Here is a 255,800-nt window from a genome sequence, read left to right on the forward strand (position 1 = left end):
ACTTTGCTGAGACTTTTTAGTGAAATTGTCTACTGTCAGCAGTTCAGGTAGTCATCAGTTCTGATCAGATGTGACTCAGTGGAGCCCCACACCCAGGACTAGAGGGTAATCACTGTACTCCACAGGCAAAGCACCAGGGGATCTTATTCTTCCAAATAGACTGCAAGTGACCTACCCTTCCAAAGTGCAGCCACTATAACCTTGAGCAAGGTACGTACACTTAATCTAAAACAAAAAGAACAGTCAGTGAGAGGTTGATACAGTGCATGTAGTTATGTTTAATAAACACACTGCAAGTTTATGATAAAACATAGTGATTGGTATTACATTATTTCAATTAAAGTTAAAAATCCAATCAGTTAATTTGTTGTAAATAACCACTGAAATGATATTTTAAAGAGTGAATGTTACGTACAGGTATGCTTTCACACACAAATGTTTGCTGCAGGCTTTTGTCTTCACATCTACTGTTAATAAATTCCAATCAATTTTTATCTGCAGATGTCTATGCATGAAAAATGTGAACTCTGACAAAACTAACGAGCAATTTGTGAAACAGGAACAAGATTAGCTGTTGCTTTGACTGCAGTTACTGTCTTGAGACATGTTCAGAGCGAGTGGTGATAGGCATACAATTAACCTCACATGTTGGCCTGCTGCATTTTTTTACTTTATTGAATCTGTGCTGAATTAAGCAAGTTTTTTTACATCAAACATTTTACAGCATGTTTCTGGATATTGCTAGATAAATGCTAATAAGCACATTATGTTCTGCAAGCAATTTTATTCAAACTGAATATATATGGTAAGTGTGTATATGTGTGTGTGTGTGTGTATATATAGATATAGATATAGAATGTAACCATTAATTTTTTTTTCATCACCATCTGAATTACTTTTATGATATGCTTTAAGATGTAAAGCAGACTACATTTACTACAACTGGTCCAATGGTTCATTGCTTTTGTGAAGGATGAGCAGAATTACATCTCACACTCTATTCTTCTCAGGCCATTGAAGTCATATGACCTCACCTATCACTTTCGCTTTGCATGAGTTGCTCTGTGACAGAATCCCTGCCTACTGTCTTGAACCGATGCAAGGGATATTCTCATACAATGTAGCTGTCCTGCATGGATGTAAGTTTGATTTGAATAGTGGTAGAGAAGATTGTGGACTGGGTGTTTGTATTATTTCAGATGGCCCTCAAATGTACATTCACTTGCAGTCCTAGGGGAAGTGTATTCACTGAAAAGAAATCAGTGCTGGCACTGAAAGGTAGATGTTCACGAAACGTTTTATGGCTGCATTTGTCAAGCCTATCAGCATTGAACAGTATCAGCACTATAGTTTAAAATAGAAATGTCTATTCATTTTGATTATTTATTTCTGTTTATTTTTAATTTCACAAAGTGTCAGTTATTCTGCATTTATTATTGTGATGTGGGTGCCACAGAGGAAGCAAGAGGTGGGGTAGTGAGGAAGTGCCCTTTATTCTCCATAAGGGAAACACCAATAGAAGCACTGGCTCAACGAAACAAAGTAATCCTCTTCATGAGTGGTAGAGCTGGAGTGGGTAGATTCTCAGGTCAGCTAACTGCGACAATTATCTTGGTATTGTGTGAAATTATAAAAATATAAAATATAACCTAAGCATCCTCTCTTTCACACACAAGCAGACACACTCATGTTCATGCCCACACATAGACTATTTGGATCCTGGGCTATCATCTTCAGTTCCTTTTTAGATGACAAGATTCTTGATGACATGCTTTTTTTGTGTGCCACAGCCCATCAGATGCCTTATAATATACAAGATGACAGAGACATCTGTAACTGAGCGGTTAGGAGGTGGACGCTTGTACGGAGAAGAGCGAGATTTATTCGGGGTCGTTGTAACAGTCCAGGGTCAGTTTACCAATATGGAGAATCCAGGGATACATATTCACAAACAGACAAAAGCACACGAAGGAAAATGGGGGGATGCAGGCTATAACAGAGAGGCTAGGAATCACAAACGACAAACTATGGCTCTACTTACATTCACAAGGTAGTAGGCTAGACATAAATACAGACTTACAATGAACAGCCAAGAGACGGGCAACAAGACAGGATTTAAATGCATGAACTAATAAGAGTTAAACAAGACAGGCGCAAATAATGAGGGGCGGTGAAAAATAAACTATGGTATGGAACCACAACAAGGAAGTAAAGCAAAACACGAGACAGGGAAACCATAGAAATATGGATGCTAGTAGTCAGGCCAATTGTGACATTATCAGGTGTCATGTTTTTCTCATGAGATTTTCCCAAGAACGTGCATTTTGATTCCAGTTTTTAAATTAAATAAAGGAAATTTCATAATTTCCTCTCATTCTGAGACAAATCACTGCATTTTTCAGTAATAGCCCTTCAATACTTTGTGTTAATTATTTCAGTGAGAATTACTGCAAATTACCAGGCCAACATCTGAAGCTTTACTTTATACTTTATTTATTCCATAAAAGAGTAATTTTTGGTTGTTTGTTTTAGATTGCAACTAATGTCTGTGAAGGTGCATTCCATTGCATCATGTGTCTCTCTGACTTGTAATGTACAAATTCAGGAGTGATATATGGTATCTGCCTATTGGAGCATCAAACATTTCTCTTAATAGCAAAATCTGATAATGATATGGGAAACAGAGATATCTGAAAATAAGACCCACAGTCTCACCAGAATTTAGATGAATTCTAGCTTGTATGGATGAGCGGCTTGTGTTGCACTGGAACGTAAAACGTGTCACCACTAGAGGTCAGTAGTAGGTCAAGTTGTTCTTTGCCGTCATCACAGCCGTATACAATGTGCAGTAAGTACAGTGCAGTAAGTACACAGTGAGGTGAAATTACGTTTTTCCTTGTCCCAAGGTCATTTTCATCGCTGTGCTTTATTAGCAGTGTTTTATTTAACTTCCCCCTCTTATCTGTAAAAAATCCTTACTATGGGTTATATTAGTACAGATCCACAGTATTTAGTGTCCATGAAACTTCAACAGCATTTAAGTAAAAAATAAAGTAGGATACAATATCTGAATGTCACCTATACTATATATACCTTTTTATCTTCCTACAGCAAGCTATTTATTTTCACATTACAAGCTTCAAGACGTAAGCGTATGTTAAACATGGTGAAAGTGCAGTCTGTTGTTTCTTGATTAAATGTCATGCTTCTCATTGTTAGCCTGAATATGGTGAGGATGTCTTTCTTTTCCAGGCTATGTATGGGGTTGCTCCATTTACGTTATTTATCATGTTTGGAGTAAAAAATAAAATATCGATTTACAAAATATTGATTTACATAGCCATAAACAGCCAGGCGTCAAAAGCAAAAACAGCAAAAAGCAACAGGACGAGTCACTAGAGGGCAGCATATTACAAAAATAAGATTTTTCTTCCTTATACAAGATTTGCTTTTTACCTTGTCTTGAGACACTATTTGCTGCTTGTACAAGTGAAGTCTCTGAGAATTTAAATCGCCTTGACAGATCAAAGTGAGAAATTCTCCCTCCCTCTCTCCCCTCTCTCTCTCTGCCTCTGTCTTCCAGTGTTCTCTGACCTCCAAATATGACACATGAAAAAGAGATTTTCAATAGAGACATAAACAAGCTTTGCTTTTCTGTTGAGAGACTGACAGAAAGTCTTTTGACCTGATTATAGTAAGACACGTGACCAAGTAGAAGCATTTTGTTTACATCTTAATAACAATGGATGCCATCATTTGTCAGCGTGGCTGTGATGATTTTGTCAGTTTGCAGTGTGAAAGAAGCATGTATTTCTGTCACTGCTTGCCTGCTCCAAGAACCTCTTGGGGAAATCCATTTAGATCAAAATAACCTATAAAGAGACAAAGAGATTCTCAAAACATACATCATGATGGAATGGAATCCTTTATCGAGCAGAGAGCTGAACTCTGTTTAGAAAAGCAAGTGCCTTCTGCCTTAGCTCTGCAGTTGTGGAACTGAAGCATTGCAGTTTGCAGAATTGAACATGCAGTGCTTCTTGGTGTGGATTAGGCTTCTGATTGAGTTGTAAGCAAGAAAAACCGTAGGGCTTGTGCAAGCAGACACTTAGCTATCATTGATTTTCCTTTGCAAAAAAAAAAAAGAAAAAAAAAAAAAGGTCCAACTCAGTGCACATGCTGAGAAATGGCCTTCTATTGCAACTAGGTCTCTTACACAGTGGGATTTTGAAGTGAGAGCAGTATACCACATTGCTAAAGTCATCCCCACCTGGTTGTGATCAGCTCGTGTGTACAGTGTGACCCCAACATAATAAATGACCAAGTCTGTGTTTTGTTGAGGAATATATAGAGAGGTATAGTTACTGGCAATATATTAATTGTTTACAGCCAGCCTTAAAGCTGTTGCCTGGTGTTGTTGTAGAGGGCATATGTAAGTGATTGCTTGGTTATTAAAGCACTAACTAAAGAAAAAAAAAACTTATTATAAACTTGCTCATAGATGCACGTATTATTTAATTCATAATGTGTTTTATACAATTAGATAATCATAAGCAATTGATGTTTGTGTTTTCTAAAATAAAAATGGAAATTTCAATGTCACTTACTTTAAAAAAGCCTCCCTGAGATCATGCAAGCAGTTTTCCTAAGTGTCCAAAAGCCTCCTCCCATGTTCCCAGTGAGAGAGAGATAGTATCATCAAGGTCACTTGGCTCAGTTTTAATGGATATGTCCTAGAATGAAATAGATGAGCCCATGTGATGGGCCTGCCATAGCTGTTCTCCCAGCTTTAGTTTAGTTTAGTTAATCAGTCATAGCCTCTCTAATCTGACATGGCGTTCCTTGGTCAGGCTTCCAGTGACACCCACACTGCTTTTCAAGAGTTTCTTAACTTGCGTGCCTGTGGCTTGCATATGCAACTAAAATTAAAAACGAACTTAACTAGAAGTCAGTAATAATAATAACAATAACAACAACAACAACAACAACAATAATAATAATATTATTATTAAAGTTTAATGTATATAGTGCCTTTCACAGACTCAATGTCGCTTTAAAATAACAATAAAGATGGATAGAAAAAAACCCATTAATTGTCACATTCAACACATTAATTAACAACTATTATAAGGAAAAAAGGTTAGGATAAATGTTAAGAAAAGAGGTATGTTTTAAGTTTGATTTGATAGAGGAATGTGAAGAGCAGAGATGGAGAGATTGAGTAGAGTCATGGAGCCATGACACTAAAAGATCTGCATCCTACAGAGACCAATCTTAACTTGAGGATGGGTAGGAAACCTGCATTAGAAGACTGAAGTGTACAGGTGGGGCAGTATAAGTGTAGTAGTTCAGCTACGTAGGGAGGTGCAAGACTGCAGAGCTTTGAATGTAAGGAGGAGGAGTTTACACTGAAGTTCAGGAATGGTGAGCCAGTGTAACTGATAATGAATAGGGGTGATGTTGGCTGATTTTCTAACATGTAGGAGAATTCTTGCGGTTGAATTTTGAAAATATTGAAGTGAGCAGATGGTTTTGTTTGGGATGCCGATGAAGAGAGAGTTGCAGTAATCAAGAAAGAAGGTGATGAAAGTGTGCACCAGAATTTCAGCATCTTATTTGGAGAGCATGGGCCTAAATCTATCAATATTGCGGAGATGAAAAAAGGCAATTTTAACTCTGAGGAGTCAAAAAGTACACAAAGGTTCCTAACAGTAATATGTAATATGTGTGTGTGTGTGTGTGTGTGTGTGTGTGTGTGTGTGTGTATATATATATATATATATATATATAATCACATATCACTCATATTTTTAAAATAATTAAATTATCTACACAGAATCACCTGTGAAAGTAAATGTCTCATGCCCTGAAGAAATGTTTAAAAAAACCCTCACATAATTGTAGTCAATTTAATAGCCATGGATCTAATAATTCTTTTTTGTTTAAGCTAATTTTGTGGTGCATGGTGTACGCAACCACCAGATCAGAATATGTAACAGTCAAATTTAAGATACCAAGAAAACTATATATGACATTATATACATGTTTAAGGTGTTTAAAGGTTGACTGCTAATATTAAATTAAAATTAGGAAACAATATATTTACAACTATCTTGGGGCTATTTGTAAAGTCCCCTCCCTATAATGTCCTACCTATTCATGTTTAAAAAAAAAAAATCTTTCAAGTGCAACAGTGATGACATTTTTGATATGAACCTCATACATACAAAGACCAAACAGAAAAGGATTGCCTTTCTGACCTACACTTTCAGCTGTGACATATTTATCAGCAATAACAAATCATTCAAAACAAAAACAAAAGTCCAATATGTGAAGTAACACAGTCATTTGTCCCTCTCATCTTCAGTGGTAGTGTCTACATCTTTCAGGAGGAATAGTACTTTCTGATATTGCATAACTGTAACATAACTTTTATTCTTCCAAAAGAATTATGAAACACAAGTGTAACATTCAGACTTGTTAGTCAGATTTACTCGATCCTCTCTTCTTCTTCTTTCTTTCGCTGTGGTATATGTTAGAGTCAGGATTTGTCATGGGTGTCTGCATCACCCTAGTTTAGATCAGAGGATTTATTTCAACGCTTGAACGGACGTTGAGGGCAGTAGAAATGTGTGCACTCCCTGTGAAATTTATGAGAGGTGCATAGCTCTCTGAGAAGCCATTTCATTCTGTTTCGTTCTGTAAGTCTGGCTGAAAAAGTCACTGCCCAACCTGTAATATGCTTCTGATTGAAAAGCCTCCACTGTCTCCCAGGTGTGGTGCACACTGTAGAAAACAACTTACATTGTATGAGCCTTACAACTGACAGAGCCTTAGTTCACTTTGAATTGAAAATGTCAGTAAGTACACTACTATGAGACTCTAATTACTTAACAGGTTGAACAGGACATGCAGCTTTTACCACCAAATATTTAAAACACACATAAACCATTTCTACACATCATATGTTGTATTAAGCAAAATAAGTAATGCTGGGGAATAAAGACAGACTAAAACCTCCAGATTCTTAGTCATGTGGAACAGGTTTTCATGCAAATTTACATATGTGCATGACATATTAGAATTTAATAGTACAAGTTGATTATGGAGAGGAGCTGTGAATTAGATTTGAGCTACAGATTGTATTGTTTAGCCTTACCAATGATACAACATATGTTTGTAAGGAACTTAGTAACTGGGTGAGACATCTATAAAATTGCTTTTGGTATATATTATTGGCTTTTTTGAACTATTGCTGCATTCCCAGTACACGAACTGGCACTCCTTCATCTTACCTTATTTATTTTAATATCCAATGTGTTAAATGTTCTTTTACCAGCCATGCACCCTGATGTGTTTTTTTTTCTTTCTAAGAAAAAGCATTGTTTTGAGGTTCCTTTCAGATGTTGACATCACAGAGGCACTTGAAGACTTATTTTCCAAATCTTGTCTGATTAAGTTTACTTTGAAACAAAAACCAAAATTGACACCTACTTCTCAAATACCTGGTAAACCAAAGAAAATTTAGTTTTGCAAATGCATTTGACAAAAATGGAAAAAGATTGGATCAGCCTGTACATAAGCTGTGCAATATGATACCTACATTTATTAAGCATCTTTCCACATTGTGTACTGCCACAGTTTTGACATTGTATTCACCTGATTAAACTACATAAGCTAAACAAAACAATTACAGACTATTTCAAATAAAGCGAACTATGGTAAGCCTTAAATAGATGCTTCACTGAAAGCCTAACCAAGTTAATAACTGTTTTAGGAAATGAGATTTATTTAACACATAGTTGAGGAATTGAATGTGTGTATTCTGCCTACACACGAAAAGGTATCAATGAGGCTAAACATCGGCATGTTCTATATTCAGGTCAAACAAAGTCTGACAGCTGGCTTCTTGACTTGAGTCAGTTCAGCAGCTGTGTGTATTTACAGCATGCTTACTTAATTCACAACATAATCATAAATATGATATTATGTTGAGTTTTTATCTTCTCTCTCTCTTTTTACTTTACTCTTGCTTTCTCATTCTTTGTAACATTTTATCCATACTGATACAGTTAGTGGAAACCTTTAAGTTAAAGTTAATTAAGTTAAAAATGACACTAAAACATGTGACATAAATAAGTTTTTAAAAAAGTGTTAAATATTATTTCCTTAAAAAATGTATCACATATGTTTTGTCCACATGTGACATTGGGTCTGTGCTAAATGATGTAAACAGTTTGATTCACTTTAAAATACCACATAGACATCATTTTTAAAATGAATTTATTTTTTAGACTTCTGGGGTTGGTAATGGTCATCTGTCTTGACCTAATCCCTTACAGACAAGAAAAAGAACAACCATAAGTAGAGCCCTTATTTTTGTACTCAAATATCATTTTAATAACTATGCAAAGAAAAGATTAATGTAAAGTTATTACAGATACACCACAAATATATATCAGAGAGCTATATCGCTAAGTGAAAGCAACTGTAAACAAATTTCACTTTACTGTTATTTAGTTTATTTGATTAGAACCAATCAAAACTATAAAAGTTAATGTAATATGTCACACAAATTATAAATTATAATTTTGCACATCTTGCAACGTTAATATTACAAAAACTGCAGTGTCTTCCCTACTGTGCTGGTTTTAAATGGCAAAATTAAATAAAAGAAAATTATGCTTTTATTATCAGTGCTTTAAAGAGATTAGTCTTCTCAGTTAATTACATTTGAGCATTTGTACAATGGCTTTTGAATTTTGTTGTTTTTACATTGCTGTACTCTTTCTCTAAATTAACCTAAGACTACAAACATATAAACATATTAACATGGATTAATCAGAAGAATGAGATGTACTTGATCCAGTACCCATTTAAACCAATACAGGTGTTGAATGAGATGAATGTTTAATTTTTAAGTAACTTTTCTGGCACCGCAGTAATTGGTAAATATCTTAGTGAAACACAGGCACTTTATGAAGTGAAGGAGTTTGAATGGGTTTCTCACATTAGTAGGAATATACTCCACATGCAAATATAATGTATATATAGTCATTCTGCAAATATCCCACTTCTGTTGTGCTTTGGTTACCAGTGCATTTCACACTGACACTTTAACAGCCCTAATCATGTGTAGATTACACAGTGCATTTGCAGAAGAGGTTTTACTCTGATGAGATTCAGTGACATTCATTATAACGTTTTGTTTGGTACAGTCCCACATAAATATATTTGTTTTGTGATGTGCCAGAATATCTTATCATGGAGATCAGGATAACATTCTGACTCCACATGGCTATAAATGCTGATATGTAGTTATGAACATGGGAATGATATCACACTTTTAAGGCAACATACTGTATAATGGACATAATATATACCTTAAATGATTTTGCACAGTTTCTTAGCGTAGCTCAAGAACAAATTGTTTTTCTTTAAGCTTTAAGCTATGTTTACAAACCTCCAAGAACTAAGTAATACAATGTACATTGATATAGACACTCAAGAAACTGTAAAAGGCAATATCAGGAGTAGCACGTCTCCACTCTACTCGAGGCCGTGCCAACATCCTGCAAGAGCTTTAAGAAAACAAACCATGTACATCAAAGATATGGTGATTAAAAACACAAATCATTGCAAATTTGAAAACAATTAAAACTGATGTATATTTCTTGGATACAAGAGCAAGATGACATGTTTGAGATGACAAACTTGATGACAAACATGAGCCACTCCATGGGGATTACTGTCATAAAAATATGACTACAAATTATGGAGATGCCTAGAAATTATGAGCGGTATGTCAAATATCTGTATTTTACTGTCATAACACTACTACCTTTTGAATTTACTCTGCAACAAATATCCAAAAAAAAAAACCCCAACAAAAAAAACCCCCCAACATCAAAAAAAACCAACCAAGCCATTTAGTGCTGATGTAGCACTGTCCGTACAGTCAGAGGTGACTGTGATTCTTTGTAGAGTCAGTGATGTTAGCAGCCATACTGCAGTTCATTAGTGCTACTCCTCACAGAAATATTACAAATTCTGGAAATTACAGAGTTGTGTAGATGTACACAAAGATGATAACAACCAGGTTGAGGATGGTCCCAATAATACCCAGCATGGCCAGAATTGTCTCTTCCTTGCTTTCCTTGTCTTCAATTCTTTTCTCCTCATCACTGAGAGAAGTGTTTACCATTTTCTCTGAAGTAGTCAGCAGCTTCCCTCTCAAACCAATCTGTTAAAGAAGGAACACAAAAACTGGGCATCAGTGAAGCTGGTCGGGAATGCAGGGTGGAGAACTGGAAGAGACATGCTGTACCACCATGCAACCCATCTTCCACTTTACCCCGCTGCTTCTGTCAACATGAAGATGGCACTGCAGTGAAACAGAATATACAATATTTCACAAAGTGGTCAACTTTGGCATGTTTGGACTGTAAATTCATTTGAATGAACATACATACTAAAACTATCATACTACTATCAGCAGAGGTTGTGACTGTTCACAAATGTAATATTTTAAAATCTTTGTAAGAGCTGATTTAAAAAAACCAAAAACATTTTATAACCATTACAACACATTAAATAATTGTTATTGTACCACATTTATCTTTCCCTCTACCATATTACAATTTTTGTTATGTTATGATCAATTTGGGAGACTAGCCAAGGTTGCACAAACAATGAAAATAAAATGTAAATCTATATTATGAATACAACACCAGGTTTGATATAAGCTATAAATGCATAAAAATGTTAAATAAATTACAGCAACAGATAATGTATTATTATTTTAAAGAACATCTGATATGACATATTTATATTATCCTACATTACAGAAACAGCTACTTGTATTTTCTATAAATAAGCTGTTAACTTTTGTCAGTAATAGAGTTGAGGACAACTAAACATCTACATCATTGCATTGCCACTACCTAGTTTCTTTGTGCATATGTATGCACATATATGTATGTTTCACATATATTCTTTAAGCTTTTACAAATTAATGATTTATTCAAGACTTTTTCATCAAAAAATATTACTTTCCATCATTCAATGAATAATATATGCTCAACATGTTTTGCAAATATGTGTTTCCATACACCGTTATTTTGCCTGAAGGAAATTATATGGAGTCATTATCATAATATGCTTAAGCATAATTCTTACGGATCAGAGGTTTTACACATGGTGGTGTAATATTATCATTGGATTACAGTGATTTTGCTTCCTACAAAAATAATCTTTTTATTGTGCTTTTGTGCATGCTGCATCCAAATAGAAAAATTCTGAAAACATATTTTTCCCGAAACAATTTATATATTTGCAAAATCTGTGAAACAAATTTTAACAATTTTATTGTTTGACTGCTTTCAGTGCAAACTGTTCATGAAATGAGCCCTAGCTTCTTCTCCGTATTATCCAAAACTCCATATTTAATTCTTTTAATGAGCAGTGGTAGCTCAGTGGTTAAGGTACTTGACTTGTAATTAGAAGGTTGCTGGTTCAAGCCCTCTGCTACCAAGTAGCCAATGTTGGGCCCCTGAGCAAGGCCTCAATTGCTCAAGTTGTACTCAGTCATAATTGTCAGTTACTTTGGATAAAAGCATCAGCTAAATGATGTCATTTCATTCTTCACCCATGTATTATTAATCAGAGTGTTGGTACCAAAAAAAATATGGTAATCTAATTCTGGGCTTTTAAGGCTGATCCAGTTCTTGTCTTTGGCTGCATGGCTTACTTTGTAGAACTGCTTGGGTCTGTAACAATGGCCATTCTGAAAAAAATGTGTCCAAGATGTGTCAAGAACTTGATGTGTCCTGTTTTCAGAAGCTGTTTCTGATTATCATGCCAAGATAACTGAAGAATTCAATAATTTAATTTTATTATTATAGTTTTTGCAATTGCTAAGACACAAAAACTGATACTTGTGGCACAATTATTGAAACCACTAACTCATGCAGCCTATCTATTGACATGGTATACTGAACCATAAGTACATTCTCTGCTTTACACTCATTTTGCAATTCTAAAACACACTTTTTGCAAAACACTAAACACAATTCTCTACATTATATACATTATTCAGAACAGAAATACCTGTGTCTCTTTTGGAAAACTCTACCATCAAATGCCACACCCATTTGCTAATTACCCAAACAGAGTCCTCACAGGTGAAAACACTTATGGCTAATTTCTACACTTAGAAATCAGGGATGGGTTTCCCAAAACATTTGTGATGCTAAGTACTTAGTAACCTCGTAAGAACATTCTTAAATTTATGAGTGTTTCCCCAAACCCTTCTTAACTAACGTATTACTTGTTCATAATTTAAGATTATTCTGACCTATTCATAACTCCAAAAAAAAAAATTCATAACTCAAAAGTACTTTTTGAAGACAGACAAGCAGGACAGACAAGCACTCCAAAGGGTGGTGCGTTCAGCAGAGCGCATCACTCATATGGAACTTCCTGACCTGCAGACCATCTATTACAAGCGGTGCCAGACCAAGGCCAGGAGGATTGTGAAGGACCCCACCCATCCCAACAATAGGCTCTTCTCTCTGTTGAGGTCAGGGAAGCGCTTTCGCTCCCTGAAGACCAAGACAGAGAGACTGAAAAGGAGCTTCTTCCCACAGGCCATTCTGGCACTGAATCAGGGAAACTGATAAACTGTGGGGACCACCACCACCATGTAACTGTAAATATGTCAATTGTAAGATGGAACTGTACATTGTGTACATACATATATACATATCCATATATACATTGTACATTGTGTATATAAACATATTATACATACATTGTTAATATATTTTTGTATATATATATATATATATATATAGAATATATATTCCCCTATGCACCCCTGTTTTTTTCCTCAGTTTGGGCAGAGCACTCTCAAACCATTTCACTGCGAGTTATACTGTGTATGACTATGTATGTGACAAATAAACCAAACGTGAAGCTTGAAACTACTTCTTAACTTGAAGTCCACATTCAGTTCTACCTCAAAAAGGACTTATTTTTAAAAATGTAATTGGATGAATTACACTACATTCAATGCCAACTAAGATCAAAGCTGCTAGCTTGAATTATGTAGTTAGCATGTTCCTAGTATTAAATTAATGTAGGTTGTATGTATCATGGTTTAGTTGGTAGTGGCACAACCTCCCACTCTGAAAGTTTTTTAGTTCAAAACTGAGCAACAATATATATTGTTTCGTTTTATTCCAGGGTTTAAATAATTTCATTCATGTGAAACAAGCAATAGAACTTGATTGAAATACAATAAATTTATTGTTGATGTACATATTTAAATTAAATAATTAAAATGAAATTAAATAGATTTTTCTGTGTAGTAGTAGTAGTAGCAGTAGTAGTAAATTTAAAAGGTTTTTTTGCAAAGAAATGACTACAGTTATCCTGCTAACCTTGTTCTGACATAACTAATCAAATGGATTGCTTAATCATTTACACAAGTAAGTAACTTAGAGTAAGGCTAGACTACAGTAACACCACGGGTGGATTTCTGCAGACTCTTGGGTTACCCATGGGCTAAGCAGATCTCCTGTGTCCAAATCTGTGCATGCTGTCAGTAAAGCACTGCTGTGCAATGCACCAAGAGATATAACATTTCCACACGCTAGGGATGCATTGCATGAAATCAAAATAGGTTTTCATGCAATTGGAAGCATTCATGGAATCATTGATGCAGTGGATGGCACACTGATCCCCATTCATACTCCCAGCCTCTTGAGCCTTAATCTACATTTGAGGCTTCTCTGTGTTGAACGTGCAAGTCATATGCCACAACTAAGGTCTCTTTACGGACAATGTGGTGAAGTGGCCTGGGAATATTAATGACTCCTTCATCTGGGCCAATTCTGGAATGTATCAGAATCTTTCTCATTCCAGCTACTTACTCACTCCTGTCACAAATTACCAGGAGAAAGGGAAACAAAGACTTTACCAGGCTGGCTTGGAAACACAATAGCAAATTCAAAGAAATATTTTTTCCTAAGTAAACTCTTTTTGTTGTTTTTGTTATAAACATAATTAATACTTCAAGTTATTTATTGGAGTGCAGGCTTTACTTTTACTAAACTTTATTTGTGACCGTTACTTGAAAAATAAATAATGAAATACAAAAATTATAGAAAAAAAATTATGTCCTTGCTTCTTTTTATCTTCTACACAATGGTTTGGGGTTTTTTTTGCTTGTTTTTTTTTTTCAGTTTCTTCCAACATTTGGGGGAATCCATCTTTAGAAAAATTCTGTTTGCACTGCGGTTTGTCATGGACTGATGCATGAAAGATTAATATTGCATATTTATAGGCTTGATATGCGATAAGTAGGAATTGCAAGCGTAATGTTTTTCATGGTTTTTTATACCAGTAATTTAAATACTTATTAATTATTCATTTATATAACAACTATTTTCTAATATAATAACTATGATACTTTTGTGGTTTAATAATAATGTTTGAAAATGTGTAGTTCGCTTTTTGACTGGTAGTGATTTTCCAGCCCAGCTGTAGAGTTAGCAGAGCACTACTTACAGTTTTTTATCTGACTGATTATACACATTTCTCTGAACATTTCACATATTTCCCAAAACTTAAAAGTCAAAGCTCTTTACCATACAAACTACTCTCAAAACCTTAGACCAGCAGAGAAAAACTCACTTTTGGCTGAAAAACATTACTGTTCCTCAAAACCAAATAATCCACACAGAATACCACACACATATAGCAGGTATGTACACACACAAACCACAAAGTTACACTGTGTGCTGCAATACACAAAACTCACTTTATCAAAATACAAAGGCATCAACAACAGCCACTGAATGCTGTAAGCCAGCATTTACATTCATATAACTGTTCACAGATCTACCCTTAAAATATGATGGGTCACAAAACAAACTTCTGAACTGCTGTATTACAGTAAAAAAACTGAGGAAAATGCTTTATTGCAGCAGTACTGCATGTTTACTATATATTTACATAAATACACAAAACAAACAAAATAAATGAATTTTAGAGTAAAAAAATAAACAAATACCTCACAATGTCAAACCTCATCTTGTTGAGCATGAGGATTTGGCCACAAATCTGCCCAGCTTCCCTGAGGCTTCCATGATCATTTGATATATCGCTATCCACAAGAACTGCTCAGATGTATTTGGGAATTTTTTTTGTCTTTTCTGTCCTCTTCATCTTCCTCTGCCTCTTCCTCTCTGTGGTCTTTCTTGCTCCATTTTTGTTTTGATTTTTTCCTGAATCAGTGTGTGAGTTTATATGCCTCAGGCAATTAGGAGAAGTGAGTAAAATAGTTATGATGTACTATGTTTTTACATGCGGGATGATGGTTTAGTTCATTGCAATACTGGATTTTGATTGGTGATGCCAGTGTTTAGGAAAATGGGAAAGGTGTGTTCCCAGTGGGAATTGCAAACGGTGGCTGAGAAGTGCACGTACTTTGGCAAAATTACTGCAGCAAAACTGGAAACTGTTGAATAAATAAGAATGCGTTTCTATTTGTGAAGAAATATTGTGTGATTATGGGATTTTAGCATAAGGAATCAATTTGTTGATGTATTTAATCAGTTACAGTGTGTATCCAAATGAGAAAAACTGTAAAAACCTGTGTGAGACTAAGAAGGCTTTTGGGAACCACTCGCACATTTGCCATTCTTAAAGTTATGTCATTCTTGAAGTTGTTCGTAAATTGATAAGCTTAATCATTAACGGGAAACACACCACAGAGCCTGAGCACTATAAAAAGACAACTGGTTAGATATCTTGGTTTGGATATCAGTGGAAGCCAATATTTGAGAGAGAGGATGGGGAACAGGATGAGGATGAGGAAGAGCAGCCTTCATGAGATCTGAGCCACTTTATTTGACCATATAGCCAACCATGGTTGTGTTTCAGGAAGGCTACTGGGCAGAGGTCCAGCCTAATCTGAGCCACTACACTGTAACAAGTGTCAGCAAGTACTATTGTCAGTGTTCCTGGGTAGCGTGGGAGCAATATCACAATGTGTGCAGTCATTAACCAAAATCATCTCATTCATCATCATGCCATTCTTAGTCCCTACAACACTGTCCACATCATGGCTTTGTTCAGCACTGTGCACAGCTTACTTATTCCCAATCATGAGCGGAATGCACCAGAGCAGTCCAGGCTTGATTGCCTTGGACAACATATGTTGAACACCCACAACTTGTTGTGCTTTACCTGTCACCATACTCTCCATTCCCAAAATATTGAGGTCTTTTCAGCTTGGAGATGGAAGGGCTATGTTTGCCAACTCCACCAACACACACCCCTTCTCCAGGTGATGGAGGAAGCTTATAGTGAAGCTTATTGATGAGTGAGCATGCCAGGGGTGGATACATCACTTCAGACTGTACTTCCTCTATTGTCTGGTCAGAGAGGACATCGCCTGTGATGTATCTTATGGCCAGACCAAATAGGAGACAAGATGCCCCCTAATTTCTTTTTCACTGTTACAAGCCTATTTTATCTTCTAGGTATTATAGTATATACAGAATGTGTGTTGCAGTACCATTTTTTTTTTGTGTTATGTTTTGACAAAATGAGCCATAAAACTAAAACTGTAAGTAGCCACAAAAATATATTTATTACTCAGAAGAAATTGTGTTTTTTGTTTGGTGAGGAAAGTATACAGAATTGTTTTTTCTATAGTCTTTGTATGTAGTTAAATAAGTTTTTCCTCTCTTTTATCTATTCCATTAACCTGCAAAAGGTTGCTCTTAGTCTTAATAGCCCTCTTCTTGTGTGATACATGAAGACAACTACCCTGTGCTGAATAATAATAATAATAATAATGTGTGTTTATGGGAGAGCTACACTATGGCAAGCTAGCCAAAATATGAGTAGAAAAAGAGTTTCATTAGAAAGCACAGATGCTGATCTATCATAAGGATATGAAGAGCTTCCAAACCTCCTCCATTGGCCATCCATTTGGCTCTGTAGTTGTCAAGTTTTGTAGCATCCGTGAAGTCTCAGTGGTTTTAATGATGCATATCCCTAAAATTTAATGGTGCCAACTTTATTTATATTTAAGTACTACATAAGTACTAATATATCTGCTTTGTTAAATGAAATGTTCTTGTTTTAGTGTTTGAATTCCATTCCTTTGGAAAAAGCATACATGACTTGACAAATACTTTGCAAGGGCACCATGCATTTATGGGGTCTTTGTAACATAGACCTGATTAAGTTGGCAAAGCCTAGATTAGCAAGTACTACAAGGCTCTGGTTTGTTTTTCAATGTGGCATAGGTTCTGAGCTTGTATTTGGCTGAAAATAAATTTGGAGCTATTAAGCTATTGGGTCTTATCTTGTCCTAAGCTGTGTCCAGCGTGGGTCATGCTTTTCAGTGTCCTCAGTCTTTCGCTATGGTCACTCTGCCTTACTATATATTGCAGAATGTTCAGGTGAACCCCAATGGATGTCCATAAGGCAGACTGAATGGGGAAATGTAGCATCTTCTGAATGTGATGGTTAAATGTACCTTCTGACAAACTACACTTTATTTTACCACATCACAGCTCAGGGCCAGCATCAGAGAGACACCGATTATGTTTCTTCAATACTTTTTACTCTGTACTTTCCAAAACATTCAAGATGTTCTCTATCCCATTTCTCCTTAAACTCAAAAGCAAAATCTTACAGACTTCTGCAGAACATCTGTCATTTCAGAGCCTCTGATCTTACAGAGTTTAACATTAAAACTACCTGACAAACTACAAAACCTTATGGCAAAGCTTTAGGCAAATGATTCACAGGTGAGAGCACTGAGAGCACACACACACACACACACACACACACACACACACACACACACACAATGCTATGGATCTGATCTGAACAGAACTAAAAGATGTTGCACACAGTTAATACAAATTTACAGCTTAATATAACAATATTATTTTTGATATTAAATTTGTCCATGCTTTGAAGCTTCATGATCTATTAGTTTGAATGACAAGGGACCAAAGCCATAAAACTAGTTTAATACCCGTTTTCTTAAAATACTCTCTACTCAATATGTCCTCATAAGATGCATTTACTTCATTTTTGATTGATTGCGCTTGGGATTGTCATCTGGAATCTCCAGACAGGTGGACCCTGACAGCAGGCATTTACCTTACCTTGAACAGCATCAGGAGAAACATAGCATTGGATATGTAGTGGGGGATTGCCTTCTCAGAGTACGCAGACATCCCAGGCAACTAGGAAACAAGTCCGTACTGGTCATCCTTTAGCCGAAGGAGGTCCAGTGTCAAACTGAGCAGCTTATCCACTACCAGGCTTTCTGCTTGTGATTGATCCCTGGGGCAGTTCTGTGATTCCCTGCCTTGTTTCATCTCACTCGTGCCTGAGTTTAGCTGTCATCAGTTTCTCAAGCAAATCTTATGCATCTATCACTTCTCATTTCCTTATTGTTTGTTTTCTTCTTCTTCTTCGCGTTGAAGTAAATCTGAGCAGATGAACAGTGGTGAGAGGAGAAGAGGAGACGAGGAAACTTGAATCATATATTTCGTATTATATTCTCTTTTTAATTGGGCAGAGCCCAGTTATCAAGGTTGAAAAGGTATTTTTTTTTACCTGCCTAGGACTGAAGAACACTCACCAAAATAGAATCCCTGGTCAAACTTTAGTCCAGTCTGCTCTCCATCTTGGCACTATACACCATTATATATCTGTGCTCGGGTTCCACATATTCAAGCTCAGAAGAAATGAACACCCAGGGCATGAGTTAAGCCACTTTGAGAAGGGGAGAGGAAGAGGATGAAGGCAGAATCGAACCAGAGAGAGTCAACAGCGCTCCTGTGATGAGGAGTGCAGAGACTCTAGCTGTGAGGGAGTGCATGTGCACCGTCGACCGAGGTGCTGGAGGAAAGTGATCCCAGCCGCGCTCAGGAGCATTCCCCGCTCCCTCCACCACGCATATCAATGCAGCCCCGGTTGCCAAGCAACCGGCGCGGGGGAGCCAGAGAACACCGGCCGATAAGAAGTATTTGTGACAGCAACTGTGATGAGGGGATGGGTCTCTTCTGCCCGCTCTTCCTGATAGTCCCTATTCCTGCTGTCTGCTCCCAGACGCCAGGGCATCCTTCTATTAGTGGACGGTTAGGCGTGATATAGTGCAGCACGATTGGAGTTTGAGAACTCTGATAGCACACAGGATAGCTTTACTCCCTCCCATCACCCAACACACCTCCTCCACCCACCTCTCACCCCCCCACTCAAAACCACTCTGGCAACTGCCAAGCACAACTGGCCACGCAAAACCCACTATTTTTAGTTCCCAGTAGAAGAAACATGGACTACCATAGACATAATGAGCCAGCCTTTTTATATCAGATCGTAGCAACCATACCCAGGTCCCTGAATGTAAGACTCAATATGTTTGCAGAGAGAACAGACACAACGGGTTAATCCTGCAGGGATAAACTGGAGATAAGCTTCTTACAGCCTGACCTAAACTGGCACATTAATGTGAATCAGCATGACAGTCTTTCCCCTTGAACACTGAAAGGTATTTTCCCCAATTAGTTGGGATTTATGCATAGACCATAACTGCTCATAAAGTTACTTTATACTAGAAATTAAATGGTGACATCCCTGTTAAATTTATTATTGTTATTTTTCGCTGTGGACCTCTGCAGTGTTACATTTCTAAAAATGAAACCAGTGAGGGAGATGAAATTGTTACATCCCCTCAACTTGTAACATATTGTCTGTGTTGAGTGATATTTCCCAGCCACAGTACAACTGCGTTATCAAGCCAAGTAGAAAACCAACAGAACAGGACAAGCCTCGGGCAAGATTTACAAGCCTCTAATCCTGGCTGAAACCCCTTGCTTACACATCTTAGTGTTCACTCAGTTTTCCATCAAGAAAACTGCTAAGACTGTAGGGCAATGTAAATGGATATTTTTGATTAATGCTGCCTGTGTAGCACTGATCAAATTCAGGTTTCTGCAATAAAGTTGATACAAATTAGATAATCGTCCATGCCTAGTGATCCTTGATGTGATTAGATTTATGTATTATACAAACTCTATGTCAAATGCTTTTACATGGCCAACATTTCATTAGATGGGTAGGATGTTAATGGAAAAGTTTAGAGTCAAGAAAAAAAGCCAATGCAGTGGCCTGGAATGGACAGCAATTAAAATGGAAATGTAAAGGAAACATTTGCCAGGCTGAAATCACTACCCTGCATAATTTTATTGCTTACTTTCAACCCTACCCTGCCCTCCCTCAGATTAACTTAGTTACGGAGACCGGTTTCACACCAACATTTATAGCAATTAATCAGACAGTCAATTCATTCTTGTCATCTATTAACCTGATCGCTTACAGCTTCCTCTACAACATCGTGCAGGCAAACCTGAGCAAGCGCTCTCTGCATTTCCTCTTATATTCCCCCATCAAATTGATGCATGAGACAGAACTGCAGCTCAGCTAAATTTTACACACATTGTATGTCAAATGTGTTGCTGAAATAATTTGCCTCCTTTGTGTTCTGTAGACAAGAGCAGCAGAACTCACCTGGTTGTGTCTTTGATGACCCTCACAGGATGGAAGAGTTTGCATATGCTTGCACAATGAAGACCCCAGGACCTAGGAATGGCCTGGAGTGATGTGATTAGTCCTTTCATCCTAACTGTTTCCAACCAAGTTGAAAAGGGCATTGCAGACATTAAGTGTTAGCTCTGGAAACGGGTGAGGGGGGTGCCTTTAATTCTACAGTGTACAGCACAATTTTCACTTGACCAAGGATAAAAACACTGACCTTGCTGTAAAAAGCTACTACAGAAGTTTCAGGCCCTCTGTCCTAGGCATCAGTAAAAACACACACACACACACACACACACACACACACACACACACACACACACACACACACACACACACACACACACACACGCAAAGACAGACAGACAGATAGATAGAGACACAGCAATGATTGTTTTGCATCATTATGGAACCTTGTTACACTTTCACTGTTTTATTCAGATTTTGTTATAGTCTGCCAAACCACAACAAAAGAACATACCACATTATTTTGAAAAAAAAATATTTTGCCATTTCTAATTAATGTCTTTCTTAATTTCAAGCAATATCCATTATGGGCCACGCTAGGCACAAGACGCAGCTGAAATTTGAACCCTAATTCAACTTAGTCCCAATCTGGAGCTAATTTTGACTATTTTGCAAGGGCACACAAAAAGAAACAACCTTTCAGACAGTGTGCTATTAACATGGGGCTTTTGCGTATACCATCTGAGGCATGAGCACATGTCTGTCACTGTTGCTGTTGATCCTAGTTGGGAGTGACAGTGGTGGCCCATGTGGTGGCCCTGAGCACAGGGAGAGCCTGGGAAATCCAGCCTTCAGCTTCCTTTATATTGTCTTGTTCTCAGTTTAGCTGTGCAGAAATGATATTTTAGATGGGGCAATGTAATGCATTTGAATATTCCTTTTGATTTCATGTGAAGGTTGACACGAATGTCCAAAGATGACAGAAGCTGAGAATGTCCACTGTCCACAAAGCAAAATTATACAGCTCCCTTCACAAACTTTGAGATAGGTGAAGACAAAATAAATGTTTTTGCTGTATAATTATGCAATTCAGAAGAAAATTAAAAAACATATATTTTCTTAAATTTTTGAGTGTCCTGCTTTATGATTTTGGAAATGTAACTTTTATGTTGTTACCTGAAGTGAGCTTACCGATTTAGACAGTAAACATAAAGAGCAGTATCACCTAAAATAATATTTTCTCTAGCTATGTCATTAAAATTTAAAGAGACAAAGCTTTCTGAAGAATCATACATTTCCCAATAACATTTAAACCCTGTTTTTGAAAAAAAATAAAGTTAAATAAAAACAAACAAGCAAAAAACCTGACAAAGTATTTAAATTCTCATGACGGCAGAATCAAAGCTTAAGAGCAACTTGACAGTTAAAAAGAAAACAATCAATATGACTAATACCACAGAAAATTAAACTGGATATTAAGAATTCAAATTTACAACTTAACACTGGTGAATGTATATATACAGCAATGAAATCAGAATATATGATAAGAATCAAATCAAAGGAAGGAAAACAATTGAGATTGATTGAGAGGAACTGTAGAGTGAATTCTCACATGTCAATACAATCAAAGAAACTGAGTTAGAACATAAATGACACTCTCTATGTCTCTGGGCTTGTGGCTGAATAGTACTGACAGACTTGGTCAGGTCTTTCCCCAGAAGACTCTTGCTCACTGTCCCTGGAATTGAGCTGCAAAGAATTAATCCCTCTCCCCTAGCAAGGCTGTCGTTACAGACCTGCTTAACAGCATCTTAGAAAGCGCAAGAAATAGCTAATGGGTCTTAGCAGAAAAGACTCCCTTGATGAGGTCCAGCCACATGCTTGTTTAAAGAAGAGTGTTACCTGTAACAGCGCGTATGTTAATGCTGAATGTTATAACGTGGTTAGAAGATAGGGGGATACAGGGAGCAGTGCATTTCTTTGAGGTCTGTAGCCTTAAAATTGGAGATGAACAGATCCTCAGAAAAACACCTTACTCTTCATCTACTACTCGCATTCTACCGCATACTTTAAAAATCTGTCAGGACAGTGGCATGAAACAGTAATGGAAACATTCTGAGTAACTTTTCATCTCAATTGGAAAACAATTTAAAAGAGAATCCCGATACCACCCAGGCCTTCCAGTAATAAGGTGTGCATTTCTTTAATCTCATGGAAATACACACAAATGTATTCAGTACACCAGTTTGATGCAAGATACTACTTAAGGTTTGTTTCACAATATGGGCCATCGAGGACATACACAAAACCCTTTTCCCTCACAACATCAAACAGATATAACCTTGAGAGAAAAAAAAAAGGTTTTTTCTCTTGGCAACTTGATCATCCTTGTCAGCAATTGTTGCTGTTTATTTATTTGTTTGCTTTCAAAGGAAAGCTGCAGCAGGTTCTTTGATTTTGAAAACAATAATTAATGGGACACAGATTTAGCAATTATACCTTATATTGATATATCAAACTTTATAACTGTGCGTTACAAATAATAAAGAGTTAAGATAGAAACATAAAAAGGCAACAACATTTGAAAATATAAATATAAATAATAAATGTCAAAGCTGTACTGTACATGAATTTATATCATTTAATTATTCCTAAACTTCTATTAGTCATCAAGATTCCGTACCCCCTTCGACCCTACACAAATTATGGTTTATGAGGTATTCAGATTGAAATTATGAATTACAAAATGTATCTGTTTTTGAACCATGTTCAAATCTGGCAGAAATTCTTCATTACACCTGTGTGACAGACAATGCTAGGATTTGAGCAGCTACATAAATACCTGATAAAAAAGACAATCATTGACAAAACATATCATAAGTATTTTTCAGGCAAGGGAAGTTGGTGGGAAAGTATGACACACACACACACACACACACACACACACACACACACACACACACACACACCTTAAAGACTAGCCTTAGATAATTTAATTGTTTTATAACTTATAGTGAAATTGCACTTTGAAAATTGCAAATAGTTTCACAAAAGATTCTATGGGAAATTACATGACAGTTAAAGGTTGTTCACTAACTGTGACCCTGTGAAGAATGATTATAAAATAAGCATTGCCACTGGATCCTTAACTCTCACACCATCAGATAGACACATTCACCACCCCATACTGCTGCATGACCTGCACAATGACAGTGGAGGTGGAGAGGCATGCATCTGACTGTTTTCCAATTTCTCTACTGGGTAATAAGCATGCACAGTTCACCATCTGCCACACTGTGTCTTTTATATGTTGGCTGAATGATTTTACCTCTTTCCTTCTCCATTAACCATCCTGCCAATACACTCTAAATACAGAAGTGAAGCTGGTTGTAAAGTCTTGAAAAGAGGAAAGTGTATATACTTGCATATACAGTACACCTATCATGTCTGAAATGGCCATGGAGAAGTGTCAAGTTCTAGATGAATGATTCCATTTAGAGAAGAGAAATTATCATATAAAGCATGTAAGAGGTCTTGCAGTGGGATTAGTGAAACACAAATCAAGGCAGATCAGAAGATCGAAGGTAGTAAAAAAATGGAATAAGAAATCCAAGCTGTGCAGAGTGGAACTCTTTATGTTTGCATGATTTGGGGGTGGGGGGGTGGGTGGGTGGTGGTTAAACAATCGTTCTTATCTAGGAGGGTTGGGGCATGGTATCTTTTGCTCAAGGATTAGAGGGAGATTTGGCTTTGGCAGCAGTTCAAGCCTATCCTCCAGATCTCCAGCACATCAATAGCTCAGGAGGTGGAGTATCGACTCATCCACCAGAGACACCTTGTCTCTGTCTAGCCAGATGATATTTGGGGTGTAGGAGACAGGGAAGAGGTGCTATTCCCTTTACCAGATCTCTGGCATAGCTGAATATGAGCTCCACAGTGCCATGATGGGTACGAGAGATACCCATGGGCAAGGAGCTCACACTTTATCCAGATTTCAGCACTGCTAAAAGGAAAACATTGAACATTTGAGCTGAAACTCAACACATTTTGAAAAGCTCCTCCGGTGAATGGTACTTTGTATGTGCTCATCCTGAAACCTGAAGAAAGGCCAGGGGTATAGAATGTCACTGTTTAAATCATCATGGACACTCGATTTTTAGCAATACTGTTTTCTGGCTGCAGTGGTGGAGACAGGGAGTGACTGGGAGTGCCAGGGATGCCAGCAGCTACTGTGGTGCTATCAGCAGCTGTCTGTATCTCAGAGGAGAGGTAGAGCATGTGCTGGCCAGAGATTGTCAGGATGCCAAAGAATTGTCAGATAGGTCCGATGCATCAAAGATTATTTACGGTACATAACAGATCAGAAAGATGTGTGAAGATGTTAAAAGATTCTTTAAAGCCCTGTTTTCTTCTAGAGATTTATGGTTCACTGGATACCCTTGCAAAGCCAGTGGCCACATTAAATATAGATCTTTATGCTCTTGAAATTATTTCTTGCAGACTTTAAACAGTCCCATATAAGAAAGGTATCATTTTAGTCAAAATAATATTTTGCTGATTGCTCCTATAACAGCTTAGCTCTTCACTTTGTCAGTATGGCCCTGTTAATTACAGATGTCGGACAGAATGAATGTCCCAGCACTAAAGCTTTGCCCGCTCTGCACATAGAGGCATCAGTTTGAAATTCTAACTGAGCTGGGCTGGTTGCTAAGAGTCCTCCACTCCATCACCTTCCCATAGTGGGTGAGGGGCGCAAGAAAAATGGCCACTCAGCAGTGGTTCAGTAAAGAAGTGTGGTGTAAAATGTGTCAGTTTCAAGATGATAAACATGTTTAATTCCACCATTCTCAACAAGGAGGCTCAGAATATACATGCGTTAGTGTGCATTATTAACGGAGCCTGTTCAAGCCACTGTGGTGTGATGGGGGGCTCTGTGTTCATCTAACAGGCCTTTCTATGGGACTTTGCGTCATCCCCGTCTTCTTACAATAATGCCCCTATATAACAATAGCATATATATTATTTGAAAACCACTTTTTCCCCCACCTCCCGAAACAAGTGAAAATACATCTCTTTTCTCTAAAAAGAATACTTTTAAATGTGAATTTTGTTAGACTTTTTTTTATAAAGCAAACCACAGTTACTGGCATATAACAGGCTGTCAGGGATACAGGGAACACAGGCCTCTCATGTCAGTAGAGTATAAGCATGCCTCATGGTAAACACCTAGAAGACTTGTGCTCGGTTTATGTGTGTGTGTGTGTGTGTGTGTGTGTGTGCATGTCTTCACTGCTCTAATGAAGCCCTATTTCAGGTGAGCACAACCTGGCATTATGTTAAGCATTAACATCTTGGGTGCCTTTTTAATATTAATTGGTTAATAAACAATTTATTGAGTATTAATACAATTTCTAATGGCACATTGCTGGGTGAAAACAACATGAATCATTCATAATGATTTGTTACATAGTTGCTGTGACTAAAATAATAGCAGAAATAAAGGTAAAAGTGTAAATATCTATTCAAGGAGAGACCGTAAAATTCATAGTTATGCAGGCAGTTCTGAAGCTGAGCTTCTTGTGCATTCTGCAATCAACTTATATCTACTTGCTTCAAGATCTTTACTAAACAGAGGAATGCTCTTCATACAGTCTTTATCTATAAATAAAGTTCTTCTTACCCATATTAGTCATGTATGATCCCAGGCTTTCAGTACTTCCACAAACTTGAAACTGTCTCTGGGGGAGAAAATGTAAAATGCAAAAATGTTTTCATCAGCATTTTTTAAATAATTAATTAAGGTCAATGGGTCACATTGACTGTCATATCCTACCCTCAGAATGTCATAGAATCTGATTACAAATCGTATATATTTTGAACAACTTCTGTCAACATTTAACGAATACTAGCAATTAACTGTGATGTTTGGAAGAAACAGTACTTTATCTCTCAGCATACCCTGTCACACTTACCATTACACTCCCTTTACATCACCCGTTCAGCTATGTGACATGTTGAGACATTCTGCAAATTTGATGCTCCGTGGGAATCTGTCTGGATTATTTCCATTCCTTGTTGGATGTCTCTTCCTTGTTGGATGTCTATTAGTGCACCATGATAGAGGTGTACTAATAGACATCCAACAAGGAATAGACATGAATATACACAGAGAGCAGAACAAAGTGCACACACAGGCACCAGTCTCTTCGTTTAGAGAGTGATCTCTATTGATTTGCCTTTCAGTTCTCGTCCATCAAGGTGGTAGAGTACCTCAAAGGTACCTCAGCAATTCCTTTTTAAATCCAGTAACCATCTCCAGCACCTGCCAGTGACTCTTTGGACATTGTGTTCATGTCTCAAGGTGGTTTGGAACTCCGATAAAACATGGTGATGCCATTGCAGATGACTGGATTTAGTATCCCATTTCTGCCATTTTTTTATATGTAATTTTTAACTGCTGGTCATAGTCATAATTTGGTGAAACCTCTAAGTGAGAACTGCATGACTAATCAACTTTCTATCAAATGTGATTTTGGTATCTGAAATTAAAGGACATTTAAGACAATCAATTTACAAATAATTAAATATTTGTTTAATACTTGTTTAATAACAGTCTGTGCTGGCAGGAGACTGGAACTCAGTAGTGAGATAGTCACTGCATTCCTGTGTTTATTACAAATTGGTGCAACTCTGCATATAAGTGCTCTAGTAAATTTTTAAAAAATTGTATTGAGAGGTAATTTCAGTTGGTCCTGTCAAAAGATTTGAGAGTCCTCTCATTGCTACTTTGACAAATCACAGGCTTCTATTCAGTGTGATAAAACTTTGTTCTGAATATGTTTAAGTGGACTAATGTGTTATTGAAGTGAATTTCAATAAGTGCAATCACTATAGTCATACAAATTGCATTGCAAGCTGTTTTTTTCTTGTTTATAGTTCTCTCATAGAATTGTAAATAAATGAATGGCAGGGTAAAAGCATGTCTCATCCTTGATTTACAGCATTGCAACTCTTTTCCTTTTTCTCTCTCATTCTCTTTTTTTGTGCTTGCCATGTATTAATAGTTGTCTTGTAAGCATACCTAAAATGTTAATAATATTTAGTGCTTACTGCGGCAGTTCTGGCCTTCTATTTTCTTGCCGACTCCAAGGCCTCTGACTGTCAGTATCTTTCCCTTCAGGCACAAAATCAAGTTTCTGGTTCAGCAGGTTTGATAATAATCTGACCTCGTCTGGTTTAGCTGGCCCAGACAGTCTATGCTATCAGGTAACGAATTCGCTGCCATTTTCATGTACTCACCGATATCACCCACATGGATCCGTGAACCTTCTCCATCTGTCCACATAAAAGGATAGCTAACCATTAAACCTATCAGAACCCCCTGTCAACAAATAGAATTTAACATCCTCATGTCACATGTTCTGAGCTGACTATTGGTAGTGTTCAAGAAAATATATTCAGAAAGTTTTCTTATTAAGGCTTTTTTATTTGTACATGTGCATTTATGCATCTATTAGTTTGTTTTGACTTTATGAGCCCTTTATGTGCGAGGTTTTCTTGATCTGAATCTAATTCTCCAGTGCCGATAAACATTATCTGAGAGAACAGTTGAGAGTAATAATCGTACAGTTTCTACCGGGGCCTAATCATGAACTGGAGTAGAGAGCATCCTCTCATTCTCTCAAATGTGTAAGATTTACAGACAGGACTGCTAGAAAATGAAGGTGATGAAAAGTATAAATATCAGACTAAATATCAGCAATTACTTGTGAGATATGTATGTATAAATATATATATATATATATATGTATAATAGCTTGAATGCTTCTTATAGGTCAGAAGATTCATTCAGATTGTAAATTCAGACCATGATTTGTTGCTAATTACTCATTACTTCTCCTATGCTTAGAGGGGTCACTGACCCTTTAGACCTGACCTCTTGCCCACTCAACATGCTAACAATATGACTTTACTGTGAGATAGAGTAAGTTGGTAAGGCATATAGTGGAATATTTTAGTTAGTTTGCAAGATTACTTATGGAAAATGAGAGAGAGAGAGAGATAAAGATAGAGAGAGAATTACCAGTGTGTTATGACATTCCTAAAGTGTCTGTCCTCACTGAGTGCTGCAGGGAAGGAAAAGAGGCACAGTAACACAGAAAGTGATAGAGATTGTAAATGCCAACCACTGGCTCAAAGTCTTTGCTTCAATAATAAAATCCTAATGTCAGTGCAGTTGGATGTGACTGTGGCTGGGCTGATTAAAGCCAGTTTAGGGAAAGGTTCCCTGCCATGCTGGCACAGAGTGGCATGGCATAGCAATCCCTACCAGGGAAAGCATGTGTTACCTGTGTCACAACTGCCTGGCTGGCCCTCGCAAGCCTGCATGTTACTGGCTTGATTAATTATGGCCCTGATGAAATGTGATGGCCATGGAAATGTCAGGGAGATGACAGCACTCATCAACATGATGCTGTGGGAAGGACATGTTGCACACAGACATGTGGAGGGAGCAGGAGAGGCAAGCTCTCTCTGCCTCCGCAGCAGGGCTGCAACTGATCTGCACCTGCTTTGTCTCTCAGGAGCTGCTCCCAGCCTGCTATTTATACAACACGGCAGCAGCCACCGAACTGTCTGATGTAACATTCATAAGGCTGGTCAGTCTCAATGCTTACCTCCTGATTACTAATCAATAAACAACAGGCTTTTAAATTCATTTGCCATCTGTTTTTGCTCTTGGTGGCATTATGAACTCTAAATGATTGGTGTATTGTGTATGGTTTCATAAAAAACATGACTTTAACAGAGCTGCAAAGTCTCTACACAGGCTTTGCACATCTGATGTGAATTTCTGAACATGTACAAACGTTTTTAACAAGACCTTTTTTTTTGTTTTAAACAAAACTAACAAGCCACATATTGAGATAATCCCCAGTGAATTGCTCCACTTACTGAGATAAATTGAATCGATGTGAAAGATCACAGAGGTGCAGAGAATCATCCATCTGGTTTTTTTGTGCCATGGGAGACATCTGCTGCATGTTTATATTAATCACAAGCCCTTTCTGCTGATCTGACGGTCACGATTTCTGAAGTACAGATGTGTCAAAGGTCTATTGAAACCCAGTAGCCTACATGCTTGAACATATACATGTAAGATGTGTTGAAAAGTATCACAAAACAGCCACTGTGAATATACAGCACTAACTAGCAAAATCAAAGGGCATTAATAAAATATTGTTTATTGTGTCTATATGTTACTGGTGAACTGCATGTCAGAGAAGCAAGCATCCATATGGAATACCCTTATGCTACACACTTTTCAGGTGAGTTTTTTTTTGTTTTATGGCAGCATATCAACATTTTGTTTGTGCTGCAGAGGGTCAAGGGTCTTAGTCTCTGCTCTTATAGATTTGGATTTGTCATGCCTTCCAAATATTTTTTGCTTAATTAAGGTCACATGGAGAATAGCATCTGCATGTCTATGCAGATCAATGCATTGTACCAAATTATATTGTCATTAACAATTTTAGAATTTGCATTTTCAAGGGTATATTTTCCATGAAGGGTGTAACATTCATAGTATCATTTGGATGTTTGAAAGACAGAGCAATTTTTCAGTGTGAAAAAGCCCTGCAGTGATTGCATCACAGCTGATGGAAGAAGTAGAAATCTGCCCACACACGATTAGTGGATCTCAGCTGAGACATGGCCTCTCTGGAGAAGACAAGCCTGGCTTACTCTCACTCATACAATGTCTGCACTGCACCTTACATGAGGAATGTAATTAATCCTCACCATTATTACTGCATGTTGAGGAACTCAGCATAAACTTCATCTGTGCTCCTAGGCGGGAGGACACTGGAGTGAGAGACAGCCCATGCTTATCTTTGATCTCCTCCTTGGCTTTGCTGGGATGTCAGCAGATGCTCTGTTTTGATTACAGACCAGCTGAGGTGGAATGATAAATGTGTAACAGAGCATTTTGCCTGTGTGTGTCCTAATGAAGCAGCGCTGATGCCATGCTGCTCTAATCCTCCTGTCATTGTTGGCAAACACACCTGTGACAACAGGTCAGAGAGATGAGGGTTCTCACAGCCATGGTATATCCCTTCAGTCTGCAGGTTATGTTGCTTGAATACCAGACAACACATGGCCATGCAAAACAAAACCATTGGTATACTAGCATTTTTGCTTTTTTAAGAATAAATTATTTATTTAGTATGATTGGCTGCAAAAAAGCTAATCTCCCTATACTGCTATCAGGATTTGGGCTGGAAGGTAAGACTTAATTCAATCACCTGCTAGGCTCTAGAAATTACAGATATCTTTACAAATCATCTTAATTTGAGTTCAAAGCAATTTTGTTCTATTATTTTTCCATAATAATACTCTGCCTGGCTGTCTTATTATAATCTCATATTACAATAGGACAGAATGGGTGGTTAAAATGATTTGTGGCATCTGAGAGTATAATAAATTAGGCTGTATTTAGAAATTAATTTGCCAAACCCTTAATTTGCACAGCCAGCATTTCAATTCCAGCCTTTTATGCTTTCACATATTAACAAAATCCTTTATCAGCATTACTTTAGATAAAAAATGCTTTTTAAAAAATAAAGATGATTTATTTTTTAAAGGCAATCAAACATTAAAAAAGGGAAGCATACAATTATTGTACGTCAGTCATGAAAAGGGGGGTATAACTGAATCTGCTTCAGAGAAAAATTATTGAAGCATGATAATTTCACGTTTCCTCATCTTAAGAGTTTGAGGACACGAAAGATAGCCCAAGAGTACAGAAGGTGTTTGGATTTCCAAGTAGGATAACTTAAGCAAGAATGAGCAGTACAGGACCATCTCATTGCCCAGTGTCAAGGCAAAAACATTTTTCAGTGTCATGGCCCAACATGTAAATTCATACCTCCTAAAGAAGGCATACATTGATGACTGTTCAGAAGGATGTGATTCTGAATGTCCCAGGATGCCTTGAATTTACAGTTGATCTAAAAGGCACAAGAAGTAAGGGGTGACTTGACAGAGCTGTTGCTTGGTCTCACCAATGCATATGGATACATACCACTCAACCTGGTGGAGACAGCACTTGAAGGCCACCATGTTCTAAGTAAGGTCATGGATCTAATTCTCATAGCTTCACCTTGAGTCACCTTGGGGCCAGTCATTTCAGGGTGTCACTGGCTGGAAAAAGGGATCATCACTGGATGTGCTGTATCAGTGGTTCTCTGTTTGGCCATTAATATGCTGGTTAAGTCAGTTGAGGTGGGATGCAGATGCCCTCTGATGAAGTCTGGAGTCTGAACAGCCCCACCCCCAATAGAACCTCTATGGACAAGCTGACAGTCACAACCATCTCAGCATTAGGATGCAGGTAAATTCTCTAGAGCTTAGGGAAGATCATCACGTGGGTATGGATTTGCTTTAAGTCAGATAGGTCCAGACCATTGGTTCTGAAGAAAGGGAAGGTGACTGACTGCTGTCATTTTTATCTAGGAGGTACTAAGCTGCCATCAGTCTCAGAGAAGCCAGTCAAGAGCCTCAGAAAGACTATTTACAGCACTCTGAAGGATACTGCTTCCATCAAGGTCACAAACAAGAAGTTGGAGGCATGGTTGGTATTAGTTGACAAGTCAGGGCTACTAGGGAAATTCAAGGCCTGTATCTATCAGCATGACATCCTTCCCAGGATTTCGTGGCAACTTGTCAATGGTGGAGTGCTTCCACTGCACAGGCAACTAGGCCTGCCATATCCCCTGAGCAGTTGCTCTGTGCAGGAAGGCTCCCCATGAGTAGTTTAAGTGTTGTCCGTGCAAGAGAGGTGCTGTGGCATAGGGAGTCATGTGACCCAAAGGTCCCCCAAGCTGGTGCTGAAGTAAAAAATGGAAGACACAGGATGCAATGGAACAGGTGAAGTCATACCTGTGGCAGAGAACTCCAGTGGAGATAGTAGAATCAGGAAGAGTAGGGCTTCCATCAACACATCATGATCCAGCTGAGGTCAAGGATAGGCACCACCTATTCAAAGAAGAGGTAAGAGCTAGTGCTGTGGAGTGGTGTGTAAGTCACATGGTAAGTATGAAACAGCAAGGAGCATGGACAGGATGGGAACAGGCACTGGATTGAAAGATCTCCTAGTCTAAATTGTGGCAGGCTGAGGCCGTATAAAGTTTATAATGCTTCTGTGACATCCTTCTAAGTTCTTCTAACCTTGTCAGCTGTGTATAGATTGACTCATTGGCATGTCCCTTGTGCCTCAGAAAAGGAGCACTGGAGCACATCCTTAGCTTCTGCTAAGACACTAGCTATAGACACTAGGTGAAAGTTGCTATTGCTGGTGGCATGACCAGGTACTAAAGACTATTGCTGACAGCATCTTCAGTGCCAAAGACCAAGCCAAGCACCTCTGACCACCAAGGCAAGTAGTGGGATTTATCAAAGCAGGGGAGAAACTGCAGCCCCAGACAGAAAGTTGAAGAGGCAAAATGATGCAAGCCAAGTATGAAGACATGGTTGATGAGTGCGACAAAAAAGGTTGGATAATGCGGTGTTTGCCCATAGAGGTGTGCTGCAGAGACTTTACAGCTCAGTGTCAGTGTAAGACCTACAGTCTCCTGGGCATCACAGGCATACACCAGAGGAAGGCCATTAAAGCCAGCACAGAGGCAGCACAAAAGACCTCTATGTAACTGTGGATCAAAAGGAGTGATCTGTGGGTGCATGCTACTTGGACACAAGCTGGGAGCTGATCACTCTCATCTAGGACACCTGGGAGAAGGTGTCTGATATTCAAAAGGCAAGAAACACCAGTGAACCCAGGTAACTTCACTGATTATGTTTCAAAATGCATCATTAAATCTATTTTTTAAACACACTTATATATTCCTAGGTCTCAAAGCCTACCCCTCAGGGAAGACTAAAGAGCAACAAAGAAAGATGGAAAGTAAAGAATGTGTGACACATGTATATTTGCAGTTGTTCTGAGTGCATATGTTTTTTTAGAGTGGAGATGTGTGTATTTGAATTTGATAAGATGGGGAGAGAGAGTTAATATGATTTTTGGATATTTATGGGGAAAGTGAGTTAATAAATCATGAGGTTGAGTGATGTTGGATAAACTAGATATGTTTCTAAGGAGACTATATTCTGTAAGAAGTGAGTCCCACTGTGTTATACTTTTTTTCTTCTTCTAGTTTTCCAGTTCAATGTGATGGTTTTCTTTGCAATAGTAATGGCAATAAGTGTGGTGCAGATGTATTGACTGGAGATAGCATGTGCAGTATGGTCTCCTAGCAAGCAAAGAGCCCAGAAGAGAGGAAAGGTGTTCAGCTATTTGTTGCCAAAAGTGTTGCACATTTAAGCAATACCAAGTAGCATGAAGGTAATCATTACTTGCATATAAAGAGCATTGTGAGAATTTTGATATATTTTCTCTGTAAGGTGTGATCCATGGATAATTGAGATTGGTAATGTTAGTCACTGTGAAAGCATTGGTGCAAATTTTGATCCAGTAATTCTGTCCTGAGAAGTAGGTAATAGTGTGACAGTTTCTTTGGGACATTTTTTCCAGGTCATAGAATTGGCGAGGTGTGAGGTTCTGTGGTTTTGAAGATTAGTCAATGCTCATTAAACACACTGGAAATCCACTAGATGCAGTTAGGGAGGAGGAGCGCTAAGCAGACCACAGGCTGTGCCCGTATCCCCTAGCTCGGCCCTTGTTATCCAACCCTGCCCACGTCATCTGGTCAGCTCATGTAATCTGGCCCTGCCCACAACATCTGGACAACTCACATCATCTGGCCTTGCCTATGTCATCTGGTCCTGCTCACGTCATCTAGTCCTGCCCATGTCATGTAGCAACCTGCATGGTAGACTTCACAGGGCACCATGTACTGTCATGGATAAGTCAAATCTCAAGAATGTTGAACTGATGGCTCTGATGCATCCTTCAGTGATACATAGAAAAGTCTCCTCTCAAAAAACAAACTCTTTACAATGATGACTATTTAACTAAATGGCCCAGTTAAACTGATGTAAAACATGCAGATATTTACATTAAAATATTTTTAACGTGTTACATGGACTGGTTTGCTACATGGACATTATGAGTGTGATTTGTTTGTAGTTATATTTCAGAAAGTTAAATAGGGAGTTCAACTGTCTATTTCACAATGTAAATGGTGGCACTGTCGTAATAAAAACATTTTAAAACTGCTTGGTATTGAAATCATTGAAGATGAAAGGTATTTTTAAATGTTTTGCTATTGCTATAAATTGGGTTTCAAAATAAAAGAAACATGAACCCAAACATTTTAAGCAAATTATCCAAGAGTAACTTCCTGTAGTTCTGTTACATCTTCATTCAGCTCCATCTCTAACAGTTAATCATTACCAATCACGCCTGCGCCGATAAGCCTCACCTGAATACTAACGGCACATTCGTCTCCCCCATCACCTTGCTTTCACTTTTTCAAATACAAAGCAACTTTACAAAACTCTCTCTGTCTTTGAGCAAACATGCTAACAAATGACTGACAAATATAAAAAAAAAAAATTAAAAACAAAGAGAGAGCAACATCTACTGTAAGCACCACTGCTACAGAACAGATCTTTTTACAAAATGGAAAATGAAATATATAACAAGCAGAGCAATGAATCACTTATTGCTCTATGGAATGGCAAAATAATTTACAGTTACAAAGAGGTGAGTGCTTCTCAATGCATCCAGTTAAATACTCTCATGCATTTAATTGAATGCCAATGCAGATGGTATGCCTAGCTCTAGAACAAAACTGGCTTTATTGAAATTTCTTTAAAAAAAGCAGCAGTTAACTTACCTTTCTCTGTGGCAATGAGGAAAAGAGGCAATGAAACACTGCAGAGACAGGCAATCAACATTGTCCATGCATGAGATGTAAATCAGTTAAGGTATAAAGAGATGGCCTCATAAGTGACCTCTCCTTTAAAGGTGAATTCATTCTTTCAGTATGTGATTATTTTGTGATTCTTTTATTAGGTGATTCATTAGGTGATTCTATCCTAAAGGCCACATGTTTTCAGGTTATGGGTTGATATGGCAGCAGAACCCAAATGTGTTAACCACATAACATTTATTTCTTACAATAACTAATGAATTTTACTAACCTTCATGTACTGGGAACATTAAGGGCAGTTTGGGTAGTGTACCTCCAGTGGATGTGCTTAGTATTAATGTCATGTTAGGTCAAGTTTGACAAAGAGAAGTGTATCTCCGTGCAGTGCCGTCTGAATGACCATCTGTTTCATGAGGTATGCACTGCCTGCTAGCATCTTGCATCCAGCTGTTATGTGCTGGATTGATGTAATTAAAGTAACATCTTGCATCCTGCTCTTATGTGGTGGATTGTCTCAGGGCTATCTCTACATAGCTTGCATCTGGCCTCTTGCCTGCTGTGGTAGATCAACAAGCTTTGAATACATATATAAATCCAAAGATTCAAGGTGAGTAACTGTAGTAAAATATGCAGAGATATTCAAAATTGCACAAAGGATTTCCAGAGGACATTTTGGACAAAGGGGACATCTTTAGGGGCTATGGCTGATGATCTGATTGCCAAAATAGAACGCTTGGCAGAGTTACATAGTGTGGATTCAAATAATATTACCTGGCATGTTGCTAATATACTCACTAAGAATGTAGGTTACAATGGACAAAACCCAGTTAGTTCTACTCCAGTTTCCAGAGCATTTGATTCTATTGCATGCCCAGAAGATACCACTCCAACTTTCAATGCACCAGCCCACTTAGACAACTCTGGCTCTTCACCTCTTGCTTCAAAAGCATCATTTCTCCTAGTGTCAATTCTGATTCTATAGAAAGGATTAGTGAGACAGAGGCACTCGAGAGTTTTTTTTAAATCCTATAGAACTACAGCAGGTGGTTGAAGAGCATGTAATAAAATATGATGCTGACTGCTTGGAGCATTCCTCGTCACAATATAAAATTTCTTAGGACAGAGTCCTAAGTCTGCTGGTGAAATTGACTTCAAAACATAGAAGGTATATGCAAAAAAAAATAATCAAAAATTATTCCTTGTCTAAGAATCAGAAGTGGAGGCAAATATTAGACAGCCTTCTTCTTCTTGCTCTTAGCATAGCACTTAGTGCTGGTGATTCTGCACCCCCCAAACTCTACCTGCATGAGCTGGAAAATGCATATGGCAATGTGACTTGTGGAGAAGAGTTGTACATTAAATTTCTTAAGATGCATCAGAACAGTGGTGAGCAATCCTCTGATTTTCTGAGAAGGCTCCATTTCTCAGTGCAGGAAGTTATAGATTAAAAAGGCATGTTGGGAAGACATGAGCACAAATGTCTTCATTCTCAGTACTTTTAAATGGGGATTGTAATGAACGGAGGTTATGAATAAAGGAAGTTCCAGTGCAGCCAAAAAGCAATTTTCATGCAGTCTAAGTTCAGGTGACAGTGTGTCAAAACATGAGAAACAGATTCCTGTTGGCTTAGTTGGAGAACCTTGTGATGGTGTAGCATGGCTGGTTGGAGTCACTGCCTAGTTACTGGATCCCAAGTGACTTGTCTCTCAGAAACATTTTATCGACAGCATTTATATCACAGAGAACTGTCTTCTGTATGTGAGCTCCTGCATATTGAGGGTGCAGCAGGACAAGAAGTGCCTTACCTTGGACAAATTGAGATGGATGTAAGATTTCCAGCTAGTGTTTGTGAGACTGGAACAACTTTTACAGTCCTAGCTCTTAATTGTCCTGATCAAACTTATAATGTTAAAATGCTCTTATTAGTAAGGACCAATGTTCTAAAACAACAAAAATGTCAGAAGATGGGTGGGGACCAGTATATCAGCACAATTCCTATACATGCTGACTGGATTGCTGCATATGTTGCATGAGATATAACAGCTGAAGTCAGACATGACAGATAGAAAGCTGGTGGCAGTTTGGTTATCTGGTAAACACGCAATCACCATCCATAAAGAGGAGAATCATACATTAGTTGGAATTTGTCATGCCAAAGTCCCTAAATGGATGAGACCAGTAGTTCTATGGGAACCTATAAGGTTCTCTTTTCCAGGGGGACTTGTGGTGAACATGCAGTTAATCCAAGTGAAACCCAGATCACACACTAAAATTATGGTAGTAGTCCACAACATATCAGACCATAGTGACACTCTACAGCCCAGGTGAGTGATTGCTGAATGTTCTGTTGTGGATTTGGTCAAACCAGTGAACCCAGTTGTGAGTTTTCTGAACACTTTCAAACTTAAAGCTCTGAAGCTCTCTATATCCCATCTTGTGGACATTTGCTTTGAGAAATTCTTCTGTGTCAGAAGAGTTTAAAAGACACATTGTGTCCAGAATAAACAAAGAAGTGTCCAGTGTCTTTTCTAAGCATGACTTGGATATTCGATATGTTAATGGTGTCACCCATTAAAATTGAATTACTGGATCATGTACCATTTAAAGAGTATACTTGTTAAGTGTCATCTGCTGATTTTGAGGACTTAAGAAAACATCTGCAAGAACTCCTAGCTATTGGCATCATAGAGGATTCAAATAGCCCCGATTCCTCTCCATTAGTTCTAGTGAGAAAGAAAAACAGTGATCTCTTAGAATGGTCATAGATTATCACAAACTCAGTAATGGCACAAAGAAAGATGCGTATCCTCTTCCGAGGATCGACAAGACTTTTTCCTTACTGACTGGTTGTAAATGATTCTTTGTTTAAAACCTAAAAAGTGGCTATTATCAGCTGGAAGTTGAGGAAGAAGACCACCCAAAGAGTTTCACTACACCGTTTGAAAACTGGCAGTTCCTTCCTCAATGCTTCATTAATGCTCTGGCTACTTTTCAGAGAACCATGGCCATGTTGTGGCAGGCTTCAATCTACAGAAAGTAATTGCTTTTTTAGATGATTTGATTATCTTTTCAGAGACCCTTGCACAACATGAGGAGAGACTAATGAGAGTGCTGGGAAGGATCGCTGCATTTGGACTGAAGTTGTCTCCCAACAAGTGCATGTTCTTTTCAGCCCAAGGTAATCAAACCTATCCTGACAAAATAGAAGCTATAAAAGGGTGGCCTGTGCCAAAAGCAGTCAGAGATCTCAGATCATTTTTGGGAATCTCAGGCTATTATCAGTGATTTATGCAGAACTACTATATAATTGTAAAGCCTCTAAATGAGCTGTTACAGGGAGAGTTCCACACTAGACAAAACACATTATCCTATCAGAACAGATGCAAATTTCAGTCATTGGCAGAAAGGTGGATTCCAGCCTGTCAGAATGCTTTTGAGAACATTATACAGAACCTAACCACTGTGTCAGTACTGGGTTTTGCAGGCTGGAATTTGCCCTATATCCTCCATACAGATGCCAGCAACACAGGCTTGGGTGCTGCACTGTATCAGACTAGAGTCATTACGTATGCCAGTAGAGGTTGCAGGATGAGTGAAAAGAACTACCCTGTACATAAGCTAGAATTTCTGGCACTAAAATGGGCCATATGCAAAACATTTCATGATTATCTTTATGGTGCCACTTTCAGTGTGTCCACATATACCAATCCTTTGACATATGTACTCACTACTGTCAAGTTAGATGCTGACTTGCTGTTCTGTCTAGCTATGATTTTGATATTAAATATTTGGGCTGAGAAAAACGATGTCCAACCTGATGGGTTGTCACGTAGGCCTTATTCTCCTACAGTGATAGATGATGACTCTAATCATATTGATATGAGGTTGACCAGGCTGTTGTATAGAGCAACTCAGTCTCCTGAAGAGTTTGAAAAGATCAGCAAAGACATCATGGAGAACTTGTGCCTGAGACATGTTGTGCGGTATATGAGAAGTGCTATGCAACCAGAGGAGGAATATGAGTTAGAGGATAGTCACTCTGAGGTGACTCCAGCAGAAGAAACACTGCTCAGTGATGAGTGTTAATTTGGTGGAGCCTGGACAGTCCACTTTACCCAGTATGACTCCAGCCAATTGGGAAAAGCTACAAAGAGAAAATGCTTCTATCGGTCGCATCATCAAATTGATACAGTCAGATGAGAGATTAACCTACTCAGATAAGCAAACAGAGCCCAAAGAAGTATATTTGCGTATTCTAAAATAAACCAGCTTCTCTCATTTTTCCATGAATGGTTTAATAATACCACTTGCAGTAGTGCAAACCCTAAATGTTTCTGCATGAAAAACATAACGGATTTGTTGTCTGGAGACCAATTAGGCTTAGTCTAAACCAAGGTCTAGTCCTAGTGTAACCAACACACAAAGTGTCTTTATTTGTTTAATTTGTACAAAAATTGTATTTATATTCAGACACATTGCCCAGACGAATAGTCTGTTCCCTTATAGTGTGTAGGTCAGAGAGCTGTACTGTACTGCCATTACAGTGTCGTTCTCAACTGACACAAAAGCCTCTGCTAACCAGCGGCAACACAGTAAGACTGTTCTGCACGGGAGAACCAACCTTGTATTCAAGACTCTCGTATATAGACTCAAACACGACTGTGCACAACAATAATAGAGCTCGAGCTGAAGCTTTTTTTTTTTTAAACTTTCCATATGGCCATTCATTCTGTCCCCTTTGATTTATACACATTTTAAAATTTGTTTAAAGTTCTTACATAATAGTTAGCCAATTTAAACTATACTGCTGTCTTTGGAGTGGGTGTGTGTGGGTGTGTCTAGTTGAGGCAGACTAAGAGTACTCCATGGTCGTTAAAGATACATAAGAAAGAAGTAAAACTTTTTTTTTTTTTTTTTTAAGTCAGAACCCGGGACATACCCAGGTAACGGGTAGTGATCCTAGACCTTGCAGATTAATTTTTGTCTAGAAGCCCTATTCCTGCATTTCTCAATTAGATTACACTAGAATAGAGTAAAAATTCATAACATCTGAAGGTTACTCATGAAATACATTGCCTGGCCAAAATAAAGGTCACCACCTGAATTTAACTAAGCAAATAGGTAAGAGCCTCCCACTGGATAATTACTGCATGGGTGATTATGTTTCAGCTGGCAACAAGTTATGTAACCCTAACTGATGCAGTGAGTAACTTCTCATTTGTTAAACAACCATGTCAAAAGACACATCCTGTGGACGTGCAAAAGATGTTAATCTGTTTCATAAGGGTCAAATTATTGGCATGCATCAAGCAGAGAAAACATCTAAGGAGATTGCTGAAACGACTAAAATCGGGTTAAGAATGGTCCAACGCATTATTAAAAAGAGAAAGGACAGTGGGGAAACATCATTTTCGAGGAAGGAATGTGGTCGGAAAAAATCTTGAATGATCCTGATCAGTGATCACTTAAAAGTGTAGTGAAATCAAATCATAGAAAAACATCAGTAGAACTCAGGGATATGTTTAGTAGTGAAATTAAGAGCATTTCCACACTCATGATACGAAGGGAACTCAAGGAATTGGGACTAAACAGCTGTGTAGCCTTAAGAAAACTACTTGTCAGTGAGGCTAACCAGCAAAAACGATTTGGAGCAATGGAAGGTCATATGGCCTGATGAGTCCAGATTTACCCTGTTCCAGAGTGATGGGTGCATCAAGGTAAGAAGAGAGGCGGCTGAAGTGATGCACCCATTATGCCTAGTGCCTACTGTACAAGCCTGTGGGGGCAGTGCTATGATCTGTGGTTGCTGCAGTTGGTTGGGTCTAGGTTCGATATGTGCCCAAAGAATAAGGTCAGCTGACTACTACCTGAATATACTAAACAACCAGATTATTCCATCAATGGATTTTTTCTTCCTTGATGGCACGGGCATATTCCAAGATGATAATGCCAGGATTCATTGGGTTCAAATTGTGAAAGAGTGGTACAGGGAGCATGAGACATCATTTTCACACATGGATTGGCCACCACAGAGTCCAGACCTGAACCCCATTGAGAATCTTTGGGATATGCTGGAGAAGACTTTGTGCAGTGGTCCAAATCTCCCATCATCAATACAAGATCTTGGGGGAAAATTAATGCAACTCTGGACAGAAATAAATGTTGTGACATTGCAGAAGCTAGTGGAAATGATGCCACAGCGAATGCATGCCGTAATCAAAGCTAAGAGTGTGTGACCGTTTTTTTGGCCAGACAGTGTATATGATGTGTTATAATGAGGGAAAAGGGCAGACCTGTAGTCATAGCTTGATAAGATTCTAAACTCTGGTGATGGATATTCCTTAGTAGGACATTAAGTTGCTTGGTAACTGTCAGTGCCAACCAAAGGAATAGGGTGTGGGTGGACTAGTTTAAACTCTGTATACAAACTCAGAATAGCTGAAAATCAAAACACTGAAGTAAAGATCTTTCAGCTTCTGAAGATCTTTTTCCTGAGAAGGAACCTGTACTATAGTAAACGAGCTGAAATGTGACATGAAGACTGATAGAGTATTCACTATAACTGAATTAATTTCATGTTGTTATTGTAAGGACATGACTATTTTACTATACTGGCTATCTTGTGTACTATATTATAGTGTATATATTATAAATGTAAAATATCTGTAATATTTCATATTTCACATCTTTATTTTCAGTAAAAGGTATTTGTCATCCCTTATTTTCTCCCATATTCTGTAATTGTCACACTGGCTGTTTTCAAATCTGTAGACAAAGTTTAATTTCTTGGCAACCTGAGTGAACAAATAACACATTTTGATTATTTTATAAGTTTAGTAAACCAAAGTTATACAACAACTTTTCCTCCCCATTAAATATTAATAATTTCACCCTTACTAACTCGTTGTTTCATGTGTAACTACCTTGACTGTAACCAGTAGGCAGCTTTCAATCTCAAGGGGTCATGCCATGGCTGAAGAGACTACATGAGTGGAAGTCCCTGCCACACTCTTGGCAGCAGAATGCTGAGGCAGCTCTTACATTTTGGGTGTAGGACTTACTGTGAGCTCTCTTGTCATCACGTTGCTGCATCAGTTTGGTCTCAGACCACAAGAGGCCCATACTCACCTTCTGCTTCCAGGCACTAATGGCTGAGGTGGCCAAATGCCAAGTGCTATCGTGAAGGACCCCACCCATCCCAACAATAGGCTCTTCTCTCTTTTGAGGTCAGGGAAGCGCTTTCGCTCCCTGAAGACCAATAGAGAGAGACTGAAGAGGAGCTTCTTCCCACAGGCCATTCAAGCCCTGAATCAGGGAACCTGATCAACTGTGGGGACCACCACCACCATGCGACTGTAAATCGGTAAATTTATAAGCTGGAACTGTACATTGTGTACATACACATATATCCATAGATCCATATATATATATTGTACATTGTGTATATATATGCATATTATACATATATTGAACATAGATTGTTATATATATTTTTGTATATATATATATATATATATATATATATATATATATATATATATATATATATATATATATATATTTATTTATTTTTTTTTTTTAAATTTATTTTTTCCTTATGCACCCCTGTTTTTTTCCTGTGAGTTATACCATGTATGACTATGTACGTGACAAATAAACCAAACTTGAACTTGAACTTGAACTAGTGTTGATCCCAAGGGCTTTGAGGTCACATGTGCAGATATCTTTGTACAGTAACTGGGGTCCTCTTGTTGGTTTCTTTCCAGATGTTCCCAGAAAAGACATGACCAAACCAACGCATATGTCTCTACATGAGGAAGGTGAAGAAGAAGATGGTGCCTGCCCTTTTAAGCACTCTGTTGCTGTTAACCTTGTCTCTCCAAGAATGTGCTGGAGGAGTTGAGCCACTGAGAACGCATCCCTGCTTCACCCCACTGAGTATGTTTGGTAGGAAAACTATATAAATGGTGGACCAGTCTTCCCTGGACCCACTCTAAATTTTGGGGGTGGTTTTGAAGCCTCCTCAGGGTGACCCAAGCAAAGAGGTTTCCCATAATGCTGAGAAGGAAAATAGTTATTGAAATCATTCCTGTCGCCCTTATTCTTGTACAGTGTGACAATATTGTCTTGTGCCTGCTTTCCAGCTCTGTCAGAGGATTCTGTGTAGCTTTTAGATTATAGTATCTTTGGAACACTTCAGAACCTCTGGTAAACCTCTTTTCTGGTGGTTTCCTGGATGAGACTGCTTCCATTGCCTCACTAAGTTCAGACAAGGAGGGCAAGGTCTCAGCGCTGTTCAGGGCTTTCACAATGACAACAGTCTCTCTGGTATAGAGCTCTGAATAATGCACTACCCAGCATTCCATCTATTTTTTTTGGTCCTTTATGACCACTCCTGATACCAACTTCAGTGGGGCCATCTTGTTCTATGGTGGTCCAATGGCTTGCTTTATCCCATTGTACATCCCTCTCATACTGGATCTTAGAGCAGAGTTGGGGCCAGTAGTCAGTGGTACAGAACCTGGCGGCTTGCTGGACCTTGCTTTGAGAAGCCTGCAGCATTGGCAGGATCCTCTCACTTGGTGGTAACAGCTCATTGGAGTGGGCCTCGATCCAATCAGCAGTCTTCTTCCCAATGGTACATCCCACAGTGTTATAGATAGTATCCCACAGATGTTTCCCTTTTATGCTGATGTCGGTGTATGGGCATGAACTTACATTTGTGGGTTCATGAGTCTTGCTGACATCATTGCATGGTCTTTCCTCCTGCCCAGAATGGTGCAGTCAACTCAGCAATTACAAATGTGGCTGTGCCACATTTACCTATAATGACTGCAACCAAACTTAGATAATTCAGTATCATTCATTCACATCAATGCGGATGAATTTTAGGTCACTATTCCTCAAAGAACTTCTAAAACATCTCAGAAATCTTGCTGTGTTTTTGAGAAAGAACAGCTCAGGTCTTGCTATATCACTTCTATTTACTATTCTATTTACACAAAACTTTAATTTTGTTTCTTTTATTCATTCTTATCTCTGATTTCCTAATCCTTTAGCATGTCAAAGTTATTTTATTTCTATTTTGAAATTAATTTTTGTTATTTTCAGCATTCCTTATCTTTGATTGTCTAATCTTCTCCTGTCAGAAATATTTCATATAGCTTTTGAAAAATCTTTGTGCGTAGTGCCACCTGTTGGAGGTTATACTGTGTTACAGCAAAATGTCTCCAACCCTGCAGAGTTTAGTAAGAAGCTTTATTAACACACTCCATGCAGCTAATAAAGGTTCTTGGGAGCATCGAAGTATTTATAGTCCTTGCTGCTTCAACTTCAGATATTGCAATTTTATTGCAATTGAAATATTTTTGCAAAATTGCTTCCAAGCAGTTATTTATTGTGATAACCTGAAGGCAGAGCTGCTGCCATACCCACCTGCTCAATAGGGGAGGAGCTTGTGCATACAGGGGTATTTTGAGTTTCCTTTTTTGTTTAAGCTTAGCAGAGGTATGAAAAAAAACCTCTTCTTGTTTCATTTGTGCTGGCCTCATGTACGTGTTTCTGTGCTCCTGCTTGGTGTCCTGGCCAGAGTAACACAATCCATCCCCTGACCTTGTGGCAGTAGTAAGTACCAACATCTTAAATGTTTTAAATTGGGTCTTTATCTTTGCTTAGTAGAATTTTCACCATGTCTCCTTCGGCCTTCATTATCTGAATGACATCACATTCTGCATTTCAAAAATCTGAGTCTGTTATCAAGAACTGAACTAATTTTACACTTGTATAGTTTATTACCAGAACAGACTGGCCTCACACAGCTTCAATAAGATTATTTGATATTGTCTACATAGATTATCTCTTGTGTAAAATATATGCTGTCATATATGCTGTCATAACACTCTTAAAAGTTGGAAAAAATGCTGTGCGAACAGAATATTCAGGTACATTAAAATTTTGTACAAAGATTTCCCAAGCAGACAAAAATGCTTTGTCTTGGTTAAATAATAGATTCCTGATTAATATATATCAACTAAGTAAGATGCTATATTCATTTTGAATAAATTATGATATAAACATGAAGCTCTTGATAATCAAATCAGATCTTTGGACCATATTGTATGCGATTAAAAAATATCATAAAGTTGTTTATTATTAAAAAAAAAAACCCTGGGACTTCAAAAGCAAACAGACTACTATGAAAAACAAATGTTTATTACGTTTTACATTAAATTTACTACCTTCTTCTACAAATAGTCAAAACTAAGTTTCAGTGCTGGTCTTCTCATCTTGCTAGGGCTACTCTCCCTCTCAGAGCTATGAGAGGGACTTGGGGAGTGTGTCTTTCTCCTCCGCTACTTTGTTCATGGTTTCTGCAGCTCTGGCTCATGGCAGGAGCACTGTTGGAGCTGTGAGCTCTGCCTTCATAAGGAGTTCTGAGACTGTTTCCAGGCCTGGAGCTGTCATGAGCCTGGTCATTCTGTGCCATCGCCGACACATCAGGCTGAGGCATCCTTAAGGCATTGGTAGATGATGGCTTATTAGAAATTGGATATCATCCAGGTGTGAAAGTATCCTCAGCCACCCTAAAGCTAACACCTCATGCATCGGCGTTCCAAGCAAGCATGCCAAGTAGAGGGTGGTCCCTGCTGTATTCTGGCGTCTTGGGCGTCTCTTGGGCTGCCTTGCTTGGGCACTGCGAATGTTGGCCATGAGTCTCATTTCTTCATCTTCTTCTTCACTAACATTTGCGATACCAGTGTGGCTGTCTGGGCATATAGTGGTAGCTGATTGCTCTTCTCCAGGAACTCCAGCATCAGATGGATTCACATGTTTGTTTTTTTCTGTCCTTTGTAGATACTTGTGGACAGGGTCAATGAGTTTGTTCAGGCTTTTCAGAGCTGAATGTCTGACGAACTCTAAGTCTCTGTCAGTGGAAGCTGCTTGAAGATGAATGAAATCTTGGGCAAAGAGTTGCAACATTGTGCCCTGAGGAGTCTAGTCACTATCATCATCACTCTCATCCTCAGAGTCTTCACTCTGTTCCTCTACAACCTCCTTCTGAATGCCGCCCTGATGCTGGGGGTTTTGTGGGTGAGCCAGGTAACCTTCATCCTCTTCATTACATGTTGTTGAAGATGCAGGGTTGAGATCCAGTGCTTTCCTCCCACTCTGGTACTCTCCCAGCAAGGGCCAGAGGGTCATGCCGCTGAGTGCTTTAATACTTGTTGGACATGCACCTGGGGGAGAAAAAAAGTCAAATTTCATCAGGTCCTTATTGTTGCAGCATTGCAGAACTTATTTTGTAGTTTTTAAATGAAATGGGTAATGTGATTTGCTTTGCTTTTTGCCAGAGGCAATCTGGCAAATATGGTCAAAATACAAGCATACTTCCTTTATGATAAATGTTTTCTTCCATCTATATTTAAAAGTAACTTTTTTTTTTTTTTTTTTTTATGTGTGTGCACCTACCTGGGCAGTCAACCTGATGCAGGTTAATAACTTGTAACATTTTTTGAGTCTACACCTTTAAGTTACTTTTTGTGAACTTTATTCAGCTTATAAAACGTTTTCTTAGTATACATGTTGTTTTAATTGTGTTATGACCCTAAGGTACTGGCTTGATGGTCTAAGGTCAAAAGGACACAACATAAAGGAAAACACTGAGATGTGTAATAGGCATTGGCCAACATAACAAACAAAACTCTAAACGACCCTCTGGAAACTCACTTCCTTAAAGAAAAAGAAAAACAAAAGATAAATACTTGAAGCTCAACCCCAGTAAAACCGAGCTTCTGTTCATCCCAGGTACTCCCAATGCTTACCATGACCTCAGTGTTTCCTTTGAGGACTCCCTGGTATCAACATCTGAAGCAGCCCATAGCCTGGGCTGGTCAAAACTAGACTACTCCAACTCGCTACTTGCTGGTCTTCCTCTAAGAGCCATCAAACCTCTACAACTTGTCCAAAATGCAGCAGCATGACTGGTCTTCAATCTTCCTAAGTTCACATGTTACTCCACTGCTGCGCTCCCTTCATTGGCTCCCTGTAGCTGCACGCATCAGATTTAAAACTTTGATGCTTGCCTACAAAGCTAAAAATGGACCAGCCCCTTCATATATGAGGTCAATGGTGAAAGCCCGATCTGTACCTTGAGTAGTTCGAACCTCAAAAACGGCTTGGCTTGAAATACTGTGCTTCAGGCCTCATGGAAGACAAGCATCGAGAGTATTTTCTGTCCTGGCTTCAAGATGGTGGAGGATTACTGCCTATTTCACAGAGCACTAGTAGTTTGTGCTATGTTGTATTGGGATTGTTGCTGAAACTGTCACAAACATCCTAGCTAGATTTTTTTTAACCCGATGCCACTGCTTGCAGTGTTATTATAACACACATGCATGCACTCTCATTAGCCTATAACCTAGACTGGGTCGTAGAACCATTAATTTGGTAATTGAGTTACTAATATTGATAATTTCTTCCATTGATTCCATTGGACGTGTATGATTGAGTGGGAGATTGTTGTTATGTAGGTGATTGACTACGTGTGTGTTTGGCTGCGTGTGGTCCAGAGTGTGACAATAACTATTATTACTTCCTTTATTGTCAATATCTTCAACCAAACATAGCATGTTGCTCTGTACAGAACTCTTGGGTTTATGTTGGTTTAAATTGTCCAGAATGCAGCAGCACAACTGGTCACACGTCACTCCACTGCTGTGCTCCCTTCACTGGCTTCCAGTAGCTGTCCGCATCACATTTTGGACCAGATTTTGGACTAGAACCACCATACATGATGTCAGTGATCAAAGCCCAAGCCGTACCTCAAGTACTTCGAACCTCAATTACGTCTCAGCTTGAAATACCATGCTTTAAGTCTCATGGATGACAAGCATTGAGACTTTTCTCTGAATGAACTTCTCCTTGCTGTCCAGATAGCAGTCTCTTGCAGTCTTCAAATGCAGACTATGGAATATTTAATTGACCACTGTCCTTGCTTCAATGTTAACTGAAACTAGTACTTATTGTGGGGTATTGTTTATTGTGCTATTATATATTGTATATAGTACTATTAGTACTTATTGTTTATTGTATTTGTTGTTGTCTGAGCTTATGTATTTTGCACTTTTAGGCATCAGCAGTGATGCCCTGTATTTCAACAGTATTTTAATCCATTGGTATATTGGACTCTAACTGAGTGTACTTGTTGTACAGTACTAGCTCAGTGGTTGAGGTACTTGACTTGTAATTGGAAGGTTGCTGGTACAAACCCTGCCGCTGTTGGACCTCTGAGCAAGGCCCTTAACCCTCAAGTTGTACTTAGTCATAATTGTAAGTTATTTTGGATGAAAGTGTCAGCTAAATGCCATAAATGTAAATGGTTGGTTTAATTGATTGCTTCAAATCATACCACAGCATTGCAGTGTAAAATGCTGCGTGTTTTTTGCTAAATAAAAAACAAAACTTTTTAATTTCATTGTTTATTTCTAAAAACATGTCATATTTATTTATTATAACTGAATATGAATATGAATATGAAATATTTCATGCAGAAATCTAGGCTTTTCTTGCAACTGTAAACTGCTTAAAGCTCCAGCCTCAGGGTGTGTGTGTGTGTCTGTGTGCCTGTGTGTATTTATGCCCGTGCATGGGTGCATGTTTACATAGTTGTGCACAAAATCTTATAAGAGAACAGATACATGCCTGAAGGACAATGTACAAAGTTTCATAACTCTACAAAGCAAAAAACTGCATTCCTAAATAATGAAATTAATATAGCCTGATGACTCATCTCATTCCCTTGCTCATATGGTTAGAATCAGCCATTTTCATTCATTTCTCCTATTACGGGCATCACATGCTCAGTGACAATGACATCATCAGTTTTGGGCATAAACCAGGGGCAATTAATTTACATTCCTAAGGCTTTACATTTAATGTTTCACATGCATTTTTAATGTGACTTCTTACATGTTACATGCAGTTTTATCGATTTTACAATTTATTTTACAATTCCTAGTGGGAAATATTTTTAACACCTTATCATTTTCATTAACAATATTTTATCACCTTTTAATGATATCCATTGTAGGTATCTTGTCTACATTTGTAGTCAAAATGTGGCAAAATGGACCCATGAAGGACATACAATCATGCTATTAAATAAGCCTGTTTTCAAGAGGCATTCAGCCGAGAGCCGTCATTGTGGTCACACCGCCACTGGCCAATAAACCTTACCGCGCCAAAGTAAACTCTTTGATAGCTGTCATTGCTACCAGTAGTCTCCCTCATTTCTGGCGTTACCTTACTATCTGGGAAATTATTTCCTTTAATTTACACATGCTTCATGTGGTTGATTTTTCAGACATTCTGAAGCACATATTTTAGTTGTATATGGGTATATAACTTTTATTGATTATACTGCCATCATGATCTGACATCATATTGGTATTTTATTGTGAATGTGTGCTACATAAAGGCAACATTGTGTTTTCCCCAGACAAATCAGTAAACATTGTGATACAAGATATTTAGGCAATATAAAAAAGTATTATTACACCATATAGCTTTACCAGTTAACCTCTAGACACAACGGGCACATAGCCAAAAGTCTATATCAATATCTTAAGTGCAGTTTGGGGAAATGTCTTTAGAACATATATAGCATCTCAGGAATTCCACATAATTCCTTTTACATGAATTTTAAGTGACCAAAGTCATGCTGGATACAGCACCATAGTATTTAGTAGGGACTGAACTAAATTTAACCATGAGATGAGTAACATTTTAAATGGTTAAAATATGGGTAGTTCAAAATGACCTAATTGTTCTAAGAGCAGAACACTACACTGCATATTTGCAATGTGCTATATTTACATGTCTTTCCACCAATGTCACATTTCTGTTCATTTTCGCTCCTGTTTCAGGAACTCACGTCACACTTTATTGTGCTTCAATGTCCAAGTTATCACATCCTAGTTCATATCAATCCTCAACAAAAAACTTTTCGTGGGGTTGATGTTACTGCAATAAATATGTACAAGCCTTTTAAAAATGATACAACAGTCATACATTCCATTTGCTGTTTTATATACAGTTAAATGGCATACCATACCAGAGGTTAGTCGTTGCATAGCCAGAAATTTTGAATATTTTTCTCAGCAGTTTAAGATGTAGCAGAGAGAGCTATAACTGACAATTCATAATGTTTATAATCGCATACCATAGTGTATTACTGGGCTACGTCACACTGAAAGAACACAGAACAGATTATTCTTGCACACAATATGTGGTCTTACATGGGTATAAACCACAAATCTTGCAGTGTTATGGAATATAATAATAAACTGTACATCATCTTTATTTGCAAAGTATCTTGACAACATTCTTGTTGAATACATGTGATTTGGTTTATGTAATCTAAAGTGCAACATGATTGAAACAAAAAAGTTCTCAAGTGCAAGAAATATTTTAGGGTTTTAGGGAGTTATATTCTCTGTCAAAAGCACACAGAGCATTTTTGCTTTGTAAGTAAAGGCCTGGTTCTCCATACAACACATTTAACAAGACAAAGCAACATGAATACAGAGCTTGCAGTTGTAATTCGGACCATGTAAAAAAAAGCTATTACTTCTAACTTAGGATGAACACAAAGTTGTGTTTTGATTATTGCTGTGAAGGTGAATGTGACAATAAGCAAAAATTAATATTTGATTCTGTTTTGGTAAATACAGGGCTGGGGACATTCCCAGGTCAACATAAGCATGTCTGTCTTATAACAAAGCACCTGTCCCTTAGCGGGGTCTGGGCTGTAGGTGTTAGGCCAAGGACACAAAAATTCCTGAGTGACAGGTCATGTTCACTGTTGATAATTTATTTACAAGACACCACTTTAATGATGCATTCTTATTCATATCAATTTTTGCTACTATACAATCACCTGGAGTGCAAGGGCCTCATAAGGAGGTCTCGACGCAAGAGCCATTCCTGTGGAAGGAGCGATGACTGGGGCAGTTCTCACTGCAGTGGACGATGAGCACGGGGAAGCAGAGGGCGTCCTGGTAGGGTGGGGGGTTGTCTTCGGCCATGGCGGTGCTGGCAGCAACGTGGCCTGACAGGCAGCGGGTGTTTTCGCTAGGGCTGTCCGGATCACCCAGGCTGCCACTGCCACTCCTCCAGAAGCAGCTCCGCCGTGACCCATACAGGCGGCCCAGCGAGAAGCGGCTTCCCGAGAAGGGCGCACGTGGGCTCCCATTACAGATACTGAGTGCACTGCGTGAGAACACAGATGAGCTGCTGATTGCCCGGTGGCAGCGCTCACAGTTCTGCCGGAAGCCTCCGGAATGCTGCGCCAGGTCCATCAGGCCCGCCTCTGAGTAACTGGGCACCAGCTGTTGGTTGGAGCGGATGTGCCACTCTAGTTCAGTGCTGTCGATGGTGTTGACGCGGGGGATACGTCTGCAGTATGGGTGCTCATCACATGGCGTCACTGGCACGTAGTCGACCCCGAAGAGTTTCTCAACACGGTAGTGCACGTAAGCTGTGCGGTACTCCGTCAGGACCCTCAGGGGCCAGGAGAATGTGAGGAAGGCCGCTGTCCAGAAGACATAGTTGGAGATGTACCAGGGGTGGTTGTCTGGATTTGAGAAGGCAATCATGTACTCTTTGAAGTCTACATTCTTCAGGTGCATCCCCTCCCGAGCTTCCATGTAATCATCGAGGCCCTCATTGTCGGTGAAGAAGTGGGCACGCTGTGTCAGGTAGGAGTTCTCCGACTCCACATTAGCGAAGCTAAAGCACTTGGTGAACCTCAGTTTGGTGATAGCTGACTTTTCCAGACCAACTAGCTGCTTGGAAACATCCTTCACCCCACAGTGGCCATAGTCAAACTCTGCTTCGGCCACATGCGTGTTCACCCTCTCGTGATACACCTGCGTGGTGGTGTAGGCATCACCATTACGATAGCGCGTCACCTGTCGCGTCCTCCGCACATAGTGGTAGCTGATGGCCTTCCACCAGATGCACGGCTTGGCCTGCTGCATCCGCTGTAGCCGCTCATAGATGCCCTCCACATCTACCTTGTACTGCAGGTCGTTCCTGGCGTGGCAGTGCCAGCACTCCACCAGGTAGACCACATAGAGCATGAGCAGGAATGCCAGTGGGATATATATGTAGCCATCAGAGCAAGGGCTGTCATGGTACATCATGGACCCTTTGTAGGCAGTGTCGAAGCTGAGCCGCGTAACCTTGGTGACGTGGCACCACACCATGGCCCCCATGCAGCCGTACATGAGCATGGAGAGCACAAGGCACTTCCAGAACACTTCCCTGCACAGTGACTTGCTCAGGGACTGTTTCAGGGGCCTCTGCTGCTAGTCAAAACGGCACACACAGAACACAGAATACATGGAATCGTTAAAACACAAAATAGTACAGATTATTATTCCCCAAAACTTCCTGGAGATGGGACACACTGAATTATACTGCTAGTGTGCAAGCAGACTTAACTATATATTTCGTTCAATCATTTATTTGTCAGTACTTAGTTCTATTATTACAATACTGTATTTATTAATACACAGAAATGATTTGACAATTTAGATGCATCTTCCAATAATTACTTACGCGGTTGTATTGTAAGAGGCACAAACATCATTTCACTTGTCAATGTTTTTAAATCAAAGCAAATGTATCGTACGTTTGCTACAGAGGCTTCCACGTGAACTGAAGCCACATATGGTGTATGCGACAAAAAAAGACTATATTAATGAAAAGCCTTTCGTTCTGTGAATTCATCCAGGCGTGAGAGTAATCATGACGTTTGCTCTGCACTGAGGTGGTACTGTGTCGTTAAAATGAACCGATTATTTAATACCTCCTCTCTAGGGCTGTCCGTGTCATCCTCGAAAACAGTCGTAGTGCTGCTCTCACTAGCTGTCGCAGCCGAGGCTGGTGGGGACATGGTCGTGTTGATAGTGGTGGGGTGTGGATCACCTCACAGATAGCAACACAAATCCGAACAGTTTAATTGTTCAGTCAAAACTCCTAAGAATTTAGTGCAGATTAAAAAATAAATAATAAAAAATTGTGTTCTAATCGCCGTTTTCCGTCTGCTTGTCAGTTAGCCGTCCAGCAAATTTCTTTATCGGATCTTGTTTGCCACGACATCTTCTGTTGGAAATCTGACATGATTATGCTAATAGTATGAAGATAATTGAGATTTAAACGATATAAAAGAAAAATAAGATAGCGTAAACATGCACTGGAAACCGGAACGATGCGCCTTTAGTCTATATCTTGGACTCAGAATATATCCTTACTGTGCCGCCATGCCTCCGGTGTGGTAAAGAAGACGATTTAAGACGAATTTTTGCCGCCATTAAATAAATGATAGTAAGAATAATCTATAAACAAACAACGTTGCTCCTACCGAAGAGGAAATCCAAATTAAGGTTACTAGGGCAAGATGTTTTCCTAATCGGCCGCCAATACAGGGTGGGGAACATGACCTTCTGCATGTTCGCTATAGTGTTCCACACTTTAGGCTGACGACAGATGTCGACAATTGAACAAGATTCATTTAAGGGAAGCGCCTGGCGTATTTTACAATTAGGATAAAGGAGTGATATGTTATAGGTGAAATCAAAGAAAAAATTATTCAGTTTAATTTATCATGGCCATTAAACATTTATCTTATCAAAAAACCTTCACAGATATATGTATGTAGAGAAATTGTTACAATAGGCAAGGAAAAACTATGCTGTATTTAACAAAATTATTGTTCATAAATTGACAGATAATGAGCAGACACAACCCATATACACCAACTACATACAATATCAAGAGTAATTCAAAATGTTCAGTAAATATTTGTTTTAATCCTTAAAAAAGAAATAAAACACAGAGCTACATCTTTCATCTTGCCTATATATATATATATATATATATATATAGCAAACAGAAAAGGTGAAAGGATCTTATATATATATATATATATAAAATATAAAATCCTTTCACCTTTTCTGTTTGCTTCAAACAGAAGCTTAACCTGAACTGCAATAACAGTAATCAATAACTACTATAAACTACCCCTGTGGATATAAAGTCTACAGGACCATGGACAGCGCACCACTAGGACTCTCAAGTTGTAAGCTCCTGAAAATGAATTTATAAAACTCACAAAGTACCCGGTAATACAACTGATATTCTGCTTAGTGTTTTCATACATTTGCTATCCATGTTTTACAGCTTCCATAATGGCACATACAATCAAGGCAGTAAGCTGATTCATAGATATTTCTGGTTTTTAAGTAAACTATTCTGACATTTTCAATTGTTAAAAACATTCTTCACAAGTCAGATTTTGTCTATAAATCACATCAATGCTTGCCCTGAAGCTTTTTAATGTCTTTACTGATTGATTATTTACCTGAATTTTCTAGATACGATATTTTAATTGTCCACTAGATAGTAGCATTGCTTCATGTTTGCTGTGCCATTCCATCCTCAAAAGGGTGTAATTGACAGTTCCATGGAGCTATACTGTTTGCTTTTGCGGTTGCTGCTTCACCTTATATGGGTCACATAAAGGTTATTAACTAAGCTGTGCCACAAAACAACTTGTGCATACAGCACTGTTTATTAAAATGCTGTGTCTTTGTATTCTTTTAAAAAGTATTTTCTTCAGGGTATGGATATTTGCAAAGATGATTCATTTGGTAAATAGGCTAGGTGCGATCAGAACATACTGATTTATCTGCGTTTGTGGCACAAACCTGTGCTAGTTCCTAGTAAATAGTTTCTGACTATATTCACCCACCCATCTATTTATTATAATTTTTTTCTGTTAAAATTCCAGAAACAAAAAAGCCTTATGTGTATTTTATGTGTATGTGAACATGTTGTTCTTGGGGGCATTTACTCACAGCTAAAATTAACAACAGAGCTAAATACACATTTATCAAGTCCAGTTATTAGTGTAATGGCATCTTCACAAGTAACCTACTCACTGGTCAGTGCAAAGCACAACAGTCATTCATAATGTTCTGAAGCATTTATATTTCATGGTGTGATCTGAGTGGTAGCAAGGCTTCCAAATAAGGAGAATATCTTGAGAATATCTAAGGAAGGAAGAGAAAGTTGATATAGAGGAAAGGTATTGCACTGCACAGCAGTAGTAAGCCTGTTGGATTTATGAAAGGCAGCCTGTTTACTCAAGGAATCCAGAGCAATGAGTTACTTTTGACTTTTCAAAAGTAACTATTTCAGAGGTTGGTTGACTTTATTGTTGGAGCTTTAAGTGGACTGCTATTTTCAGTCCTTCATTCTTTCTTTACCTAGGTTTGAGAGTTCTCATCAGGGACAGAACGTCTCTGACACCTACCAGGACAGCAAGTTCCCAAAGATCAAATCTCAAGTGAATAAATTTCAAGGGGAAACTAATTCTGAACTCCATGTTAAGGTAAGAGGAATAATTAATGGTATAAATCTGGCACATTTAATTACAGTGAGTCAAAATTATGCAATTTACAATGGCAGTTTTCACAGAATGATATTAATGTAGTAATTGTAAGGTCTGTTTAAGAGAGTTGTAATACTAGTCACAACATGAGGATGTTACCACATTTCTAAAACTTATCTTGACTTATTTATTCATTGGCTGTGATACAAGCCATGATACTGAATAATTCCTGCACACGCTAACACATAAGGGATAGAAATAAAGAGGATCACTTCACTGGCACTCTGCTCAGAGTTGTAATTAACATAGACATCATTTTGGCTTGTTCAAATCTTAGTTATTTACAGAGCTCGAGTCTACAATCTTTGCTAAACAGCACTGAACTGATGCTATAAATTTATTGTGTTGCCAAATAGAAATGTTTGCTAAGCACTTTCCAAATTCAACCACTGTTTTATGTGGCACAGACAAAAAAATAAATATATCTGAAGATTTATGCCAGCAGCCAGAATGATCTGCCTCTGACATCAACTGTCATCAATGTGCTTGAGATCTAAGTACCTCTTGTTTAGTCTTCTTCAAAGAAACACAAATATGTTGATCCGATATGCTCTGTCATGTGTCATTGTGTTTTTGTGCTTTTTTTTACACTGACAGAAATGCAGAAATCACAAGGACAAAAGAAACACAAACCAGTATCATAGCAACTCTCTTTAATGCGCAGTAATATTAATAGTTGTGATTTTGCTGCTTGTAACCAAGCAGATGATCTTCCCTACATGATAATAATACTCAGTTAATTCAATACTTCAAACAATGCAGATGCATCAAATGGAAAGATTCTTTTCTTACCAGCTTTTGAAAATGTGCAGAAAACAGAAAATCCTCCAAGGCATATTTTCTTGTCATTAGGTGCAGATCATGGGTTCTGTTCTGCTGTTATAATCACCTCTGGCAATTACTGCTAAAGACTTGAGCATGTTTTTCTAAATGCATGTGCAGTTTACATTCAGGCACCTCCACCCACACTATGAACCAAAAAGGTTGCAGTGGAATATGAACAGGAGGGTGTGGTGATTCATTGGGATCTTCACAGTCAATCATATTATTCATCTCATACATTTAACAGCTGAGTTAACTAAGTACAACAACTAAATGGGTTAATAGATCATTTTGTGCAAAGCCAAGAATGCAGAGGAGAATGTGAGGTGCTTGTGAGTGCAAGCCTAACATGGATTAATATTTGACAACACGATAATGTATTCTATTACCCTGTTAAGCAAAAGCAAATATGGTGGATGAAGGCCATTTATCAAGAATTAGCAGTCAGAATTTGTATGTGCGATGCAGTTAAAAACAGAAATAATTACACATTTGTTGTTTCATGTATATCTGAAAATGTTTAGGCTGGGCTGCCTCATTCTGCAGGGTTTTGTTCCAGTCTCTTCTGCTGTTACTTTTTTAACCAAGAAAGGCTCCCAATTAGTGAAATCAGGTGCTTCTTTGCAGGGTTGGTCCACAAACCTGTAGATGCTGGGCCCTTAATTGAACATCCCTGCACTAGGGAGTGCCAGGCTTGTGTCCTGTAACAGCAGTACTACTTATGACTCAGTAAATGTTGAGCTATATTCTATAGAAAACCAGTTTTACAAATGTTAGTGAGCATGTCCATGTATTGCCATGTGACATTGTGTTTATAAATATCAAGCACATAGTTCTGAGTTGACTTACTATTACTGCTGGATATTTTCAGTTTTCACCTAATGCAAAGAGAATACCAAATTATTACCTTGTGTTGGTTGTAGATGCTGTACCAAAATGAATCACTTTCACAGTAATACCTCCACCATGCTTTATCTAACTGGTTTATGTGGACCTCCCGTTTCTTGAGACGATCCTTTACACCAATGTGCAATACAGTGTGCATAATAATACTAAATTATTACTAAATAACCACATTGCAAGGGCATGAAAATATCAACATATAGCATAGCCAGTGTTGTGCCAAAAGTCTTTATGCACTCAAAAAATAGGGTTCTATACTTATTTAAACTGTGTATGTAATATGGATAGATAATCTAGGCATGGAAGATAATCCTTGAAATGTGCGACACAATCGTTATAATCTTTCTAATGATTTATTCTGTATTTACTCAGTGAAGAAATTGCTTTTTTACTCTCTTTAAAAAAACTCATTTGTGTTTTTTAGAATTATTTAATTTTAATTCATGTATTAATATGCAAATTAAGTAAAGCTTGATTTTTTTATGTGTGATAAATTACTCCCAGAACCCCATTTAAGATTCCATTTGAACTCTGACTCTAAGATAATGATCTTGAAAGCAGGTCGTATCCCTCTTTTTAGAACAAAGACTCTAGAGGCTAGAAGAAGAAAAACATTACATAGCAAAAACATTACTGTACAAATGAATCTAGGTATACCTCTTTTACTTCTCTGACTACCCTTAATATTCAGACTTCTTTTATTGTGTTCTGTAACATCAAGTTTCCAGATCATTGCAGAGTAGCATTGAATATCATGGTAGAATAGCATTGAACTTTCAGGGCCAGTAAGCCTAATCTTGGTTTAAATTGCATTGTCAGTGATGATGCTCTATTGAAAAGATGTTTTCCCCCCAGGATTAGGTTTAATCTACATCAAGATAACCAGCCTTACGGCTGCCACCCCTCTGCAATTAGTAAGTGGTACGAGATGTGAGTTCGTCCTTTCACACTGTTCTAATTGCACAGTCAGGCAGATAATCAATACATCCACAGTTAATGTAACAGTAGTAACAGATACTCAGGCAGTGAGTTTTCAGATTTCATTGGCTGCTCACTCAGCTTTCTTATAAATAGCACAGACTGGTATTGCTCGAGCTGTTTTGCTCAACACTGCTGTGCACTTTCCATAAGGGCTGACCTGTACTTTGGTTCAGGATGAAATGTATTTGAATCTGGTTCAAACTGGACTTCCTCTTCACTTTTTGCCTTTATCTGAGGGACTTATCCTGGGCTTTTTGTTTGTTTGTTTGTTTGTTTGTTTGGGGTGCAATGGACCTGCAGTGGTATTTCATGTTGAAGCTTGAGTAGATAAAAAAGTTTTAACATCTTACCTTTTGTGATCAGTACTATTTAGCAATACAACTCAGTTATTAATTGAAGACATACACAGTATTTTAAAAAGACCACTTCAAAGATGGCTTGATTCAGGATATTCAATATTGTGTTGTGAGACAGGAAAATGTTCAGGAATGTTGTTTACTATACAGTTGTTTATAATATAATTTCTAGGGAATCATGACTTTTAAACCGTATTTTTATGACCCCCTTCCCTTGTCTGAAAAAAGTAGTTTACTGTTTCCTCTCCTAAAGTACTGCAAAAGCTACCTGATGATTCAAACTCTGAAACAAAAATCAAGAAGCTAGTCCAGCATTAGCAATGGAATAAGCAAACAGCATGGAGGGGTGAGAGTTATCACCAAAACAAAAAATTCAAATCCTCCTTACAAATAATCACATCATGACACAAGCTGTGTGTGAGCTCTGGAATATGGAGACCGGCCAAGGTGCAAAACGCATCACACAAAACCAACAAAATTTCATTTAAGCCTTTATATCATGACAGCACGCACACAGCCAAGCAGCTATTAGTGAGAGAACCATGTACACTGAAAGGATGTTGAAAGAATTTATTTAATGTTGACAGCCAAATTATGAATAGATAAAATAAATGTAGATTTATATAGATTTTTACATTTTAAAAATGACTTTAAAATATTATTTTTAGAATATCTTTGACCCTCTCTGAGTCTTAGAGGGCCATGATGGTCCCCCACTGGTTGTTTACCCATGCTGTCTGGTGCTGTTTCTCACCTGAAAAGCATAAATGCATACATTTTGCAATAAATTATTTGTTTGTGGTTTAGATTGGTTTAAATTGAAGCCTGAAATGTCTTTAATGGGTATTACAGCATCCACCAGAATTATCTACACCTGGTAAAGATGAGGAAAAAAAAAATCAGAAATCTAAACAAGGCAATGGAAAAGATAATATCATAGAAATCTTAACTTTCAGTGAAAAGCGTTTGAAGAAGAAAAAAATCCCTATAAACAGTAAACCAGTAAACATAAAAAGTACATTTACATTTACTACTACTACTACTACTACTACTACTACTACTACTAATAATAATAATAATAATATGGAAAATATTCCTAATAAAATTATAGAAAAATAAAATAGTTTACTCAAAAACACATCCCTAGTACTGGATCTTCATAAATGTTATAAATAAAATATAATTGATATATATTCCCTTTCATATTTTAACTTGTTTAAACTTTAGGAATATTTATCACCTGAATCTTTAGGAACTTTCCAGTTGTCATCACAGCTGGTTGCATCCCAGGATCATCAAATATTCAAGGCTAATCAATAGATAAGAATAAAATAGTTATTTTGGCAACAAACAACAAAAGTGTATTCGGTATAAAAAACAATTGAGCTTGCACAGAAAACAAAGAATCACCCCTGTGAAGTATGTTGGTGGATCTGTGATGTTGGGGGGTCTTTTTGTTCTTCCAAAGACTCAGGAATCTTATAAATGAACAAACATATAAGAATCATGACATCATGGACATCAAAAAACATGAATATTTACATTCAAATCTGACTGCCTGTGCTAATAGAATAGGAGTGAGATGTGGTTAGATGTTCTAACAGGACAATGACCTAAAGGCATACCTCCAAATAGTTCACTAACCAAAGAAGCTTTTGTAGGCCATATAAGTCCCCTGACTTAAACTCTGGTGAAAACACTAGGCTGAGCTGAAGCCTGGAGCTCACATATGAGAATGATGAGAAAAAGCTGGAGGGATTTTGTGTGGAGGAATGGACTCAGACGCCTTTTATTCTCATCTCCTTAACCTCATTTAGAAAAAAAGACTCAGATTTGATCTTAGCTGGACACACAAATTACAGTTGCGCCAATAGCTGTGACGTGTTATTATAGTATTTTCTCAAGGATTTTCTGAAATACTTTTACTTCACACAAAGCTTTAGCTTTCTGACATGTTTTGTGAAAGCTGATATATCAAGCTGATAAAGGCCTTATAGGCCTTTTGCCTGTGTTTTCATATACTGTTAATTATTCTGGTATTGTGTTTGCTCAAAATCTTAATTTAAGGCATGGCAAATTCACAATAAAGCCAAGTTACATAGTATCTTCTGATATTCTATACAGTGAGGCTTTCTTACCTCTTTTGCTAGTTTCTGGTATCATAACATCCTGCTAAATCAAGGTGGTCAGATAGATTGAGTTTGTAGGGGAGCTTTTAGAAAACATCTCAGCAACGTGCCTAGAGTATTCCCTCATGTACCAAGAGGTATACACATCTGAGTCTGTATGTTCGACTAAGACAGCAGCAGACGCATGCTGCCAGACGGAATATGATAGAACATCTGTCCAAAAGCCAACACGTTTCCATTTTCTTGGAAGAATGTGTCCTTCAGGGAAGTAGCAGCATGCTAACAACAGCTGCTGGCCCGTCAAAGTGAATGTCCAGCGGGGCAGGAAATTGGTCCTGTAGCAAAGGAGCACAAAGCTGCAAATGGACAACAACTAAGGTACAGCAGGAGCAAGACCTGAGGCGATGCACTGCCCTGGCCAAAACACAACTGCACCTAAGAGCGGAGCCCAAAATCAGCATGTCCTCTAACATCAAAAAAGTACCAATCACTACTAACAGTCATGCACCACTACTGACTTATTGCTGCTGTGGGGTTATTCTATGGCTCTGGAGTGGTCTGCTGGACTCACAGAGTGCTGTTTTGATTAAAGTATCTTGTATGTTTACAAGAGATTCATTCAATTGTATTTGGTTTATTCTATTGACTTTGAAAGATTTAAGATTTTTAATAATTTTGAAACCTAGCATCCCGTTTTTGAGACAATGGGCTATGATAGCATTCCTGTTTATATATTTGTTTGTGTGTGTGTGTGGGGGGGGGCAGACCCATACAATTTAATTGTTAAATAAAGTTTTTACATAACCCTTTGGAATTCCATGGAAACGGTGAGGTAGATAAAAATGAAATGAAGCAATTCTGTAGAGATAATTTGATGAAAGGGAAGGAACTAGGTGCGGACTCACTCTGAGACATTTTAATAGGTGTTCCATTTGGACAGGTGCCCTTTTTGCAGCCTTTTTTAGGAGAAGTATATTCATCCTGTCAGACTCTACCCTGTGGAACCCTCTCATTCCCAGCACTACAACAATATTACTTTAGCTTCAAATCATTACTTTCTGTACAGGTTATTTCTGTTCTGTTTAAAGCTTTGTTACTTGATCAAAGCAAATGCAAAATTTCAAAAAACATTCTAGTAGTAAATTATTATTTTTTCCATTTATAATCGTCTGTTTATAATACATGATGACCCCCCAAAAATAGATAAGTGTGCTTTATAAAATAGATAAAATGTGCTTTAGCACATGATTACTTTACCAAACACATTTTCTATCTTAGTGAGAGAGAAGAACTGATACTGATGAACTAAGCAATGTTTAAACTGACTGTGAGTGGTTACAAATCAGGTCCAAGTGATGTTTGGTGGCAGTAACAATTAAGGCATCAGGAGCGGGAACAGCAGTGCACACAATGGGCTGTGATGAAGTGTGTGAGGTGCAGAAAGAAAGTGATTACTCCTCTCAGTGCACAGGTCCACTGAATAAGGAAGGAGATAAACAACTCTGAGAAATATCAATGCAACAAGTAAGAACTGGAGGGAGAAAATTTTAACATCTTGTCATTTTTAGGGTGAATAAAAGCCCTTGTTGATAATGTCATAAACATTTATGCTGCCTAGCTATGCCACTACACATTGCACTAGAATGATTAATTTTCTAACTTTTAATGACCACTAGCTGTTTTGAATTAAACAAGGTTTATGGAAAACAAATGTAATCCAGCATGAATTATTCAGTAGTGAACAATTGCCTTAAACAGCACAGACCAGGTATAGGCTGGAGTGAATTATAGCCCCAGTCCAGCTCCAATGGAATCCACAGTCAGTTCATACCTTTGTTTCTTTGTTCTAGTTTCCAACACCACTGAGTAAGACAGACAGGTTGTAGAGTACACATTACTTAGGGTTGCAATGCAGCAAAATCCAAATTAGGAACCTTTGAAGTCATACTTTTAGTCATGCTACAACAAATGTTATATCCTATAGCAACAACTTTAGAATATCTAGGTTACACAAATTAACACTGAAGATTGATCGGTGACCAACAAACATAGCCCAGCTGTCATAAAAATGAGTTCTGTTATTCTAATTATGCCTATATAATATATAGTATAGCTCTATTCCTAGAAATATCTCAGCATATGATCTATGCTGCACATTTGATGGCCATGTTTTTCTGGTCACTGATTAATCACAAAAGATTCACTGAGCACTATATTTTGTAGCAACTTATGAAGTATTTATATGAAGTTTGCAAAGAGTGCTAGATCCTTTGTTTATGATTTTGTTGATTATCTACTTTAAAATATACTGTCCATGCTGTGTAATATCTTTCAATTGATATCCTGTTTTCTATTGAAACAAATGTTTATTTTTATGCAAAATGTTAGTGTATTTCATTTTATGTTATTGCATAAATATATCATAGTGACAATTATTTTGAGAAAGGAATATTTTGAGCTGCCTGAAGTAATGGCAAAGTAAGGAGAAAAATCTATGCAGGTGTAACACAAGTATTTAATCACTCAAAGATGAACAGACTTCTTTGTGCATAAGATCAAAGCTGTGCTAAATGGGCCATATCTCCAGCAGTGCCCACTCCTTTCTGCTCTCTGGTCGGGGACACTTCCAGAATCATAATGCTTCAATGACCTCAAAATCACGATGTGCTTTGGATGCAGTGTCTGACTCTCCCTCTCACCACCTCTCTTGGTATGTGGAGTTAGAACACATTGGATAAGACACCTAAGTGCCACAGATGTCATTTTACTTCTGCATTCACTCACTCACGCAGAATAAAGTTGCCGGGGGATGTGAGAGTTAGGCAGGGAAAGAACATTGAGTTTTTAGGGATTGCTCTGCACCGTGCTGACAAAATGTAGGTTAATTGCAATGGAATGGGACTAATCCATATTTTATACAGGCTATGGTGGAGGGCATTGGTAGGTCTTCCAGTTACTTGACATCACTGACAATAGGAAATGGAATTACAGAGACCTTTCTCTGAAATGCTTCTTCCCCAGCTGTGCTTTCTACATGCTGATGATCTGGGCTTAACATATTTTTACAAATTGGCAACATGCATTTATAAACAACTGGATATAATTATTAGAGAATACAGTCATTTATATACATGCCAGTATGCTGGCAGGCACCAGTATAGTACTTTGTATGCTAAAGAGTACAACCTATTCAAATGTGAACACTACCAAATATACCTAACATCTAGTGACAGGCTTCATTAGAGTCTATCCTTTCTATTAAAATTTATTTTACATCTAAAAAATATGTATGGACAATAAATATAATAAGCCCATTTAAACTGATGGAGACCATGTATTTTTTTATGATTGCAATAAGCTAAGTGATCATAATTGAGATGCCACACAAGCTCTTTAGTCAGTCAGGAGCCATATGCTTATCTCACCATGGCAGTCATGTGCAATGGCACAAAAAATAACATGTTACTTCCAGTGAATGAACAAATATACCTGCATATCTGAAATGGACCTATATAAAGAAATCTGTAAAAAAAAAAAAAAGAAAAAAAAAAAGAAAAAAAAAGGAACTTAATAACAGCTCTGTATATTCATAGCAAAAGAGGCTGTTGATGCATTAGTCCATTGTAAAGGTGAAAATAATAAACCCAGTATTGTCTGATAGTACAGGCACATTGTTTGTTTGTGTAAAGAAGTTTGACTATGCAGTTGAGGAATGTTTAACTCTTCCTATACCACTAGAACTGTCAAATTAACTTGATGTATAGTGTATCAGCTCCAGAAAAGTATGTAGTGTATATGAGTAGCAGGATTACTTTAAAAGTATAATGAGCAAAATGGTCTCTGCTGTAAGTAAACTTTAGTCTGCCCCATTTTTGAACAGATGCATGGCATCGACGTAGAATAAATTAGCCCTGTCCGAAAACATATTACCATTTTTAGTCTTCGTGAGACATCTCACTTCATATGCAACCAAAAATGTTCCTGTTACATGAGAACACCACTCCTAAAATAGCCATCTGTGACCCTTTGTTTTAAGGTCAGGTGAGACAGCATCAAGAACAGAAAAAGATAACAGTCTGAAGCTCTGTTCGGGCCCGCTACATATTACATTGCAGGCAATAAACTGAGTTTGTTCGAAATCTGTGTGTGTGTGTGTGTGTGTGTGTGTGTGTGTGTTTATTTTCTAAATCCATTAACACAAGGGACCTTGGAAGACATATGGCAGTGATGTTTTTAGGGAGGCTATTAGAGGATTTTGACCGATTTTTTATTAAGCTCTTTAAAGGTCAGATCCTTTGTGGTAATAATCTTTAACCCAGACTTGAGCACATTTAGTAAGTGAAATTTTATGTCATCAGGATACCCTGTCTAATCCTACAATGGCAGCAAAGCCAGTCTGATGCACAATGATTTCCCATGGCTTTTTAGCTGCGTGGTCTCCCTCATTCATTATAAATAGCACCAGGATCTAAGCCCCTGCATTTTGAAAAGGCTTTCTTTCCTCACCACACTCACTGCTATTTGATGCTACACATGTACAAGGTGTCATCACCACTCAGCTCACATCATGCTTCAGATGAAAAGCCTGCATTATCAGAAAACGGCACTAATTACAGAGTTGCTGCTGCTGATTTTGCATTTGCATTTATTCTTTTTACATTCTCAGGCATAATTGCTATTCTTTTAGCCTGGATATATGAGAGTAAATAATTCAGTTTGGTACTGAAGCAGTATGTTGTCTGACTATGTTTCTGGAAAATTGTTGGAGCTCTTTACAGCTCACACCCTGTACTTGTTACACAGAACTCTCTACAAATGCAATAATTGTAATAAGTGTAACTATTACATTTCGAATTAAAATTAATATTCACAAAGGTGTTTTTGTTGTTGTTGGATTTAGAAGTGAATGCCACAAAATAAATAAATAAAGTAAAAATAAAAATAAATAAAGTAAAATTTAATTATACTAGATATATGTAGTATATGACATAATATAGTATATGTAGTATAGAACTGTAAAAATGTACAGTGCTATACTAGTTACATATGTTCAATACTGTATATAACAAAACAGTGCAATACTACATATGCAATACTACATGCAATACAGTACGATATGCAATATGCATATACAGTGCATGTCACAGCATGGCTCCCTCCTAGACTCCTCTCAATGTTTGTGTGATGCCATTTGTGTGTGTGTGTGTGTGTGTGTGTGTGTGTGTGTGTATGTGTGTCTTTGTCTTCATAGCCACACCGCTCCCGTGTATTACACCTGTTCCTTGTTTTCCGTTGTTAATGTATGTATTTAAGGTCCTGTTTAGTCAGTAGTCTTTGTCGGTATTTAACCCACATATGCTGTATGTAGCTGTCTAATGTTATATAGTTATCATGTGTAAACCAGTTTAGCTCTTGTTTTGTTTTGTGTTGGTCATGTTCAGCATCATTCCTCGTGTATTAGTTTCACTTAATTTAGTGTGTTTAATAAATGTTTATTCCATCATGGCTCAGCTCTGCACCCTGTCTTGCCTTCCACATTACAGTAACATGACCGCTGAGGTATGCCATTAGCCAAAATATGACAAAGGAAAGGGAAGAAACAGTGTAGCTGCTCCAGTCCAACCCATGCAGAAGAACCCTCCATCCTGTTGGACACACTCTCTGTCATTACAGCAGGGGAGAGCTCCCCTGGGACATTTTGTGGGGGAGCTGTGGTGGTGGTCCAGGGTTGTACTCTGCGGAGTCCTACCTGCCTTCCCTGGACTACCAGGATAGATATGACTATTGTTATCCAGGCTCAGACTCACCAGGATCCTACCTGCCCTCCCTGGACTACCGAGATGGTTTCTAGGATTACGGCAGGGGTGAGGACTATGACGATGTTAGCCTTAGGTCGGACACTGAGACCAACCACTCTGAGGATCTGTCGATAGAGGTGAAGAAACCCCTAATGAGGATCCTACTTCATGTTCTAAGATGGGGTCAGGGGACTCTGATAATGATGATTCCCTTTTGCCTATAGCACCACATAGAGCACGCTAGAGCGTGCAAGCTCCCCAGTGTCACCTTCAAAGAGGCTTCATCATCAGCTCTTGAGTTGCCAAAGGACACTCCTTCACCTGGTGCAAACAACCCCAGAGCCTGTGTGCCTGCTCGTCTGCCTAGACGGGGAGAGAAGGAAACATCACCAACACCCGAGGCAGACGCCTCAGCTGGGGTGCTCCATGGCTTGTCTACCAAAAGCGCGTAGGCAATGGAACCGTCCAAGTTGGTGGCAAGCGGCTCCTCCTCGACCTCCCGGATTTCAGCACAATTGGCAACCGGAAGAATGGCTGGTCTTTCTCCTAGCCTTAACAAACTTCTTCCCACGTCTCTGTATAGTTCTGTTTCACATGTGCCTGTCACCGTCCCTATCTCCATCACTGTTACCATGTCGGGCCCTTTGTCTCCTTTTATCTCTGTTCCCATTCCTGTTAGTGTACCTGTCCCTGTGTCTGTCATTGTCATGGTCCCTGTCTTCCCCCCGTCTGTCCTGTCTGTGCTGGCTCGTGTTGGTTTGCTCAGGCCTCGCTATTCGGCGTAGCCCGATAGGCTGGTGCGCCAGGACTCACGCTGTTGGGGGGTGTTGGGTTGGAGGGTATGGGGGTTCTGTCACGGCACGGCCCAGCCCCCTCCTCTTAGAATGTTATACTGTTATCATGTGTAAACCTATTTAGCTCTTGTTTTGGTATTTATGTTCAGTGTCATTCCATTTTTTCCATCACGGCTCGCCTCTGCATCCTGCCTCACCTTCCACGTTAAAGTGCAATACCACATATGTAGAATACTATATAACAACTGTATATAAAATATGGATGTATATATCCTCTACACAAGTGCAATTTGTCTATTCAGACATCTATTTTCCCATTGTTTACACTTATTTATGCGTATCATTTATGTCAAATGGTGTCAAGTATTTTTAGAGTCCATGTTATGCACTTGTCTGTTAAATTGCACATCAGGGCATGAAGGAATGCAGTTTCATTCAGCTATGCTCTGTATATTCTAAATGACAATAAAGTTGATGATGACTTTGATCTATGATCTATAGAAAAGCATATGCAGAATCATTTCTAATTTTACAAAATAAATGAAACATTTAAAGCTATATCATTTATATATTACATTTAAAGAACATGGGAATATGAAACATGAAGTGAGACATTCTGCAAGATGCTTTATAGATGTCAACTGCAAATTAGTAAGAATCAATAGTGAAATATGACTACATGTTTTTTATCTCCTATGGATATGGATAAATAGTGTCAACTGATTAAGCTCACTATAGAATAAAAATGTAAGACCAGATGGCCTCTCAAATGTAATTTATTCTTTTGCCCTCTGCTGAGACAGTGCTTATGGTGATATATCTTATGGTAATTACTTAATGATTATAGAAATCAATTATAGAAAAACAATGGAATCTAGGATCAGGATCCAAAGTGTGGCTGACAAAGATGCAAACACAAAAGTAGCACAACTTTATTCTTCCCGAATCGTTGCGAATACAGTCAGAATACAGTACAGTGTGAGAACAGTCAGAATGGTCCATAGCACTTGCAGACAGGGTTATCACACAGGCAGAGCAATGCTGAGAAAGTGGTAATGAGCAGGAGCTACCAAGACAAAGCTGTATCTGATGAGCACCAATCAGAGCTGGAGCTATTCAACTCAAGTTCTTTATTTTCACTTTCAATTCAATACAAAGTATTACATTATACTGAAATACTTGTGCTACAGTAGCACACTCTCACAGACACATAAGGCACTGGCAACCTAAAATATGTAGTTACATACATACTGCAATCAGTAGTTTATAATAGTACATATATTAGTACATTTATACATGTATTATGGTAATTTAGAACAGTGGCTTGGTTTTAAGTGAAGACTTAGAAAACGTGATTATCGAATGTGTATCGAATGATCTATAACATGATGGATTACCAAGATGACTAAGAGGAAAAGAGTCTGTTATTGACTCTTATTATTGTATGTGGTACTGAGAGAGATAGCCAGCCATCTGTCAATGTGTACTGTTGAGAAGTCTGATGGCCTGTGGCAAAAAGCTATTCTTAATGCGAGTGGTATGAGTTGAGATGCTTCTATTGTGAATCAGGAATAGGGACTCCCTAAGGCAGAGATACTTTGTGTCAATAATAATAATAACAGGAATAATTCAATTTATCAGAAACAGCATTGTGCTCAATATAGTCTTATTGCATTTGATATGGTACTCACTGAGACACTGAGAGACTAGCAGAAATAAGACACAAAAGAAAAAGTGCAGGCCTATATCAATGTATGCTTTAATTATTATAATTATGTTGCCTCTTAATTTGTATCCTGGCCTATATGGGAAAAAAGAAAATGCAAGAGAGAGATTCTAGGAACAAATTAAGAATTTTAAGGATATAGTGCAGGATACCAGCTCTCACAAGTAGGTGTGAATGTGATCAGTCTGCAATATATGAGACAAAAATCAGTTTTCTTTGTCAGATTCTGAATCCTTCACACAACCCATAGTGAGCCCAATCCAGAGTAAACAGTGTTATATTTTTATTCTCTCACTGTGTGACTGAACATTTGATATCAAAGAGAAACCTGACATTGATGTTTGATTGTTGACTGAAGTTTTAATAGCTAACTAAAACAAAAGAACACAACTGTCCAGATTAAGGTACTGTTCTCTCACAAAGTTATTGAGTACTACTGACAGTTCATATAGGCCAAAGAGATCCACACCTTCACTGGGATAGGGTTCATTCTGACCTATCGACACATTAAACAAGATGTGACCTGGAGGTGGCCAGCACAGTAAAGAACACACATGATTGAAGAAGAATACAGATACTGAATAATACTGCTACACAGCTTTCAATTAAACATGCTGTTTGGGGTTTTGGTGTGCAATAGCATGACAACAAGGCAGATAATAAAGTCATGCTGATTCTCAGTATATTTGTTTTAACAGGTCACAGAAAGCAAGAACAAATGGCCAAGCTACCCTTGTGAAACCATAAAACTATTAATATTTAATCACTTGAGCTAATGTAATCCTAAAATAAATAAAAATACAAGAAAAGCCTTTAATGCAGAATGCATCCAGAGCATTTCCACTGAAGTTTTCTGCTTAAGGGGACAACACTTGATAATGTTGGTAGCAAATTTCAGAGTTTCTATAGAACTAAATGTTGTCTGCTTACAGTATTTTCCCAAAGAAGCAATGGACACTGACAAATGCACACTATGGTAATGTATGAAATAGCAGTACCCTTCAAAATAAAATGTTATGAACCCAAAAGGTTTATAGCATAAATTTATTTGTGTGGTATGTGCTCCAAGATGAAAAGTGAATATATTGAAAATATATTCTAAGGATTCCATCACACAATTTGGGCAGTAGTGTGACTATTCTCTTCTAAATTTTTCAGTGAAAATGCTGTCAGCCTTAGTTTTAATTTTCATCAACAGAGGAATCATTCAGAGACAGCATGCTAGCCACACTAACACAATAATTTATATAAGAAATTCCTCATTTGCTCTGAAGCTATGGTACAAGTACTTTCAACATGCTTCTTGAACTGTAACACAGAAATAATCAAATATCATTAGGTTGGAAATCCATGTATTCATTAATGGTAGATCAGGACTAAACCATGCATGAAGTATTGTTCTCGCTGACTCTGTGAGTGCAGCATACTGAATTTTGCAGAGGGAATGCGAAACAGTATCTTTTAGAATAATCACATAAAATACTGCTGACTTTATCAGACATCATGACTGAAAACTTTCACTAAATTTCACAGGTAGCAGGGGCATCCTGAAACATCTTTTACACCATCTGTTTTTAGCACCTGTTTCCTTTGAAATTAGTCCAAGGAAATAGTAATGTTTTTGTGAGTAAATTGGAGGAGCAATAATCTGCTTTGCTAGGGTTCTGGGAAAAAGGGAATCTGATGAATCTATTATAAATTTTTATACTAAAATGATATTTTGGTAATAAGACAGAACAGTTTAATTTTACAAGCACATTTCTACAACACATGATGAAGTAATAAAAAGCTGACATAGTGAGGGGAGCTATAGGAATAAGAATGAAACCATTTCATTATTAAGGCAGTCTAAAGTGTTTGAGGGCTTCATGGGCCCTGAGTCTTCAAGGGTAGAGCTCATCTCAAAGCCCTTCCCTTGGACCCCATAACCAACATCCACTGGCCTCTGGAATGTGGAGAATCTATCACAGTTTTTGCAAAGCTATTTATACCAAGACCAAATGCATAAAGTTATATTTAACATGTCAAACCCATTGTAAGTATAAGGCATCTGCTTTGATGAGTTAATACTAATCCACTTTATCATATTATAATCACTAACTCTCAAGATGCCTACTCTGGATGCCCCTTGGGCACTGAGGCATTAGCTCACATCTTTCAGGCAGGTTTGGTGGTGCATTATTGAACAACTGTTGTGTATTGCTTTATGGGACATGGATTTCAGGAACTGTTGATATGTTCAGGCTTAGTGGTGACACAGTGTAAGATATATATATATATATATATATATATATATATATATATATATATATATATAACCTCCTTTCTTTTTGGTTGCACTAACACCTAGGAAAAAAGCATGCCAAAATACATGACAATAACAAAGATCTCAAAAGGTTTCTTTGCAACAGTTGAACAGACATTTAATGTGCGCATCTGACACTATTATTTGAAAATAAGTCAGAGAATGGTAAGGATGTGCTTCCATATTTTCTACTGCATCTGACTACAGTCTAGAGCATTCTTTCTTCTGTGGCGTTGATTGAACTTTTGCGTCTTTTAGTCCCAGCCCTGACAGGCTCCTGATGTGTCTCCAGATTATGAAAGTCAACACAAGATCGAGGCAGCATACCCAGTTGAGAAGCTAATGATCTCCGAGCTGCAAAGCTGCAGAAGACATCTGTTTTGTTTTTCCCTGCCCAGTACACTGTCAGTCCAGGCATGTGGTAATCTCTAACAGATTAAATAAGGGCTTGTATGATTACTCTAAGGGATTAAGTAAGGTCCTACTTATTGTGGCAAGAGACATATTTTTGTTTAGGTTCATCATTTCAAGGCTGTTGTCATTTCATAGATGGAGTGCACTAGGGACATGTAATAAATATAGCTGCATGTGTATATAAAAGTTGGATATAAAAATGGTCATTGCTCAGTATATTGACATAACTAAACCATCATACCATGAAGGATGCAAGTAAAACTAACATATTGCATTTATTACATATGCAGCCTACTGTATTAGCTTTATGTCAACCATGCAATTTAAGTTGCCCTTTAATTTTTCCAGTAAGTAGAGCTGGACAATTTAAGGTGATAAAAGTTAAACTTGTATCATCCAATTGATTTCACAAATTCTACCTGCTGGTTTGAGCTAATTAGAAAAAACAGGCAGCTAAAACAAAATCCTGGGAAGAAATTTTACTTTTTGAAACTGAAAATAATAATATCCCATTTTTACCATACATAGTATGTACATGTCACTTTTTAAAAGGAGAACCTGTGCATTTAACATACTGAACACATTTCCTCTCTATGCATGATTAATTTCATCATTACTATATCAGCATGATGGACACACAGAGATGCTTTGTCTAATCAGTACTTATTTAGTTGCCATTGTCCTAAAGGTTAAAATTTGACATTTCAGCACCATGTGAATTGATTGCTAATTACAATGCAGCGAAGACATTATTAGATGTTGATGTCCCTGCACTTAAGATGTATTATTATCATTTATTACAGCCAAGGCTTGTCCTTATGCCATTAATGAAATATGATGAATACAAATCCTCTTGATTAATTCTATGTTATATTATTTGTAACAACACTCCTAATTGTTAGGTACACCCATTGATGACAGAAGACATAAATTGCTTGAGAACATGCTTATATTTTTTTATGGGCAAGGCTACTGGTAAAACTTTCCATAGCTCATTTTACTCTCAGGTAATGAAAATAGTCATAGCATGCAAAACATTAGATACCTCCTCCCTCTCTTCCAAAACAAATTGATGGTCTTTCACAAACAGACCCCTGCTGACAGTGAAAATGAAATCTGTGCTTGCAGAAGCATAGGTCACATCCCACACTTCTGGATCTGAAAGTCTTGCTGGAATCCCCAGCAAGTCACAGCTGCACTGGCCAAATGAGAACAGCAGCTAGTAGACACCAACAAGGCCAGAGAAATGGAAAATTTCAGCATCTGACAAAGAATGTGAAAATAGTAATAAGCTCCATTTCATGTGCATTAACCTTGAGGGTATGTCACAAAGGCTATGAAGAAACATGAGAGATGGTGAAAGCAATAATACTCTCTATACGTTAATACATGTGCTCCTTTGGAAGAAATATGTTTGAATGCAGTCACTTGTGTTTTCCTTAACTGAGATGAAATTCCAGTGCCCTCCAAAAGTACTGCCACCTATAGAAGGCTAAGATACCTTGTTCTTTATCACCTTCTGAAAGAAAGAGGAAAGTACAGACTTTTAGCAATCTAAAATTATTTTAAAAGTCTTTAAAACCACATTTAAATTCACCCTTATACCAATAGTTTGTGTCCCCTCCCTCAGCTAGGATAAGAACACATCTTTCAAACAGTCTTTGGCATCTAATTGTAGTTTGGTGACAACATGATGCAGCCAACTGCTGTACTTCTCCAGCTTTGATCACTAGAGAAAATTTTGCCTCTTGAATCCTCCTCACTGTGCATGAGAAGAAATATACTTTCATCTCATTTCAGGAAGGTTCATTACAGCTCCAGTCGTTTGAAACTTCTTATTGCCCTAACATCAGAGTATTTTGGATGTTTTCAGTTATTGTTTTTAAAACCATTACCTGATTTATAAAGATGATCAACTTTTTGTCTCCTTCAAGTAACAAGTGGAGGTAGAAATTATGATTTGATAATAAATTATTGGCGCAGCTTTCCTTGAAAATCTGAACTTTATTTCCCAGGGTGACATGCATCCTGACATGTGAAGAATAACAACCATTTCAGACAAGCTGATCGAAGCTGCCACACAGTCTTATGTAAAGGTGTCTCCTATTGGGTAATTGCTTTGTCACGCTGCATTCCACTCAGTGCATGTGCGAGTGTGGGTTGTACAGATTTAGACCCTGCCCTCGTCTCTTCCCTTCTCAACATGGATCTCCTGCCTGGTGCAGAGGCCCTTGTGTCAGGGCCCTCATGTGAAAGGAATGTTTATCAGCAAAGCCTTTGAAGCAGTGGTGACCAACTCTTTCTGGAGCCAGGCTTCTGCATGCGTAGCTGGCCCCTTGCCCAGCCATGCTGTACCTCCCACATCTCAACAACCCGGATGTGTGGTAATGTTAGGAAGGCACACAAAAGTATCTTAAAAGATCTCTTTACCATGCAGCATGTAGGTTACGACGGTTGACACGTGTAATGGACACTGAAAACTTTGATCTTTGATTCAACTTTTAGAGGCATGTCTGCTATACGTATCAGACACAAGCCAATATCATCAATATTAATTACAAAAATGTATTTATAATGTAATCAGATTGAATAGTAGAGCAGTTTAGAAGCAATCTGTTTACATGTTATGGAGAAAAATCAACTCTCTTTTAAATAGTGTTTGTGTGAACTATAAAGTGTAGACAATATTTACAAATCTGACAAACAGCAACAACTTGACCTATAGCAGATGTACTTTGTACATATTAATGAAGGATATTTGAGAAACGTTGCAAAGAGGTAGAGGCAGAAGTCGCAGACGAGGTTCCTGCCGCCCTCCAGCAATACTTGATTGTTTATATGAATTCAGGGCAAAACGTCATGAGAGCAGAGACACCACCTGACAAAAACCGGGGGTGATCAAAAAGGAAGTGCAACTAATTACTTCATATATAAATAAGGCATAAACCTTTGGATAGCAGACCATACATTTAAATTTCGTTTCCTTGATTTAAACATAACGCATACAACAAAACCATTGGTTACTTCATCTGATTTATTGGCATATATCAGCCCGCATCGCTGAATGGTAGTGTCAGTGCAAGTAATAGTGCAAGTAACGCCTGCAAGTAGGCAGGCGCTCAACGGTTAAATCTCAACCAGAGCAGACTTGCGATATCTGTCGCAAATAGGTGGCGAGCGAGAGACAGAGGCAGCGAGTGGACATGCAGCGCAGACTGTGCCCGCGCCTCCAAGATCACGCCGCTTTCCTGATAACAGTGCCGACAACTTAGGGCAACGGTAACGACTGGACGGACATTCTTAAAGCCTCATTTCAAACTTCAGATTTTTTGGGAACTATGCTTTTCTAAAAGATTTTTCCATGCGTTTCATTACTTCTGGTGGATGCCAAAAGGCTGGTGTTGTTTAAGTAGTGTATTGAGTGTCCTTTGGCAACTTGTATACGACTAAACTGTCTCAAAGGGGATGAGTGCGATGCTCGTTCCCCTTTGCCTTCTGTGGTTTACAGGGCAACGGTGAACTGCGTTAACTGGATATTACGGTATAAATGATCAAAGTCTCTTTGACTCCAGCGGACCGAACCAGTGGCTGCATGGGAAATGAACGTTGCCGGCAAACATCAACCTGATTTATTAGAGCGACCTGTCAGCCTCTTATTACCAACATGGGTAAGAAAATATTTTCTTCCTCAAATCAGACGTTGGAATACATCACTGGATATCCATTTGTTTATGTGGGCTGATGTGATGCATGTCTAAACACGAGAGGCTTTCTTGAATCATTTGGAAGGTGAAGTAATTAATTGAGTGTAAACACTCAGTTGCATACTCTATACCCACACAACCTAACTTTAAGGTAATTGTTCATGGATGAGGATAGCCTACCGATTTTTTTTTTTCAAGAGGACTGATATGGACCTGTGTAACAAATTAGAATAAGCGAGAATATTAAACACGAAATACTTGTAAAAAGGAACCTCGTTTTGCGAGGATGACACTGAATCTAAAAATATGAATTTGCTATAATGGTGCTAGTTGCCATGAGGTGGAATGAAACAGCTTCTTGAGTTCCCGGCTAACACTACTTGATGTAGCTATGATGCGGACGATTTTCAGAATTAAACTTGGAATCACAAAAATGGTTTACGGTTCACATTGCTATAAAAAACGTTTAATATTAATGCTAAACTTGTTCATTTGCAAGAGGACTATATTTAATAGGCACTGTTTAAGATAAACCTTGTGATGTGCACGAGCTCACGAACAGGTGCTTGGGGAAATTCACTTAACAAGGAGTGTCTGTGCACTGTTTTAAATGCTTTGTTTCTTGTTGCTTGATGAATATGGCGTTTAGATCTGACAGCACAAAATGGGTGTTTTATGACGATGCAGAGTACTCATAACACTTGTCATAACATTTGTGTGAAACAGTTTTGTTCATATTCATGTAACAAGTAGAGAGAGAGAGAGAGAGAGAGAGAGAGAGAGAGAGAGAGAGAGAGAGATCTATTGCTTATAATGACCTCTAAATGGATGGAAGATTAATATACTGTATACTGTACAGTATGTTTTGTATATTGTAATTTACAACACATATCAGGGTACATTTTTCAGTTAGCATTTCACATCAAACCAAACAAAAATTCTTTGTGTGTGACTTCTAGTCTTTCATCCCTTTGCAGCCACAGTGATGTGAAATGGTGTATGAAATGTCTATGTTCTCACTATTAATGGGTAATATTAAAATTTTATCTGAAATTTTACTTTAATACAGGCAAATAATATACTTGCACAGCCCAGTGAAAAGTAAATTTTTTTTTAGCTTTTAGTCATGTGCTAATGGAAAATACTGCATACTATATAATTGCTCTCTTAGTAGTTGCCCTAAAAGTGCAAGTGCATTGTGAAAGTGTTAAGGATAGCTTATTTTTGTCTGAATAGGTGTAATGTACACGTTGGCCAGAGTCAAACAGTAAAGACATGAAAAAAATGCCAAATGTGCTAAAAATGTCTCTCCTTCCCCTCAGGACATAGAATGTGGCAAAGGCAAGGTCAAAAGCTATGTAAAACCATGGCTGGCTAATCATTGCTTTGTCATATTACATCATACATCTTTCAATGGATTGTATTGCCTATCCACTTTGTCCAACATGAGGCTGTATGTTCTGTCAATCTTTAGTCTATCACTGACACATTAGGGTAAATGTGAAAATGATTAACTTTCACATTCATATTTAGCTGAAATCTGAAAAATCAAAACAACTTATCCACCATCAGTGGACTGGGCATGGGATGCGAGAAGGTCAGTGCATATTGTGCCTGGCAATCAGACCTGAAACTGACAGGAAGAAGGATGATATTTTATCTCATGAATGATTGTGTCAGTGAAGTTCCCATGATGGCGTCTGAGTGCTGCCTGATGACGTAACAGGAGTGCAATGCTCACCGTTTGTGAAACCTTTGCAATGAGAAGGGCAAAGAGGCAAGGACCTTGAGACCTTATAGAGCCCTATCTCTGTATGAACCTGCCTAGGTCACTAAGTTATTCCTGTGTGGAAATGTGCAATCAGGATTTTTATACTTCCTCCAAATCTCCTCTTAGGAGCTATTATGTTAGAAGCCTTAAACAGCACAGTGAGGAGGTGCTGCAGCTCATGAGAGACTCGCAGCGCAAGAAATGGCCAGCAAAGACGAATGTGTTGGTTTCAGGTTATTTTAATGCAGCACTGACTCAGATTAGATACTGTTTTGCCAAGATGGCATTTTTCCACAAGAACCAAAAAGTTTTGTTACAGGCTTTTCTGCAGATGGCTTTTTAGTTTAAACAATCATCCAATATAATATTTATATAATTTAATATGTGCCTGTGTTACTGAGAGGCTGTAAGTAATGGATTCCTGTCAAATTATTCTTTCAAACCTGAGCCACGTATATAGCTGTCTTGTGTGAAGGATGTCTGTGTCTTATTTTTCTTGGCCATTACAGCTAAAGTGAATCATCATATCTATCTATTAAAAATACTATATATACATTTACATTCACAATTACATTTACATTTACATCATTTGGCATACAGTCTTATCCAGAGTGACTTACAAAAGTGCGTTGTCATTTACTCATAGAACACATCCTAGCCAGTACAGTAGGTTAGATAGAGTTCAATATACCAATGAACTAGAATACTCTTAAAATACAAGGATCATTGCTGATGCCTAGAAGTGCAAAATACATAAAGTCTATCTCAGACAGTGATAAGTACAATAAACAATAAGCAAAACAATAGGTGTTTGTTACTCAACATCAGTGTAATGGAAGACTAAAACATTTAGAAGACAAAACATTCTAAATGTTACATGAAGAAGAAGGCAAAAAAAAAAATAAAGAGGTGGAATCAGAGGTGGAATACAATAGTGAACATTTTCAGACAAGTAGTCTATACATCTCCACAACAGCCCTTAAAATGTTCAGGCACACACATTTTTATGCTTTTCCCATTTCCTATTTTCTAACCAATTTGTGATCATTTCAAGTGACCAAAAAGTTAATTCCATGCAGGTTCAAAGAAATATGTCAGTCTTGTTGAAATATGAACATGGTAATATCTTTGCTCTGAACATTGATGAAACTATCTCACTGGTACAGTGGTACAGTGAATGCTATGAGGCTTGTGGTTTGGTTAGTGAATCTGTATGAATGTGAACATTTGGCCTGGTATCTTATTCTCCTACACTTCAAGAACTTGCTGGTGTGTCTAGAGTATTGGCCCTCATTCTTGTAAGTACATAACTAACTTTCATAATAATTTTAATAGATACTGAATAATTTGCAGTAGTTAGTAAATAATATCCTTTCAGATGAAAAACTAAATAATATGCCTGGAGATGACCTTTTTACTCGTTATTTTATAATATTAAGGCATATTATTTAGTAACTACTGTGAGATATTCCAGAAACTTCATTTGCAACTGTATGATAGTTATCCAGTCACAAGAATGAGGAATGAGAGTGTGGGCCCACTGGTGGCTCCTGAGAGTTTATGAGAGGAAAAGATAAAAAACAGAACAGACCACAGTTAGACTGAATTTTCAAGCAATCATTAGGTTACCAATGTGCAAGAATTCAAAATACATCTTCCTAACACTGTAGGAAAACATTTAATCTTTATATTAGGACAGTATACTTCACTGACTTGCATTATAAACAGTGGGGGAGATTATGCATGTGAATAGCCAGCATTTTTTATACAAGAATACAGTTCATTTCCTAATGAGGAATCATAAATGTCCTGCAAACATGTTGCATGATACATGTGGAACATGGAATTATTTGTCAGTGTATTGTCCATTTTCCATTTATTCAAAAATTATTTACATTTACATAAACATCAGATGACTGAAAAGGCTGTATGAATACATGCACCTGAAACTGGAATTGGAACTGGTAGCAGCATTAAACACTTGGATCTGTAAATAGGCAGATGTATGGTCTGCATGTTTGGACTTCCATGAGGAATTATATCAATCTTCACATACAAAAAAAATAAATAAAAAAATCTGTTTTGCTGTTGCTAACTGGAGCCCTAATGCATCATAATGCGCACAGTTATTGAAGTTAACACTGTATACAACTTGCCCCCAAATGATGATCTCCTCTCAACTCCAGCAATGGTACGTTTCCATTATGAAAGGGATTCCTGTCACAGACTGCTCCCAGTCCCACTGGTCACGTGGTACAGCCCGCCGCGTGCAGTGCGACTTCACTTTGTATTATTTGTAACCACGCCTTCCTTGTTTGCACACACCTGCACATGGTTGAATGTGATTGTACGTATCTAAACCCCTGCTGGTGTGTGTATCTTTGTTGGTCATTGCCTTTGTTCATGTCATTGCTGTTAAATGTGTTTTTCTTCACATTTTCAATGCACATGTTTGTATTTATCTATATCATTGCATGTGAGTACCAAAGTTGTATGTGCCCTATAATAAATGTTTGTCTACGTCGATGAAGTCTGTTCGTCCTGTTCCTCGCCCTGCGGCACTCGGGACGTCACAATTCCTATATGCATTGTTGCAAATAATCAATTTTTTGTGTGACTCGTGTTATCTTAGAGTTAGGGAGTTTGATAGGAGCCATACATTCAATGAATTTTAACCTTAGAATAAAAATGACAGGAGTCATTCCCATAATAATTCATATTTCATATTTATTCTTTATATTTTTTGCAGTGTTATGTCCATCATTGGCAGAATGAGAAGTCATAGAGACAAATACATTCATTATGTATTTCATCAGTACTCCATCCAGTAAATATTGCAAATATAGATCATTAGGTATGCCATTTCACAGAATTACTCTAATTCTCCTTGATGACTTTTAACATAACTATCTTATATACGAACCGTTGTACAATCTCAACTTGCAAATGATTCTCTAATTACTCCTGAGATCAGCTGGGTGGTAATGTATTAATGTTGTCTTGATGTTTACTGACCCAGTAAAGAGGCCTATCTCCTTTCCTTCCTTCATTATTTCTACTCCAGCTTTGCCTTTTCATTTCCATTTTGATTCAGGGCAAGAATGAATTTTAATATGCTCCCTTGCATGTTAATGTTTTTTTTTTGTTTTTATTATTATTTTTTTTTATAAAGAAAATAATGATTGTGAAGGAATCACTGGCGATTAGGATGACAGTGGTGGTGTTGCCATTTGACAATTCCATGTATGCAAACATGAAGTAATTTGCCTATTTCATTACAAATGATAATAATTTGGATACCATGGAGTACTTGCAGTCTGAGGGTAAGTCAGGTGTTTTTAAACAGAAATTAAAGAAATTATTGAGTGATTAAGTGTTTAGAATACATATTGAATTTGAATACTTCAAATTTGAATATTGCATAAATTCTTTTACAGTTGTCTTTAATATACTGTGTTTAGGGAGAGACTTCCTTTTCAATATTTATTTCTGAACTGCTTCTCTACTGATAACACATGACACATCTATCAGCTGTGGCTCTCCCTAGCAAATCTAAGCTTTGTTGGGTTTCCCAAAAGCAATGCAGCTCGAAGGTCAGTCTAAGAGAGTATAGCAAGCAAAAACAATTGTTTAGAATTGTGTTGCCTGTCACAAAGTCAATGCAACATCTCAAATGCAGATTTCTGCTGGGAAAACACTGGCACTTCCTGGCTTATTCTGTCATTTACAGGTAGATTATGTAACAGTGAAGCCGAAGTGTGAAGGAAAACAAAATGTCTTGGTGGTTGATGACAAATTTTCCCACTAGATAGAAGCCTATCCACCAGCAAAAGGCACTGTCAATCACACTGCTAAAATACTAGAGCGGGAATTAATTCCCCATTGGGGACTTCCTGAATAAATTGAGTCAGTCCAAGGCACACACTTTACTGTGTAGGTAGTGAAGATGTTTGCCGATTTTTGATAATAACTTGGAAATTGCACTGTCCCTACAGGCCACAAGCCCCATGAGAGGCAGAATGTGCAAACCATGTCATCAAAGAGACTTAACTCCACAATTAAGGGGTAAAATGGACTGAAGCAATACCCACTGTACATTGCAGTATAGGGGCAACCAGTAGCAAAAGTTGGGCCTGAGTGCCTAAAGAATCATTACAGGGATATCAGAGATGGTCCTAGAGGTGACTGATCTACAACAAGCAAATTTTCAGACTCACTCCTTAATTACTGTCAGGTACAGAACCAAGCAGTGCAGATAGCACAATCAAGTCAATGATGCCTGAGCGACACCAGTTGAAGGTAGCCATATGGTCATTCCAGATACTCCATGTGCGCAAATAAACATTGAAAATCTGAAGATCCATTTTCCAGCATGAAGGTTCTACTCAAAAATCAGCCAGTCTAACTACACATGATTGGAGTCAGATGTGAGTAGAGAGTGAAGGAGAGAGGGGAGGTGAATAAAATGGGAATGTGTGGAATGGTTGGATGAGGCCTCGAAGACCCCAATTCAGAGAACATCTTTCTGTGACAGTGGCATATCGTGCATACAAAATAGATATAGAGGCATTCAGAAACATTATAGATACACTTAGTAAATGTAATATAGAATCAGAAACAATCACAAATGAACACAATCATGTAAGATATAGTGGATGGGCATATTAATTCTTTCATTAAGATGGAAATGTTTGATAGGCCTTGCACTGGTTAGCTAGTTTTCTGGCACTTCAACTTGGTTAGCTATTTACATCTTCTGTTGATCCTCCAGGGTCTTCCATTTCACACAGTTGTTGTACTGTTTGCCTAAAAGTAGTTTGGTAGTAGGTCACGTACTGGGTTGTAAATGTTAGGTGGCCATTCTCTTCAGTGCACTTTATTTCCTCCAGGATTAGACCAGGTATGAGCATTTTAAGTTGAGACTCAGTATATGTCCTTCCCCTCACTGAGAATGCATGCTGCAGTTTCCTGAGAAAAGCCTCCACATTTATTGCACCCTCAAGCGTAATGTTGGCCATCAAGACAATTTTTCTCTATAGAGTGCTTTGCCATATTCTCGATAATCAGAATTGCACAGATTACAGTTTTACAATTTGCACTTTGTGGCTTAGACTGATATCTCCAATATGTGAAAAGTTATGAGACAAGGAGATAAATTATGAGGAAAATTATAATAGGTGTGAGGCACCTCAGTTTATGCTTAAGCTTCCCTTTGGAAAGGAAACCATTTAGATTGCACTAGACACCTGTTTTCATCCGTTCTAGCAGTGGAGAAAGACAATATTGTTGGCTAATACCAGGCTGGGAGGAGCACAACATTATCAGAGCTGATCTCCAATCAGCAGTCGACCTCCAGTCTCCTTTAATTACTGTTGTGATTGAGGCAAACTGGTATCCAGATTCTCTTCTTTGGATGCAAACTAAAAGGTTGTGGAATTCCATCCTGTACAAATCAATGAGCAGTATTTAGTTTTAATTCTTGTAAGCAGGTTGCAGATCATTTGGGCATTCAGATAAAGATCAATGTGTGATGTGCTGGATTTTTCTAGTGCTGAAATAGCACTGTCCTTTAGACAGGCATGTAAAGAAAAACAAGGAAATGTCAATAGATGCATGGGACTTACCACTTGGTTGAGATTTACCACATATACTCCTCATCCATGCTGATGTTTCTTGTGTTGCATGCCATATGCTGCTGAAATGTGTAGCAATAAAAAAACACTGTTTTACATGCAATTGAGGGCTGATTTCACACAGTAAAGCATTTTCTCTTGTTCTAGTTCTTAATTCCTCACATATTTAAAATGAAGAAAAAGCCTGCAAAGTGCTTGACAAATCTCTTCAGCCACAAACTTCATCAAGAGTTTGTCAAATAATGTGATATTATTACTAAAGTAAATCTACTGTATTCCTTAATTTAAGTGAAGTGTTCTTGGGATTAATATATTATGACCAAATACATCCTACTCATTTCAAAGTTAAGGTTGTGACTTAAATGGATGTACACCTCAAGTCAATAGAAAGATTTGTGTAGATACAATATTGTAATGTAATCCTCCCACACTCCTAACCCTATGTTAATTATTAAATGCTAGTTAGCCAGCATTTGTTAACTGTGTTATGTTCACATGGGTCAGCAGGCCAGCAGTGAACGTTTAGTTTATTATTAGTCTCACAGAGACTTGTGAGTCCCAATGGTGATCCCCTGGTGCATATTCTACCAGTGTTCTTGTAGTGTCAGGCTATGACTCAAATCTTTGATTAATTATCCTATCCCTTTGGAGCTGGTGGGGGAGTCACTTGACCTAAATCTTAGTATCTCTTGGGATGAATGCTCATAGTGTCAGGAAGAGAACTAGGCCAGGAGAAGGTAGCTGTAGGTGTCCACAAATTGGTTCCATGCTCATAGGGACCTGCAAATATGAAAACAATTAAAACATGTATGATTTGTGTCAGTTTCAGCTCTGACTATGACTTTAGCTGGCTTTTCTTTTCAAACCATTTGTATTCCTTTTTTGTTATAGTAAGGTCAGTAAAGTAATGGAAGGAATTGCTGACAGGAGAGATCTCTATATATTAAGTAGCTGCACTCATATTGCTTTTGACATTCTACTTTCTGAATTAGCCTCAGAAAAGGAAAGCTCCAGGATGACAAATCCGGCTTTTCTCCATCCTGCCAGTTCATAATAATTATGGGCCTGTTTATATTTTACTCATGTTATTCAGAATGTTTTTCAATTTACCAGGTAGAACAATGTGTTCTTGGGATTAATTTCAGCGTGTAACTAAATTAACTAAGCTTGTAAAGCTTTTGTTATCTGCACCTTATTTTCTTGAAATAACATTTCAGAGTGGTACAGACCTAAAAGCAAGTTTTCTTTAGCACATATTCCTTAAAGGAAACAAGTGTCTCCACAGAAAGGTTCATTAAATCCACCTGGACTTTTCTTTTTTTTAGAGTTGAGGCAGAAATGAAATGCACTTTTAAATCACGAGCATATCATTGGTCTATGCGGTTTGGTGAATTTTATATCTGAAAACTTGCCCACTAACACCATGAAATTACAGGAACAAAAATGATGTATGTCCATTAAAGTTCTTAGAAATAGCACTATTACTGAATTTAGATATATTTCAGAGATGAATGGAAAGCTTTGGCTGGTAATTATCTTTAGTTTTATGTTGGAAATCTTGTAAATAGTGCCTCTGTAACATGTTGAATCATCTATTGAGACTAATACAATTTAGAGTATTGATAGGAATTTTAATAAATGAGAAAAAAACATAAAACAAACAAAACCCCTAAATTATTTATTTTCTGCATACTGACTAAGCCTCAAAAATGTGTTCTTTGTGTTTAAAGACAAAAACTGGACTTGCCCTGTTGTATGACGAAAATACCAACAATACCTACGACATCCGTTTAAAGTTAACGAAAGAGATGCTGACCATTCAGAAACAGGACGTGGTATGCATAGGTGGTGGGGCACATCATGTAAACGTAAGTACTAAGGAATTATTCTCCTGAAAAAAAGATTTACTTTCACACACAGACTGCTTCAGGCAGAAGAGCCGAACCTACATTATTTTTCACTTTATTTTTTTTACCATTGTGGGAAGTACCAATGTGGTATGGGAGAGTGACTGTGTTACTGATAAATTACAGATGATGAGCAGAAGAAGTGGCATTAGAATATTTTTTTGTTACATTTGACGTCTCAGTCAAGCGGCACATTCTAAACCATATTGTGCAAGGTTGGGACACATTCTCTTTCCCAACATCAGCTGGCCTGTTCTCAGGGCCCCAGTGCTGCCTGAGTACAGTGAAAGAAACTGAGTTAGTATGTGTGTACTGAGTTAGTAACAAATATGTATTTGTTTGAGCTGGTGCTGACTAATTGTGTGATTAGAATAAGCATATGCCAAGCTATGAATGTTGCCTTTGTCGAACAGTTCATCCAGATGAATTTTACCAACTAAATTCCCATTTTTTAAAGCACAGAACTGTTGTACTCCGAAGACAGGCAACTGGAGGCCTTGGTCTGAGTATCAAAGTAGGTTTTTTGTCTGCTTTTCAGGGGGCTGTAAATTCAGTTTTGAAAAGTAAAAGTTTAAAAAGTAAAAATTCCTGCCATGATTTGCTTCACCTAGTTGATTTCACTAATTAATTTTGCCTACTGATTTGAACTGATAAGCAAATCCAGGTGGTTGGAACAAAATTCTGGAGAGGTATTTTACTTTTTGAATCTGAACTACCTTTCCCTTTTAAAAAACACAGTTCCAATAATTTAACTGAAAATGCTAATGTATTTAAATGACCACATATCTTCATGGACAAGGTGAATGACTGCTCATGGGGAATCTGTATTAAAGATCAAAGAGAACCTTGTCGAACATATTAAAGCCCATTACACCACTGATTGTGATAAGATGTAGCAGAGGAGTTGTAGTTCATGCAGTGTGGTTTCTGCAATGAGCAGGTGGAAAGTGGACAACTAAATCACACTCATGGCTTTTTTAATTTTTTCAGGGAGGTGCTGAGCATAAAGTACCTGTGGTCATTTCAAAGATTTTCAAAGATCAAGTAGGTAAGACATTATTGAGTTTTCCTCTCAATTTCTGTGTGATTGAATTAGTCGAGGCGTAAAGGATAACTATATTTTACTCTTACTACCGTCAGCAGTGATTACCTCTTTTTAAGTTTGTAATTTAGAGTGTCTGTAGTGGAGAGGCGAGATCCACTTGATCTGTTAAAGCAGTCTGTTTGATAACTATGTAATTAGAGGCTAGTGGACATATTGGTTTGCTTACTCCCAAGTGCACTGAAGCACACGGAAAGGACTGAGATGCCGTTAGCCATGACAAAACCGAAGGCCTCATAAGCATGCAGATATTTTGAAGTTCTCATCCAGTAATAGGTTTTCTTATAAATGAGAAGCACTGATTACAATATTGATTACAAATCATCCTGTATGAGTGAATGTGCTTGAAATGTGAAAACTGATACCAAAGGATTAGAATGCGTTTTGGAGACCCATTTCATAAATGTTTGCTAGTGTTTCAATCAGATCAGATTTCCAGTAGCAGCCTCTTTAACTTGCAGCTTATCTATGCATCTGAGACAGTTTTGGCTCAATGTAGTGACACACTAACATTTTGAACCCCAAGAATCTGATACTGAAGACATGCAGTACTAGTCAGTTGTGATAAAATAACTAGATTTAACCCCCCTGTCTTGCTTGCAGCTATGCAGGCTATGCTGCGGTTACTCATCAGCAGCAAGTGCTGATTGTCATTTCTGTAACATAAGCACATATGAAACGAGTGATTGTTCTAATGTCTCCATTAACCTTTGACACTGTGTCTGGCCTGCAGCGGATCAGACAGGGCTTCTGTTTATTGGCGATGCTGTATTACAGGTCAGTGCAGTAAGCATAAGCTCACTCTCATTTCCCACACTGCCCTGGGCATTAGGTACATGTCAGAGCAATATGCTACCTGCATTCTAATGTTGTCCTCCTCTGATTCATTTTCTCCAGGTTGATTGTGGTTTTAACCTTTGATCTCATTATATGAATCTGAAGAATAGCAGTAATGAGACATCAAGAAAGTGTAATAATTCTGGGTCTTGTTACCAAAAATGTATGAATGAAAAAGAAGGGATGCGATATTAACTCTGCAAAAAAAACCCTTTAAGTTCCCACATCTCATCACTAAAAGGAGCCCTATACATATAGATGAAATTTATATGTGATGTTGATCTACCATATCATCTCTTTATCATGCAGTGGCACATACAGCAACAAGAAGACTGGATCTGATATAAAGTAGAAACAATTATGCAGTTGAGCAGTTTTAGTTGGTTATGAGAACTAACAGAATTACATATCTAAAATACAAAACAGGTACTAGGCACACACCAAAGGGAAAATAATTATATTAGTGATATATTTGAAAATTAAAGTAATTGTAACGATTCTCCTGCTGAACAAGAGAAATTTTCAAGCAATAAACTTTCAGTGCAAATAAAATGATCTCTTATGTTAAGACCAATCTCTAGTAGGGTGGTATAAACTTAAATGTATCAATATGTTCAATATATGTTCTTCAAACAGGAGGTGAAAAAACAAAATTAATTCAAATATAATTACTGGGTTCTTTCATTGACTACAATCTTAGGTAAAGTGCAATGGACAATAATGAACTGCATTCTGCCAAATTTTGATTATAACAATATATATGGAGCCAGTTTTCTATAAAAACTTTCTAATGAAAACTCTGTCTTATGTAGGTCAATGGCATTAATGTGGAGAAGTGCACACATGAAGATGTTGTGAGTATTCGCTCATCAGATGTTTCATTATTCGTGCCTGCAATGTTGAAATGAAAGTGATGTAAGATTGATCACAGATGCAGCAGATGTCCCACTGAAGTGTATGCCATCCTTTTCTATCTAACAAATGTTTTTCTTCTTTTTTTTTCTTGGACCTCAACCATAACAAATCAGTAGGGAGTAGATTCATCACACGCAGCCTCCAGTGAGGGCAGATACTTTAGGAAGTCTGCAATACACTGGTGATTCTCTCTCTCTCTTTCTCTGTCTTTCTCTATCTCTCTCTTTCTCTTTCTCTCTCTCTCTCTCTCTCTCTCTATCTCTCTCTCAATCTCTCGCTCCTTTGCGCTTGCTGTCTCTGTTTCAAATTCAAATACATTTATTGACATGTTGCCACATCAATTAATAGCATTCTAAATATTAATAATGATAAGGTGTCAGAACACTGTGCATCACATTTTGATGTGAATGGAGTTGCACAGACGTAAACCAGTCAGACACCTTTGATGAGTCCCATCTACCGCCAAAAGCACATGACTGGACCATGGAGCAATGGAAGAAAGTGGCCTGGTCTGAAAAATGACCATTTCTTTTACATCATATAGACTGCCCAGTGCATGTGTGTTGCTTACTAAGGAAGACTACACTATGGGAAGAAGGCGAATCGACAGAGGCAGTATGATGTTCTGATGGAAAACCTTGGGTCTTGGTGTTCATGTGGACATGTACCACTTACCTGAAAATTGTTGGAGACCAAGTATACCCCTAATGGCAGTGGTCTTTTTCATTATGATAATGCAACCTGTCACACTGCAAAAATTGTTCAAGAATGGTTTGAGGAACATGACAAGGAGTTTAAGGTGTTAACTTGGTCTCCCAATTCCCCAGATTTTAGGATTAGCAGGAAAACCAAGTCAAATCCATGGAGGCCGCACCATGCAACTTGTTATTATTATTATTATTATTATTATTATTATTATTATTATTACTACTACTACTATTATTAGTCACATTTATATAGTGCCTTTTTCAAACTCAAGTTTTACGGACAGAAATCAGCTTTTATACTCAAATCACTCACAGGATCTGATGGTAATGTCAAACACCACAGGACACCTACAGAGGATTTGTAGAGCCCATGCCACAGTGGGTCAGAGTTGTTTTGCTGGGACACGGGGCTTTAGTGACTTGTGGCTTTAGTGTTATGGCTGATCATTGTATGTGATTATGCACATACACAAACACACTTCAAAACACAAGCATAATTCCAACCTATCTATCTATCTATCTATCTATCTATCTATCTATCTATCTATCTATCTATCTATCTATCTATCTATCTATCTATCTATCTATCTATCTATCTATCTATCTATCTATCTATCTATCTGTCTGTCTATCTGTCTATCTGTCTGTCTATCTGTCTATCTGTCTGTCTGTCTGTCTACCTACCTACCTATCTACCTACCTACCTACCTACCTACATATTCAGAACCAGGAAGTCAAAAGACAATGATCCTGCTCTCCAAAAATTATGATGTAGCTAAGTCAAGCTGTCCCGGTAGTAGTAGTTTCTTTGTGAACACTGACATTTAAGCATAGAAACTGAGGGAATCATGTGATCATATGAGCAGTGTAGATCCTATCATGAATATGAAGGAATCTATGTGGAGCAGTATTGTAATGCAATCATAAAACAGAGCATTGTCTTAACCAACAAATTGTATAACCCATATAGTATTACAATTTCAAATTCATAAAATATTACAAAGTTCAGTTTGTATAAAAGTTAAATACAGTGTTTGTGCTGGTTTATTATGAATTTTTAAATTTGTGCTGCTTTACATTGTACAATTGATGTGAATTCGGGACTCCAATATATCTGATTTGAACCAAATATTAGCTATATCACCGGCGTGACGGGGTGCAATCTTTTTCCTAGTTACATTCCTATGTAAAGTAGCAAAAACAGAAAATTAAGTGGCACAAACTAGCAGAAATGCTTGAGACAAGGTTAGTTAAAATCTGAGGCATATACAGTGCCAATTTCACACAGGTATTGGAGAGTTTAATGGTTCAGGGGCTTAACCTCCTTTTTCTTTTACAGTTTTTATCAATTGCTTTTGCTTATTTCTTCAAACAGTTTTAACATTCTTAAAGCTCTCAAGACTCAGATGATTTAAAATACATTTTAAAAACAAAGTGGTTTACTACTTTTTTAGTGACACGGACAGTTTTTCTGTATCAGAGTGTCATTTTTTGTCATTGAAGGTTTTACTCTACCAGTGTCATATTATTGACATTGACTGTCACTGTTCTCTAGGGCATGCACATTTCCTTGTAACTCATTTATTTTTACAGATAGTGTGAACATTGTGCAATCCAGTAAACAGCAAAACAGAAAATGTATATAGAGAAACATAGTAATACACAAAAATAAAAAAATACATCACTACAGAAAAAAATATGCTGTTGAAAGAATATGCTATTAAAAACTTACAGTAGTATGCATTACAGTAAAACGCTAAAACTGTAGTGCTACACTATACTACAATACCTACCTCACTGGATGCCCATCATCCAAGATTTTCATCAACATCACACCTCATAGTTTCCCTTGTAATGCAAGAGAGAAAAAATATTCTTGCATGCCTCAACCATCCCTTGCAATGTTCTGTTTTCATATGATCACAAGCATCATCAATTGCAACAAATGATGACATTTGGTCTTGAGTATGTGATCATATACTTTCCATCTCCATGCTGAAAAGAATTCCTTGGTTGGGTTCAAGTGTCCAATCTTGAACCCAACCAAGGAATTCTTTTCAGCATGGAGAAAGAACTGGTGGAAAGAACTCCACCCGTATCCTTTAATGGACAGAAATTACATAATGATACCATAATAATAAACCATTCCCTGATATAACTTGCATGATGGAAGCTTATAATTATTCCACAAAATTACAAAATTTGGCAAGACATGGCTTACCAAGTCTCTTTGATTCTCATGGACATGATCACTGTAGAGAGTTTACAGTGAGATGCTGGGTGTTGGATGTGCCAATATTGGAGATATATGTCCTCACAACATTCTCAGTTATTGCAGTGCACATTGCTATATTTTCTCCACACTGTCCTGGAACATCCGCAATAGCTCAGTGGTCTATTATAGTTCAGCCACTCCTTCTGCCTTTGGCCAAATTGAAACCAGCCTCATCCACAAATACAAGGGTGCGAGGGATTTTACTTCCTTCCAGTTCCATTATATATACAGTAAACAAAATGTCAAATCAATTTTAGTCTAGAATCAGTTTCAGAGAAGTACAAATGCTGTATTACTTCATAGAATATACTTATAAGTATATAAGTATTGCTCCTGCTGAGATGTAAAACTCCTCTTCTGCCACTAGCACAAGGTAGTCTCCTTGGCCGACATATTTGCCTGACATATATATATATATATATCACATTACTGCATCTGTACCATACTGTCGGGCTCATATATTTCTTATAGCAAGAGTTTAGGGAATGCAGTGGACTTTTAGTTGCTTTAAGGCCAGGGGTAATTACATGATTAATTATTGTGGCCCGTGTTTCATCTGGGACAGTCATCTGTCCTTTTTACTCTTCAGCCTCTTCTTCTGTTCTGCTGTCTTCTCCTCCATCATGCATTACTAGTCCTCTTCCTCTTCATGAACAGGCTACTTGTCGTCTTCATCTCTCCACATTCCTCCACATTCAGAAATTGTAGTGATTCTGTTACAGTTAAGTCCTATGTATATGTTTGATTATATTCATAAATCATGATTAAGAACGTTTCAGCTAACTTTACAGGATGTGTGATTGGTTGATGTGAGAATGTATAAGAAAAGTGAGAAACTCCTCATTCACTAGTGAAGTTCAAAATTCACGTGATAGGCAATTTACCATTTTATTAGACATTAAACAACTATGACATCAATTTACCTGACACTTTTATTCAAAGCAACTTACAGTTATGACTGAACACAACTTGCATAACTGAGGGCCTTGCTCAGGGGCCCAACGGTGGTGGGGGAGCTTGAACTGGCAAGCTTCCGATTATAAGTCAAGTACTTTAGCCATTGAACTACCACTACCCAGTGATGATAGCAAATATATGCCTAATTTTGACAAGTGAATGAAATCCTACATGTTTTAGAAAACACAACTGTTCAACTAAGAAGCAACATAACTAGGTTTCATCTGCAAGCTATATGCATCTGGTAAGTGTGCTATTTCTGAACAATTGTACTTATTTGAATAGACATGTTAAAACATTTGCAGTTGGCTTAAAAGAATGAGAAATTGCAATCAGTTCTGAATAAGTGACCAATGATATGCGGATTTTCACAGGTTGGCTCGAAAATATACATTTTTATTTGAAAATTGTGCCAAAGCAATTGAGAAAAACTGTAATAAACTGTTTGTACACACTGAATGATTGATTAGATTAGATTTGTTTCCTACCAACCGTATTTAACACAGAGTTGTTAAACCAGAGTTGATAAATTAAGTTTCCTTGTGGATGTACTTTACAAATGCTTTTTTTTTTATAATCAGAGAGGGATATTTGACTTAAAAGATTTAGTAATTCATCTGTTTATGATTTTGATCATATGATCAAAGGCTAGCTAGCATATATAACCATGTGCTGAACCAGTTCTGTTAAAAGAACAAAATGTTATGATGTTTAGAAAATAGTAAAGCATTAATTACTTGAAGATCAGCTTTTCGCATGTTTGGATTGTGATTTCAAACTCTGATGCTTAGAGGATGATGCAGTTTGTAGTTAGCAGGCACTGAGAGGGTAATTACTTGTCATAGCAGCAGTTATCCACTATGATCACATGATCACATGAAAACTCAGTTGAGGTTACAGAACTCTTTGTAATTCATTCATCTCAAACTATGCTGCAAGCTTATATTTTATTTCATTTTGAATCCAGTGCTGAACTTTTAGTCAATCAAGTATGGTGTAGTAATTTTCTATGTTAACAAGCTGCTCCTTTAATGATATCTCATCTTTATATCTTTTCAACTGTCCTGTAATATTAAGGGGACCTCCCTTCTCTCTCTTTCTCTTTGTCTCGCTCTTCTTTCTGTCCATATCCCTGTTTGCCTGTCTCTCATTTCCTGGTCAGGTTCATCTCTTGCGTACTGCTGGAGATGAAGTTACCATCACTGTGAGGTACCTCAGGGAGGCACCTGCCTTTTTAAAGCTCCCATTAGGTGAGGAGTTAGATGTGAGCTCTCACTGTGCTGCAGCACACCTTCACACATATTCCACAGCTCCACAGGAGGCAACAGCAAAGTGTTAGACCACCATAAAGCCAAAAACCTTGTTTGAAATATAGTCCAGGAGCTGTTTATATGCTGCATCTCTCTCTCTCCCTAGAGCCTTTGGTATCTTAAGTGCCTTTTCAAATGTATATAGGCTTTTTCACCCTTTCTTGTTCATTACTATGATGTGGTCATGAGTTAGTGTACAGCGTTTGTTTCAGTAAACCCAACCACAGTAGCCAAGAAACTCAGTAACAGAACATGGTGGTGTGTAGCATTTTTCACCAGCTGGGATGTATTTCAGGCTCTCCAGGACCAGCCAGTGATCAGAGTAGCAGAGCATCCTCCCCACTTTTTGACAGTGGTTTACATTTAAACGGGAACTCAAGCAACACAGTAAGTGCCTCTTTACATATGGATTCCCTCAGTACTGTACCAATTGAAATGATATTCATATGTAATGGATCTTTTTTCACAGCAATCTTACTGAATGACAGAATCAGGCTGTAAATATGGCACTGCGAGGTAGAAAGTCTTTAACTAGATGTACATTGTGTTAGGCCCAGTAGTCGGTTTGAATTACCATTTGTGCTGTTCATGGCTTGCATTATATTTATAATCATAGACTATTTTATGGCCCCTGTGCACAGCACTGAAAAGTGTGTGCTGTGATTGGCTTGGTATTCCAAGTGTGAGTCTAAGTAATCTTTCCCAGTTCTGAGAACTGTGAATAGAATTCCATTGGCTTGCATGTGGTGAGAAAATAAGTAAACAGTCTTTTCTATAGTCTGCTGTTTGATTTTCTGACTCAAGTGAAGAGTGTATGGCCTTTTTTTATGATGCACTGCTTAACCAGGCATCTCTTCTATGTCTTATTGGCATGTGTGTAAATCGCCTAAACTGTACAGGTTCATTTTGGAATTGTAATTGTAATTCAACTTTGGAATTGTAATTCAACAAGGAACTGTGTCATAAGGCTATCTGCGTCATGCTCTCAGTCAGGTCAGGTAGCTGATGCAAACATTTAGGAACATGGATGCCAAACAGTGATATCCATGCCAAGGGTAGCACTACATGCAAACAGGCTTCAAAGTCTCTGTTCCACCGAACCACTCTGAGATTGAAAACATGAATAAGTATGGAACTTGACCGATGTGTACCCATGTGGGAGTGTTCAGGACAACCATAGTTTCATGAGACATGGGCACTATTGACACTGTTGTGAGTGAGCGTTAATCAGTTCAGTCATCATCTCTCTCCTTTCAAGATATGGCTGCCTTCTGGGAGCCTTTAATCAAGTCTTCTGGATGAAACGTGCTCCGCTCCAGCAGACAAAGTAGATTGAAAAGATGGTATGCCCTGTTTGTTTCCAGCAAACAATCTGCACAGATAGGCTGCTTCATTACTAAACAACGAGTAGTCATCACTGTATTCTGTTACCAGACATGGAGGGTAAACAGATAACTGCATTTCTCCTATTGACACTTTCCCTCAAACCCCTCTTCTCTCTCTTTGTTGCTCTCCAGTAGGCCACAGGACTGTGCTAAAAAGTCAGCTGTGCTTGTCTAATTGCTGACTTAACAATACGTCTGCCTCCTTGTGTTCTCTAAATGAGTCTTTTTTTAATCTTCCTTTAGTCTTGGCATTTCCTTCCCTCCAGGTGATTAGAATTCGCAGAGCTTGTCATCTTCTCTAGGCTCGACATTGAGTTGATTGACAGTGTTTTTCTTTCATAGCACCCGGGGGCGAACATTGATTCATTTACATACCTTCCGATAATTAGTGCTGTACCTCTATTTGCCTCAGAAGTTTATTGAAATATGGAAGGTGGCTGATATGAAGGACAGCAATGCCAGTGGTGCTGGTGTTTGGCAAGGTTCACAGAAGAAAGAATGTATTTTGTCATGGTAATCCATCTTGACATGCAGACAATATTTTATTCCTTGTCATCTCAAGGTCTTCCTAGCATATCACAAAATGAAAGTCAAATCAGGTTTAATTATCCAGGCTCAGTGTGCATAAACAGAACAGAACAGAATATCCTGCTTGAGAAAGTGTCGAAGACATAGGCCTAATTGGCAATGGCACCAAACCTTTGATTTGGTCACAAGCATACTCTGAGAGCTCTTTAAATATACTATAGCTGAGACATCCACAGCAACACTAGGATCTAGGTATGTTGATTGTTAGTGGTGTTAGTCACATAATCCGAATCCTTCTTTTTGTGCTAACATATATCATATACCTCATGAAAGCAAATCAAAATGAAAAATATTCATTTTTGATTCAGTTTAATTGCAAATAGGCAAAATTTTCAAATCACATGAAGAGCCATTTGCAGTTACTGTTGAAGTGATGTGGTCTATAATGTACAACATTTCCACTATGTTGATCAAGGTGAAGTACAGAAGAGTAGAATACTACTAATTTGTTTTTGTCCATTGTGAGATGTTGAAAGCAGCTGAAAAGTTCTAATAACATTTCTGTTAATATCCTTTTTTCTTCCCAACAATAGACCTTTCCTGGGGGCTATGGACCTTTGATGGAGCCTTACATGAGCATTTTCTTCTATGGTCTTAACTCCTATTTGGATCAGATTACTTTTCCATGGGGAGATGGGATAATGTAACAATTATTCATTGTCCTCAGTGATTTTATCCCATTTGAATCCACTGTCAGTTATTTTTTTCAGACTGCTTTGACCAGTAAAAATAACCTCATGTTATTTTAATTCATGCAGACGACCATGTCAGTAAATATTTCTTCACATCCTATGGAAAAGGAGTTTTTTTCTCAGGCATGGAAGCACTCACAGAAACTTGCATTATATAGCTTGTCATTTACTTGTCAGATATATTTTCACAGGAGTGAGTTTTCTAGTGGTTTTAAGCAAATTCTGCTCCATCAAGTTTTTGCAGTTTTATTAAATATTAACGTTTTACATAGAAGATGTATTACAGAAAAGTAAGTGAGGAATTTATTCCAAGTCCATGTTTCCTGATGCATAATTGTCCTAGATAGATATGGTTTCATTAATATTTCATGGAACAATAATATTTTGCAGTGATCAGCAAAAGCTACATATTAAGCGTGACTTTTTGGTGTGAAGGCAGTGTGTAAAATGAGTAGCCACTCCCATCTCTGTAATTTATACTGAGATTTCTTATCCCACGTGAATCGGATATAAGCATTGCTTTACAGACATTTAGATAACCAATCCTGTCTGGTTGGTACTTTAGTCAAGCAGCTTCTCAAATGTTTTACTTCTCAAGTAAATGCTCCCTGAAGACAGTGTTTCTGTAAGAGCACTATGTTTCAGGCATCTTCTCCCTGCTGCTGCTTGGTGCTCTGGTAGGGGAGTGTAATCCGTGGAGGGTGTAATTCATGGACAATACAATCCCAGCTTTTCTTGGTCAAGTTAAAAAGCTGTGAAGCTCTTGAGCTCTGTGTTTTCACTGCACCACAACAATTTCTTTTTTGCTGGACATGCATGACAATCTCTCAGTTAAGCAGTTGCTGTCTCAGCAGTTGCTTCTTTTAAAATTGCACACTGATCTACCATTGAGGTAAGCAAACCTGGTGGGATTTAGATCAGAATTGTGCAAATTAGCACAATATGCTTTTGAGTTGTATCATGCACTGGCACACTACTTTAAGTGTTGTTGAGAGACTGTTCATGGAGTGCCATTGTGCATGTCTATTTTCCAAGTTTTTGGGCCTAGTCATAAACCCAGAATTTCCCTGTTGTCCATTCCAAAGGGTGTTTTAAGCAAGGTTGAAGTATTGTTTTTGTCATATGTGTAGTATGACAGGACCGTCAAATCACTGAAAGATATCAGATAATATGCTAAACAAACACCCTCCCCACACACACACACATAATTCCTACAAAATCTAAAAGAAAGTGAAGAAAATGCATGCGAGCAGGACAAACCACAAGAGCCTAAAATATCTAATTTGAATGAATAAGTGAATGACAAAATATAAGCTATCCAGTGTAGGACTTAATGATCTAACATTACGGTTAGATTATTGCAAGAAGGCAAACCAAGTAGCAGCACTGTCTTTAAAGTTATGAATGACTGTAAATATAAGACTGTAGAAATGCCGTATAAATCTACACATCTACATTCGTTTAGTTACAACTAACAGTGAGCTAGATGCTTTTCAGAAGCCTGATATCCTTCAGGTAATAGCTGCCCTTTAATATGGTGTCCATGACTGGATTCTCTGCACAGAATATGAGTAATATATAAGATTATGATATATGTGTATAATATATAATTCTTTACCTTGTGGCAAGAGTCTACCAACTCTGATTCATAACCATTCTATGTATAATATATGTTATAATAGGTAATATAGGCTAATATTTTCCCTAGTGGCAAGTCTATAAACTCTTCTTTGTTTTAGCCTTCATCTCCTGTAAATCTTAGAATAGGGAGAAATTCTTGTTCTGTTTACATATGCATGAAAAAGAATGTGAAAATATAAAGAGCCCCTGGGTTTTTAGACCAAATTCTTCTTCATTTATGAACTGCTCTAGGATGACAGTGCTGTAATGAGGGAGAAGTATTTTCTGTGAGTGTGGAGGCAGCTTGTAGCCCCAAAACTCCAAGTGTTGCAGATACCACTGATGCATGAGAGCTAGTTGTTGTCAGGCTGCCTCGCCTACTGCTCAAAGTGCAGTGAAGAGAGGCTAAGATGAGCCGCTTGTGCGCCCCTCCTCACATGCTCTCTCCATTTCTTTTTGTCTCCACCTATGTGTGCCTCTCTCCCTCTCTCTCTCTCTCTCTCTCTCTCTCTCTCTCTCTCTCTCTCTCTCTCTCTCTCTCTCGCTTTCTCATTTATTCTGCCTAGGCACCGTCTTCACCCTCCTCACCCTCAGCTAATGAACCAAAGTACGAGAAGCGTTGGCTGGACGCTGTCTGCCTCCCCCTGTCCATGGCTCGGGTCTCTAGACACAAAGCTGGAAGCGATAAACTACGGTACGGTAATCTGCTGTGATGCAGTGCCAGCGCTAAGGTGTGCCACAACTTGGCTAGCTATTGGTTCTGCGAGAATCTTTTTTATCATTGAAGTGGGAACGTGTTAAGTCCAATATCTATGCAGTGGCATGCAGTGTCTGAAAAGGTCACTGATGCAGATTGCAGATAGTGGTTCTTGATGAGGTTGATAAGAAGTAGCTCTAACTTCTGTAGATTGGCCTTGCATTGTGGGAAAATATGTATTATTTCTACTCCAGTAGGCCTGTCTCTATGCAGCACAGACAAACAATTAAGTATAAAAATAAATATATAAAGTTTTTTGCATTGAAGATTAAAGATCATAATTGGAATATGGAAAATATGTCACCCATGCTTTATTTATAATAAGGAGGAATGCCTTTGAGTGAATATATTTTGTTATCATATAGTAACTTAATCAGACTTCACTCAGACCGAAAGGAATCCATTTATCATTGCCTTAGGCATCTCTGCATTTGGTCCTTTAGATGCTGTACCTGGATCAGTTTAAAAATACCATCTAACATTATGTTCACTAGAAACTGGAGTAATTTATGGCATGTAATTTCATATATGATTACACAGTGTAATACAACTTAATTATTACTAATGCTTTATAAAATTATTAATGATGCATATTGGTGTAAACTCCCTTTGCCTAGTGAAAAAAAGATTGCTGAAGCTTTTTTCTGGATAAGCATCATTGGAGTTTTAGTGGAGTTCTCCATACTGGAACTTATTCTGTGAAACCTGTTTCCAAAGCTAATATTAGATCACACCCTAATATACATGCTGAATGTTCTGTGAAACATGCTGTGTTTAAACTGGGAAACCACATCAACTGCTTTTATTAGTTTGTTTCAGATTATGCATCATAATTCCAATCCTATATGGTATCACTTTATTCCTTCCTATACAGTATCAAGAGAGATTACGTATTTTATTCATTTCAAATCACCTTTGTGAGAACTACTCTCTGAAGAGTCTGTGTTCACATCACTTTTTTAGACCTGAATTGCATTCTCACCCCTTTCCTCACCCTGTTTGTTTCTGCTCTTTGTGTTAATCTAAATCTCCACAAAAGTTCACTAGTCCAGACTAATGGCTGTTTTTTATTGTGTTCTGTCTCTCACACTGAAAGCGTCTTGGCGATTTCTATCAGAACTAGGCCAAGCAGGAAATCATTGTCTTGTGCACTTGACCTGCATTAATTGAAATAATGGAAGTCCAAACAGTTATATTGAAAGAAAAGTGACTACAGCTCCACCTAGAGTGGTACTCGGTGGGATTCTAGAACTGGTTCCTTCTTTATGTGTGATTGTGTGGAATTAATTCAGAATTAATGTGATGCATCGTTTTCACATCATTTTCGATGTTTTAGGAATAAATAAGTTAGTGACAGATTACAGTGTTTACTTTTATATATATATAATTGTAATTTAACTGGACTATCAGAGCAAGAACAAAATTCTGTTTTAGGATACCAGCCAGACTGAAAAAAGGGGAACACTTTTTGCTCAGTGGGTTTGGTTCTCAGTCTTGTTTGCTCTTACCTTTCTTCTGTTACATTATTAAAATAAATATGAACCTTAATTTTGACAGTTAAGCCTCTCAGGTCTTGAAGACCATTATGATGAATGTAATTGTCCAACATCATACAAATATGTTTTGGTTCTGTTGTCACAGTCACTTCACATTCTGTTGAATACAACCGACAGCCATCATTAAACAGTTAGTCCACCAAATCAAAAGGTAATTCATCTGCTATACCCCAAACATACACTGAAATTAAATGTCAAAACTGTCCCATTAGATACAGTTGATGGCCACACTACCATGTCATCTTTTTTATGTATACATTCCATTCCATTAATTTGTATCTAGAGCTTCCCCTGCCGACCCCCCCCCCCCCCCCCACTGCATAAACAAGAAGACATACATCGATCCAGCTTTTAGCCTTTGTGTTGGCTATGCTTTTTCTGAGTTTGTGAAAACCAACAATGACAATAACCTATTAAGAATCCTCTGTGAATGGCATTTCACCATTCTTATATTATTCAAATTCTGCTATTATTAATAACTATTATTATTACATTCAGACACAGTATATGGCTATAAATATCCCATTTATTTGTTGATATATCAGTAGCAGTGGAAAAATGTTATATTGACTTGAAAAATTCAACACTCATTTTATATTCCACATTATTAGTTGGCTATTTACTACTTTAGCTCAGCGAAGTGCCCTGGGGCCTGTTGATTTGTCTATGCTGTATATTATCAATACATTCAGTAACTTAACCTCTCATTTATCTTTGTCCACCCTACCCCCATCCCTCCCTCAGGTCAAATAGTTTTGAAGTATTTGCCTTAGATGGAGTATGCACCAATGTTCTACAGTTTTGCACAGAAGCAGAAAGCACAGATTGGCTCCAAGCAATAGCAACTAATATCAACGATTTGACACAGGAGTGTGTAAGTATTATAGAAAGTGTGAGTATAATATACCACAGCAGCACTGAGGTTGGGAGTTTGCTCACTGTCCATATTAATATTTCCTGCTCTAAAAACAGCAGTGTTTGGCAGTGGAAACTCAGCTAGATGAGCCTACCAGAAATAAGACAATTACACCTAATACCTTTTTCCACCTACTGGTGTATTTGCGTCAGTCACTGGTGATGGAGAGATTGCTGATTGCAGCAGAGAGGTAAGGTAAAAACAGCCCATTATTCACTTTGAGCTGAAGCATAGGCAAAGGAAATAGGGCAATAATAGTAATAAAAATATCAGAATTTTTTTAACAAGGTTCATTTTAAGCGATACTTTTTACTTTAAATGGACTACTGAGATCCCAGCGTTCCTATTAATAATGCACTGTTTATATAAAAAAAACTGGATGTAAAATTAAACTGTTTATAAAAAAGGAATGGAACTGCTATCCTGTATGTTCCAGATCTTGTATCCTTGTGCACAATTCTCCTGTTGCAGTGTTCAAAACCAAGAAATAAAATCCTACAAGAATATTGCCTAATGATCTCATTTCCTGGGCAGCATCTTAATTAGAGCACTGATGATCCAGTAGGCCTTTTCTATAGCTCTGCTCAAACATGCTCTGATTTACTGCCACACAGCTGCCTGGTTTACATGCAATTACTGCCCTTACGTCAGCTAATTATGGATACAGAGGCTGATTGCTAAATGTTCAATTAAGTGCTGATTGTATATGAGAGTGGGAAGCGGAACTCTGGCTTTTATTGTGGTGACCTATAATCTATAAATAGAGTGTGTGAAGCATGGGTTTGCACAGAAGGGTGTAGGAGTTTAGAAGGATGCTTTTTGACAGGTTTGGACCTGCATTTCTCTGATGAGAATGTCATGACTTAAGGACTGAATGTTGGCTCTGACACAGTGCTTCATTAATATACTGTCAGTGATTTCTGATCACAGTTACTCATTAACAAAGAAGCAGTCTATGCCAAAACTGTCAGGATTTGGAGTTGCAGAATTGAATGTTAAAACCGAACGGTCAAACAAAACCTAATAAAACGATAAAACTTTTTTATTATTTTTAATAATAACACCTTGATTTATGATAGTTCTATTAATGGTAACCCCCTTTCTCGCCACACAATATTTGTGAGACACAGGTTCCCATTATGTAGCTTTCCACAGATAATAATCAGAGTAATTAAATCCATTACTGTACTTAAGCTTTAAAAAACAAACAAACAGGCCTCTAGGTCCCATGTCCTATAATAATGACAAGAATGAACAGGTCACTGGGCAGCATCTGTGTATGTTAGCTGGTTTGTGGTTTTGAGCCTGTTCTTTAAGCTCCTTGTGCCCTGCAGGGGCACTGTAGCGTGGCTGCCCCAGTGTCCTCCGTGTGCCATGCAGGAGCACTGCAACATGGTTGCCTTAGTATCCTGCTTTGCACTTGAGGGTGCCTGCAACCCTGCAAGCCAGTGGCACATACCAAACAAGCAAATTATCTGTGAAAAAGATGCACAACCCATAAGTAATATAGAATTGCTCTACTACTAATGGAGGAGTTTGTGATCAGATAGATTATGGTAAGTTTCCCATTAAGGATTTATTAAAAACTCAGGTTATATTAACAATTATAACTAAGTAACACTAAGATACATTGTGAAATTAATGTTTGTTTCAGATAAAAACAGCAAACAAATACTACTCACCTGATGAGCAGGTAGGAATTCATGTGATTTACAGTGTGATTAATCATGTACTTGTTGTCTTTTTTTGTATTCAGTGACCTTCAGAACTACTGGCACCCTTGGTAGACAAGAAAAAAAAAATGTATGAGCTTAAAGCTACACTAAAATGAAAAAGAATCAATATAAAAATTATTCAAAGAAAGAATCTTTATAAAATAAACTTTATCCTCAAGAACATATCACAATTATGGGCACCCCTAAGAATTATTAATACCAAAATGTAATTCACATATATTCCTATTTATAGCTCACCTTTTATAGCACAGTTGACTCTTTATAATCTCTTAAGTGGTTGTCCATGACTCCATGTTTCACTGGGGTATAATGATGAGCTGACACAGAAATAAATCTTAAAAAAAAAACATATAGGAAATTCGAAACATTCAGTGTTAATTTACATTATTGCTAAACAGTAGTGTTAGCTGTGACTAAGATGAGGTATTATTATTATTATTATTATTATTATTATTATTATTATTATTATTATTACTATTATTATTATTTTACATTTATATAGCACCTTTCTCAGATTCAATTATGCTTTTACAGATTACAGACAGAGGTGAGGTGACTTTAGTGTAAAAGGATGCAAGATTATGCAGAGGAAAACCTGATTTCCACTGTGTAGTATGTTGGAGGGTTTTTGATGCTGTGGGATAGTTGTTTTTCCCAAAGTCCTTAGTAATGTTATTAGGCTCGCTCCTTTACATACCAGGAAAATTTTGATCAAGATCAAACTGCCTCTCCCAGGAGGCCTAGGTCATAGTCATGGTCCAAACAAACATGGTTCACCCACCACAGATCCAAATTTTTACAGTGGGCTCCTAGTCCCCTGACCTAAACCCCATTAAAATACTGTTGGGTGAACTAAAGAGGAAAACACATAAGGGAAGAGGACTGAAGTATTTGGAATATATATGAAGTATTTGGAGAATATATATGAGGAATGATCTTAGGTCTCTTAATATGTGTTCTTCCAACCTCATTCAACATTAAAGAGAAGATACAGTGACTCAGAAGGGATGTGTTTTGAGCCCCCTTCTGTTTACCTTGATGACACGATTGTTGTGCCAGGTTTAGTACTAATCACATCAAAATGTACGCAGTTGACACAACTATTGTGGGTCTCATTCAATATGTTGAGGAGAGGGCATACCAGAGAGGAGGTATAACTTTTCATAGACTGGAGCAAAACCAATCCTGAATGTCAAAAAAACAAAGGGGATGGTGATAGACTTTAGGAGGGAAATGCCTCAGACAGAAAAGTGCTGAGGAGAGTGGTAAAGACAATGGAAATAATCATTGGGAGCACTATACCACCCATTGAAGACTTGGCCAGAAAACCCTACCTTTTAGGAGCCACCAGCCTCATACAAGATCCCACCCACCCCTATCACAGCCTTGAGTAAGAGATAAAGTAGCTTACAGTGCAGTACTTCCAGGCTCCTTAAGAATCTTGAATCTTCAGTCTTGAATGTTAGCTTAGTAACAGAATAGTCTGCACATTTCTGAATGTAGGGTTGCCTATAATCGTGTTTATTAGAAAAAAATGTTTTTCTTTCAATACTTTTAATTCAGCATTTATTTCTTACAACCTTTTAGTGGAAATTAAAGCTGTTAGACAACAAAGACCTTTTTTGTTACCATTTTTGTTAACCCTTAGCAAGGGTGCCAGTAATTTTGGACTGCACTGTTAGCACTGTTCCACTGGCATGGTGCTAGTACTGGTGCCAAAATTGGTGCCGGTGCTGAACGATGCCCTGCTTTTCCACCACAAAATCACAGGTTCACAGGCAGAAAAAAATGGTGCTGTTCTGGCTCCATAATTTACCTGCTCTGGAATGACCAACCTCTGATACAAGCGGCCGAAGGGTGGGGTCCTGGTGTCACTTCGTAAAGTTGTTTGCAGAAGAGACAAACACATTGCTTGCATTTCGGCTGAGTAGTTTATACAGTCTTCTGACTTCTGGTATCAGATCCACATATGTAATCATTGGGCTCTCAAACATGGGTCCACTCTGAAAAGGGTGGGACTGGCATTCCAGTTCGTAGGAGCTGGCACCTGCTCCAGCATGAGCACATGCACTTGGTGGAAAAGTGTTAAGAATGCCAGTGAGCCCATTCACCATCTCCTTGCTGTACAATAGCTTGCATGAATGCACAGGTCAAAAATCTTTTGTAGGTTTAGTTCATAGTTTTCTGTGTTTTTGTTTTGCTGTGTTTTTGTTATTCTTCCCATACCCACACACAGCTTAAAAGGGTCAGTTGACAAATTCACAATGTCAAATCAAATCACTTGCATAATTTCTAATATTGCTTTCTTGTCAGTACTATTGTGTATTATTGACTTTCAATTTTCAAAGATAGAGCAATGTTCCTCTTTGGCAGTTTATGAATGGGGAGGGGGTAGGGGAAACCTGCCTGTGTGTTCTGTGCTCAGTATGAGAATCAATCTTCTAGCTATGAGAATTTCTGCAGTTTCATGGCAATTGATTTGTAGCCTGCAAATGTTTTTCTGCGCAGATCATCCATATGGGTTGGGTGTGTAAGCATCTACATGGGAGTGATGCCAGCCAGATCCAAAGCCACAAGTTTCTTGCATTGAAAGGCTCCTCTCTCTATATTCTCAGGGGCCCTCCTGTAAGTCTAGAGCTATATGAAGTAAAAGTCAAATCACTTTCAGAACAAAACATAAATCATATAGTGCACACTTTTGAGCCAAGTGGATAAAGTAGTCATGCAAATGCATTCATGTTTCCCATAAATATCTTTTAGGTAATGCTGGCCATTTGCAGATCTCACAGCTTCCTTCATAATCATGTATAATGAATCCATTAGTTTTTAATGGCTTGTGCAGAGAAAAAGCTATTACTACCAAATGGAATATGTTATTTGTGATAAACATTTTATCTTTCTTCTTTGATGATATAAAGCTTAAAGTTGCTTTTATGTGAATTTTTTATTCATTTGTATAGCAATAAACTATCCTCTCTTAGACTCATTTTGGTTTAAAGTTGTCCAATCACACCATATATATATATATATATATATATATATATATATATATATATATATATATATATATATATATATATTTACTTACATGAAAATTTATATCCAAGTAAATAAATATGTGGCATCATTTAGGCTCTGTTTGTACGGAAAGAATGAATTGTTGCATTAATGTTTAAACTCATGCATGAGTAAACTGCACAGGTATGCAACTCTGTCTGCAGGTGAATTTGCTGAGCTATAGTGCTATACAGAATATTGAAAAGAACTCAGAAAACATGCAGATGCTGAACGTTGTGTGGAATAGTTTTCATTTACTGTAAGTGGTGTATTAATGCTAAGATCGGGCTCACTGCTTGTTGTTTATTGTTAATTTCCTCATTCCAGGCTAGTGCATCAGACTGGGCCCAACCTGAGGCCACGTTTAACCTCTGTGAGGTTCTCTTCAAGGTTCATAAGGTACATCAATGCCTTCCATTAGCATTTCATGGCTACAGCAGTATATGTTATTTTCAGCCAGTTTCAAACAATTGCATGAAACCTAGATGTAGTCTTAATTCTAATTCACCATTTTTAATCTAAAATAGCAGATGTATATGTTCTGCTTGTGCACAATAGGGACCAATAATGATAATGCACTGTAGAGTGTAAACAAACAGATCTGCTGCTTGTGTGTTGTTATGGTCTGAATTTTATGAGTTGTTTATCTGTGTGGTTGCCTAGCTGTGGATAGCAGAGGATTGCTGGGTGCAGGCGAAGCTCTATGTAGGCTTGCAGCAGGACTGTGAGCTGCGGGACGGCGAGCCTTTCTGCTTCAGCGTGCTTGTGGGCCATGGCCAGAGCCACTGCTTCAGCGTGGTGCTGGGTGCAGAGTTGGCGCTCTGGGACAGGGCCTTCCAGAAAGCTGTCTTCATGGAGGTGCAGAGAGCAGGGGTGAGTAGTGGGATCCCTTCCACGGGCCAGTAGGAGACATGATGTCTTTAAGCATGCTTATTTAAACAGATCATACTGCCATGATTTAAATTTTAATAAAGGTTTTCATTCGAAAAGTTTCATGTTCATTCTGTAAACACAAGTGTTCCACATATACAATTAAAGTTGTCATGTTCCACATAGACAAATACAGTTACCAGTGAATTTAATTATCCTTAACAAGGCAATCCATAGCAAGTGGAATTGAAGGCACACCTGCTTTAGCTGTGTGATATGTTCATTTTCAACCATTATTGTTTCTTTAATTAAATTTCAGTAGAGAACCTGGTTTGTAAGACCTCTCCTCATTGAGCCATTAAATTGCCTCCACTCTGCAAAGGTCGGCAGTATCATTGCCTTACTGATGAACTCCTGCAGGGTAACTGTTATAAAGTATATCCTCCCTTGAGTTCAGATGGTGAAGGATTTGAGATTGAGCCCTTCATTCGGTTATTCTTTTTTAAGGTCAGTCTAGGTCTGACATAGCTTTTAATTACATCTCTAAATCCATGATTATATGCATGCAGTTCTTTTATAATGGCCACCATGTCACTATAGCCTGAGCTATACTGTGAATTTCTATCACTGCTAGTCTTTCAAAAAGCCATTGGAGAGCTCACAGGGGCAGTTAACAGTGCCCTTGGTGGGTTCGTATAGTGTACTGAGTAACAATGTTGCCTGTAGGGGGTTGGAATTCTATCCCCCACGCTATACCATGCTATACCAATAAGAGTTCTTGGGCAAGACTCCTAACACTACATTAACCTGCCTCTGTAACATGACTGAAATTGCTAGTTGCTCTAAATAAGTGGGCCTGCTAAATGTAACTGTCATATTATCCAAAATAACAGCATATTATCATTGTTAACCTTCACTGACTTTGCTCAATTTACTGACTTTGCTAAATGTCAGTTCAAGGATTTCAAGAAATGGCCAACAGGTTTTGGCAGCTCTAAGCCCATGGGCTCTGATGCTTGGTATATTTAACTAGAGACATGTATACATATATGCATGTATAAATAATACAAAGGAAAGAACCTTTCACTGAAGATTTATATTGCAACAGTACTCAAACACTACAAGGGTACAGTGTAAGGCCCTTCAGGTTCCTTTGTATGATGTGCCCCAATGTTTCTTTCCAACCAAAAAACATTACTCACTACAGTTATTTGCCTCACTCTGCATATGTTTCTCTATATCAGCCCCTTCCACCTTCCTTCTGTAATCTGAGAGGGTCATAAGATGTGTAAGGGGTCATTGAAAGACTGTGACAGATATAATAATCACATTATGTTCTATAGAGTATTTATGAGGAGAAGTCACATGGAGTTCAGGATTATGATTCCTGCAAGTTCAATTTCATTTCCATTTAACTGTGGGAACAACAGAAACTCTTAAGTGAGGAACATCAGAGGCAGAAGCAGGATGGCATGGCTCTTTCAGACTATATAAAGTGAGATTAAAAACTGTTTGCTCTTAATCCACGCTGCCAAAATCCTTATAAGAAATGTGCCAAACTGGAATCATCACTGGTTTTGCAACACATAGTTCACCATATTTAGATGCAATTAGCTTTAAAGTCTGTACTGAGCAATTCATAAGCTTTACAAATCCAGTGGCTTGTCTAGCAATGACATCATCCTACAAGAAGGATTGTTGGCCTTGATGAATTAGGATCTTGATCTTTGATTTTGGTTTTGGATTTTGTGTTCTGTTGTGCCCAGAGATTGATGACTGGCATAAAAAGCAGAGCTAATGCACCATGCAGCTTTGGTTGTTGTCAACCCGCAGAGCCACATGGGATGCTGATGAGTTAATTCTGCATGTGTGAGCATGCCCAGTGTGAGGATTATCCAGTTTTTGTTTTTTTTTTCTGGGATGTGCAGAGAAAAGTTGCTTCCAATATGTTAAGTGCTTAAAAAACAACAGAAGAATAAAAAAAAGTAAAGAAAATAGCACTTTCCCCTACATCTAATGATGCAAACTTAAGACACTCTTTTGTGAAAGGCTGCAGAATTTGATGGAGGATTTCAATTAGTAGGTGATTTTCTGTTCTCCAGCCAATCAGTCAAACGTCCAGTGGTCTGTAATAAGTACTGAGCAGTTCATGTTTAGGTAATACAGCTACTCAACAGGACGCAGTGTGAAGTATCAGTAAAGGAGATGTATATTTATCCAGCTTGTTAAATGATGTACATTATTTCAGCACATTATGCCAAGGGTCTATTGCAGGACCCTAACCTGTTTTAGGATGTTGCAATAATTTTGTGTTTGCCATGAGGTGAAGAAATCCGAGAAGGTGGAGATAGTCAGCATCAGGCATGCCAGATGCTGGCGTCATGTCTTTAAGATGCCTGAGCTGATCAGATTTCAGCTTCATTCAGGCTGACAAGAAAATCTTAGAGCTATGTGTTTTTCGAATTCCCAGAGGAAGGTCCCCAATTAGTGCTGTGTAGTGTCTACTTCACATGCCAAAGGCGTGGCTCACACAGGGTGAGAGTAAACACCTCAAATACTCTTCAGCAGCGCCTTGCTCTTCTTAGCAACTGAAACATTCTAGAGCATTCTGATGCAGTGCATCAACGGGGGGGTGGGGGTGGGGTGGGGGGGAGAATGTTGGAGTAGTGGTGGTGGTGAGAGGAGGGATGGTGGTGCTGGTGTTGGGAGGAAGGACTGTGGTGAAGGTGGTGGTAGTTGGGGGGGGGGGGGGGGGGGTCGTGAAGCCCTGCTGTAGCTACTGCTGTCAGGGGCTTGTGATTAAGGCTATTAGCAGTCCATCTCTGCCCTATCAGCAGCACACACACGGAAGTGCAAGTGCTGCCCTCCTCAAAACCAGCAGTGGAGGAGTGGCAGAATGTGTTGAACTGAGGTGTGCTAACACGCCTCCACTGACAGGCAAGTTGATGCTTTAGTGTGGGGGCTGATTGGGCCATTTGCAGGAAAATGAAACTGAAATAATGATGTTGCAGAGACACAGAGTATTTCTGAAAAAGGCTCTGTGGTCCAAAAATGTTTTCAGAGGACAGCATGGATATTAGAGGTTATGAACTTATTGGCTATATGGAAAACTTTTGTGCTAGTTAGATGAGAAAATAATAAGGACCCAGGAGAAATTTGACAAAATAATTTAGATACTGTTAATTAAGCATGTGGGGACAGATGGAGGAAACACAGATGTGTACTTCACTTCAAACTCAATGGATTTTCTGCTGTTGTAGGGCGATCAAAATGTTACTGCTGGGTGACCATAAAATCACTGCCTAACTCATGTCTGATTGATTTAATGTGACCACTAACTCCATTCCCACAGACTTCATGCATACAAATGTTTCCTCTCTGTGAAGGATTTGATGATGATTTTAAAACAGCCTTCAGCAGCTTCTCAGTAAGCGGGTGGCCGTCATGGAAGCATTTGCAGACCTGAGCAGGATGTCCTTTAAATCATGCTGGCCAAACACAAACCCCAAAAAATCTAATTAAGGAAAGGTAAAGAGGGAGATTATTAGACAACAGAAGAAAAATATACACAATTACATCTTGACTCCTTTTACCTCAGGATCCATTAGTACACGGATCATATTTCTGGGTGAATGCAAGAGAAAAGCCTCAATTAACAAATTGCTCTCTGACAGTGCATCCTAAAAGTCAATTTACTAATAAATCTAAATTGTTCTCTATTGACTGCATAATATATTCATTAGATTTCAAACCCTTTGGTTTTTCTAATTTCCCTTTCTGCTAAAGAGACAAGTGCTGGGCAGCAGTTGCCATAGCGACTAAACTATACCTGTCCTATTCCTGGAGAAAAGTGACTGCAGCACTGACAGTGGGGAGTGCAGGAAATATTCCCCTATTTACATAAATATGAATGAAACAGTTGGAGAGTATGAGCAAGCATGTTGAAGTGCCCTGTCTTCAGATACTGCGTTCATCATTATCATGTTTCATATGTATTATTATGCCGTTTTTCATGTCTGATATCAATTGTTTTTTATTATTCTCTTCATTCTGCAGTCAAAGACCTACATGTGCAGTAACCTGGGGAAAATACTGTGCTTTACAATTGACTTTGAATCCGGCTTCTCCTGTTCTGAGAGCATTTCTAAGGTAAGACGTCTAAGAATGAAGAAGCTGCTACGCCAGCGTTACTTAGAGATGCAGGACTGTACCTCCACTCATGACCAGGCAACTGGAGTGCATTGCTAAATCTGCTCCACATAGAAGAAAAGTGTTCATAACCTTCATAGCCTCAGCTTTTGCTCAGACTACTGCCTAATTAGAGTATGTTTCTGTGCTACTTTCCCCTTATTAGCCAAACATGGTTAGGTGAAATGACTCATTATTAGATCAGGATTATTATAATCTTGACTTATAGAATGTTCTGAATATTAATAACATAGCACATGTTGATTTCCTGGCTGACAGGCTGGTCTAAATCCGGTCTGTATTGTTAATGGTTTGAAACAAATTTGCATAGGAGTGAGCGTGTGAAAGCTGATTGGTTTCACTCCGTAAGGCAGCCATTACAATGAGTGGGGATGGCGTCTATGCAAACGAGGGCTGATCAGGCCTTTCAGCAGATCTTAATGAGCTGCTTTCAGGACTGACTCCAGCTGCCTGTCTTTGTTTGGGACTCGTAGCAGCATTTTCTCCCATGGACCATTACAGCAGTCCAGTTACAAAGCCACCCTCCATGAGGCAGGTTATTAATCCATTAAATTTAGTATGATACAGCGTTAATGTGGACTGAAGATGTCCACATTATGTAAATGTAAATGTCGTACACATACTATACAGGCTGACAGGAGTAAGTACATACATATTTATTTGCCATATAATATCAACATATCATGTCTCTGAAGAGTAAATCAAATGATCCTTAAAAGTGCCATTCACTTCATGATTAGGGTTTTCAGTTGTAGGTTTAGAATTAAAAGAAACCCAAGCATAACTCACAGACAAATCTACTGTACTGAGACAGGAGGAAACTGGGGGAGAAACCTTTGATAATAACTCACACTTGTCAGTCTGACTCATCTTAAAGCTTGCCTTTAACCTACCTGCTTTACTTCAGTTCCTCTGTTCTCATCATTGACAGAAAGTCATTTGGAGATATAAATTCTCCCAACTGAAGGGTTCATCTGATGATGGAAAGACTAGAGTTAAACTCTTATTCCAGAATTCAGAAAACAAACAGATAGAAATGAAGGTAAGGCTCACAATTGCAGGTCTGTATATATTCATGAAGAATGTATTCTTATAGAATTATCTCTTGCCAGTAATAAAAATAACTACAGAAATAACAGTATTCAGTGTTATAAATAAAAATAACATACATTATAAAGTGAAATAACATACATACCATATCAATTTTATAGCCAGAAAATGAACCTATTGATTCTGATTTTGCATTTTTAAAGCTGTGTTCATTTGTTCCCATGTTTGGTCTAAGCAGGAGCTGGAGTTTGCGAACCTGACAGCTGTCCTTCACTGCATCCACTCTTTCATCGCTGCCAAAGTGGCTTCTGTGGATCCGCTCTTTGTCAATAATCAAAGCATCACACGGAAGTACATGTTCAACAGCTAGGAGCTCAAGTGTTGTCCAGAACATGTACCATCTCGTCTGTGGATTTGGTTTATCTGTATTTTATGCAGAATATCTATGAATATATCTAGCTCTTGTTATTTTTGTATGACTCTTCTAAGATATGTAAAAACAATGTAACAATGTAAAAAAAACAAAAACTTGGAGTAGATGATATTTTGAGATGATGTATTGATTAACGGTTTGGTACTCAACTACAGTTGTGTTCTGCTTAAAAATGTATTCATGGTGATCATGTAGCAAAGCAAATGGTCACATAGAGTATAGTCATGTAGACAATGTGGCATTACGAGTTTGTTAATGCACACAGTGCATTTAACAATTTATAAACCATTCTGGGTAAACCTTGGAGGAAGGCAGAATTTGAATATGGACTCAGTTTGTATTTAACTAATGTCCTTGTGTCTTTCTTTCAGGTTATTGGCTCCTTAATGATAATTCCCAAACCTGTATACAGGCTCACCTCTATTTTTTCATAATTATCTTATGATATTAAACTGCTGCAGATTAAAATGTGCAGAAATAAACTGAAATAAGGCTTCAACTTGAAGATTTTTTTTCTTTTAGCATGAATTGAAATACGTAATTAGATTTTATATTTGGTGTCCCTAGTTCTCTTTCTGAATCTAAAATTCCTTAATAATGAATAAAATACACAGATTTATAGCTGTAAAATAATGGATTGATTAAACAATAATTAAATCATATAGGGTAGCCAACAGCTGTCCTAAAAATGTTTTCTGTTTTTAATCTGTATTTTAAAAAGGCCCCTAATTTTCAGTTCTGTTCTGTATGGTGTTATCCAGTTACTTTTTCAAATAAAGGACCAGCTAATTAACTGTTGGTAAAGAGGTGTATGAACACCTTTGTGTCCTGATTACTGAGAAAACGTTTAGATGTTTCTAACTGACAGCTCTCTTTGCACAGTCTGTGCTCATTGTTCATTTAGCAATAAGTAGCAAAATAACAAATTAGCACCAAAAGCAGCACAATAAAAAAAATACCCATGCTTTGTGAAATTTCAAATAAGGTGCAGTACATTATTAACCAATACTGAATTTCAGTAAATATATAATTTTTGTTTTGTCCAGGAAAGCACCCACATCAACAACACCATATCATTTTCAGTCAGCAACATAAGCTCTTTGAACCAAAGTACCTTCTGAAGCACTTGGGTGTGAGGCAAAAAGCTTTGCATGGTGAATTCTAAAGTAGCAGCACTCAGAATAAGACTCAAAGACCTCCTGCTGCCTACTAGCCAGTGGAGGGACAGTCTGAAATCTATGCTGAATTAAATATCTTAGGGAACTCAAGATGGTTTAAAATGAGCTAAGATAAAACAAAAGAGCGCACTGTACTGCCTCTAGCATGCTGAAGAGAGATGAAGAGTATATGCTCTGTGGAGGGCCACAGCATGAATGCCTCACTGCAATTACGCACACATCTTCCAGGAAAGGTTCTTAAATGAAAAGAACATTATGTGATGTTTGAGAGTTACGTTATACTACTGAGTGTTCACGCAACAGTTCTACAGGAACAACTATAGGAATTAATGTTAAGACTTTTAAAATCCACTATTATGTAGTTATAGTATTAAAGTGGTCCTGTTTATTTGTGGGGGTGTTTAGAGGTAATGTGGATTTATGTAACTGTACCCTTAACTAGAGCAGCATATCAGGGAGTAAATGGTCTCTGATATCGAAATTCAAAATGTATACTGCAGTAAGGCAGCCCTGAAATAGGCAGATTAAACTTTAATTTAATGCCAAAAAAGTTAAATATTCAAAATTCAACCATTTGCTTAGCATTCGACTGCTATCTGCCCAAGGACAGGATGAGAGAGCTTCAAACAGGTGGAGATTTCCTTGACTTTCATACATTTTTAGGGAACTTAGGGATTTGAATGGTAATTGAAGCATGATTTCAAAGCTCTAACAAATGTGACATACACAGCTGTGCAGTGTTATAGCTGATCCTTCTACCTATGCAGTTCATGTGCTTGGAGAGCAAAAAGACTAGAAAATCAAGTGGCTTTTATAGAGTCAGCAGGGCATGACCAGGCTCTCTCAAAGGGAAAACTCCAAGACAGGGAGACACAAGATTAAATAGTCAAACTCTTTGCAAGGGACTGCACCAAGAGAAACAGTAAGCAAATATTTTACTTATAAGTGCTATATAATCATCCTATCTAATTTATAAGAGTCATAGTTTGTTTGCCAGCTTTCCATAATGTTAGACTTTCCTTGGTCTTTAGCAGCTGAAAAAAAAAATAAATAAATAAATAAAAAATAGTGAAACAATAATACGCAATTGCATTAAAACAATTTTACACAATACATTTAAAAAGATATGCGATGTATTTTATAAGTAGCTGGTGAAAGGCTGTGAAACATGATGCCATATTGGATGTTTACCAATGTACTCTTGGATTCTGTTTTTATTTTTTTAAATATCGTGTTTTTTTAGCATTGCAGAAATGTCCAGCTCTACACCTTGGCAACTGTTTTCTTACAGTCTCCTTCTATATTGGTCTATATATGCAACTGTAACATCTAAACGTAAGTCATATCATTTCTTTCTCCTATAATAATTATACAATAATATTAATTCACTTCTTATAACACCATTTCTTTCTTGTTTCTTACAATAACTTAATCATTAGGTTGCAGGTTAGTTCTGGTTTTTAAATGTACTGTCTCTGATAAGGACCTCCAATAGCATAGCATTTCATATTTTATTTTCTAATCTCACTCAGTCATTTTACCACATTTAACCCTTGAGGTATGGGATCGCACTTTTCACTGGACTTGGCTTAATTTATTAATATGGGAAATGTTTGTGAAACATATGGAATTAACTGGATTTCTGCATTAATTACTCATAAAAGTGTGTATATATTTTCACCAAAGACACAATATCTTGACCTAACAGCACAAAAACAATTGTATTTCCTGTTACTCAACTGAACATTTAATTTAAGCATTACATATTTAAGCATATCAGCCTCTAGGCTAATCACTAAAGGCTAAAAGCATACTCAAGGTAGATGTTTCAATTAATGTGATGAGGTCAGAGGTGTTTGTTGGAGGTGTACTGCCCTAAAAAAAGGCAGTGTAGTAACTGACAGGCTGCTCTTCAAGAAAGAGGTGTTCATGTCCTTAAAAGAAATATCACAGATATTCAGAAGAATAAACAAAGAGATATAAAGAGAGAGAGAGAGAGAGAGAGAGAGAAAGAGAGAAAGACCTGGATGTTCATCAAATCACAAAAAGACAAACTGTACGCAAATGAAGGAAATTCAGAACTGTTACAACTCTCCTTGGGAATGTTTCAGTCTACAGAAAGCTCTTGAACTTGTCAACATCTCCGTTCAAGTGTTCACTATGAAAAAAATGAAAAAGAATGTTTATGGATGGACAACTCTGCAAATAAATCAATAAAAGTTTTCATAATACTACAATACTTCTCTGACAAGGTTCTGTGGACAGGTGAGAGAAAATTCTTGAACTCTTTGGTAGAAAAAAAAGTAATACTGTGTTTGGAGGAAAGAATGCACTGCGAAATCTCAACCGAACAATGGAGTATGTATGTGAAGGGAGCATAGGACCTGGACAGCATGGTGTCATCAAGGCAACCATGTAATCAAACATTTATCAAGAAAGAATACTGGAGAAGGTCAGGGTAGCTGCTGGCACCTCAAGCTTCATAAAGGTTGGATAATACAGCTACATAATAACCAGAAACATATCAGTACGTCAACAGCAGAATGGCGTAAACAGAAGATTCATGGATGGAAAGGCCAAAAAAGATACTGCACCACACTCAAGGAATCCCAGAAATATCAATGAACTAAGGCAGTTTTGTAAAGTGAATGGTCCATATTTCCTCTTAACCATTGTAGAAGCAATTACAGGAAGCATGTGACAGACATTATTGCAGCTTCTCTAAGTTCAACAGGTTGTATCAGTTACTAAATATAAGAATTCAGAAACATTTGTCAGCTCAGTATTGACAAGCCGTTATATAAATTTATGTTATAAATTTAAACAGATTGTGTTTGTCTGTTACTTGAAAATCACACTACATTTTTACATTAATGCAGAAATCCACATAATTCCGAAGAGTTAATAAACATTTTCTTGGAACTGTATTTGTTGGCAAGAAATGCAGTTGTTACACAAGCATGAAGCTGGATGTAGTAGCAGATGAAGCTGGATGTAATAGCAGATTTATTTGTATGGCAGGATATCATAGGTAGACTAGCAGAGTAGAAACAGGCAAAAGAGAGTTGAAACATGAGTAGGCTAAAAGAAACAATCTAAAGCTTAGAACTTACATAAAGAGGACAACAGAGAACAAACAACAAGGGAGAAACTAAATAAAAGGAGAGAAAAACAAGGAACAGGTGAAACTTATTAGGGTGGGGCTGGTAATTAGTAGGATGAGCACGGAGTGGAAAATCATGGTAACAGCTCAATAACTGGCTTAGACATCAAGGCTTGCCCAGAATCCATGCTGAAAACTTACACCTGTCTGTGCTATAATATTTCCTACATCATTCATCTGCATTATAACATTCACCATCAACTTTCTGGGTTCTCAAGATGATAGAGAGCCTTTATTTTTAAACATTTATACAAAGCCTGAAAGGATATTGATTTGTGGGTAGAACAAGCAAAGATTAAATGTGATTTATTTCAACATTAAATCAAAAGTAGTATCAATTACTTATAATAATTAATAACATTATACTATTAATAATCAATAATAATAATAATAAGTAGTAGTAGTAGTAGTAGTAGTACTAATGATGAAACCAATAACAAGAACACATTACATTAATCAAACTAATAAGTTAATACATTTAAATCATTTTATATATCATAAATCAACCTCCCATTTTTACGTTTTATTACCCATCAGGGGGGGATTTCTTAATGTGACAGTTATGTTAGTGTTATTGCAATTGTCTCATCTGCATTTTTCAGGAACAATAAGTAAGTCAGAGAGTTTGCTAATCTCCTCAGTACAAGAGAGTCTTCAGATGGTCAACAATGCATTAAATCAGACACAAAATGGGTAAACAAGTCATTAAAATATACATTTTTATGTCAAGTAATTATTATTATTTTGCTTGAGTAATAACCTCTGTAACATCACTGTTTTTGTTGTGGAGAGTAAGAACTAGATTGACTCTTGCTGCATGCAGATGCTTGTTTTCTCTAGACAGGTTACAGTAGAAACTGAGCTGATATCACAGGCCGCAGAAGTCTTTCACTTGACCTTGTCAGTTTTAAAGGACAAGGCAAGCAGGAGGCAGAAACGATCAGTTTCTGCATCTGGTAAGATACTGTTTTAATTACATTAATAGGATCAGCAGGTTATGTTGTTTATTACTGTTATGAGCAAAAATAATCACTTATTTTGACTGCACAAGATTTAAATGTTTAAAGTTAGACTCAGTGCAGATAACAGTTCTGATGTGATAGCAGCAGTATCAACAAGAGTGAAATGTCAGATTTAATATATGCAGTAAGATTTATAAAATAACATGTAAAGGTGCCCAGAAATAGAAACTATTTAAACTCAAAAGGACCATTTCTCTAAACAAATAAATAAATAAAATACATTAAATAAAATAATAATAATAATTTAAAAAATAGATTTGAATTTGCCAAACTAACTCATTTTTCAGAGTTCCTTTCCATGGAGGAAGTGAAGCTGATAGCAAACCTGTCCGGATGTCCTCCACTCGTCCATCCAGCCAGCTGTCCCAGAGGAGGCTATTCGGAGAAATACCGCACTATCTCTGGAGTGTGCAATAACAGGTAGCTAGCCCCTCACTTAATAATTTATCCATAATGTGCTGCTCTGCAGAGCACAAAGTGCATCTGCCAGGCTGTTTTCAAACCACACTAATCAGGCCTCTGCTTTCTCTAACTGGACTCTGGCATTTTGTCGAGGGAGCCGGCCAGGTTGATAAGATGACCCCTTACAGATAGGATGCGTCAGAGCTAGTGCTGCACGTGGAGGGCAAGCGCAGTCACAGTGTGTGTGGAAGGAGACAGTCAGACAAATGGCACTAGGTGAGGTGCAATTGCTGCATCAGACCTACCAAGTGCACCTAGAGAAACTCTTAACTTAACCCTGACTGTGCAAGATGTTACATAATGGCTTACAGTTATTTTAGGTGAAGTTCATTAGGGACAGCATTGCATACTGCCTTTAGAGAAAAAAACATTTGATCAGCCTTAAATTTTAGGTATAATATATACATTACTCTATAGGTGTAATAAATGTTCCACATGTAATTATTACTTGTGTATATAATTCATTATTATGTTGGCTTGACCAGGCAAACATTCTATTCTTTTTATTATAATTAGTGATTGTGCATTACATGCTAACTAGTCCCACAGTTTGAGATATAGCACAGAACCAATTCCTATGAATGTTTGGTTTGAGCAGGAAAGATGTACTTGTATACAGCTTTTTGACTGGTGTCCTGTTTCTGCATAGCAATCTTTTTTTTTTTTGGCCGGGGGGGTGGGGGTGGGGCTGGGGGGGTTGGTATATGAAATGAATGGAAGAATGTTCAGAACATTTATACACACATACACACTAACAAAGAGTACTAACTATGTTTTGTTACTGGTTATCAATCAAATGGAACTCCATGGCAAGCACTCAACCACCTAGCAACTACATTACCACCACCTGAGATACCATAGCAACCGCCTATCTAGACCATAACAGCCACATTAGTATATCAGCCAATAGTATAGCAACCAATTAGCGCCACCCTAGCAACTACCTGGGGGCCACAGAAACTGGTAAGCAACCACCTAGTAACAGCATCACAACCACCTAGCAATCATCTGGGACTGTATAGCAATCACCTATCAAGACCATTGCAACCATTTGATAACACTCTAGCAACCACCTGGGATACTATAGCAACCACAACAGCTAAATAACCCCTCAAACTCAACTCCCCCACACCAAATTTAATTTTATGTTTTAACAGTATTAACATAATATTGGATTATCAACTTTAAAATGGCCAATCAACAACTACCCCATCAGCCTCAACAATTACCCCCACAACTAAATAACCCCTCAACCATAACTACCCCAACAGCTAAATGACCCCTCAGCATCACCTACCCCATAGCCAATTACCCCTCAACGAAAATTAACCTCCACAGCCAAATGCCCCTCAACAACTACCACCACCACAGAGGGCAAGAAGAATAGGGGCAACAAGGAGCCCCGATCAAAATGACAAAAACCCTCTTCACAAGGTATTAAGGCCTTTAATAAGTATTAAGAAAACTGAGAGACCTACAGTGCTGCTAAACCTCAGAGCACAGCCTACTTTGCCTGGGGGAAAGGACAAAACAACAGCAAAACTAATCTCAGCACACCAGCACACAGCCTGAAATGCCCAAGGCAAAGAAACCATGCTATGCTAGTCATCTAGAAGACACTTTGATAATATCTCCCAATTCCAAATTCGCTGGCAATCAGTTAGGAACAACTGCCAGCATCAGGAAAATACAATGGCTCTACTACAACTAATTACTCTGCTAATCGGGGACGTTATCATCAGAGAAACGTACTCCATAAAACTTTCTGCTTCTCCTGTACAACGGTCTGTGACATCCTGCAGGAATCCCATATGCATTACTGAACTACCCCTTTGAGAATTATTGTACAAGTTGGTATACTAGGTGACATCAAACAACAATTGGGAATATTAAAGGACTTTAGTTACCTCTTTAATCCACTCAAACTTATTCCTGCTCAGGCAGTTTTCTCAGGACTGATTCCAACTTTCAGACAGAGAACTGAGAACTTTTTAGTCAGCTACTTATCTTGAACAGATGGCTCTCCTCTGCCAGTGCGTACCACAAAGTGAATTCCATAGACAATTTTAAAATATTTTGGGAATGTGGTGAACTTTTTAAACTTGAGCTGAGGTACACCTCAATCACCTTGGATCTTGGCTGCTACACTCCACTTCATCAATCATGCACTGTGGACCAGCATTAACAACAGACCAAGAAGCCCATAATACTGTGTTACACCATCCCATTAGGAGCGAAAAGTCTGACATGTCAGAAAGCATGCTACAACAGCGTCTACTATGGTACTTGGTTCAGTAGCATGTTCGTAAAATCCACAAGAGCATTAATTACATTACAGTTGATTATGATAAAGCCTAGCTGTCACATTTCCCCTCACACTGGTGTCGCGGTTCCCATGGTAACTGTTTGTTTACTTCCTGGTTTTGTTTCCTCATGCTTCCTTGTTTGGTTGTTAAATGCTGCTGTTCTTAATGTTAGATCATTAGCTGACAAAGCCTTTACAATAGGGCAAATGATTGAAGACTATGAGTTGAATATTATCTTTCTGACTGAAACCTGGCTCAGCAGTGATAATGTCACTAATTTAATCGACCCCACCTCCAATATTGTTCAGTCAGTGTTCCAATGGCTAATAAAAGAGGTGGGGGAGTAGCATGATTTTTTTAAGCAAGATATGTCTTACACATCAATGTTTTGGGGAATACAGCACTTTTGAATATCTTTCTATTGAGGCTAGGAGCAAATAGTCAATTCTAATGAATGTCCTATACCACCCTCCTAGACAACACCTAGGTTTCCTTGATGGATATGGTGATCTGTTAATAAATAATGACTGACCATATAATAAATCACTGGTGATCCATCTGCACAAGCCCAAAAATCCTACTATTTTTGATTTCACCTCGCTGTTAAATAAACACCAGTATCGCTATACTTTAGACTTATATCACTTGGAGTAGAGACCAAGGTGTCAAACATACATGATGTAGGACTTTTATACCATTACTGTATTTTCTTTACATTCTCTTTGCTTGCCAATTTTAAAACTACTCTATCCTCTCATAGGAATCCATTGATTTTTCACAGTTTACAGGGTATAGCCATCAAACTTGGTGAAATGACTCAACAGCTGACCAAGCACCAAACTGAATTTTACACTAACTGCACTGATCAATCTACCCCTTAAATCTTTTCAGTCATCCCTCCATCCTCCCATAGGAACCCATTGATTTTATAACTCCTTCAGCTGTAAAGATAGAGCAATTAAATTTAGTATACTGATTGAACTACTATGCCCAATCACCAAACTGCACTTCATACTGATGGCACTTGTCAATCCACCTCTTTTATTCATCTCTCCATCCTCCCATAGGAAACCATAGATTGTATAACTTCCTTCCTTTTCAAGCTATAGCCATAAAACTTGGTAAAAAGATTCAACAGCTGACTGCAAACACCAAACTGCATTTCATACTGATCACTTGTTTATCCATCCTTTCTATATATTCATTCATCCTGTCATCTTCTTATAGAAACTCATTGATTTAATAATTTTCGTAATTGTTACGTTATAGCCATCAAATTTTGAAAACAATGTTGTCAGTCATTGAAATAATGTTGTCAGACTAACATTATATTAACATTTTCACAAAATGTTACAAGAACATTCTCACACTAACATTAAAATAATGTTCTTTGCCTGACATTAAAAACATTTTTATGTTTATGTTTTATGTTTAATGTGTTGCAATAACAATAAATAATGTTCTTGGACTAATGTTATACTAATGTTCTTGAACTAATTTTAAAATAGCATTTTCACAATAACATTAAAATAATGTTTTTAGGCTTATGTTAAAACAATGTTCTTGGGCTAACATTACGCTAATATGTTTGCAATAACATTCTCAGACTAATGTTATACTAACATTCTTGGACTAACATTATAGCCTACTAATATTTTCACAATAACATTAAAATAACATTCTGGGACTAACGATAAAATGTTCTTTGACTGACCTTATATTAACGTTTTCACAGTAATGTTAACGTAAAATTAATGTTGAGGGTTTATTTAGATGTTGGACTAATTTTGGATTAGGAATAATGGGCTGTGGGGTAGTTCAGGCTGAAGGGCTATTTAGCAGTTTTAGTATTTAGCTATAGGTGTAGCTGTTGAGGGCAATTTAGCTAATGGGGTAGTTGTGGTTGATGGGCTTTTGAGTAATTAAGGCTAAGGGATTATTTAGTTAGGATAGTTGTGGTTAAGGAGTTATTTAGCTTTATGGTCAACTACCCCACAGTAAATTACCCCCAAGATAAATTCTCAGAGCCAAATAGACCTCAGTCCCAATAACTAAATAGCCCCCCAGCCCTACATACCCCAGTCAACTACCCTTTAACACACATTTAACCCCACAGCCAAATAAGGATTTCAATAATATTTCAGGATTACATTTTAAGTTTAAAAACCATTGTAACAATTTCACAGTTTTTATTGGGTTATCAAGGTTAAAATAGCCAATCAGCATTTTATTCATTTTTATATGCTTTGTGAAGCTAGCAAAGTTCATTCACAAACTTTGCCTTACTAGTTTATTACTACAATTATTACAATTGCTATACTTTATAATGAGATTGCTCTCAAAAGAGGGTTAGAGCTACAGATTAATTACTGCTTTACATCAAGACCTTAATTGTACATTTTTGTAAAAACAGTCCTCTCTATATGTAATTATTGAAAAATCTTTAACTTTTACTTCTAATTGTGTCTATGCTATACCACTCTGCGCATATCTACAATTATTTTGTGAACTAGATAAGCTTGTGAAGAGTGATAAGCTCACTGAAAACATGTATCTTCTCACTTCAGATTTTGTAGTTACACTTTCTTGATAGTCCTCAAAACATACAATGCTCCATGAAACATTTCAGCTACAACATATACACTTTCTTATTCAGAAATAGCCCTCTGTGGGGAGCAGCCAACAGCGCTTTGTCCAGATGGCTCCCAGCAGAATATGAGGACGGAGAAAGCCAACCAAAGGGCTGGAACACTGGACAATACTATAGTGGATTCCAACTTCCCCCAGTAAGATACAGAGGGTACCTTTATTTAATACAACAGTTACAAGAAACTGATAGCTATTACATTAAGAATAAAACAAATATTATATATCAGAATGTAAGTCAATATGCAGTAGAGTAATATTCTGCTACTGAGAGCTAAAAACTTGATTTTAGAGCATTTTGTCAGCCCTCGGGAGAACAGTTTGGCCGTAGACTGCTTCACTAAGCTCCTCTGAGATTGTTACGAGCAGCAGTCTTTGTTTCCAGCAGTATCTTTTTTGTAAAGTGCAAGTGCATAGAGAAACAAATCAAGTGAGCTAATATAAGGTGTTCTTAAGAGATGGAAAAAATTCATAACATTTGTGAGTTTGAACAAAATCTGTGTTGTCATGTAAAATGTAAAAAAGAAAATGGCACAAACAGAATATTCAGATATACACAGATTTGTGTTAGTTTTGGACACAATAAAAACAACTCTGTCATGTGCAAGTCTGGAAGAGTTGACTAAGTGAGCAAGGTACTGCACACAGTTGGAATTATCCACAGTGGGAATTCATCATTCTGGCTAATACTCACTATGGATAATTTGAGCTGCCACATGCTGCCCTTTTCCTGCCATGCTCTGTTCTCCGGCTCCATGCACATGTTTGAGATATGCAGACCTTTAGTTTCTCGCTACACACACACAGAACATCACCATCACGCTTGCTCTCCTGACTGAATAGTAGTTTTTTAATGAGGATGAACTGAAACATTTCATTGTGATAAATGCAAGGACAAACATGCTGCTTCCTATGGCTCACAATCTGTAGTGACAGCACAAGGGCGCCTTCATAAACGCTTTGATCACATTGTACATTTACAGGAAAAGTGTTTTTCAAATAAAAGTTTAACCAGAAAAAGAAGACTAAAAGGGGAATACATTCAACTTCGTAACTTGCACAGCAGTTAACAAATTTGGGATTTTGCCTTAATGCTGTTAACTACGGTAGACCTTCTGATTACAGCGGCTTCTTTAGATGCATGCAGACACAGGAATGAATCTAGTGAAATAAAGTCTGAAGACATTAATCACATTATTCTCTACTTTGAACATCATGCCAATCCTATATTTTAAGGTTCAGAAAGTCAGCAAGGAAATTATGCAAAGCTCCAGCCAGTACCGCATGGAAGATGAAGCATATTCCCAGTTGCTGGTGGACTGGGGTCAGTACATAGACCATGACATCTCCTTCACTCCTCAGAGCAGCAGTAAAGCTACGTTTCTGGAGGGAACCGACTGCCTCAATGTGTGTGAAAATTCCAGTCCTTGCTTCCCCATTCAGGTAAAAGTCTCCCACAGGCCACACACAGATGCCAGCAATTATTTTGAAAAAGTTGCTTGACTAAGATATTTTCAGAGTTGAGTGATTTACCTTTGTTGTTAATATTTTAAATTAAATGACCTTTTCCTGTTTGCCAAATCCAATAACTCTGCTACTATAAAGAAATATGCCAATGTGTTAATTAGCATTTAGCTACAAACTTTAAGAAAGTAATTTTTTTTTTCTCTATGATATTGTTAGCCTCCTAATGTCATATGTGTGAGTATATTTGCCCCCAATTCAGGGATTTTAAATGTTTGTTTTGGTGTTGGGTTTGTTGGGGCTCTATCAGAGCCTGCAGCAGGAGCCTGAAATTAATAAGCATATATCTCATATATCTCTCATTGTTTCTTTATCTTGGTCAAAACCACAAACACTAGTGAAAGTAGTAAGTCTCTGGGGTGTCCCTTTCTGGCTAGTGTGAAATGTAAGACAGCTTCAGGGCAGCAGCTGTTTATAAAAATATGAAGGCTATTACTGAGCTGGGTTGTTTCATAACTAATTTCACCTTCCCCAACCCAGAGAGAACCAGGCAAGAACCATGGACGTATAAAGGAGTGCTTTTTTATATGGAATCATTCTGAGCACCCGCCTCTACTAGCATTTAAATATCAATACTGGGAGATCTGAGAGGAAACATAATAAAGTGGTGATATGAGTAGCACATATGAAAGCACACAGTAGTATGTAAAAGTGTCTTTCTGCTCAGAGCTGACAAGCCAATGGCAAACAGAATTTGAAGATCATTTCTGCAGACTTAATACAGCATATAATTTATGGCACATCCCAAAGAAGATGGAATAAATATTAAAAAGTGGAACAAAAAGTGGAACAAATATTTGCCTAGATTAAAGAATATCTAAAGCTAGATTATATGAAATGCAAATGAAACATACTGTACACAGCCACAGATGTATTTTTGTGAGCATGCTGTAGAGATCAAAACCCACTGCATCTTCAGTATTCCAGCCTGCAGCACTAAGAACTGCCCCAAGCACCAGAGCTATTTTAAGAACATGCAAGCTCTGTTCAAGAGAACAACTTCACAACAAACAAAATATATACCACTTGCTAAGAATGTGACCTGCCAGTAATATGGGCCTGAGAGTTCCCACCTTGTCAGAAACTGTGAACCTTTAGCCTGCAGCGATGCTAACCCCATGAGTTTCAACTTGAGCCTCATTTGCAGAATCCTCAGAAACCAGATGAGATTTGGCATTTTAGAAGGGTAAAAAGAAGGCTTTCTAAAAATCAAGATTAAGGTGGTGAGGCAATGATAAACTGTCAGCTTGATGCGATGTGCAGGAACACTACTGTGCTGTTCATTAGAACATAGAGCTGAGTCCAAAAATCTGAGCCTTCTACCATGACGAATTTAATGCTAGGGTAGTTTATCAGCACTCAGGAGAACAATCTGGTATCAAACTGCTTCACTAAGCTCCTCTCACATTTGGAAAGTTTCTGTTTGTTGGTTCAGAGGTACATCAATTTAAATTGATCTCATGCTATAAGAGTAGTATAGAATATGATGTAAAGAGCATTATATAATACATGGTTTACCATGCTAGCATGTGTCTAATGAGTAAAATTATAAGAATTGTTGCATAAAAAAGTATAAAAAGCAGGCTGGTAAAGGTTAGGAGAGCAAACACAAATTAAGACATTTGTCTTTGAATGCATTATAACCCAATGTCCTCTCTCTCTCTCTCTCTCTCTCTCTCTCTCTCTCTCTCTCTCTCTCTCTCTCTCTCTCTCTCTCTGTCCTTCTCTCCCTGTGTTTGTGTGTCTCACAGATATCACTAAATGATAAACTGTTTGGAAATAAGAGCTGTCTCCCATTTTTCCGCTCCTTGCCAGCCTGCCTCAATGGTCTTGCACACACTCTGCAGTCACAACAGATGCTTCAGAGACAGCAGATGAATTCAATCACCTCCTACCTAGATGCGTCCACTGTCTATGGACACTCTGCACTCTTGCAAAACACTCTCAGGGACCTCTCAAGCTCTGAGGGCCTACTAGCAGTTAACAGTAAATACACAGACCATGGTGGTCATCCATACTTGCCTTTTGTAAGGAACACACCATCTGCATGCTTTCAGGAGCCTGGTACTGGGCCTAGGCAAAGGGTGGAGTGTTTTGTGGCTGGAGATAGCAGGGTAAATGAGGTTCTGCCCCTGACTGCTCTACACACACTGTGGATGAGGGAGCACAATCGCATCGCCAGACACCTGAAGCAGCTGAACAGGCACTGGAGCCCAGAGACAACCTACCAGGAGACACGCAAGATTGTTGGAGCTTTGCACCAGGTACAAGCTATTTTAACCCGTGTTAAATAGTCAAGACAACTAGAGAGATCAGAGAGAGTCTCTCATTTCTGTATCATGCCACTCACATCATGCGGTGGGAGAGATATCCTATTTGTACAACATATCTGGGAAAATCTGACATTCCTGGGCTAATTGAAATCACCACAAAACTTGATGTTTATTATTATAAAGAATATAAGATGTTTATATAAATATATATATATATATATATATATATATATATATATATATATATATATATATATATATATATATATATAATTTTTTTTTTTACATTAACCAAGTAAGGACTTTCTCCTAAAGAGAAAGTGCCATGGGGTGTAATTAAATTAAAGTTCTCATTGCTGAAGGATGAACAATGACTGTAAGGGAATTTCAAGCTAATTTATGTAAAATATATTCCATGAATTACTTATGCTTCACAAACTTGACCTCCAGTGTTTGATTGCTAATGATGCAGTTGTGCATATCTGTTTCGTATTCTTCTAAATAGTGAAATGCACATGCCGCAGAAGAAAGGTAAATAAAATGTAAACAGGATATGGCACAAATTATGTAACACCTACAAATGGATCCAAATCTTCTGAACATCTGCAAACATCTTAGCAGTTGATTTTAATCTTTAAAACATTGTACATATTTATCATTGCAACAGTGAATGTAAAATGTCCTGATGAGATGAATTATATGCCACAGAGCAGTCCTCCCACAAACTGTGCATCAGTGTATGCATTCCCATATGGTGCAACACTTTCCTCTTGTCTGAAGTGTCCAATTAAGAATTTCCATCTTTAAAAACATATCATGCTTTGAAGCAAAAACTCATTTATTCAAAGCATTTTACCAAAGCACCTACAAGGATGTAGAATAAGGATGTAGAAGATTTTGTTAGACACCTGGCTAGCCTAGGGATAGTGTAGGAGGGAAGGTTAGTGGAGTTTTTTGTTCTACATCTTCAAACACACCTAAGGATAGCGAGATAGATGAGCACTTCAAGCCATCCTGACAGTAAAATATAATAGTTATATGTTGTCACAGTGCTGATTGATTTATATTATCAACTGTATTATTATTATTAACTGTATGTTATTAACTGTGGTATTAATTATAGCTGGAAAACTAATTACTGTACAATTAGTTTAATAATGCAAACTAATTACCTTAAATTTACCTAAATCATTTGCTTGATGGATATAGGAGCAATTTCCCGTGTGGCTGTGTTGTTCCATTTGGGCTAATGTTCAGGAGTGCAAAGTTGATTTACTACACTGGGCAGAGGCAAAATGTAGAGATTAAAGGCCCCGTTCCACAAAGCTAAAACATGTCCTCTCTGTGCACCAAGCAGTTTCTGCTGGATCAAAGAAACATTTCATCACTCACAAAAGGACCTGTAAGGTTGAATATAACCCAGGCCCCTTAAATTAAAGTGGCAGAGAAAGTGACTCTGAAGTGTTACAAGAGAGAAGTAGATGGAATACATCAGGCAGAATGCAGTGTTTTAACAATGTCCCAGAGGGTCTGACTTCACAAAACCAATAAAAACGTTTCCACTCTCTGGTTGTGCGGCAGTTACGTTACAGCTTCATGGACAGTGAGTTTTGATATACACATCCCTGCTCTCTGCTACTAAGTAGACAGAAAACTTGAGTCAGACAGAGATGTGCCAGGGAGAATGAGTCTACTGAAACTCCAAACATCTGCAGCCAGCAGAAGTTCTGAGGCATATCACAGAGGAAAGAACCATAAAATCTTATCTGCCAATTCTGTCCCAGAATTGCCACCTTGGACATATTTAGCTGAGAATATGTACAGTATCCTTGTTAGCAAAGCCTTATGTTTTAGTGAGTGAAGCTCTCTTTGAGTTAATGAAATGTATTACTGCAATGTCTGGCATTTCAGGCTATCATTTGACATATCTTCTATATTTTAAGTCAAGGGCAGCTTGGATCTTATCTATGTGTAATGGCACTTTAGGGATTTTTTTTTCTCCAGATATTTTTAATATACCTCAGATGTGATATATTATCAAAGGTTGTGCAAGCATAAGGATACATTTGTCCTCATTACAGATCATAACCATGAGGGACTATATTCCAAAACTCCTTGGAGAAGAAGCATTCAATCGCATCATTGGGCCATATGAGGGATATGATGAGTCTGTAGATCCATCAGTCTCCAATGTGTTTGCCACAGCAGCCTTCCGCTTTGGCCATGCCACCGTTTCAGAACAAATGAGAAGACTGAATGAGAGCTACCAGGAGCACGAGCACTTTTCCTCATTACATTTGCATCAGACTTTCTTCAGTCCATGGAGGATCATCAGAGAAGGTACAGATGTCTCACTTGACCTTGCTTTGGAAGGCAGATCTTTCAGTATATGATTTTCAGAAATATCGTAGAGCAAAAATATGAAATATGCCAATTTTAAACTGAGATTGCTTATTTGCATCAGAGTCCCACAGGTCCTAGCAGATTCATTAGAGAAGGCACTGTATGATTTTATTTTTTCCTCTTGCACATTTCTCAAAAATTAATTATTAAAAGTGCTCATATTCCTAAATGAAAGGTCTGATATACATTTCCACACTTGCCATGGCCACTGTATTAGAGACACCCATCTAGTAGCAGGGTACATCTCCTTTGGCCTTCAGAACCACAGGAATTATTTATGGCATACACCTCCTCTAGGTGTTGAAATCAGTCTGCAGGAATCTTGGCCCATAGCTTTTTGCAGTTGCAACAAATTAGATGGAGGTACTTATATGCTCTGACTGTGACGGCCATGGAAGCAAGGAAAACTTGCTGTCATGTTCCTGGAACCAAAATATGAGTATACAACCCCTGTGGCTTGGTCCACTGTCCTGAAGGGATGAGCTTGGTCAGCCTCAATGTTTTGGTAAGCCCGACTGTCCAAATTGCGATCTACAGGTATCCGTGGATCTAGGGTTTTCCAAGAAAACATCCCAAATACCATTACTCCACCATCCTGCACTGTTAACACCTGACAGGAGTGGCTTATCAATTCATGTTGCTTGATCCAAATACTAACCCTTCCATGGTGCAAAAGCAATTTGGATTCCTCTGAACAGGCAATATTTTTCCACTGCTCACTGATCTAATTTTTGCCCACTTTTGCCCACTGGAGTCTAACCTTTCTTTTTTCCTTAGACAACAATGGCACTCGAACTGGTTGTCTGTTGTTACAACCCATCCATGCTAAGGAATGATGAGTTGTACATTCATACCAGCATTGTATTCCACTGCAATTTGCTTGACTACAAAACCCTACAAAGTCAGTTTTTTAAATACTGGTCCCAGCTTGTCTAGCACTGATTACCATTTCCATAAAGGGAAGCTCCAATCATGAAGGGGCAGGTGTCGCTAATAAAGTGGCCATTTAGTATATAAAATAAATGAACTTTTTATTTTTTGTTTAGTTTGTTGTGATATTAATCTCTGGTTCTCCTTTTTACAGCAAAATAACAACCAGTAATTTGTGCAAATTGTAAGAAAACTGGTGTAACCTTTTTTGGAAATACCTGGATTTCTGTATTAATAATTATAAAAATGTAGCCTCATCTTCAACTAAGTGTCAACATGAGACAAACATCACAGTCTGATTTCACTAATTATGCTATTAACACACAATCGTACAATTACTAGTCTGAAGAGATTTAAACATTCATAGTTCAGGCTGAGAAAAAAACCTGTATTTTCAATTATAGAATGTCCTGTGGCTGCAAAAACCTCTGCTAGTTGTTAGGAACAATTTTAGATAATTCCTCCTAATAAAACATGCTTTATTGATTATGATTTCTACAGTTTCTTGCATAAACAGCTCTTTTCAGGTAATGCTACAGCATCTCAATTAATTTGAGGTCTCATTATTCCTGAAAATGTTTAGAGAATTACATGATATTTTTATATATAATGTTTTGATTTAATTTTGAATGTATTGTTCATTTGTATCTCTGCCAACATAATGCTGCTTTCACTAAGTTGTAAGCATGTTTGGGAGATTTCTGTAGGTCCTCTGCTGTTACCATTGGGTTGCTTTTCATATCTGTCCGTGTTTCCTTCTGGGCTCTTAGTGTGATCTATTTGGAAGAGTAACCGCAGTACAGAATTTATTATGTTTATATACAGTTTGTCTTACTGAGGATATATGTTTATATCTAATTTATATAAATGAATATAAACATATTATATGTATTTACAAGCAGATTGTCTTACTGTGGATTGATGAACACACTTTATGTATCTCTGCAATTTGTCTATGGCATGCTAATATTTCTTTTGATCAGTGCATGATTTGCATGAACATCAAGTTCTTAAGAAGCACAAACTCATAAAATTACAGCTAATAGCAGCAACAAAGATTAAAGTAACTATCAGCAGCAATTAAAAAAAAAACTATATATACGTTATATTCATCAGGTTGACATGGATCAACTTTAAAGCATTAAAGCATTTTAAAAGCATTCAAACTTTAGATGTACAGAATACATTGCTGCAAATTCCGTAGTTAAACTGTAGACTAACTGTAGCTAAACTGTATCTTAACTGCTGCTTTACTTTAACTGTATGTTATTTAATGATACATACATAAGATAATTTAAAGTTCTTAAACACTGATTGCTGGTTTGGGTTTACACTCCACAGGGGGATTAGATCCAGTACTGCGAGGTCTTCTAGGCAGCCCAGCTGTCAGGCAGAACCAACATCACTTGATGACTGAGGAACTGACAGAGAAACTTGTAGTGCTCACCATCCCAGAGGCTCTGGACCTGGCTGCCCTAAACCTGCAGAGAGGACGAGATCATGGCCTTCCAGGTCAATGCTCTTCTTATGCTACATTCAAATACAATTCAAATGCTGCAAGATATATTATATTGAGAGTAGAGCTGTACTTCAAGCAACATTTTAAGCCATCTGGGTTGTTTTTGTTTTTTTCAGTGTGTGTGCCTTTAATATCACCTCTGTCAATTGCATTTCAGGCTACAATGACTGGAGGGTGTTTTGTGGATATGACCGAGTGGAAAGCAAAGCAGATCTGAAGGGAGTGGTACATGACGGAGATCTGGTTGAAAAGATAATGGATTTATATGGGCATCCCAGCAATATTGATGTGTGGCTGGCAGGGTTGGTGGAGACCTTGCAGCCTGGTGCTAGGACAGGCCCACTGTTTGCGTGCTTGATTGGAAAACAGATGAAGATGATCAGAGAAGGTGACAGGTAAAATGCTTAAGCCATTGTAATTGTAAACAGTGAACTGTATTTTCAAGCCAGAGGCTTTGTCAAATAAAAATCTTTCCAACTGCCAAGCTTTACAAATCAATACAAATGATAAATTTCCTAACTATAGAGAAGGGTACATTTCTCTACATATTAAAATATAGAGACCTACAATTCAATTTATACTCCATAAATATACTCTCTCAATTTAACTCTATAATACATCTCGGCTATCAGACTAATGATATGCCAGTCAAAATCTGTTTCAGATTCTGGTGGGAAAGGCCAGGCGTGTTCTCGGCACTCCAGAAACAGGAGCTGCAGAAACACTCCCTGTCTCATGTCATCTGTGACAACAGCGGGGTGGTGGAGGTACCCCTTGATCCGTTCACTGTGGGAACTTACCCTAAAGACTTCCTTTTATGCAGCAGTCTACCATCATTGGACCTGAATGCGTGGAAAGATGACCCTGAAAAACGTAATTCCTGTTCCTTCACTTCAGGGTGCAGGAGTGTTGGTTCCCACAGCATGAAAATCACACTGCTTTATCAAGACTATACATACATATAAATGTAAGGAAAAAATGACATAGATAAATCAACAAAAGAGAAAAAATTCTAATTTAAAATGAGCTACTTAAATTGATCTGCTGTTCAGTTTAAAATGCTGAAACGCTTGTAGGCTCCCAGGTGAGTCAGTCCCAGATCTGACTGACTCTTTGGAGTCTTGGTTACTGTGTTTATATTGCAAGAAGGGTCTTTGCTAATCTTAGACACCGAGAGAGCCTTTTTATAAGGCTTCACAGCAACTCAGGATGGTGATGATACAATGTGTATTATGTCATGAACCATAACATATGTATATGTATAGGCTGATGATGCTAGGAGAAACTCCATTATGGGGCACCAAACTAATGCTTTAGCACATGACCTGGTAGAGTTTTTCTAAGTCTACCCATAGTATTGTTACTGAGCTCCTTGACTAGTGACTAGAGTTTCTGAGATCTGCAGTGCCCTCCCTAGAGTTAGAAATTTTCATGGGCTGGCAATCTCTTCAATTCAAGAATTCTGCCCAATGACAAATATTGATCGCTGCATCTCTGGCAAATCAATGATCATATTCACAACTGTCACACATAGATAAAGAAGTCTTTATAATGAGTAAATAAATTGATATCTATTTGCAGATTATAATTTAGAATCCAGGTCACAGTGCACAGTGCATAGATTATGCAGAATGTGAGGCAAAATCATATTAGAAGCTCATTCTGCTCTGCATTCTGTTAGTACAACTTGAAGCACTGGTCATTCTACATAGTTCCAGATATAGACGAAGAGGCAGGCTTACCTTAGACCTTAGAGGTCCTGCCATCCACTAGTCCTATCTATAGTGTTTATTCAATCTGCCTTTGCAACCTGGCCATGTAATAGGCACCACTGGACTGCCATGGGCTGAGATAACGTCCTTGGAAAAAGATAGAGAGAGGAAATGGATGTCATGGTAATGCCCTGGGCTCAGGCCACTGATATATATCTCATAGTAAGGGGTTCCCAAATGACAAAATGGTTCTTTTCCGCTTTGTGATTGCCTTTGCATTCTCTAGAGGCATACAGCAAATGGGTTCTTTTAATAAAGCACCAAGCAAATAAAGTAGACAGCCTGTGAATTACACTCAAGGGCTCCATGTCCACCAGGATCCCTAAGGTAGTTTTTTTTTTTTTTTTTGCTCATTTAATCTTTTGGGGAAAGTCTGAAAATTAAATGCCTCTGAAGGTGGGTCGATAGGCATGTGAAGTATGGGTGGGATGGGAGGATGAGAGGTGGAAGTTGAGTTGGTGAGAGGGTAGATGTAAGATGAAGGTAGGGTTGGTTAAGGAGTAGATGGGAGATGGCAGTTGGGTTGGTGAGAGGGTAAATGGGAGGTGGAGATTGGATTAGTGAAAGTGTGGATGCGAGATATATTTTGAGTTGGTGAGAGGGTGATCAGGAGGGTGGGTGCTCTACTGTCACTGGTGAAGGTTTTTTGTTGTTGTTGTTGTTTATTTTTATATATTTTATATTGAAAAATGAAGAAAGAAAGGCAAATTCACTAATTATGGTGGTGATCCCATAACTGAGCTTCTTAAAGACATAGCTTGAAGACATAGCTTCAGTCAGAACCATGTTTAGCTGCAATTGCTTATTGCTCTCTGAAGTGAAAAAACCCTGCAAAGAAGTGCATCAAATACCTCAAAAAGAAACATACCTTAGTTGTCCATTTATTCCTAGAGATCTATTTATTATATGGTAGTATCACTTTTTCTTCTTCAACAAAAAAATGAGGGATGTATATATAGGGTTGGGTAATCAAGAGCAATACAAGTTGTTGCTTCTTTGTTTTTCTCACTAGAGTTATGCTTCAGCAAAGAAATCAAACAATGAAAAACATGTATTTTTTAAATCATTACTTTAAGTAATGCAAGGGTGTCCAAACTGTTAGTACTGATTTGTGTAATTGGTGCTTGTTGTTTATTCTCCTCTCTGCAGACATAAGTGATGGAGAGAATGCAGAAGGGCATGTATGACAGAGCTCACCCAAGTGTCCAAATGTGTCAATATCACCAGTAGATAGAGATGCATCAGCTAAGGCCTGTGCATTTTCAGATCTGCTGCAAGAGAAAGAACATATAACAAAAAGCCTATTTGTGGGTGTGTAGAAAATATCTATACCACTGTTGTGCATACATCATGAATAAGCTGTTCATGTATAATGTACTGTGCTATATAAAATATGAAAGTAAGCAGTAGGTATAGTAGAGCAGTGTCTGTCTTTATACATAATTGTTTTTGTTCTTTCACATGGTACAAAAGCACTGTTTGATGTTTGGTTTTTGCTTCATGACTGCTTTTGAAAATAAGTAGGTATTCCTCTATGCACATATCTGCAGCATCTGTACAGAACATTCACTGCTTTTAGACCCAAAGGACAGAAGATGCCCAAGACTTTTTTCAAGCTTTTTCTGATCTATAATTCTAAATAAGCAGAGATGTATTCAGAGATATGTAGGTTACATTTACATTTAAACATGGAATGAAACTCTTTAAAATGCAAAAATGCAAGTTTAATAAATAGGAACAACATTTACATAATGTCCTGGTTTTGTCTTACAGATTATAATGGAATAGTTGATAGGAGACAGTATTGTTCCAGGTCTTTGGATCTCCTAAATTAAATGGAACCTTGCATTTTAGGCAGACCAATGCAATGCTGGAAACTTTGTCCAATTACAGGTTTCATAAATGCAATACCTCCAGTACCATTTGAGTGCATCCACAGTGCACTCACACCTCAATTATGGTATGAAAATATTCCGAATGTAGATAAAATTATACTCAGGCAATAAATAAAGTTTGTGGTAAAATCAGTCAATGACACTAATAGACAAAACATCAGTATTGGACAGAGCTGCAGTAATTTATATTTTTAAAAAAAATTGCATGGCAATGAATTGAAACTAAAATACAAGCCCTACAGCAAACATTTGGAAATGTTCCAATATATCAAATGTAATACCAGAGGTAATCAATACATTGTAATATCAGAGGTAATCAAAACAATTTGTCATATAATCTGTAAGACACTATCAAAGCATGCTCTCCATGTATAGCTAATATTCAGTATAAACTAGAGATCAATGATAAAAACTAAAATTCATCACACATCTCATCCAGCTTCTCATGTTTACTGTTACATATGTAGTATTGCTAAAAGGCAAACATTAATTTCTCAACAAGCACTTGTCTATTTCCTATATAAGTATTCTGCCATCTGCTGTTTAAAAGGAAAAAAGTGACAGGTTCTTGTATAGTTTAATAGTCACTGTGTATACTAGAACAGCTGTGTACATGAAATTCTATGTCTTCTGAAAGCCTCTAAATAAGAGAGTATTATAATGTATAAAACAATGCAACAATCCATCAATTATCATTATCTGCACTTTAAAAGCATGAATGTTAGTATTAGAGCACACAAAAAATCCTTTTGTTGAGGTTACTACTATATCTATACAGCTTTTACAGAATCCCATACTAAAACAAAACATGTTTAACCTTTGTAAATGTATTTATATTTTACTTTCTAATACAATAATTTTAATAGTGTTTTTATCTAGGTGTATTATAGAATGAAAAAAACAACAATAAAAGTGGCTCTTGTAAACAAATCTTCCACATCCTCATATGTATGTGTAAGCCTAGGTACTCATATAAAGTCTGAGGACTGTATGAAGTGAATTATTTTTATTAATTATTTTTATATTTTTGCAGATCAATTTTCCTTAAATGTCAAATTGATCTGCAGAGAATCCAAGAATGAGAACAATAAACAGCATAATTTAATCTAATGAAACATCTACATAGAGGGCAAGTCTATGACCAGCATAACTGCAAAAGAGTACAACATGCAATACATACAGCAGGGAACTCTTTCATTATATTGAATTACTGTAGCAAAGTTCACAAGGTTTCCAGAGAAACAGGATGTCCTCTCTCTCTCTCTCTCTCTCTCTCTCTCTCTCTCTCTCTCTCTCTCTCATATATATATATATATATATATATATATATATATATATATATATATATATAATGGTAATAATAATAATTGCAATATCTTTATCTTGTAGCCACCATAGATAGACCTTATCTGGGATTAAATGCATGCTCTTTCATCTCTTTCAAGTCTCCTGCATGCCCATAAAAAGCACTTTATCACACTATATGTATTTCATAGTCATCCTGTCATTTTATTCTCATCTCTTTTATCACACTCTCATCACAAACTGTTGTTTCATTTTCAGGCATATTATTTCTGAGTCAAAATTACATCACTGAAAAAAGGAAAGGTTAAATGCTTCAGTAAGCCATTGCTGAAGTGATAATTGCACCCTTGCCTGCTACCTTCACCATCGAACAGGGCAGAATACATATCTCCAAGTTTGCGTGAGTAAAAATGTCAAACCATAATCACCAGGCAAGGAGAATAATGATGTGCTTTGAACCTAACTGAAGCTTCTCATAGTGAGTGGCATGCATTCTGCAATTTTACTGCCCCTCTGAGTTTATTTTACTGACAAATGTGTACTGTTCATATTTTTCCACTGCCAGACACATCTCTGATTCCCATCTCCAGGTCAGCAAGCCAGAGAAAGATAGAGAGATATTGGAAAGACAGACAGGGAGAGAGAGAGAGAGCGAGAGAGAGAGAGAGAGAGAGAGAGAGAGAGAGAGAGAGAGAGAGAGAGAGAGAGAGAGAGAGAGAAGAGAAGCAGAAAGAGAGACAGACAGACAGACAGACAGAGAGTGAGAGAAAGATGAACAGCAGAAGAGAATAACACTATTCACCATGTTGAGTGACTACATAATCTCTCTTCATGCAGCAGTAAGTGAATCACTCAGACCTCAGGCTCTGTGTCTCCCTCCTTAACACAAGTTCTCTGTGACATTTCACACAGAGTTTATTTTCCTGATCTATTTTATTATTCACCAGGCATATGAGATATTCTCAGCAGTCACTATGAAGGGGTTATGGTGGGATTAACTTTAGGCTTTACTTAACATGTGCCTATTTAGCTGGGTTGCAAAGATGGATATTCCAGGAAGCTTTGTCAATACAAATAATTAAAAACTTGTAATCAGAGGTAAAGAAAATGTTAATATTAACTGAAATATTGCAGTTCATTTTCTATATAATAATAAAAAGGAGCCAATGCAGTGGACAGAATTATTCTGGAATTATTCATTTTTTGATAAGATAAACATGATAACTGGAATCGCAACTGTAGCTCTTTTTAGGCTTAGACAAGTAAAAATAATTTTCAGTAATAAAGTGTAAGTACACAAGCAGTGCTAGAATAATTACTTTCAAAAAGTTTTATATTAGCATATATATTAGCCTGACATTTTATCACAACTTATTTGGTTCCATAATGTTACATTACCTGTTACAATTTTGCATTACTTCCAAAAGCACCTAATTATAGCTAAAGTCATTACAAATAGAGAAACATATACTACCCTAACCTGTATAAGGTAAGACATTTATGTTCAGCACTAAATGTGTCCATGCATATTTTAATTTCAGATTTGAATAAAATGACTTTAAAATGCCACACTCCATTGGAAAATTAATAATAATGAAAACTAAGTAAAAGTAAATAACCAAGATGTAGAGTTTATAATCAAATGCTGATCTGGCCTGAGAAAAAAAAAAGCTTCAAAAGTAAAAGTGTTTCCAGCTGTGAACTGATTTTGAGAGCTTAGCTGTATAAATAGATCGTGGGTAAGCTGGAGGTTTATGAGCATGGGGCTGTTTGATGTTTAGCCTATATTAGACTGGGTTTTTTTTTTTTAGTATAGGGTGCTCATTCATTTGTGACTCTTGTGTTGTGACCCTTTAAGTATTTCTGAGTTATTTTTTAGTGGTGGTTTGCTGGGTAAGGCTTTAATGGTCTTCGTGAGTACTGTTGAATGTTAGTTTGATAGAGGAAGTTCTTGAGAATGGAGGCAGGGTTTTGATGGGTCTGCAAAAATTTTTTGGCTAACAGTCTACAAGATTTTAGCTTCAATCAGTAACCCTTAATTGACCTACAGATGAAACGGTCAAAGGGAGGTACTTTATAGATGAGCAATGAACACCACTGGACAAAACAGTAAGAATTTTGGAGTGAGTTCCATTTGGGAGTTGAGGTTTCAACATGATCACTTTCAACAAATCAGCTTTAGGATGCAGATCCAAATCAAGCACAAGAGAAAGTCATTGGTCTCTGTTTTAAAAAGTACATTACAGTATTACAGTAGGATCTAGGGCTGGGGATCAGCATAAAACATAACCCAGGAGGGAGGTACACACTGTCTGGGCCACATATGAGACCAAGACATGGCACATCAACACAAATGCTCTGCACCTGTGTGAAACTCACTACAAATCCATGATTACTATGGGAGACTTGGCAAGCATGACACAATTCATAATCCATAACAAAGAGGGACTGATGGACTAAAATGTGACTGCTTACATTCCAGGGAGAAAACTTTCAATCTCTGCAAGAGTCAGCAAGCATTTAGAGGGCTGGCCATTCAGTAGTTGTACACTGTAGCTGTACATGCTCCTATAACCTTACTGCTAAATATAAAGAAACAGCAATGGCAAGAAACAAAATTCTAAGACTTTAAATCCTAAAAGTCCAGTCAACACAGAATTATACACAACAAATAGCAGGCTGTATTTAGGCTGCTATTACAGATATCTTGTAAAGCACATGTATATTCAAAGTCTCTTTTCCTTAGAAAGGGTGGAATAAGATGTTCAAAGGACACATGCAGAAACCTTGTATAGCTGGAAAAGAGTAGCTATATGGGGTCAGGCTTATGCCTGGCATGTGCCTTAATCATATGAGCCCTTGCAATGAAAAACCATACATATCTATATACTGTTCTTCTGCATTTTACAAAATAAAAACATTAATATAAAGCATTATTGGGAGTTTTATTTTTAAATGTCGACATGAATTAAGGTAAATACAAATAAAGCATATTAAGCATTTTAATATCATTTTAATATAAAGGTTGTAGAAAATCAAAAATTAAAATGACTAAATAAACAAGGGCTCAAATAACATTAGTCAACTTGGAAATAGTGCTACAGGTTACAGAAACCGGGAGGAACCAGGCTTTTACAGTGGGGAAGTGGGATTTAACACAATATATGACAAAGATTTATTCAGTCTCTTTACAAGCATTTTTGCAACAATGTTCTCAAGGCCTTGTACTTTTCCATTAAGATATTGTTATAGTCATGACAAATCAGTAACTACTGGAATTTACTTTGGGCATGGACCTTCTATGCATGCATCTTTGTATACAGATTAGCAAATAGCCTTCCATCTAATGGAAATGAAAAACTACCTCACCTTTATTCTTATTCATACACATTGTACCAACAGACTAATTTGTAATATTGGCTTTGTCCTCAGTAGAAGGACATCAGTCTAGGTAAAAGGTTAATCAGCTTTGTTGATAAACAATGAAAGGAGATGCATGATGAGTCAAAATGAGTTAACTAATATAAATAACTGGAAAATGATTAAAAATTCTAAACTTCACCACTGTCAACAGAGTATCAATATGCAGTATTCTGCCACTGAGCTAAGTGTGCTTAGAGAAGAATACAGCTGCCTTTGTTTGTTTATGTGTCATAGAAGACATACAGAATAATGATAATTTTTTATTAATATAGTCCCTTTCTTACACGCAATGTCACTTTATATAATCCATAAAAACCACAAATAAGAGTCAACAAATCAAAAACAACGTAGGGCCATAGAGAAATATAATTTGGATTAAATTGAAAGGAATAAAAAGCACTGAGAAAATAAATAGATTTTTAAAAGTTTGAGTTTTAAAAACAGAAATAGAGGTAAAATCATTGACATTTTGAGGCATCGAGTTCCAGAGTTTGGGATTTATTATCCTGAAAGCTCTACCACTGACAAAACAATCTAAACCAGCACTGTAAGTAGATGCACATGGCAAGACATTGCTGGCAAGATTTTAGTGTGAGTAAATACTCCAGCCGCTGAATTTTGAACATACAGTAAATTAGTAAGGATCTAAACTGGGAGATCAGGAAAAAAGGGCATTACAATAATTTACATGGGAGCAGATAAAGGCATTATCCAGAATTTCAGTATAATTGCTACTGAGCATGGGGTAGAGTCTAGAAATGGTGGTGGTAAAAAGCAATCTTATTAAATGAGCTAATATAGCTTTCAAATGAAAGGAATCACAAGTGACTCCGAGATTATAAACCGTTTGTGAGGGTTTACCTGTAATCAATCAATGTCAAAGATTATATCAGAGTAGATGCTAACAAGAGCTTTATGGGTAATTATTAGAACATCAGTCTTGTCAGTGATAAGCATGAGAGCATTTGAGATAATCCAACTCTTAATATCACAGATACATGCCATTAGAGAGGTTGGAGGCAATGGAGTAGATGGTCTGAAATTTATATAAATCTGTGTATTATATACAGCATAACAATATAAACCCAAGAGGCAGCATGTAAAATATTAAGAGGAGAGGACTAAGAACAGAACCCTGAGGAACACCATGAGTAAAAATTAGCAGTGGGGGATTGTTATTGTTTAGTAGTGATAAACTGCTGTATTTCAGTGAGATAGGAATTAAACCAGTAATGAGCAATACCAGAACTGCCTTTAGCAGAGAGACAGGCAATACGTATGTCATGAAAAACTGTATCAAAAGCAGAGCTAAGATTTAGGAGAAGATGAACACTAATTGCTTCAGAATCTGAATCAAATAGAATGTTGTCTACAATGATAAGGAGGGCTATCTCTGTGCTGTGGCATGAACAGAAACAAGACTGGAACTGTTCAGATTATTTTATGTTAAATGAGACCGTAATGGAGACACAACAACTTTTACCAGTAACTGAGCAGTAAAAAGAAGATTATAAATTGGTCAGTAATTATTGAGTCTAAACTCAGGACTGGAAGCAGCAATTTTATAGTCCTGACAGAACACCAAGGACACACTGCATATATGTTAAAACATAATGATGAGAAATGGATCCATTCCCCTGCTTCACTCCTGGGCCCATAAATCTTTTTAACCAATTTCCCTTCTAATTACTATTAATATGATTGTTAGGATGGCCATGCATTAAAAGTAGCCATGAGGAACAGAACAAGCAGACATTCAAAACAACAGGGATGATGAAATTCCAGGAAATCAGATGATTTGAATGAAGCAACAGGCTTGTGAACTGAAGACTGATTAGATAAACATTGCATTGTCAGCTTAAAATGGAAGAAAGGAATTCACATTTCACATTTTAATGCTTTCACCTTTTAATTTTTAATGAGTGAGTTAAGGTTTAAAGTTTGGTAGCTAAGGAAAATTATTGATCAATAGTAATGACACGTAGAAATATTATTTCGTTTCAGGGCTAAGAACAACAGCTTCCTATTTTTTTTTAAACCTGCATTAGTAAAATGACAATTATTTATCTGCTTTTCATTTACGCAATAACAAAAAAGTCAACACTTCCAAACAATTTAACCTATTCTAATTGTTTCATCAAAGTGTCTGTTCATCCTGAAGTTGAAGGTAAAATTTGCTATTCAGTGTATTCATTTCTTATAAGCCTCATGTTTTGAATTGTGGATCTTTCTGAAGTGTGCATTAAAATAGTGCAATGCAACGTCAGTTCCCAAGCAGGAAAATTGTATAGCTATAAAGGGCCTGGTACTTATGAAGATAATAAGCGAGCAATAAGCAGATATAAAAATGATAAAGGTTCCAGATGATGTGAACTTAGCAATGAGGTACAGATCAATTACATGGAATTCCACTGCTGAATCAAACACAGCAGAATCTGATATGTGCCAGACAGTCAGACACAGATACAGACATAGAGAGAGAGAAAGAAAGAGTGAAAAGAGAGAGAAATAGAAAAAGAGAGTGAGGGAGAGAGATGGAAGACACCTGATGAAAAATGCTACACTTCAGTATCTGTCGCTGGGCAGTGATATGATTTGTTTGTGAGAAAATAACTTCTTTAAAATGACCTCAATCTTCAAATAAAGGCCTTCATAATGCACAAGTAGTTTGTCATTGTACTGCTAAAATTCCCTCAAAGGTGTAAAATAAAAGTTTTTGCAAACCTCTTGGTATTCCTGAACACAATTTCTCTAGGGTTCTGAAAGGCCACAAATGCTCTCATAAATATTCATATTCTCCATTGTGGCCCCCTCCTTTCACACATTTTGAAACATTTATTTTCAGAAGGCGCACACTGAATCATTGTGTTTAAATGATGAGACATTCACAATGTCAAGTATAACAATGGAAATCAACCAGAAACAAGATAGGAAAATGGAGGTAGTCCAACAGGCTCAAAAATAGTTTCAAGAGAACAAAGAAAATGGCAGTACATGTTTTAGATGAAGATTAAAAACATATAATCTAGATGCTTTTTAGTTTAATACATATGTAACTGACAATACATGCTGAGAATCTACTTAGGATAATATAAGTCACATACAGTTCAAAGTTGTAGATTGCTGCAGTTTGCCCTAGCTGACAGCTGAGCACATTTCTGTCCTGAAAGCAAGAGTATATTTTATTAAATATTTTGTTAATAATAGTTTATATTTCTCAACTATTGAATGCATTTAAAGTATGTAATAAATTACAATCATATATTTGTGTAAATGTTTCACAGCTACCCCTTCTCCATCATAAAAGTCTGCCCTGAGGGTGCCTGAATATGACAACACGTGTGTGTGTGTGTGTGTGTGTGTGTGTGTGTGTGTGTGTGTGTGTTTTCACAATGTCAAGCATTTATACATATAATAAAACTACATTTTATTACAGTTATGACAAAATTTTAAAAAGCTCAAAAATATCAAAAAATGAATGTGTTTATGTATATTAAAGATGGATGCAGAAATGAGTTTCTGAAACATCTCTGTAGCATGGTGTGTTTTCTCACGAAGCTGTTGTCCCTCTGGTAAGGGAGTTTATGACACTGCTGTGATCGGTCCTTCTTCTTCCCTGCACATTCTTGCCTGTACTGTATCTCTTCCATCTATAAAGCACAAAGAACAAAGTGCTAGACTTGTCCAGAGGTTTCAGGGGTCAGTATGAAAATCATCCAAGGACTGGGATCAGAAGCTAAGTGGCCCCCAGTGTCAATGACAGTTAACATGGAATCCTCCATAGGTTTACTGTCATATGCTACTCTGGCAATTGAATTCATTACAATAGTTGGCAGAAGAACAGAATATATGCCATATTAAGTCAACCCAAAATGGCTTTCTTTCAAAATATAAAGTATTAAAAGATGCAGAGTTCATAAACTCATTTCAACAGCTTTAGCAGAACTTTTTCACAAGCACTGCATTTAAGATGTGTGATGCATAGACCTGTGTACCCTCTAAAAGAGCATAATTCTTCATTCATAATGAACTTTTTTTATTGCACGCAGAATACATATACACCAACAGCAGGAGATGGCTCCATGTTTTCTGACAGGTTCAATAACCAGAGCACCCCTCGGAGAACGGTTTTCTTCCTCGTCTCAGCTTGACTGCTTTAGCAGTCTGAGGGAGTACAAGGGACGAACAACAGCTCATAGCCGCAATCCATGGCACTTTTATAGAGAGAAATAAAAGAATAATAAGCAAGCAGAGGTATTGTAAAATTGATTTGTGAATGCAAAGCCCTACCTTGAAACTGAGGATCAGAATGCTGAGATTTCAACAGCTACAGAGAAAAAATCATAAAAGAAAAGAGATTTTTAAACAACAGACTGGGTGGTTAATAATGCTATTATTTGAGAGTAGTAATTCTGCCTCAGAGGAACATAAGCATTCTACCTCCATAATATATTTATCCAGCTTCTCCAATTGCTCACGCTGGGCTGTCTGGAGTTGTTCAATCTCCCTGGACTGGTTCATGGCAAGCTGTCAATTGATGTTATAAGTCTTATTTGACACAAAGCAAGAAACAGACCTGTGCATTTCTTTAATAGGATTAAAATGTATACCTTTTTCCTTTCGATGAGAAATTTTCTTGTGTTGTTGCTGTTCAGTTCTCGAACTCTCCTGTGGTGCACGTAGACACACAAAACCAAACAGAAGCTACACAATCATGCTGGATACCATCTATCATCATCACCAACAGAATGATGCCAGCTACCAGCTAGCATCTTCACTAACAGAGTCTCACTGGACACTATCTAACAACATATTATTCTATATCAGTACATAATACATAAAGGCTAAGCCTTTATGGTGTCTGAATCTTCTGCTATAATGTACTTTCAGCCAGGATAAGTGATGGGTTTACCACAGAGCCATGGTCTAGTGTAAGGCTTTCTGGAACTTTTTTCAGTAAGAGGCCCACTACCGTTCTCTCTCGGCTTTATTCCTGATGCTTTTGTCTTGACTGATGACTTTGCTGTATTCCATTGAGGACTTTGCCTGGTTGGCTCGCATCTCCTTACACTGTCTACATGAAAACACAAACAACCAAATGGGACCATTTATTAGATGAGCAATGATGTCTGAAAAGAAAAACAATACGTTTGTTTTAGGACCAACAATCCAATCCCAAAAATCCTTGCTGAATTCATAGCTAAGGTTTATCCCCTGTTCGATAATGCATATGATATTCTAAAATGGGGCAGGGGAATGGTGTACAAAGAATAAAAATCTGCTTATATAATATTTAACAGACCACTTAAGATGACAAATATGATACATTAGGATAACAAATTTCACTGCTGAATTATGTATTTCAATATTATAAATATATAACTCTGAAGGAATAGCAGAAAAAAACCTGAGACCAGTGACCTACAGAAAATAAGCTTGCTTTGGTCTAAACAGGATCAGCCAGGCTGGGCTATGCAGAATCCTACAGAGGAAGGCTGACTTGGGGCTATTATCTAGCTCAGTAGGGAGGCATGAGGCCATTGGTGAGTTTGTGCATAAATGAAGTAACACACAGCTACATCCTTTATGAGAGGTGTGCTCAGTTCTGCAATGTTTCTGTACAGCCTCTAAAATGACTTCAAAAAGCTCAGTATTCCTGTCAATGCTGATATTCGGCTTACATGATAAACTTTGATAATGCACGTAATTCTTTCAACCACATGAGAATGTGGATTTTACCAGAATAGGGAAAAACAGAGAAAACAAAACAGCAGTACATACTGAAGTGTTTACAGTGAAGCAAAACCTCTTGAAATGTTAGCAATAAGGTTACAGTAGAAAAGGCATTTCTGAGCATCACTATTCCAGGGGGAAGGACCACACAGACTGATCCTAATCTCACTGACACTTAATTCTTCGACATGTGCAGTACTTACCGCTCATGGAGCTGCATGAGTTGTTGCGTCTGTTCCTCCTGGGTCTTCAGCATGAGCTTACGGAGGCACTCGCCCTGCTGCAGCATGTGCTGAGCTCGGAGAGCCAGCAACTCACCACCATGCACCTCCATCATCACCACCCTCTCACGGGCCTGGGCCGCCGCCACCTCCTTCACCTGCCACAGTCACAGGAAAAGAGGATGAGAGTAAACATCCCCAAGCAAAACAGGCATGGTGAGAAGTAAGCTTCCTTTAGGGGGGGCATGGGAGGGGTGCGTGGGTGTGTGTGTGTGTTGGAGAGGATTCACCACCTTTGATTTGTGTTCTGTAGTTAAAGTCTTGATCTTCATTGCAGTTTCTCTCCTCATTTCACAGCAGTCACTTTCACTGGGGTCACATATAAAATTTAAAAAATCTCAGCCAGTTTCACACACTCAAAACACAATGAAAAATACATTTTATTGATTTGTTATTATTATGTTTATTAGTACTTTAATATTTTATGGTAGGAGTATGTTTAAATGATGATATTATTATTTAACTTTACCATGACTCACAGACACTGGGTCTGTTATACCTGACTTTCCTGCAGTTTTTTTCTAGTTGCTTTTCTAGAGCCCATTTTTCTTTTTTGTGTTGTGCAACAATCTTGTTAATTTGACTACAATGGAACCTCTGCAATGCAGTGTGTGTCTGCAATACAAAGCACCATAATCTTCATCATCATCATCATCATCATCATTGCATCTGAGATCTAGGTGCTATTGCCCTCCAGGCCCATGCAACATATTTCACTAAATTAGACAGGCAGGCATACAGGGCCCAAAATCAATCAGCAGATGTGAGAAGATCAGGGTATTCAGTCACCTTTTCCTGCTTTTTCTTCAGTGCATTGACTTCATTCAGCTGCTTTTTGGCCAGTTTTATATATGCCTGGAATATAATTGAAACAAAGAAAACAATGAAATACAATACAAGGGATATAAATTAATTAATATATAAGAAGTGATTATTTCTTTCCTCTATGACCTATTTTGTTCCTCTGATAGATTTGTAAAATCTTTATACCTTCATTTGTTTCAGGTCATCAGTAGTAACCTGAGGCATAAAGATGATGATATCTAAATTGCCAGGAAATTAAAAAGAAACGTTTATCTTAAATGTTAACAAAAGAAACAAACAATAAAACAAGTGCATGATGCAAAGAAACAAATATGACAAAGTGAATTATGGAAAGAGACTTGTTCTGCAAACCATGCCTAATGAGACTGCGGATGCAATTCTGATTGTGTAAACATGTGGATAAGTGAGTACCCTGTTTGGAGCCAGTGCTGGGTTTATGTCCAGGCCTCAATGAACCTGTTTGAGGTGACGCAGCTTTCACCTGGATTGCTTTCCCTTTTTTACTGCTCTTCAAGCTGTCATTCGGCACATCAGCTATTTCCCACTGCACAGATAGCAGAAGGGATACTCCTCAAGATAGGTAATGCTTATAGGAGAGATTTTATGGAATGTCTGGGAATTTGTCACCAACTAATTTTAAATTTTGAATACACAGTGCAGACTGTAAGCCACTTTAAAGCACTGGGTAAACCATACCAGAATTGCAGCTCTTTTATTCATGCTCCACCTGTTTCAAGGGCCTATATGGAACTGCATGAATAACCATAATCTTAAATAAAATCAGAAAGCTTAGTTCTTGTTTGCAGATTCATTGCAGTCAATGATTAAATGAGGTCTGCAGCTGACAGGTATGATTTCCGTCTTTTCTTCAGTGAGTGAAATGCATGCTCAGTGGACTGACTCGGCCAGGCAGAGACAGTGTACTTCGAGCAACAGCAGCATAAAAAAAACCCCCCAAAAAACCCAAATCCCACCTAACTTGCTTTGGCAGTTTTGTCCTGCTGCAATGTGAAGCAGCATCCTTTATGGAGCATATGACCTCTGTAGGTACCTCTGTACATGTTACATAAACTAATGATGCAGCGTGACAGATTCGACTCGTGGCAAAGAAAAAGTAGCCAACTGTCCAACTGTGTATGGTCCCCTGAAATGCAGACTATGTTTAAAACACATGCTATGATTTCCACTTGATTATTACAATAAAGATGCAAATATCATCAAATTAAAGCTAACATTCAGCACTTAAATCTCCTAGATATTGTTTCATTTTAAAACAGTGAGCCAAAATCACTCACAAATTCCTTGTGGACAGCACTATATGTAGTGTCAACTTTATTGTGCTTATTATGCTTTATTAGGCAAAATCACACAGCAGTAGAGATTTCTACTCTTGAAAAAAGCTCTTACTAATTATGTTACTTTACTGGAAGTCATATGTTTATTTTATCAGCTTCTATTTTCCAAAAATGGATATATAAAAACAGAAAATATACTACAAACGCCTGGGTATCACCTACTTTCCTGTTACACCATTGTAATAATTCATATTTTTCTTTTCTAAATGTAAAAAATAATGTCCAATATGTGAATAACACAGAGTCAATATCTCAATGTGAGACAAAGGTTTAGGTTAACAGTCTTATTGATAAATGTATGAAAGCTGATGCTGTAGTGATGGAAATGCTCACCGTCTCAATGCCCATGGCTCTCATTTGGTCTGTCCTCTTCTCAGAGATGGATAAATACTTTTTGGGATCAGACAGTGCATCTACAATAGCTAAAAAATATGTGTGTCAAAGTGAACACGCACTTCAAAATCCACTGCAGACACTAATTTGATAGTGTTTGGGATGATATAACTCAAAATTAGTCAAAAAATTCCATTATAGGAAGTTGTCTTGGATGTATATACATCTTAGAGGTTTTAATGGCTGCAGTGTTAAATTGCTCTGACCTCCAAATCCATCAGGGACGTATGTTTTAAGGACAATGTTGCAGAAGACTGTGGGCAAAGAGAGAGGCTTGTTCCCCTCATTCCGTAGGGAAATGTGTCTGTAGCCAGTCTGCAGGCCATCCAGGGGAAGAATCCTCTGGCCAATCAGCTTATTGTTGTCATCATACACCGCTATTCTGAGCACTGCAAGGTCCGGTAGGATTACCTTTGACAGAAAGTGTATTATTCGACTAGTGTGAATGTCTTTGTGTGTGTGCACATAAGGGATTTCTGTGATAAGCAGAAATACACAGTGTAGTGAAGCAAAAACATGAGTCGAAGCAGAGAGCCATGGTAGTACACAGAGAGGTGCTTATCTTCTTTTAGTCTGGAAGCATTATGTAGATATGATTAATGACATCACAAAGCTGATCTGAAATGCAGAGACAGCACTGGGACTATCACAACCAGAGGTAGCTAATAAAGCGTGCAGAGTAAATATGCGGTGTTATCTAGCACTGGAACAGCAGATTGTAAGTGTACCTTTCTAAACACAAAGGGCTCCTCATTGTATACAGGGTTTAGTCCATTGTTCATAACCATCCTGGTGCGAAACTCTTTGCGAATAGTATCTGTGGGCAGCCCATACATATCCACCTCCACGTATGTGCCAATCTTCTTGTCAGACAAAAACTGGCCTGATATAACCTTGAATATAGAAAACGTGAGAAAAACTGATTTCCAGGCATTTGGTAAAGGTTGTACAAAAGATTCAGATCAGAAACTAAAAACTTGCTTGTTTGAATTGGAGGTGGGGCAATGTAAGATTCTGATGCAGAAGCAGAGGATTGCAGGCACTTGCATGCTCTTCCTCTGATCTCTGCCATCATGCTCATTAGTTACGCACTTAACCCCAAGTTCCCTCAGACAGCAGCATCTCCCCAAGCTACAACCCATGTTTTTCAAAAGAACAGGTCCTACTTAATCCGTTCGTGAATAAGCAGAGTTGGTTAAGGTGAAGGGTTAACAATCACAACTGTCGAGAGGGGTCTCACCTGGACGCTGCAGGTGGCTGCTATTACTCCATCCACAGGAGTCTCTGAGAAGGGATCAAACATGCGGTCTGGGCGACGCATGAAGTCTGGTTTCAGCAAGTAGCTGCGAGGGCAAAAATACATGAGCTATCAAAGACACATTGGCTTATTTGCTTCAAAGTACAACTGAGCCGTTCATCATTACTGCCATTACCTCCAGTCACCTTAAAGCAATGACCCATTTAATTAAGCTCCCCTTACCATACTCAATTTACGCTTCTGAATGCAACACTAAGGGAGTCTTTGATGAATGTGGTGATTAATATGTTTAGAGGTTTCACACCATTGTGACTCATTTCACAGTGTGCATCACACATTGTCATTTGATGAAAGTAATTAAGACTGTCAGCTAGCATAGTTCTATAGATTATGCTCTTATAAGGGGTGCATCTACTGTGCACATTATCCTGCATTAGATACATTAAATGTCAAGAACAATGTACATATTCTTTGCTCATTTTTCAAGCTCAGTACTTAAGAATTTCTGTCACAGGGGAGCAAGAACATTTTATCTGTTGCAGGGTTTAGCTGAAATTTATTCCCTCATCTAATTAACTTTATTAAGCTAATGCACATTACCTACTAAGATTTACCAACCAATATTTATTCTTTTATAATGTCTGCTTTACAGTGGTTATGTGTGAAGGGTTTATTTAATGTTATATCCTATAGTGAAGAAGTAAAGCTTTTCATCAGTTAGATATGTATGTAAGTACTCAGTACTCAGAGAGAGCAGAATGTGAGTAGCTAAAACCAAATAAAACCAAATAACTTCATCCAGATGCAATATAGTGTATGGTTTGTGGGTCTTTTTAAATCTTTGGTTTTTAAGTTTTGTTTACCTACCCACATGATCCATTGTACTCAAACTTTCCTTGATTTAGCTGCATTGCCAAATCTGAAAAAATAAACATCAGGTAACAGTATTAGAGTGAATTCCATTATCAGTCTGAATATAAAGATGGGAGAACTAATTGACCTCTTTATATAGTGACCTCAGCACAGAATCATTTTCAGTTCAGTTTCTGGTTTTATCCAGACTTTATGAAGTGTCTGATAATTTTCCTAAACTTAGGACCTATTATTACTCACAAACAGCATCTGGAATATTAGCTCTCAGAAGAGGACAAACCAAGCCCTGATTGCTCAGCACATATTCATATGGGACTCAGGCATGCAGAGGATATCAGAATAAGCCTTGAAATGCGGCTGCTCCAGATGGCTTGGAATAACACAAAGGATTTTTAGAGTGAGCGTTTGCATTCAATATTCAAAAATATTCCTCCTCAAACACCCAGTGGGCCACTGAGCTGCAGTGAGGTGCTCTGGTGTACTTAAGCAGCAGTGCTGAATTTTTCAAGGAAACAGAACTCTCAAGTATCACAGATTAGAACCAAATAGTAATTACAATATTTCAGTGACACTGCAATTTGACTGAACCAAATGAGCAGACTTTTCCTAACAATCATTCAGAAAGAACTTTTACAAGTGAAATGAAACTGTTATCCCTTGCTGCTGACTCCAAACAAACACAACAGTGTTCAACATCTGGACTGTAGTCAAAGATGGCGATGTGGTCTGATTCCAGCATGTTGTGAAGAGCATTGTGAGTCTCTGGGTGTCTGAGCCTATATGTGAATACAGAGGGTTGTTGCAGCAGTAGTGGTGTAGCGGCAGTGGTGCTGCTGGCACTACCTGCAGTCTGGAAGTTCAGAGCTACCATCTGGCAGCCAGCGTTCCAGAAGATCTGAGGCATATAATTACTGGAGTCCACTCGGCCTCCTTTTGGGTAGATTCGACTCATCTGCCGCTTGTTGTAGCTGTGCATCTCATTCAAGGGAAAAGCGTAGAGGGTTAGTGAGATTTAGTAGGAAGCTGTGGATTATTTATAGCCCATAAAAATGGGTTTATCCTACTGGGTGTATTTAACAGATGCTGTTGTTTTGCAGGTCACAAGTTCACCCTTAATTCAAACGTTTGGATGAGTCTAGAGAGAAACGTTTGACTTTTGTTATACTTGTTCCATCTTTTTAAAAATATTTTTCTTACATGTTTCTGAAAATACACAATATTTATCTAAAAACTTTTTCTATTCCATAAAAAGAATCATTCCTTTATAAATCTTTAAAAGTCTCATACATGAAGGCAACTAACAGTTTGATATTGTCTCATTTATAACAATTTCTTCTCAGTGAGAATTTTCTCTCTGTGATAATATTATTATCTAATCCTAGTCACATGTCACATTTGTAAAGAGTTAGGCAGATGGTTAGAAATAGATAAGTGTGCAACAGCCAAAAAGCTGTGTTCTACCATCTGTGATAAATATCAATAAATAATTCACTGGTAATTATTTGTGACAACTGTTTAGAATTTGCAATTCTTTGCAGAAGCACAGATCAGCTCAGGTGAGCTAAATTCTCTTGTTGGTGTAGGGAACTAAAGTGTGATACAAAACTATCCACTGTTAGTGAGTCACTCATTCACAACTATTCTGAGCTGTAGGATGGGCAGTAGACTTCAGAACATCTCAATTTAGTACACAGTTAGTACACATACTGGACAGCAGAACTTGGAATAAAACCTACAAGAAGACAAAAAAATTACCCAAGACTTAGAACTACTTCCTATTTTGTCTCCTTGGAGGTTTTATTTCATGCTATGTGATGGAGATGACATGGTAACATCCATAGTGCATAACCTCACCAGTCAGCAAATGATTGTGCAGCACAGTGGTTTCCTTAAAAAAATCCCTATATAGACTGCAGACAAAGCCCGTAAAGGAGCCGCCAAGCTGCGTGCCAGTGAAATCATTTCCACAGTCCAGTCTGAGAGGTACTGTTTTGACAAAGAATGGCCTGAAGCTAGCCTAGTGAATCAAACCAGCAGCCAGTCCCCAATGCCAGTCAGCCTCAGAGGCTGTGTCGGCTTGGGCACAGTGACAGGTTACTTATCACATGGGGCACTGCAGTTGTCAATGCCCAATGCAGCTCTGGGGAATTCAACCTTGCCTTGAAACCTGACGGCCAGAAAGAGTCAAGCACAGTGCATATAAGGGCTATTTTAATATAGTATAGATCAAGACATGTCCCACAAGCCTCACGCAAAGTGTGACTATTTGAATGGAACATATTATAAGCGCCATTCGAAAAGACAATTTTGTTCATTTATGGCCTGTCTTGCATGTTATGACACTTTGTGGACATGTATAGTATTGGCTAACATTGTGGAATGTCAGGTGAAACTAGAACTTTAACACTGATCTACTGAGACAAGGTAGTGAGTAGAGCAGTACCTGTATTATCAAGGTCATTTGAACTGGCAGCTATAAATACTTTAGAAATCAACAGCAGCTTGCCCATCAAAAATGGTATAAGGCAACTTAAGTGGTTGGGGACCTATACACCTGACTGTAAGAGTAAGGAATCTAATGGAGGACATAGACTAGTAAGGCCTGTTAACAGTTTGCTAGCCAATAGGCTTTTGAGGCTGGCTGCTGCCATGTGCCAGAGCGATGGAAGAAGAATAGGAATCCTGCTGGGTAGTGCTGAGAAGATGAACTAGGAATTCCAAAATAAATTCTGTCTACCTGTGTAGACAGAAATAGGAAATATGGTCTGGGAAAACACTTGGCAAAAGAATAAGAATACTAATATGGAAGCATGCAGGCTTGGGCAGTCACAAGGAAAATGAATCTCACAAAAGCATGGCTAAAACAAGAATTATGAAAATAAATTCTGCTTAAGCTGGATGTTCATGGGGGTCAGGTTTTGTTTTTTTTTGTTTTTTTGAGAAACTGGGCATAAAATGTTCTTCCTCTCAGTTTTGCTAAACAAACAAAAGAGTTCTGAAATACATTTTAAGTGAATAGTCACCAAAGTTTACACAACTCCTTTTGATTAAATATTTGCCTAAAGATTTAAATCAAATTGCTCTTCGCGATTCTGATGTAGCAGCATCAGATGTTTTATAAACCCTAAACCCTTTTACTATTCCTGCTCTTATACACAGCAAAAAGGATACTTGACAAATTCAATAGCATTGGTCCTTAGGTATCCCAAGCCTACAGACTCATTAAAGGAAGACATGTTGTGGTGGATGTTCTTTTCTGCAAAAGTCAGGTAACAGAATACACAGGCATCACTCATGCGTTCACATAAAATGTACACACAGTCATCACCTAATAAAAGGCAACTGTCTAATCCATGCAGTATGCAATATAAGACAACTTGCCTTCAGCCTCCTCAAAACCCAGGAATTTCACAGCCTGAGCATAGTTAACAATATTGGACAGGTAGGGGTGAATATTAGTGGTGGCTGCAACGTATGTGTAAGACTGAATCAAGGTCTGCTCGTCAGCCATGCTTGTCTCATCAGCCTGCACAAGAGAATAGACTTTATATACTCAGATCACGCAGTAAATGGAATAAATTAAGTTGCTAGTAAGATGACTGAACTTAGGAGGGCAGGAAACAAAGGAGGGCAGTCTCAATCCTCCAATCATCAAACAATTTTCTGAAACTTAAATGAAAAGAAAAGAAAACCTAAAAGGCACCTTTTTTCCATTTTGACAAAATAACCAATTATTATGTACAAACAATGTACAAAGTACAATTTTTTAAGGCATATATTTTCACGGTACCCCCCCCCCCCAAAAAAAACGTCTTCTTGTATGTGTTCGTCAATGTGGCCACGCCCTCCTTGTGTCTCACACTTGCTCCTTATTGTGTTTTTATCATATGTATAAAGGTCTGTCGTTTACGCATTTGTGTTGTCGGTTTTTGACTCTGTTAGTGTGCGTGTCTGAGTGTTTAATAAACGTATGTTGGTGTTTCATGCTACTCATCTCCGCATAATGCATAAAACCTGCAACGTTACAGATATAGAAGATTACTGCTGTAATTACCAATCTATTCCTCAGCACATTATCAAGCAATGTATATAGCAAAAAATAATAATAATCAACAACAAAATGATGAAAATCTAAATGTATAAACAAACACATGGAACAACCTTTCTGGCTCCAAGCACATTTTCTTCACAGCTATTTGTCTGGCCAGTGACAAGGCTGCCACATATCCACTCAGGATGAGCCTCATCCACCAGCTCTGCTACACACACACACACACACACACACACACACACACACACACACACACACACACACACACACACACACACACACACACACACACACACACACACAGGCATGGAAAGACAAAAAAAAAGACACCTGATGACTACCTACTCATTATTCATTATCTCTTTTCAGTACAATTGTTGATGTTCGTAAATCAGTAACAAATGTCCAAACTTTGACATAACTGAACATGACTGCATTTAACTAAAGGCCTTATAGCATCTAGGGAGGAGCAAATCTGCTTTATAATAGGATGGTGTGCTGTAGGGAAGCAGAATGGGAGCAATGCCCTACCGGAGCCCGGATCCTCTTCATTCTCATCTTCAGACATGTGGTTGGACATGCTTGCTTCTCCAGCTTCCATATGCTTCCTGAAGTGCTCCAGTTGCTCTACCAAACAGCAGCCATGCTCAAAATGTCCCTAAATATTCTTGTTAAAACACGGGCTATAAAAGGTGCTGCTGAAAGCTGCTGCTGCTACTATATATTATGTGAACTTTATTTGAGCAGTTTACACTAACTAGTGTGTATTTTATTCGAGCCTTCTTTTTAATATTCATCTCAAAAATAAAAATAAAACATACTTTCCTCAGCCTCAGGTTTTAATCTTCTGTTCTTAATGAGAATTTTTCCTTTCAGGTCATTTGGTGAAGGCAAAGGTTTACCAGGATCCATCTAAGATGCAAGAAAAAAAATCTTCAGCAAGAACATCATTAGTCATAATGAAGTACAGCTCATCAAGAAGCACATACTGGGAAATCCTCTAAAGGCTGTCTGAGAAGCATATCTCCAAAAATGTCCTCACAATATCTGGCCAGCTTATACTGTTGATGCCTCCTACAAAACATGACAAAATTAAAGACAATGTGTGTTAAAAGGACTTCATGATTTTTTCATAATGTCATTTAAATTTAAAATGCATCTATGGTATGAAAGAGGGGCTTGTATAAAGTGCATACTAAGTCTGAATAACAGCATGCTACAACATGTACCTATACTATTTGAAGTCTGTGAACTGCAAAGGAAGTGCTGGATTTTGTAGCAGCAAATCTTCACATTAATAATAATAACTTCCAGCCACTCTTTTTATCTACCATACGTACGAGCAGTGGTTCTCAAATGACAGAATCACAGGGTATTCAGATGACACAAATGCAGTTTCTTTGATGGCCTGAATGACATCCTACAAAAAATAAATGTATTTAATTTACCTTTAAAATATAGTTCCAATAATAATAATTATATCCTTTAAACGATTTCATATTTAATATTTCTTTGTTGTAAAGCCTTGAGTGATACATAGAATCTTGCTAAATGATGAAAAAATGGTAATGACCTTCAATGAATACTATAACATTAAGATGTACTTGAAGCATTTGACATGGCTATTCACCTTGAAAAGCACATCTGTGCACATGGCTTTGCCATGAGTTATAATGGGCTCTTGGTCTTCTCCCTTTCCATCCCAGCAGTCCAGCTCCACACACCTGCAATCAAAATGGAGACACACTGCATCAGTGCATGCATGTGCATTCTCCCAAAAGCTGACTAGTTTAATTAATTTAATGACTGTTCAGACATACACAAATGTTTATGGACAATGAATCAAAGGTTTATCAGGTTAAATAATCAATTAATTTGTAGTCATCAGATTGTGGACCATTGCAAACAGCTTTCCAGTTCCAAACTGCCCTTCACTTTTGTCCAACATGAAAAGCAGAATCAACTCCTGTATGTTTTAATACACAGCAACTTCTGACTGGAGGACTTAAGCTTTGGACTTAAGCTTTGTATAGTTCAGTTCACAACACCTGCAGCCAGAGAGAAGGACCTGCCGATACATCTCCACAGAGGACTTCCCTCCAAACTGTCTGCCTGTTAGGTATGTGTTGTGGGAGGAGCTGATGAAGTAATGGGCTAGGGGCTGGTCCATCTCCTGGTAGAGTTCCAGTCGGTCTAGGAACACTGGAGCATTCTCATCAGACATTAGGTATCGACAAAACCCATCACATGACATCAGACCTGCAAACCAGGGAGTTACTGGCATGTCACAGAAACAGCAGCAGTAAGATGCATGCTTGCTTTGCATTTGCTAAAAAAATCGTCTTAACAGTGGTTTACCATGTATTCACTGCTAATGTAGCCCACACTCATTTCCAACAGAGAACTGGACAAAGGTTTACTTTGTTCCACCACTAGATGGAACTCAGTGATAAAGACTCAGTGATAATATTGAAACTGGATATGCATGTGCTTACATTACAGTGATTTATGGTGACTGTTACCTTTCTTTTTAAGGTTGTCATCAGTCTCATAGGTATATAAGATTTGCGTCGCTCGATTGGGGTCATAAAATGGGAAAAGTATCTCATTAAGACGAGGGTCCCGCTGGCTCTGTGTGGAAACAGAAGTTTAACAGAATAAGAGTTTCTATAGTAGGAAGCTATAATCACTGGTTCTAAATTTACACCTTGATGCCACTTTAAAATTAAACTACATAATACATTCATGAGATCCACTCTAACAGAGCATTACCACAAATCATATTAAATGACAGGCCACAACTGTGAGCACTAAATGTGAGCTTGTGTTCAAATGCAAAAGTCACTGGTATCCCCTTGAAAAAAATGCACTTATCTTGAAAAGTATGCTATATATATATATATGCTCCATATATGTATTCCATATATGTGCATGTAGGTGCAGAAACAGTGAGAGAAAAGGTGAGTAGAATAAGCAGGAGAGTGCAGACACAGCTGCATTCAGCTACATGTTCAAACGAGCTTTCAAAAGCAGGGAGTCTGGGTGAAGTATAGAACTTATGCAACATGAGAAAACAGGAAGTCAAGTTGGAACAGCAGTAAGGTAGTGAGTGAAAAACTCTTACTTCATTCAAAAAGCTGATTAACTGTTCTATATTTAAATAATCATTTTTGTCTCCACAGCTGAAACAAAATATCAGATGGAAGAAAATGCAATACATTACACAATAGAACAATATGAAAAAGTTGCAATGAGCCCTTTCCTCAATTAATTTATTTTACATTATTTAAACTAAATCATAGGCCAACAGTTATTCACATTTCTATGGCCAGACTACTCACAGTTTCTTGAAGAGCACCTCGATGTCAGCTCTGGGGCAAATCTTCTGAGTGAGAGAGTAAAACTTCTCAAAGGTGAAAACCTCCTGCTCAATTTCATCATTCTGTAAATGGAAATAAAACATTTAAAATGTTTTTAGCCTAAAGAGAATCTATTACATTTGTGTGTGTGTGTGTGTGTGTGGTGGCATAAACATAATCTGCTAACAGAAGAATTCAGTGCCATTTAAATATCACAATTAGAAAACAACTAGTGTATCCTCATAACTTCAACAGTATTTCAGCCTTAGAATATATCACCTTTCCACTAGGTAGACCGAGGTCTTTTAGTACTTGGAATATAACCCTCTCAGTTTTTCCCGAAGCAAAGGTTCTTGTAATGCTGTAGGAGATTAAAAGAATTCTATTAAAATTTAAAATGGCTCAGATGCTCTTTAAAATACCAATTACTGGACTAATCCCAATGAGGTGATCAACAGAATGACTACTTCAATGGCAGGGCACTAAGAGGTATCTATAACCTCATTACGACTCATTCATTCCAAGTATAAATTGCTTTGTTTTTTTCTGATCAGGTAGATGAGCCTACCTTCTCACTGGGATTTTTCCATTTACGTTGGTCAGAAATGACAGCCTCATCCAACTACGAAGAAATATCAGCAATGTCAACAGCATAAAAACATGCATCTGCATTAATAAACACACTTCAGAATAATTAGCAGAATCATAAGTAGTGCTTAGTCCATGGCAAAAAAGCCACTGGTACAAGATTGGGAAAACAAAATATATAGGCCCTCCACGACTGACACTCCTAGCTAAAGATTCATGACACAAGGGCTTTGCGGTTGATGGGCTTGATCTCATAACATGAGATAACTCTAGCATTACAGTGAGGTAAATTATAATACCTCGGTTATAATAAAATAATACTGCAGTTTGTGAACTCTCATCTTCCACTCACCCCACAGGTTTTAGGAAATAGCACACTTGAGCACAAGCTTGATTCTGGTTGATGAACTATTTGGTGATATGTTTTAAATCACTGTCCTACTGGAAGATCTGAAACCATTATGCAGTCTGTGGCTTTTTTCCTCTTCTTTGATTAAATCTGTTATGGCATGAGTGCTAATACACCTTATATGGAAAGGAAAAAAGCCCCACAACAGCTCCTCCACCATATTCTTCACAGGAGGAACTTTTTAAATAGATTTTTTGCCAACCAAATCTCTGGTGTTGATCATACAGTTGGTCATCCATTGATGTTTAACCTACTCAGGTGCCAACGTTTTTGGTTTGATGACAGCAGAGTTTTTCTTCTGGCAAATCTTCAAATAGTTTGTTGTACTGGAGCTGCCCTCTAACCGTAGTAAGCTCCTCTTTACGCATTTTTCAGATGCTCTTACCAGATTGACAATTTCAATCGACAATTTCACTGATGTTACAGAGATAGGTGAATGTAGTGTTAGGAGTCTCGCCCAAGGACTCTTATTGCTAGAGTGTGGTGCACATTCCCAGGGCAAAGTTTTATTACCCACTACAGCATTGTTACCATTCATTTTCACCAGGTGAATGGTTATATATGTCAATTACATTTGGTTTATAGTAATATCTAGAGGTGCAATTCTTCTTTGAAGAATTTTTCCTGATAAACAACAACTTATTATTATATTATATTAATAGCATGTTCTGTCAGTCTTTTTCAGTGGTGTCAGTAATTCTGGAGAGCACTGTACAATACTTTTCCCAAAGTTGCACCAGTGACTTAATTATTAATTATTATGTTAACTATTGGCAGTGTAGCACTCACTGCTTGCTTAGACAGGTCTTTGGGCATACATTGTTTGCCCGGGCATTGTGAATCAACGACCGTAAGCTGCCAGCCCATTGCTGCAAACAGGCAGAGTGGGAAAAATGGGTATGGGTAAAAATATCATTTCCAAAAGAAAACGTCTAAACGAGTCTTCTTATACCTTTGAAGTGACGTCACATGTACAGTATACAATAAACACACAAATAAAAATATAAAGAGGACATGTTTACATGGAGGTCTTATTTTAGACCTCCTATTACCTCCATTACCATTACCTCTGAGAAATCGCTATGGGGAAAGGGCCGAAGGACTGAGGAACTCGTTTAATATGTAATAAATAATACATTTCTTCCATTTCCCATCTGATCACTGTTTTAAGAGGAAATTATATTTACACAAGAATCAAGAGATAAAAGATTCCTCTTCTAGTGCACGAGTGTGAGCTCTTTAAATTTACTTGAGACAATATTTTTATTTCCCTCTTTGAAAAATATTCTTGAGAGTAAAGGAGGAGGGACCAAATTAATTTGGTTTTGTTTCATGTACCTCTCCAAGAGAGCACAAGTTACCTTTGCAATGTCAGCACTTTGTGCCACTATGTACATGAAGCTGAGGTTGACCAGGTCTGTGCCACTGCATATGCAGATGAGCCTGTCTTCCAGGTCACTCTCCCGATTCCCTGTAGCCTCGAGCGCTGAAAGAACCTTTGGGTCCTACAGGGACGTGAAACGAAGCCAAATACAAAGCACACAACATCCCAGACAACATTCTGCTACATATGCTGCAAGCTAGTTCATGGTTGCAATGAAAAAATAATGGTTTCCACAATGGAATCACACAAATCAGACAAAATACCCTACCTTGTATCATTAGTTATCATTAATCTAAAAAAGTTTGACCTTCTCTTTATTTCTACTCCTTGAGCCAAGTCACTCTTTGAATGCCAAGTCATATTTTCCTGTGCATTACGAGCAAAAGAGCCAGTTTGTGTGTTAATAAATTTACCTTGAGCACATTTGAGTACCGTATACTGTTGATCAAGGAACACTCCAGAACCTGACCCTCCTATGGGTGAAAGAGTAGAACACAGACATAGTGACTGTCACAAATCCCTCAGGCACACAAACTGAATCATTACTCCCCTACAATGTACACAGGCAGGGAGTTAAATCATTTGGTTCCTCTGTAATCCTCTGAAATTATTATGATTTTGATAGGGTTATTGAATTAGTCTCACTTGAATAAAAATAATACCTTTCCTTCACTTTTCCATGTGATGAAGAATCCAAAGGCATCCACTCTCAAAAAGCAGTTTGGCTCAAAGATAAATGGATCCTAAAAAGGAAAAACCACACCATATATCCCCTCTGTGCTGACTTTATATATATATAGAAGGTTCCAGGTAGAAACCACAGTGCACTAGTAGTAGTGAAAGACCAGTAAAAGAAGTACAAGTACTAAAAATTGCAATTAAGTTGATAAGGTTTTCAGAGTAACAGGATTGTTTGGGTAGAGGTTGACATCAGCTGCACAGCTAATGAAGGACCTCTGTCTGAAACGTGCAGCTTGCAGCTGATGAAGGACCTCTATCTAACAGTTAGGTTTCTCTGGAAACCTTATGTACTTCATTGCAATTTTTACTACACACACACATACACTTCTTCTCTGAATTTCGATAAACAATTAATTTAAATATAGCCAGAAACAGCACTAAATCCAGTGCTGCTATTCGAGGATCTGCACTGGCTCCTGTGGTGTGCAGTCACAATTTAAATATAGCCAGAAACAGCACTAAATCCAGTGCTGCTATTCGAGGATCTGCACTGGCTCCTGTGGTGTGCAGTCACTTTTTCCAGCAGCATTTTATGACACTCAGAATGGTACTGTGGGAACGTTCCCCTTTGATTTCTGTGTGTGAAGGAAAAAACTTCAAACAGCTTTTTATTTATCATAAGCAGAGCTCCATAGACTAGCCAGTTATGTCTTGGGAAAAAATAAACACAGCAAAAACACAGCAATATTGTAAACATCAACTGATTAAATGCCGCCTCCTTGTCAATATCTTTTTTAGAGTTCCATAATGCACAAAAGCAACACAATGGATATTCAGAGGAGATTCACTAAGCAAACAAATATGGCTAAATAGCCTTTTTCATATGAGCGCATAAAAAACTCCCAAAGTGCTCTCACCCTCTCCCATGGGAAATCCATACTTTGGTTTGAAAACTTGGGTCTGGTCACTAACACATTGTACGTGAGAATACAGCCTTCCAAAAATATTCCGTTCCAAGATAAACTTCGATGGCCTGACCAGGAATTCTCAAGGGGCATTTGAGAACACAGATGTCCTCAGCAAATTATGACTTTCAAGATGCAGATTCTTTGGAATGATTGCTTTGGAACAAAGGCAGCATAAGCCAGGCAGTATGTATAGAATCTCGGACTCAATGTGTAACAATCCAAAACAAGCACTGCTAACTCAAAACTGCTACTCTAAATATTTGAATGACTTAACAATATTAGATACCAGTTATACCTGCAGAATTACTAGCTGTTAAAAAATCTACAATCATGTTTAAAAAAAAACATTTTCTATGTTAAAAGCAGATGTAAAGTGCCAAAATGACACTTTGAAGCATTCCTTTCTTGACTGAGTAGATAAATTGTTTTAGAAGACCTGCTACACACCATAATAAACAAATATACATTTAAAATGAAAAAGTAGCAAACAGACCAGCACAATCAAACACAGGAGAGGAAGCAAATCATTTCCTTGCCTCATCAAATCTATCAAAATATTCCCCTTCTTGCATGCATGGAGGCACTGGTCTCTTCCAGTTAAACTCATATGCTTTCGCCATTTGACCTACAAGACAAAGATTGCAGTGAGGACATACAGTGGTATAGAAATAAAGAAATAAGGAAACAACACATCTCACACATCACACCTCACTGTCTGAGAAGGCCTTTCTATGGTAGATGTCACAGGCTGGCTAGGTGATGACAGATGTCAATGTAGATTTGCTGTGAATGTTATGAGTAATTCCAATCATCAACTGAAATGATTCACTGCAGAACAAGTTAAGATAAGTGCTATATACTGATAGAGAAACTGTGCAATTTAATAGTGAAAGCTGCTTAATTTACTAAAAATGTCAATTTGTTTGCATTTTATTTCTTACTTTTCACAGTTGGTACCGTTCCAATAGTATAGTACCTGATATGACAAGCAATGTCATCAGCATTTGCTACAATATATCAAATGATAACTAATAGATAATATATTTGCGTATAGGAATGAATGAGAAAAAGATTAGAAAACACTTATATATATAAATCACAACACCGATGAAATCATGTTGACCCTACATCAACATGAGCCAAACCAAACCAGTTATCTAGACACATTTATCATAAGTCAATGTGTTAGCTCAAGGGTACCTGATAGCACTCATAATTGCATAGTTTGCAGTCATTAGCTAAGCCACAAGAAACACTTAAACAGTTGCATAGTGTTTATAAGATCTAATATTTAACTTCAATTCCTCTCTGGAATTCCTCTCTGCTAGCTCTGTGTTGTGGGAATATTACCTTTTCTGAAGGCTTATTAGGCATGATGGGTCAGCTAGGGAACCTTACAAGCACTTCAGTCTGTCAGGACTGTCATAGAGAGTGAAGAGCATCCATATCTAACATCCAGTCTGCAGTTCAATCATGTGTCCATGTACAAGTCTCCAAAAGTGTCTAATTAATCTCTTAACACTAGTTAACACTAATGAACTAGATGCTGCTTGTTCCTAAAGAGTTCCTGTGGCCAAATAAATAAATAAATAAAATTCACAGAGCAAAGATTATTTTGGTGGTTTCATTGATTTCATCTTTTTCATTTTTCTTCTCACAAATAACAGGCTTAGTATTCATAGTCTTCATAGTCTAGCAAGGAAAACCAATCGTCAGACCATAGTGCCCTTATTAGGTGGTGTACATTAAGGTGAGGGAACCTGGTTAAATGTAACTATAGACCTATCACATACAAGCACACTGTATTTTAAGCCCAGCCGAGCAAATATTTTATTGTTTTCAAACATCTTAGACTTTAAAACAAGTAAGATCATTTTACCCTGTTATCACAAAAAGAACATGCATGCGTGTGTGTGGGGGGGGCTAGTTTTCATGAATATGCTAAATGCACATTCTACAGTTCAGCAACAGAATCCAGAACATTGCTACACAGGACATGCTGAACACTCTGCCTCTTCTGATAACACTGCAGGAAACATTTGCATATCTAGGGTTCCTCGCTTCGTTATTATGTAACTGCACTGCAAAGTTCAGCTGGAGGGCCTCATACAGACATAGGCAGGGAAACCTAAAAAGGATAAAGAAACTTCTAGACCAAACTGCTGGTGCTGTCGCTGGGTTTAAAGAAAACCTCAGTCTCTTTCAGCAATTTCCTCTCTTCGTGAAGATAACCTAATAAAAACATGATGCCCGAAGCAATACAAAAAGGAACACAGTGCGTACATTCTCAGAGTTTACAGCGCACACTATGCCATGGAGACATGTCGCAGAATAAAACATAAACTGCAACTTCAAATTAGTACAATCTAAGCAAAATACTGTACGCAGCTTTCCGAACTTTGTGATTTATTCTGATTTTCCCCTGGCTGTCAGAACAGTATCCTAGCTGTCCAGAGTGGCATTTAATGAAATTTGCGAAACGTGTAGAAAGCCCTTAATAATTACAAGGTATATGTAAATTGTCTGTATGGTAAAATATTAAAGTTTGTATGCCCAGGTAAAATTGTGTTCGTACAACCACTCACCCGGTTCGCCGCTGTCTTGGAGAAAAAAATACTACTCCTGTGTGACCGTGTGACAGTCACTTACTGAAACTCTGTAGACACCCTGGAAGTCGAGACCCGGAAACAGCGCCCCGGACAAGCAAGCGACCGTATTGTTGGGTGCACTTCGGTGATTTTCTGTCAACACATTACTGTTTATATTAGAAATATTCGGTGTGGTTTTTTTTCCCTTTCAGTATATTTAGAAAGAAGAAGCACTCTTGTTTCTTGTCTTTATAAATCTAATCACACGATCGATGTACATAGAACTAATGTGATATACTCAGAAAGGACGAGTGACTGTAATTCATACTCTTATCATAGACTTCAGCCAGGGGGATGCTGCTGTCAAACCTAGATGACATTAAAGCAAACTGCACTGGCAATGTTTTAGAGCTTCATCAGTGGTCAGATTATGACCACAAAATTACTATCGGTTGGATATTTTTGGAACTGTCTATCTAGCTGTTACACTGACAGCTAAACCCCCAGTAATATTTCCATGCCCAATAAATTCTTAAAAGCTCAGCCCCCCAAACCATGCCACTTCCATATTAGTATTGATGCTATATCAGGATGGTCTGCCACCCATATAATATCTGGTCAGCAGTGGTTCTTTTGTCAGAATCTGAGCAGTTGTGAATGGTGTAGAGGGCAACTAACAAACATGGCAACAGGAAATATCCAGTAAGTCCAGCTACAAGGTTTCTACTGAAATGCTGATATATGTGAAATGCAAGAAAATCAGAAACAGAAGCAGATCATTTACATTGTGCAAATTCCACATTTCACACAATTGTTTTATTAAACCCATTTCACAGCACAAGCACAACTTACATTCAACAATATTCATCTTGAAAAGATGCTGATATGGTGACACTAATAATACAACTGGATGAAATAAAATTATTTTTTTTCCTAAACACTACCTGCTCTGTTAGTGGAATTAGAGGCATATTTGAAATATAGTGGTACTCAGCAGAACACATAGTCAATAGTTTGACATTTCAAGAATTTGAAAGTCAATCTTTAGTATAAATGTCTTAAAAGTGCGTGCACAGTTCATACAAAAAGGAGAGCTCTATACATCAACACTTTTTACATTCCACATCTAAGACAGCTAACATCCAAAGGCACAGTACTTCACTTGAAAACAATCAAAAATAAATTCAGTCATAAAAGTATTTCAAGTAATCTTACATTGCAAAAAAGAGTTTGGTCAAAAGAAAATAGTACGGAGTTATCTTATAAAAAAATTATACAACACAATTTAACACAGGGTGAATCGCAGTGAATTACATTTGCATGTAAACTATTAAGTGTGAAAGTAAATTCGTAAACTTCATAAACTAGTTTTAGAGTCCCTTGCCATGTACTGTAGATGGAGCAATAATATACTATTGTCCATGGTGGTAATGCATTGTATTGTATTTTTTACTTTGGGCCTAATTATAAATTTGAAAAATATGATTATTATTATGTATGTTAAACAAGACATTAAATGGATCTAATCATATGCTTTTTTATGTCTTGAGGCTTCGTGTCATTGGAAAATGTTTGGCTCTTTGTTTTAATGATCCATACCAAATAAATTTTACAATAAATAAAGAGCATGAATGTAAAAATGTAAACACTTATATGAAGTTAAAGTTAGAGCTAAATTGAATATAATAATCTATTTGCACTTATTAACTTAAAAATCAGGACTATACAAATTATTTTTATCAGTAGCAAGTCAAAGCAACTAATGTGCTTCATAAGAGCTAAACACCAAGAGAATATTAATGGAAGTATGCCATAGTTTGGAAAAGAAACAGTACAGCATCTGCATCATTCAATACATGGTTGACTATGCTTTATATTCTTAACTAGGAATGAAATGAGACCAATTAACCAATCAAGCATACCAAAATAAGAGTCTCGCCCAAGTAGAAAGATTGCATAATGGCAATACCTCATGAAATCCAAAGTGCATATCTATATTTCCAACATTATTTCAGTCCCCTCTACTTTAGGATAATCATCTTTGTTTCCTTTGATAGTGACTAGGCTACTTCAATAATACATCTATGTTAAATAAAGAAAAGTATAATTCTGTTAATTGAGTTCCAAAAATACTGACATTAAAAAAGGAAGTTTAACACAAAACAAAAGATTTTAGAAAGGGCTCCTTAATAAAATAAATTTAAAAAAAAATTGGCAGTAAGATATTGTTATAATTATCCACCAATAAATACATATGTTGTATGTCTGAATAAAAAAGATAACACCATTAAGCACATCTTTACAGATCAATAACAATTATCATCACATTTCATAACAAGCTACAGTGTTGCATTTACAAATGTAGAGTAGCACAAACATGTTCAATGCAATCAATTCATGCATCCCTGAAAACCTTAAAATTTATGTTCCATACTGGATGGTGTATTGGTACCACGTCAATGAAACAATGGAGTATCTAGTAATTAGTATCAGTCAAAATCAATTAAAACAAACAATATCAGCAGCAATATTAGCAAGATAATTGATCTATATCAGCAAGCCACCTGGGCTTGCAAATTGAAGAGAACAATCCCAAATTAAAGAGAATAATCCAAAACAAAGAGAATAATCCCAAATTAAAGAGAATAATCCGAAATTCAGTGCAAATATACATTGTGATCTTTTCATAGACCTCTATTAACACCTGTAAGAGAAATTATAGGAACATTGATGTAACTGTGTACAGTGCTTTTACCGTGTGGCACACACATTACATCTTTTCAACTTGACAACATGGGTGCTCATGCCCTGCACCCTTTAAAATACAATAAACACACTGGCATTAAATCTGTGATCAGAATCATTAGCTATGAACACCTCATATGAATTCTAACAAAAATGAATACTCTATAAAATCATTTGAAAGAAATACTGCAGGAAAATGAGTAAATTGTAAAGAACATCATTAAATCACAAGTTCTGTCATCACTGTCCATCACTATGTTTTCATGCTGTAATTGCCTCCTTTCCTTTAACTGCTATTTCTCTCTTACTGTACAATCATCCACTGAAATTCTCCAAAACAAGTTACAAAAAGCTATTTGACTAAAATGAAACAAGAGGAGTGCCTGAAGCCCAAAGGAGCCCTTTGCCCCATCTGCCTGCTAGTCCTTCCTCTCCTCTTCCATATCATCCTCAGACTGTGCCCCCTTATGACTGAGTTTCTCCAGGGTGGTGGAGGAGGGCAGAGACTCCTCACTCCCATCAGTCCTTCTCTTAGTGGTCTCCTGCACAAACTCCTGAATCTCTACTGGGAGTCGGCGAAACTTGTCCTGATACTCCTGGTCTAGTTCGTTTTGAAGCTGTGAAGAGATTTCATTATATCCATTACAATCTGAAATATCCGGATTGTGCTAAAAGTACTTTCAAGAAAAGTCTCTTTCACAGCATTTACATTTGACTCCACATTTAGGTGGTAAAGTATGATTTGAAATTATCTCTCCTATCTTGGCATCATTAATCACACATTGTACAGTTTGTTAAAGGTCACAATAAATTGTGTTAAGCAGACATTTCAGATTTGCTTGGAGCAGCATTTAAAAGGCAGGATTTGGCAGCTAAAAATATTTTAGTCCAATAACTAAAACTCCAGTGCACTCAGAGAGTAGAGAAGGCACATCTTTTTAGGAACGAATAACATTATAAATGATCCCTCATTGAAATGCAGCAGGGATACTCTGAAATAGCCCATTGTATGCATGTCTGGCAGCACCCTAGAGGACAGCTGAACTACAGCTAATGATGATAGAGACCTCGCTCATTCTGTTCACTCTGCCCAGCCTAGCCATGCAGCGAGCTACGTTATTCACAGCTATGGATCAATATCTACACCTGCCAATACCCCACTTTAGACATGTTCTCTTTAGCATTCAATGGTAGTACTGCACAGAATCCCCTTCCCACATGCTGATTCCATTCTCTACAAAGTCTAACTAACAACTGTGGCATTACCTTAGAAAACACATAAACACTTTCTCTTGTACCATTTATAGTAAACATAAATGTTACTATTTATACTGTAAAACATTCAGTTATTTTAAACTCTTTTTGTGAACTAGTTCAATTTTAATGTCATAATGTCATTTCTTGACTACTGTCATAAATTGCTGTTGGTAGCACTCTGTGAGAAACTGAGAATATCATGAGGTCTGCGGGACCCTGCAGAAGGGGTGGAGACTGCAGAGTTTGGAATTGCAGCTCATGAAAATATCAGGGACTCAAAGAGATGCAGCAGTGCATGCTATAGGCAATTCAATTCGAAACCACACATGCATTTGTGAAAACAGTATTACTCAGAAAATCTGCAGAGATTGACATGGTTGTGTAAATATCTCTGACAGTTTAGGTTTTTAGATATTTACACATTAGGTAAAAAATCCTGTAAATCAGGAGGCATAGAACACAGAAGGCACAACATTAGTAGTAATGATGGATGATGAAGTCTTCTCATGATGGCTGTGAAATATAAATACATCTGCAGTTTCTTATTGCTCCAAAAGCTCAACATACTGTCAAAGTACACAGCAACAGTATGTTGTGACACACACATTCTCTGTGGATGAATCGTCATGGTACCCATAGCATCTAGACAACTGTCAGATTCCACAGATGAAAGCACTAACTGAAAGCCAATGCAGTGATGCTTACCTTCATGATCAGACTAATTCTCCTCCATAACAATGATAATAACAGTGCCTTTTTTCATCTTTTAATGTATGTGACATTGTTACAAAGTGTCAAAAGATACAACACATTTCAAAGATCCAGAGGTATCAGCTGAGAACAAATACAGTAGGCCTACTACCAACCCTGACATGAATGAATGTACCTTGGGTTTCTCGTCCGTAATCTGCTGGAGAATGTTCTTATGTGTCTCCAAAAGTTTTTCATGTCTTTTCGTCTGAGCATCTTCTAGCTGTAGATGTGGTTGAAGAATTTAAATAATAGCAAAATAATGTTTTCAGAATTTTTGGTTATACAGTCAGAAATGCCAATCAGAGAAAATTTCTCCTACCCTTTTGATATGCTGCACGACTTCATTAACATACGATCTGTTTATTTCGAGCTTTTCCCTGGAAGCACATACAGTTAGCTCATTTGATTAAAAAAAAACAAAACAATAAAAACAAACAATTAAGAACATTTGGATCATCCACTGAATTTAGATGCTAACACTTTGTAGTGTTTCACAAGTTAACCAGAATAATATTGGTCCTGATTATATCGGACTTAGCTGTTACAAAACACATTTTAAAAGTACACATTTTATGTGCAAGATTTTCTGCATGAAGTGGATTCATTCACCAAGTGAAACTGTGATTCTAGGAGACATTTAGTCTTTCACTGCCCTCTAGTGGACATTGCATTTCTCACAAGCAGTAACTATATATTTTTTTTCTACTTCACAAAGACCAAAGATTCAGTTCATATTCTTTATTTGGAAATGTTTTAAATGTGTTTTAAAACAGCACATGCCCATGAAATGTGAACAGTCCACTTACTCTTCTGTTAAGTGTTTCTCTTTTGATTTCGCTTCACTGAGCTTCTCTTGTCTTTTCTTGTCCATTTTCTTTTTTAGTTCCTTCTTCTCTCTGTAGACAAAAGGACATCACTAAGGCCAATATTTGACTAAACAGGAGTTCATTCTCACATTTATTTTATTTCACACTTACTTTTCACATAAGTCTTTCAGTTTCTTTATTTGGCTACTTTGACTCTCCTCAGCCAGGAGGGTGAGTTTCTCTATCAGCTGTGTTACACATATGATAAAACATAATGTCAACTGTTTAGTCCTTTATGTTCAGTCATCAGAGCCATCTTTTTTATCAACAAACAGATTCACTAAAAATAATACACGCAAATTTGGGACATGTGTGATGTGTAAATGAAAATTTTATAGTCAGACTATATTTCTTTCTCTTTTCTGCTCTCATGAAGGGGATTTCTGAGTTCTCTGGCTCAGCAGGAGTGTGAGGGTTGGGTGGTGTGTGAGGGATGGGCAGAGCGCGAGGGGTGGGGTAGCAGGAGGGGTGGATGGAGGTTTCCCCACACCTGTTTGATGTGCTCTTTCTTTAGGTACTTCTCACTGTAGTACTGCTCCTGCCTCAAGTTGAGCAGCTGTTGCTGCTGCTGGTCTTTGAGCTCAGCCAACTTCTGTCTGCACTCCTGGTCCAGGTTTGCCAACTCCTGCTCAAAGAAGGATGCTCTGTGCTCTGGGCTAGAGGACAGGCACCTGCGGAGCGGAACTCAGACTGAGCAGGGCGGTCTCAGTGCAGGATGGCTCGACCGTGCATGAGTGGGTGGGGAGCAGAGCAGACATACCTTTTCTTACCATCTTTCTTTGCAGACTTCTGCAGCACAGACCTCCTGCGGAGATAGTCATGCTGGAACTCATTGTACTTGGCTGTGTGCTCCTTGATCAGTTCCATGGTTTTCTTGTGGTGCTTTTTCACCAGGTCCTTCATTTCTTTATAGTGTCGCCTCTGTTCTCTGACAAACACCTTCTGCTGTTTCAGCTCCTCTAATGTGTGGGCCTCCATCTCTAAGACCGTAAACAGCTAATAAGACTTACATTCAATTGCCCTGCAAGATGTATAGCTCTCATTATACCATATTTAATGGTCTGGATTTTGGAATATTAGCTCACACCTGTAAATAGGCTTTTTGCATACTTAACACATAGAGAATGAAAAAAGTATATATTATAGATTACTGGGGTGAGTTAATATTCCATTCATCATGATTATTAATTTATTATCCTACAAACTTCTCTTATACTACCTTACTCTACATATAAACTAAAACCACATTTACAATATATGATATTGACCTAAATAGAAAACACTGACAGATATATCACTGTCTAATGCAAGATGTAACTGACCAGTAAGGACACTATGTATAAGATCTTCTGTCTTTCCTGCAGGTTTAGCTGATCCTGAAAACACACACACTCATACACACACACACACACACACACACACACACACACACACACACACACACACACACACACACACACACACACACACACACACACACCTCTGGAGATAAGATTTGTGCAAAATCATATAATCTGATGTTCTCAATGGAATCTAATTTTGTTCTTGCAAGTTAATGGAAGACTCCAGCCCAGAGGCAAGCCCAGTGTTGTTTGGGGACAGAAGGTGGAGGGTTTGGGGCTGTTACCTGTGGGCTGGGGCAAAGGGGAGTGTTGAGAGGCCGGTCGAGGGGTAGCACTTGGGCCATGACTCAGACCATTCTCCACAGGGGCTGGTTTAGGCTCATTCTTCACCTCTGATGCCTGTTCAAGCCCAGGCTCAGTCTGACAAGTAAAACAGGTGAATAAAAGTAATGACAAGGCAATACTTTCTTTCTTTCATTTTCAGTCATGAGCGTATTCTCAAAAAATATATCGAGTTATGCCATTAAACCACAACACTGGGGTGAATGTGAGGAGAATTGTACAGGTCTGTAGGTGACATGGACTACATGGCTTCAGTGTAAAGCAGGCCCTACCTCTTTGGCCTCTTTCTCCTCCTCCCCCTCTTCTAATGTAAGAGCTGCTAGCTGCTTGGACCTCTGCTCCATTAGGTTGACGTATCTAATGGGGTTCGAAAGGGCCTCTATGACATCTGTTCCAATGACAAACACCTAGTCAGTCTTTGCAAACATGGCACATTTCCCACATTCAGACAAGGACAGAGTTTCAGGTCAGAGCATTCCCTGTGTACATAGACAGTCAATGCATCGTTTCGTGTAACCACATTGCCATCCTAGTTCTTTTCCCTGCTGTGTCTTATCATCTGTGTCACTGACGTCAAGGAGCCCACTCCATCAGGACCTGAGTCATAGCCAAAAAGAATGTGTAAAATGCTGTTGAAAAGGTTACTGCTGTAAGCCCCAGTGGCATAACACTCTTTAAGTCTTGCATTCTGGGCCCCTACTAGGTACAGGACTGTGTCCCACTAGCGCCCACCTCACGCCTTTAGGCTGCAAATGTAAACTGCTGCCACTCTCATCCCAGCGGAAACACAGCAGAAACACATTCACCATACAGTTTAACCAAAGCTTTCCAGAGGTAGGTGGGCAATTACTGTGTGCTAATTTAATACTACTACAGGTTACCTGCAAAGGTGTCTGGCACATAATCTTTGACTTCTATATACACAAACAGAGCAGGAAGCATGAGAGACTGGTTTTTCTCATTTCTCAATCCAATATACCGGTAACCTGAAGCAAAAATAAAGCACATACAAAACCAGCGTGTAACCATGTCAAGTCATCATGTAATCGCATAGAACTCTAATTTTGGTCCAGGAAGAAAACACCTACCTGGTCGAATGGCTGACACTGGAATTAACCGATGCCCAATGAACTTTCCGCCTTCCTCAAACACAGCTATTCTTAGCGAGGCAAGAGTAGGCAGCACCACCTGTTGCATGAGACAAAACAACAGAAGGATTTCATGCTGAATTTATATATGATGCTGCAGCTCCACATGCAGTGTTCCAGTCAGACTGCTCAACAATACCTTTTTAAACACGATTGCCTCCTCTTCCCACACAGGGTTGATGGCATTGTTCTGGGATGTCTTTGTTTTAAACGCTTTCCTTCTTGTGTCAACTGGGAGGCCAAACATATCGATCTCAACATACACTCCTACTTTCTTATCAGTAAGGAACTGTCCAGATATGATCTGTGGAAAACAATAATTATGTCAGCAACTACTGCAACAAATATAAATGGAGGATGTCTAAATTGTTGGAATGTATTTATGTGTGTGCATGTATGTATGTAAATAATGTGTGTGTGTGTGTATGTGTGTGTGTGTGTATATGAGTTTATGTATGTATATATTTATGTATGTGTATATGCATGTAGGTATGTATAAGTGTATGTATGTAGGTATGTATAAGTGTATGTATGTATATATGTTTGTATGTTTGTATGTATGTATGTTTGTATGCCTAAGGAAGACTTAATTGGTGCTGTCACTGAGCCAGACATCATGTGGAATTAGAAGATTTTACATCTGCTTCATTCTTTAAGAATTCCTTAACACAAAAATATTGCCAAAACTTAATGCATCCCTTTTACTATCAATCGACAGATTATTAATTTCTACAAATGCAGGAGATTGTCTATCGACATTAACTACAATCAAAATCTTTCAATTCAAACATCAGCCCTTGTCTAAGTTTTTAATTTGAACTTGTTGAGCATACTCTCTATTACACTGTGCAGTGCAATGTTTCAGTCATGCAGAAAAAGGACAGTCATTTTATGAAACTCCCACTGGGCTTGTGTGTCCTCACTCTTCATGAGTAAGTCAGCTTTGGAATTGAGGTCGGCGGAAATCATGCAAAGAAATCATGCAACACAGCAAGCACAGTAAAAAGTGAAAAAGTGTTTGTTTAAATTAACTCATTCCATAAAATACACACACATCTAACCTTTATTGACAAGGTATTGGCTACAATACCATCCACGGTGCTCTCTGTGAAAGGGTCAAAATGCTTGTCGGGCCGTCTCATGAACTCTGGCTTGAGTCTGTAGCCACTCTTCCCATTATACTCATACATGCCCAGGTTCAGCTGCATGGCCAGATCTGGCAGAGGAGTGGGACAGAGGAGCAACTCAGAAAAAAACATAATATTTTCCATTCTGCAAGTAGCACATGATGATTTTACATATTTAGAGGGCAGTTCTGATACAATCTTTTACCAATTGTCTGAAAGTTTAGCGCCACCAACTGGCAGCCTGCATTCCAGAACACTTGAGGCATGTAGTTGGAGGAGTCCACTCGAGTTCCCTTAGGGTAGATTCTGCTGAGCTGAAGCTTGTTATATCTTAAAACATTTGGTTAAGGGTAGAAATAAGTCCTTTACACAAATTCAGTTTCCTCAGAATCTATTTAAGACATCCTGACTGTGTTTAATGCAAATCCAGGCAAATAATAACGTACAGGAAACGTACAGGCACAGGTGATAAGAATGGGATGACACTGGGTAATGTCGAGTGGAAGCAGCCAGATAAGAACAGTGTGCTTTGTGAATCATTCCACCTGATAACTGTGACTCACTGACATGTAATTAAGTGGAGCCCTCGCTTTGGCTTCTGTGCCTTTAATTCGCACTATGATCAGCCAATGTGTTCGACAGATCTGATTATTTAGGTCACAAGTAGGGCATAAAAAATGGATGCACTTGTCCTCATTTCCAAACATGTGTCTAATCATCAGATACCAATATGGGTTACTGCAGGAGTGCCCTTATTACAGCATGGAGTGACAGAACGACGAAAGGGGCAGTGCATTAATGCTGCATGAGGTAGATGCTCCACAAACTCCACAGGAGTCTTTGTGAGTTGCTCCAGTGCTTTGGTCTCCACAAACGACGACATCTGATAGCTGCGGTTGACTTCTGTAAATAGAAGAACGGGAAAAGGAGTCACTAAAGTAGCAGATTTTGATAGTGTGGGGAAGAGGGGGAATAAACAAGTTTAAAAACTAAGTGCAACCCTGCTTACTTTTTGCAGTCTCAAAGGAGTGGAATTTTGTGGGTTGGATGTAATTGACCAGAGTAGACATCTCCTCAGTGGCGAAGGCCTCGGAGCCTGCAGTCCCCTGCACGGAGCACACATACATACATACATACACACACACACACACACACACACACACACACACACACACACACACACACACACACACACACACACACACACACAGGTGCATCAGCTGTTGTGCATTATAGGATGTCAGGTTTGCGGTGAGAATGCTGAGTCAGTCCACTTACCTCATCCATGGACTTTTTGCAGTCATCATCATCTTCATCCTCATCTTCATCATCTTCTGCCTCCACCTCTGCTGAAGCTGGAGAAGAGTTTATCATTTTAAAAAAGTTTGACTTGTGTATTTCATATCTGCTGTGTCTTCCTATCCAAAGTGGGCACTCAAGCAAGATGAAGCAGAGGAGTCAGATACAGCTGCCAGAGATGCAGAGCTGATAAACTCCAGTTTCCTTCATGATTATTTAATCAAACTCACACAACTTTATATTCCAAAAATGCTCTCTGCCTGAGACATACATGCTGTTAACCTGACCTCCTAAAACAGCTCCTGATCCCTGCATCTGAGTTCTAAAATGGCAAAGCTAAAATCGCCTCTTAAGTTAAGCCTTAACATTCGATGCTCTTCTGCATACACACCACCAGGTGGTACTATAAGGATAAGGAACAAGAATGAAGACCAATTGCAACTGCAGTGGATGGCAGTTTAAAAACCAGCGAACTCTACTCTCTTCAGCACTTTCAGCAACTTCCAGTCTTTAAAGGCATGAAGTCATGACTACCTGCTGGGCCAGCACTGGGAGAGGAGGGCTCAAATACACTGGAGGAGTCACTGTTGGTGTTCGAAGCTTGCTCTGACAACTTCTTCTTTGTGCTCCCATCAGATGGCTTTGGGTGGGACTTTTTGTTCTTGACGAGGATCTTTCCCATGAGCTCATGTGGGCTAGGCAGGGGAAACCCTGACTCAAGCTGAAAGATATATGAACCAGAAAGCACAATTACCTTACAGGCTCACTTTTCTATCCAGTGTTTGTACATATGTGTGTGTGTCATGGGGAAAGAGTGGGACAGATTCTGCACAGCGTGTACGTACAGGGTATTTCTCAAGTGGCTCAATCAAAAGAGCATCCCCAAAGATTGATCGGCAGTACTCCGCCATCTTGGCTTGTTGCTTTGGACTGTGATTATTTGCAAAGAGAATTTTATTGTCCATAAAAACGCATTATAAAATGACAAAATTACCATTAAAATTAGATGCATCATTGACTACCAAGCATTTATTCATCAGCATAATAATTTCATGTGTTTTTCCTGAATTATAGTACTCCCTCACTCTTATGAAAACCCCCATTAAATATAAAGAGCTGTCATTTGGTGTGCCACATTTTCTTGCATGCGTCAAAGAAATGGAGAGACATCTCGAGCCGCAACTGTGTATCAAGAGATATGACTGAAAACAAATTATGCATTACAGGGTCTGCTATAATCACTCTACTCCTTGTTGCTATAGCTGTAATCAGCTCTTAATGTGGAGGACACTGGTCCTCCAAGGCAAAAGGTAAGCGAGGCAGCCCAGAGAGGCAGTGTGACACAGCCACTCACGAGTCCACGTGATTCTCGAAGGACAAGATGACAGGAAAAGGGGAGGTTTTAAAGGCACATTCAGCAATGGCCTCAATTACTTCCTGAAAGAGAGTAAATTGATTTGAATTGGGTTAGTGGAGAAAGCAGAATCATCAGCTAAACTCATTCCTTACAAGCTCCATTAATCCCAGCCAAAGGAGATTGATGTCAGTGTAATAAACTCATCTGAAGTTTCATTCTTTATTACTGTCATCTTCAGGTCAGTAACCACTAATCTAATACTCCTTGCATTTGGATCATGCATATAGGATAAAATGTCATAAGGGTGGTGCAGGAGATGTTAATGTGTGTGGGGCTGTAGGGCCTGACTTGCCTTAAACGAGATCTCGGAGGTCATGGTGAAGCCGTGGGTGATGACAGGCTCCTCCTCGGCTGTGCGGCCCTTCCAGCAGTCCAGCTCCACGCAGCGGCAGCCAGAGAGCAGCACCTGCCTGTACATCTCCACCGAGGAGTTCCCTGCCAGCTGCCCCGCTGGGGAGCACATGAACACACCATTCCCAACACTGAGCTGACTAATTTTGGGAGGGGCTAATGGACCAATGGAGACCCAGTCTCAGGGAGAAAGTAAATAGAGCAGCGCATCAATATGACTGCTGCTTGATCTTCAGCTCGGGATGGCCGTGTGAGACAATGCCTTTAGTAAAACAAGGCCCTAGAAGGTAGACGAATACACAGACGTACCTGTGAGATAGGTGTTGTGGGAAGAGTTGATGAAGTAGTGGGAAAGAGGAAAGGTCATGTCTTCACTTTGGTCGAGTTTCTCAGGTGGGATCACGCCATTCTCATCACTACTCAGATACCTGGAAAAGCCCTCCACCGAGATCTGTCCTGTAACACATCATGGTGATGTACAATGTTGAATGCTCAAAAGCGTATCATTTAATAACCCCTAGCATTAAATGTCTAGGCTGAAGAATTTTCTGAACTCAAGTACATCAGTACTTGACATGGTTTGGCCACCAGAGTCAACCAGGAAAATTCTATCTATGCACTGCAGAAAATGAGCCAGTTCACACCGATTCACACAGCCATTTTTGCACCTAAAGTAACAACCTGTCTGATCGAGGAAATTAGTGCTGTAATTGCAAACAGGCATCAAATTAAACACAAGCTGCAAGATCCATGTTCCCTCAACAGCCAGCATGCTTGTAGGAAACACACTCAAAGATGGGTGTCCCCTGTGACAAATTCTCACCAGCAGTTTACATTAATTAAAGCTGTTCTTCGCAGAGCTCCAAAGGTAATTAACCATGGCCCTTTTCAAAATCAGGGAAGCAGTGCATAGCAACACGAAGTGTTTCAGAGTAATCTCAGTGGGACTGCCACTGTCACTGTCACAGAGGGAAGTAGGCTTTGGTTTGCACAGAGAAGAAACAAACCACCTTGCTATCCCTGGAAAGGGGAGTGAAATGGATTTCAAAGCCTACAATTACTGTGCCCTGCTGAAAGTTAGCAATTGTCTTGCCAAAGTGGAGGATAAATGGTAAAGCCTACAATTCAGATCAGATCTTTTGCCAAAAACTATTCACATCCAGTTAAAGGCACAAAGATGTCAATAAGGTTTCAACATTAAATCATAAAGACTTTATTGACAGTCTCATATATGAAATGAATTTGGACACACTGCATCCCCAGGGGAGGAACAGAGCTCACAGGGAACATCTGAAGCCACACCCATGGCTAGACCAAAAATGTCTTCACTCAACAGAACTCCTGAAATTTTCTTCTGGCAGCTCATGTAACCATTGTGTCAGTGGGCTGGGAGGATAGTTTATATTCTGTATGACAGCAGGGTGTCAGGTTGGCACCGTGAGCTAAAAAGCTCAGTGATCACCCTTATCTATCAACATCTCAAGTCACGCTAAAAATGTCTAATTAGTCAGCTGTCACAGGCGAACTGCGCTCCTCCTGTGACCATCCAGTGACCAGATCCCACAGTCTGCCAGTGAAGGCCTGCATTCTGCTTTATAAAAATCAACTTCCTCAGCTGCAGCACTGGAAGGCATGGACTGCGTCTCAGGACTTACTGTTGCTATGGTAATGAAACTAAGGGAAAGGTAAGGGAAGAAATACATGAAAATGTTAGTTTGTGCAACCAGAATGAGGCAGGAACAGATTTAATACTGGAGCATTTGCAACGTTCAAAGCAACAGAGAAGAAGTAAATTCGTGTAGCTATTTATGCAGAAGAAGGAAGTGCTATGAACAGCAATTGTGTGGGAGTGATACACAGAGGCACATCATCGCCACTGTGGGCCTTCATATTAGGCTATGTGATAAGGTGATGACCTTCAGAGAAAGAGATGGCACTACCTTTTATCAAATAAAAACACAATACCAAAAAATGTGGAAAACTGTCAGTGACTGTAAAAATAAATGGTCTAACTGAGGGAATTAGAGGCAACTATATATTTTAATGTCTTTTCAGAAGTAGTGTGAACATTAAAATGAACATTTATTAGCATCATTTTGCAATATTTTCAGATAGCTTGTGAGCAATATTAGTAACCAAACACACCAAGCATATTATATATTATATAGCACTGCTCATGACTGCCTGTTGTCCCAGGACAACCTGGCCTGAGGTGACATGGTAGCACATCAGTCCAGCCAAAGACTGATGTGACTGTCAGAGATGGACTGAGCAAGACAGGGGCTCACCTCTGCTAAACATGAGCTCACCTCTGCAAATTATATCTTGGTTGGGCTCGAACTTCTCCATGAGGAGCTGTGTCTGCTCAGTCTTCAGGGGTGGGTATAGGATCTCATTGAGTCGTGGGTCACGCTGTTTGCTGTTGATGAACTCAGTCATCTGCTCCATGGTCAGATAGTTCCTCCCTTTGGCTCCACTAAAAGAAGAGACATGAAGGAGGTTTGCCTTTAAAAATATATAGTTCAACATTTAACCCTCTCACAGTAAAAATAACCAATTATAAATGCTCAGTAAAGTGTACTGTAAATAAACATCTTTTTTTTCACCATTATAATCTAACATAACATTGTGACTTACAGATCTGCGAAGATTTGGTTGATTTCAGGTCGAGGACAGAGGTTTGCAATAAATAATTTGTAAACATCGGGGGTTAGGTCATCAAGGGGAATGGAATCATTCTGCACAGACGCGAAGAGGAAGAGAGCAAAACATTGACCAACGCATATGCATTTATCCCAACATATCACACTAATCCTATACCAGTTAGCTTTTGAACACACCAATCATCCAACAAAAGCAGCATCTAAGGACCTGGTGCTCTCTCATCCATCAAAATATACAAACCAATTAATCACGCACATGATCCAAAACATCAATCAGGCTGGACTTAGAGGATCAGCTCCTGCTTTCATGCTATCCTGTCCAATATTAATAACAGCTAAAAGCTCTAAGCTGGCCTTCAAATTAATTAGTGCTTTTTCTCCAAGTCTGGGGACCATCCAGTTAATTTGACTTTAAATCAATTGGATCATTTTAACAAATCCAATAATAAACAATGTTGTCAGAGTGCAAACATTAGTCAGTGTCATCTCAATGTTGTCCAAGATTTGTCACTACCCAGTAAACATTCAAAATGTTCAAGTGAGGCAGTCAATCTCAAAAGCCACACCGAGGCTCAAGGCTGATTAATGCTTTTATGGTTTGTTGGAAATGATAGGAAAAAGATAAAAGGTTGAGTCAGTGTGTGTGTGACTCACAGAGGAGACAACAGGAACTACACCTTTGTTTTTCTTTGTTTTTTTCTTTCTTTTTTTGGTCCAGTCCTCTGAGGACTTTTAATATTGGATTAGATTTTTGACACCTCCAGCCTAGGTTTATTAATAATAATAATAATAATAATAATAATAATAATAATAATAATAAGATAACAAATTTCCTGCTATTACAAAGGTTAGAGGATGACATTTTTAAAATTTAATTCGTCAAAGATTTGGAAAGGTAGCACACCTCATAAAAATAAAATGGATCTATCGTAAGTGCACAGAAAATATTAGACAAGGCTTACGATGGCACAATGTCCTGCTATGGACATGCAAGCAATTAACATTGCTAAGTACTAGAAAATGAAATCAGAATAGTCTCTGAAGTCACATATGCTTTTCATTAAATGATGCATCACCAAGCTGATCCCACTGGCATGCCTCTATGCACTTATTGGTTAACGAGATGCAATCACTTCCTGTTCTGTGAACCCATGCCATCTCTCAGCAGGAAGTTGGAGTGATTAGCTAAGCATATGCCCACCCTGCCGGAAGGAAGATTACAGCTCTCCAGCGCTGTGTCCACACGCTTCCGGTCTGCCGTGAACATGCGAAAAATGCTGCATAAAAGAGAGGTCATGATCAGGACACTCTCATTGGGATTCCATATCATTTTCCTTATCACTAAAAGGGTAAGAAGGTGGAACCTTTAGCCCACGGCTGGTGACTTACTTTTTGACGGGAATACGCCCCTCCTGGTTTGGCTGTAGTTTGAGTCTCGTGTAACTGATTCAACAAGCCATGTTTTCAGGAACACACAAAATTGGCATTTTAAATGCAATCCTTTAAAATGGAACTCCAACCAAAGCATAAATGCACAAAAAGAGTAAAATACAAAAAACTTACTGTACACACAAAATAACTATTGTTAATTAATGTCATGGAGCCTTAGCAGAAGGGCAGTGTAAATTCACTCATGCAGAATGGTGTTCTGAGGTTAATATGTGTGAGAAACTCCTGCTCACAGCCCTATTGCACCCAAAGCCATGCTGGTGAGTGCCGTTAACATGGGCTGATCTGATGGTGCTTACGCTTTTTCCAGGCTGGGCTCTCTGTTCATGTTCTGAGCCAGCAGGTTGGATGCCAGACTAAACAACTCCTCTGCCCACTCCTATGTGGATAACAAAAGAGGCAATATCCATTAAAATAGGTCAAGTGCTCCTCCTGAAAATGTTCTGCACAAATATCTCAATGACAAAAATTCAACATTAGTGAATATTTCCCAGTCTGGAGGGGAACTGAATTACTGAAATGATAGCACCTTAACAGCCGTGATGGCAGTCACCTTTGCCACTTCCTCCTGGAAGGCCATGAAGTTTAGATATGTGATGTTGACCATGTCGGGCCCCGTGACCACTGTCAGCATCTTGTTTTCTATCCGCCCTACCAGGTTCCCAACATCTAGTAACTCTCGCAGCTTGGCTTCCTGGAGAAAGACAAATGTCTTGAGGCTTAATTTACTGGCCATTAGGGTTACATTTAGAGGATTAGCAACAAACAGTGTTTGCAAACATCTTTGATGAGTAGGCAGTCACAAGAAATGGCACTTAGCTACTAATGGGATTATTAATTCAAGCTATATAGCACCTAGTGGCATTTTTCCCCCAATCAATTATTTTTATTCTTTTTAAACATAAAGGTATACAGTATAAAAGTACAATGACACAATCTGTTTAAACAACCCCCACCCAGAAACAGCCGATGTTCCTATACCATCAACCCATCCTAAACCCTAACAGTAGTAAACACATGCAGACATGCAGCTAAAACTGTTGAACTAGTAAAAGCAACAGCTATATGGCATGCTGGGTATGGCCACCGTAATAAAGCAGACAAAGTGACACAGTAGGACATCTCTCTCTCTCTCTCTCTCTCTCTCTCTCTCTCTCTCTGCTCATTTTAACAAAGGATCTGGGGATGTGAGAAAGTCTTTGGTGACCTGGCTTCACTGGAGCTGCCAGGTGAGGCTTGTGGGGAGGGGCGATTTAATTAGTGCCTCTACCGCCTGTTGTGGGGTCCTCTGGATAAGTAGGAGGGCCCCATTGCCTGGGGTGACATGCTGGTGGTGGAGAGAGAGCAGTCAAGGGTTGAGTAAGGGGCTCATTACTGCTACGAATGGAAGCATGGGCTGTGGTGTGAGCCCGACACAACGTTCTCCCTCTTATCCTAGTGGCATGGCTTGGGGAAGACTTCTCCTGCCTCAGACTCACTCTCCTTCAACTCAACAGTATAGCAGATTGTTGCTGCAATGCATCAGCTGCCAGGAGACAATTACAATGAAAGTGACTTTCCAATCGAGGCATGATTTTCTGCAGCACATAATGAATGGCTGAACAAACGGCTGAACAAATACAATTAAGTGCAAAAATACTGATACTGGAGATTCTGGTTGGCTAAGCACATGGGTGATGAATCTATACAGAGTCCAAACAGAGACAAAGTTTTGTCACTCTAGGTACAAAACAAACTGAGCAGGACACAGCAAAGATACTTCACTGTTTGGTACGAAACAAATCAATGAAATATGCAACCATTATCTAATCAAACTGACTGGCATCGCTCACCTTTCTGATGCCCGCTCTAAACAGAATGGGGTACACAAAATGAGGTTATGTGAGGCAAAGCATCCAGAAGACACTTGTAACCAGTTTGCCAGTATTATGTCCTTGGGACTTTTTTTTTTTTTTATTCTTTCTTAGTGTGGTGGTGTTAGAATTTATTTTTCAGGTTACCCACATGAGGGCGCACCAAGAACCAGTGAGCTGGCAAGATGACATTGTTACCAAAACGGATACCCTGATTGGCTAGAGAGATAATTAACTTGCTGTTAAATATCTGTGTCGCGAATGTGTAGGCGTCCGTGGTGTCTTGCTCAGTAGACCCCACGTGTGCCACGGTAGACGCTGCTCTGTAGGGCTCTGTTTTGGTACAATTACACAATTACCTGTCGTAGACTTTGAGATTGGGGTGTTGAAGTTGACTGTCCTCTTTTTCTGTCCCAGGATCTTTGAATAGGGCCTTATGAGTTAGTACTTGCTGTCCAGCTAGGTTCTTAGATAGAGCCTTTGAAGTGTACTTGATCTTTAGAGGCTTTATGCACAGGGCCTCAAGTAGTTATATGAAAAGCTTCTCCATTATTAGCATTGAGTTGTTAAAAAAAACACTACTGTTTAGATTTAGTTTATGTTATGTGTATATTTTGTATGTGTTTTGTTCTCTTATAACAAGAAAACCAACAATACATCACTGAAAATCCCATACAGAGTGAGTCTCTGTGTTTCTTTTTTTATGTTGCACCCTTTTTGGACCTAGATTTGGAGCTCTTGAAAGGTGCATGTAATAGGGCTGTAACAGTCAGTTCACTGCTTCTCTGAGAACCAGTGGAGTTCACTTCTTCGTGACTCATATCTCAGTTCTAACACATCTCTGCATCCAATTTTACCAATTTTACACTTGAATCCAACGCAGATTGTTGTAAACAGTTTTGAGAAACTTTACTTCCTGGGTTTCCTCTTCAGTTGGATCTCTTTGCCCACACTTATTACTTTTTAAACTGTTCAGGTTTCCTGATGCCCACACTTACTGTGGAACTCTAATCATACACTGTTAGATATTAACAGGAAAGTATTTTTTTTAAGATAAAATGTATCCATGTTTATGTATATATCAGAAATGTCAAGATACTGATCTTCTCCAGTTATATGCCCCAGCACACTTTACTCTTATTTAGGTCCAATTCTCTGCTGGCTGGAATTCCTTTTGAATAAAGTTAAAATAACTGATCCGATGCCCAGAGTGTTTGCTCACTTTCTGTACCCAATTTTCCCAATTTCCTACTTTTTGTTATACATATTTTCTTCCCCATATTCCTTTGGGTATTATGACATGAAGTAATTTTTCACAGTGCAGATCTGAGATGTTAACATCACTGGTATTAGTATATAAATGAGCTCTTTAAGAGATTTAGGTAGCTGTGCACAAACTCTTTATTTGTAATTTCAACACAATCTCAGGTTTAGCAGTTTCTAGTAATATATATGGTATGGAACACACAGCAACAGTGCAGGCATGTGAGAGCACTGCACCATGAACATGCTGGACTCCAGAAAAAGCCCTCACACCATACACTGACCAGACAAGATTTCATTAACAGTGGCAAAAGGCTTATATATGGGGAGTCTGGTAAGCTTTTAGCTGCCTTGACATCTTAAGCTCTCAGGTTCCTTCGCATTTTAATATGCAAGCTAAATAATTACATTTTGTGTGGCAGAGCAAGCTCTTACATGTTTAGGGCAAATTCTGATGGGAGCTGGAAAGAAATAAATTGGATTTAGAATTGTCTGTTCACCATGCAATGCTTGGGCAAGTCAGTAGCTATGAGGTTAATAGCTATGTTCATTTGCTAAGAAAGGGAAGAAGTGGTCTTTATAGAAGTGGACTTTATAGAAGTGAACTTTAAAGAAAAAGTGTGCTCTCAGTGTGCAGAGACATATTTCCACAGTAGCTAATAAACACTGCTGTTTTAATTCACTAGGTAGGACCCAAGTCCAGCGCTTCCTGTCCTCTGGCTCTGACCATACATCTACAGTAATCAGTGAATTCCCTCCAACATTTGAACCCAAATGTATCGGCGTGCAAATGGTCCAAAACCACATATCCATTACTACTGCTATGCTGGTGAGGAAGAAGAGTCAAGGGAGAACTTGTCAGACTGGCAAGACAAGATGAGACACAATGCTGTTGTATGTATTGTTGCCTTGCACTTGCTCAGGATCCTTACTGTAGCGGATGGCCTTCATTCCTACCTCATTAGCTCGTCTGCCTGTGGCTTTGGTCACACACAGGGTGCCTTTCCACCAGGGTTTCTATGGCAACAATCCATCAAGGCGTTGCTTCCACAGAGAACAGGATTTCACCAAACGTTTAGCAACCCGAGGCTCTGCTGTGGCTCAGGTTTGACCAGCATGACGAGCTTCGCATACAAGGAAAATTATGGCTGTGTGTGTCTCTCTTTCCCAACCACTATAGCAAATTGAATACCTGTCCCCTATGACAATGAGATCCACAGTGCCAGAGGATGCAGCATACTCATTTAGCAGATACCATCATTATAACATTTCATTGGTATGAGTGCAATTAATTCTGCCACTAAACAAATCTAACTGATTATTGTACTTGCCAACATTTTCAGAGGGTGGTAAAGAGCATTTGTTGCTTTTGTGTGACAGCAGGTTATAAATGTTGAAAGGCTCTGCTACCTGAGTGGCAGTTCCATACGCACCTTCCTCAGTCTAAAAATACATGACACAACGGTTTCCATCATGGGGGACATACGTCTGAATCACCATGTACTGCACTTTAAGAAAAATGGTGCATATCTGAAATATAAATCAGAAACCTGGGCCAAGAAGCTGAAGTAAAAAAAGATATGGTGAGTCTTAAAGCTTTCTTCAGCTTAGACATCCTAACTGACATTCAGGCTCTCCTCTCCTCTCGACGCGTGTCAACAGATGGGCCGGCCTGATTTCACGGCAGTGATGTTGAGCTGCTAATCTTCCTAGAGGCACTTTCTGCTCGAGATGAAGTGGGCAGGAATGAGAGCAGTAGCCTCTTCTGCGTGCCTCTCCGGCCTGCCTCCTGCCAGCCCTGCGGCCTGCTGGGCTGAGGACAAGTGGCTCCATGCCCAGACACCAGAAAGTTACTGCCCAGACAAGGCATCTTTCTGTGAACCAGAAATGGCATTGCAGCACAGTGCAATTTGATATTATATATAAACATACAAATGGGATTTGTACAATTCTGGCACTTGTGTCAGTGAAAGCCATTCCTAGTCGGCCATATGTTCATTATTAGGCAACCAGCAGCAGCGCCATTACCAAAGTACAAGTGGCTTTCCAACAGATGGGTACACATACACAACCTACTATTAAATCCAAGATGTGATTTGTAATGCTAAATTAAGAGGATTCATATACATTTGTGATGTAAATCTCTCATTATCATTTCCCAATTTTTCATTTCTCAGTAAAGTTACACCCTTGCAGGTGTTGACTGAGACAGTTAAACCACTAGAGCTTTCATGAAACTGCAATACTGAAGGAAGATAGAGGTGCTGAGATTTAACAGAGAAAGGCAGATATTACTAGAAAATGTCTAGTCTTTGTATCAGATTATGCATTGATTTGCTACAGTATCAAACTGATCATGAATTTAATGAACCTCTTTTCAATTTTCACACCATAGGATGAGCTTTATGACCAAGAAGTGAAACAAGAAATAGTGTTGCCTCAGTACATGATACCCATGAATGTAATGTGCAATGGTGTGCTAAAACCACATTCAAACCAAATTATCCTCTACTACAGACATACTGTGCCTTTGGGAATAAGAGTAATAATTAGAGATGGGGATCTCATCATTGGACCTCCCACTGCAGACCTCACTAGAATTAGCTCCTCTATCTGCATGTGAAATATCTTAAAGTTCAATGTGTATGAAGACAGTGTGACCATTGGTGCTTAGTATTAGCATGTCTCTACCACACGCCACATGTCTTGTTTGATTAAGTGCTGAGTAATATGCTGGATCACACTGGATGCATTAACTCTGAAAGCATCTTGGGTCTCTGTATGTCAGACTCTAGTTAATTCTGCCCCTTCTCCAGCATGCGTGGTCCCAAGCCCCCCTCCAGCCCTCTGAAAGCCCTCGTAGATGCGGTATACATGGCAGCACAGCTACAAATAGGGGGGAAATAGGAGGTGTGAACGTATTGGTGGAGGAAGGGGTACTTTTTATTCCCTTTTTTTTCTATACTATAAAACACATGCAATCACTTCTTCCACCAACAGTCCTGAACTGGGTGAGAATTTAGGCAGCTATATCCTGGTTTGCCCAGGTTTGTAAAAATAGGCACATTTGTTTCACATGTATGTGGTAAAAGTAATATGCTTTCCCTTTTTGTCCATGCCCTTTGTAATTATGTAAAGTATGCAGTTAGCCCAGGTACTGGTCTTGTAATCTAATTTCCTTGGTCTGGTGTGTGTGTGTGTGTGTGTGTGTGTGTGTGTGTGTGTGTGTGTGTGTGTGTGTGTGTGTGTGTGTGTGTGTGTGCGTGTGTGCGCACGCACATGTGTGTGTATGTATATGTGTGTGAAGGAAAGAAGGTAACCCAGGAAACCTGGAAAATACTGATCCTTTTTTAGATTTGAATATGGGTCCAGATGCCTGCCTCACCCCTCACTGCATAGATCATTACCCACTTTGAGAGATTCTTATCACCCACAAGCACCATTAATCTATATTTAGTATGGGAGGCAGGGCATGTGGTAGGTATAATGGGCAAGGTAATAGGATATACTGGAGACCTAATAACAGCAAACACACAGGTGGATTAATATGATCTGCAAAGAATAAATGAAGTGACCATGACACACAGAGCACCGATAACACACTTACCTTTGGTGTTTTGGTACATTTCCCAGTTCTAGCATCCTTGATGTGGGTGATGTCTAACAGATCCGTTTCCTGTCATGAATTAAGAATGAAAGTCTCATGCATCATGCTGATCATAAAGCTCTTTGAAGAAAAATATCAAAAGAACATGACTTCCTAACAATAAGAGGATGCCACACAACACATGGCATAGTAGAATGCGTGAAACAACATAGCATGTAAAACTTAATGCTCAAACTCAGTATCAGGCCCAAGTAAATCCAGTATGGGGGACTACCTAAATCTGACACTGTCCTCACGAAGCACTACACTAAACTTTGCCTTGGCAGAATACATTTAAAAAGACATATATTCAAAACTGAAAAATATTGAAATTACGTGTAATATGAGATACTAATGAGCTTCTAGACATTATTTGCTGTTGCCTCTAGTGAATATTGAATATATTCTTTACACATATATAAATAATTATACACTGTGAAATTCAGGTTAAATCAAAGTGCTAATGAGGTTTTGATAACATGCACACATTATATAATCAATCTAAATAATCACACAAGTGCTGAATCACCATTTTTAGAGTCATAGTTTTTGGCATTGTTAGATTCATAAATGCAATATATGGTAAAATGTATCAATACTACAGTTCAGGAACACCTTAGTTAAAAAAGGTCAATAGTAAAGCAAAGCAGTTAGGTAGTTTTCAAGGACATGGGGGTTTTAGCCTATCCAGATTATAATAAGAAGAAAATATTTGAACATACTGCTTTGTATTCTCAGTTTGAAAAGAATCTTAAAAGTTATATTATTTGGCTCAGCAGAAAAATTAAATTAGAATGTGGTTTTCTGTAAATATATAATATGGTGGTTGGACATCGGGGATTTGGTGCATAGAAAATTAAGGCATACATCACAGCAAGCTTACTTCTTTTGAGGATATAGTGTTAATAAACACAGGATTTCGTCCTGAATAAACACTGATATACAGCCTCCAACACCTAGATAAAAGCTATGCACTGCATTAAGGGTTGGAGGTTGAGCAGATAATCTTACATAAGACACAACTTTAATACCTGACAAAGTACTTGCGTAGGTTAGGATTCAAAACATATACAGGGAAAAATCATACAAGAGTGGAAAGAGTGGAAATCCGCTTAGCAAAGGACATGAACCTGACAGTATAGCTGTTAAAAAAATGTCTATTCTTTTATTGAGCTGGTTCAAAAAGAGTGTCTACTGTAGCAACTATACAATATTTATACTACAGAAATCATTTATATGCCAATTTGCACACTTCATGTGCCTTTTTATATTTTTGTTTTCCTGCTGCTTTCATCACTTGGGTGAGCCAGGCATATATGAAGGTTCAGACATGTTGATAAGCCTGTGACTAGCAGCGTGGCAAAAGGAGAGGGAGGCTAATTCTATGAAAGGGACCATGGTTTACAGCAGTTTGAAAGGCAGGCACCAGCCATTTTAGCAGTACGCTTGTGGAACTGATCATATTCAGGCTAAGTGATCAAATAGCCATGGTATTATGCATAACAGGGCAGTACATTGACTTTTTCAGGGAGAGAATAAGTCATGCACCTGATACAATAGCTGTGGTCTACTGGTGCTGGGTACTAAATAAGTGTCATGTTTTTCTTGCCTCTTGCTGGTGACAAGGCAGCCTGCAGTGATATAAAAATAGAAACACAAGTATTGATCAAAAGAGCGTTGGTTTGCATAACACTACAGCAAGCTATTATTTTGCTACCACTGGTAACTGTTATGATCTTCTTGCACACTGCGCATCAGTGTAAGCTATGATTTCATGAGTGGATTGCTTTATAATTCACACACACATTTGTTCCAGTACACAGTTGTTCTCTCTAGAACATAATGTGCTTGTCTCTAGTCTTCCAACATATCCTCCAAAGATAAATTAAAGATACCAGAGTAAATTTGATCGAATTAGCATGTACAAATATCTCTCCATGAATATATCTTGCTCCTTTTGCACTACGTTTTATTCAACAGCATCTACAATCCAAAACGTAAATCAATGACAAGATAGATAATATTACATTTCTGTAGAAAACTGCGGATGACATTTAATGTTTTTTAGGTGAATGCAGCTTTTTAGAAACTCAAAGACATTTAATTTCACTAATAAGCAAGATGCTTTGGCATGCAAAGCTTGTCAATACCTTGTATTTCGTATTTGCCTAATGGCCTAAATTGCAATTGATTTTTGAAGGGGGGAGTAATAGTTAAAGATAGCTCTGGGGTAGCCTTCAGTTCCCATGTGACATTATCATTGTGCCATAGTGCCATAGCAAAACTCCACTGGAATCTGTAGAATGGAGAAGCAACCAATCAGATATGTTCCAGTCAATCCCACAGTAAAGCAGAACTGAATCCAGATGTCATTGTGGAGACAGTGCTGGGTGAGCTCATTAAAACTATTTACAAATTGACTAGTGGTGTAGGTGTAGGCTGATGTTTGGATCAGGCTGAGTAGACAAGAGTGTATACAGCACTCGATCAATGCAAAACATCTTATCAATCATCTGAATGTTATTAGTGCTAGCTGTGTGGTTTTAAATTAATCTGGGTCATTATTATTTTATTTCTTATTAGAATTTATTTCTGGTGACTCTAGACCTATACATGTAGGCAGACATGGGTCATGGAAACCTGACCCACACAGCACTTGAGAGCAAGTAATGTGTCACAAACTGCTTAATCTTTCTTTTAGCTACATTACAGACCTTTTAACTGTAGTTATACCAGGACCACATACTGAAGGCCAGCCTATGCGTGGGTAGCCTTGTTGCAACAAGAAGAAAAGTAATGCTCCCTTTTAAAAGACACTGAGGCTTTTACAGAAACAGATCTAGTCCGGTTCTAGGGTACAACATATAAGTCTGGCAAGCTGGAGAGAGACTTACTTGTGGATTTTTAGATTTTCACTTTTTAGAAACTGATCATTCATGGAAGGTGAACAGTATACTAATATTAACAACAATAAATATTTTCTAACAAAAGTCAGCATAGCTTTAAGGAAAACAAGAATTTCCTCAGCTGGTGGAAGGATCCAGTCCAATGATACTGTCTCATTGCAGAATGTGCTTCCTGCACTGTAACTCCACCCACTCAGAAACCGAATTGGATCATTTTAAAGCAATTACCATAAGAACAAACTATGAGAAGCTACTCTAATTATTGGACAAATTATTGTTATTATTAAAAACTAATTTTTCTTGTCTCTTCTATTTTTATTTTGAAAATATATCTTGTTTGAAAATTGCTATTTAAACAAAATGTATTATTATTTACTTTGGGTGGCATGTTTCTTGCTCGATTGATACTGTATCAAGATAGCGTAGAGGCCTTATTATTTCTGCATAAATTATTCACCAGGATTAAGGTTCAGATCTTAAAGGTGCAGCAAGCAGTATCACTTGCAATCTCTTTTTCAGTCAAATAATACTGCTATTAAAACACTGGGTGGATTCAATTTATGGTGTCCATGCTGCCCAAGATGAAGGAAGTAAAGTCAAAGTTTGCCTCTCAAATCAAAGCCTAAGCACCCTGCAAAAGCTCCAGAACTGAATGAACTCTTACTGTTCGTTTGTGTTCAGTTGGACTTATATAAACACTGCAGGTGATAATGCAACACTCGGGCTTTCACTGTGCGCAGCAGGATACATTCAATGACACACATACATACACACACACACACACACACACACACACACACACACGTAAGGGAAATATAGAGGCCTAAATGTCTTCATGTGGCTATTCAGTGGTTTAAAGGACAACAGTATGTCAGTTCGATCCACTCAACACTGAGTGCAAACCACAGATTCTGAGTACTGCCAGCTTCAGCTCGTAGCATGAGAACTGTAGCCAATGTCGTATGACTAAGCTTCTGCAAGCCCCTTATACTGTGAGCAGGTTAACACTGTTCTCCAAATCTGAGCATTAGTGGTTATAAATAAATCAGATCGCTGAACACGCACTGATGTTCCTTGCAACCTCCATGTACGTTTTGTCCAAATTTCAGCCCAACCTGTCATGTGCAAAGCATCAGGGATTGCATGGTTCTGAGCCATACTGGGAATATGCCTGGGAATATGCCTGGGACTATGCCTGAGAATACGCCCCAGAATATGCCCCAGAATATGCCTGGCTGGGAGTGCAATTCCTGTACCATCATCAGCCCCTTTCCACACCTCACTGCCCTGCTGCCTCCTGGGCTGCTGTGTTACAGATGCTACAAGACAGCTGTCAAAATAAATAGTTTCAAGAATAGCACCTGTGCAGGAACTGATGATGGCCAATCTAGACAACCAGTCTATTTCAGTCTAATCATGCTAACGATGAATGAAATGCGGTTCCCTGCACCTTATAAAAATAACAAATAATAACAACAGGTTTTCAAATTCCATCAGTATTCAAGAAGAGTTTAATCATTTAAAAAAATAAAAGATTTCCACAGATATTTTGCTGCCCAGTTACCATGTCACTGGTTGTAGTTAAATTGGGGTTTCTCTATAACCCATACACTCTATGTGAACAGTTGGCCATGAGCTGTCCATCTGGAATATGGACAAAGTCTCCCAAATATCTTCAGGCTAGAATTCAACTTCAGATCAAAATGTGACAACATACTGCAGCTAAAATTAGGCTGACATATTATTATTACAAAATAAATCACATGCCTCTATGCTGATATCCAATCCTACATTACTGAGAATAGACAGAAATAATCATTTTGATCTGAGTAAAAATAAAAAATAATGCTCACTAGATAAAAAGAATGTTAGTTAAAATTGATCTTAACTGAAACAGTAATCTTACCTTATTCTGATCAGTCCAGTACAGAAAGTAGCCCTGAGGATCCACACGTAAGGTCACTGGTGTCACTGTAGAGGAATCCTTAATAAAATAATACAAAACAGTTTTTGTTTATTTGTCTTTTATATTTATCTGAAACAGACTTGCCTGCATGTGTACTACATGAGAAGAGTCTTTTCCTTTTGCTATTTTTCTTTTTTAGATTAATTTAGGCACAGAAACTGAAAAAAATGACAAAAATGTAAAAATAACTTATTATATTAGTAATAAGAATAATAAATACTATTATTATTGTTGTAGTTGCTATTTTCATATGTTAAGTATTTACTACAGTACGCTTACTGTACAACACAGCAATTTTCTTTAGAATTCAAAATTGACATATCCGTTTAAAATTTGTGATTTTATATGCTGTGGGGAGATTTAAACCGGATTAGAATGTGAAGTTTGAGTGAGACATTGCATAAGTGTGTGAGTGTGTGTGTGTGTGTGTGTGTGTGTGTGTGTGTGTGCGTGTGCGTGTGCATGTGTGTATGATACATAAGCATGATTACGGATTTTCAGTAATTCTCCTCAGTGTGAGATGCAAAACTCTAGCAACGCAGTCTGAGTATGTCTCCTCTACAAGGATCTGTGACTGCACTTAATTTAATATTACTTGGATATCTACATTAGAGCAGGATATTGAAATAGTGTGGTAGGGAAACAAATATGTACTCTCTGGAAAGAAAGGGACAATTTCACCCTCAACCCAGTGCGCTCTGTCAGCCAAAGTTCTGCATACCCTTTACAGCTCTCTAATTGTGTCATTTTAGATCTGTTGAGGATCTGCCCACATACACAAGCACATCTAAGTTGGGTGGCTAAGTGCATCTTAGCTAATATAAGGGAGGGAAGAAGAGGAGGATTAAAAGCATGGAAGTTGCCATAGCAACAGACCAATATTTTCAGTATTACGTGTATTCCAAGCTTTGAACTGCTTGCATTTTCAGCATAAGCTTACAACAAACCTATATTTACTGCCTTCCTTTTGGTAGCTTTCACTATTTTACCATTGCAATGGTAAGTACATTTGAACAGCATTTATGATATATGTAAAGCCGCCCAATTAATCATATGAGACCATACCATTTAAGAACAGACTCTGGGATACACTATCTGTATCTCATATGCAAACCCATTCTTTTTAAAATAGATCCTATGAGCCTTTTATTATATATTTTAATATAATTTCCTATTTGATGTAGCGTACTTCAAGGTAACAGGTAAATTTCTTTTTTTTTTTTTATATATCCAAGACAACTCTGCCTTGTCTTTTAATTTTGTGCATAATTTCCTATTTGATATAGAAAGACATACTTCAGGGATGCAATTATGTAATGTGGGGGGAAAATCATCAACTTGGAGGTTTGAGCAGTCTACATAGTCAGATATTTAGCCATTTGATCTGTGGGCACCAGCCAGACTGAGGCAAATATTTTGTTTTAATATAAACCATTATGTTGTCATAAATTATAAATAGGATGAAGTGCCCATAATTAATGTCTTCATTTGTATGCTTCAAAATCAACGACACATGATTGCGCACGTAAAACATGTCAAAACAACGAGCTTCTTTCAATTTAAAACCGGTTGAGTCACAGCAATGACGAGTTTTCGGTGTTTTTAAAGAACTCCATCTGAACCAACAGGTGACACAGCATCCTGAGGAGTCGCGTTTTTTCTCCACCATATACGATCTCACACTGAAGCAGTGTATTATGTTTCCATATTCCTCAAGTATAGACACCTGCATGCTTCTAGAAGTCGATTAAACTCTATCTATCTATCTATCTATCTATCTATCTATCTATCTATCTATCTATCTATCTATCTATCTATCTATCTATCTAGATAGATAGATAGATAGATAGATAGATAGATAGATAGATAGATAGATAGATAAAGATTGTAATAAAAAAAAAAGTGCCATGTAGCTATCAAGAACTGTATTGATATTCCCTCCAGTGCGTTTTCTTTGTAATCTGAATAAGTACAATACCTTAGTGCAAATAAGATTGCCCATGAAAAGTATCTATATATTGGTATTTCCTGAACCGTTGCAACAAACAGTGCAAGGGACAGTCTATAAACGTAGCGCATGTTGCTTTGAGACTGCGTTAAAGGACAGTAGGATAAATCCCAGGTCGTTTCAACAAATTCCCCTTCTTATGGCCATTCAGCGTCCTACGCTAGTGCATAACATGAGGTCAAATTCAGGGCTTCGAGACAAATGTTGACGTTTTAACTGCAGCAGTTGTACAGATATGTGATTGCAGTTTTGAATAACAGGATAACAGGACAAATGACTCACAGTGAGTGAATTGCACACGCTTCGTAAGAGCAACCAGGTTTGATTCGCGAACTTAAAATGGAAAAGCCCGCAGAGACTGACTGACACACTGATGACTTACCTCATCCCATTTCATAAACCTACTGCCTTTCTTCAGACTCTCCGGAACAGACACCGGCTTGAGCTGCAGCGCGTGAACCCCAGGCTGTGCTCCAGCCATTCAGTCACATTTACCTCCAAACAGGCAAAAAAGAAGAGCTTCTCTGTCTTCTCCAAGATCCTTGACAGAAGGCTGTCTGAGAGCAAAATGTTTCTGTTGAAAGGGTGATCTGTATGCACACAAATATTCATTTGCTCGTGTATTATGGATTTTGCATGTTGCCTTTAATTTTACGAATGGTCATCGATGTTGCTTGGAATTCCAACAGATAACGGAGAAGGCAAGAAAAACGGTCATAAATGATGGAGAGTAACGAGGGTAAACGGCCAGCATGAGTGGCCTCCGCACATTGACTCATTTGCGGCACTCACCGCTTGAACAGTTTGCTCCCTGGGATTCAGCGCCTCCTAGCGCGCTTGTGAAGAAACCCCACAACGTAGCCTATAGCAGTATGTCAAATACTAATCTTCTTAATAGTTTAACCTCCTTATTTATTCAATAGTAATATTAGATTTTTTCAGAATAACAACATAATTTGGCTGCAGTTTTAGGAGGGTATGATTAGATTTAAGGCTACGATGTGAAAAGCCAGAACGTTTATGGTTTAGCTAAATGTTATTTTACACGTACCCTGCTTCGCAATGTATACCTGCTTGACGCGGAATGAACTCTGCGTTTGTGACAGCGTTATCATTCCAAACGGACAAGGTCGGGCTTCGGCTTTAGGTTATGTTGTGAAAACCTGTTTATTTTCATTGACACTCTGCACGAGTGAAATAAATATTACATTTGAGTTTTCAGGTTATGTCCCTGTTATTACAATGTCTTGGCAGGTTACCTAGTCATTGGCGCAGTAAGAAGAATGACTCTACAGCGGTGTGGCCGACAGATATCACGGGTACTCTTCTACGTGAGCTCTAGGCGGGAATGTGTCGGTCTACCTTAAAAACGAGGAAGCAAGGCATTTCCTGGTTGCTGGTAATCATGTGTACTGACAATATGGCGGGACAGAAATATACAGGGAAACTGAAACATTTCAGAAATATATTTTGGTTCTCTTGCGTCTTAATTGTTTCAACAAATCATTTTTACAATGTTAGTGCTCAGACTGAAAGCACCGTGATGACAGTCACTGACGCAAACTGGACCCTTATTCTCGAAGGGGAGTGGATGTTAAAATTGTGAGTAGCAATTGTTACAGTATTGTGAATGATCCGATATTACACATGAGCTCAGTTGTCCCGTTGTTGCGAGCCCATGTAGAAAGCCTTGGTTGGATGGAGAGTACACGTCTTTATATACGTATATTTATAGTTTCCCCTACCAGATTCTGAGATTCAGACAGTGACACCTAGTTTGCGCCTAGTGACATTCAATCCATGAAACGGAAATAATGTAGCATTAGCTTACATGAAAGGTCACAGATGGGTGTTTTAACATTCACACGTTACAGTTCTCACTTTCGCTGGATGTATGATTAATATATGTGAATATTAGTAAAGTTGGTTAGCTAGTGTGGGTACTGCTGCTTGCCAATTATAGGGTTATCACACTGGTACTAAGGAGGGGCCTTAATTTCAGTACATATTGGTCTTACTTCAGGTGTTTGTCGGAGTTCAAATCAGACATGTTTTAGTGAGCTCTAACATAAGATATGTTTGCTGGTTATTGCCTTAACACAGCTATGCCCCATGGTGCCCGGCGTGCCAGCACATACAAGCAGACTGGGAAGCTCTTGCCAAAGAGAGCAAGAACCTTGGCATATCAGTTGGAAAGGTTGATGTTACACAACAACCAGGTTTGTCACTTGTTTTCATGTTGACATTTTACTGTCTTAGTTTACACTGTAACATGTAAAATGTATGGTATTCATTCACTCAACTGTAGTTGGTATAGTGTAGAGAGTAACAATGCTGCTTCTGCTGTGGGGGGCCAAGGTTCAATCACTATCTGGGCAAGTGCTCTATGCTGTACCAATAAGCGTCCTTCGTCAAGATTCCTAACACTACACTCGCCTACCTCTGTAACATGCTAAAAAATTGTAAATCGCTCTGGATAAGAGCATCTGCCAAATACATAAAATGTAGCCTACACAACAGCGGCCAGGTGATGGATTTCTAATGGATGGTGAACCAAATTCAGAAAAGTGGCAAACTCCCATAAATGGCCTTTCATGGTTTGACCTGTTGCTGAACCAAGTATCTCACTCTTACACAGAACTCTTGTTGATTTTAATGCAGGGGAACATGATAATTGTATGTAGTGGATTAATCTGCATCATCCTCTTTGGAAGAACAGCTCAGATTATTGTGGATGTGTTGGGTATTTCCTAATGTTAACTTGTGAGTAACTGCACATTATTATTTGTAGGTCATATTGTAATACACTAACAAGTAGGATAAAAATATATTCATAATTGTGTTACATTTTACCAAAGGCAGACCTACTTTCTCTCATTTTTGTAAATTGTGTCATAGCTTAAGTGTATTGTGCTAGTTAGGTGCTGAATATGCATGTGGGCTCTTAATACTGCCAGTTCCATTGGAGGTGAACTCCTCTAGTAAAGAGGATGCTGTAGATATGAAGAGTAGAGCATGAGCACACAAACAAGCCTTTATATATATATATATATATATATATATATATATATATATATATATATATATATATATATATATATATATGTGTTTGTTGTTTGGTCAGTTTTACTTACATCTTTGACACTCTTTTTTTGCTAATGCAGAGACTATTAAGTAGATAGACATTAAGTAGACATAACATCACTAAGTGGTACAAATAAAATTAAAATAAAAGGCTCAGGTTGGCTGGTTATTAACAGGTAAGGGTGGTTGGAAAATAAACACACATGTTTACTATTGGCTGTTTTGTTTCAGAAAATGCTTTCTGAGATTCAAAAATGTTTACAGCTGTTAAATCAGTTGTACTGTCTAAAGCACATCTGGCACCATACCAGATTGCAGGTCATCACTACTGAATCAAGCAAGACCTGATATAGCTCATGTGGTTATTCATGCTTTTATTGCATTTGTACTTACTGCTGCAAATTGGACTGTGCTAGCATTTGATCTCATTGGGGAACACTGGGTTTCTCTTGCACTTGCACAAATAGCCAGCCTCGGCAGCACTGTCTAGAACAGTGCTTCTTCCCAGCTGGCTGAACGAGGTGGCTTGGAGTGGAGACCTCAGCTGGGGGGGGAAACAAGCCCCTCGCTACAGCTCACTGTCACAAAACAGAGCTACTTTACTCATATTATGGCTTTGCTGTTGAAGTGATGGGGAAATTCCCACACCACTGAGCTCAGCCTGTGCTGCACTGTGCCATCTACTATATATATTTCTGTAGCATCTCATTGTCTTTCTGTCTCTTTCTCTGTCCCTCTCTGTTTCTCTCTTCTGCAGGCTTGAGTGGGCGGTTTCTAGTTACCACACTGCCAACGATTTTTCAGTAAGTCCTCAGGCCTGAGAAGTCATATGCAGTTCATTATGGCTCTGGCACACTTGCAGGTACCCCTTGTAACCAAAAATGTCACTGAAGCTGAAGGGATCACTTGAGATGCTCCTCCAAAATCTACTGAGAACCAGTGGTCATAAAACATGACATGTTTGTAGTTCATTTCAGCTCTATATTTTACTGATTATGATTGTTCTGAGACCAATTTCATGTTTCTTTATTTCCCACTGCAGTGCTAAAGATGGAAGTTTCCGAAGATACATGTCCTCCCGCACCACTGAAGATATCCGAGCGTATGTTGTGCAGAGAAAGTGGGAAGCTGTGGAGCCTCTGCCAGGATGGAAATCACCATCATCTATTCTGTAAACTGCACGCTCCTCTCTCGCTGTGCATCTGAACTTAGATACTTTTTGTTTTGAAATGTTCCCACACAGTAAAATTAACCAGAGAAGTGTTTGTCATAAATCTGATGCCATCCAGCTTTTAATTTTCTTTTTTCACATTCGTATCAAATCATTCCTTGTTTGTTCCTCCCGCAGGATGTCAGGAATGGCTGGTCTCTTCCGTCTCTCTGTGTGGATTAGGGTATGATGTATTTTTTGGTTAGGCTTTAACAACAAACCCTAAGAAGAATCTATAATTATCTGTAACACATTTTGTGTAGTTTATGAATCTTGATTAGCTGTAAACAAAGTACTAATTAATTTGAGTCATTAATTTGAGAGAGTGAAAAAAGGTTTTCTTGTTGAGTTCAGCAAATCCACACATACCTAATGGAGACTTTTGGCATTCCCTCGTGGGGCTCTTATGTGATCTTTGCCATCATAACACTCTTCATGGGACTACTCCTTGGTCTGGTAAGATAAACACCTCAGCCAAACCTAATGAAAACATTCTGATTCAGTTTGAAATGTGGGTTAAAAAAAAGAATAGTGGGTTGCCCTTCAATTCCTATAAAAGGACCTCATGCATCGCATTTCCACATATCAATGAAAGTGCAGTCATAATAGGGTTTTTCACATAATTCCTCTCTATTATCAGGCAGCTCAGAAACACTACTTGACAGAAACTCATCCTTTTCTCATATTCCAACACAGCCATTAAGCAAATGGCAAAAGAAGATACATAATGACTTTTGCTATTAGGAATTACATAACCAGATATTTATCTACTATACAGCCCTTGGTTATACAATCGCTGTCGACTCTACAATACTTGAGAATGAAGTGGGTGGTACAGGCATACTGTGGAAAAAAGTTTTGGACGTTTGCTCCAAACCTAGTGTTGTACATTTCTGTCAGATGCTGGTGCTGATCGCTGACTGCATTTGCCCATCCAGGCCAAAACATAAAGTGGACAAAACTGGTAAGATGGATAAATATCAAATGGGAGTCAATACCATTCTCACCATTTTTAGAATTGTCTGTTTGTAGGCATCTACATATTTCATATTCATATTTCACACATCTCAACATAAGTTATGACGATATGCCCTCTGTGAGTGCCATACCTGATTTTTGAGGGTTTCTTCAATAAGCTTGCAGTATGGTTAACCTTGGCCAGAAGAGGAATATGAATGTCAATCACTGTCTGCCAAAAATCCTTTTTAAAAGAAAGCCCTGGCACGTACCCAGTGTAGATCTGCAAAACCAGTTGTTTTTTTTAATGGCTCATAATGGGCAAGCACGAAAGTACTCAGAATATTTTTTGGTTGTTGTTCTGTTAAAGTGGTCACAACTAGAAGATGATCACTGCTGAGCTCTTTTGTAATTGTTTATATGGATTTATAAATAAATAAAAAATTTGTATAGCAATTAAATACAAAATATTGAATATCTGATCATAACAGCCCATTTTCCAAAGATGTAGGTTTAGCGTCAAATTCTCACAAAATATAATTCCTTTTACTTTTCATCATACTTTTATTTCAAATTCATCTTTATTACTTTATATCAGAGGATATACCAGCTTTGGGCAGCCAGGGGCCTACACAGTTTAGTGATTTCTCTGCTCTAAAACACCTGATAACCTTGGTGGTTAAATGATGAATTAAAACAAGTATATTTGAGCTGATAACTCAGCAAAGTCTCTGGGCCTCCAGGACTGGACCCCTTTGTCTATAGAAACACACTCTTCATGCCTTGGGAACTCTCATATATATGCCTCTCCAGTGTATGTGAAGGCTGAAGGCTCTGAAGATGAGGTGGATGGTGCCCCAACAGAGGATAAGCGCATGTCGGACCTGGACAATGAGAGCGAGAGGGTGTCCGCAGAGGAGTCCACTGATGAGGAACGAATCCCTGTCTCCGAGATTGCAGCCAGTAGTAGTGATGAGCCTCAGCCAGAGGGGGCAGCAGAGGCCTCCGTGAGGAAGAGGAAGCCTCGGGGACCCAACAGTCCTGCGGGGACCTAATGCAGCAGTGGTGAAAATCTGAAATGAAGTTTTAAACCAGAACAGGGAGGTCCTGCATCTAAAGGGGGGAGGGGGTGAAATGCCAGAGGGTAAGTGCAGAGAGCTGATTTGCTCTTCGATGCTCCTTGTTTATCTGCAGTGTTGCCAACTTCTTTCTTCCAGTCTGTCTCTATCTCTGTGAGCTCATGCCTATGGATACCACAGTATCGTTTGAGTTTTAGGAAACATTTTATCTGTTTAGGAACAAAAATACAAAAATGGTTGCTGTGGAAGCAGTATGTTTAAAAGTATGTTTTTATTTATTTATGCACGCACACACACACACACACACACACACACTAGAACATATTTTAAGAAGAACCAAAACACTTCTTAAACTTTTTTTTTTTTTTCCAGGATAGACAATTAATGCTGAGTACATTTTGTTCATGTTTGTGCCATTGTTTTTGTATTACTAGCTTTAAATTCCCCTGTTAAATGTAATGACTGCTTCTCTGCAAGTGTATGCTTTATAGCATTCCACTGCCAGGGTGGAGGACGTCAAGCACAGCCATGGTGGATCCGGGTTTGTAACGTTCAGTTAAGAGCCAGGACACGCTAATGTAGCAAAGCTCTGGTGTGACTGGCTGAAGGCATCTGATGTACATGGTGGTGAATTCACTCCAAATGTCAGGACAATCATCATAACAAACAATGTGTGCACAGTGTCAGCAACTTTCTACGTGAAGGTGTCAAGATTTGAATGTTCATTTTCTGGATTGTTCTTTGTCTGCTTACATGAAATATTTGTTCTTTTTCTTTTTCATTTAAAAGTGTAGTCTTGATATTTTACCCCCTGCTAGTCCTGCAGATAAATTGGATATTAAAACCATGCATACAGTATTGTACAAAAATGTATTGGTGCAGTGATGTCAGGATTGACATTTTTGCTGTGTGTTCAGGCCAATAGTATTAAAGATGAATGAATAATATGAGGCAAACGTAAAGAACAGAGTCTTTTATATTGTGCATTATTTCTGAGCTTTTGTGTTTTATGATGTTAGATGATGAATGCTTTGCCACAAAAATAAATAAATAAATTCCATGCACCAATCCCAGTAGCTTTGGTGGGTTTTGTTGATGAATGATTATGCAATATTTGAGAGATTGTATAATTCTCCAGCATATATATTTTATACTGTTGACTGGAAGTTTGGAATATATTGTCATGTTTTCATGTCTCTTCACATACATTTATATTCTAAGCAACAACTTCCTTTACATCACTGTACTGTTAAATGGTGTTGTATAAATTCAGTTGTTAAGATGAATGCAATGTTTTGTGGACCAAATAAATATCTTATAAATTTTAAATTGTGTTTAAATTGAAAAGCTTTGTGACATACCAGTTCATAGTCTATAGAATTAGTGCTATATTACATAATAGTTAGCAGATTTGTGTATTTTCTGTGATGTGAAGTGTAGCTTTAAGTTTGTACATTGTTACATATGGTGTCCTTCTCTGAACTCCAGGTATTGTGTGGGACATCCAGTGAAGAGCTGAGCTCTGTAATACTGTTATATAAAGCTGCTGGGGAGGATCTATAGAGCAAGTGATAGAGGCCTGCAGGAATATTAACAACCCCCATCCTACTCAGTGGTGCAGTACTACAGAATCACAAGGGAATTTGCACTATCTAAAGGTATATGCCTGTCATCCAACAACCGGAGGAGAATGTTACAACCACTCATTTAATCATTCATATAATCAGACATAATTGAATCTTTGTCTGACATGCTTCCTAATTCATATACAGTTCAGATAAAGATTGTGTTCATGTAGCTCTTATATACAACCCAAAGGATTGATTTGTTTCACTGTGGGCTGCCTAATGTAGGCTTATGAGGCTAGGCAAAAGCCCCTGTGGCCATTTTTTCGAGTAGTGAAAGATGAGTAGATAAACATTTGTTGTAGAAGTCCTAAAAGTTAACTACTGAGAGTTAATTATTTATAGGCAGCCCACTGATCGCTGTGAAATGTAGCAGAAGGGAGAGAGACAGATTAAGGGTTCGCTTGCAGGGAAACATGTCCAACAAGTCTGTGTGCATTTGTGACTTTGAGCACCATGCTAAGAGAGTCTTACCCAAAGCGGTGTTTGACTATTATTTCTCTGGAGCAGATGAGCAGGAGACCTTAGCTGATAATGTAGCAGCTTTCTCCAGGTATGTAATATTGTGTGGATCATTTTTGCTCTAACCACAAAGGACATAGGAGGAAAGGGTAAATCAGCCACTTTCACTATTTTAAACTGACATTTAGAAAGTGCTTAATATCAAAAATCAGAATGAGCTCAGGTCAAATGACAGCATCAGGTAGTGTTAAAACCTTTTAGTGTTTTTGTGACAATGAAAACATTTATATCTAGAAACTGTTTCCAAGATATAGATAAGAATATGAATATACAAACCTCTTGATCCAAGAAAACTTACTAAAATAAACTGGGATATCTAATGCAACCTAAACAAAATGTAATCAAGTTTTAAATTATGGAAAATGGCTTGTTAGACCTAGTAACATGAAGGATATCCACTGGTGCAATATCCCCCTCCTCACTCTTCCAATTACATACCTTTCATGTTAGCTTCTGTGTAGTTACTGAATAATTCACAAGTTACTGAATAATGTGCCTTAGGATTAATACCTAAATAAGCCTTGAATTTAAGAGAACACTTTTACCTTGACTCATTCAAATTACCCACAATACACCATGCATCAGTAAATTAACTTAGGAAACCTGTGATGTGTTAAAACAGCTCAGCTGAGTGAATCTGACTAATTGAGATCTGCTATGAGATGCTAAAACCACACTAATAAATAGCAGGCCAATAATGTTGTTTGCTTGTGTGTTCTTGTGGGTTATAGTTTTGCAATTGGATAAAAGCAGAAAACTTTCAGCTACAGTGTATGTGCCCAATGTACATACATACACACTTTCAATTACAGGCCAAGTTTCCAGTTGAACAGTTACATTCTGAGGTTTTGAACTTGAAAAACAAACTAGTTTTGAAAGAGCCGTGGTTTATTTTTCATATACATGCTCCGTTTACCACTGCTGAGACAAGTGACATAGAAATATTCTGTGATGGGTACAAGACCTAAAATGTTTTTTTCTGAATGCTGGAAGACCATGCAGATAATACAATTGTTTGAGGGATTGCTTTTCAGACAGAAAGTTCATAGCACAAGCCCTTCCATTATAGCACACATTGGTCTTTGGCAATTCAAAACCTGAAACAAGCTTTAACCATTTCAAAGCCACACTTTTAGGCTTCCAGATGCCTCTGTTTGGATGCTTAGATTCAGAGCACAGTATCTCTGTTGATGCCTGTCTCAGCCTTGACCATTTCGACCTGCTGTGTGGGTGGTCAGACGTCCTTCAGACGCCACGTGAGGTGAGCAAGGTGTCCTGAAGCAGCGCCAAAAAAAGAAAAGGCTGGTCATTAGCTAGATAAACAATGCTCCAATGTTATTTATGGAATAGTCAAGAGCCAACTGAGTCTAGACAGTCATGATGGAAAGTTAAAGGACCTGCAGTTGGCAAGCCCAAGAATGATTTGTCTGACTACATCTGCCATTAACGGAGGCAGGCAACAATTAAAAGCCTAACGATAGTCTTTTTTGTTTCACGTTAATGTGTCTACTTGAAACAAAAGCCCATAGGATTGGACTCATGTCTTCAAAGCTTGCAGTACATATTGTATATGAAGCATATACTATATAACATGCAAATCATATGAAAAGAAGGAATAAACTTATGGTGAAATCTACCTCCTTCAGACTGATGTTCAGAGAAGATGAGACAAGGTTGATGAAGGTGGGCAGACCAGGCGTTTTGAAGACATAGGTTTAAAGGGAAGCGGGATGACAGAATAGGGATGAGATAAATGGGAAAAGAGACAAAAGCAGTCTGTTGGACTGCCCCAGTCTAAAGTCCAGGTTAAAGGTTGGTGAATTTATCTTGAAAGAAGCAGCAGTTAATAGAAATTAATAGAATTCTGGGGAAGGGGAAAAAAGAGCATTTGAATAACTGATTGAGTAACAGAACATATATATATAGCCTACATACCAATATTGGTATATCTAGGTTATGAATTATTTCACTGTTTAAAAAAATAAAAATAAAAAAATAAATAAAATTTTAAAAGTACATTAAAAGCTAGTATAGTACCACTGTGCCTAAAAAAAACAACAACAAAAAAAATTCTTTACTATAAAACTCTGTCCGTAAATTAAGAGCCAGTTTTAACAGCACTTTCCCACTATCTTTAAAAACAACTATTTCCGGTAAAACTACTGCATTGTAGTCACATGATTTGGAGCCTGACATTATATTACAGTTTAGAAGTAAAAGTAGGCTTGAAAAATTACTCTCTGAATGGAAAACAAAATCATTAGATGAAGAGTCTGAGTAAGCTAGCAATGAAAAAGCAAACCACAACAGTGCAAAGTCTCTTGGTTTTGTACTGTGGAAGGAACCCACAATTTAATCATTAGTGTTTGGCTGCCTTGTCAACGTTTATATAGCCCTGTGTTTTTCCTCACTTGTCTCCTGTAGATGGCGCTTGTTCCCACGTGTGCTGCGAAACGTTTCCAGAATGGATCTCTCTGCCACGGTGCTGGGCCAGCGTCTCAGCATGCCTGTGTGTGTGGCAGCTACTGCCATGCAGAGGATGGCTCACCCTGATGGAGAAACAGCCACTGCAAGGGGTAAATCGAGCCGCAGCCATCTTACATGGTGTAAAGTACCCTACGGTGGCTCTCCAATGCTAACATGAGGGACCACTTGGTGTCGCTACAGGTCTGTTAGACGCAGTGCTGCAGAATGTGCTTAGCCTCGCGAGTGACTTCAGTCACTTCATTGAGACGTGCTGTAGTTGTGGTGTGCTTTAAGGCCTTTATAGCAGTTGGTTTACACTGGGCATGACATCTGCTAATCCTCATATTCAGTCTATATTGTACTGCAAAGGATATAATATTGTCCTTACTGCCTAATCTGTAACATCTGTGCTAGTTGTGGGTTATGATGGTCATGCACCATTTTGTTGTGCTGTAAGTGAAGTAAATAATCTTAGGCACATTATGGTCACATAAAACTATTTTTCTTTTAGTAGCTTAACAGCTAACTTATTTTTACTCAAGTCAGTTCACATTGCTGTTCTCTAAGAACTAAACTACATTCAGTTAGAGTTTTCAGGCAACTTTCCAGCACTAATAGAGATGTGTAATGCAGTTTTGTTTTGTTTTTTAAATCTGTCTCCTACTTTTAGCTTGTCTGCTCACTGGCACAGGAATGATGCTCAGCTCCTGGGCCACCTCTACCATTGAGGAGGTCGCTGAGGCAGCCCCAGACGCCGTGCGCTGGATGCAGCTCTATATTTACAAGGATCGAGCTCTGACTCACTCGCTGGTCAGGAGGGCCGAGGAGGCTGGCTATAAGGGTATCTTTGTCACTGTGGACACACCTTACCTTGGCAGGCGGCGCGATGACGTGCGCAACCGCTTCAGGCTGCCCTCTCATTTGAGGTAGGAGCTGAGGCAGCCACACCTGGCACGCAAATGTGCCCAAGTAGAAGGTTTAGACGCTGCTCACCAACATGCCAGTCACACGGCACACTGCGCCAAACCTGCCAGTCAAATGGCTTGCTGTGCCAATCCACATTCCCTCATCGTCAGGCTGGTTAAAGGAATTTTGTGATTCTTGCATAATTGCTTAATCTGCATCTTTGAGAAACAAACACTATTCTTCTAGTACCACAAATGCAACCAAACAAATTGCAACAGAGAAAGTCATCTAAGTCATCACCACAGTTCCAACAGTAAACATAACATGATGTAAATATGTTTGCTGCAGGATGTAAACTCATTTTTTAGGAAAAAAAGTCATGACTGATTAAATGAGCGACCAAATTACCAAACAATTCAGTTCCTGTGATTTTATTTTTTAGAAAATAGTGTTTGAATTTGGCCTCATGCAGACAGCTTGCTTAGTGTTTTTCAGGTTTGTTTTCTCCTGAAAATGTCACATTTACTGAAGAGCTTTATGTATTTATGGAAACAGAAATCTGGCCGCTAAACCAGGGAAACCTTTCACTCATGTCATACCAAAGATTAGCAAGTCTCATGGGGACTGGACAGTTACCCCTCACTGCGTTATGATAAAAAAAAAAAAAGAATAATAATTTTTAAAAACCCAGAAAAATAGCCTCATGAAAGCAAAGGCTACTAGGTGATTTATTGCAATAAAAACATTTAAATAAATAGAAGTGAAAATCTCATGTGGCTTTGTTAGAGCTTTTTGAGAGCTCATGCATTTTTCATTTCTCAGGCGTTGCTGAGGTCCTTAGCTTGGATACATGAATCAAAGTGCAACGGCAGCAACACAGTTCCACTGAGGGTGCCGTGGGTCTGCTTCTTGCCTGAATCCCCAACTTGCCTTACGCATGCTGAGCAGAAGCAATACACTACAAATTACTTCCATTTTTGCACTTTCTTCTCCAGGATGGCCAATTTTGAATCCCCTGATTTAGCGTTCTCCTCAAAGAAGGGCTATGGTGAGGACAGCGGCCTGGCTGTATATGTGTCTGAGGCCATAGATCCTACACTGAAATGGGAGGATGTCGCTTGGCTGAAGAGGATCACCTCCTTGCCCGTAGTGGTCAAAGGGGTTTTGCGAGGTGAGCTCTCCAGCTGGGGGGAGTGATTAAAGCGGTTGCCCACAAGTGTACTGTGGGGAACTCAGCAGTCTTTGGTCTCCATTAAGCGCTTGGTCTCCATTAGATGGCCTTGTGCCTGGACTGCACCCACAGCTGCCCTCTAAAAGGGGCAATTTGCATAATCCAATCAATCCACAAATTATATGTGACCTGCATATCAGCAAAGAGGGTGTTAATTAAAGACCACATGTTCTGCATTTTATCTCATGATAGGAAGGACAGATGGTGAAGTATGCGGCCACTTTTGCATAATTGCCTCCACACAGCTGAGAAACCAAACTGCTGTTATCATTCTCTTAGACTTTTATCTGTCAACTCTTTCTGGATCTGGAACTGACATAGTTTTGAAATGCAGTTTAAGCATTAGGAAATAGGGCAACAGCAGTGATTTTGTGCATGGGAAATGGGATGGCTTCTGTGGCCCAGATGTAGAATTGCAAATGAAAACTGGAGGACAAACAAGCAAAAAACCTTTGGAGTATGACATAATCAGTTATCCCTTAGCTTCTACTCTTGGCCTAGTGTGGAGTTTGAGGCAAAGTAAATAAACCAGCAATGTCACCACCACAAAGACTTTATATATATATATATATGTGTGTGTGTGTGTGTGTGTGTGTGTGTGTGTGTGTGTGTGTGTGTGTGTGTGTGTGTGTGTGTGTGTGTGTGTGTGTGTGTGTGTGTGTGTGTGTGTGTGTGTTGAACTTTCATAGCATGCTTATACTGAATCTTTGATGCAGGGGACGATGCCAAGGAAGCTCTGAAATTTGGAGCTGATGGGATACTTGTGTCAAACCATGGAGCAAGACAGCTTGACTGTGTTCCAGCCACTGTAAGTGTCTGGCAACAAAACGAGGCAATATTCATTGTCCAGGCCACATGTAATCTCTTCGGCAATCTACAGTGGCCTGAAAATTACATCTCACCAACTTTGAAATGCACTTGTTGGTTTGCTAAAATAAAGAAAACAATGTGTAGAGACTAAAAGCTTTGATAAACAGTTAAACAGTTTGATAAACTGTTAAACAGTACTTCACTATAGTTGCCATAAAATGCTGTAGTTGTACAGAAAGTCTTAACTTACAAAACTTTAAAAATTAAATGCATTGTATATAAAAACTAATACTTGAAAAATACAATGCATGTAAGAATAAGTCCAAGGAACTGAAAATGAGCTAACAGGAGCTGCATGTAAGAGAGTTAAATATGCCTACATGTTCTGCTTGGAAGTTTAATGTGACTGTATGTACATGGGCAGATCGATGCTTTACCTGAGATTGTGGAGGCAGTAGAAGGCAGGGTGGAGATTTACCTGGATGGGGGCATACGGAGGGGTACGGATGTGCTAAAGGCCCTGGCTCTGGGGGCGAAGGCTGTATTTGTGGGAAGACCTATCCTGTGGGGCCTGGCATGTGAGGTGAGATATAGAATATTCTGTTGTTTTATCTTAGAACTACAATACACAGAATGCACCTAGGTAGAGTACCATAGTGAAAATAAAGCTGATGATTTCTGAGCCCTGTGTGGTTGATGTATCAGTGAAGATCTGCTGCTGTTATCAGGGTGAGAAAGGTGTCAGTGATGTGCTCCAGCTGCTGCGAGAGGAACTTCACCTTGCATTAGCTCTTACAGGTAGAGTTACTGTTCATTGCACATTTGACCAAAAACAGTCAAATACTGTAAAACTAACATGGCTAGAGTGTATTTACATATAACCATTATGATCTGTGAGTGCTACCTAATGCATTATGCTTTTAACTGTAACTTATCTTTCATTGTACTGTGCATCTTTACGGGTTCGTAAGGATGCCGTTCACTGAAAGAAGTGGATAGGACTCTTGTGAGAAGATCTGGGCACATCTCAAAGATCTGATGTTCTGGACAACTTTAACACTCAAATAACCATCCTTGGTAAATCTGGGTTTCAATTAAAATGCCACTCAATTAAAATTGATTTTTTGCCAAAATGTTTTTAGTAGATCTTAATTTTTTAAACATCTTAATGTTAATTTTTAAAATAAAAAGCTGCCAGGACTTCCCAGTAACAAAGCTCCTCCGTATGTATATTTAGCTAGCTGAAACTGAGTATATACCATTTGAAGTCAGCCCATTTAATCACAATTATGATATATATATAAAAACAATAGATAGACAGCTAATTCATTAGATAGTACACAAAACAATAATAAACTGGAAATTAATAATCTGTTAATTTATAAATTAATATTTAAATATTTTCTCCATTCTCCTTCATTCATTCTCCTTAACTCATTCATACTGTCCTCACTATAGCTTGCAGCCTTGCTTGGTTTGTGATGTTTGTTCATTTTAACAAAAACAGAGGAAAATCTTATACCCTGATATAGCTCCCATGGTGCATTGCTGCTGCTGTTGGGTGCCTCTCATGAATATGCATGCTCCCCAATGGGGCCTGAAAGGCAAACGGGTTCGTAACAAGTTCAGGAAGGTCACGTGAACGCTTTGGGATTTCTTCACTTGCTCTTTCCACAGCGGAGCCATAGCTTGTGAATGAAGCCATTATATGTGTGGACTCATAGTGCAGAAAAACAAACTTTGTTGGGACTGTGTTCATTAGCACCTAGAACTTTCTTTGAACCTCCTCCATGTGCAGAGGCCTGTAAGGGGAGTGTCATCGTTCCCCCCTCCCCTGCCAAATTCAAATGAAACATGGAGTTTATGAACGAGGCACAGGGGTTTTCCACCATAATCACTGGCCCTGGATGAAACAAAAATCTCTGCTCCACAGATGATAATTTTAAGATGAGGTTTTTTAAGATGAAGTGTTATATTCTAATGTGAATGTGACCTGCACTGAGCTATTGTAGTCTATTACCGCAATCAAAATGTAGCTTTAATTACTGCTTATAAGGCTTATAATGTTGGTGCAAGTTATAGTTCAGGAGGTCTATTGTTTTATCTTCAGGAAGGATCTTTGGGTTGGTAGTTCAGCTGAGAAAAGGTTGGTGTGTCACCAGGCCTGGCAAACATGTGCAGCAGTAATCTCAATTTACCCCAACCCGTGCACCAGAGAGAGAAAGGCCTGCACTGAGGGCTAGCATTTTGGGAATCACTTAAAAGCCTGCCTTACTCAATAGAACACATCCAGAATCATACAGCTGTTGTTCTAATTTCCTTGAGCTTTGCAAATAACAGAGACCACACTGGCTGTAAAGTGCACAGAGGTTTTGCTTAACAAGACAGTTTGTCCTGGCCAAAGGGAGGACAGCCTCCCCAACACGCAAACTGAGAAGAAGCAGACAAAAGACAGACAGGATAATCCCAGAGAGAAAAGAAGAATGTCAGTTTTGTTTATTGTCATTGTCAATGAAAGGGCACTTAGTATGTCTGAATTTAATTCTCAAGATATACAGGGGTAAAAATCTTAAGACTTATTTACAACATGCATGTGTGTGTGAAATACAGTTAGTCATGGCAGCCCAGGATGAATGGTTTTAGGTTTTTCCATAGTGAACTCCTCAGAGGAAATCCACTGGGGACAGGAGTGCCTCCCTGAGCATGGTGCTCAGTCTCTCAGCCCGCCACCAAGCAGCACTGGAGCCTCAGTGGTCCACTGGAGTCATGTCTTTAATATAGAATTTATTATAGTGAAACATCAGATTTTGGTTTGTGACTCATGAATAGAGAGCTTTCAAGCAGAACATGGTTGGAGAGCAACAGTACAATAGGTCTTCATCAGCTAGAGAACATGAAGTCTTCAGGGCAGAGCCTCCAGGAGAGGGCAACGTTTCACTTTTAGGTTTTGGAACAGCTCACGCTGGGCAACATCTAAACACCCAAACAAGCGTTCTGCAAAGGGAGAGATAAAAACCTAAAATGTCCTTATCACTCATTTCTAGGCTTGAAGTCTTTAAGGGGAAGGACAAGTCAAAAACAACACTATCTTAAGGAAGGAAAAACCAACCTGCCTGAGTGAGTCTGTGTGACTTACTCAGTATCTACACTATCAGATCTCTTATTTATAAGTGTCACGTTTGGTGGGAAAACAGTACACCCAACAGCCTTGTCATGGGTGATGCAGCAAAAAGTTAATGGCCTAGAAAACTATATAACTGAAATTAATGATCCCATCATCCTTTCCACAGTAGTCAGCATCAGAATCTTAGGCCGTAAACTTGACTTTACCACCGCATTTGGATCAGGAACCTAACAGTGTATTTCTTGCACCTGATGGAGCAAGAAGAAAAGAAGTGAAACCAAACCAGAACTTTGTTAAAAGCAAAATGCGTTGTTTTATTAGGTGTAGAGGTGGTGGTGTTTGTGAGAACTTCCCATTTGGATTGTGTCACTTTCTCTTAACATTTTCTCCTCACGTCACAAAATGTCTGCTCAAGCCTCTTTGTTTTTGCGAGTTTTCAAAATGACTGTTTAACTTTTACCAGGTGAAGAAATATGATTATTGGGAAACAATTTTTATCCAGAGGAAAAACACTCAATGTCTTTTTAACACTCAATGACAATTGCTCTAAATTATCCATTTATTTTTGTACAGGGTCAGTGACAGTACGTGTGTTCAGATATGGACCTCACAGCTGCAGACAGTTAATAACAGCTCCACGTGCAATGCTATAGCAGTGAAAAAAAGGGAGGAGGTAGGGCTAATTCGGTTTCAATGTGAACTAAATGTTTGAGGAGAGAGAAGAAAAGAGAGAGAGAACATCTGTTGACATCAAAAATTGTGGAACCTTGGAATTTTTTTTTTCATTGTGGTATTTTACTACCACGTGTCCCTGTCCAACATCTGGGCCTGTTGTTTTATGAAACATTTCCCACAGATCTTTGTGTTGTGTTTGCCAATTCATGGACATTTAGACTAAGATTAAATAAAGGACATGAAAGCAGGCAGATTCTATGTAGTCCTTCCCTCTGACACAACTAGGTCTGTTCGAAATCCATCTAAGATCAATATGTGTATGTATGTGATCATGGCCAACACTATTTCTTCTAGGGATAGGATGTGGCCTGTGGTCAACAGATGCATGGCTACGATTTGCATTCCTGTTTGTTTCCCATTTATTACCAGATGTGCAAATGTTTAAAAATATAAAAGTATGTGTGTGCTTGCATGTGATGTGTGTGTGTGTGTTGGGGTGTGTTGGGGTGTACATCTGTGTGTTTTGCAAATTCAATCTGCCTGTCATTAGGTTAGCATCTGCCCATAATACAGGTGGAATGCTTTCATGCAGCTCATAGTTCAGAGAAAATGGCTTTATGAAAGATGTGTATTGTTGAAATTATAATGCCATAGAGCCATTATAAAGACTCATAAAGTGACTGCTTTTAAAACTAATTGAGCAGAAATAAATTAACTTACATATATTTTCATTTGTTGTCAACTTTTATGTTATATGCTGTTATCAATCAAGACTGGGAGATGAAGTGTAGCTAGAACATTATCAATCCACTTAAATAATTTCTTAAAATGAGGAAATCTTTTTAGAAAACACACATGCACACACATACACCCTTCTCTCTCTAAGATACTTTAGCAGTCAGGGTTATAAAATGACAAACCATTTGACACTGATTTATAGTGAGTCTCATCTCATTGATCAAAAAACATAAAATGTTTCACTGGGAAACTTAATAGGCCATTATCAAGTGATGTTAGTAAATGGCTGTGGACTGGATGAGTGACAGCAGGATATGGTGCAAAAGGAAGACAAAGTGGACATGTACAGCTTTGTAGGAATGGTTCACTGTGATCTATAATACAAGCTTCGAGCCTTGGCACATGAGGCCAACACCTGAGCTCTATACTGTCACTTCATAGGAAAGCACACAACATGTATCCATGACAACCAACAGTGGTGGGCACAGACTACAGGGAAAACCTGAGGTCTTAAAGTGTGTAGGCATTGGCTCTGAGCCACTTCTGAATATAAACAAGGTAAACCCAAAGTGAAAAGGAAGCTAACAGATTAGCAAACTGCATAAGCAAACCTGCTTTACATAACTTCCAAAGTTAAAACCTGTTGGTAAAATTACCAATGTGCTGGACAGACATTCACAAATATTCACAGGCCTCTTCCACAGCAAATGGTAATTATTTCTATAGGTGGGAATGTTACATTAACATGAATCACCTTTACTGACTTTAAGTTAACAGACCAGATATTGAAATTTGAAATTTTGTTTACATAATGCTACTGAAGACAGAAAGACATTTGGTATGGCCTTTTCTTCTGTGTCATCCTTAAGATGTATTTCAAAACAATAAAACAGATTGTTCAGTTATACTGAATAACTGTGACTTGTGCAAACAAAAGTTAACAGTGACTTGCTCTTTGTGAATAGAATGGCTCTCAGAGACCCCCTCCCCTCCACAGTGACTCAGTGTTTGCCTGTGTATGTGTAGAGGAAGGCCTCTCTATTTGAAAGCCATTAAACTCCATCAGAAACTATGAAACTCCTGCACCTGCACAGGCACCATCAGATTGTAACTGTGCCACTTCGTCAGCCTAGCAGCATGATTGGCCTTTCTTACATAATCAAGCTGAGCCTTTACAGTGCAGGTGTGCACATCTTACAGCATACACAGCCCCAAGCCGGCTGCCAAACAAACAGAGCCCCTGCCAGACTCACGGGGGAACAGCCCCAGCCATTTGCCCTGGCTGCTTGAATGCTGGCTTGGCTAAAGCTGCTTTTTCAGTCAACCTCTTTTCTTATAAGCACTCCCTATGATATAGGGCAGATCACTGCTCTATGTAAGAGCTTATCAAAAAGCACAGCAGACATCTCTGCTAACAGCCCCCGGTAGTATCAGTGATTGACCTTCAATTGTGGACACAAAGCACAAAAATGGCACCCTATAGACATCTGAATAGACTTTGCATAGGACCGCTGAAGCCTGCAAGAAAACCTGCAGATATGGGTGAAGCTCCGTTGGCATCTTGTACACACACACACACACACACACACACACACACAAAACAATTCAAATGGAAAAGAAGGGTATACTACAAACATTTCATTGGGACAAAAAAGACACATTACACAGGCAGAGTTTAAGGAGCTCATACACAAGGTGAGGAAGCCTGTGATGTAAAACAAAGGTAGAGTACTGCTCCAGACCAGTGGGGCATTCAATTGCTACTGGCTTTCATTTCCATTTAACAAATTCCTCAATAATGAATCCCATCTGTGCTAATAAAGGACTTTTAGAATTGCTCTGTGCCTTGCCCGCTGGCTTTAATAGTATGCTGTGTGGTTTATTAACAGTTCATGCTCTTTAAAGAGAAGAAATATTTGACATCCATTATTGCAGAACTCATTTCTGTTTTATTGTATTTTTGTGTGCATGGTAGTAAACCATGTCAAATTGTGTAACAATGCAGAGCCAGGCAACACACGGGGCAATGACTTGATGGTGAATTAAGTAAGCCATCTACAATCTGTAATGACTTTTTTAACACGCTATCAGTACAAATATGGCACTTATCAGCCAAAATCATGCTACAGGACTCTCTCAGTGAACTTCTACAGGTACAAGATGTAAATATTTTACTGCTCTACTGCTTACAAAATATATAATAATAAAATAATGAGAGAACTCAGGAAATCATTTAAAGCTGTAAACACTACTACAGAGTGTCTAACAGAGTCTAACAGATTCTTTGCTAACACACCATACAAAATAAAAGTAATTAAATATTCATTATCAATTCAGTGCTGAATGCATTTTCAGGCAATAAGAGATAAAGTAGAACCAAAAAAAGTAATCCAGTGAACGGAACTAAATAATAGAGTGATTTCATGGGTAGACTAACAGCAAACATCTAACATGGGCAAAAAAAGACACAGAAATCATACAAAAATAGACATTTAGACAGGTGCAGTCTTGATTATGTTGAGTCCTTGAAGGTAATTGGGCAAGACATTCCAATCAGAGAATGTGGGTGTGACTTTTAGACATCTTCAGTGTCCATATGAGATATATTATAGTAGTCTCAGTGGGAAGTACATAGGAAAATTGTATTGTGCAAAAGTTGTTTCTCCTAAAATTCATTAGGGGCATAACCTTACACAAGAACAAGACAAAAATATTGCCAAGATATTGTGGAAACTAAGAATTTGGTTTGAGGAAACAGACTAGAATATCTCTTTCAAGTATAATTATGCTTTGCCACTGGAGCAGCCATTTAGAGTAGCCTAGAGCAGCTAGCAATATCATTATACAATAACTGTATAAAACCAATAGTATTACTAAATAAATTCTGTGTTCTTTTAGGATATATTACAGAGAAAAACTACAGATCTACTACTACTAAAAGACTATTGTAATCTTATAGTAATTATAATGTATTTGGTCATGTCTATAGTATCAGTACAATATACTGTAGTAGTTATACTGTTATAGTATTTGAGTTGCATCTACAAAAACAAACAAACAAACAAGCAAGCTCCAAAACAAAACCCCAGAAATGTGTATGGTTAATAATAAACTAGTATATCATATGTGCATAGATCCAGTAAACATTTTTATTAGTTTTTTAATTATTTGTACCTGAGCATAGAAAGGTGAGGGGTTTTTTTTTCCCTTGTTGTTTAGCTTTGTCCTTATGACATGTAACTCGGGGTGAGGTTTCATAATAACATCTGTGTACTATATTTCATAATCCAGTTACTCCAAGTACTGTAAAGTAGTTGGCTAAAACTGCAGCCAACACAACTTTGTAGTTCAGCCAGGGCTTGTCTGAAGTTGTTTTCTCTGGGAAAATAACAACTTTAGATGAATACTAGTTTAAAGATGTAAATATTCCACCATAATAAACAAAATATTTTAATGAAATATTTAGAAGAATCTGTAATACACACCATTTAGAATCTGCAGGCCTACACAAGCTGATGCTCCCTTTTTAGTCTTAAACTGCCATTATCTTACTAGATGTAAATTAGCAGAAGAGAAATACAATTTTAGACACACAATCATTAGCTATAATGAGGAACAATGTGAGTTACTCTAACATCCTACTTAAAGGTACATTAGTCAATTCCCCCTCCTCCTTCTTAGAAAGTCAAACCATGACTTATGTAGAGCATAATAAAAAAAAAATATTTTAGTAATGGCATCAGTACATGTGCATTTGGTGCCTGAGAAAACCTGTTGGAAAAACTGCCTTCCGCACCGGAGACTGGTCTGTGTTTACACTGACCTCCTGTCAGTCACTTTATCACACATGCCTCAATGCCACCTTACTCCACCCCATTTCCATCTGGCTAAGAAAACATAGCAGAATCTAGTAAACTCCTTGCATCAACAGGTACTTGTATGATGGGCAAAAAAAACATTTGCTGCCAAAAAAATTTATGACAAGAAACATGCTCAAATGAGCAAACACTGGAAGTGCTTTTCCAAAATAGAGAGAATTATTGCAAAGGGTATGAAGATAGATGCAGAATTAGCTATTTTTCTCCTGGACAGGTAAACACAATTTGTATAATGTGTTAAACTGATTGAAAGACATTACTTAAAGAATCAATAAGATAGATAAATATGATATAGATATAATCATAGATTAATATGACTTAGAGAGCTAAGTAAAGTAAAGCTTTTGGTCAACCACCTTCAGAGAAATATATGTAATACTTATCACTGCATGAAACTCCCTTGCTAATGATACTAACTACAGCTAATTATTATACAGCTAACACGGGTAGTGACTGGTAAACTTGTGAGCTCATTAAAAAGAATATTCTGGTTTCATGCAGCGTTAGTATAATGCTTTATGTTTATCATCTATATATTTAAATAACATAGTATTATTAATAAACAGCCTACCTCATCGCTTGAAAATTAAGTAATTTGGTAATGATAGAAAACCAATTGAATGCTGCTCGCCACTGTATCTTAGAGGCATGCTTTGTATTAATGGATGGGAATGGAAGGTGGCTCCAAAGAGAAAAAAACTGTTCCAGTGTGGTGTTTCTTGATTTTTGGCTAATGCACCTTTAACAGTTACTATTACAGGCCACCAGTTACAGGTACCTAGCTAATGAATAAATGTTTAAATAAAATATAATCTCTGTATATAATGACTGTGCTATGTCTGCAAGACTTATGTTTAAGTTTTTTGCAATAACCATCCATTATCCAACAAAACTCTTTACATTCACCTTGTGTCGAGTGATTTAGGTAATGTTAGCTAAGTTAAATTCAAATGAATAAGAATGCTAGCTCTGAATTTTGACTCATTACTGAGGAGGGCATTTAGAATTAAATTTAGTCTTAAATGCTGCTTAAAACAGGAAATAATTTTTTTGAACCAATTTGGGTATAATGTTAAATTGTTAAATTTGTTTGTGACTTATTGGATAAATATAGACTTATCTGTTATTTATTGTGTGACTAAATTTAAATGCAGTGTTGACAGTACAGAATTTGCAAGAATCTGCAGAGCTATGTTTCCTGCCTTGATTCTCCTAATAAAAGGTATACTACAGCTGTGACAGCAATATTCTAATATTCTATACATTACCCTAATCTCTCTCTAAACTGCAAACTGATGGTCTGGGGTTAATGAGTTCAGGATGTAACTCATGGATAAGGGGGACTTTACATGAAGCTTTATCTGCGGGGTTCAACAGTTTTTTGTCATAACAATGACTGACCCAGTGTGTGGGCCAAAGCAGTTATGGTATACTTCACCTGGTCCCTCCTAAAGTAAAGTAGTGATTCTGTTATCTAATTACCCTATTTAGAACGGGGGTATTTTGGCAAATTTGGTTTTGGAAATAACTTACGTTTTTGACATTGACAACATGAAATCGCCGAACATTTACCCCACTGAGACTCAATTATGGCTTTCCTCCTTTTACTCCAACTTATCTAAGATACATTTCAGTGTGATGACATTTTTTAATAATTATAATCTTAGTATTCATTTTTTATTAACACTGTTAATCTATATCCAAGTGTAAATGGAGTGATAAACAACTAATTGTTGTCTCCTTCTATGCTGAGCTTCGTCATTTGGTTGCTTTACGTCAGTGTGTAAAAAGAGATTGATACCTTAAAGGTTCATAGGTTTTTTCTTTCTTTTTCTTCTAAATAGTTGCTGCCATTACTTGTTTTATACGTTGATGTGTTATCTAACTAAAATAAAATCACAAGCGCTAGTTACCTAAGTTGTATTGTATTGTATTACTTGTCATTAAAATGTATTTTAAAGTCTTCTTATGAAAGTTTTCGTTTTATTTCACCTGATAAAACTGGAGGTTTAGCCTGAGAATACGTTTGAATATTGGCATTTTTGAGAAGTAACAACTAGAGGTTTCAATATAATCAATCTATAGCTATCTAGCTAACCCTACTTTAGACCTTGGGATCGCCAGCATCTGAAGTTACCTACTGTTACCTAGCTAGTTAACTTGAAATAATGCTAACCTCACTAGCTATCTAACAGTAAATAATGCTAACATCACCGTCTAGCGGGCTAGCTGTCTGACCAGTTGCTACCGTCTTCACTTTCCTGAAAATTGTGGTTCTGATTCAACTAGCTAACAGTTTGGAAGACACTAAATGCATAACCAGTTATCTGTCAAGCAAAAATGATAAATGGATGTGCTTTGATTAACATGTCCAACTGATGGCGGTTCATGGTAAGTTGTTTCCTATAAACTTACTTTTAAAGTTAGTATTGTACACTAACTAGCTAATTAAAATATCGGTTTTGTTCTTTTCTTAAATGTAAGCATACATTTTGGCATCTTGACAAATTTGAGCACAGCGTGTGGCTCTCTTGAGAGCTCTTGAAATTTAAGAACAGACAGATTATGCTGACTTTTGTTCAGGAGAAAAATCTAAGCAAGAGATTAAGTCAAAAGTAGGGTATCCTGTTTCTTTCTATCATATTTCATTTCTATCTAGGAGAAACAGCAAGGATATTAAAGAGATCTCTGATTTTCTTTTTTTGGTAGAAGCTCAAGTTATCCTCCACAGGAAAAGAAACTGGCAACAAGTAAAAATACATTTAAAAATACATTTTTTTCTTTCTATTTTAAATGAGTCACTGTTATTATTAACACTTAGAGTGCATCTAAAGCTTTTAAAATGAGTCCAGGTTTTAAGATATAGACTTGATTACTTGTTTTGGCAGTTTGGGATATATATTGACCTTTTAGGGGTTGCTCAAGCTATCTGTAGTCTAAGTACTCATAAACACAAGGACTCAAGCAATTAAGTTATTTTGCAATCTCAGTTATCCAGAGCTGAAGGCAATCATTGTTCGTGTGAGTGACATAGTTGCCACTCTTTCTTGAAAATATCTTCGCTATCTTCAAGTAAGCTTTGTTTGCTCCTTGCTGAAGATTCAGATGAAAAGGGAGATTATCAGGGAAGGTCCCGCTTTGCCATTTTTTGACACAAAGGAAGTTCTGTTGTCTAACAGTGCTTGTCCTGTTTCATGGAGGTTTACACTGTTCCAAAGCCACATTTCATGGAACAGTTAACAAGGTCAAAGCATCCCATCAGCTAATACGCTACTACCCAAATCAGAGCCAGCCAGAGCCTTGGTCTGTCTGTTCACAGGGCCTGGAGGCTTTCAACAGCCCTTACACACGTGCAAATAAAGATACACTGACACACACACAAGTATACACAACACACACACACACACAAGTATACACAACACACACACACACACACACACACATTAAATACTTAACTTTACCATTACCTTCTGTAATCAAAAGGAAATATTGGTGTACAAAAGCATTTCTTCAATTACAATATCCCCACAACCTGAGAATTTATCACATTTCATGTACTGTTGACACATACTTCATGCACACACATTGTAACCCGGTGAAACATCAGCTTGTGTGGCTCCACAAAATGCTTTGCTCTGACTATTCGTGATTGCAAAGTTATGAAACTGCTTCCATGTGTGCAAATACAACAAGAAAAGCCTTTATGATGACATGCCGCAAGTGAATCTCTGTTCAACGTATTTTCATACATTAAAGTGGAGCTATTAGGGAAACAAGAGGTTCTCAAGTCTCATGTGATTAGTTTATTTAAGCTTGTAATACTGCTGCATAGATGTAGTAGTCTGCCTTGAAAAACAAGCAGCATTTTAATTGGTAGAGGATTTGAATGAGGTAAAGAGAGGAAATGTCTGGGATGTAATTGCTTTAAGAAACAAAGAATTCTGCTCTTTGCATATGATGCTAGTAATTTGTCACATAGTCATTGTTGGCCTTCATATGATGGGTGGCATTATATCTGTATTAACAATTTATTTATATATTCTCAAGTTTGAATGTAGCTGTGCACATTAAAGTCTTATAAGTATTTTCTTGGAGATTTCCCATCACTGTGGGTATTTCTGCAGGTCTACCTGCCTTTCAGGGCACATTTTCATCAGGGCAATTGTTTTTGGTCCAGCCACCTTTTAGGGCACTTTCATCTATCAGAAAAGCACACCAGAGCAACCCCATGGCACAAAGAAGAAGAGAGAATGGCATGTGGGCCACTGGGGTGCTCTGCTGCAGAAGCTGGAGCGTGAGAAGCCTGCACCTGGACCAGGAGCAATAAGAGCCACATTCATGTTCCTGAGCCATTACTAATGCCAGGCACGAGAAGCACCAACACCCCATATGTCTTCTATACTGAGACTTAATATAAAATAAGACATTATTTTTTTATATATATGTGTGTGTGTGTGTGTGTGTGTGTGTGTGTGTGTGTGTGTGTGTGTGTGTGTGTGTGTGTGTGTGTGAGAGAGAGAGAGAGAGAGAGAGAGAGAGAGAGAGAGAGAGAGACTGAAAGGGTTGAGCCCATCTGTGAGTGAAGCTGTGGGAGTGGGTACTGAACGAGGTCACACTGTGCGGAATCAGCTAGAGCCATATCACAAGTGGAAGTTGGCCACAGGAGCTCTCCCAGCACCCAGCAAGCAGGCCTAGCACTCAGGTGTTCTCTAGAAGGAGGCCTCAGCATAGCTTCATATATACAAGCTGATGGGCTGGAGATCTTGTGAAGACTGCGTGAACAGGAAAGAGAGATTAGCTAGACTCTGAGATTACTGAGATTTCAGACCAGCCTGGAACACCCTGCTCAGGCCATGGAAGACAGACTGAACTTCTGACTAGCTAAGCATTTAATTCTTTGATTATCCATGCTCAGGAATGGAATTTTTTTTTTGTGTGTGTGTACATGCATATAATCCTATTTCTAAGATACATTTTAGGGAAACTCTTAAACCCATTCTGGCCTACACACAAGATGACAACATTAAAAAATTCCTTCTATTTACAGCCTCTATATCCAATAATATATTCTAAATATCCCATCCATTTACTATTATACCCTAAATATCACATCCATTTACATATTATGTACACTATAACTCAACATAAATATCATGCAATCTTAGGGATATATCAAATATTACATTTCATTACTACTGTCAAAAATATGTTTGTCTTCTTTGTAAAGAGTGGAGGCATGTAGATCTGACTGTCCTACGATTTCACATAATAAATCACAACAAGGCTAATGTACTTAAAAGGGTTATGTCACAGAGCATTATATCTATTGTCCTGGCCTCTTGTAATGAGCCATGTGAAGCATCAAGTTTGCTTGTGACAACTTCTCTAGGCTTCATGGGTGAACAATGGCTTGAAGTGTGAGCAGCATGGATTCATGTGGGTTTGGAACAAAGCTTTCTTGTAAATCAAAGAGCCATTTCCCTTTGATGCTAAAAGCTCACTAATTGGTGTGTGTCTCAGCAGCTCAGGATTAACCACTTCCGGAGCCCTTTGAGATTTATTACTCATTGGGTCTGTCTCAGGTTTGCGTAGACTTGTTAAATCAATTTCCTTTCCCCGCTCCACTGTGACATCGTCACATCACATTTAATTGTGACTGATCTGGTAGTACTGTGCATTAAGGTGTTTAGTGTGCAGATGTGACTTATCTGTAGGAATGCAGACATAAGAATGTATAGTGTTGCTCTAGTATTGTTCGAAGGTGACTGGAATTAGCATTACTCTTATCTTTGAATCGCTTTAGGAAATCACCAATGAGCGAAAAATGGTGTGTCTGTCCCCAGATGTATCTGTGTGTTCATGTACGTGGCTATTTACAAAACAAGTAACAGGCCATCAGTGACACTGAAAAACAGACCATGTCATTCAGTGCTCTGCCCAGTTAGGCTTCATCAGTAACTGTTATAGCTCCACCACCCACACCTGCAGCTAAGAAAATTACAGCCACATCTCTCCTGAAATCCAGGGGGAGTCCCTATGCCCTTTGGAACCCTTTAACCTTTTCCAGTGAACATAAACTAATTACATTCCTGATGCAGCGGAAGCCATGGGCCAGCCATGAATGGGAATCACCATTGACGACTTAATTAGCGCTTGCCGATCTGGAACATGTAATTCCACTAGAGCTGGTCTTGTGAATGCCCTCTCATTATCTCAGTTCTATGGGGAAGTGCCCTGCTGAAAATGGCACTTGCTCAGATGGAGGTTGGGGGTGCGGGCAGGAGGGCGCTGACATTCATATTACTCAAAATGTCAGTTGGGAGCGTACAAGAGCTCCCAGCTGCACCCCCCCCCCCCAAAAAAAAAAAAAACATCTCCACCAACCCTGACTGCCCCCTCCCTCCCCAACTACACCCTGCTTTCCATAGCACAATGGAGGCTATTCTTCTGTGTCACTTAGTGATAATTTTGGCCCGTCAAAACAGCTTGTGTTTTAGCAGCGATGTGTTAATGGACCTGCGGCTAGGTGTGACAGTGTTCCAAGCCAGACACATCAGATGGAGGCCAGAGGTTAATGTGGACCCTCTGATTCAGAGGGCTGGGATTTTCGCAACCTTTCCACCAGGATGGAAAGTGGAGAGGCAAAACGGACGGGCTTGATAATGTGATATAATTAGTCAGACAGTTTCTGGGTCAGAATCAAGCTGCTGACTGTGGGACCTGCAGCGAGTGAATAGGAGCAGATGGGCCACCTGGGCCTCAGTGTGGGCCAGAAACAGACCCGCTTATCCAGGCCCAGCAGGTGGGCTGCAAGGCTGCCTCCATGGAGCAATGGCACAAACCCCTTTGCCAAATGCTTCATTAGGATTCTGAACTAGAAGGGTCAGTTGTTATGGGGGACAGTGCAGTTTCCTGAATCCAAGCAAGGGGTATCACTGGAACATGTAAGCATTATACAGTTGAGAGTGACGTCCCGTTCTATTATGAATGGACATGTACGCTTTTCTGACAGTCGATGTCACATGACATGTCGTATGACACCACTTAACTCTTGAAAAGCATTACAAATTGGATATGACTGGGAAGTTTTTGTTGTTGTTGTGATATTAAATAGCTTATATCAAAGTCTGTTAAATTTATTATTTTTGTAATTACGATTTGTGATTTTTTTCTCATACTCATTTTTTACTGTTTTGGTCCATATGGATGCCATGGACTGAACCCTGGTTTCAGTGTAAAGAATAATGCCTGTTGCCACTGTGATGTACAGGAGACAATTGCTGCTGAATATGATGTGAACAATACTGTCAATCGCTGTAGTTGGAGGTAGAATGAGTGAGGTGAGTCTGGTTTCAGTCTGCCCTTTTGGAAAAAGGATATATCATATACCTGATGGCACACAAAAATACAGCCCAAATGTCAGATCTCACCAGCAAGGAGCATTTTTTTTGTTGCTGCAGAAGAGAACATTAACAACGATCAACTGTCATCTCTGCTTCTGACATCCTATGTTGAAATATTTTATAGAATTTAAAAAGAAAAAGTGAATAAAAGGTAATAAACGATCAAGAAAGTCCAGGAGTGATCAATAGCGATTAGTGGTTTGAAACTAAATAGCAGATTGTGTGTTTTCATCTTCTACCTCCACTGCTTTGTATTTCCTTTTCAAAATGGTGCTCGTACAGACTTGCATCTTGTACAGTGATGGAAGCAATCTACTATATTCAGATCCAGCTGATAAAACAGGTTCTCATAATCATAGACTACATAGCATCATTAACTGTTTGAGACAAGATTTAAACAGCAGATTTCACCATGTCATTGGAAACGGAAGTTTAGATATAATCAGCTTAGGAGGCTGCCAGAACTACAGCAAATGAAGCACATGTGAAAGAGGGGTCAGACCCTTGACATGTTGCCAAAGAAATTTTAGCAGGACCTAAAGTGTGGATATGTGATGATCGTGTTGGTGGTGGGTTTTTTGGTTTGTTTGTTTTTTGAACGTGTGAAAACCAGTGATAACAACTCTTACCAATTTTACTGTTATTGGACAGTAAAATTATTGGATAAAGGCTAGCAACATATATCTCATACAAATTACAAGTTCTTTAGGAAAGTAATTAACTTAAGGTGATATGCCTATGAATGCCAGCACCTTGACTGTCTCTGTTAAGCTACTCTTAAAAACATCCAAATAGTAAAAGATTTGTAAATTCCTTATCCCCTGAGCATACACATCTTCCATAAACAGTTTACAACAAGGAAATGATTCTTTTGGACCATTTTGTGCAGTGGCTCATCAAACAGGAAGGGCTGGGGGACAGCCAATAATTACCATCTAAAAGTATTTCCTCAGAAAAGACATCGGCAGCGTTTGATATTTCCTTTTACAGGCAACTGGGGTAAGCTCAGTTCCTCTCTCTGCCAGCCCTGGTTTCTCAGGCTGGAATGGAGAGAGGGCTATACAAGCAGATCTTATCACCACCAGCCTTCAGCCTTTGATCAGGACATTGTTGGCATTGTGGAACACATTTACATTAACTGACCACTTTAGGGACAATGTTTTACTGCCCCCACAAACATATAGCAACACTGGAGTTTTTGGGTTATTTTGACTCTGGTATCTAGCACTAAGCCTCTAAGTTCAAGAGCCCATAAAACCCTAAAATGTGTACTTGCAAATTCTCATTTGAAAATGACAGTAGAAATGGAAAGACACCCCAACTAATTACATATAGATTTCTATATATAAATCCTGCTATGCATACACCAGGAGATACCAGCTGAGGTTGTCTGTCTTACTATGGTTTTGGTGGAAATGTATAAAGTAGAACTGGTATTCCAGCTGCTGAGACATCATTCATGTTGAATTTTTTTTTTAGAATTTTTTTTTTGTTGGGTATCAAAAAAACAAAGCCTTTCATGAAGCATTAATGGGGTCTAGGGTGGAGCTGGGGCCAGCCTATTCCCTCTGATTATGCAACATGGTGTCCCATAATCCTTTTAACTCAGGTAGAGAAGTAAATTAAAGTGAGGGAACAGCATGTGGGGTGGGAGCCTGTGTGTCTTCTTTCTCTCTCTGTTCTTCTCTCTGTCTGTCCATCCCACTCTCTCTCTCTCTCTCTCTCTCTCTCTCTCTCTCTCTCTCTCTCTCTTTGTCAATCACTTTCGTTTTCGTTCTCTCTATGTCTTTTATTTGGCTCATTCAGAACCTTTTTTCCACCATTGCAGTGAGTGACAGGTATAATAAAGCCTGAGAATCCAGAACATGTGAGGTCAAGAGAACAACGTCAGGGCAGCAGAGAGGCTGCCACCCATCAGCTCGACAATGAAGTCCAGACTCCAAGGACATAGAATCTGCACTGGGCCTGGACAATGAAGTCCAGATCCCAAGAACACTGAACTTGCACTGGGCCTGGACAATCAAGTCCAGACTCTGAGGACACTGAACCCACACTGGGCTCAGACAAATAAGGCCAGACCCCAAGGACACTGGACCCAGACAATGAGAACCCAACCCTCTCCCTTCAGCCACTGACAAGATACCGTAATGGGAAGGTAATCTTTGAAGAAAAGTGCTATCAAATATTCAACAGCTGCCTTGGTGTGGGGTTGATTAAATATGGACTCCTCTGTTCAGCTGTCATGCTCTGCTCTGCCTCCTCACACTAGCCCCATGCCCTCAGCCTGTTGCCATGCACGAAGGCATGTGAGGGTTTCCCACATCCCTGCTTGGCCTCTGGAAGCTGTACTCACCCAGAACCTTCTTCTGCCTTTTTAATGGATGTTTCAGTCAATCTTTTGCACAGAGATGGGCTGTAGAGAAGCCATTCTGATTTTTAGCGCTAATGCTAAATAACATTAAAATGAAACTTCTCAAAAATATTTCCCATCCCACTTTCTATGAGTTATTCAAAATTGTTCAAAGCAGGAATTAAATTCATCTGAAGACCAAATGTAGTCCAGCTCATTGCCTAGCATTTCCATTATTTTATATATGGCAAGAAGGATCAGCAGACATTTGAGACCATTTTAAAGGAGTAGTGATTAAATCTGAGATGAACATGTCTGTGAGTTCAGTAACTAGGTCAGCTACATATAGATCATATAGATATCATATAGATATATAGGGAGTATCCAAAAAAATCTTAAAGGTTGTATCATAGTGGGTTCGCAAGTATGTATAACTCAGTCTGTCTTTTGAAGAGAATTTGATTTTGAGGTATTTGCACCATGTTGCCACAGAGTGGATCACAATGAACTTGCATTTGAACAAAATATGTCTTGGATTTCATGAGAAACCATCTGATGATGATAAAATCATTATAGAACCTAGAATCACTCATTGCTACATTGAAAAGTTTAGGAAAGAAATGAAAATGCAGTATGCATGCCACTGAGAATATGAGACAGGAAGTTGATACTCTGAAGACATACAAATACTCCACAAGAGGACCATGGCCTATATAATACAAAGGCTAAAACCAAATAAGTGCAGGTCCAAGTATATTTTTTGATATTTCCAGGTCTTTCGTCTTTTGAAATTAGCTTTAACCCTGTAAAGTTCAGAACTTGCACCTTTCAACGCAAGAATTGGGTTACTGTCTACACACTCGCAAGCCCTGTGTATTAACCAAACATCATTCATTCACCCACAGTCAAAATCAAGGACCATATGCAGAGTGAAAAGGAAAGCAATATTTAGAACCTCTCTAGTGGCTTACATCCTTGATTAAATTGAACATTTTCTGCCGCAAAGAAAAACCACAATGCAGGTGCCTGCTGAGCTTTATTAAGCTCAAATAGTTTCCAGACCTGACGACAATTTGTATCTGAAAATAGTAAGTTTCAGCCCAATATCTCAAAATGTGTTACAGGTTGTAAAAACATAAAAAAATGGGTTTTATATTCTGTTCATTTGGAATGACCTATTTGTGATCGGCTATGATATGTTTTCACATGTGTTCCATGTTATTCCATGCTTCATACCTTAAAGATAGGGTAGAGAGCTTTGAGGGCCTAGGTCATACCCAGGTGAAGCCTGGTACAATGAACGAGAGTTTTGTGGAACAGTGTAAAAAGGTATAGAATATTGTTAAGCCCAGAGTTTTCCTATTTATCTTCAAAATAAAGGGAAATCTGTAATCAATACTGTTTGGTCTGACTGTTTGTAATTATAGTTATGAAAACTGGGATGTCATTGCCTACATTTTTTACTTTGTTATAGATTTAATGACAGATTTTCATGTTTCCATCACTTAAAACCTCAAGCCTGTTTGTAAACAGTTTGAGAAATGCTTTAAGATAAAATATACTTTTCATAAGAAAGTCACATTTACTGAGGCCAACATGCTTCTCTCCTCTCCTGTTCTACATCTACATTTACATAAACACCCAGCTGAAAGACCTGTGCTGTCTTGTGCATGCTCTCTTTTTATTCAGTTTGTTAACAGGATGTTTATAAATCTTACATTTGTGAGGAAAACTCCTAGCCTGCTCTGAGAGTTGACCTAAAAACTAATTGAGAGTCCAGCCTGGTTGTTCTCACAGGGTAATGTGTGTTAGGAAGTGGGGGTCAGAGGGCCACCCTGACACATTGTCCCCCCCACCCCCCAGTGTGAACATAAACATTTTAGAAAGGCTTTTGGTCAAATTAACTGCTCTTATGAAAGCACCCAGGGCAGACAAAGATTTGTCAATGTGCCAGAGAGGTTTCACAAGTGAATAGAACTTTGAACCACAAACAGGAGATTTTACAGATTGAAGTCACTGTAAAAGACACAAGGCTGTTTTGTAACTCTTTCAGAAAGCCTTAAAAATATACAATTCTGTAACGTTCCTGTTTCAATTTAATGCTTAATAATGTTTATGTATTTTTAGGAAGTACAGCAAAAAATGTAATTCAAGCATTCTGTACAGTTATAATAATTTTTAAACTCATGCACAATAATTGTAGTCAGTGTTTGTTTCTTTAAAATTCCAGTATACATACAGGTTTATGCCAATCTTCATTTCAAAGTTTGTGATTATGTGATTGTGACCTTCATTTAATAGGTTTGTTTGTCAAACTTCAACCCAGAAGCTCTGCCACTGCTTTAGAACAACACATCCTTTGGTGTGCATTACATAATCACTTCACTTCCTTTACTCTGACATACAGCTGGCTGTCTCACTGACCTGCTTCAAAACCTGCTGGAGCAGCTGTTGATGTACTGCATACAAACAAACCTAACCACCTTTCTGATTTCTCTTGTGTGTTTTTCCAGTAGTTAAACTAAACGTTTTGAACTCAGACAGAAGCTTGTGAGTATGTGCTATATCACATCTCATGCTCAATGACTAATGGAGAAGGTAAAAAAGTGAAGAACAGACATTTTGCATAGCTGGATGAAGTTACATAGAATTAGAGTTTTGTTAAAACTTACAACAAATCTGAGGTGAACAGGAAATTACATACTTTTAGAATTAAGTTAAAGAAACATAAGTCACTCATGATGAAGTTGTTTCAAAAAACAAGTTTACCATACTGGTTGTTGACTGGGAAAAAAATCACAGATTTTTACATATGTTGACAGGCATGACTAAATCTTATAAATATAAACTATAATCATATAAATTTTGAGTTTCAACATGGAAGTGAACACGTGTTTTATTTCTGCATTGTATCACATGAATCAAATAAATTGCCTGAAATTGAACTTCTTATCAATATCTATCAATACCAAATGGCATATTCCTTTGTATTATAAATTAAAGTGAAGCATTTATGAATGTTGTAATTCCTTATACTTTAGGAATGTTAAAATTATTTTTGTTGTAACAACCTATTGTAAGAACATATTCTTGCCCCAAAAAGAACCCTTGTGATTAAATAAATTCCACAGTAATGTCACAAGTAACAAATGTTGAAACGTTATAAAAAGACCTTATCTTTGTTTTACCAAACTGACACGTAACTTTCATGCTGACAGTTTTAAATGCTTATGTCACCCCTCTTGATATAAATTGTTATTTTGCCTTTCCTTGTTTCTTACTTATTGTGGCTATGATTATCTGTTATTTTTCATATTTGGACTGGCCCAGGGGGAGGTATTCATTACCCAGTGGAGGAATCTTGTCATCCACTTTGTCATCTATCATTCTCCTCCAGTGCAGTCTAGTTCTGCTCAGCTTTCGGCAGGTTCTTTGGCAGTGCAGGCCCAGCCTGGTGGCCAGGCTGCTTGTGGTGGTACAGGGACACGTGGGGACAGGCTTGGGGTGCTCACACATGCCGCCTCTATTAAAGGCATTTCAGTGAGAGCATGCTGTAGATCCTTTGCAGCACTACAAAAGCCCACACTGGCCCTTGCTTTCATGTGGTTAAGCATGTTCAACATATGACTGTATGGACCCAAAATCTTGGCTGATCAGTCAGTGCCCTATTTTTGAAAGTAAGATTAGAGGTTTCTGTTTGTCTTTGGTTACAAGTTATTATAGGAAGACTATGACCTTGGTATATTCTAAATTTAAAAGGTTATGTCATGCATCAACTACAAAGACCTATAATCTTCTCTCTTCACTTGCTTTCTCTCTTTCTGTCTTTCTATACTTCTTTCTCTTAAGGATGAATTTTATTATCATTCTAATGGTGTAAGCATCAGTGATGGAAGCAATTCTGAAGTACTTGCCCAGATAGTTTCATGGATTTTTCTCAAGGTATCTAAATATTACATATATGCCATCTTGTCCAATTAAGACAATTATTATTTTTCTATTATTCTATTATTTAGAGCAATAAAATATCCAATCTTCTTTGAATTCAAAGCTAATGTAGCCCTTATTTAATCATCTAAGAATCCAAAGCTAATGTAGCCCTTATTCAATGGTCAGTCCTTTGGCAGAGTCAGTTTATTGAGACAAGCATGACAAAATCATTGCTGATGTCAATTGCATCAGTTTTAAATTAATCATAAAGTTCTCAGCTCTTCAGAGTAAAATTCTGCTTAGTAATGAGATTTGTTCAGTTGTGATAAAAATCTTTCAGTGGAATAAATCAATTTATTTGTTAATCTCTAAACCATGTGTTTTCTTCTGAGCTGGTTATGAAAAACTTCCAAGATGAGGTCATTTGCGATACTTTTCAGTATATCTTTTATATAGTAATAAAGCACTTTCTATTTTCTGCACATATTAAAGTCATTTAATATATATCCTGCTTTTATAAAATAAAAATTAAAAGTGTTCCAGGTCTGTTCAAAATTAATGAAATTATGTAAAGAATGTACTTGAATAATTGCACAACTAAACCTTTCGGCCCTACAATTCATATGTAATAGGATCAGCCATGTTTTTCAGATCATGTAAAGAAGCAGAACTAATGTTCTTTGGTATAGTTTGTGTTTGAATGGGGTCGATGTAGGATTCTATAGGCTCTGTTCTTTCTCTTTCTCTTAATGCATTATTGCTGTTCAGACCTTTCAGACAAAATACAGACATTTATAAACACAATCAATATAATCAATTTCATACATAGTATATCTTTAGAATTATCCAGCTGTGTATGTGAGGTGTTCAGTTCTGCAATTAAAGTGCTTTTCCCCTCCCGGTGTAATATAAGACATAATCCCTAATGTAATTGCCTGGGCAATACTTCACTTTCATTCTTACCATTAAACATATAAGATAAGGAAGATAGAAGCACCAAGCTGCATTCTATAATCTGCAATGCATTATCCAATACTGTAACAAATACTAAAAATACAAATACTAATACCAAACAGACCTCTCTAATTGCTATGTGTAAAGTTGCCTCATTGGCTAGATGTAATTAAGTGAGCCAAACAAGTGCTTATAAAACAGTAGGCCTAGATGGGTTACTCATATCTCACTCAAGTGTGCTATTAAAATGTAGCAGAAACAAGAAACTTGAAGCATTTACAATTATTAGGACTTCCTTAGCAAAGGAAATGATGATTAGAAGGCACACAAGACTTCTGCTCTTGCAAAAACAAGACTAACATTAAGAGAAAATAGAAAAAAACCAAATGATGCATATGGACACTCTCAATTTAGCTTGGACAACACTGACTTAATGTACAATCTTTGAAAAATCTATTTGAAGTGTATATATAATGACACTATATTATGACAGATTACATGAAGAAAATATCAATAAACTATATTTTGTTGGACAGTTAGTCAACCATACATTCTGTGTAGAATTTGAACCCCACTGGGTAACCATGCTTTAGTCAAGCTTTGCTTGATAAGCTTCCAGTGCCAAAATCTTTATTTCCTCTAGTGCACTTTTTTCTTTGTTAGACCATCTATTTACTTTTACTAATATGTCTTAAGTTGTTCAAACATAACTGTTCTAATTAATATAATGAGAACCAAGAGTGAGGCATTAGCAGTCTAGCTACCACTGTGTTAGCATACTATTTATTTTCTAGAGGTAATACATATACCATAACAGGCTCTTATATGTACATGTAAACAGGTGTGGGTGTGGTGGGATGATAATTGTGATACACAGGCTTTTGTTTCCTCACATGATAATAGTGCTAAACTGAATGTGAATCCCAAATAATTTCCTCATTTTATCTATATACACACACAACAGAATCCACCAGCATTGTTAAGTGGGATTTAGGAAGCTATCTAATAAACATTACACAAGGCCTTCAAAGCTACAGAGATCACACAAATGTCAACTGTCATATGAGCTCATCTAAGCTCAACTGTTTTACATCTCTTAATGCACATTACTCTTAAACACTGCAAAGACCTTAATATGTGGTGTCCAAAGAATGGGATTGCCTTTTAATACTTCTGGATATTTTCCAGCAGAGGAAGGGGTGTGTGGCTGTGAAAAGTCTGAGGGAAACCCATCCCGTGCTGTTGTAATGAGACACAAAGAGAGGGTGGACGATGCCCGCATTCTTCCCATGGCCACCTCCAGCTGAGAGACCCACACTAATACAGAGACTGCAGCTGAGAGACTTGCATCCCTGCCACCACTGGTAATATTAAAGCCCTCCTTTAAAGCCAGGCCCAGTGTCAATGGACTATGCTACAGGAAAGTGCTGACCAGCAGCTGTCAATCAGCACAAGTGTCACAAATCAGTGCCCCCTGGCATCTAATGGATGGTGACAGGGCCGTCTGTCACCAGCCAAATATTAGTGAAATAGCTGTCTGTCCATGGTCATGCTTGTACACATTTCTGTACTTTTCTATGTTAAAATGATACACTGTGTTTGACAAATCCTTTTATCTCCCACCAAGGAAGATGTGGCCATTACTTTGGGGATGCATTACTTTATATATGACTATATTTACATTAATTCCATGCAATACCTAGCTGGTCATGACCCATCACTGTGATTTATGTTTAGCATTATGTCATGTCATTAGCTACAGTATTAAGGGGAAACCGTAGCTGACAAAAGTACTTACAACTGTGCTCAGTCCTCACTATATGTTTTGCTTTTTTTTCCCCCGACTGCCAAATCACTGCACAATTTGTATTTGTGCCTTGAAGTTTTACATTTTTAATGTTTTAGAAGGTTAAGGATTTTTAGACCAAATCTTTAAAATGGACAGGTGCATTTTTGTTTTATAATTTTAAAATAATTTCCTATAAAGTTATAGAAAAGGAAAATGAGATGTGAAAAAGGAAACCTGTACATCCACACTCACTTGCTGTGCTTCCTTTTGACTCAGAAAACCCCTGCAGCACATAAGCAGTAGGTCACACTGGGCAAAGTTAGCCTGTTCTGTCTTTAGCCACTCCCATGGAACAAAATCACCAGACAGAAATCCCATCACACTGAAGTGGTCAGCAACATACTCATATCAGCCTGTATTTTGTTTGAAGCGAGATGGACTAATGGTTGCCATCTGCTGGTGGGATCTAGAGGAAGTAAAGCATGTATTTACACAAAATAAATCTCCATGGATACAACCCAGTGGCACATGAAATTACACCTCTGTCGCATCTGAAGCAGTGGCAGCTGAGTAAGAGGAGCTGGAAGGGATCTGGGTGTGCTTGTTTTGGTGCAGGGCTCCTGTTGCTAGCTATATTGTAAGACTAACATCACTGAAACCCTGGGGGCAGAAACTTTCAGGAGGTGGGGGGTTAACTCAAAGTTTTCTTTTTTCTTTTTCTCCCTCTCTATCTTTACAAAGTAAGTGTCTTCAAGTTTAAATGGGAAAACACATTTTGGTGTCATGTAATTAATGTAGGTTCCCATGACTGCTCAGTGACATCAGTTGTTTGTGCTGGAAAAAGACACTGGAAATGTGTTACCTTCAGAAGAGATGTAGTAGTCAAAGCATAAAAGGTGAGCAAGGCTGTACCTAGACGCACGCTGCTGGAGAGTGCTGAAGCATACAATTTTTCTGCTCTTGCAGAGGACAATCATGGAAATTAATTCTGTTCACTTACATTTTACACATTACTGTTATTGCACAACGCATGTGACATTTTACTGAAAATGATTACACTAAATGAAAGGGCTCAATTTTAATCATAAGTGATGAATTCTCTATTAGTTTTTATCTAAAGGGAAATTAGTTAAATCATCTAATTAATTTTCATCAAAGATTACATTTGCTACAGTGTTTGAGAGAATAACGTATCATGGCCACTGTGTGATAGTGTATTTTATTCAAATATGATACTTATGATTAAAAGGAAGCTGTAAAATAAGGCATTAAAGTCTCTTACTGAGCAGGATGAAGAGAGACGGAAAACATCAGAGGTTATGTGCATGCACGCTTCTGCATAGTAAATGAATCAAAAGCATTTATATGGGCCACTTCAGCCCTGCAGCTAAACCAAATACATTCCACTTGCCTGACTATGGCCTTAGCCAGAATTCTGCGCATATCTACCAAGGGCTAAATTGAATAATACAATTACACTTGTGCTTGCCATCACACATGAAGAGAAGAGAACATAATAGATATAATAGGCCTTCATAATGGACTCAAGGTCAGCACTACCTGAGAATGACCTTACTTTCTGATAAAAATCTACATCAAAAGTCCAGAGCTTCAAATGTGACCTTAGAATTGAACTTGGCACTGAAATCTACACCCACATTCCCTGTGGATTAAGCATATTTTCTTTTCTTCTATTTTAGCCCAGATTACCTGACACCAAGGTGTCATTTCCAGTGAGACCTGTAACAGTTAAAACATCAATCATTTAAAAAAAAAAAACCTCAGATTTTGACAGATTGCCACTTAAATAAGCCTCAAATGTAAAGGTAAATGAAGTGGCATTCTTCTATGATTTTCCTTTTTGCTGCAATCATAAGAACCCTGTGATTACCAAACTCCATCTGCAGAAATGTTGCATTCAGTAAGCCTGCAAAAGTTCAAGGGTGTCTTCTCTAGAGGCTTTGACTCATGTGGAGGATGATATTTGAGGGCTTATGTGGGAGAATAGGTAAATGACACAGTAAGAACTCATCATAGGGGTACTGTCACTGTGGTTAGGGAATTTCCTCTGTAATTACCTCCGTAATCTCTCTGCACCTGGAGACCATGCTTAGCAAACCGACTACCTTACTGCAACTGCTGGAATGTAAACAGGGGCCACTGAAAGCTTCCCAAAAAAGAGTTGCACAGTATTAAATGGTTGAACACCATGAGCAACAGTACTTTAGAATGCAGAGCAGCTCATCCAGCACATTCTTCATGGGAAAGGTGTGCTCTGCCATCACTTTGAATGTCCACTCCAATGGTACATCATTTCTTGGGCCACATAATATGGTCACTCTAATAAGCAGATTTATTTGTGGCATTCATAAAACATTTACCTCTGGAATTACATATCTAACAAATAAGGCTAATTATTGAATAATGTAATGGGACCATAAGATCTATAAGGTAAGGAACCATAATGGAATAATGTAATGTAATGGAACCATAAGATCTATAAGGTCAGTGAAACTGGAATTATTGTGTATCTCCAGCACTTAAAGCAAAGGTCTGTGCTTTGCTTCAGTGAGTGGCAAGAGCTATTGCAAGCGCAACCTGTAATGTAGAATGAGAGAGGAGTTTCCACACTCACTGGCTCATGCAGTTTATACACTTAAGCAATGAAAACAAACAATTAAACTAGCAAGACTAATACCCTCAGAGGCAAGAACCCATTTTCTGGTGCTGGCTTTGTGAGCTGTGTTCTGACTTTAACGTTTGCATATGTATAAATTAACTTGTTGCCTCCTGAAGTAAATAAAAAATACCAGCATTTGGCCACTGCCTCTGTAGCACAGCAATTTTGGGTCTATGATTTCCTTGCACTGTGGTCAGGTCCCTATGGTGCAAATGCAGAACAGATGAGATCCTGGTTCATGGTTATGAGTTAAATGAGAGGCTTCATGACAAATTCCCTCCATCAAACTCTTTTGCCCAAAATCAAGCCCTTCTGGAGTCCCAGCAAGGCCAGTGGTGTGTGCACATGTGCAACCCTGGGTCACATGACAGATGGAGAGGGGGAAGGGGGTAAGAAGGGAGAATAGGCAGTGCTACAGCAGGAGGGAGACTGCAGATGTTGGGTAAGCATTGCATGCTGTGAGTGAGATATTTTATAGATTACAGAAGGTGAGTGTATATACAATATACATTCACAAAGAAACCAATGTAAGAGGACACTGAAGTTTGAATTAACTCTCAAAGCCTAGAGAATCCAAGCATGTAAATGAGGAAGTTATCATCTATATGAGCTGATACATTTTAGATATGTTGAATTTTTTTTTTTTTTAAGTTTTTTAAAAGGTCAAGTTAAAGATTTCTGTCAAGGCAATAGCAATGCATGCGAAGGAGACAGTTACCATTGCACTTGGCTTGGGACCAAAAGAAATCAGGTCTGCTGTACCATCTGACCAGAGGAGTGCTCTTTGAGCAGCAGCTTGGAAGTTCCTGTGCTCTTATCTGAGCCATTAACATAGTCTCAGCACAGATTATGTACCATAAAGATGGCCATCTTCACTGTCTTATCTCTGGAATGTCACAGGAATTCAAGTACCACAAAAGTTGTGCATCTTCGAAGAACAGAATCAGACTCTTTACAGCACATGCTAACCAATTAATTATTTAACACCACATCACTTTGGCACTTTAGATAGTATTATGCTATGCTGGCAAGTGTGACACCTCTTCAACATGCACACCATGTACACTATGGGTTCAATATACACCTTGATAAGTAGGGTGTGTTGGTTTTGCACATCTGTAAACCAGTGTGTTCATATGCCACATGCCATATGTCAGCTATCACACCATACTGTGAATTATGGTCTTTAAACAACTTTTTTTTTACCCCACACTCATGTCAAGACATTTCACCATCCAAGAGAAACAGGTTCCATTTAAAAGAAGTACAGCTGTAATTCCTTGTGTGTTTATCTGATAGCTTTTATCTTTCCCATTTTGCATTGTTTGTTGTTTCAGTGTCAAAAAGTAGACTCGAGTAAGTCTTTTACATGGGCCTGTAAGTATAACTAAATCTCTATCTTTAGTGTACTTTTTATAGAAATAAAAATATCACTTACATATTTTGTCAACTCTTACTAGTGTTGAGCACCAATGAATATTGTTAAAGACTCCTAGACAAGAGCTGTTTATTTTTTTCTTATACATCTTTAACATTCTACTTCAAGTAAATGAACACTGGGAGGTTTGGCCAGACTCTTGAACAAGTAAACCCCCAAATGTGAAAAAAAAAAAACAGATTTAGGAAAAGGTTAAATTATAGTGTTTGTCTAGCAGCATGGGAATTGCATTCCGTTCTCTTTTGCGCAAGTAAATGACAAGGAACCTTACTTCTTGAACAGCATACCCCTAACAAAACAGTTCTTGAAAATGTCTAGGCATTTCAATATGTTTATACCATCAAATACCGTTCACTGTAAAAGGTAAGGAAGTAATTTTGAAAATCAAAGCATCATGTTGAACAGGCCATGTAGTAATTGTATGTAAACCTACAGGTAGAGGTCAAAGATTCGTACTGTGGGTCTCTCGCACACCATCAAAGTTCCTGAGCATTCAGTGTCAACTACCTGTCACATTGCTTGTAGATAAGTGCATTCACATTCACCATTGCTTCTAGATAAGTGCATTCACATTCCCCATTGCTTCTTACTGCAAGACAGGTCCAATTATGTACTTTTGAACTGCTCTACCAAATGTGTTCAGTGCTCCATGACACTACAATTAGTTAGATGAAACTGAAATAGCCAAATACCACTTATAATTTGCATTTTAGGGCTTCTGTAACTTTACACACAGAGCAGCCTTACTGACTTTCTCACTTTAGCAATTAAAGGAGAGACACAAACTCATCTATGGTGTGTTTTGACATTGTACAAATCTATATTTTTTTCTCTGATTACACATAAATAGATATATACTATTTACTAAAAGTGGTTATAATAGAAATAAATACAAAATATGAACAATATACTTCATGTGCGGAATTGTACTAATTGAAATGTACATCAGAAAATACATTAGTTGAACTTGAATTTAAAATATTTATTTTCCCATTAGTGGACATAAATATAGCCTTATATATTTTTTTTTTTCCAAAATATGTGTTTTACTTTAGCATAAATAAAAAGTGTAGTATCAGGAAATAAAGTGTCCTTGCAAAATGCGAGTCTGTGGCTTTCAGCGGCACCCACAGCCTTCCACCACCATATCCTGGTAGTTTTTCAGGACCACTTTCTCATACTCATCCAGATAGAGTAAGGATATGGGGCTCAGGTCGGTGGGCACGCAGCAGGCTTTGGGAATATTGCTGTTCACAGAGTTGACCAGCGTTTGCACAATAGCATGATTGGTGGAGTTCAGGTGGTCTGCCAGAGGGAAAGGACACTCCCCTTGGCAGTAAAAGGCATGATAGCCTGGCGGGGCCACTATCCAGTCATTCCAGCCCACGTCACTGAAGTCCACATAGAGGGAGTGCCTTCTGCAGTTGGCTTTGTGTTTTTTCTTCGGCTTGCTGCCGCGTCGCGCCTGGCGCTTCTCCCTAGAGTGCAGCATGTGTCCTTTGCCATCATGGCTGAATGTGAGCAGGAGTGGCCTCATCTGTTGCCATGAGTCCTCGCTGTTATGCAGGGACCTACTGACCCTGACATGCCTCTTGTAGTCTCCTTCTGCATGGCTGGGGTGAACCACCTCCACTACGAAGCCATGGTTGGTGTGTCCCTCTGTGGTCCACCGCACGACGGCAGGACTTACGTCAAAGCTCTCCCACTTGCTCAGGCTGTGCTGAACCAGTCTGGTGTCCAGGAGTCTCGTAATGGGCTCTTTACTGCAAACGGCAGGCTTCATGACCTCATATATGTTAATGCGATGGTACCCTGTACTGTTGTTTCTGCTAGCATTTGTGGTTGTCATGACCTGCTCCCTATAAATCCTCAGCTCTGCTGATGTGACAAACTCCTCGCTGGGGACGGAGCTTAAATTAAAGAGGAATCTTTGAGACATTTTCCCACCATGACTTAACAACTCCTCTGCAGATTCTGAAAGAGATTAAAACATACTCAGAATGCACTTGCATTTTTAGAGAAGTTACATGTACACTTGTTGACAAGTTTGCTATTTATTCCTGCACAGACTAAATCAAAGCTATTTCAAAAATATGTATATGTATGTGAACTGGGTTATTCAGCAATGTTCAAGTAATGTCCTGCAGCACATGTAATGTTTTTGTAATGTACTCCAAACTTGATATCTACAGTAAAGGAGAATGTGAAGCATCTGACTGGTAATACTGTATTCTTTCAAGCTCATATTTTGATTTCTAATTTTAGTTTGACTTCTAAAAAAGTATCTAATTTAATATTTTTTGCCTTAAACAGTGTGGAAAATCCACCAAGCCAACTTCACACATATTCCAAGGGAATTCTCTCTTTTTTAAAGCAGCAACATACGTATACTGATGAGTTTACTTGGTAGCCAGTAGAGATGAACAAGAATGAGAAGCATGTGTCTGATAAATGTTAAATGTTTGTCATTTATGTCTGATAAATAATACATTTTCACTCAATTCTGACACTCATGATGTGTTTGCATGTGACAAGCAGAATATTTCCACGGAATTAAAGTTTCTGTACACACACACACAATAAATAAATTATATATATATATATATTTGCCGGTTACACTTGTTACTTATTTTGTGTCAGAGATAGAGAGACATAGTTAGTTCAGTTTAGATGCTGTAAGATTGCTTACCATCATTGTGGAAACTTCTTATTGTATTAGCCCGACTGGCGGACCTTTGAGAATTCCTCCCGAGGGAACCTTTCGGTCGACTATGTTTTTGCTCCGTGTTCGCAGAGTACACTGTGAACAAGTCAATCATGTACTGTGGAACGACGACAGACTTGCTTGGATTCGGTCTCTGTTTTAGCCCAAACATGCTTAGAAGTCGAAGTTCAAAGGTGTTTAAGATGTCCTCGGACAGTGGGGAACTGTATTTTCGCCGGCCAATCTCGGGAATAAGTCCAGTACAGCCTCCGAATAACACCTGACCGAACAGCAATATCATGAAAGCACGGACAACGGAGTCCATGGTCACGCTCTGCCTGACAGATGGGCAACTTTTCAGTGGGGAAAGACGGTATCACACAGGCACAAACCAGCGGAGATTTCCATCTCTGCTGTTCAGTTTAGTCATTTTACTCTCCCTTAATGTAAATATGCGCCCGTCATTAATCAGTCACCTTGACAGTTGATATTTTTTGCAATATAAACGTAAAGAATCTGACGTCTGGCGGAAGAAAGACAATGAGTGTAAAACAGTCATAATCCTAACTTCTCCAGATTAACAGTGCAAAAGGAGATGGTGGAAAGAGAGTAAAAGCTCAACGAGCAGTCGTATCGAACATGAAAACTCACTGAAATGCCGACCTTTTTGTCGATCAATAAAACCTCCAAAAGATCCACAGAAACATCCAAATAAGAGATGGTCTAAATCCGCGAGAAACTGTCTCAAACAAGACATCGAAAAGAAATTGTACTCTTTAACGTTCTAGCAACCTTCTTGGTAGGTGTTGTCTGTACAAGTGCCGGCTCTAAGGATAAAGTCCAGTTAAATCGGGTGCGCAGCCCACTGCTGAAAGTTATGCATCCCGCTTTTTTCCATGACAGATGATTATCAATGAAGCCCTGCGGAACTTAAAGTACTGCCGCTCTCATTTTTCCTGTAACGTTTGCAATTGCTATTTCACAAAACATCGTCCATTTCAGCGCATATCACACAACTATTCGGTACAAAGCAGAAAGATTCAAAACATTAAAACTATTTGTCTTACATATTTTCGACAGTCAGTCGCTAAAAAAAAATGTTTTTAAAAAGACGAAAAGTAGTATAGGAAGGGCTTCAGAAGAAACAAGCGTGTTGTGATTATGCAACGCGCTTTAATAAATTTCTTTGACGTAGCAAGGTGCTGGCAACTCAAAAACAAAAGCCTTCGCCTGCAAAGAGCGCGCCGTTCACTGCCACATTTGACTTTGGTGCGTCTCGTTGGCGCGCAGCTGCGCTGTGTGCAGTAGCGAGCCTGACTGCAACGCTCGCGCTTTGAAGTGTCGTTTTGTTGCTCAGTGATGTCACGAGCTAACACATCAGCGGCCAAAGGAGGGGGAGAAAAAAAAAAAACACTACTCATACTGTCACACAAGGTTTATTAACCTGCTGCCGGTGTTCAGGTTTCCGGTGGTAAATACAGATACATTTTCAAAACAAAATACCCTTTTGTATTTTCTTAAGTCTTCCAGTCACTGTAAATATTTACAATAGCCTATGTAAGACTACATTAAAGATCTTGACAAGTATAATTATTGGGTGTAATTTCACTAAATTCTAGTGTTGTACTACAACGGCCGAAATTTAAACACAGCGCGCCAACCAGTGGAGGAAACAGTCTTGCACACACACAGGACAGGTACATTAAGACTTGGATAAACTACGGAACAATCTGTAAAACCACATCAAACGAGCAAACCAGACATCAAAGTATTTAAACAAATCAAAGTTTATTGTATTTTCATCAAAGAAACATCTAGTATCTTATCTGCAACCACATTCATCTACCACCATATCCTCATAATGTCTGAGAACAACATTGTCATTGTTGTCATAATACAGCATAGAAATGGGCGATAACTTGATAGGGACGCAACAAGGCTGGGGGGTCTCTTTTGGTTCGAACGAATGGACTAGAGTCTGCAAAATGGCGTGGTTGGTCCCGTTCAAGCTTTCACTGAGCGGAAACGGACACTCCCCATGGCAGTAATTCGCCATATAGCCCTGTGGAGCAATGATCCAGTCTTGCCACCCAACATCTTTGAAGTCAATGTAAAGCCGCCTCGGTCTGCACACATTGCTGGGGGCAATCGGTAAATAGTAGGCGCTCCTCTTCTTCCTTGATCTACACTGATAAGGGTTCAAAGATACAACCACTAGCGATGTGACAAGCTCTGGGATCTCTATATGACTGTGTGAGTTTGCACTCACATGGTCATACTCAACCGAGTTGAGGCTGTTGCTGATTTGGGTGAATTGGAAAACCAGTATCATACCGTAGTTTTTGCCTGGTTGTCTCCACGATTCTGCCAGATCAGTGAAGTTAAAATTAATAGCACCGTGAGTGTACTGATAGTGAACCGACTGAGAGAACAGCAGTCTGCGGCTAAATGCATGATTCATTCCCTTTAATGTGGGCCTTAAGACTTTGTAGAGGTGCATGGTAAAGGCACGATGTGCCGCTTTCTGCGACATGCGAAAAAAATCTTGTTTGAACTTTATTTCCAGCTGTGCAAACGAGAGTTGCTCAATTTTTTCGAGCACGGACATGTTGAAAAACAGATGCTTTTCCACACACATTGGGCAGTGGTGGTTCGATTCTGAAATCAGTCTACCTGTTGAAAAAGGATTATGAAATCATGGATTTGGAGGTGTTACAAAAAACACACACTGTCGTGAGGCCTAGATGGAGACAACGGCAAGAAGCTCACCTTGATCTAGGACATATCTCACAATGTTTCCTCTGACTCCATACTCTGACACAGTACATGGATCAGTTTCCGTGCGTATTTTATCTGTCTTCTTGAAGATTCTCCAAAGCGAAGAGGGCACAGCAGCATGATTTGATGGTTTTGGCCGACTCGAGAGCCCCAGCGAATTAAAAAAAAATTTTTCTTGAAATTTCACATTCTCGGTGTAGACCAATCCAAAGATGGAAAAGGATGCTACAAATAAAAACTTTAAAATTGCCATACTGAATACCGAACGGCTACTATTTCGGAACGTTGTCTAAACAAGGCCGCCACCTTTTAGTCTATGTGAATGGCAGCCTGATAACTCACTAAAAGCGTGAAGATTGGCGCCGAGTAGTCAAGCCAAAGGTGCAACTAATAGATGAGGTAATTGGATTGCTATGCAAATTAGGCGCGCAGAATGTCTCTGAAGTGCACGCGGGATATCGGCACGTGATGAAAAATGAAGAACCAACTTAAACTTGTGCTTGCTAGAGGGGGTAGTGGTTTTTCCATTGTAGGCCTAGATCTCAGATATCCTGTAGCGTTTATATTGTCGAGCAGTAAACCACCCCCCTTGCCCCTCAAAAATTAAGTTTATAATACATCTGCGGTGATTTGTTAGTCTAGTCTGAAGATTTCTGTGTGATGCTTTGATGCATTGCCCTTTTTAAAAGAAGAAAGCTGGCTTTACTGTTATCCTTGTGTGTACATGCTACATCTTTCTGGGGCACAGAAAAAACAATGCTGCTCCTAAACAAATTCCAAGAGGCAATGGTAAAAATGTACTGACAAGAATCATTGGATTGATCCATTAGTTTGTTCCTGGTAACATATTTTTGCTTGAACTCTATGCCTACATTCCAATTTATTAACAGCACTGAGTGAAAAATAGTGAGTTGGAAACAGACCTCGACAAGTAAGTTAAGATGAAAGTATAGTTCAATTATTTGAATCAATATTTAGATATAATGTAACATGATTAAAACCACAGGTATGCATGTGTGGGGGGCATTCCCTCTATTGTATGCATATTAAATTACAATTTCTAAAATTTTCACACACAGCTATATTATTCTTATTAATGTACAAGCCTGACAAGAGACATCTGAAAGGTTGTATTTGTCCAGATCTGCCCCTGATATGATAAACAGATGCTAGTGGCTAATAATGTGCTGATAAAGTTTTGTGGTCCTTCAAGGATACCATCAGAACAAAAGGTACAATAGTCTTCGCAGAAAAATCAGGGATGAAATCTGGACTATCTTAAACATGATATTGTACTCACCTCTTCATTTGTCACAATCACACTTTGAGCTTAAAGCTTACTCATGGACTCCTATTAGATAGAGTTTCAAATGCAGAGGCCACAAAAAAGTTATGGTGGTCCATGTTCATGGATAGAATGAATAATACCTGTAAAAAATGAGTGGATCTTAGTCATGGTCGAGTCACTGTCATAATATTTTCCAAATCTCATGTTTCACTTGATAGGATAATTTATTCTGTGCTATGGTTCCCCATTCCCCTTAACGTTTGCTTACTTAATGACTGTACACTGAGAACTCATGAAATTACATCCCACATACTGGTGCACAACAGAGTATTAGACATCACTGAGAAAACCTTGGTTATTCTTATATTCATTGTGAGTGTCATTGCAAGTACAAATGTTAGACACTGTGATGCTCCTAAATTTTATTCTTCTGCTTTTCTTCCATTTCTCTGTTGGAAATGTAAGTTATTTTTATGCTGTTTAGTAACTTTGACATATGATTTGCTCCAATTAATGAATATTACACTTCATTAATAAAATGTATTGTCTTCCACCAGGCTTGATATCAAGGAAGTCTGGTCTGTTGATGGAGAATCCATAATGGAAATAGATTTTTTAAAATGCCAGTGTCCACTATTCCACACTAAGATTAGACCCAAGCTTGGACTAAAAGGTTTCCAGTTGTGATTCACCAATGGAAATTTATTCATTGAATATGCTTAATCCATAAGACATATAAGAATAATTTGATCAGTGTCAGAGACTCAATAATTCCATATATAGAAATGCAAACACACAAACACTATATTTAATCATTTTTAATTTTTGTTAGTTTCTTTTCAGGTGTGCACAAATGCACATTTCAAAGAATGTGACAGGATCGTAAACTATTGTTATTTGCAGCATTCACAAATCCCTGGAGGGTATTTATTACAAAGGGCTACTTTCCTGGCTATTAAGCCTCAACTTGAACTAAATTGCATATGCAATTGTGAGTAGGCAATGAAAAATCTTTTTAGTCTATGCTTATTTTCAATCTAGATCTGGGAAACTGGCCTGTTTTCTGTTAAGATGCAAATTTAGAAGACAAACAGAACTCTGAACATAGGTGGTTACAAAATCCCAAAGTCCAAATTAGACCTATCATATGATACCAGAGTATATATGCTGTCCTCTTAGCACCTGTCACCCTCACCAGTGCATCACTGAATTACAGACTGCAGGCATACTAGACATTACATCAATGGCACAAACAATCATCTACTGTCTGCTCCCTTAATCAGGGTCATCCATGGAGGTGGATTAGGCAGATAGCAAACTGAGTCTCCACAGACACACACTAATATAACAGAATAAGGAGAAAATTAGCTCAAACAGATTTTGCATCACTAACAGAACTTGGGGGCATGAGTGCTTTAGTATTCTTTTAAAGAGTATTAAACCTGTCAAGAGTCTTTGTATAACAATATGAACAACACAGGATTACACCAATGTACTTACTGGTGGACAGTGATTATTATCTCCCTGCAAACATTCATGGTTGGGGGTGGGGGGAGGGCAGTGTTGAAAGAGTAGTTGTAATCCTCATTTGGAGAGTCCCTAATATGGCTCACTTCTACAGTCTTCCTTGTCATTCCTGAGTCCATCTTTTACAGTCTTCCCTGTCATTCCTGGGTCCATCTGCCTGCTAGTAGTACAAAGGCACAATAAGTGAGAAAGGGGACTTTTTGTATAAAAATCCACATAAACTGATATGCAGGAAGATTATGCCATAATTTATATGTTAATCCTGTTGCATTATGTAAATATTTTCATCATATGATATGTATCCACAGTTATTGTATCACCTGTATAGAAAGTGACACTGCACTTAAATCTGGGAAAGGGGGAGACATACTCTGTCCCTTTTTTTCCTGGAAAATCAGGTCATTGTGGAGATGTGGTGGGGTAGGTTTTACTGCCATCTTTCTTGATATGCAGTGCATGCAGTTATTTATACCCACCTCATTCAACTCCACAATGACATTTTAGAGAATCCACTGCAAAGCTTGATCATTGTGGACATCTTTGAGCTTTTTGCTGCCCTGGACTGCCATACTTATTTAATAATGGCACTGCTGAAACTTGTAAATGATAGTTTATGACTGCAACATTGCTTTCTATTTTCATTAATTGGTTATTGTTATTGTTATGTTTACAACCTCAAAAGATATGTTCAACAAATGCCATACTTAAGTAAATGCCATCTTTGATCTTACAGATGATGCAGAAAGGATTTTAATATTAAGATTATCTGAGGTAAATATCTTATTTCATATCTTATACCTGTAGTTTCCCTATAGTGTAAATCCTATTCTTTTCACTCCCTTTCATAAAGTAGATACAGAAAGAAATGCACAAAATATGCACAATTGAAAGTATTTCATTTTGTTTTCTGTTTTCCAGTCATGCTATTCTCCAGTTTATAGTATACTGAAGAACTAGGGGCCAGTCTGCTTTTTAGGTTGAACAGTGATGAAGAGTGATGCAAGAAGCAAAGTAAAGGAAGAGTCACAAAACAATTTTGAAAAGCAAGACACAAAATGCACTGCTTATTCTCTCGAGTTACAGCAGCCCTATTTTTGGAGTCTAGGGAACATCTACCTGTAGTGTTATAGTATGGAATGGCATTTTTTGAGCTGATGGAGAAGACTGGTAAAATATAGTTTGTTTATAATCTATATTTTAACAGCTGGCTTGGCAAGATGGCTAAGATACACAGTAACTAATTAAAAAAATAGAAAGCCAGTAATTGATCACTGCAGTTATCGATCACTGTACTTTGAGCTCTGACTTAACAGTGGTAATTAAGCAATTCAGTACACTGTATCTACTCTAGCGTGGCTCAGAGCAGAGCTGAACCCTACTGCTGGGATTTCTGGTTCAACTTCAGCTTGCCCATGTACACATAGGTGGCAGCATGTATATGTCTGCTGGCATTCCCATGTCCCACAGGAAGCATTTGGCCTCTCTATCAGTGACAGTATGCCACACAGCCCAGCAACTGAGTGGTCACATGCTCAGACTCTTCAAGGAAAGATGTCTCAGCACAACGTATGTGCTTTGGTAGACCTTACTTATTGTGAAGACAGTATTTCTAAGCTTCTGCGGCATAGTGTTTGCAAAAAAACTAGCCTTCTTTTTGCTGCTAAATTGCAGTTCTCATCACTGCAAGTTCAAGAGAGTGCGGGAAGGGCGCACGGTGTGACAGTGCTCTCCTGTGCTTCAGTAGGACCCTCCTGAGACAAGCCGAACGCAAGGCTTTGCCTCAGCTGGGTTCTGCACAAATGCACAGGAGCTGCAGAGAGCATTGCACTCATTCCACTCTAATTGTACACTTGTTGCCTTCAAAGGATAGAAGCTGTAGTCTAGATTCAAGGAATCTGGGATACAACAATAAGCCACACATCCGTCCAGCCCAAAGCCACAAGCTATTTAAAGATGCAGTAGGCTGTACTTTTTATGCCACTAAATGAGGCACCCACCCTTCCGCTACGCTACATATTGGAAACAGATGCTGCTGGTTGTGATGCTCAGCTAAATTCTGTGGATTGTGATTTTTTTTAATTTTATTTATTTATTTTGGTGTGAGCCTTATTTACAAATGCATGTAATATATGCACCAAAAAACAGAATCAGAAAATCAGTGATTGGTTGAGGCAATATGCAATCTCCAATCACTGCCTGATATACTGAATTTGTATGTGCAAACAATACTTTGATGAATCTTTGAAGGAGGTTGGTAATATCTCAGAACTGTTTGAGATTATTTAAATGAAACTCTTAAATGGCACAGTTGTTTTAATTTAATGATGCAAAAAATGACATAATTAATCAAACTACTTGCCCTCAGCACTCATTTCAGAGGCAGGATAAAAGGTCATGACCTGACAATTCTAAGTAGGCTCTGATAACTCCTCATTTGACTAAGATTGGAACTGCTGTGTAACCATATGTTAGATTTGATTTTCTTCCCCCATTTAAGATGTCTAAGATAAATGGGGCCTTTCTGTGGCCCCTTATGCACTGTGTGAGTCATGTACTCAGCCTCCTTGGAGGACTACAGTTCAGTTTCTGACTAAATGACTTTCAATTCTTTTTAAAACATTTTATAGCCACTGAAACACATACATGTCAGCAAAATGTTCTAGTCAAACAGCAATTGAATATAAGAATGCATCAGTTTGCTTATGCATACAGTAGGTTAATACAAATTTAATTAGACTTTTTAAAGCAAAGTCTGCAGATAGCCTTCAAGCATCTGACTACTTAAAAACCTGAAACACTGAAACTCATTAGATTTGACAGTTTATCTCTATTGACATCTACTGATATCAGAAAACATCCTTTTTCAATGAACACACGAAGGTTTGAGGTTTTTCCAAAGCTCTGTGGCGTAGTCTACTCCATTACACCATGTTCATATTTAGCCCAGTATGTTACTGTTGCAAGGGAAGGGAAGAATTGAATATGAGGCAAGGATATAATCATTGCTGGCAGAATATCAAGTGATGCAATCCATTCGAGGATTTACAGACTGGCATGTGGAGACGTGTTCTACTCTGAAGTCTAGAAATGAGTCTAGGAGAGGAACGCTATATAGTCCATTGCCAACCACACGTGAGCAGACATAAGATGTAAACCTGTGTCTGTAGGTTCAACACACGCTTTGGTTTATTCTTTATACTTTACAAATGCCATAAAATAAATGCATCAACTCTGTGTGAAAGGGACACAATACACAACAAAATATTACTTCAGCAAATCAGAATCAGGGAATTAATACATTAATATTACAACTAAATTTTAATCAGATTAGAATATTAAAACACGCTACAAATACATAAATACATTTTGGAATTAAATTTTTTTTTGCTTATATATGAACACATGACTATATTTACATATTGGTAAAAAGCTGAAAAAATATATAAATGGGTCTTTTGCTGATGTCTCTATATATCATGATATCTAGATATTTATATCTATATCTGTTTAATGTGTGCAGCTGATTACTTTTCTAGATGTGCTAGAAGTAAATTTATTAACACAGTCACTAAAACGACTAGCATTAAAGAATCAATTGTTATCACTCATTCCTCCTTATGTATTACTGCAGGAGTTGTATTTCTTGCAAGAGATATGTAATTAGCTTTACACTGAAGGAAGCAAGAGAAGGCTTGCTGACCATTTTGTTGATCACTTTAGAATTAAGCATTTGTTGTTACCAGTGACTAGACATTTTAATAGCAATGTACATTTAAATGTTGACATATCTGTTTTCATTGCCAGTTGTTGCTATGGAACCAATAACCTTAGAAAAGTTAGGGAAAGTATTGATCTACACTCACAGAACCTTAGAAGGAATCCCGTGGAATGAATGTTGTGATTTAAACATCTACATAAACTGATTTTTCCTCTTAGAACTTCATAAGCACTTTGCTTGCACAGCTGTTAAGGGATCTCTGTCTGAAACATCCTGTTTCTCTGGAAATTTTATAAACATGTAGTAGTGCATATGTCTAATATCTAAAATAAAAGGACAAAGGACAAACACCCGCACTTTGACATCCCAAAAGATTCTTTGTTGACACAAACAGCTGTGCTGATATGAATCGCTCTGAGTGAATGGCTTTATTTACACTGTCCCTTCTGTACCTCACACTGATACAGGACCCTCATAATGAACAGAGTATTAAAATGGAAGAGGGGAAAGTACATCTTCTTCATTGGGCTCTGAACATGCAGCAGCTTGCAGACTCACCCATACACACCATGACAGCTCATCTGCAGCATCCCCCTAGTTGTCCCCGCCATTCTCTTTTCTTTTCTTTCCATTTTCTGCCATGTGAGAGGCAGGTGCCTGTGGCCTTGGGGTGATGGGACTGCTGCCAGATTACTTCGTTTAGAAAGACAATAGGCCCGGTGAGCGCTCAGATTACTGAGGATGCAAAATAAGACACCAAGAAGCCTGTGCAGTAGAGACTGGGACTTCTCCTTAAAAACAACTTGTAGCCAAACAATACTGTTATTATGGAGGGGCTGCATGCTGCTAGCTTGCTGATCACAGGTGGTTATGTTAATAAAACTCCTCGTCATACTGTGTTTCATGTCCATCTCCTCACTGCACTCTAAAGAGACAAGCCTGCAGTGTTTGAACCAAGGCAAGGTTCATGACCTCGTCAACCCTTTCTGAAATCTATCCTGAGTACACTCAAACCCTGGTTCGGAAAGGTTTATTTCGCATCACGTTAAGACTGAGATCAAGAGAATTCAGTGTTGAGTCAATGCACTGACCTACATGAGAATGGATTTAGAGGTCTAAAAGGAATAGTTCCATTTCACAGCTGAAATGTTTCATTAAGACTTGTTAATTCTTACCTCTTTTGCTTCAAAACATGTTCTTGCTGTTAGTCCAAAAGGTTACTTTAGACCAAGTCAGTGGATCTACAGGGGCTTCAGGACACCTTTGAAGCAAGCATTGCCACACAGGTTTGGCTGCTTGGCTTGCTTGACAAAGCATGCCCAATGATGTGGTCATTATTAAGCTTGTCTAATGGCTGCTAACAATAATGCTGGTAGCTATTTCCTTATTCCTGGGTTTAATTATTACAATATTATATTAATTATAATGAGTCATTATATCCTTCTTGAATATACTGTCAGTGTTACCAGTTAAGCACACTGTCACCCGCCTTGGTTTTAGCATTAATATTCTGAAACATAGTCACTTGGCCAAACATCCAAAGCCACTTGGACACGCTGATGTGGGTTTGAAATGTTGAACAATGCTGCCCTCTTGAGTCAGCCAATATTTATTTTTGAAAAGCACTAGCATGAAAATGTTGAGAGGGTCTGTTCATGTGTGTCTGTATTTGGTGAAGGCTTGGAGGCTCTATCTTAAGTTGTTAGTGGGGAAGGAGGTTTCAGGAATAAACAGTTTACAGTAATTCAACAGGGAGGGCAGAAAACATTTAGGACAGTGATCGGTTCAAAAACGATACAGAAAACCTTGAAATTTTAGACCAAAAGACTTTGTCAAAGTTTTGGTGAATGAAGTTTCACAGGTCTTTGCTATAAATGTCTATGTCTATTATACTATTTCAAGGTTTTTCCCAGTACTTAATCAGCCCCTGATCTTGGCAGTTATATCCTACAGCTGTGCTTCTGTGTAATGACTCTGAAAGTAAAGAAGAATTTCAGTCTCGTGCCTAATGCCCATAGACACTTCGGAGAAACTCATCCCCTTAGTGAGTCACACACAATTGTACCTTTACCGCTATTAAATACTCCGTCATTAGATTACTCAGGCAGAAGAGAGGCTACGCATTACTGATGACTTTTTCAGATAACATTTACACAGCACATATATTAGTAAAACACTGGCCCCCTTAAATGAAACTTGCCTGTAGCCTGTACACATTGTATATAAATGATTGTATATAAATTTATTTTTAATACATTTAGTCTAGACTAAGTAGAACAACAAACTAAATTACAAATATTAATGCTATTATAGTTAAGAGTAAAATTATCTGGAATTATATATATATACAGCATAATAGGTTATAAGATTGTTCAACACCCTCTTTTAGTAAACTCAAAGTCAGACCAAAATCAGTTGTGACTTTAATGTTTGAAAATAAGGACAGCCAACAGAACATCTCAATTCATCAAGAAAAAACTTGACACAATGACCAGTGTATTACTAGCCATAATATTCCATCAATTAATGTTTGTTTGTTTTTTTTAAACTTTTCCAGCCACTAAAAGCTGCATCCAAAAATCCTTTCATTAGAATTTTTTAGAATTGCGCAGAGCTTTCAGTTTTAGTTTTAGTGGACTTGGTTGGTGCAAAGTTATTAATCTTTTGTAGAGTATATAAGCCATTCAACCAAACATTTCAGGCATTCTTGACTTGGTTGTGTTACAGGAATAACAGTAGCAGCTAGAAATGCAGTAGTCTGAGAGAGTGCTGAGAGCATGGTACAGACTCCCCTCCTGCACATTTGAGAATGTGTAGGCCATGACTCATGCATTCACTAGCATAATCATCACTCAGACCATTACTGTCATCCCTCTTACTGCACTCATCTCACGCATTGAAGTCATGACACACAATGACGCTTCCAAAGTTACTAGAATAGCCCTGGCTCATGAGATTATCTCAGGATTAGACACAAATCAGCCTGCCAGGAAATGCACCTGGCAGAATCAGAGATGAGGGACTCATCTGTTTTATGTGCTGCCTCAATATAGTATGATTGACAGCTCAGTATTTTTTGTTTTGTTTGTTTTTTAAGAGAATACCTTTTTTATTAAAAAATAACCTGTACTTTATAGAAAAAGCAACATCAAATGTCTAACATGCACGCAAACATTAAGGACACAAAAAAGGAAACTGGATAGTAGGATTCTACAACACAGAATGGCAGATTGGAGAATGAGCCACAGCTCCACTGTGTCCCTCCCATCTCTGTGGGCTTTCTTCCTGCTCCTTCAGTATACAGCTGGATTGCTGAAGTCTCATCCTCTCAGTAGAAAAGCAGAAGACTGGGGTGCCAGCAGCTTGTCCATCACACAGAAGCTTTACCTGTACCTGTCCCTCCCAATCCCACAGCGGTCTACCAGTCAGTGTGCATCCAGCACTGGTACTGCAACCCATTTTAAATATACGATTGCTGCCTTCACTAAATATTTTGACATGAACAAGATCATTGTAAAGTGTCAAGTATAAGGCTGCATTGTTATTAAGTGTCAACTGATTGAATTAATGTGCAATATAAAGAAACATCCAGCATTTCTGCAAGAGTCACATAGTGGAAGTGTACCTTTCTTGCAGGCGATTATTTGGTGCTGCTCACTGAAAATAGATTTGAACAAAGTCCCAGTCTGCTCCTACGGAATACCAAAAGCTAGCTGCGTTGTTCAAAATAATCTCTCAAAGGAATGATTAAACATGTATTTTTCCATACTAATGTGCATGAGGATGGCTTATACCTGCTAATCTCATTTCGTGATAAGTATTAACATAATAGGATGGTGTACTCAAAGTGGCCAGCAACTGTTCCCTCCTCAGCATTTTAATTTCAACAATATGGTCAGTCATTTTTTAGAAGAGAGATATTTTCAGAAATTTGTTCTATTAATATGTCTGCATGAATTATCCCCTGCCCCCCAAAAAACCCCAAAACCTCCAGATGATTACTGTCTAGTAAAAGGCTTTTGTATTACTTTAAAATGCCGAGCATATATGCAATCACAAAACATGGTTATCTTGTGCGTTCATGACAAAAAATAGTCAATTTGTTTCCTGAATGGATATAGCACCTCCCTGCCCTGGACAGATGGCAGAGTTACACCAGTTGCAGCCACTAGCACAAAATGTAAGGGACTGGCTAGGGCAAGATGTAATGTTGGAATGTATAGTTGTAGCTAAAAGTTGAGACTGAAATTTGGGTTTTCACAAAGTTTACTGCCTCACCTTTTTGTTTATCCTTTTGTCAGATGTATATATGGTATAGTGAAATACAAAATGTATTTCATAAGTTTTAACTTTTTATTGACGAAATACATCCATTTTAAGCAAAGACTTAATATTTACAGTGTTGACCCTTCAAGACTTCAAGGTGAATTGCAGACATCAGCTTCTGGGCAAATTCTTGACAGATGGCAACCCATTCTTGCCTGATCAGTGCTTGGAGTTGATCACAGTTTCTGCATTTGTTTGTCCACCCTCTTTTTAAGGAGTGACCACAGGTTCTCAATGGGATTGAGATCTGGGGAGTTTCCTGGCCATGGACTCAAAATTTCAATGTTTCGTTCACTTTTGCCTTGTGACCTGGTGTTTAGTCATGCTGGAAAAATAATTGTTCATCACAAAAATACTCCTGGATTGTTGGGAGAAGTTGCTCTTTAAGGAATGGTATCAAAATATCCTCGTTCATGGAAGTGTTCTTTTTTTGAGCAAACCCACTCCCTTGGATGAGAAGCAACCCCACACACAAATGGACTCAGGATGCCTCATTGTTGACTTGACACAGGATTCATGGTAGCACTCACCTTTTCTTTTCCGGACAATCATTTGTCCTGATGTCCCAAACAGTCTGAAGGGAGCTTCATCAGAGAAAATAACTTTACCCCAGTCCTCTGCAGTCCGACCCCTATACTTCCTGCAGAATGTCAGTCTGTCCTTGATGCTTGGAAAGAAGTGGCTTCTTTGCTGCCCTTCTTGACACAAAGACATCCTCCAAAAGCCTTTGCCTCACTGTGCATGCAGATGCACTCACACCTACCTTCTGCCATTTCTGAGCAAGCTCCGCACTGGTGGTGACCCAAATCCGTAGCTGCATCCTCTTTAGGAGACGGTGCTGGTGCTTGCTTGACATTCTTGGGTGCCCTGATGCCTTCTTCACTGCAAGTGAACCTCTCTCTTTGAAGTTCTTGATGATTCGTTAAGTCATTGATTTACATGCTATCTTACAAGCAACAGTGTCCTTGTCTGTAAAGCCCTTTTGATGCAATGCAATGCGATGATGATGATGATGATGATGATGATGACTGCATGTTTTTTTGGCATTAACTATGATTAAAAGAAGAAAATATCAAGCACCACCAACCTTTTAAAGCAACCAGTCTGTGTGTTTAATCAGCATGACAGAGTGATATCAGCTGCTTTGTCCTCGTTAACACTTTCTGCTGAGCTAACAAGAAGATCACTGAAATGTTAGCAGGCCATTTTGTGGCAGGGCTGAAAAGCAGTGGCTGGAATGCAGTAATTTTTGTGATTAAGTTCATTTTCATGGCAAGGAATGACTTTGCAATTAATTACAATTTCAATTCACAAATCACTCTTCACAATCTAGAGTTAATGCAAACTTTGTGAAAACCAAAATTTGTGCTAGACTTAAAATTTTTGGCCACGACTATAAATCTCTGATTTGCATTCTGCCAG

General features: G+C 38.2%; 10 protein-coding genes and 1 long non-coding RNA gene across 31 annotated transcripts; 4 read left to right on the plus strand and 7 right to left on the minus strand.

Moving 5' to 3' along the window:
- Window positions 1-8,306: 8,306 nt before the first annotated feature.
- Window positions 8,307-19,135, minus strand: tunar (TCL1 upstream neural differentiation-associated RNA). Of its 4 annotated transcripts, none has more exons than XM_081722289.1 (4): window positions 18,677-19,135; window positions 18,195-18,523; window positions 10,352-10,381; window positions 8,307-10,240 (listed from the first exon to the last, which is right to left on the minus strand). In XM_081722289.1, the coding sequence occupies exons 2-4, from the start codon at window positions 18,264-18,266 to the stop codon at window positions 10,055-10,057; spliced, it is 288 nt and encodes a 95-aa protein (XP_081578415.1). In that variant the 5' UTR covers window positions 18,267-18,523; window positions 18,677-19,135; the 3' UTR covers window positions 8,307-10,054. The 4 variants fall into 4 exon arrangements, with proteins under 4 accessions (XP_081578415.1, XP_081578412.1, XP_081578414.1 ...); XM_081722286.1 differs by having other exon boundaries at window positions 10,328-10,381; XM_081722288.1 differs by having other exon boundaries at window positions 10,328-10,381; window positions 18,652-19,135.
- Window positions 19,136-50,552: 31,417 nt separating this feature from the next.
- tmem151bb (transmembrane protein 151Bb) lies at window positions 50,553-54,006 on the minus strand. The gene is made up of 2 exons (XM_035532510.2): window positions 53,359-54,006; window positions 50,553-52,852 (listed from the first exon to the last, which is right to left on the minus strand). Exons 1-2 carry the CDS (start codon window positions 53,443-53,445, stop codon window positions 51,440-51,442), a joined length of 1,500 nt encoding a protein of 499 aa, XP_035388403.1. The 5' UTR covers window positions 53,446-54,006; the 3' UTR covers window positions 50,553-51,439.
- Window positions 54,007-75,441: 21,435 nt separating this feature from the next.
- Window positions 75,442-112,992, plus strand: sntg2 (syntrophin, gamma 2). 2 transcript variants are annotated; one of them, XM_081722248.1, is made up of 18 exons: window positions 75,442-75,511; window positions 75,805-75,900; window positions 85,071-85,208; window positions 85,705-85,761; window positions 86,238-86,295; window positions 87,083-87,126; window positions 87,999-88,040; window positions 93,203-93,290; window positions 93,646-93,737; window positions 98,202-98,329; window positions 100,693-100,822; window positions 102,519-102,557; window positions 105,109-105,225; window positions 105,985-106,056; window positions 106,321-106,530; window positions 110,584-110,676; window positions 111,668-111,778; window positions 112,025-112,992. In XM_081722248.1, the coding sequence occupies exons 2-18, from the start codon at window positions 75,832-75,834 to the stop codon at window positions 112,154-112,156; spliced, it is 1,620 nt and encodes a 539-aa protein (XP_081578374.1). In that variant the 5' UTR covers window positions 75,442-75,511; window positions 75,805-75,831; the 3' UTR covers window positions 112,157-112,992. The 2 variants fall into 2 exon arrangements, with proteins under 2 accessions (XP_081578374.1, XP_026858254.2); XM_027002453.3 differs by having other exon boundaries at window positions 75,456-75,900.
- A 3,477-nt stretch (window positions 112,993-116,469) lies between these two features.
- On the plus strand, window positions 116,470-132,610 carry tpo (thyroid peroxidase). Its single transcript, XM_081721973.1, is given in 11 exon segments — window positions 116,470-116,473; window positions 117,163-117,253; window positions 117,353-117,516; window positions 117,870-118,002; window positions 123,007-123,136; window positions 124,233-124,439; window positions 126,272-126,784; window positions 128,875-129,133; window positions 131,468-131,638; window positions 131,803-132,040; window positions 132,310-132,610. Coding segments are annotated over 11 exon segments (2,211 nt in total).
- Window positions 132,611-138,739: 6,129 nt separating this feature from the next.
- Window positions 138,740-164,888, minus strand: plcb4a (phospholipase C, beta 4a). 13 transcript variants are annotated; one of them, XM_081721093.1, is made up of 38 exons: window positions 164,784-164,826; window positions 162,906-162,981; window positions 162,735-162,823; window positions 161,212-161,292; window positions 160,963-161,022; window positions 160,527-160,670; window positions 159,955-160,034; window positions 158,737-158,790; window positions 158,448-158,529; window positions 158,151-158,251; window positions 157,934-157,991; window positions 157,332-157,440; window positions 156,858-157,086; window positions 156,440-156,533; window positions 156,150-156,229; window positions 155,799-155,883; window positions 155,631-155,721; window positions 155,341-155,436; window positions 154,920-155,017; window positions 154,140-154,284; window positions 153,930-154,014; window positions 151,602-151,726; window positions 150,753-150,804; window positions 149,868-149,970; window positions 149,356-149,520; window positions 148,834-149,038; window positions 148,568-148,656; window positions 147,291-147,423; window positions 147,045-147,097; window positions 146,844-146,909; window positions 146,524-146,669; window positions 146,288-146,363; window positions 145,977-146,152; window positions 145,013-145,114; window positions 144,651-144,708; window positions 144,481-144,567; window positions 144,331-144,367; window positions 138,745-143,690 (listed from the first exon to the last, which is right to left on the minus strand). In XM_081721093.1, exons 3-38 carry the CDS (start codon window positions 162,816-162,818, stop codon window positions 143,623-143,625), a joined length of 3,597 nt encoding a protein of 1,198 aa, XP_081577219.1. In that variant the 5' UTR covers window positions 162,819-162,823; window positions 162,906-162,981; window positions 164,784-164,826; the 3' UTR covers window positions 138,745-143,622. The 13 variants fall into 13 exon arrangements, 10 of the variants coding, with proteins under 10 accessions (XP_081577224.1, XP_081577226.1, XP_081577221.1 ...); XM_081721098.1 differs by lacking the exon at window positions 162,906-162,981 and having other exon boundaries at window positions 138,740-144,204; window positions 164,784-164,886; XM_081721095.1 differs by lacking the exon at window positions 162,906-162,981 and having other exon boundaries at window positions 138,744-143,690; window positions 154,920-155,014; window positions 164,784-164,885.
- A 674-nt stretch (window positions 164,889-165,562) lies between these two features.
- plcb1 (phospholipase C beta 1) lies at window positions 165,563-196,278 on the minus strand. Of its 4 annotated transcripts, none has more exons than XM_081721090.1 (32): window positions 195,571-196,272; window positions 193,121-193,198; window positions 188,270-188,338; window positions 182,100-182,240; window positions 181,846-181,925; window positions 181,487-181,540; window positions 181,299-181,374; window positions 180,072-180,172; window positions 179,744-179,910; window positions 177,744-177,890; window positions 177,372-177,533; window positions 177,021-177,099; window positions 176,512-176,596; window positions 176,201-176,387; window positions 175,646-175,722; window positions 175,377-175,473; window positions 175,186-175,270; window positions 174,573-174,697; window positions 174,302-174,456; window positions 173,380-173,544; window positions 173,181-173,280; window positions 172,974-173,078; window positions 172,365-172,480; window positions 172,035-172,170; window positions 171,730-171,798; window positions 171,168-171,387; window positions 170,898-171,078; window positions 170,519-170,595; window positions 170,348-170,437; window positions 169,861-169,918; window positions 169,675-169,761; window positions 165,563-168,148 (listed from the first exon to the last, which is right to left on the minus strand). In XM_081721090.1, the coding sequence occupies exons 1-32, from the start codon at window positions 195,667-195,669 to the stop codon at window positions 167,951-167,953; spliced, it is 3,666 nt and encodes a 1,221-aa protein (XP_081577216.1). In that variant the 5' UTR covers window positions 195,670-196,272; the 3' UTR covers window positions 165,563-167,950. The 4 variants fall into 4 exon arrangements, 3 of the variants coding, with proteins under 3 accessions (XP_081577216.1, XP_081577215.1, XP_026858211.1); XM_081721089.1 differs by having other exon boundaries at window positions 177,021-177,103; window positions 177,376-177,533; window positions 195,571-196,270; XM_027002410.3 differs by having other exon boundaries at window positions 171,730-171,783; window positions 177,021-177,103; window positions 177,376-177,533; window positions 195,571-196,267.
- Window positions 196,279-196,529: 251 nt separating this feature from the next.
- Window positions 196,530-202,847, plus strand: tmx4 (thioredoxin-related transmembrane protein 4). 2 transcript variants are annotated; one of them, XM_027002371.3, is made up of 8 exons: window positions 196,530-196,790; window positions 197,292-197,407; window positions 199,030-199,075; window positions 199,315-199,443; window positions 199,621-199,666; window positions 199,837-199,938; window positions 200,383-200,446; window positions 201,183-201,417. In XM_027002371.3, the coding sequence occupies exons 1-8, from the start codon at window positions 196,537-196,539 to the stop codon at window positions 201,266-201,268; spliced, it is 843 nt and encodes a 280-aa protein (XP_026858172.2). In that variant the 5' UTR covers window positions 196,530-196,536; the 3' UTR covers window positions 201,269-201,417. The 2 variants fall into 2 exon arrangements, with proteins under 2 accessions (XP_026858172.2, XP_026858171.2); XM_027002370.3 differs by having other exon boundaries at window positions 196,562-196,790; window positions 201,253-202,847.
- A 688-nt stretch (window positions 202,848-203,535) lies between these two features.
- Window positions 203,536-210,478, plus strand: hao1 (hydroxyacid oxidase (glycolate oxidase) 1). The gene is made up of 8 exons (XM_027002438.2): window positions 203,536-203,696; window positions 206,090-206,241; window positions 206,802-207,057; window positions 208,033-208,208; window positions 208,985-209,076; window positions 209,503-209,661; window positions 209,807-209,876; window positions 210,050-210,478. Exons 1-8 carry the CDS (start codon window positions 203,560-203,562, stop codon window positions 210,115-210,117), a joined length of 1,110 nt encoding a protein of 369 aa, XP_026858239.1. The 5' UTR covers window positions 203,536-203,559; the 3' UTR covers window positions 210,118-210,478.
- Window positions 204,536-205,402, minus strand: LOC113572675 (uncharacterized). Its single transcript, XR_003410147.2, has 2 exons — window positions 205,303-205,402; window positions 204,536-204,940 (listed from the first exon to the last, which is right to left on the minus strand). It is a non-coding gene; the product is annotated as an uncharacterized LOC113572675 (long non-coding RNA).
- A 27,644-nt stretch (window positions 210,479-238,122) lies between the features above and the next one.
- Window positions 238,123-242,030, minus strand: bmp2a (bone morphogenetic protein 2a). Its single transcript, XM_027002413.3, has 2 exons — window positions 240,727-242,030; window positions 238,123-240,011 (listed from the first exon to the last, which is right to left on the minus strand). Exons 1-2 carry the CDS (start codon window positions 241,064-241,066, stop codon window positions 239,155-239,157), a joined length of 1,197 nt encoding a protein of 398 aa, XP_026858214.2. The 5' UTR covers window positions 241,067-242,030; the 3' UTR covers window positions 238,123-239,154.
- A 533-nt stretch (window positions 242,031-242,563) lies between these two features.
- gdf3 (growth differentiation factor 3) lies at window positions 242,564-243,772 on the minus strand. Its single transcript, XM_027002469.2, has 2 exons — window positions 243,511-243,772; window positions 242,564-243,414 (listed from the first exon to the last, which is right to left on the minus strand). Exons 1-2 carry the CDS (start codon window positions 243,770-243,772, stop codon window positions 242,564-242,566), a joined length of 1,113 nt encoding a protein of 370 aa, XP_026858270.1.
- Between the last annotated feature and the right edge of the window lie 12,028 nt (window positions 243,773-255,800).

Source organism: Electrophorus electricus, chromosome 10 (genome assembly GCF_041902795.1).
Source record: "Electrophorus electricus isolate QZ-2024a chromosome 10, ASM4190279v1, whole genome shotgun sequence".
Lineage (NCBI taxonomy): Eukaryota > Metazoa > Chordata > Actinopteri > Gymnotiformes > Gymnotidae > Electrophorus > Electrophorus electricus.

Excerpts from the sequence above, each read along its gene's own strand:
- tmx4 (XM_027002370.3), top strand. The coding sequence starts at position 196,594 with ATGTGTACTGACAATATGGCGGGACAGAAATATACAGGGAAACTGAAA. Across the intron at positions 197,408-199,029 it reads TGATGTTACACAACAACCAG|GCTTGAGTGGGCGGTTTCTA; the intron begins GTTTGTCACTTG and ends TCTCTTCTGCAG. Across the intron at positions 199,939-200,382 it reads TGGGACTACTCCTTGGTCTG|ATGCTGGTGCTGATCGCTGA; the intron begins GTAAGATAAACA and ends CATTTCTGTCAG.
- plcb1 (XM_081721090.1), bottom strand. The coding sequence starts at position 195,669 with ATGGCTGGAGCACAGCCTGGGGTTCACGCGCTGCAGCTCAAGCCGGTG. Across the intron at positions 182,241-188,269 it reads AATGTACCAAAACACCAAAG|GAAGCCAAGCTGCGAGAGTT; the intron begins GTAAGTGTGTTA and ends GTCTTTCTCCAG. Across the intron at positions 175,474-175,645 it reads GCAAAAAGTCCATGGATGAG|GGGACTGCAGGCTCCGAGGC; the intron begins GTAAGTGGACTG and ends TGCTCCGTGCAG.
- tmem151bb (XM_035532510.2), bottom strand. The coding sequence starts at position 53,445 with ATGTCCCCACCAGCCTCGGCTGCGACAGCTAGTGAGAGCAGCACTACG. Across the intron at positions 52,853-53,358 it reads CGGACAGCCCTAGAGAGGAG|CAGAGGCCCCTGAAACAGTC; the intron begins GTATTAAATAAT and ends TTTGACTAGCAG.
- hao1 (XM_027002438.2), top strand. The coding sequence starts at position 203,560 with ATGTCCAACAAGTCTGTGTGCATTTGTGACTTTGAGCACCATGCTAAG. Across the intron at positions 207,058-208,032 it reads AGGCTGCCCTCTCATTTGAG|GATGGCCAATTTTGAATCCC; the intron begins GTAGGAGCTGAG and ends TTTCTTCTCCAG. Across the intron at positions 208,209-208,984 it reads GGTCAAAGGGGTTTTGCGAG|GGGACGATGCCAAGGAAGCT; the intron begins GTGAGCTCTCCA and ends TCTTTGATGCAG.
- gdf3 (XM_027002469.2), bottom strand. The coding sequence starts at position 243,772 with ATGGCAATTTTAAAGTTTTTATTTGTAGCATCCTTTTCCATCTTTGGA. Across the intron at positions 243,415-243,510 it reads GAGATATGTCCTAGATCAAG|GTAGACTGATTTCAGAATCG; the intron begins GTGAGCTTCTTG and ends CTTTTTCAACAG.
- sntg2 (XM_081722248.1), top strand. The coding sequence starts at position 75,832 with ATGAACGTTGCCGGCAAACATCAACCTGATTTATTAGAGCGACCTGTC. Across the intron at positions 75,901-85,070 it reads GCCTCTTATTACCAACATGG|ACAAAAACTGGACTTGCCCT; the intron begins GTAAGAAAATAT and ends TTGTGTTTAAAG. Across the intron at positions 88,041-93,202 it reads AGTGCACACATGAAGATGTT|GTTCATCTCTTGCGTACTGC; the intron begins GTGAGTATTCGC and ends TTTCCTGGTCAG.
- plcb4a (XM_081721091.1), bottom strand. The coding sequence starts at position 162,818 with ATGGCGAAAGCATATGAGTTTAACTGGAAGAGACCAGTGCCTCCATGC. Across the intron at positions 161,293-162,734 it reads ATTTTGATAGATTTGATGAG|GATCCATTTATCTTTGAGCC; the intron begins GCAAGGAAATGA and ends TTTCCTTTTTAG. Across the intron at positions 147,424-148,567 it reads GAGCCATGGGCATTGAGACG|TGGGAAATAGCTGATGTGCC; the intron begins GTGAGCATTTCC and ends CTATCTGTGCAG.
- bmp2a (XM_027002413.3), bottom strand. The coding sequence starts at position 241,066 with ATGGACTCCGTTGTCCGTGCTTTCATGATATTGCTGTTCGGTCAGGTG. Across the intron at positions 240,012-240,726 it reads AAGAAGTTTCCACAATGATG|AATCTGCAGAGGAGTTGTTA; the intron begins GTAAGCAATCTT and ends AATCTCTTTCAG.
- tunar (XM_081722286.1), bottom strand. The coding sequence starts at position 18,266 with ATGTCTGCGTACTCTGAGAAGGCAATCCCCCACTACATATCCAATGCT. Across the intron at positions 10,382-18,194 it reads TTCTCCTGATGCTGTTCAAG|TGCCATCTTCATGTTGACAG; the intron begins GTAAGGTAAATG and ends GTTTCACTGCAG. Across the intron at positions 10,241-10,327 it reads AGTGGAAGATGGGTTGCATG|ATTGGTTTGAGAGGGAAGCT; the intron begins GTGGTACAGCAT and ends CTTCTTTAACAG.